The sequence below is a fragment of the Pinus tabuliformis genome, chromosome 5_2, assembly GCF_031772625.1.
Source record: "Pinus tabuliformis cultivar Carrire ecotype Pingquan chromosome 5_2, CPIR1, whole genome shotgun sequence".
NCBI lineage: Eukaryota > Viridiplantae > Streptophyta > Pinopsida > Pinales > Pinaceae > Pinus > Pinus tabuliformis.
The window spans coordinates 444335678-444624035 of NC_142306.1; the positions used below are offsets into that span (position 1 = coordinate 444335678).

General features: G+C 39.6%; 1 protein-coding gene across 1 annotated transcript; it reads left to right on the top strand.

Annotated features, from left to right (window-relative positions):
• The first annotated feature begins 1592 nt into the window (after window positions 1-1592).
• Window positions 1593-239840, top strand: LOC149159577 (uncharacterized). The gene is made up of 7 exons (XM_089436515.1): window positions 1593-2138; window positions 81445-81493; window positions 81573-81675; window positions 81773-81868; window positions 82079-82153; window positions 82253-82322; window positions 239529-239840. Exons 1-7 carry the CDS (start codon window positions 1704-1706, stop codon window positions 239607-239609), a joined length of 909 nt encoding a protein of 302 aa, XP_089292641.1. The 5' UTR covers window positions 1593-1703; the 3' UTR covers window positions 239610-239840.
• Window positions 239841-288358: the final 48518 nt, after the last annotated feature.

A 288358-nucleotide genomic window follows, 5' to 3' on the forward strand; every position in this document is an offset into this window, starting at 1 on the left:
AAATGGTCCACTTTAATAAATTTTAAAATTAGATTCGTGCCAAGTGGCTCCCCCCCACCAATTTCCTAGGGATTTGATATTATTCCAATTCTAATAAGTTCCTCATCATTATTTATAACATTCAATTATATATAACCAAATTTTATTTAGTAAAATGGTCCATTTTACAATAAGATTTGTAATTCCTTTTTTCCCTCAAGTTAAATTTGACCCATAATCTTTTTATACATGATTAATCAAATAAATGCCTGCATTAATAAGACATTCTTTGTGTTGCAATAATTTTTTTGTTACAATATTTTTTTGTTTGTTTGTTATATATCAACCCCATTAACATTAAATTGTAATAGTTTTAAATTACCAAATTTTATTTTCACATCATAATGTGAATATAATTATGAAATGATCCAAGAAACTAAAAATAGTCTATGACAACATTAGCTCTCTATTTTTCGCTTTTTGCAATTCAATCCTTTTCCAATTCAAATTAATAATGATCTGACCCAACCTTCCAACAATATCTTCACTAAAAAAACAATGCCAAGAAACTAATGCTAACAAGTTCTCATAACTTTCTCTGATGCCTTTGAATACATCACATTCCAAAATGAAATGTTTTTCCGATTCCACAGCGCCAGACGTGCAAAATTTACACACCTGTTCTTCCCAAGCTTCTTTAGGCCTTTTCTACGGTCTTGTTTCACATTGAAGTTGATGTGAGTTGGTCCTTAATTGAGCAATAAGAACCTTTTCCCTCCATGAAATGCTAGCCCCAATTAACTCTTTTTAACTCTTTTTGATGCCTTTGAATACATCACATTCCAAAATGAAATGTTTTTCCGATTCCACAGCCCAGACGTGCAAAATTTACACACCTGTTCTTCCCAAGCTTCTTTAGGCCTTTTCTACGGTCCTGTTTCACATTGAAGTTGATGTGAGTTGGTCCTGAATTGAGCAATAAGAACCTTTTCCCTCCATGAAATGCTAGCCCCAATGAACTCTTTTTAACTCTTTTTGTTGTAGATTACACGTAGGGTTGAATTCCTCAATGTAATATTGAATTCCTCAATGTAATATTTCTTCTTTCTACCCAACTCTTTTCCTCATACATTTTTACGAAACTTCTCCATAACAAAATCCTTTAGCTCCTTTCTATTTGTGGGATAGGTATTGATGTAGATATTCCATTTTTGCATCCCTGTGTAGTTTTGTTTCATCCATGTTTTCTTCTTTCACTCGTGCCTTCATTGAAGTAACATTAGAACATCTACCTACTCTCATTTGCTCAATTCTTTTTAAATATCTTATAAGTCTCACCATAGCAATTGCTTCAATGGGGGTTGCTCCTGTTTCACTCAACATTATAACCAATTGCTTCAATGGGAGTTGCTCCTGTTTCACTCAACATTATCTCATAAGGTATTGAACTTTTTATTTCGAACTTGCTCATGATCAAAGATTTTTGGATTTTCTCAATTTGTTTCCATTTTGATACGAGAGTGCTGCTAGCGCACAATTCACACCCATATAAAATCACTAGACAAACTAGGAATCAAAAAACACTTTAATCATTTTCCAATTCCATAACTCTACTTCTCTACATCTGTTTTAGTAACTAAACCCATAATTTTCCAGTGTTCCCTGTCATTCTATCTCATGATTTTCTCATTTTGTGTGCTCGAAAACGGCCCGGAAAACACACCATGAATTCTCTAAGTTACCTGCGCTGTCTTAGAATGCAAAAGGCAACAGCCTTCCACCATTGGGGACATCGATCGTATTACAAAACAACCAAATGTGCCGTTGCTACTGATTCTGTTGGACCGTTTGGCACCGAAACCGAGAATATTGGCCAGCATACCATGTGGGTCCGCCATAAAACGATAGTAGCAGATTCATCTAGGCCTACGATCTTTTCTCATCCCTGGAATCCCTACAAGGATCCGACAAATTGGCAGATACCTAATAACCAGTTCAACCAGCTCCATTCTTCTGCTATTGTACAGGCTATCAAGATGGCAGGTGGATCGAGCGAGGATACGGAGACTGTCACGTACAAATTGAGGGATTCCTGCACGCTAGTTATTCATCAAGGGGACATCACCAAATGGTCTATTAATGGCGAAAACGATGCAATTGTAAGTACCCAAATGCCCAACTGGCGTATGTTCTTATCTGTCCAGAGATTCCCATTTCCATTGAAAAATAAGAAGTGGGACGTAACAGAAGGATCTACTGTCAGTTCATACCTTTATTTCTCGCAACTCTATTTGTTTGATGACAAATATTAACGAGCCAAACAGAAAGTAGCTCAATAGGTAACGAGGCAGTATAACCTTTTTCATTACAGGCCATTCAAGTTAGAAATAGTGAGGTCATGAAAATGAAATTAAAAACCACCAGTTCATCCTAACTTTTACATCTATGATAACAATACCCCGAAATTTAAATTGGTTGCTGAGTAGTCATAACACTGGGTTTTTACCAATCCACTGAAAATTTGAATCTATAGATAAAAGAAGATAAAATAATTATATTTATGTCCAACTAATGACCACAAAGTAGGTCAAAGGGACTGTTGAGTACACTAATGTATATACAAAGCTGGAAAACCAAACGGTCTATTATAAAAGATACAATACATGAAGTAAATCAAAGATACAATGCATGAAGTAAATCAACATCTGGCCCTAGCAGAGAAGATCCAGGAGCTAATAGGTCTGAGGATCAGACCCATCTCTCCTAACATCTGAGGCTGAATGAATAACACTGAAGAAACTCAACAAAGTCTGTTGGCCTGATGAAGAGCCAATGGCAAGTGCAGACTGTCCACTAAATCATATCATGGGGGTTCACACACTGCTGAATGCTGGAGGACCTAGTTTGTCTCCTAGGAACAGATCTAAGACCGAATTGCTGCTGAGATCTTGTGTGGCAGGGTGAGGCCCCACAGATCCTCACTGATCTGGAATCTGGATACGTACTGGTATAGTGATCAATATATTACTTTGTACAAGGAATAGACATCCATGCCTATAAAGATTGCCAAATTGCTTTTTGCTCTATCAACACATTCTCATTGCCAAAATGCTTTTTGCTCTATCAACACATTCTCATCGTGCGTGGAAGAAACAAAGAATGCTTACATTTTATTTGTAATCTTAAAAATCATGGTATGGAGAGTTTTTTTGAAGCTTCCATAGCCCTCTGTTCTCTACTTTTTTCCTTTGGAAACCAAGAAAGGCCAAAGCTGCTTAAAAAGTAGAAATCAAGCTTCTAACTGTGTGAGTAATTATACAAATGCACACTCAACTGACCAATCGCCCTTAAAGAGGTCAACTTACTTTATGGTAAGCTGGAAACCAAGAAAGGCCAAAGCTGCTTAAAAAGTAGAAATCAAGCTTCTAACTGTGTGAGTAATTATACAAATGCACACTTAACTGACCAATCGCCCTTAAAGAGGTCAACTTACTTTATGGTAAGCTGGAATGGGTCAATGTCTTTTTCTCTAATGAAGAGCCCTCAAAATCTCAGCCATTTTAGGCACTACATTGCTGTAAAGTTATACACCAATCCTCCCCTCTAGCACCTTCCTAATGGTTACGTCTATTTAACATCTTCGATTGAGCATCTCCATGGTTATTTTTATTTGACACCTTGGATTCATCATCTCCATGGATTTGAACTGCTGACCTGTGGAACAAACGTAACTTGACTAAACCCAAAACCCTAGGTTCCTCTTTCTATTGGGTGGTACTCTGTCGGGATGATGTGCATTATGGAGGTGGTGGATTATTTTAAAAGCGTTTAAACTGACAACACCGTGCCTGTAAAGGATTTCCAACTCCTTTCCAACTTGCAAATTGGCAGCAGTAAGTGGTGATCAGGGAAGCCATTAGTCTATTATTGCAGGGGAGGTGAAATGCCAGTCCCAAATACAAGTACCCTCGAAGCCATTCAACTTCAATGTAAGCAATCAATTGAAGATACATTGCCCTGCAAAGGATTTCCAACTCCTTTCCAACTTGCAAGTGGCAACCAGGGAAGCCATTACTCTACTATTGCAGGGGAGGTGAACATCCAGTCTTAAATACAAGTACTTTCCGTGCCATTCCTCTAGTAGTGTGCCATTCCACTAGTGCATCTTACACAATTAATTTAAGATTCAAGCTGCGGAAAGGAAATTTGAGGCTCTATGTATATGTAGACCTGTCAAGACTCAAATCTACAATTTTCTAATTATAACAGGTCAGTAACTCTCTGTTTCACATTTAATGACAATCGTCAAATACTGTTGAAACCACAAATACATCCTGTGGGACGTCAAATTACTGCCTTGAATGAAACCCAATAGTAATTTTACAAATTTGAGATTGATGCTTAAGATAAGTTTTCCTCTGAAAACCAAGTCAGAGCTCCAAATGCGTATGCATCTTCTATTTCATTACTAAATAAAAGAGGATACATTATAAAATCAAACATTTGTGGCCAAAGTAAGGGTGCTCATGCCCCTTCCTATGTAAGCAATGAGATGAACATGTCTGCTTTGAGAGAGTCAATATCTGAAATTCATGCTTTTTGCATTGCATTGATCTTGCACAAAAGCGGTAAACTGGAAAACAGGTTGTTGATGGGTTTCAAACCTGTACCTCATACACTGAAACCCTTTGCAGTGGCACTTGCTTGCTGCTGCATTGCTTTACCACAAGGGTTATGCCTTTTTTAAATAGAAATCTGGTTGAAGTCTTTAATGATAGGGGTTTATTAAATTACTTTAGATTCTGCCTCATGGCGGTGGCATATCTGTTGATTTGTACATAATATTCCGTTAATAGAAATAGAAGTATATTTCTTTATTTTTCTTTTTTCAGACAAACATAAATATAGTCTGTGAGCTGTCCAATTTGGATTCTTGCAGGCTAAGTAGCTAACCACTTCACCATTGATTTCTAGCTTGAGAAGCAAACAATAAGAAGTAAAGCAACTGCCTTCATAGCCAATTGGCATTTAAAAACATCATCCATAGGGTTTTTCCATTAAGGTACAAAAAAAGGCAATTACACAATTTTATAAAAATCAAGACGATCAGACTCACATCTCAAGGATAATCATTTTTGTCATTTGGGCGGGCCCCTACTCATTATTGGATAGCTTAGCAGGACTCCAACCATCATTCTCTAGTAACTTCTCATTCTTTAAGATAGCAAGGACAAGAATCAATAACTTTTCCTTCAAAGGCCATGGGGTAGGGCTACGAGATCAGCTATGGCATTGCTCATGCCTTTCCCACATTACTTTTTTCATTCAAAGGCCATGGGGTAGGGCTACGATATTGGCTATGGCATTGCTCATGCCTTTCTCACATTACTCGACCAACTTTTTTCCCCAACCTCCAATCATGGACATGTGATTGCCTGGAGCATGGGAATAGTGCAGGAGGTCTTATTGCTTACAGTGCAAAGAGCTCCCCCACAATACTCCAACAACTATTGCAAATGCACTAGGTGTAGCTCCACTTTTTAGAATCTGCATAAAGAGATTAGGATAAATTAATGGGCTATCAACATGAGAGGAACACTATACATGGTGGTCTAATCAATCCTAGAAGCATTCCTTTTCTTTCCAATAAGAAATAAGACTTCAATTCTAATGAGTCACCATCTTGTTTGAAGCTCAATGACCTAGACAATTTATCCCTTAAAAGGGAAACCTCCATGCCTTCCATGAAATGAAGGTGAGGAGGAGCTGGCTTTTGAGTGATTGAGGTCCACATTGAATCATCATAGACACAAAAGCTAGAACAAATGTTTGGAGTTCTCAAGGTGTCCACAAAAGGGGCAGTTGGGAGTTGATGTGAAAATTCCAAACCTGGATGACTAATGCCCTTATGAACTCAACTAAACAAGTAAATTGCTGAACTTAATCAATGCAGAAATTAAATTCATACCATAGCACCAATCACACAATAGCTGGAAGTTAAATAATGGAAGCATAAAAACATTTTCACGCACAAGTAATTTCTCCTTCAAATTCAACTTTACATTCCTTTGTAAAACTTACAAGGGAACCTCCATAGTATTCATGCCCTTATGAACTCAACTAAACAAGTAAATTGCTGAACTTAATCAATGCAGAAATTAAATTCATACCATAGCACCAATCACACAATAGCTGGAAGTTAAATAATGGAAGCATAAAAACATTTTCACACATAAGTAATTTCTCCTTCAAATTCAACTTTTCATTCCTTTGTAAAACTTACAAGGGAACCTCCATAGTATTCCGAAAACCACTTACTGCATGGTCAATAAATCACCCTGAAGTAAGCGACTTGCTATACAACTGTATGACTTGTCTGTATGGTCTATATGGTTATGTTTGTATGATTGTAAGACTTGTTGTTGATGTGAGTAGCATCGGAAGGTTTTCTACAATAGCTTGGTGTTTTAGCATGTGGAAGACATTATTTGCCTCTTCTAGTGATTTATGTCTTCTTTCCTAAGTTTAATTTAGGAAAAGTACAATAATTAAAATCAATTATTTTTTTCGAGGAAAAATTGTAATTTTATTCAACCTGAAAAACAAGGAACAAAATTATATTCTGGAGATGCTGTTAAGCATTCAATGATGTCAACTTTTCGGCTAATGAGCAATAAAAAGTAAAAAAATAAAAAACTACATAAAGCTTGCTAAGTTAAGTGTGATAAAAATCAATTAATTTGCCCTTTTTTCCTTTCTTTTTTCTAAACCTTTTGCCAAACTCCTTGGTTGGGTCCAATTGTTACTATGGATAATTCATTTTCAGCTGTCTATACAGGGACTTCTTTGTCTGAGTCTGAGCTCTTAGATACATGTGTTCTCTTTATACCCCCTATACCCAATTTGTTGAGTGATTCCTCTTTTTGCTGCTTAGTTGCTTTGATCTCTACTAGTTCAATATCCTTTTGAATGTGTGTTGCATTTCTTGATTGGTCCCTGCCCCCTCCATCTGCCTTGTTACCATGTTGTGCATGTGGTCCCCGAGTTGGGTTTCCCGCCACATTCTCTTCTTCTTCTTTCGAAAGGGTAGGACTAGATATTTGCGATCCCTTTGGCTTATGGACCTGCCTCTTTTTCTTTTTTGGGGTCTTCTTTGCCTGCGGGCAAGTGTTGTGCAAGTGTCTAGTTTGAAAACACATTTGACATCTAAATGCTGCATTCTCATAATTTAATACTTGGGTCCTGTTGACCACTACGTGTCAACTATCCATAGCAGTACACCCCCTTTTTTCGCAAAAGGGATAGCACTTGATCGACGTGTCCGTGCCATTCGACTGTCATCATCAGCCCGATCATGTTATGTTGTAAACTTAGTCTGCATGTGTAAATTGTAAATAATTTTAGCAGATCTGAGTCATGTATGTAAATTGGCTAGGCAAACCTAATTTTCTAGTAATAATCTATGTTCCGGAAGGTTTTTTGTCTCACCGACCCATGGTTGGCAGAGTTTTCCTTCAGCCTAACCCCAAAGCCGGAATGGATTTTGTCATTAGAATCTTAGGGGAATCCTAGTGTGCCTCGAGTCTATGTAAAAGTTATTTGGAAATAATCTTAATTATTCGGTTAGGTTATTTCAAATTGCTTGATCTGCTAGATTATATTTGTGTTGCAGAACTGGGTAGTCTATGAGGGTCTATGTCAAATGGGTTTTCCCCTTTGAGATGTAAAATTGTAAAAGTCATGATGTAAAGTGTCTTGAGGGTTAGAAAATGTTTTATCCCTTCATGAATCCTAGGTCCTAGGTGATTTTTCAAAGGCTAAGTTTGAGGGTCCAATAAAAATAATAAAAGATATAAATAATAAAAAATTAAAAAATAACTAAAAAAATAAAAAATAAAATAAAATTTAAAAATAAATAAAAAATAAAAAATAAATATTTAAAAAAATAAGATAATAAAATAATAAAATTTTGAGAAAATAAATGCAAAATTTAAATTTTTAATATATTAAAATGCATTTAAAAATTTCAACGGATGAGATTAAAAGGGATTTTGATCCTCATCGATGGTCGAGATCATTTTGACATGGATCACTTGAATTAGCCGTTGGGAAATTTTCTTTTAAATAGGGTGTCAGGGGTCATTTGAGATCATCGGATCTTAGAGTCGTGTGCTAAAAAAAGCTCTCTTGTAGTCATTTTTTGTGCAATAAAGAAAGACTTTGGGGTTGAAATTTTGCTGGTGTTACTCTTCTGGAAATGCTGTAAGATGTTTTATTTTTCTGCATAAATTGAGTTTTAGCCATTGATGATAGCTTGATGAAGATTGATTTAGGCACATGTATCTTGTCTGATCTCTAGGGTTTGAATGATAATTTAATTTATGAATATAATGGCAGGTATCTCCATTTGATCTGAATTTCACTGTTGTTTTCTCCCTCTATGTTAATGGTTGATTTAAGCTGTGCAAGATATCCTTAATTTTGAGTTTACCGGGCGTTAGGGGAAGTTCTCGGTTGAACCAACCAACTCCTGGATTGCGTTTTCTGAAAGAGCCCAACCAGTTTTAATCCCGGGCTTATCATTAGAATTTTTGTTGCAGATGCATGAAGGGTTTTCTGAAGCACCTCACATTAAGTTTAAAATTCTGAAAATATTTCTGTGGCATAACGATAAATCTGGCTATTTAGAGCCTTTAATTTGTAATTACTGTAATTATTTAGCTGGTTTGAGGGTTTTTAGTTTTGTTTCTTGCACATTTTTTTTCTGGGTGTTTGTTTTTGTTGTTACAGGTTTCAGATCTGAAGATATAATCTTGTTCTAAAACCAGATCTAGGCCCTGGAGGGTAAGATCTGGCCTCAGCATCATTTTTGCAGGGATACTCTTCAAAAGATTTTCAAGTTTTCTGAAAAGGTTCAAGGTTTTCCAGGCCATCTGTCTGCTGCTGCCTGGGGTGCCTGGGGTTTCATTGAAAAAATCCGAAGTACATGTGTGAAATCCGTTTTCTGGAATTCGGATATTCTTCTGAGGGTTTCAAGATTGTTTTTATCGTTCTGGCAGATTTAGAAATTTTTCTTTGCTGCTGTAGCCACCCTCAAATCCTTGCGTCCATTGCTGCCAATACATCTGCCACCCTCATCCACGCAGTCTCGCTCTATTTCCCTTTCCGCCTGCCTCACGCCATCTTTACGCTGCCTACCGTATCCAAAACGCTTTTCCCTCTCTGCGTGATCTCTTTCGCTCCTCAACAACGCTGCCTTCACTCTCTTTCTCTCCACGCATTCCTTCTCACCTGCTCTCTTAACCCTTTCACCTTCAAAATATATCCACATTCGATCCTCCATACCCTTCGATCCACCATCCCTGCAGATGCCATAAGCCTGTACGCTGCTCCACATTCAGTTGCCATCGATTTTCCAATTCCTCGTAGCAAACCACCCTCGCTTTCCACGCTAACCTGCAAACGAATTGCCAAACACTGTCCACGCCTTTCTACGTGCTGCCAGGACTGTCCTCTCTGCTTTTCTCCCTTCACGCAGCCACCTCCTTTCTCCTTCACGCTGCTGCCATTTCCCACACTGTCCACCTGCCAAAACCAACCCGCACTTCCCTTCTTTCCTCACGCGACCCTTGCTGTCTCTCTACCTGCGTGCATCCCTCCCATCCTCGGCCTTCAAGTCGACCCCGCAGCACATAGCCTCCTCGAATCCCTTGGCTTCCTCGCGTTTTCTCTCCCTCACGCACACCTGCATACAACAAGCAAACAACAAACTCGTTCTTTTTTTTTATTTAGCGTATGTGTATTTGGGTTATGTTTAGTTTTCCATTTTTTTTATATATCCATTTTAATTTAGTTTGGGGTTTAGATATATTCGATTTTCATTTTATTTTTCTTGGTTAGATCTTTATTTGGTTTAGATTTAGATTTAAATTTTTGTTTTCATTTAGATTTAGATTAATATTTAGGGTTTGATTTATTTTTTAGATTTTCATTTAATCATTATATATATATATATATAAAGAGAAAAAAAAATTCATTAAAAGTTTTAAATTTTAGATTTTTCATATTTTGCTTTGATTTTTTTTAGATTTATTTGATTTTAGGATTTAGTTTTAATAATTTTAAATTTCATTTAGTTTAGTTTTTGCTTAGTTTAGTTTAGTTTTATTTAAAAATATAAAAATATATAAATTTTTTTTTTTTTTTGAAAAGCTTAACTAAAAATTGAAAATTCATTTTTTGGTGTCTTTTGTGGTATCTATGTTCCACTTCTCTATAGTTAAATGCACTTAAATGTTTATTTAAAAGTTAGCTATATGAAAGTGGTAATTCGTTAGCATTTAAATTGTGTGATTGTTTAAAGCATTCAATTTTTAGAAATTTAATCGCTGGATCATTATTAAAGCATTGTGAGTTTATTGAATAGCTTGTATTGCTTGGGATATTTGATGATAAATGATTGTTTTAAAAAGGTTCATATTTCTGCAACATTTAATAAGTAATCATTTAATCATTAACTCCATAAGGCACTGGTACATTCATTTCTAAAGTCAATCAGGTGCTAAATTGCTTTGCTGTGTCTCCCAACCCAACTGACTGCCAGTTGGTTTTCTTTTATCCCAAAGGGTCTACCCCCCTTAGCCTAGGGAGACAACTTAAATGGAGAGATCGGGGATCAGGGTGACATCCCTCGGTCTGAGCGTTGTTGTGCTGCTTAGACAATCTGTGCGACAACAGGTCCATTGAAAGTTTTTATGTTTAAGATGAATTCAATCTGATAGACCTTTACTAAGGTCCTTCTCTACACAGATTCTAGCAAAAGTGAAGATACCTTTTTCTATTCTGTCTCGACCCATTTTTTGAACTTTCCCAAAGTATTTCCAATATCTTCTAGTACTTGATGGTGCTAGAAAGGGAGAGGGAGGTTTGGTAATCTCACCTAAATGCACATTGTTGTGACCACCATACTTGTGGAATCGAAATCCGGGAACCATGAGATAATAAAGAGTCCTGCCCTAACCCAGAACCATGGCCCGTCATTTAGGACTTTCTCTAGTTCTTTTTGTGTTTCAAATTCCACTATGAAGAAACCTTTGGAACATAAGTAAATGTTGCAGTTGGGTGTCTAGGAAGAAAAGACTCACTGGTGTAAATCTTCAGATCTTGGACAAAAACCATTAAACCTGCATATTATAGCCATGGATTGTAGATCAGAAAAAGCAAGTTGACCTCTTTGATTTTAACTTCCATGGTTGGAGCTTGGACCATTTGTTCGACAATTTAGGGTCTGACAAATTTTGGATCTGATTTGCAGGAGTGGAAGCCTGCCCTTTTACCGCATCCTTGAATGAGACTAATCCATAAGGGTTTCTAGAGCCTAAAGCTCCACTCCTTAGCCTCAGATTTAGTATTACGGGAAATACTAAATCTCCACTCCACTTCTTTTTGATGCCATAATCATTCATTAAAGAAGAATCTTGTAAAACTTTCCCTTCATATAACAAGCATTGAAATTTTGCATGGATACCCAATTCGTTATGGATGCTTTTCTTCACATTTTCCACTAGATCCATGCCTTGGATCTAGAATATAGAGGTTTTCTTGTTGATTTTTTTAAGGAAAATCTGTATTTTTGCCTCCGTTGCCTGTCTATTGACCATATCTGGAGAAATAGGGCTGCGAGTTTTCCCAGGGGAGAGCAAATCCCATGAACGACAAGATGAGAAAACAAGTGTTCTTCCAATTGTTAAAATTGGCGGCTATAGGATGAATTTGCCCAAGGAGATGCCCAACTACCCCAAGGAGAAACCATTATTCTTCAAAGGCAATTTCAAATTGGTCAAAGGAATTTTCTATTTTGTGTCTGATAAGTCGACCAAGAGGAAGATGACAAGTCGGCTCTGTTACCCACCACTTCGTGGGTGATATCCCCAAAATAATTTTTTCTCCATGAGAACCTCAGCCGGTAGCCAACAGTGCATTGCAGCCTCATACTAGCTCGTTGTGCCATTTCTCTACCACCTGAGCCAGCCATGTGGTCTCTCACCCATGTATTGATAAAGGTATGTCTTCTCATTTGGTAATTGAGAATTGGGTTTACTTATCATGGATACTTTTGGGTATGGATTGATGGGGGGATTTGTCGGAAAGGGTGGGCTCAGTTTGTGCTCTTGTCCCCTTGATCTCTTTTGGATGTTACCCTGGGATCTTAGTGCTGTGGGATCTCCTTTATTGACCATTTGGTTCTAGGGTGGTACTACTTGGGAAACCCCGACTTTGGGTGTGTGGTCCCACTCCTTTATCCGCATATATCACTCCCTTTCCACTCACTATACCACCATTCATCATTTCTCCCATCTGGGTCCACATTTCCGTTTTGGGTCAACATAGGGCTAGCCTCCCTATCCCCTTGCCCCCACCTTGGGCCAGGCCTAGAAAGATGCCCCGGGGGTTGAAGCAGCCAAAAGGAAAAGAAAAAAAGCATATTTGGCCACATTTATCAGGAAACTGTACCACAAAATGCAAAAGATGGCCAGGACAGAAATAATTAGCACGTGGGCAAAAGCCAATACATGAGGTCTACCCCAATCCATGGTCATCACCCTAGTTCCATAGGCTCTATATGAGCCTTCTTCATCATTTAGGAACCCCTGATTGTTCCAACCCCTGGAGGGCAATGTACCTCCCTACCTAAAAGGGGGTAATCACTATTATATCTTGCACATCATGCCTTTGTCCTTTGAGCCCAGAGCAGTTAATTAAAGAAAATTCATAAAAGGCAAAAGGCATATAAAGAAGGGTGTAAAAATCAAGGCCAGGGCACCTCATGTACCACGATTGCTCCCTCCTACACATTACATACCTAGGTGTGGGCTTCCCCTTATCTAGCTACCCCTATGCCTCAATATGTGGCCCAAGGTTGCCCCTCTCATTCCGTATTCCATTCCACTTATTTATCACTTGCCACCCCCATTAGAGGGATGTACCTTTGACATACTATCGCCTTTAAGGGCTGAAACCACCTAATAAGGTACTTGGTTAACACCCTTTGGAGCTTGGAGGCACTAGCACATACCAAAGGCCACTGCGGAAGGGCATGCCATTTTTAAGTGCCCACTTTGTTATCCATGATTTGTAAACTCTTTTACCCGATTATTTTAATGATTGGTTGTAATGGAAGCCTAGGGGATGCATTGGATCTTATGCGAGATTACAGGTGGTTTCCATTTGGATTTGGTCTCCCTATACGAGATCCTAACCCTTAGAGGTCTACATTGGTACATATAGGGTGTGCATAGAGAGCCATTGGCCTCCACAACAACAAACAACACTCCATGGATCTTCATCGATGTTTAAAGACTACTAGTGATCGACTTTTGGGATGATGGTAACGTGCTTGGTACATTCTACCCAGCAGGCCCCCGTAGGAGCCCCACACTCTTGGCAGGTGTCCCAAGACTTGTACGATGTCATGGCAGCATTCATTCCACCACTCAAACCGTTGCAAAGGATTTGCAGACATCTCCAATTCATATGGAGACCCATGGGGTCATTTATGTGCCCTCAGACCCACTGGGAGCACCACAAATCTACTACTTGGAGAACAAGGGGCCACCCCCTTGTCCATCATATTCCGAGGAATTTATTCCTCAGTATGGCACTTCAGGACATTGTTAGGCCTTTGGAGGGCCCACGACATGTACATATTATTATTTGGCTTGTTGTGAGGCTTATTTTTACACTTGTGAGCTAGTTTGGTGAGCTTGTCACCAATAGAGGTTTTATTTGCACATTATTTTATCATTATTATAGGCTAATTCAAACTCCTTAGGAGGCTATATATTGATGTTAGATACATTCATTTGGATCATTGCTTGACTTGGGATCTCTCTAATCATATAGAACTTCACATTTTTCCTTGGAGGATATTTTTTTGGAGATGGATGAATTTTGACATATGGATTTGGGCTATTTTTCTTGTCTTGGAGCTTTGTCTTGCAAATGAAATGCTGGTTGGATATACTCTATAATGCTGTAAATAAATTTTGATGTTATAATTCTTGTTGCTGCATATTGCTAAAATTAGGGCTAGTTGCTGCATGATTTAAATGTGGAATTGAGCATGTTTTAGCTAATTTAATGTATGGGCCAATGTTATATGAATGAAATGTCCTAGAGATTATTTGTGTCGATAAGCTTGCATCATTTTTTTTGAAGTATAAATGCTTGAAGGTCACTTTTGTTTTCTTTCTCTTAACATTGGATGAAGCTGACTTTCTAGGGCTACTTGATCAAGAAACCAAGTTCTTACTCATCATCATCCTTGACTCCATATCCCCAAGTGAATTAGGCACTGATCCCTAAAAAGGGTGTTCATCACCTTTTTCACCTTTTATCACTTTTTCCCAGGTCTAGCTCTCAAAGGTCACCTAGGGCATCAATTTCCCAGGAATTGAGCCAAGGAAAAACATCGATCTCCTATAGGCTACTGTGCTAGTGGGTCCCCTCCCTGTCCTCCAAATTTGAGGCCATTCTAACATGGAATCTTCAGGAATCCCAAGCCCTAGCTCTAGGATCGAATTTTGCCTAGGCATCCCCAAGGCTAGACCTCAGCGGAATCAATTCAACCTTTTGAAGTAAATATTCTTGTTTGGTCTTTTCCTTTCACCTTGTCTAGGATAGGAACATCATTGGTTGCTACATTCCATCCCTAAACCTGGACTGGGTCTACTTGGTCCTGTGTGGTCCCACTTCTCAATAAAGATTATTTGAGAAGGACCATTTGGGAATCCAAGTTTCCCAAGGATTATAGGGATTGAGAACCTTGTCTATAAGCCTATTCCTTCTCCTTCAACCCTCCAATCCTCACCCCTTACCCCTGGAGGACCAAGTCCCTTGCTTAAAGAGCAAGCAAGTTCCGTTCTTCATTCCATCCTTCGTAAAGGGTTTCCAGGGTCACTTTCCACCTATCCATAGACATATACTTTACAAGTGATCCCTACACTACTGGGACTCCACCCATCGGTGAAAGTTCGTAAGGGCAGGGAGACTTAACTGTGGTGACAATGGGCTAAGCCTCCATTGTTGCCCTCTTAGGAACCCATTTTAGGTCACCTGTTGGTTTGAGTGGTAACATTTTTGGCGCCGTTGCAGGGGACATGAAACGTGTGTTTTGTTCCCCATACGACAAATTGACATATCATTATTGGCGACTCCATTGGAAGAACGAAGCCCGAGTTCTTCATTGAACTTTAAGGTCGATGCTTGTAGGGTGAAGCAAGCATTTTTCTAGGCACCTTTAATTTCTCCCTGGTGACTCCTACATATGATTTATGTATATTCATTCTTTCGTAAATTTTCCGCTTTGGACATTGCTAGCATCCCTGGACATCTTAATCATGTCACAGGAAGGATGTTACAAAAGAACCCATGATTGTCCCAACCCCTGGAGGGAAATGCACTGCCCTACCTAAAAGGGGGTAATCACTGCTATATCTTGCACATCATGCCCTTATCCTTTGAGCCTCGAGCAGTTAATTAAAGAAAATTCATAAAAGGCAAAATGCATATAAAGAAGGGTGTAAAAATCAAGAACGGGGCACATCATGTACCACGATTGCTCCCTCCTACACATTACATACCTAGGTGTGGGCTTCCCCTTATCTAGCTACCACTATGCCCCAATAGGCGGCCAAGGGTTGCTCCTGTCATTCCCTATTCCATTCCACTTATCACTTATCACCCCCATTAGAGGGATGTACCTTTGATATACTATCCCCTTTAAGGGATGAAACCACCTAATAAGGTACTTGGTTAACCCCCTTTGGAGCTTGGAGGCACTAGCACATGCCAAAGCCCATTATGAAAGGGCATGCCATTTTGAAGTGCCCACTTTATTATCCATGATTTGTAAACTCTTTTACCCGATTATTTTAATGACTGGTTGTACTGGAAGCCTAGGGGACACATTAGATCTTATGCAGGATTACAGGTGGTTTCCATTTGGGTTTGGTCTCCCTATACAGGATCCTAACCCCTAGAGGTCTACATTGGCACATATAGGGTGTGCATAGAGAGCCATTGGCCTCCACAACAATAGACAACACTCCACGGATCTTCATTGATGTTCAGAGACTACTAGTGATCCACTTTTGGGATGATGGTGATGTGCTTGGTACATTATGCCCAATAGACCCCCACAAGAGCCCCGCACTCTTGGCAGGTGTCCCAGGACTTGTACGATGTCATGGCAACATTCGTTCCACCAATCAGACCATTACAAAGGATCTACAGACATCTTCGATTCATATGGAGACCCATGGGGTCATTTATGTGCCCTGGTTTCCATTTGGGTATCGTTTCCCTATACGGGATCCTAACCCCCAGAGGTCTACATTGGCACATATAGGGTGTGCATAGAGAGTCATTGGCCTCCACAGCAACAAACAACACTCCACGGATCTTCATCGATGTTCAGAGACTACTAGCGATCCACTTTTGGGATGATGGTGATGTGCTTGGTACATTATGCCCAGCAGGCCCCCACATGAGCCCCACACTCTTGGCAGGTGTCCCAGGACTTGTATGATGTCATGGCAGCATTCATTCCACCACTCAGACCATTGCAGAGGATCTACAGGCATCTCCGATGCATATGGAGACCCATGGGGTCATTTATGTGCCTTCAAACCCACTGGGAGCACCACAAGTCTACTACTTGGAGAAAAAAGGGTCACCCCCTTGTCCATCATATTCTGAGGTATTCATTCCTCAGTATGGAACTTCAGGACATTGTTAGGCCTTTGAAGGGCCCCAGGACATGTACATATTATTATTTGGCCTGTTGTGAGGCTTATTTTTACACTTGTGAGCTAGTTTGGTAGGCTTGTCACCAATAGGGCTTTTATTTGCACATTATTTTATCATTAGGGGCTAATGTAGGCCCATAAGCTAATTTGAATTCCTTAGAAGGCTATATATTGACGTTAGATACATTCATTTGGATCATCACTTGACTTGGGATCTCTCTAATCATAGAGAATTTCGCATTTTTCCTTGGAGGATATTTTTTTGGAGATAGATGAATTTTGACATATGGATTTGGGTTATTTTTCTTGTCTTGGAGCTTTGTCTTGCAAACAAAATGCTGGTTGGATATACTCTATAACGTTTTAAGTAAATTTTGATGTTATTATTCTTGTTGCTGCATACTGCTAAAATTAGGGCTAGTTGTTGCATGGTTTAAATGTGGCATTGAGCATGTTTTCGCTAATTTAGTGTATGGGCCAATGCTATATGAATGAAATGTCCTAGAGATTATTTGCCTCGATAAGCTTGCATCATTTCTTTTGAAGTATAAATGCTTGAAGGTCACTTTTCTTTTCTTTCTCTCAACATTGGATGAAGATGACTTTTTGGGCCTGCTTGATCAAGAAACTAAGTTCTTAATCATCATCATCCTTGACTCCATATCCTCAAGTGAATTAGGCTTTTGATCCCTAAAAAGTGTGGTAATCCCCTTAATCCCCTTCATCTTTTTCACCTTTTATCACTTTTTCCCACGTCTAGCTCTCAAAGGTCACCTAGGGCATCAATTTCCCGGGAATTGACCCAAGGAAAAACTTTGATCTCCTATAGGGTACTGTGCTGGTGGGTCCCCTCCCTCTCCTCCAAATTTGAGGCCATTCTAATGGTGGAATCTCCGAGAATCCCAAGCCCTGACTTTAGGATCGAATTTTGCCTAGGCATCCCCAAGGCTAGAACTCAACAGGATCAATTTAACCTTTTGAAGTAAATATTATTGTTTGGTCCTTTCCTTTCACCTTGTCCAGGATAGGAACATCATTGGTTGCTACATTCCACCCCCGAACTTGGACTGGGTCCACTTGGTCTCGTGTCGTCCCACTTCTCAATAAAGATTATTTGTCAAGGACCATTTGGGAATCCAAGTTTCTCAAGGATTATAGGGATTGAGAACCTCGTCTATAAGCCTATTCCTTCTCCCTCATCCCTCCAATCTTCACCCCTTACCCTTGGAGGACCAAGTCCCTTGCTTAAAGAGAAAGCAAGTTCCATTCTTCACTCCATACTTGGGAAAGGGTTTCCTGGGTCACTTTACACTTATCCATTGACATATACTTTACAAGTGATCCCTACACTACCAAGACTCCTCCCATCGGTGAAAGTTCGTAAAGAGCAGGGAGACTTAGCAGTGGTGACAATGGGCTAAGCCTCCATAGTTGTCCTTAACCTAGTAGGTGCCCTTTAGGAACCCCTTTTAGGTCCCCTGCTGGTTTTAGTGGTAATAGGCCCCACCTAAGGAAATTACCCCTCCTCACACACATATAAATAGACCTTCGTTGGAGGTCGTTTTGGCATACATCCATCACATCACATCATCTGAAATTCACAGATTAAATTCACATGTGCGAGGAAGGAAGGAGGACATCTTTTGTTTTGACCGAAGTTGACTTTTTGTTCTGTTTTGGGATTGCGTTGACCAACATTGACTCTCTTTGACTTGGGTTGATTTGATCTAGTTTGACTGAATTTCTTATCCGTTTTGGAGACTTTGACTGAACTGTTCTAGGCACTTTGACTAGCTTTGACTACAGGACTGAATTGCAGAGAGAATTTCAGGATTGTTTTGACGAAGTTTGATCAAGTAAGGAAGGCCGAATTTATTGCTGGGTTGAACGAACTTTTCTGGGCAGTTTCACCGTTGAATTTTGCATACCGTTGATTGCTGTTGACTGTACCTCCACCGTTCGAAATTGCAGACTAGTATCTTTGACTAGATTTGACTATTCCTCTCTCGTCGGTTTGGTTGTTTGGGATAGTCAAAGGTTTGACTTTGACTAATTATTGGATGTACTTTTGGACTGATATATCTCATGTTGAACATTGATTGACTCTCTTAGAGACAGACCATCTCATCATTGACTCTCTTAGAGACCATCTCATCACCTATGTGTCCAAGATGAAGAAGTCAAAGGAGATGTATGACAAATTGATTGGGATGTATGAGGTCAACAATCTAAGCCAAATCATCTCTTTGAAGAGTCAACTCCGTGACATCAAGATGAACAAGTATGAATCTATTACAGCCTACTTCATGAGGATCTCTCAAATAAGAGATCAATTTCTTTCCATTGGAGAAGTCATATATGATAGAGAGCTTGTGCAAATGACTCTTGGTGGGCTCCCCATGTCTTGGGAGACATTCATCACAACATTAGTTGTAGAAAGGAGCTTCCTACATTTGATGAACTTTTGGGAAATTGCACTCAAGAAGAATCCAGGCTCATTTCTAGAGGAAGAATCCAGAGACAGGAAGAAGGAGAGCCTATAGCCTTTGCAGCCAATGTGAAGAAAGGAAAAGGGAAAGGAAGACCTTCCAAATGGAAGCCTAAGAAGCCAACCCCATCATTCAATAACAATAGAAGGGACTTTTTAAAAGTCCAATGCTATAGGTGTGACAAATTTGGCCACATTGCTCGAGATTGTCTTGATAGAAGAAATTCTCAAAGGCCTAACAACAAAATGGCATTAATAATAACTTCAACAGTAGAAGGAGAAGAGGTCCTGTTGCCAAGTGTTGAAGAGACCCAATGCCCTCAAAATGTTGGGTGTGTGTTATATTCTTTCCACGACTAGTCGCATGTGCAAGGGGCATTAGTCCCCCCATGTTCGTTGCGCCGAGCGCAGTAGGGGGCGGTAGCCCCCCTCTACGGGGTCGGGGCAGTGCCCTGGGAATTTTTTTTTGGACCCTATATTAGGTGGGCGGACCTACCTATGGTTTTGTGCATGGGTTTTGCACATGGTTTTGGGCATGATGGTTTTCTGCCCATGGTATTTTGTAGATCCGATCAAGGGAACTATGGTTATGTTCTAATCCAGGGTTAATGGATTGGGGTTTATGAATGCTTCGACATGTATATATATGTATTGTAACATTGAAAGGAATATAATGAAAAATCAATCTGGTAGTCCCGGTTTTGGGATCCAGGGGAAAATCTCTGTGTATTTGTTTTGTGTTTCTCACCATTGTATATTTTCTGTTTTTAAGAATTCATTTGCAAGTAATTTCCGTACAAGGTTAAAACCTACATTTCGTATCAGAATTGTTTTGACTTAAAGGGGACGCCTTTGCTGCTGAGGGGTTTTGCTCGGGCTTGTGGTAGACCCTGTTCAGTAGGAGATCTGCGGGATCGATTCTTGCGGTGAAAGAAGATGATGAGCAGTGGAAAGATAGAGATCGAGAAATTTTATGGTCAAAGTTTTGAGCTGCGGAAATTCAAGATGTAGGATCTGCTGGTGGATAAAGATTAGTGGATCGCGGTAGATCTAGGTACTAAACCAACAACAATGTCAGTTGAAGATTGGGCGAAGTTGGATTGGAAAGCAAAGAGCACAATACAGTTGTGTATCTCAGATTCAGTGTTTTCTGAATGTATAAGGGGAAGCTACGACGAAGGCTTTGTGGGACAAGTTAGGAACTTTGTACCAATCTAAGTTTCTAGTGAACAAATTGTTCCTATGGAAAAAGCTGTATAACCTGAGGATGAAGGATGGAGGCTCGGTGATAGAGCATTTGAACACCTTTAATACTATGGCAAGCCAATTGTTATATGTTGATATTAAAATTTTAGATGAAGATAAGTGCATCAGTTTGTTGTGTTCTCTACCAGATTCATGGGATAGTCTGGTTGTTACAATAGGTAGCAATACAACTACCTTGAAGTTTGATGAAATAGTCTCATCCTTGCTGTCAGAGGAGATGAGACAGAAAAATATGGAGGGCTAGAATGTAGATGTCTTGTCTGTACGAGGACGGTCCTAGAACATAAACAAAAATAAGTCCTCGAGTGGGAGATCTAAATCTAGAAGGAGATCTAAATCTCCAAGAAAACCTATAAAGGTGTACTGGAAATGTAGAAAGGAAGGTCACTTCGAAAAGGATTGTAGATCTAAAGCTCTTCAGAAAGGAAAGGGATTTGATGATGCTCATTCTGTTACAGATGAAGGTGGGGATGTGTACTTCGCTTCTTCTTCAAGTACACATGTAGATCATGAGGCATGGTTGATTGACTCAGGTGCATCCTTTCACTTCACTTCCCATAGGGAGTGGTTCTGCGAGTATGAGAAATATGATGGTGGTGCTGTCTTTTTAGGGGATGACAAGAAGGCTAGAATTGTGGGACGCGGAAAAGTCAAGCTGAAGTTGCAAGGTGGAAGGATTAGAACATGTCTGGGTGTTCTGTATATTCCTGCATTGGCCAGAAATCTGGTTTTTGTAAGCAAGATGGATGATGCAGGTGTAAAAATAGTGTTCGAGAAAGATACTTGCAAGATGGTTCAGAGAGCACTGGTATTGATGCGAGGAGTTCGGATTGGAACTTTGTACAAACTTTTGGGTAGTACTATTATTGATGGATGCAACAATTCTATGGTTCGTGAAAGTGGAGCAAAAAATCTAGTGGTCTTTAGAGAAAAGACCATGCTATGGCATCAAAGGCTTGGACATATTGGAGAGAAGGGCCTTCAAATACTTCATGGTTATGGTATGGTAGAAGGTATGTCTAATTGCTCATTGGATTTCAATTTCTGTGAACATTGTGTATATGGGAAACATAATCGGGTGAGTTTGCCCTCTGGTGCTAAGAGAGCTAAAGGGATATTAGAGCTTGTGCACAATGATGTGTTTGGACCTATGTCGGTTCCATCATTGGGTAATTCTGTGTACTATGTACCATTTATAGATGAATTCTCAAGGAATACATGGATATATTTCCTCAGGAAGAAATCTGAAGTCTTTGACAAGTTTAAAGAATTTAAGGCTCTGGTGGAAAACCAGACAGAGAAGAAGATAAAGGTGCTAAGGACAGATAATGGTGGAGAGTTCTACAAGAAAAAAATTGAAGAGTTTTGTAAGAAGTGTGGTATAACACGACAAATGACTACTCCATACATGGAGTCGCTGAAAGAATGAACATGACATTGATGGAAAAGGCAAGAAGCATGCTCAGTGGTGCTAGGTTAGGACAAGAGTTTTGGGCAGAGGCGGTGGAGACTGCATGTTACCTGGTCAAATGATCACCTTCATCAGGGTTTGAGGATAAGACTCCACATGAGGTATGGACTGGTAAGGAATCCTCTCTTTCACATCTGAGGGTATTTGGTTGTGATGCATATGTACATGTTCCAAAGAAAAGAACCAAGCTGGATAGTAAATATGAAAGGTGCATCTTTATTAGGTATAAGGATGGTTTAAAAGGTTATAAGCTTTGGAACCCAAAAACAAGGAAGATTGTGTACAACTGAGATGTAGTGTTTAGAGAGGTGAAATATATTATTAAACATGAAGTCCTACCAAAGGAACCTGAGAAGATAGAGTTTGAGCTAAAGGAGAAAAAATCAGACTCTATAGCAAAACAAGAATCAGAAGATGAAGAGCTACAAACTCCAACTATGAAAAGCTTAGTTCGAGAAAGAAGGCAACCAGAAAGGTATAGTCCATCTACTTTCTGTTTAAATTTTGCTTTATCTATTATTGATGTTGATCCCAGAATTGTCAGGAAGGCAGTAGATTCAAAGAATGGTAAACTCTGGAAAGAGGCCATGGTTGATGAAATGGCATCTTTGGACAAAAATGAGGCTTGGGATTTGGTGGAGTTGCCGGCTAGAAGGAAACCCATTGGAAGCAAATGGGTGTTTAAGAAGAAGATGAATGCAGAAGGTATAGTCCATCTACTTTCTGTTTAAATTTTGCTTTATCTATTATTGATGTTGATCCCAGAACTGTAAGGAAGGTAGTAGACTCAAAGAATGGTAAACTCTGGAAAGAGGCCATGGTTGATGAAATGGCATCTTTGGACAAAAATGAGGCTTGGGATTTGGTGGAGTTGCCGGCTAGAAGGAAACCCATTGGAAGCAAATGGGTGTTTAAGAAGAAGATGAATGCAGAAGGCAAGGTGGAGAAATCGGTTGGTAGCAAAAGGTTATTCCCAAGTGTCGAGAATTGATTTTGGTGATATTTTTTCTCCTGTTGCCAAGGTAGCTTCTATTAGATTACTTTTATCTGTTGCTGTTGCTTTTGATTTTGAGGTAGAACAGATGGATGTGAAGACAACATTTCTTCACGGGGACCTGGAAGAAGAGATCTACATGAAGCAACTTGAAGGCTTTGCAGTGAAGGGTAAGAAAGAACTAGTATGCAGGTTAAAAAAGTTTTTGTATGGGTTAAAACAGTCACCAAGGATGTGGTATAAGAAATTTGATACATATATATGGGGACTTGGCCTCACTAGAAGCAAAGCAGATCACTATTTTAAATCAATTGGTGGCCGTGTTATTTATCTTGTCTTGTATGTAGATGATATGTTGCTGATTGGAAATGACAAAGAAATTATCCAGGATATGAAGACCCAATTGTCCTCCAAATTCGACATGAAGGGTCTTGGTGCTGTAAACTATATTTTGGGCATGGAAATTAAACAAGATCGGGCAAAGAGGAAGCTCTGGTTAAACCAGAGGAAGTATGTCGAGACAAAAGTTATCTGCTGAACAATGTCCCAAGACAAAATAAGAGGAAGAGGACATGTCCCATGTTCCATACGCAAGTGCAATCAATACCCTGATGTATTAAACCAGATATTGCACATGCAGTGGGAGTATCGAGCAGGCTTATGTGAAGACCAGGGAAGGAGCATTGGACAGCAGTGAAGTAGTTTTTAGGTATTTCCGTGGCACTAGTGATTATGTCTGTGCTACCAAGGAAGACCAGGATTGGAGAAAGTTTTGGACATCCATGGCTTTGTTGATGCAGACTGGGCTGGAGATCTGGATTAGAGAAGATCTACAAGTGGGTATGTGTTTAAACAATTTGGAGGTGCAGTTAGATGAGCAAGAGACAGTCTGTAGTGGCACTTTCAACTACAGAGGCATAATACATGGCAACCACTCATGCAAGCAAGCAGTTTGGTTGTAGAGATTGTGTTCAAGTATGGGGTTAGTACAACGAGCTATAAGGATAGGTTGTGAAAGCCAAAGTGCAATTTTCTTAGCAAAGAACCCTTCTTATCATTAAAAGACAAAGCACATTAATGTTCAGTATCACTTTGTGAGGGATATGGTTGAGGACAAAAAGGTGTTGCTGGTAAAGGTGGACACTTTGAAGAATGCTGCAGATGCATTGAAGAAGTTTGTGAGCACTGAAAAGTCTTCTTGGTGTAGAAAAACAATGGGCGTTGCAGGGTTGGACCAATGAGTAAGCTTTCCTATGACTCCCTATGTGGAAAAGAAAACAACAAGTGGGGGAATGTTGGGTGTGTGTTATATTCTTTCCACGACTAGTCGCATGCGTGGGGGGGTTACAGGTTGGGTGTTAGCCCTTATTCGTTGTGTTGAGCGCAACAGGCGGGTTTTAGGGGGGTGGTAGCCCCTGTATGGGGTCCAAGGCAACGCCCTGGGAATTTTTTTTGGACCCTATATTAGGTGGGTGGACCTGCATATGGTCATGGGTTTTGCACATAGTTTTGGGCATGATGGTTTTCTGCCCATGGTATTTTGTAGATCCGGTCAAGGGAACTATGGTTATGTTCTAATCCAGGGTTAATGGATTCAGGTTTATGAATGCTTCGACATGTATATATATGTATTGTAACATTGAAAGGAATATAATGAAAAATCAATTTGGTAGTCCCGGTTTTGGGATCTAGGGGAAAATATCTATGTATTTGTTTTGTGTTTCTCGCAATTGTATATTTTCTGTTTTAAGAATTCGTTTGTAGGTAATTTTTGTATAGGCTTAAAACCTATACAAAAGAGGTCTAAGAACACAAGGTATGACAATAATGTTTCTAATTCTCAATCTAAATATTTTCTTGTTGTCACTCTTTCTAGCTCGTCTTCCGATAACATGGATAACTGGCTGGTGGATAGTGGGGCATCTAGACATTTAATTGGGTATAGTGAAGTCCTCTCAAATTTGGTTGAGAGGGAGACTAATTTGAAGATTCTACTTGGGGATAATTCTTCTTGTCCTTTAAAAGGGTTTGGTTCCGTTTCTTTTCATTTGGATTCTAGGGAAATCATTCATCTATGAGATGTGTTGTATGTGCCAAGCCTAAAGAAGAATCTTGTCTCCATTTCTACTTTAGAAGACAAAGGGTTTAGAGTTGCATTCATCAACGAAAAAATTCCTTGCTTGGCCAAGGTGATCTAACCTGAGAGCAACCTTCACACTTGGTGTCCAAAACAAAGGCCTATACAAAGTTTGTGGATGACCAATCCAAGCATTGGTCCATGACACCACTAATCCGTGTGATCTTTGGCACCAAAGATTTGCACACATTCATTGGAAGGCATTGCCTCACTTGAGCAAGATGGTTACAATGATACCCATGATTCAGGTTGATCATGAAGGTGTATGTCAAGGATGTGCTAGTGGAAAGAATATCAAGGGACCATTCCCTTCTAGCAGTAGTAGGTCTAAGGACATTCTTCAACTCATTCATTCTGATCTTTGTGGACCCATGGCAATGACATCTCTTGGAGGATACCTATATTATATTATTTTTGTTGATGACTTCTCCCATAAGACTTGGATCTTCTACTTGAAGATTGAGGATTAGGCTTTCAACATGTTAAAGGACTTCAAGGTTCTTGTGGAAAATTGAATAGGGAAGAAGATCAAGATCCTGAGGACTGATAATGGAGGTGAATACACTTCAAATGAATTCAAAGACTTTTGCAAAGATGTCAAGATTAAGAGGAAGGTGATTTTTCCATACAACCCTCAACAAATTGGAGTTGCTGAAAGGAAGAAGAGGTCCATCTTGGAAGCAGCCAAAGCCATGATTCATGATAAAAAACTTCCGATGTTTCTATGGGAAGAAGCTACAAATACTGTTGTGTATGTCCAAAATAAGAGTCCTCATTAAGCCTTGGGAGACAAGACTCCTGAAGAAGTTTTATAGGTGTGAAACCAGAAGTGGGACACTTGAGAATATTTGGCTGCCCTGTCTACTTTCATGTACCAAAGGAGAAGAGGTCCAAGCTAGAAGCTTCAGGAAAGAAAGGTACATTTGTTGGCTATTGTGAAAATTCTAAAGCTTACAGGATATATGTGCCAGGTCAAAGGAACATTGAGTTCAGCCGGGATGTGACTTTTGATGAAGATGCTGCCCTTGGAAAAGCAAGGGACTCTCCTGTCCCTGTCAACATTGAGAGAAGAGATGATTCTATGGATGTAGATGCAAAGCCATCTATGCCTGAGCCAGACCTGGACCTTATAGATGAGTCTATGGCACCCATGGATCCTTTGGATCCTCCTCCATGTGATCCTCCCATGAGGAAGAGACCTCTGTGGCTTCGTGATACATTACAGGATGCAGAGAGACACTTAGCCCCGAGAGGCACTTTCAAAGAAAGAAAGCAGCCTCGCAGATATTGGGGATATGCTGCATTGATGAGCGACATTTCACAATATGAACCTTGCAACTATGAAGAAACAATGAAAGAACAGGTTTAGAGAGATGCCATGGCCAAGGAGTATGAGTCCATCATGAAGAATGATGTATGGGAGGTGGTTTCGAGACTTGAGGGAAGTCTGTTGTGACTTCCAAGTGGTTATACAAAATTGAACATGCAATTGATTGTAGCATTGAGAAGTTTAAGGTGAGATTCGTGGCCAAAGGGTTCTCCCAGAAAGAGGGAGAAGATTATGATGAAATATTTGCACCTGATGCCTGATACACTACCATCTGGTCCATCATTGCTCTTGCTACTAATCAAGGTTGGAGTCTTCATCAGATGGATGTGAAGACTACCTTTCTTCATGGCATACTTAAGGAAGAGGTGTACATGGAACAATTGCAGGGCTTTGAAGAACATGACAGGGAGACCCATGTTTGCAGATTGAAGAAATCCCTGAAGCAAGCCCTCAGGGCATGGTATTCTTGGACTGATGGATACCTAATGAAGCTGGGATTCACCAGAAGGGATGACGATCTGAACCTCTACTTCAAAGTTGTCCAAAGTATGCCTTTGATTTTGGTTTTATATGTTGATGACTTATTCTTGACAGGAGTAGAGCCTTTGATCATCAAGTATAAGAGGGAGCTTGCCTTCGAGTTTGAGATGAAAGATCTAGAATTGATGCATTACTTCCTGGGCCTAGAGGTGTGGCAGAGACCTGGTGAGATTTTCCTTAGCCAAGGAAAATATGTTGTCAAAATCTTTGTAATAACCATTAAACAGATATACAGAAAACAGTAAGGAGTTTAAAGCAAATACCTACTTGAACTGTTGCAGCTGAGGATGCCTGCGGCTACGTTGCTCCAATTACCGAGAGACCGATTCCACCCAGCCAGACTGAGCAGAGCCTGGCTGCTCAATCCAGTAAGCTTCTCAACAGAAGCTCACTATCCCCCATGCCCAGAACCTCAGAATGCTCAAGCTGTTGCAATGGCCGATTTCCTTCCCTTCTGAATTCCTCCTCCTGGTTTTCCTCCGTCGTTCAACCCCCTTCTAAAACTCCGTCTACCTCTATATGTAGCTCTTGTTAGGATATTCCGACACATAGGAAATAGTTAAGTATAACTTGGTCTAGTATAGAGTTAGGTAAAGTGTGTTTCTTTACTATGTACATTTTGTAACTTACAATCCGACAGTCATGATATGTAGTGATCCGACGGTTCATTCTCTCCTCAGTATTACCGACACTTGATCCGTGGCTTAACACCCGATTGGTCCATGATCTCTATTTAAAGAGCATGGAGGGTCATTTGTAGGTTAACCCGTTCATGAGAGAAGCTTATGTAAATTTTCATTTTTTTATTAATAAATTGCCTGAAGTGGCCGCGTTGGCTCAGGCCGTGGACTGTTTCCCTCTTTGAGGGTTTTAACCACGTCAAAAGTACTGGTATATTGATCTGTGATCTGTTTGTGAGCGGTGTCCTTTGGTGTTCTATCTGAGGAACTTACCCTGTAAATTCCTACATGGTATCAGAGCGATTTGAGGGCCACGTCCGTTGGTGATCCAAATCTGAAGCTGGTAGAACTGCATCCGACTGTCGTTTCCTAGATCTACTATTTCTGACTACTTTCGGGCCGAGAGGACTGCTCTATTGTGTTGGGAGCATCTGTTCCAGTGAGGAACCCCTTTCGTTTCATGCGAAAAGGTTTCCGGTAGCCCTAGCTACGTCATTTTTAAGATCTGGAGGTATACAGTGTTTATTTGCAGTTTACAGTTATTTTCTCTCTGTTTATTTCGGTTTCGGTTTATTTAACCTTTTTTATTACCGGATCTATACCTTTCATTTCTGCATATGCTCTTTGCCCCGCGACTCTGTGCGATCTAGGCAAATCAGAAACAGAAAGGAAGGATTTTTCTCATGTGTATGCTCTTTTATGCTGCGCCTTAGTGTGATTTCGGAAAATCAGAAACATTGAGGAAAATATTTAGTTTCCGGCTAAAGCTAACTTCGAGCCGCAAGGTTCGTTTTTTTTTGTATGTCCGTGTTGGGTTTTGTGTTTTTTGTTTTGTAGGAAAAAGAGCTTTCTCAAAGCAAGCACGCAACCCAAAGCTTCAACCCCCCTCTCTCTCTCAAACTTTTTGTATAGCTCACTTGGTCCAAAGCTAATTTATGAGAGTAGAGGTCTTGAGTTCAAGTCTCCTTTTTGTGGGGGCGGATTTTTCATTTCCGCACATTCCCGCACTTCGTCGGCATCTTCATCAAATTTTCTTCAAAAAGCCATAACTTCTTCATCCGAAAGCCGTTTTCAGAACCGTTTTTTTGAAACAGCCTAATTTTTCGAGATCTTTCCATTGGAACACTTAGTTTTAGCATCTATAGCTTCAGTTTCTGTTAAAATGGAAAGTCCATGCCAAGTTATTCTTGACAGCACCAACTACTTCCAATGGTGGTCCTACATTGTGGATTTACTTAGAAGTAAAGGTCTCTACAGAATAGCCTCAGGTCAAGAAACCAAACCGAAAGATGAAGATAAGGCAGCTAAATGGGAAAATAGGCAATATCAAGCACGTGGGTTGATAGGGATGTCTATTTCTCCAGATCTTAGATTCCATATTGCAGAACTTGATACTCCTGATGAAGCATTGAAACAGATTACTAAAGTTTTTGGAATAAAAAATGAACTTAGAGCCTATCAACTTGAAAATGAGTTGCTTACATTGGACCCCAATAATTTTTCTTGCATTGAAGATTTTTTGTCCAAGTTCAAGACCCTTAGACTTATCTCGGAAGGTGTTAAGGTTAAGAAAGAAGATAGTAACCTTATCTATTCCATTCTTACTAAGTTGGGACCAGCCTACTCTGTGTTTGTTTCCACCTTCCATTCTACAAGAGAAGCCTTCATTTCTCAAGGACAAGACTACAAGTCCCCTTCCTTTGATTCTTTTTGTGATTCTTTAATAAGAGAACAAGAAAAACTCTTACACCTTGGTCTTCTTAATCTTGGAAACTCTTCTAAGAAAGCGTTAGCCGCCCAGCAGCAACCAAATCCAAAGAATCCTAAGAAGTTGTATCCTAAAAGGAATGGTCCTAAACCAAACAAGGGTCCTAAGAAATTTCAGCCTCAAAATGAAAAATCATTTCAACAAAATGATAAGACAAATAAAAACAAAGGGAAGAAGACTGATAGACATTGCAACTTTTGTAATCGAGATGGCCACTTAGAATCCAAATGCTTTAAAAAGATGGAAGCCTTGGAGGCAGCAATGAAGAAGCATAACATCCATTTGGAGCACTCTTCAACTTCAACTTCATCTTCAGGAATGGCACTTTCTGCATGTGGTTGTCAAGTATCTCGGTCTGGCTATGCACTAAATGTATCTTCTTCTTCTCATTCTCATGAGTGGCTCATTGATTCTGGAGCTTCTTATCACATGGCCAAAAACAAAGCCATGTTTTCTTCTTTAAATGATTGTAACACCAAACATATATATGTTGGTGATGATAGATCTCTTAGTGTTGTAGGGACTGGAACTGTTCATATAGACAATGGTCAGTTTAATGATGTATTATGTGTTCCAACCTTATCCTGCAACCTTCTATCTGTATATCAGATAACTCATTCAGGTGAAGGTAAAATCGTTGAATTTTCACCTCACGATGTTGTAATTAAGGACCTAAGAGATCCTAGACAGATTTTAGCTACTGGCATTGTTGATGATTCTACAAGGTTGTATAAGTTTCACAACTTTGGGTCATCAAATCTTCCCTCGGTATTTGTTACTTATAATGATGAAGTGAGCAAACTTTGGCATGAGCGATTTGGTCACTTAAACTATCGCTCTCTTCAGAATCTATGTAAAGAAAATATGGTGACAGGTCTTCCAATGGTATCTTGCAGAGATGGTGTTTGTTTCGGATGTGTACTCGGAAAACATCATCGGGACAGTTTTGAAAAACGTGCCTCTTGGCATGCCTCAGCCCCTTTACAGCTTGTGCATAGTGATTTATGTGGTCCACTTCCAGTTGTTTCATTCTCTGACTACAAGTATTTCTTAACTTTCATTGATGATTTCTCCAGACGCACTTGGGTTTACTTCTTAAAACTCAAGAGTGAAGTATTTAACATGTTCTTGGCCTTTAAGGCCTTTGTTGAAAAACAATCTGGACATCAAATTCTTAAGCTAAGATCTGATAATGGTGGAGAATATGTTAACAATAAATTCATCAACTTTTGCACTGAGAATGGAATTCAAATGCAGCATACTGTTCCATATACTCCACAACAAAATGGTGTAGCTGAAAGGAAGAATCGCACCTTAAAGGAAATGGCTAATTGTATGCTTCAATCTAAAGGACTTAGTCTTAATTATTGGGCAGAAGCAATTAACTGTGCAAATTACATAATAAATCGCACTCCTACTAAGGTTTTAAAGAATATCACTCCAGAAGAAGCATGGAGCTCAATCAAACCAGATGTAAGTCACTTTCGTGTTTTTGGAAGTGAAGCATGGGCCCATATTCCAGATGAGAAACATAAAGCTTTAGAACCTAAGAGTGAAAAATGTATTTCTGTTGGATATTCTGAAGATGTCAAAGGATATAGACTTATTCCACTCGAGTCCAAGAATGTTATCATTAGAAGAGATGTAAAGTTTGCTGAAAATATATCGGCCTACGAGCCTAGTTCGGCAGATGTGCCACCTATTCCTATCTCTTCTACTTTTGAAAATATTTCTTCTTCAGATGATGAAAGCGAGGATGACAATCCTCCCCCACCTTCTCAGGATCTTCCTTCAGCTCCTCAGCTTCCAAAATGGGTCCGTGTTACTCGAGATGCAGCAGGTGATCTTGCGGTGATCCTACAGATCAGCGACGCACACGTTCTCAGTTTGATAGAGCCTCTTCTTTACTGGCTCAAGCTTCAGTGAATTATGATCTTGACACCTTTGCAGAAGCTTCAGGCCATCCAGATTGGGAAGCAGCTGTGAATGAAGAATATCATTCATTATTGGCAAATGATACATGGGATCTTGTTCCTCTACCAAAGGGACGAAAACTTGTTAGATGCAAATGGGTTTATAGAACCAAGTATGGACCAGATGGGAAAGTTGATAAACATAAAGCTCGTCTTGTTGCTAAGGGTTTTTCACAAGTTGAAGGCATTGACTACATTGAAACCTTCTCCCCAGTTGCCAAAATGAACTCTATCAGCCTTGTTCTTTCCCTTGCTGCCTCTTTCAAATGGGAAGTCCATCAGATGGATGTTAAGTCCGCCTTCTTGCATGGGGACTTGCATGAAGAAATCTATATGGAACAACCTATTGGCTTTATACAAATAGACTCCAGCCTTGTATGTCGGCTTAAGAAATCCCTTTATGGTCTCAAGCAAGCTCCTCGAGCTTGGTATGCCAAAATGGATAACTTTATTTTAGAATCTGGCTTTTCTAGGTGTCATTTTGACAATACTGTCTACACCAAGAAAGTGGGCAAGTCTCTTATCATTCTTGTTCTTTATGTTGATGATCTTATCCTGACTGGTAGTGATCCCAACCTTATAAACCATGTGAAGTCCAGCCTTAAAAGGAAGTTTGAAATGACAAACTTAGGACACTTACATTATTTTCTTGGTCTTCAAGTCTTGCAATCCAAGGAAGGTATTTCCCTTTCCCAGTCCAAGTATGCCTGTGATCTTCTACGCCATTTTCACATGGAAGACTGTAAGCCAGCCCCTTCTCCCTTTCAGTCTGGAGTCAAACTTTCAGCCACTTGTACTTCTCCTGAAGTTGATGCTACCTTATACCGTCAACTTGTAGAAAAACTTTTGTATCTAACCCATACTCGTCCTGACCTTTCCTTTGCTGTTGGCCTTGTTGCTCGGTTTATGCAAAACCCACATGAAAGTCATTGGAAAGCAGCTAAAAGAATACTTCGTTATGTTCGAGGTACAGTTCAGTTTGGGATTCATTACAGTGCCGAAGCAGCTCCTCTATTGGTTGGTTTCACTGATTCCGATTGGGCTGGTGACCCTGATGATCGGAAGTCTACTGCAGGTTATGTGTTCACTCTTGGTTTAGGACCTATTACATGGGCTTGCAAGAAACAAGGTGCCATTTCTCTTTCTTCAGCAGAAGCAGAATATCGTGGTGCCGTAGAAGCTAGTAAGGAAGCCTTGTGGCTTCGTCAGATCCTGTCAGAGTTTGGCTTTCAGCAGCAACATCCGACTACACTTTGGTGTGATAATCAAAGTGCCATTCAACTATGCAAAGATCCAGTCCAACATCAGCACAACAAACACATTGAACTGCACATGCACTTCATCAGAAAGCTCATCCACAACCATGTTCTTGAAGTGCAATATTGTTCAACAGATGATCAAGTTGCAGACATCTTTACAAAGGCTCTCACAGAGGCGAAGTTCACTAAACTTCGATTTATGGTTGGAGTTCAAGAAGTTGTCACTAAGAGGGGATAGGCTCTAGTTCCTCCTTCCTTCTCCTATTGTGTCATATTTGTAAATCCTTCAATCCTATCCCAAGTTGTTCTTAAGGGGGGATGTTAGGATATTCCGACACATAGGAAATAGTTAAGTATAACTTGGTCTAGTATAGAGTTAAGTAAAGTGTGTTTCTTTACTATGTACATTTTGTAACTTACAATCCGACGGTCACGATATGTAGTGATCCGACGGTTCATTCTCTCCTCGGTATTATCGACACTTGATCCGTGGCTTAACACCCGATTGGTCCATGATTTCTATTTAAAGAGCATGGAGGGTCATTTGTAGGTTAACCCGTTCATGAGAGAAGCTTATGTAAATTTTCATTCTTTTATTAATAAATTGCCTGAAGTGGCCGCGTTGGCTCAGGCCGTGGACTGTTTCCCTCTTTGAGGGTTTTAACCAAGTCAAAAGTACTGGTGTATTGATCTGTGATCTGTTTGTGAGCGGTGTCTTTTGGTGTTCTATCTGAGGAACTTACCCTGTAAATTCCTACAGCTCTCCTTGGCGGTGACCGCCCTCTTCACCAGCGATCCCACCGCTTTCCCTCGTAGTGACAGCTTTCCTTTATGAACGTGAGTCACAATCCTTTATAGGTGTATTTACCTTATATTTAGGGTTCATTTTAATTTAAATGTGATGGTGTTTACATGTAGCATTAAGGTATTATAACGTTTAAACATTATACATGTGTCATTGTTATTATAACATTATCATGTCTCATTATAACCATATAATGTATCATTTATAACTTTATAACATTTAAAACATATCACATTTTTATTTATATTTGTTTATTTTAATATAAAGTTCTATTTATATTTATTTTAATATAAAGTTTTATAAACTTATACTTGGACCTTTTTTTTAATTAATTATTTATATTAATAACTAACCTTTATTATATTAATTTGTTAATATAATTTCATCAATAATCTGGAACATATAATATGTATATAGTCCTCTTTGATCTAACCATACATTAGGCAATATTGATGAATGAGTAGAACTTCTTTTCCCAGAAGGGTCATGGTATTTAGCACTTATAATCAATTTAGTATAAAATACTAGTGCGGTGTATGCGACACATGCATATGTAGCTATCATATGCATGCACCGTATACCTGCTATTATGCTTGCGTTCTTTGTATTTATAGATGGGTCGTTACATACACTCCCCCTTCAGAAAACTTCGTCCCGAAGTTAGAGTTTTTATTTTATCTGATTACTTATGATAGTAATTAGTACCCCCTTCTTAGGTTTTAAAATTTTTATTTTAATATCAAGAGACTATAAAATTAGAGTTTTAGGTTTATGATTTTAATGGACATGTCTTGCCCTATCCAGGTTCCCAAGCTATTCTAAAATCATCCTATCCTTCCTAATCTCTTCCGCTCCCATCCTATCCGTCCTCTACTGGAGTATGCCATGGCGTCAATTTTACTGATCTAATCATTCATAAACTCTAAGGTGACAACGTCGGCTATACCGACCTGATTCCCAGTAGGCATCCGACAGTCATCATCACACGTCTAGGGGAGCGTGATTCGCACAGTCCTCCCATGACTCCAGGGTTCGGAGGATAAACGGTGGGCAACACCTCCACCCCTCCCAGTAGAATTAGGGCTAATACCCTATCATAGAATCACTTTGAGCTTTAATTGTTCTGAGGTTCTGTCATCACGTGGTCATCCCGGTAACTGTTTATTATCTGCAATCATACACTTATCCATGCATTCGTAAAATGTGCATCAGCATATTCAAAATAACTCATGTATTATTCACATATGTCACTACAGTATAACATATTTTGCCATATTCCATGCATGTCGTTTGACTTTCATTAAAATGTATTTATTCCCTGATTTCTATTCCATTGATCATATTAATTTAGTAAGATCAACAACATATATCATTTTGGTATCCATGTACCAGTAGAGTTTAAACATATATTATGTCACAAAATTTCACGTTTATCTATAATCATTCAAAATGTTTCTGAGTCTCTGATTGCAGTGAAGTAAATATATACTAAACATAGTTTAAAGTTCTTCAAAATTGACATAGATTAGGTTAGCTTTGACATATGTCCTCTGTATTCTCCCAAGTAGCTGATCCAGGAGTATACTTGTCCCATTGGACCTTAACTTGGTCCACCAGGCGGTTCCTGAGCTGTCAAACCCTACGTTTGAGTATACGTAATGGTTCGACCGATACGACTCCCTCGTCTGATACCTGCAATTCCTTCCATTGAAGGTTATGAGAATGATCAGCTATATAATGTCTTAATAAAGAAACATGAAATACATTATGAATTCTATGCAGGTGAGGTGGCAAGGCAAGACGATAGGCAACAGGTCCAACTCTTTCCACGACTTTAATAACCATTAAACAGATATACAAAAAACAGTAAGGTGTTTAAAGCAGGTACCTACCTGAACTGCTGCAGCTGAAGATGCCTGCGGCTACGCTGCTCCAATTACCGAGAGACCGATTCCACCCAGCCAGACTGAGCAGAGCCTGGCTGCTCAATCCAGTAAGCTTCTCAACAGAAGCTCACTGTCCCCCGTGCCCAGAACCTCAGAATGCTCAAGCTGTTGCAATGGCCGATTTCCTTCCCTTCTGAATTCCTCCTCCTGGTTTTCCTCCGTTGTTCAACCCCCTTCTAAAACTCCGTCTACCTCTATATGTAGCTCTCCTTGGTGGTGACCGCCCTCTTCACCAACGATCCCACCGCTTTCCCTCGTAGTGACAACTTTCCTTTATGAACGTGAGTCACAATCCTTTACAGGTGTATTTACCTTATATTTAGGGTTCAGTTTAATTTAAATGTGATGGTGTTTACATGTAGCATTAAGGTATTATAACGTTTAAACATTATACATGTGTCATTGTTATTATAACATTATCACGTCTCATTATAACCATATAATGTATCATTTATAACTTTATAACATTTAAAACATTTCACATTTTTATTTATATTTGTTTATTTTAATATAAAGTTCTATTTATATTTATTTTAATATACAGTTTTATAAACTTATACTTGGACCTTTTTTTTTAATTAATTATTTATATTAATAACTAACCTTTATTATATTAATTTGTTAATATAATTTCATCAATAATCTGGAACATATAATATGTATATAGTCCTCTTTGATCTAACCATACATTAGGCAATATTGATGAATGAGTAGAACTTCTTTTCCCAGACGGGTCATGGTATTTAACACTTATAATCATTTAGTATAAAATACTAGTGCGGTGTATGCGACACATGCATATGTAGCTATCATATGCATGCATCGTATACCTGCTATTATGCTTGCGTTCTTTGTATTTATAGATGGGTCGTTACAATCTTGAGAGATTTGGGATGGTGGATTGCAAATCTGTGGCCACATCGATGGAGGCAAACTTCAAGAAGTTATGTGGTGAAGTTGCGGGACCTGATCTAGTAGATCCACCAGATCTAGTAGATGCTTCTTTGTACCAGCGGCTAATTGGGGCTTTGATGTTTCTAGTCAACATAAGACCTTTGCATGCTCACTGGATGGATGCAAAACATGTTTTGAGATATCTACATGGAACAACTAAGGATTGAGATAGTAAAATAGGAAATTAATAGTGAATAACAGAAAAACATGCTCATGAACAACACCCAAAAATCCCAAACGCACATAGATATCAGAAATACATATATTGGCACCAAAACTGAATCTTGTATTGAAATTATGGATTGAACAAGTACAACAAAATGAGGGACAAATGAACCTGGGCTTGCTGTAGCAAGCAAGGCCAAACCTAGGTTGTGGAATTGCTACCAAAGTGTTGGAGAATTCTCCCACCAAGGCTCTGTGCTAACCCATGAATTTTTGTGACACTTGCCAGAAGGAAATGCTGTTATTTGCCACCTCAATGCTCAGAATCTATCAATCCAAGAAGAATATCAATCCATCATGAAAAATGGGATTTTGGAAATCGTTCCTAGACCAAGTGACAAATCGGTTGTCACTTCAAAATGGATCTACAAAATCAAACATGCTATCGATGGAAGTAATGACAAATACAAAGCTAGATTCGTTGCAAGGGGTTTTTCTCAAAAGGAAGGTATAGACTATGAAGAAACCTTTGCACCACTATAAGATCTTTGGTTTCATTGGCTGCTACAATGGGATGGAACATCCATCATATGGACGTAAAAACATCATTTCTGAATGGAACCATCGATGAAGAAGTATACATTGAACGACCGGAAGGCTTTGAGATAAATATTAAGGAAACACATGTTTGCAGACTCAAGAAAGCTCTAGATGGCTTGAAGCAAGCTCCTAGGGTATGGTATGCAAGAATGGATGCATATTAGAATTGGGTTTTTCAAAAGTTCTGCAGATCCAATCCTCTACATCAAGGTGTTGAATAATGAACCAATCGTTATTCTACTGCATGTGGATGATTTGTTTGTTATAGGTATGGAGCATAAAGACAAGAATGCAAGAAGATGCTGGAAGTCGAATTTGAAATGAAAGATCTGGGATGTATGCATTATTACTTGGGTTTGGAAGTTGGCAAAAACCTGTAGAAGTATATCTAGGTCAAGGGAAATACCTAATCAAGATATTGCAGAGATTCAGTATGATGGATTCCAAACCTATGACTACTCCCATGATCACTAATCTCAAGAAGTTGAGAAGCTCCGACTCTAGTCTCGTCGATCCTACTAGCTATCATAAGTTGGTGGGTTCTATGATGTGCCTAGTAAATACAAGACCTGATATATGTTTTGCCATGAATGTTCTTAGTCAATTTCAGTTGGAGCCTCGTCATGACCATTGGATAGCTGCCAATCATATTTTGAGATATCTACGTGGCACTATACATCATTGCCTAAAGTATGATGGAAAGGAAGTCAAGTTAATAGGTTTTACTGATTTCGATTGGGGTGGCAGTGAGACTTATGGAAGAAGCACTACAAGGTGGATGTTTTACCTGGGGATCTGCTATGATTTTGTGGATGAGTAGAAAACAAAATCCTGTTGCATTAAGCAGTGCTGAAGCGGAATACGTTGTTGCATGTGAATTAGGAAAGGAAGTTGTGTGGTTAAGGAAACTTTTGTCAGATTTGTTTGGGAAGCCTCTAGATCCTATTGTGATAATCAAAACGACATCATGATATCTGAAGATCCCGTATTCTATGCAAGGACAAAACATATCAACAACAAGTACCACTATGTTAGGAAATTGGTACAAGATGGGGTCGTAAAGCTACAATATATTCTGACAAATTAACAGGTAACTCATGTGCTGACGAAGTCTCTTCTGACTGAGGAGTTTGAATATTTTAAAAGCATGCTTAGGTTGGTCGATAGTACAGATTTAGTTGATAGGGAGAGATGAAGCATCTAATGGCGGATGCTTGGGAGGACATCTGGCCGGCCTGTGTGTTGATGTCTAGATCCCGAAGAGGGAGGGTGGCATTGGTCTTGGAGCTCTGACCTTGGATACACACCTAGATCCCTGGGTTGATGGTTAGTTAGTAAGCCTGATGGTACCTAGACTGGCTGAAAGCTTTAGTCCATCTTAGTCCCACCCGGATAGATTACCCTGGTCAAGAACCTAGTCCGTAGCGCTGAGTGTGCTAGAACTCTTCGCAGTTCATGTCATTTTGAAACCTTCCATGCACTTGTATATATGTGTAAAATGTAATTATGAATACCTCCCTAGTTAAGAGGGAATGTTGAAGAATGTAACTAGCTTTGGTCTTCATAATTGTTCTTATCAAAAGAAAATTTATTATTAATGAAAATTCACTTATTAAAGAATGGGTTTCATGCTTGGGGCAATGTTTTCTAGATCAAAGCCTCCATTGAAGGCTTCTAGATTTGGTCTTGAGTCATTGTCATTTTTTTTAGACCCTTCTTGGGCTTTTGTATCATGTAAAAATAATTAAATTTGAGTCAAAAATATAATTTGTCACCCCTACACCAAGTCGGCCCTGCCCTCAAGAAGTCGACCTGGATTAGGGCAATTTAACCTCACAAGAAGCCTATATATTGAGCAACTCGACTTCATTTGGAGAGCAACATCAATAAGTTTGATCTCTAAGAAGCAGTGGCTGCAAAAGAGTGCGAAGTTGCTAGAGAGGAAGGAGAGAAGTTAGGAAGAAGAAAACCGAGTTTTTGGGTTGCCTTTCTCTCACACGTGACAATTTACTGTTCTGAAGTTGGGGCCGAAATTCTGTTTTTGTTGCTGGGTTGAAGTTCTGAAGCTGGGGGCCGAAAATATGCTCTCGGGCCGAAATTCTAATTTGAAGCGTCACATTGAAGATTTGTCACTTGGAAGGCTGAGAAAAGGACATCCACAAGGTGGAAGGGCTGGCTTGGTTGTTGTAGGAGGTTTGTGTCTAGGTCTAAGAGGTTTGGAAGTGTCTCATCTTGAATTGAATTACTGAAGGAAGAGTTCTTGATTGGGTTTTCCCGTTATAGGGGTTTTGCCTTGGCTGTGCACCTACATCTTGTGTCTCTTGTTCTTGTGATCTTCATACACATATAATTTGGTAATTGCTTGATGAAACAATCTAATAAAGAAATAAAAGAGGCCAACATAATTCACAAGTAATTATAAGGAAAGAGGAATCATAACCCTAATATCTACTAGCATTGATTTTTCAACATGGTACCAGAGCTAAGGTCGAAGAAGGTTGGAGATCACTTTGTTGGCTTAAAAGATAAGGTTACTCCCTCTATGGCAAAATAGTTGAAGATGGGACCCAATATTATAAGAATTGCAGGAAGTTGGATTGGAAGGATCATCTACAACCTCTCTAAGAAAGTCAAAAGCGAAGGGTTCTTGGAGATCACTTTGTTGGCTTAAAATATAAGGTTACTCCCTCTATGGCAAAATACTTGAAGATGGGATACAATATTATAAGAACTACAAGAAGTTGGGTTGGAAGGATCATCTACAACCTCTTTAAGATAGTCAAAAGCGAAGGGTTCTTGGTTGCACTTACAAGTACTCTTGATGATGACAATGCATGGATCATTTATAGTGGAGCATCAAGGCATATGACGGGAGAAAGTGGACAACTTCGTACTCTATCGAAGGAACCATCATCTCATGTAGTGGAGCTAGGAGACAACAACAGTTATGCAATCAAGGGCTTGGGATCTACATCATTGAAGCTGGAAAATGGCGCAAAGCTACATCTCAACAATATACTCTATGTCGCAGGTTTGAAAAATAATTTACTTACAATTTCTTGTTTAGAAGATAAAGAAGATAGGGTTGCATTTGAAGATGGAAAAGTTCTGGTTTGGGGAAAAGATTCAAGCATTGATAAGGCGAAAATTATTCGAGTACGTAAAGGAAGGTTATATGGAGTTATAAGACCATCTCCTCAAACATTAGTTCATAGGGAGGTCAATCCTATCGAACTATGGCATAGAAGATATGGGCATATACACTACAAGATCATCCCCTCTCTTAATCAAATGGTAAATGGCATCACCAACATCAAGGAAGATCGTGAAGGGGTATGTAAGGGATGTGCTTTGGGGAAGAATACAAGGAAGCCTTTTACAAGCAGTGATACAAGGTCTAAGGAAATATTAGACCTCATTCATTCTGAAGTGTGTGGGCCTATGTCTAACAAATCTCTTGGAGCCCATCTTTATTATGTGACCTTCTTTGATGATCACTCTAGAAAGACATGGCTCTACCTTCTCAAGGCAAAGGACAAAGTATTTGAAAAATTCAAGGAGTTTAGATCTGAAGTGGAAACCTTAACTGAAAGAAAAATAAAAGCTTTGAGATCCGACAATGGTGGGGAATACACTTCAAAAGAAACAATTGCATATGTAAGAGGGAGCTCATTGTTCCCTACAATCTCGAGCATAATGGAGTTGTAGAAAGGAAAAATAGAACAATTGAAGAATGTATAAGAACTATGATATTTGATCAAGATCTACCAAAATTTATACGGGGAGAAGCAACAATGGAAACAACATATATACAAAATAGAAGTCCTCATAGAATCCTTGAGAATATGACATATGAAGAAGCATTCACTAGAAGGAAGCATGCGTGGACCATCTCCACATCTTTGGGTGTTGCACATACATCCATGTTCCAAAGGACAAGCGAGAGAAATTAGATTCTACAAGCATTAAAGGAATCTTTGTTGGCTACAGTCTCTCTTCAAAAGCATATAAAATCTACGACAAAGAAGGAAGACAAATTGAAGTAAGCAGGGATGTTATATTTGATGAAAATCATGCCTACAAAAGATCCAAGGATATTCCAATAGATTTCGATGATGAAGATACACCACTATTTGAAGAAGAAGAGCATCATAGGACAACTACAAACCAAGAAGAAGAAAAAGGCCCAAGTGAGCCTATTCAACCCGTGATCATACCCGAAACAAGGAAGAGGCCAAATTGGTTAAAAGCTACTCTTGAAGATGTCTAAGGACATGGAGCTACTAAAGGAACTTTTAGAGAAAGCAAAAGACCAAAGAGATATTCAGGATATGCAGCATATATGATAAAATAAATAGAAGCTGGACCAACTACATTTGAAAAAGCTACTCATCAAGAAGAATGGAAGAAGGTGATGCAAGAAGAATATCAATCCATCATGAAAAATGGGGTTTGGGAAATTGTTCCTAGACCAAGTGACAAATCGGTTGTCACTTCAAAATGGATCTACAAAATCAAACATGCTATTGATGGAAGTATTGACAAATACAAAGCTAGATTCATTGCAAGGGTTTTTTCACAAAAGGAAGGTATAGACTATGAAGAAACCTTTGCACCTACTTCAACATATACTACTATAAGATCTTTGGTTTCACTAGTTGCTACAATGGGATGGAATATTCATCAAATGGACGTAAAAACATTTTTTTCTTAATGGAACCATCGATGAAGAAGTATACATTGAACAACTAGAAGGCTTTGAGATAAATAGTAAGGACACACATGTTTGCAGACTCAAGAAAGCCCTATATGGTTTGAAACAAGCTCCTAGGGCATGGTATGCAAGAATGAATGCATATCAATTAAGATTTGGGTTCGTCAAAAGTTCTGCAGATCCAAACCTCTACAACAAGGTGGTGAACAATGAACCAATCATTATTCTACTATATATCGGATGATTTGTTTGTTACAGGTATGGAGCACAAAATAGAAGAATGCAAGAAAATGATGGCAACTAAATTTGAAATGGAAGATCTGGGACTTTGGCATTATTACATTGGTTTGGAAGTCTAGCAGAAACCTGGAGAAGTATGTCTAGGTCAAGGGAAATACATAATCGAGATATTGCAGAGATTCAGTATGATGGATTCCAAACCTATGACTACTCCCATGATCACTAATCTCAAGAAGTTGAGAAGCTGCGACTCTAGTCTTGTCAATCCTACTAGCTATCGTAAGTTGGTGGGTCCTCTTTTGTACCTAGTAAATACAAGACCTGATATATGTTTTGCCATGAATGTTCTTAGTCAATTTTAGTTGGAGCCTCGTCATGACCATTGGATAACTGCCAAGCATATTTTGAGATATCTACGTGGCACAATACATCACTGCCAAAAGTATGATGGAAAGGAAGTCAAGTTAATAGGTTTTACCGATTCCAATTGGGGCGGCAGTGAGACCGATGAAAGAAGCACTATAGGTGGTGTTTTAGCTTGGGATTTGATATAATTTTGTTTATGAGTAGAAAACAAGATCTTGTTGCATTAAGTAGCGCTGAAGTAGAATACGCTGCTACATGTGAAGTAGGGAAGGAAGTTGTGTGGTTAAGGAAACTTTTGTCAGATTTGTTTGGGAAGCCTCTGTATCCTATTGTGATAAGTTGTGATAATCAAAGCAACATCAAGATGTCTGAAGATCCCGTATTCCATGCAAGGACAAAACATATCAACAACAAGTACCACTACATTAGGAGATTGGTACAAGATGGGGTCGTAAAGCTACAGTATATTCTGACAGATGAATAGGTAGCTGATGTGTTAACGAAGTCTCTTCCGAACAAGAAGCTTAAATATTTTAGAAGCTTGCTAGGGTTGGTCGATATTACAGATTTAGTTGATAGGGAGAGATGAAGCATCTAATGGCGGATGCTTGGGAGGACATATGGCCGACCTGTTTGTTGATGTCTAGATCCCGAAGAGGCAGGGTGGCGTTGGTCTTGGAGCTTTGACCTTGGATACCCAGATCCCTGCGTTGATGGTTAGTTAATAAGCCTGATAGTACCTAGATTGGATGAAAGCTTTACTCCATCTTAGTCCCACCTGGATAGATTACCTTGGTCAGGAATCTAGTTAGTAGCACCGAGTGTGCTAGAACTCTTCTTAGTTCATGTCATTTTGAAACCTTCCATGTACTTGTATATATGTGTAAAATGTAATTATGAATACCTCCCTAGTTAAGAGGAAGTGTTGATGACTGTAACTAGCTTCGGTCTTCATAATTTTTCTTGTCAAAAGTAAATTTATTATTAAAGAAAAATGACTTATTAAAGCATGGGTTTCATGCTTGGGTCAATGTTTTCGAGGTCAAAGCCTCCATTGAAAGCTTCTAGGTTTTGTCTTGAGTCATTAGAGTCATTGTCATTTTTATTAGACCGTTCTTGGGCTTTTGTATCATGTAAAAAGAACTATTTCTGAGTCAAAAATATATTTTTTCACCTCCACACCAAGTCGGCCTTGCCCTCAACAAGTTAGCTTGGAGTAGGGCAATTCGACCAAACAAGAAGCCTATATATTGAGTAACTCGACTTCATTTGGAGAGCAACATCAACAAGTTCGATCTCTAAGAAATATTAGTTACAAAAGAGTGCAAAGTTGCTGGAGAAGAAGAGAAGCTAGGAAGAAGAAAATTGAGTTTTTGGGTTGCCTTTCTCTCACACGTGCAAAGTTACTGGGCTGAATATGTGGCCAAAATTCTATTTTAGTTGTAGGGTCAAACTTCTAAAGCTTGGGGATGAAAATCTACTGCTGGGGTTGGAATTCTGATCTGAAGCCTCACTTTGAAGATCTACAAGGATAAGTGTTGACTTTGTGGTTGGAGGAGGTCTTTGTCTAGGTCTAAGAAGTCTAAAAGTGTCTCATCTTGAATTGAATTATGAAGGAAGAGTTCTTGACTGGGTTTTCCCCTTATAGGGGTTTTGCCTTGACTGTGCGCCTACATCTTGTGTCTCTTGTTCTTGTGATCTCCATACACATATAATTTGGTAATTGCTTGATGAAAGATAATCTAGTAAATAAACAAAAGAGGCCAACATAATTCACAAGTAGTTATCAAGAAAGAGGAATCATAACCCTAATATCTACTAGCATTGATTTTTCAACATGTTATTAGAGCTAAGGTCGAAGAAGGTTGGAGATCACTTTGTTGGCTTAAAAGATAAGGTTACTCCCTCTATGGCAAAATACTTGAAGATGAGATACAATATTATAAGAATTGCAGGGAGTTGGATTGGAAGGAACATTTACAATCTCTCTAAGAAAGTCAAAAGCAAAGGTTTCTTGGAGATCACTTTGTTGGCTTAAAAGATAAGGTTACTCCCTCTATGGAAAAATACTTGAAGATGGGATACAATATTATAAGAATTGCAGGAAGTTGGATTGGAAGGATCATCTACAAGCTCTTTGAGAAAGTCAAAAGCGAAGGGTTCTTGGTTGCACTTACAGGTACTCTTGATGATGACAATGCATGGATCATTGATAGTGGAGCATCAAGGCATATGATGGGAGAAAGTGGACAACTTTATAATCTATCGAAGGAACCATCATCTCATGTAGTGGAGCTAGGAGACAACAAAAATTATGCAGTTAGGGATCCTGTGATCTACATCATTGAAGCTGGAAAATGGAGCAAAGGTACATCTCAACAATATACTCTATGTTGCAGGTTTGAAAAAGAATTTACTTTCAATTTCTTGTTTAGAAGATAAAAGACATAGGGTTGCATTTGTAGATGGAAAATTTCTGGTTTGGGGAAAAGATTCAAGCATTGATAAGGCGAAAGTTATTGGAGTACGTAAAGGAAGTTTATATAGAGTTATAAAACCATCTCCTTAAGCCCTAGTTCACATGGAGATCAATCCTATCAAACTATGTCATAGAAGATATGGGCAGATACACTACATGATCATTCCCTCTCTTAATCAAATGGTAAATGGCATCGCCAACATCAAGGAAGATCGTGATGGAATATGTAAGGGATGTGCTTTGGGGAAGAATACAAAGAAGCCTTTTACAAGTAGTAATACAAGGTCTAAGGAAATATTAGACCTCATTCATTCTGATGTATGTGGGCATATGTCTAACAAATCTCTTGGAGGCCATCTTTATTATGTGACCTTCATTGATGATCACTCTAGAAAGACATGGCTCTACCTTCTCAAGACAAAGGACGAAGTATTTGAAAAATTCAAGGAGTTAATCTGAAGTGGAAACCTTAACCGAAAGAAAAATAAAAACTTTGAGATCCGACAGTGGTGGGGAAAACACTTCAAAACTTAAAAGTAATAGTTGCATATTGTAAAGAAGCAGGTTTTAAGAGGGAGCTCATTGTTCGCTACAATCCCAAGCAAAATGGAGTTGTAGAAAGGAAAAATAGAACAATTGAAGAATGTATAAGAACTATGATATTTAATCAAGATCTACCAAAATTTCTATGGGGAGAAGCAACAATGATAACAATATATATACAAAATAAAAGTCCTCATAGAATCCTTGAGAATATGACACTTGAAGAAGCATTCACAAGAAAGAAGCCATTTGTGGACCATCTCCACATCTTTGGGTGTCTCGCATACATCCATGTTCCAAAGGTCAAGCGAGAGAAATTAGATTCTACAAGCATTAAAGGAATCTTTGTTGGCTACAATCTCTCTTCAAAAGGATATAGAATCTACATCAGAGAAGGAAGACAAGTTGAAGTAAGCAACGATGTTATATTTGATGAAAATCATGCCTACAAAAGATCCAAGGATATTCCAATAGATTCTAATGATGAAGATACACCACTATTTGAAGAAGAAGAGCATCATAAGACAACTAGAAACCAAGAAGAAGAAGAAGGACCAAGTCAGCCTATTCAACCTGTGATCATACCCGAAACAAGGAAGAAGGAAAATTGGTTAAAAGCTACTCTTGAAGATGCTGAAGGACATGGAGCTACTAAAGGAACATTTAGAGAAAGCAAAAGACCAAAGTGATATTTAGGATATGCAACTTATATGACAAAACTAATAGAAGGTGAACCAACAACATTTGAAGAAGCTACTCATCAAGAATAATGGAAGAAGGTGATGCAAGAAGAATATCAATCCATCATGAAAAATGGGGTTTGGGAAATTGTTCCTAGACCAAGTGTCAAATCGGTTGTCACTTCAAAATGGATCTACAAAATCAAACATGCTATTGATGGAAGTATTGACAAATACAAAGCTAGATTCGTTGCAAGGGGTTTTTCTCAAAAGGGAGGTATAGACTATGAAGAAACCTTTGCACCTACTGCAAGATATACTACTATAAGATCTTTGATTTTGCTGGCTGCTACGATGGGATGGAATATTCATCAAATGGACGTAAAAACATTTTTTCTTAATGGAACCATCGATGAAGAAGTATACATTGATGTTTGAACAGCCAGAAGGCTTTGAGATAAATAGTAAGGACGCACATGTTTCCAGAATCAAGAAAGCCCTATATGGCTTGAAGCAAGTTCCTAGGGCATGGTATGCAAGAATGGATACAATCTCTTAAAAATTGGGTTCGTCAAAAGTTCTGCAGATTCAAACCTCTACATCAAGGTGGTGAACAATGAACCAATCATTTTTCTACTATATGTGGATGATTTGTTTGTTATAGGTATGGAGCACAAAATACAAGAATTCAAGAAGATGTTTGCAGCGGAATTTGAAATGAAGATCTGGGACTTATGCATTATTACTTGGGTTTGGAAGTCTGGCAGAAAGCTGGAGAAGTATATCTAGGTCAAGGGAAACACATAATCGAGATATTGCAGAGATTCAGTATGATGGATTCCAATCCTATGATTACTCCCATGATCACTAATCTTAGTAAGTTGAGAAGCTTCGACTCTAGTCTCGTCGATCGTACTAGCTATCGTAAGTTTGTGGGTTCTTTGATGTACCTAGTAAATACAAGGCCTGATATATGTTTTGTCGTGAATGTTCTTAGTCAATTTCAGTTGGTGCCTCATCATGACCATTGGATAGCTGCCAAGCATATTTTGAGATATCTACATGGCACTATGCATCACTGCCTAAAGTATGATGGAAAGGAAGTCAAGTTAACAAGTTTTACCGATTTCGATTGGGGTGGCAGTGAGATTGATGGAAGAAGCAATACAGGTGGATGTTTTAGTTTGGGATCTGCTATGATTTCGTGGATGAGTAGAAAACAAGATCCTGTTGCATTAAGTAGTGTTGAAGCAAAATATGTTGTTGCATGTGAAGTAGGAAAGGAAGTTGTGTGGTTAAGGAAACTTTTATCTGATTTGTTTGGGAAGCCTCTGGATCCTATCGTGATAAATCTTGATAATCAAAGCAACATCAAGATGTATGAAGATCCTGTATGAAGATGTATGGTTAGTTAGTAAGCCTGATGGTTCCTAGATTTGCTGAAAGCTTTAGTCCATCTTAGTCCCACTCGGACAGATTACCTTGGTTAGGAATCTAGTCCGTAGCACTGAGTGTGCTAGAACTCTTCCTAGTTCATGTCCTTTGGAAACCTTCCATGTACTTGTATATATGTGTAAAATGTAATTATGAATACCTCCCTAGTTAATAGGAAGCGTTGAAGAATGTAACTAGCTTTGGTCTTCATAATTGTTCTTGTCAAAAGGAAATTTATTATTAAAGAAAATTGACTTATTAAAGCATGGGTTTCATGCTTGGGTCAATGTTTTCCAGGTCAAAGTCTCCATTGAAGGCTTCTAGGTTTTGTCTTGAGTCATTAGAGTCATTATCATTTTTATTAGACCCTTCTTGGCCTTTTCTATCATGTAAAATGAATTATTTTTGAGTCAAAAATATAATTTGTCACCTCCACACCAAGTCGGCTCTGCCCTCAACAAGTTGGCTCTAACCTCAACAAGTCTGCTTGGATTAGGGCAATTCGACCTCACAAGAAGCCTATATATTGAGCAAGTCAACTTCATTTGGAGAGCGACATCAACAAGTTCGATCTCTAAGAAGCAGTAGCTGCAAAAGAGTGTGAAGTTGCTGGAGAAGAAGGAGAGAAGCTAGGAAGAAGAAAATCAAGTTTTTGGGTTGCCTTTCTCTCACACGTGTGAAGTTACTGGGCTGAAGTTGGGGTCGAAATTTTGTTTCTGTGGCAGGGTCGAAGTTCTGAAGTTGCGGGTCGAAAATCTGTTGTTGGGCCCGAAATTTTGATTTGAAGCTACACTTTGAAGAGATGTCACTTGGAAGGCTGAGCAAAGGACATCTACAAAGAGGAAGGGTTGAATTGATGGTTGGAGGAGGTCTTTGTCTAGGTCTAAGAAGTCTTGAAGTGTCTCGTCTTGAATTGAATTACTAAAGGAAGAGTTCTTGATTGGGTTTTCCCCTTATAGGGGTTTTGCCCTAGTTGTGTGCCTACATCTTGTGGCCGTTGTTCTTTTGATCTTCATACACATATAATTTGCTAATTGCTTGATGAAGGACAATCTAAGAAAGAAATAAAAGAGGCCAACATAATTCACAAGTATTTATCAAGAAAGAGGAATCATAACCCTAATATCTAATAGCATTGGTTTCTCAACACAAACTTGGTGCAAGGAGTCAAAATTGTATCTTCTTTGGGTACTCGAATACCTCCAAAGCATATCATCTCTATGATGAAGTAAATAAGAAGTTTATACTGTCTAGAGATGTGATTTTTCTCAAATCTTCCAAGACTGACAATGTTGTTGAGCGACAACTTGATTGCTTGTGCATGTTTAAGAATGCAAAAATCTTTTCAGGGATTTGATAATGAGATTCCACATTTTGAAGTGAGGATCCCTGTCTTGGATCAATCTATGGAATCTCTTTCTGAAGCATTCTCTCCCCCTCATGAAGCTCCAACCACTGATCAAGAAGACACTTTGGGTGATGTGATTGTGTATAATTGGAAACTAGGGCCAAACTCCATGTGGGTCTACTTATTCATGGCAGCTGCTATTTTTCTTGGATTCCTCTTATCGAGAGGTGTAGGATTGATCTAAAGATCATCCGATTCTGACATGTATTCATGGAGATATGAATTTATTTGTGTTATGGGACAATTCGTCAAGGTCGGCCAACAACCAAATTGCCCCCTCTTGTGCTCAACGTTTTAGTATAAAAAGAGGTGGCTTGCTAGTCATTTGCTCATGCACTCTTCTTGTGATCTCTTCCTCTCCACTTGTCTTTGGGTTTTGATCAGGAGAGATCCTAAGAGACAACGCTACCCTAATGAAGAGATGCCCTAGATCTGAACGCTGCCATGGGAAAGAAGGATCTACGCAACCCTAAAAGAAGATGAACTAGCTTCTAATGATGCCCTAATAAATGCAGTTAATGGAGGAAGTCTCAACGCTGTCTTAGAAGAGAGTTCATGCCCTAAGCACAGACCCTAAGACACTACCATACGCTATCATATAAGGATGCCCTAGACTCTAACACAGTCATGGTGAAGAAGGCTTTAACGCAGAAGAGAAGGCATCTATATCGTTGGTCTAGAAGAGACCCTAAGATGTCCTAAACGCACGTCTAAGAGACCGTATGACGCTGATCTATGAGACCCTAAATCTGCTGTCAATGTGCCCTAGCTGCAGGCTTGTGAGAAGATTTATTAGCAGGAAGAGGAGACATATATACAGCCTATCTAACGCTGTCCATGTGCCCTAAAAGCAGGTCTAATAAGAGACCTTAAGACACTATCAAAAATAAGGCTATTCGCCGTCCTAAGGATGTTATCTACAACAATCCTATATACAATCTCTCGGAGGAATGACTTCAGATGAGGACAGTGTATAGATCTGCTTTCTTGCAATGTATATCAGTAATATATATATGTGTGTGTTTGCACTCTTTCATGGTTTGATGAAAGTAAAGTTTCAAAGACATTCTCTTCAACATTGCTATGTGCTAGGCCATAGGCCATAGCACCATAGCTAGGACTACCTTGGTGCTGTTATCTTAGTTTGAAGACAACATGATGATGAATGCTGCAACATGATGTAAAGGGGTGTAGCATGATGTGATTGATGCAGCAACATGGTATATTGTAGCAACATGGTGCAGTAAGGTACATGGAGCAACATGTTTAGATGCAGTAGTTGGATGCAACATGGTGTTGGGTACAACAGTATGATGGTGCAACATAGTGCAGAGTGATGGAATGGTGCAACATAGTGCACAATGTTGGGTACAGTGGTATGATGGTGTAGCATAGTGCACAATGATGGAATGGTGCAACATAGTGCACAATGATGGGTACAACAGTATGATGGTGCAGCATAGTGCACAATGATGGAATGGTGCAGCATAGTGAACAGTGACAGTGGTGCAACACAGTGATGCATAGTGCAGTATGATGCATAGTGTAGCATGATGAATAATGCAACATGATGATGAAGAGCAGCATGATGAGGTACAACTCATTGATGGTGCAACACAGTGATGATGGACATGGTGATGGTGCAACACATTGATGATGGACATGGTATGATGTTGCAGCATGGTGCAACACAATGATAGGTACAACAAGGTGATGGAATCACCTGTGTCCAGATCAGCTACCTCATGTGACATCTTCCTAGAGAAGATCTCCGCTCTTATTTTGATAAGTCAAGATGCTGACTTCTGATGTATATGTACTATCTCTCTCTCTTTGCTGAACTATTGAAGAACATATAAGAAGAATTGATCAAGGGTTCCCCACATTGGGGTTTGTCCCTGGTTGGCCCCACTTTTTGTGTCGTCTTGTCTTGGCTTGTCTTCTGCGATTTATGTTTATGTTCTATCTGCATTTTACTATCATGCTAAATGTGATTGCTAATCTAGAACTGAAATTGAGTTAATGTGAAAAATTGAAGTAAATTGCTCTCAGCATAGAACATACCTAAAATTAACAAAGAGGCCAACATAATTCACAAGTAATTATCAAGAAAGAGGAATCATAACCCTAATATCTACTAGCATTGATTTCTCAACACAAACTTGGTGCAAGGAGTCAAAACTGTATCTTCCTTGGGTACTCGAATACCTCCAAAGCATATCGTCTCTACGATGAAGTAAATAAGAAGTTTATACTGTCTAGAGATGTGATTTTTCTCGAATCTTCCAAGACTGGCAATGTTGTTGAGCGACAACTTGATTGCTTGTGCAAGTTCAAGAATGCAAAATCTTTTCAGGGATTTGATAATAAGATTCGACATTTTGAAGTGAGGATCCCTATCTTAGATCAATCTATGGAATCTCTTTCTGAAGCACTCTCTCCCCCTCATGAAGCTCCAACCATTGATCAAGAAGACACTTTGGGTGATGTGATTGAGAGAATTGGAAGGCTAAATATTGATTGTGCCCCATCTCAGTCAACTGAACAGCCTGGGCCATCTCAAAAAGGTCCTCAAAAATGACTCACTAAGACACTTGAAAGTGTTCATCTTGATGGGGTTGGAAAGACATGAATGAGAAGTTCTACTAAATAGAATGGAGGTGATGTAGATGATTGTGACTCAACTGTTGATGTGGATGTTTCTTAAATGTGGATTGTGAATTAAGTTTGTCTATTGATTTTGAACTAACTTCCTTTAAAGAAGTTGCTTCTCATGATGAATGGAAAGAAGCAATGCAAAAAGAGTATGATGCTTTGATAAAGAAAGAAACTTGGAAGTTTGTGGACCCTCCATTTGGAACCAAACCAATTGCATGCAAGTGGGTCTTCAAGAACAAGTAAACAACAAATGGCTCACTTGACAAGCACAAAGCGAGGCTCGTGGCAAAAGGTTTTGCATAAAAAGAAAGGGTCAATTATGAGGAGCCATTTTCCCCCATAGCAAAATGGGCTACCTTCTAGACTTTCTTTTCCTATGGATGGAAAGTCCATCAAATGGATGTAAAAAATGCCTTCTTGAGTGGAGATATGAAAAAAAAAGTTTTTATGTCTCAAACAAAGTGATTTGTTGTGAAGGGACATGAGCACAATGTTGGCATTATGATGAATGTGTTGTACTTGATGGCAACCCTCTTGTAGCAGAACAACTCATTAATACATGGTAGTTGTGTTAACAGATGTGATGTAGGGCAGTTCAAAGGAAATAACAGTTCATAGTGCAACAAGTTAATATAATGATACAGGTGTTGTCCTTGATGATGAAGATCAAAGTACTACAAGTTAACAATATTGAAGCATAGTTCAGGCTCATAGAATGAAAGAAAAAGAGGTATACGCAGGTTTACCTTGACCAAGCTGCGTATATACGCAGGTTCATTGAGCAGAAGACGTGTATGTGTATACACGCACTTTCACGCAAGGAAAAGCGCGTACATGTCGGGAAAAAAGTTTTTGGTCCATGGTATTTGGACCATGGTATTTTGGTATTGGTCCATGGTATTTGGTCCGAGGTATTGACCCCAGGTATTTAGACCAAGGTATTGGTTCTAAGTGGTTTTGGACCATGGTATTGAGTAAGGCCTAAGACTATAAAAGGAGGAGAAGATCATTAGGCAAATGCACTAAGAAAGTCTTGAATATTTGATGAAGTGTGAGATCCAGTATGCAGGTTATGGGTTTATGATGCTTTGCTTGATCTGAGCCAAGAAGGAATCTCAGCGATTGATGGAGGACAAGGTTTATGATGGATCAGGTTCTTATGGCTTGGAATGAATCATCTCTATATGTTTTGATCATGCTTATTCTTGATCTGTATACTGACGCATGTAATGTTCTGTAAATATTATGATTTGGGTATAACTCAAGTCTGGAATAGCTGCAAATTATGAATGAATATTTACAGATGTATACGCTGGTTGAATTTGATAAAAGCATGTATATACGCAGGTTAGATACATCTAAATAGCGTATACCATATGAACTATGATGTTTGAAGTTACAGGTGGATTTGATTGTTGATGCAAAGTTCCGAGTTCTGGTGACTGTTTACTGGTGTCAGTATTCTACATATTCAGATTGGTTGATTGTGATTAGCTTCAGTATTGATGGATGACCTCTAATAATGGATCAGGATCATAATGACTTATCTTTATGTGATCTAATAGATCTGGTTGCTAACGCACATATTATCCTTTTGAATGTAATGATCTGGGTATGTCTGAAGTGGGGAAGTGCAGCGAAGTTATAAGTAAGTATTTGATGACATATATGCTGGTTCGCTTTGGTGAAGTTGCGTATACACACCGGTTCGGCTCTTCCAAGTAGCGTATGCACTTTGATGCATGATTTTTGATGATACAGTTGGCTCTGAATATTGTTGCAGAGTTTTGTGTTCTGCTCTGTGTTTTGGTGACTGTGTTTTGTTGACAGGGTTTCAGTGTTTTAGTATTGGGTGATTCAGAGATCAATGATGCAAGTGTAGTTGATGGATGTATTGCAGTGGTGATTGATTTTGTGCTTCAATGTTGTTGATGGGTCCAGTATGAAAATTGGATGAAACGTGGCCTTCAGATTATGGTGTTGTGCTTCAAGAGTATCAAGTATGAAAATTTATGAAATGTGGTCCCTGGAGGAAGAGAGAAGATCGTAGCCTTCTGTAGGCCAACGCCTACGTACTGGTAAACATGTTGGCCAGTACAAGAGCCAGGGGGTTGTAGCTCCCTTCCAGTAGCAGCTAGAAAACGAGTGAAGGTTGGAGCCTTCAGAAGGCTGGCGCCTACATGCTAGTAAACGGATCGGCTAGTACAAGAGCTAAGGGGGTTGTAGCTCCCTTCTAGGAGAAGTTGGAGAACAAGAGGAGGTTGTAGCCTTCTGTAGGTAGAAGCCTGCGTACTGGTATAAGACTGCTCCAGTACAGAAATATTGTAAAAAGAAGTTTCTTATTAAAAGAAGATAGAGACGAATTGCAACAAGTGGTTTTCACCCACATTGGGTTTTCACCTTACATTATGGTGTTCACATGTGCTTCTTGTGTGTGATGATCTGTTCTGTTTTACTGCACATGTTTACTGTTCATATGGTTAATGAAGTTCTGATGCACTAATTAAAGATCAACATTTAATGGATTAACTGAATCATAAGTTTACTGGATATATGCTAGTTGCATTAGACACAGTTGCATGTACATGCAGGTTCCCTTAACTGAAGTAGCATCTAAGTTGCAGAAAACGTTGGAGAAGGGTCCATTTCTGGCTGGAAACGAAACGGAAACAAGGAAACTCGTACCATACGGCCTGGAAATGCGTTTCTGGCCGTATTGGCACGTTTCTTGAGGAGGAGATGTGGCCAGTACGGCTGGAAACACATTTCCAGGTTGTATGATGGAGTTTCCTCTTTTAAATTGAGTTTTTCTTGTATTTTTTATTTATTTTTTCACTTCTAATTTTTTATTGGGCGACTAAAATATCTTCTGGATGCCTCTCAAGTTATAAAAAAGGGGATTTTTTTGAGTGGGGCAACCTAATGTTCAAGCCTATGGCCCTAGTGTTGATATGCAGTTCATGGTAATGTTAAATTCTTAAATTTTTAACATTACCATGAAATGACTCAGGATGTTTGAGAGTGGTTTCGCCCTCATTGGATTTCATATGGAGAAAGTAGAATTTTAGATCTCACTCAAAATCCAATAGACTTATCTGTTTTTCATGATTTCAGGATTGGGGGGATTGCAATGTTTCCATTGGATTTTGTCGTGTACTAGGATATGGAACTTGTATTTAATCAAGAGAACCAAGCCTTCTATGCAGGGGAGACTCCCAGTAATCAAGAGCACGTAGGATACTAGGGTATGGAACTTGTATTTAATCAAGAGCACTAATTTCGTTCGACTATGTTGGAGGAGACTCCCAATCAAGCATGAAACAAGAAATTAGAAATTTCTCGTGGCTGATTTTGGATATTGCTATTTTCATTATGTGATCATTCATGAGTAAATGTGATGTAAATTTAGAGACTTGTAGTTTATGCATTGAAAATTTAATCATAATGTAATAAATTAGAATGTATCATATATGCTATATGATTGCACATATTTTTTAAATGTCCTAATATATCTATATCTATATCTATATATATATATATATTTTGCGTTTCCCTCTTTCCAAAATTTGGGGGGGTCACGTTTCGTACTCGTGCTTGTTTCGGAAACTCGTACCCATTTCCCTGTTTCGTGCAACTTAGAGTAGCGTATATGAATCTGAGTATGGAAATGAAAAAGTTATTGATTTGCTAATACTGATTCAGCCCCCCCCTCTCAGTATTATTTCCAACAATTGGTATCAGAGCAGGTCCTTTGGTAGAAGCTTGATCGCTTGAAGGAGATCTATAAAACAATGGGAAAGAAGCTAAAGAAGAAAGCACTTCAGAAGAAGAAGACATCTCAGAGGAACTATGACAGTGGGAGAATCGATTGGGGAATATGTGGAAGCAACACTTCAGATTCAGAATCACCTTAGAATGAAGATGAACAAGCACAAGAACTATCATGTATGAATTTGTTATCCTCTGGTGATACATTTCTCCATCCAGTTGAAGATGATGAAAGTGATAGCGAAACAACTGAATTTGCTCTTATGGGTGAGAAAGAAAGATATCAAATAGAGACAGAATTTAAAAGGCTTACAGACAAAATTAGAGATTAACAAGATCTATTGCACAAAAGGGAATGTGTTTCCAAAGAAGAAGCTAACAAACTAAAAGCTCAACTAGAGGAAGGAAACAAGGTAAGGAAGCTATTCAAAGAAAAGGAAGATCAATGTCAAAAGTTGCAGGATGAAGTGATGTCATTAAGAAATGAAGTAAATGAAAGGAGCACAACAATCAAGAAACTCAGAGATAGATCCATTTACTATGAAAGTCTTGAAGCTAAGATCCTCTCGCTAAAAGAAGATCCTGAAGAATCAAATAAGTAGAATAAATAACTACTCCAAGCTTTTGAAAAACAAGAAAACAAAGTTCTTGAATTAAGACATCAGTTGGAAGAAGGAAGAAAAACTGAAGGAATCATGAAGAAGCAATATCTTAAAAAGGAAGAGCAACATCAGGTTGAGGTAAATATTCTAAATGATAAATTATAAGAAAAGGATAAGCTCTTACGATTTCAAGATAGTACTAAGATCTTGGATGATATTCTTAGTAGTCAAAGGTCTCCTGCTGTCAAAATTGGTCTTGGTTTTCATGAATCTATTGAAGGTGAATTTAGTTCACACGGTAAGTCAAGGAACTCTAATGCAAAATCTGAAATGCTCAACAAGCTTTTGAAAAACAAGAAAACAAAGTTCTTGAATTAAGACATCAGTTGGAAGAAGGAAGAAAAACTGAAGGAATCATGAAGAAGCAATATCTTAAAAAGGAAGAGCAACATCAGGTTGAGGTAAATATTCTAAATGATAAATTATAAGAAAAGGATAAGCTCTTACGATTTCAAGATAGTACTAAGATCTTGGATGATATTCTTAGTAGTTAAAGGTCTCCTGCTGTCAAAATTGGTTTTGGTTTTCATGAATCTATTGAAGGTGAATTTAGTTCACACAGTAAGTCAAGGAACTCTAATGCAAAATCTGAAATGCTCAACAAGGAGATGAGAGGTCAATCCCATCAACAACCAAGGAAAGAAATTCTTCAAAGAAAATCTTTTACTCCTAACTATGGAAGTGATAGTCGGTCAATTCCTCAAATGAATAATGTTGAATGTTATGTATGTCATAATTTTGGACATGTTGCAGCTAGATGCAGAAGAAGAATGGTTCAAGACCATCACACAAAAAAATCATCACGTTCCAGGTACTTTAAGGGATATTGTTTTACTTGCAATATGTTTGGTCACAAAGCCATTGACTGCTATAGAAGGAATATGAAACATATGAGATGTTATGCATGTAACAAGCTTGGACATATAGCAAACAAATGCAGGAACAAAGTATGAACAACATACCAAAAGGAGAAAACATCATCACACTTGAAGATATGGAAGAAGAAGGAAGTATAGTCAGAAAAATGTGTCACAACACAATGTATAGACATAACAGACTCAGAGGGAGCTGAAAGTGTGAAACTTTAGTGTTCTAAATCTCATACGGAAGTTTCATGCAAAGAAGTCGCATATATACGTGAGTTAGACACTGCACAGTCGCGTATATGTTAGTTTGAGGAAAAGCAGTGGGACAGGCTCAGGAAAAAGGGTCTGATATGATTCAGTGCATTATTTTCTCTGTTTGATAATGGTTACAATCTGCCGATGATGTGTAGAAATGGCTTGATACTTATAAGATGTTTAGAAGTGTTTTTGATCCTAACCTGATGATGATGATGCCTTGATACTTCTTGCTGATATATGCATGATTAGATCTGACAGTAAACAGATGGCACAGGTTCAGGGGGAGCTTATGCTTTGAATAATGCATTGTTGGCATTATGGTTAGAAGTCCTTGGTGATGATGCTTATATGGCTAAATGATACATCTTGCTATGATATGGTTATGAGTTGTCCATGACAAAATCTCATATGATTCTTGGGGTTCGGATCAGATTTGTGGATGATTCTCTGATGATGCATATATGTTGCTTACATGGTAATCTTCATAAGGATAAGGAGAAGTACAAAGCTTGAATACACAACTTCATTACTTGATGATGAGTCACTCATATGCTGCTGTTGTCATATGCATAAAGATCATATAATATAGTTATGATGCAGGATTCCTATAGTTCTTGGCTCTCACATGATTGAGGATTGTTGCTGTTGATGATATCAAGAAGTCTTGACAAAAGATCTTGAGCTCAAGGTTTGCTAGATACATAGTGATATATACAGTATGCTAGATACATGAAGTTGCATTGTTGGTTGGCCAAGATAATGGAGTTATTGCAGATCACATGAAGACATAACTATTTGAAGACATGATGATGATGAGTTCTTACCTATATAATGATAGGTTGATACTCACATATGTTGATTGATGCTTATCAGATGTGGGATGTTCCCAAGTAATGATACATGGATGGTATAAAAGATCATGCAGATCTTGATGATGATGTGATGGCTATGATGTTTTTCACATATGATATAATGTGAATGATTTTGTTTGACACATGCAGAATTGATTCATGGAAGGTTATGACAATGCTCAAGATAAAGAGGATGAATTGATGCAGACATACCTTGTCACAGTTTGATGTTATCTACACTAATGGACAAATACAAGTTGCTGGTCTGGATGCTGTTGACAGATGCTTATGGAGCAGATCATACGTTGTGTATGATAGTTGCTGATGATTATCATGGTCTTGTTTAGGTATTTGGTCTCTGTTATAAATGTCATGTATATCATTCAATGTAAAGGTCATATCAAGACCCATGATGTAATAGTTTGTCTCTGTCTATTGTAGTCATGTGTTGAATCCCTTTTGGTCATATGATGTAATTTCTACCCCCACTATGCATGGGAAGGATGATGTAATATTTCAGTCATGTATAAACAATTCTTATTTGGTATATCCCCACCTGGTTGGGTGGATGAGTAAAGTGTCTCCCCACTTGATTGGGAAATTGATGTATGTACGAGTCATTGGTGATAGGAAGGTCATACTCACTTGGTTGAGTTGTAGAGTCGTGTTATTCTCTTGATTTTTTTTTTTTGCAGACTTGGCATGTGCTTAGAGGGAGCATAGATGGATTGGTACATCTTGGCATATACAAAGGGGGAGCTCAATCAGAGATTTCAATAGGTACTCAGGGGGAGTATGGGCAACGGAATGTATATCAAGGGAGAGAATATTTGGGTCCACCCTTTGCCCTTGATGTCAAAGGGGGAGAGTGACTTGGTGTTGTTGTTGCCATCAAGTCCAAAGGGGGAGATTGTTGGCATTATGATGAATGTGTTGTACTTGATGGCAACCCTCTTGTAGCAGAACAACTCATTAATACATGGTAGTTGTGTTAACAGATGTGATGCAGGGCAGTTCAAAGGAAATAACAGTTCACAGTGCAACAAGTTAACATTATGATACATGTGCTGTCCTTGATGATGAAGATCAAAGTATTACAGGTTAACAGTATTGAAGCACAGTTCAGGCTCACAGAATGAAAGAAAAAGAGGTATACACAGGTTTACCTTGACCAAGCTGCGTATATACGTAGGTTCATTGAGCAGAAGACGCGTATGCGTATACACGCACTTTCACACAAGGAAAAGCGCGTACATGTCGGAAACTAAGTTTTTGGTCCATGGTATTTGGACCATGGTATTTTGGTATTGGTCCATGGTATTTGGTCTGAGGTATTGACCCCAGGTATTTAGACCAAGGTATTGGTTCTAAGTGGTTTTGGACCATGGTATTGAGTAAGGCCTAAGACTATAAAAGGAGGAGAAGATCATTAGGCAAATGCACTGAGAAAGTCTTGAATATCTGATGAAGTGTGAGATCCAGTATGCAGGTTATGGGTTTATGATGCTTTGCTTGATCTAAGCCAAGAAAGAATCTCAACGATTGATGGAGGACAAGGTCTATGATGGATTGGGATCTTATGGCTTGGAATGAATCATCTCTATATGTTTTGATCATGCTTATTCTTGATCTGTATACTGACGCATGTAATGTTCTGTAAATATTATGATCGAGTATAACTCAAGTCTGGAATAGCTGCAAATTATGAATGAATATTTACAAATGTATACGTTGGTTGACTTTGATAAAAGCGCATATATACGCAGGTTAGATACATCTAAGTAGCGTATACCATATGAACTATGATGTTTGAAGTTACAGGTGGTTCTGGTTGTTGATGCAAAGTTCTGAGTTCTGGTGACTGTTTACTGGTGTTAGTATTCTACATATTCAGATTGGTTGATTGTGATTAGCTTCAGTATTGATGGATGAGATCTAATAATGGATCAGGATCATAATGACTTATCTTTATGTGATCTAATAGATCTGGTTGCTAACACACGTATTATCCTTTTGAATGTAATGATCTGGGTATGTCTGAAGTGGGGAAGTGCAGCGAAGTTATAAGTAAGTATTTGATGACATATACGCTGGTTCGCTTTGGTGAAGTTGTGTATACACGCCGGTTCGGCTCTTCCAAGTAGCGTATGCACTTTGATGCATGATTTTTGATGATACAGTTGGATTTGAATATTGTTGCAGAGTTCTGTGTTTTGCTCTGTGTTTTGGTGACTGTGTTTTGTTGACAGGGTTTCAGTATTGGGTGATTCAGAGATCAATGATGCAAGTGTAGTTTATGGATGTATTGCAGTGGTGATTGATTTTGTGCTTCAATGTTGTTGATGGGTCCAGTATGAAAATTGGATGAAACGTGGCCTTCATATTATGGTGTTGTGCTTTAGGAGTATCCAGTATGAAAATTTATGAAACATGGTCCCTGGAGGAAGAGAGAAGATCGTAGCCTTCTGTAGGCCAGCGCCTACGTACTGGTAAACATATTGGCCAGTACAAGAGCCAGGGGGTTGTAGCTCCCTTCCAGTAGCAGCTGGAAAACGAGTGAAGGTTGGAGCCTTCAGTAGGTCGGCGCCTACGTGCTAGTAAACGGATCGGCTAGTACAAGAGCTAAGGGGGTTGTAGCTCCCTTCTAGGAGAAGCTGGAGAATGAGAGGAGGTTGTAGCCTTCTGCAGGTAGAAGCCTACGTACTGGTATAAGACTGCTCCAGTACAGAAATATTGTAAAAGGAAGTTTCTTATTAAAAGAAGATAGAGACGAATTGCAGCAGGTGGTTTTCACCCACATTGGGTTTCCACCTTACATCATGGTGTTCATGTGTGCTTCTTGTGTGTGATGATCTGTTCTGTTTTACTGCACCTATTTACTGTTCATATGGTTAATGAAGTTTTGATGCACTAATTAAAGATCGGGATTTAATGGATTAACTGAATCATAAGTTTACTGGATATACGCTAGTTGCATTAGACACAGTTGCGTGTACATGCAGGTTCCCTTAACTGAAGTAGCGTATATGAATCTGAGTATGGAAATGAAAAAGTTATTGATTTGCTAACACTGATTCACCCCCCCCACTCAATGTTATTTCCAACACACAAAGTATGAAAGATTATCAAATCCTTGTATGGCCTTAAGCGAGTACCGCGAGCTTGGTATGAGAAATTGACTAAGAATCTTCTGAAACTAAATTTCAAAGTCTAACCCGTTAGAAACCCTTCATGTACTTTCTGATTTATTCCTACCTACTTGTTTTGTTAATTACAAGCTATTTACCATGTAAATACTAGAAATAAGTACAAGTACATGCTCAACATGTTACAGATCATCAACTGAAGGAAACAAAACAAGCACACAAGTGACACTGTTGTCTTTGGATCAATGTCCCCGGAAAAACCCAATGCGGGAAAACCGGTGCAACTATCTGAGGGTTTTATTATTATGCAGTTTCTGAATACAATCTGGGTGCTAAAACCGGCTCACACAACAGAGAATAATCTCAGCAGTAGTACATCTCAATCGGAGACAGATATTCCAGCTGAAACCTTGATAAACACTCTGATAGTTCCCAACTCCAATCTGCCCCACGAAAACACCAGCGTCAGCCTATAGGGACCGCGTCAGCCCTTCCTAACCCTGCGTCAGCCGAATAACCCCTGCGTCAACCTCTAGAGGCACTGCGTTAGCCTCTAGATCTTCTGCGTCACACACACTGGCTCTCTGAGGCACTGCACAGCTCCTCGCTGCCTCTGTGTGGGCCCTAGTTGGCTCTGCGTTGCCTCTAGCTGGCTTTGCATCCCTCTCTCCTGGCTTCTGCACTAATCCTCCCGGTACTGTTTCTCTGCCTCTCTGCTTTTGTATTCACTGCCCCTCGCTGCTGATCACTGATTCTATCTCTCTTAGCAAACCCCGCTCTAGAGAATAGAATGACTGATCACTCTGGTGTATTCTCCAAGTGACCCTCAAGCCTCCTTATATACTTTTCTCGTTGACAAATCAACGGCCGAGATTAAGTCCCTAATCAATGGCTAAGATTAACTCTGGCTTGATCCATGACTTTTGGACCCTTCTAACACAGTTTTATATTAATACACATTAATATTTTATTTTCCCTAAGTTTAGACTTAGGGACTCCATTAAAAATATTAATTATTTTAATATCTCCCAAACTGTTTAGAATTTGCCCAAACCATTTCTGGGTATTGGAGATCTCATGTGCTTTAGCCTCTCCACCAGTTTTCGTGGCTAGAGCACATCCGATGCTACCCCAAATCAACATGTGGTGTATGTAGACGATCTATTGATGACAGGGAACAATGAAAATTATATTGCATCCATAAAAAAAGAATCGAAGAAAGGTTTTGAGATGATATTTTTGGGATATGTTCACTACTATCTGGGTATTGAATTTCAGGTGACCAACATCATCAGTTTATATTCCTCTCTCAAAAGAAGTATATTGGAGATTTGTTGAACAAATTTGGCATGGCTAAATGCAATCCTTTGTCCAGTCCAATGGAACAAAATTTAAAGCTCACATCCAAAGAAGGAAATGAATTTGAGGATACAACTAAGAACAAAAACTTGTAGGGAATCTTAACTACCTCGCAACTACTAGACCAAACATTTCATTTGCTATTGGAAATTGGAACGCTCTCCAGTTTTATGCCAAAGCTTTGTGAGGGTCATTGGTCTGTTGCAAAAAGAGTTCTAAGGTACTTAAGGGAACTCAAGACTTTGGACTCAAATATACACAGGTGGATGACTTAAGTTTGATTGGATATTCTGATTCAGACTTTGTCAGAGATAAAGAAAATGGAGTATCTACTTCAAGTTATGTTATGAGTCTTGGATCAGGAGATGTCCCTTGGAGGTCATGTAAACAATCAATTCTAACAGATTGTACAACATATGCAGCATATGTGGCAACTGTAGAAGCAACCAAGGAGACTGCGTGGCTCGGGAAAATTCTTGAAGATTTGCAAGAGAAACAAGTGCATTCTACTCCTCTTTTAATTGACAATACTTTTGAAATAAAATTGGCCTAGAATCCAAAGTTCCATGATTGAACCAAGCATATCAATACAAAGTATCATTTGATTCAACATCATGTTGAAGCCAAGACTATTCACCTATGCCATTGTTCCACAAATGAGCAGATTGCAGACATCTTCACCAAAGCGCTTGGAAGAGAAAAGTTTACAAAATTCAAAATGATGCTTGTACTTACCAACACCCCTTCATATTAAGGGCGGGGTGGGGGAATGGGCGGGGTGGGGGAATGTTGACACCTAATCCTCCAGGATTGGGCAAATATTGTAAATACGAAAATAAGAAGATGAAGAGACATTGGAATATGAATTTCAAGGGCCTCTCTCTCCAATGTATATATTAATGACTATTCTTAATAGAAATTACACAGATTTGTGGAGTTACTGTTGATTTGAGGTAGCATCGGATGTGCTCTAGCCATGAAAATTGGTGGAGAGGCTAAAGCACATGAGATCTCCAAGACCCAAAAATGGTTTGAGCAGATTCTAACCGGTTTGGGAGATATTAAAATAATTAATATTTTTAATGGAGTTCCTAAGTCTAAACTTAGGAAAAATAAAATATTAATGGGTATTAATATAAAACTGGGTTAGAAGGTTCCAAAAGTCATGGATCAAGCCAAATCTAATCTTAGCTGTTGATTAAAGATTTAATCTCGGCCGTTGATGGACCAACGAGAAAAGTATAAGAGGAGGCTTGAGGGTTAGTTGGAGAATACACCAGAGTGATCAGTGATTCATTTTGCTAGAGCGGGGTTGCTAAGCAAAAGTGAATCAGTGATTAGCAGCGAGGGGCAGTGAATACATAGAAGAGAGACAATGCAGAGCCTGGAGAGGTTGACGCAGAGGCAGCTGGGTGCTACACAGAGGCAGTTGGGAGCAACGCAGAGCCAGGAGAGGCCAGCGTGTGTGATGTAGAGGGTCTACGGGCTAACATAGAAGCTTCAGTAGCTGCGCAGAGGTTATCAGAGCTGACATAGGGCCAAGAGGCAGCACTGGGAGGACTTTTGTGGGATAGAATGGGTGCTGGTGAGTTGGGTAGGGTGACGCAAAGAAGTGGAAGCTGCAATTGTTGTTGTGGGATCGTTCATCCGTTGATTAATCAGCTGGAATATCTGTCTCCGAGGAGAGGTACTACTGCTGAGGGCATTCTCTGTTGGGTGAGCCATTTCTGGCACCCTAGTTGTATTCTGAAAACTGCATAATAATAAAACCCTCTGAATAGCTGCACTGATTTTCCCGCATTGGGTTTTTCTGGGGACATTGGTCCAAAAATAACGGTGTCACTTGTGTGCTTGTTTTCTTTCAGTTGATGATCTGTAGATGTTGATACTGTACTTGTGTTTATTTTCAGTATTTACATGGTAAATAACTTGTTAAGTAATTAAACAAGTAGGAAGAAATAAACTAGATAGTACAGGAAGAATTTCTAACGGGTTAAACTTAGAAATTCCAACAGTTACCAATATCTAACTGAAAAATACCTTTTGGATCGAATTGCCACCTTCTAACACGTGCTCTTGATAAATGGGCAAGGAAACATATGGTTGATGCAGGTGGCGGAGATAAAATGGCACATCACATTGACTACAAGGTGGTTGGCATGGACTGCTGGCTGTCAATTGTAAGAAGATGATTAAGAGAAAAATTCTCCTAAGGGTACCCACTTTTGGTGGGTAACATGTACAAAATATCTAGAGAAGGATGATGCCAAACCTCCAAAGGGGAATTTTAACCATGCAAAAGGCTAGATTTTGAGTTAAAAGGATCACCTAGATAAAACTTAGGTTTTATTACCACAAACACTCACCCATAATTGCCCTAAATCAATTTGGTCCTATGTAAATTCCCTACCAGCGTGCCTTAACAGGCTTAATAATAGAAAAGAATGCAAATATTTGTTTTTTCAAAGTTTTTGATCAACACAAAAGTTTTCTAGTGCCTAATCTTACTTGGGTGATGGAGTCTTTAGGGCAATTATAACAAATAAAGGACAAATGCTTGGAGTAAGGGGGGAGAAGCTCTTGTTTCCACTTAAATAAACCCTAACTATCTTTTTTGTGAGGAGAGAAATTAAATAGAAGAAGCACCCTCGAAGGTCTCCTATGGATTTCAAGGAAGAGATATTTAACATACAAAAATTATCCAAGTTTTTCCATAAACGATTTGCATTTAGACAAGGAGCATAGACATGTAAAAACAATGAAATATTTGCAATAAACTTACAATTCTTCCATGAAAAACCCTTCTTTCAATCCCAAAAAGACATCTCCAAGACATAAGCCAATCTTGAATATCAAGAGCACCATAAAAATCACATCTCCACAAGTAGCGAGTTACACAAGGCTAAGTCAAGCTCTCAAGATGAGGCTAATAGTGGTGTGTTGATGAAAAATAACAAGAGAGTGATCCTCAATATATATGAGTTCTATCACTCACTAATATTAGCCTAAGATCCCTCTAACAAGTTTGATTTTGATTATGAGTCAAGATAGTAGGTTACAAGCCAACCCAAATACTCATAATAACAAAAATATGCCACAAAAGCCCACGTGTGGGTCAAAACTCTCCATAAGCATGACATCATGCGCTTTTTGGGCAATAAATGCTATGAAAGTGCATGAAATGGGCTAAGGGGATGTCCCATCATCATAATCAACTCCATCCTTGAGGAGAAGCCCTCAAGAAGTGCTTGAAAATGCCTCCAAGTGTCAAAACCATGCTTTGGGTGCTCTGCATCACCTTCAAAGGGGCTAGAAGTACGATGTGGCACAATCTCTCTCCAATGTTGGGGCTTCAAGTGGTAGTACAGACCTTTCCTTGTCATCCTGGGGATGACCATCAACATTTGGACTTTTGATCAAGTCATGCCCATCAAACAGTGTCAAGGCTAGCTTGGGGGCATGTTGGGTCCGCTGGGTACATCATTAAGAATCTCCAACACCAAGCAAGAGGAGCTCAACATTTCAACATCTGGGGGTGCTCTGAGATGTCAATCATCTAAGAAAACCCTAGTTTTATAATGTAGCAAATATGCCACTAGCCAATATTTTCAGACTAGCTAAAAAAAATTGAGAGTATTTTCCCTACCCACTTTTATACCATGTTGAGATTAACAAATGAAAGTAGGGAATTGACTGGAACCACAACAAACCCAATTTATGCAATAACTCATTCTTAAGTGCACTAGACGGACATAATCCTGGTGCATTAGATTGAATGAAAAATGCCCTAGTGCAAGTGTTCTACACAATAAATGCACTAGTACATGTAAAAGAAAGAAATGTGCAAGTACAAAGAATAGAAAGAAATGCCAAACACAATAGAATGAAAAAAATATAGGGCGCCCTTAGGCATAAAACCGAGACCAAGAATGCTTGCAAGAAGAGAGGCAATACAAATGTGAGAGGTGACACAAATGAGAGCTTTAATTGTGTATTTATAATAAGTTTATACACAACTCAAGTGAGCTGTCCTGTCAAGAAGGGAGGCATCCCTTCAAGAGGGGGCTATGGGCCCACAAAACAAGGGCATAGACCCTGGTAGGGTTATTGAACCTACATATTAAGTTTTCTCTTTTGGCCTTAACCATACCTACTACCTAGTAATATAATTAAAAGGAAATACAGGATAATGATCATAGCCATAATTATAAGTACATAATGATACAAATGAGTGAATTGTGGACGCATCTACAAATTAAACCAATAATTCCGATGCCTACTGTTGACCCTACGACCTACACCTACCTACAATTTAGTGAGAAAAGCCTTTAACCCCACAAGGTGTGGTTGGTGGCAGAGAACTAAGAGAAGGGGCTGTCACACTAATCCCGACTCTCTCCGTTTGAGCTATCTGCTAGGTTAGCTAAGGGGGGTGGTCCCTAATGAAAAGCTAAGTTAAAAAAGATATGAGTTTCTAGGAGAATTGTTAGAGTTAAATAGATTATTTATTTAAGATTTATAAGCAAACCTGATATGAGCAATAACCATAAACACATAAGATAAGCATGAAATACATAAACAACCAGTGCCTTCAAAGTATTGCTCTTTAAGAAATGAAATTGTTTTTTTGCTTAGAATGAAGTGAAATGCTTTCAAATGAAAGCCCAAATAACCTTGGACTTGGGTTTCCAAATGGAAAAGGGTTACTTAACTTATGCTTTAGCTTTCTTTCTTCAAACTTGAATTGCCTCCAAGAACACCTGTAGGAAAGCAAGCAAAAGAGTTAGCATGCAAAAGAAATAGGGCCTCAAATGCTAGATAAAACCAATATGCACACAAATGAAAGAAGAAAATATATGATAATTTTTCAAGATAGAAAAGAAGCAAAGGGCTCAGGAGACCCCCTCTTAAATAAATCTCTTGATGTCTTATGAGATTGTTGGCTTGAACAACTTGTGGGATTTTTGATATCCTTGGAGGTGACTATTCCAACCGAAGAAGTCCTCACACTCCAATAGAGTTGGCAACCTATCATTTGAATACAAAAATGCCTGCAAACCAATTGTTAGTGCAAAAGAGACTTGGCATATAGAGACCAAGTTGAGCTTGTCATTCAACCGAAAATAATAAGCTACAACAAGAGCACAAAATATACCAAGCCCAAAGGAGATTTGAGATCGCTGCAAATCTCTCCTCCCTAGACAATAATGCCTTCAGGCAAATGCACAAAAAAAAAACAACTAGATAGCAATGTAAAATCAAATGAATAATAACATCAAATGACACAGGTATACCTCATCAACAAAAGAATGCACCACAAGAGAAGCTAGTAACTCCAAAGACTTTTATTATTTATATGAAAGATGAATACAAAATCCAGTAGAGTCTCCACAAGCCCAACAGCTCGTTCTCTCGATACAAATGAGAGCTCAAGACTCATATAAATAAGAAAATAGGAGATGATCCCAAGGAAAATTCCAATGACAAGTGGAGATGGATTGACAATCACAATGTAGAAAATCAAATCACAAGTGAAAATATGACTGGCTGTAGGTGGAAAACTTGACTCCTTGGCTGTCCATCGAATATCCTCAAATCTGTTGTATGTTTGGCTGCGTTAACACTTTGACTGGCGTAAATATTCCTTTGCTGTAGCTGTATGTGGATGCATGCTAGATACAAAGTGATAGTGTGCAAGAACCTGGAATCTGCATCAACCGACAAAAGACATATATCAGCAGTATCCATTCAAAATATCATCAAATGAAATAAAGTACAGAAACGAAGAAATGGAAATTTATTCTAAGAACATAAATGACAATTTATTCATGAAATAAAACTAATTAAACAAAAATGACATGTGATAGGGTTAGAAATATGATACAAAAAGGTACCCCATGGCATCAGATAATTTCTTTGTAGAACAATTTGAGCAGTTGGCCGTTCATAGGTAATTCGAGTGGTTTTCCATCCAAAGTGCTCAAATGGTAGGAATTTTGTCCAGCTGCTTCCCTGATAATGTATGGTCCAAGTCACAAACTGTCAAACTTACCATGATTTCCTAACTTTTCATTCTTGCGACCCCATAAAAAAACCATATCATTGTTAGAAAACATTCTATTCCTAGATGATTTGTCAAAATTTCTTTTTACTTTAGATTGATTTTTACAACAATGCTCAAATGCTTTTCTTCTGGTTTCATCCAATTCTACAATTTGGTCAATCCTGCATTGCACAACATCTTTATCAGATGTAAAACTTTGTAGCAATTGGTAAGCTGGTAACCTCAAATGCACAGGAAGGGTAACATCCAAGCCATAAACTAACTCAAAGGGACTCTTCCCAGTAGAACTCTTCTTTGTAATCCTATCAGCCCACAAAGCATATTTAATTTTACTATCCCATGCCCGTTTGTTATCTCCTACTATCTTCTTGATTATGGTTATCAAATTCTTATTACTAGACTTTGCTAAGCCATTACCTTGAGGATAGTAGTTTGATGAATGGGATAAAACATTGCCATACTTAAAGCAAATGATGAGAATTCAGCAGAGCTAAAAGCCTTGGCATTGTAGGTGGTTATTTTGGCAGGGACACCAAAACGAGTGATAATCTTATCTTCAAGAAAATCTATCACTACTTTTTTGGTGGTGTGTTTTGTAGGGATGGCCTCTACCCATTTAGTAAAATAATGAGTGGCAATTATAATCTAGCCCCCAATGTTGAAAGGGAGCCTCCATGACCATAGGCTGAAGAGGCAAAGTGGCTAACTTCTGCTTCCTAGTGAATAGTTGAAAAGCTTGGCAACCTCTAACATACTTGTGCACATCAGCAAAAATAGAAGGCCAAAAATAACCAGCGTTCAAGATTTTTTGGGTAGTAGTCTTAGCAGCATAATGCCCTCCACAAAATCCTGAATGAAACTCAGATAGAAGCTTTTTGGCTTCAACTTCATCAACACACCTAAGTATTACCCCCTCCGGATTTCTCCAACCTAGACCATCCTTCATAATGCAATATTTAGTTGCTCTAAGCCTTAATGCTCTTCTCTTATGGCTAACTAAATGGTTAGGACATGAAAATTTTTGCAAATAATAAATAATGTCTTTATACCATTCAAGTTGACCCAATTTTTGAAGTTTTGATGAAGTTAATTCCAAACCATTTTGACAAATCATTCCTATCGCTTTCTCATTTCCTTCAGTCAAGATTTTGGCCAATCCCTGGCCTTTCACAAGCTTGATAGTTCTAATATCCAAATCATACTCTGAATCTTCGAGACCCACCTAGCTCGAGTTCCTAAGCAATCAGCTTGGACTAAAATATCCTTTACAACAGAGTGAGGAACAAATGCAATTATCCTAGAATACCCCACATAAACTCTGAACTGTTTAAGAGACTTGACTAAAGCATAAGCTTGTTTCTCCATGGTGCTATACTTCAACTCAGACCCTTGGAGGGACCTACTCATAAAAGCAATAGGCTGCTCATGCCCTTCATTATCCTTTTGAAGCAACACCCCAGCAATAGTATCTTCGGATGCAAAAGAGAAAATCAAAAACTCCTTTGAATAATCAGGGCTTATTAGAACAGGTGCTTTGACAATAGAATCCTTTATTTCACGAAAACCTTTTCTACCCTCATTTCCCCAAACAAACTTAACATCTTTCTTTAAGAGGGTTTGGATGGGTTTGACAATCTCAACATAATTTGGAATGAACCTTCTAAGAAAATTAATCTTTCCTAAGAAGGATTGAAGAATTTTAATATTCTGAGGCAAAGGAATCTTTTGAATAGCCTCAACTCTTTCAGGGTCAATCTTGATCCCATCATTTGAAATGATGTGACCAAGCAACTTCCCTTCAGTCACTCCAAAAATAGATTTCGCAGGATTTAAGGATATTCCATACTCTCTACACCTATCAAAAATTTGCCTTAGGTGACTTATATGGGAAATTCCATTTTTAGAAAAAACAGTGAAATCATCTTGATAGATCTCAAGAAATTTCCCAATTAAACCCTTAAAGGCATAGTCCATAGCCCTTTGAAAAGTTGCTCCAGCATTCATTAATCCAAAAGGCATCCTCAAATATTCAAAAGTACCCCATGGTGTGGTGAATGTTGTCTTATGTCTATCCTCCTTCTTCACCAAGACTTGGTTGTATCCTGAAAATCCATCTAACAAAGACATCATTCCAGATCCTGTTACCCTTTGCAATAATGTTTCCATATTAGGTAAAGGGTAATTATCTTTTTTACATGCTAAATTAAGATTTCGAAAGTCTACACATAGCCTGATTGATCCATTCTTCTTCCTCACAATAACCAAGTTTGAACACCATGTGGAATGCCTAGTGTGAGCAATAATACCGGCCTGAAGCATCTTTTGCAATTCCTTTTGTACCAAGGGGGCTAACTTAGGATTGATTTGCCTAAGTTTCTATCTAAAGGGGTTGGCATTCTCATCCTTAAGAGGGATAGTATGTTCCATAACATCTTCCCTATAACCTTTCAACTCATCATATGAAAAAGCCAAAACATCTCTATATTCATGAAGTAAATTTATCAAATTCTTCCTTTCGTGCTCATTGGTACCCTTGCCTATTTTAATAACCTTTGGGTCATGAGGGGTACCAATATTCACTTCAATGAATTCCCCTGGGCCAATTTTCTTATCATCTTTTCTCTTTGATGCATCATGTTTGTCAAACACTTGCTCCAAGGCTACACGTTCCCTAGGAGTAGGATTTGTCACCACATTACACTCCTCATAATCACATCCTTCCTTTTTGTAGCCAGCCTTAAATTCAGAAAATTCTTCCATGTTATTTAAAAAACGAACCACTTGGCTTTCATCATTAAAGATTTGCCAATGCTCTAGATTGTCAGGCACTGATGGCCTAAAGATAATTTCCATCTTAATTTTATCATCCACCAAGTTCTCTCCAAGCTGTAATGTAGATGCAGCAATAGCCAGCTCATCAGCTTGTTTATTTCCTTCCCTAGGAATTGCTTGAAGGTCTAATGCATCAAAATATTCCATATTATCCCAAACAACATTTCGATACTTCTTTAATCTATCATTCTTGCATGCAAATTGATTCTTAGTTTGAAGAATGACTAGATCAGAATCCCCCTTGATACTAAGCAACTTTATCCTCAAGTCTTTTGCCAACTCAAGACCCAACAATAGAGCCTCATACTCTGCTACATTGTTGGTTGCATCGAATTCCAATCTATAGGCAAACTTGAATATGTGACCAAGAGGGGAGGTAAGGACAATTCCAGCACCCTTACCATACCTAGAATGGGCACCATCAAAATTCACGTGCCAAACTCCATCTTTTTTACAATCAACCTCCTCCTCCAAAGGAGGAAAAGAATTAGCCAGGATAGCATAGTTTCCAAAGTTATCAGATTCATACACAATTTCATTATGAGGCTCCCTGGGATTTTCTATATGAAACTTTCTCTCCAATTCCCTATCCAATCTAACCATGATGCCCTCACTATTAGGGATGGTAGCATAACTTAAATCCATTTGCAAACTACCCCCAATATTAGCTCCCCACTTTCTAGACAATAACATCCCCCAAGCATCAGGCACATCAATCACCACAATATCCATGGTGATCATAATGTCAGGATGTACAACTAAGTGGATTTGAAGATCTTTTATCAAACCACACACTTTAATGATCTTTGAATCCATTGCACAAATGTTGTGGTAGGGTCTAGAAATCCTCAAATTTAACTGATTCATGACTTTCTTTGTCATGACACAAGATGATGCCCCAGAGTCAAACATACAATTGTGTAAAAGCATTCCATTGACCAACATAGTTATGAAAAAAGGTTGGTGGTCTCTGTTATCTCTACACATATCACTACTTTGCAGAGTGATAGGGGCATCCTCATATATATCCTTAGAAAAATTACTATTAGACATTTCTTTTCCATTGGGAGCATCAATGGCTTTCAACAATTTATATATTTGGGAGGGAATCTTCATGATTTCAGTGACACGAACTAAAATCTTAGGATTATTAATCCATCCTCCCAAGTCAATATTCAACTTCGATGTGGGTGGAGTGAAAGTTTTACTATGATTTCTTTCTTTATTCTTGGCTATTTCTAAAATCTGAGTTGATGAAGGCTTCTCTCCATATAATTCAATGATCCTATCCAAATCTTCAAAATTATTTATACTATCGGAGGATGGAGTCTTTTTATTTACCTTCTGACTACTCTCCATAACTCCCATCCAATTTTCCAAGGACAAATGATGCTCTTTTCCAACTACATTGATTTGTTCACTTGTTCCCATCATATCTCCTTCTAGGATCCTTCTTGCATAAGGACAAGTGAGTTCATCATGTATGTCATTGCAAGGTCTACAATAAGGCATGGAATCATCAACTAAGTTTGTAGATTCGAGTGGATTAGGTGGCCTATGGTCATTGGGAGGTCCTCTCTTTTGCCATCTATCATTTACTCTATTTGGGAATCTCCCACCTTGATTTCTTTCCATGGCCACTAATCGATTTTGGATAGCATTCATTTGACTGGTGTGATTTGCCTCCATACTCTTGATGAGTTGGGTTAACTCCTTAATAGGATCATGCGTAGTCTCTTCTTTGGCCTTGCCTTTGGAATCATTCGGTTTCGATGGCCCTCTATTGAAACCAGGAATTTCAGATTTTCCTGATTGCTTTCTAGCCCTTTCTATCTTGAAGGCTTCAGATTGAGCTACACTCAGATTCGTAGGCTCCTTCCTCCTCAACTCATAGGTAGTGTCAACCCCAAAAGCATCTAGATATGAGCATAAAAGAAAGTCATCAGGAGGTTTGATAGTAGCAGGCATGCTTTTTACTAATTCATTGAATCTCTTGTTAAACTCCTCCATGGTCTCATTCTCCTTTTTCTTCATGTTGCTAATGGCATTGATCAAATGCCTATTTTCCTTCTTCTCTCCAAACTTATTTAAAAATGCAGTCAGAATGGCTTGTAAAGAGTTATATGAGTTAGCAGGTTGCTCAGTGAGCCAATCAAGAGCATCCTCTTCTAAAGATAAAACAAAAAGCTTCATCTTCACATCCTCATAATTAGCAGTGTTACACCATTTAAAGATACAAACATTAAAGTTTTTCATATGTGATGTGGCACTAATGGCATTGTTACCTTGAAAGGAAGGCAACTTTTCAATAGCCTTGTCAGGGATATTGTGAGGATAGCCATTTATGTTAGTGAAGTCACAAGGAGCAAAAAGATCATTCATGATGCTAGGCTCTACTTGTTCTTGAAAAAGCAAATGAATATCAGAAATAGCCTCTTGCCCAAGACTAGCAAGAGCTCTACTACGAGAAAGTCTATTCAACCTCTCTCTAAAAACCCTTTCAGGATCAAGAGAGGGGCTAACTAGACCACTTGAATTTCTCCTAGTAGAGACTCTTGCAAAATTTGGATTGAGTGGAGTCGCCACTTGAGCAAGAATCTAAATCTAAAGTTCAAAAATGCTAAAACCAAAAGGTTAGTCGATTTCCCAGGTACAAGAAAGCTTGTCCCCGGCAACGACACCAAAAATGTTGACCCTACCGCCTACACCTACCTACAAGTCAGTGAGAAAAGCCTTTAACCCCACAAGGTGTGGTTGGTGGCAGGGAACTCAGAGAAGGGGTTGTCACACTAATCCCGACTCTCTCTGTTTGAGCTATCTCCTAGGTTAGCTAAGGGGGGTGGTCCCTAATGAAAAGTTAAGTTAAAAAAGATGTGAGTTTCTAGGAGAATTGTTAGAGTTAAATAGATTATTTATTTAAGATTTATAAGCAAACCTGATATGAGCAATAACCATAAACACATAAGATAAGCATGAAATACATAAACAACCAGTGCCTTCAATGTTTTGCTCTTTAAGAATGAAATTGTGTTTTTTGCTTAGAATAAAGTGAAATGCTTTCAAATGAAAGCCCAAATAACCTTGGACTTGGGTTTCCAAATGGAAAAGGGTTACTTAGCTTATGCTTTAGCTTTTTTTCTTCAAACTTGAATTGCCTCCAAGAACACCTGTAGAAAAGCAAGCAAAAGAGTTAGCATGCAAAAGAAATAGGGCCTCAAAAGCTAGATAAAACCAATATGCACACAAATGAAAGAAGAAAATATATGATAATGTTTCAAGATAGAAAAGAAGCAAAGGGCTCAGGAGACCCCCTTTTAAATAAATCTCTTGATGTCTTATGAGATTGTTGGTTTGAACAACTTGTGGGATTTTTGATATCCTTGGAGGTGACTATTCCAACCGAAGAAGTCCTCACACTCCAATAGAGTTGGCAACCTATCCTTTGAACACAAAAATGCCTGCAAACCAATTGTTAGTGCAAAAGAGACTTGGCATATAGAGACCAAGTTGAGCTTGTCATTCAACTGAAAATAATAAGCTACAACAAAAGCACAAAATATACCAAGCCCAAAGGAGATTTGAGATAGCTGCAAATCTCTCCTCCCTAGACAATAATGCCTTCAGACAAATGCACAAAAAAAAAACAACTAGATAGCAGTGTAAAATCAAATGAATAATAACATCAAATGACACAGATATACCTCATCAACCAAAGAATGCACCACAAGAGAAGCTAGTAACCCCGAAGACTTTTATTTATTTATATGAAAGATGAATACAAAATCCAGCAGAGTCTCCGCAAGCCCAACAGCTCATTCTCTCGATACAAATGAGAGCTAAAGACTCATATAAATAAGAAAATAGGAGATGATCCCAAGGAAAATTCCAATGACAAGTGGAGATGGATTGACAATCCCAATGTAGAAAATCAAATCACAAGTGAAAAGATGACCGGCTGTAGGTGGAAAACTTGACTCCTTGGCTGTCCATCGAATATCCTCAAATCTGCTGTGTGTTTGGCTGCGTTGACACTTTGATTGGCGTGAATATTCCTTTGCTGTAGCTGTATGTGGAGATATCTTTTATCATGTGCCTTTTATCAGACTAATGTGTAGGCTATAGTTATGTAGGGTCCCTCCAACTTCTTTTAACTTTTTCACCTTATACTTTAATTAACATTTGATTTAAATTAAATCAAAGTCACTTCATACATTTGCTTGTACTTCTCATGAGCTCATTGTGGGCCCCTTTGACTTTGACTTGAAACTTTTGACTTGAGCCTGTTGTACCTTATGAGGTGGGTCCCACATGCTTGCCACATCACCCTTGACTCTCCACATAATTTCCATGTCAAAATTTGACTTATTTTGACTTTGGAAAAATTTATAAATGTTTTCAATTATTCATTTTTTTGAATTTTTTCCTCATTTTTGCTACTGTCACTAGAAAAATCAGCTTTTGAGGGACTTTAAGTCATTTTTTGACCCCCAAAGTGGGTCGTAGGATAATACTGGGCCTCTGAAGATGAATTTCGAGTAGTCACATGCCCCAGACATTTCTTAAGGCCACTTATTTACATCATTACATAGAAAATAATTAAAAAATCCCGTTTTGTGGGAAATGTTTAATTATTAATAAATCCTAGTTAGACCTAGCCAAATTCCACGAAATTTTTTGTGTGATCTAGTATGGTAATATACATCGATTCTAGACACTAAGATGTGTTAGGGGCTCAACCTTCAAATCGTCACCCCGGCTTTGGGGTAAAAATGAGTGGAAAAACCCATAAAATTATCCGCCTCTGAAAAAGAAGGGATAATTAACCGGATAAAAAAACACTCCAAGATATACTCATTTGCTGATCGAGTCCCAACATCCTAGGCCTGTTACAAATTCAAAAACTCATCATTACTAGTATCACTTATTACAATTCCCCGCAGGGTGTGGAATCTGGGTACAAGAAAGATAATGAGAAGATAGTAGTAGAGTTAAAAAACTCTATTGACTGATGACATCTGATGGTACAAGTGTCCTTTGGATCATCCTTGGGCATGGAGTTTTCATATAATCATCAGGTGCCACTCTAGTGGTCAACACCTGCTACCTCAGAAAGTGCACCCTATATAACTGGAAGTCAAAACCTGCTCATTCACCCTATCTAAATTTAGGCTTGATGCTAAAAGTAATACAATTCTAAATCTGGGAATCAAACTCCAAAATAAGAAAAGAAAATTTTTTATACTAGGAATGCTAATTCTGGAACAGTAGATCTATAATCGGAAGTGGATGACACACACCTTCTCTTTCTTTCCTACATAACTGCAACACAACACCTTAGTCAAATTAGTTCCACATTCTCATTCACACTGCTACACATGGTCTGAGGTAAGACTGCTGAATCATGCCATCTCTGCTGAAGCACGCTATCTCTGATGGAGGAAGAACAGTGACCAAACAACCAGATAAAACATGCCAGAAATTTGCCAATATTATTTGGGCCTCTCCCCAGGCCATCCTTGAAGGATAGAAAGTGCGAATTGGACCAATGTAATACAAAACCAATGTCAACAAGTGTTTCTTGACAGGCCCTGTCAAAATACACCCATGCCATATATATGGAAAATATATTACTATTGTACAATGTAGACACTGTCTTAAAAGGAAAATATGACAGGGTCATAAATAACAGATAAGTTGAGAGATAAATAGTGTAAATCAAGCTTGTAGACACAGAGTATCATCAGGATTCAACACACTGCAGTAAATATGTCACATTTAGAGATAAATCTAACTTGAAAATGTTATTGGAATGACAAACATACTAGTACTGCTAATAATAATAATATGAATACAAAAATATCTTGGGATGTCAATATATTGTTATAATCACCAATTATTGCTTGACTAGTTTATTTCTTGGTAAAATGCCAAACCTACTTCCTAGCAAGCTCTAGGAAGGCTTACCCACTTTTTAATTCTACAAGCAATGATTTTAATTAGTTCAGCCTTCATGCTAATGAATACGACTAAAAAAGTTTGTGTTTTTCTAAGTTGATAAGCATTAAGGAAGAGATTGATATAGAAGGACGAATCAGAAAGGTGTCCAACCGATGGTTGTGGAGAAAAGATAATGAAGCAAAAAACTTCTTGATACACAGAAAAATATATATATATTTGTTAATAATTAATTGACAGATGATGATTGTTTACAATGGGGGTTCCTGGCTTATACACTGCCATGGGCACCCTTTGGGGAAAGGGCATGATCTTATGATCGTGCCCTTTTGTCTAATTAACCAAAAATTAAATAATAACCCTAAAATTAAATACTAACTAATTTTTAAATTTTTTACATAACATTGCCTTCCTCTCGAAAGAATGCTTTGTCCTTAAAGCATATGTAACGACGGATGTTGTTGACAAAATGCTTCATTCTCCCAAGAAGCGTCTTCTTCGGGTAAGTCCTTCCAGTTGATCAGATATTCCAAGATGACCAAGGTCCCACATTTAAAAGGGTCTTGGATTAATCTCTCAATTTCCGTTTTTTTGTGATGTGGATATTGGTATGGCTTGATGTTGACTGGGCCTGACCCTGCCTTGACTTCTATTGTATGCTCAATTTCCCTATTAGGCGGCATCTTCATAGGTAGGTCTTGAAATACTTTTTCATGCTTCCGAATTAGATCTTGTATCTCTGGTGACTCTTCATTGGTCATATTTGCAGATAACATTTCTAATTGGTGACGTTGTACTACATAAGCAGGGGCTCCTTTTCGAATCATCTTGATTCTCTGGTGCTTGGAATCCATGTAATTTGTACTTCTAACCTCCCCATTTGAATTTTATAAATTGTACTTGATGGTTGGCGGCATAAGTACCTAAGGTTCGTAGCCATTGGATACCTAAGACTACATCTACTCCTCCCAATGGTACCGTGAAGAACGAAGACTCTAAATTAAAGTCTTGAATCTGCAAGTTGACCTTATGACATTTCCCCACCTTTTCAATCTTCTTACCGTTAGCTACCATCACTTTCATGTTTGGTAAGGGAAATGAAAAAATATTGAGTCTCTTTGCCACAGTTGCATCTAAAAAATTGTGTGTGCTACTAGAGTCGATGAGAACCACTATGTTGTTCTTCTTTATGTGTCCTTTTAACTTTAAGGTTTGAGGTTGTGATATACCTGTCATAGTTGATAATCACACTTGCGGAATACTTCTGTCATCTAATTCTGGTGAGAATTCTGGGGCATCTTCTGTTTCTTCTATGTCAAAATCTTCACTGTTTGAATCATTGGTTGCTTCACAATTATATAGGTTCTTTGGTTCTTTTCTTTTAGCACATCTATGTTTGGGGTCCCACTTCCCACCACAGCGTTTACATTTACCCTCTTTTATCCTTTGCGTTTCCACATTAGATTTTTCATCTCACGACGGTGTGGTGGAACATATCTTGTATTGTTTGAGTCCACATACTGGGGTATTCTTCGCCTTGAATATGTTTTTTCCGATTTTGACCAAAATATTTGTTCGAATTTCTTTTCGGCTGTTTTTGCTTTTCGTCTTGCTACTTCTATTGATGTAATGTCATGCATCTCAAGTTCTACTTGTAAATGGGTTTTGAATCCCGAGATGTATGATTGAATTAGACGAGATTCTGATAACCCAGGTACTTGTGTTACTAAGGTCTCCCATTCTTGAGTGTATTCGTCCACACTTCCTTTTTGTCGTAATTTGATGAGTTTTGAAAAGAACTCTTCTTCCTTTACACCTTGGAATTTTTTAAAAAATGCATCCTTAAATTTTCTCCAACTAATGATGTGTGTTGTCTTTTTCCACCACATATACCAATTATATGCTTCCCCTTCCATTTTCATGGATGCGTGCCTGAGCTTTTCGTCATCATCATTGATGTCATATATCTCAAAGTATTCTTCTGCTTTATTTATCCATGCAACATTGTTTTTTTCGTTTCCATCGAATTTAGGCATCTCGACTTTTGCCCTTCGCTGGTATGTTGCTAATGGTTGAGCGAAAAAGGGGTGTTGATTGGTAAAGGTATCCCAGAGTTGCTTGTTTGTAAGAGTCGCGTTACTCATTTCTTGGTGGGGTGTCGCTGATTTTTTTGGGGATTCAGCGTTTTCATGAGAGTCTGTTGATTTCGTTGAATCTGATGAGTTGTGCTCATATTTTTACACAAAAGTTTTAGCAATGATAAGGTCTCTTTGTGATCCACTTTTGATTGGACACGGTGATTTTCCATCTTTATTTCTATTTAATTTGTCGTATCCTGAAGACTTTTGATTTCGTCAGCCTGCCCATTAAGCTTGATCTGGAAATCATCTAATCTTTTATTGACCTCATCGTTGTTGTTATTTATCTTATGCTCCGCGTCAACCAATTTTTTTTGGAAATCCGCCATTGTCATTGTCGACATTGAGCAAGTTTGTGGGGGCATATATTTATCCGCCATCCAAAATTAATATTTTTTTTAAATTAATTTAATTATATATATATATATAGTTTTAAACTATATAATATTTATATATATAAATAAATTATGTATATCATATATAATATATAATATTTTTATATATAACTAAATTAGATATATCGTATATATAATATATGTTATATAATATATACTATTTAATATAGTTTAGTTGTATATATTATAACTTATATAACGAAAAATATCGAATTTAGAAATTTAATTGGACTGAAAGGGTACGACTGGGAGCCAATGGCCACGGTGTTTCACTGACGGTAGACGTTGTTGAGTTTTAAGGAATGATCGGACGGTGGAATGCGGTAGGCGGAATAGGTGTGGACAGTGCTGATAGCTACGGGTTGATGGAAGCAGACAGAACAGCGGAAACGGACAGAACAACGGACTGGTGCGGAGGATGTCGGCGGGGACGGGGTGTGTAGAAGACTGCGGACAGGGTAGAAGACTGTGGACGAGGAAGATTTCGGTATATGTCAGAAAGGGAATCGGTGGATGAGAAGATAGGGACATGGAAGTCAGCGGGTCGGCCGAATTAACAAGGGCAGGTGGAGATGGACAATGACAATTTTATACAAAGACAAATCGCAGAATGGTGACAGCGGCGTGGTACGCTGATGGGCATATGAAGTGGTGACAGCGGCGTGGGACGCTGATGGGCATGTGAGGTGGTGACAACGGCGTAACGATGGATTGCAGTGGAATGGAATACGCGGTAGTGGATTGGGAGCAAAGATGTCTGCGGAGACAGGTATGGATGGGATAGGGTGTGCAGTTGGATGGAGGGTTTTAGCGGCAGACGTGTGGAACGGTGTCGAAACTAATGAAGACGGCGAATTCGAGGGCGTGGAATGTAAACAGGGATACAAGGAGAGTACGGGAACAACGACAACAGAGGGAAATCGATGGCAGCAGATCAACAAAGCCCGAGGAACGAACTTGCTCTGATACCAATGAAACAAAAAACTTCTTGATACGCAGAAAAATACATATACATATATATATATATATATATATATATTTATTTATTTATTTATTAATAATTAATTGATAGATGATGATTGTTTACAATGGGGGTTCCTGGCTTATATACCGCCATGGGCACCCTTTGGGGAAAGGGCATGATCTTATGATCGTGCCCTTTCGTCTAATTAACCTAAAATTAAATAATAACCCTAAAATTAAATACCAGCTAATATTTTACATAACAGATAAAATCAAGAAATAGGGTGAGAGATAAATGAAATCAGGGTTCAACAAGGATGTACCCAACTATACATATTTTATCATTTTAGATATTTGCTATAAGAAATACAAGCACGTTTAAATATTTTTAAGTTATATTTTATTTAGATGCTGAATAACAGTTAAAAGATGGAAATGTTCATCACTTTAATGTTCCCTCTTAAGCATGTGTATTTTGATATTAAATTCTTCTGGTAAACAGGTCAATGCCGCCAATGAATTAATGCTTGGAGGTGGTGGAGTAGATGGAGGTATTTAACTGTTGCTTTCTGTTGTGGTTTATACAATTTTTATGTGATGAATGATTCTTGCTGATACTTGCTTTTTCAGCCATACACAGGGCTGCTGGACCAGAACTTTTAAATGCATGCCGAAATGTTCCAGAGATTGAACCTGGGGTTCGATGCCCAGCAGGAAGTGCTAGGATTACAGAGTAAGTAAATTTTTCATTAAGGAATTTTTAGTCCTCTATGTAGAAACTGCATTCTACTTGATTGAACTACTATGCGTACTGACACACAGCTTTCCAGAGCTTTCAACCTCCCTGTATCACATATTATCCATACAGTTGGGCCTATTTATGATGAAGAGGAAGACTCGGCAAGTGTCCTCTCAAGTGCATATAAGTATGGTTAGGTCTTTCATGATATCTTTATGCACTCTCTATTTAAGTTTTATGATATGATAAAATGTATGGTCACGTTTTTCATGATATATACATGTACCAGCAATTTAAGTTATTATGATCTGATAATTTCATTCTGGTTTTATTCTATTAACTTGTACTGGTATTTATACCAGAAATATAACAATTTATTCATGTTTGTGTCACTAAGGAGCTCTTTAGAGGTTGCAAAAGAAAATCACATTAAGTATGTTGCTTTTCCAGCTATATCATGTGGTGTATATGGGTGAGTTTTCTCAGTGTACAATAAGAGTTTTGACCAAATATACAAGTCATTTTCTGATTTCATGGCATTGAACTTCATAAAATATATTTAATGATGTAGGTATCCTTTTGAAGAAGCAGCTAAGGTAGCATTGTTGACACTTCAGAACCATGCTGGTGATTTAGAAGAGGTATGTTGTTACAATCTAAAATATTCAAAACAGATTCTATTTGAACTCCCAATCAATACACATTGCAATTAGGTTCATAAATGGATATATGGACCTAATAGAAGGGTTTTTTTTTTTTTGAAAAAATGCAACATGTATTAACAAGAACGTACAGTGTACAGAATCCAGATCAGATCAAATCTCGTTAAAGAATAGTAAGAAATTCCTTAAGAGAGATTGAGCTCAAGAGTCACAATACCTGGCAACTTTTCTAAGGAGGGTGCCCTTAGTTATAAGCTGGCCGTAAGATCATTGTACATCATCCCATGAAAAGCCTCTGAAGAAATCTGCAAACTGTGAAAACATCATTACATATCTACTTTTAATGCAATGCTGGACTCGATGAAGGTAGTAAGGTGGAACAACTGCATTGGAATCTTCCAACAGAGCATCGTTCCTCAAAAAAACTCTGGGAAAGGATATGGTTGCAGTCTGCAGGAGCTTCAAATTTCAAATCAGATCCAAATGAACTATAGCACATCTGCACTGCCAAAAACTGTGCTGAACTTTCTGTCTCCCACAACAATGTGCATCTATGGGCAGACTTGGCTAGCCTAGCCCTTGATGGTAGACCCTGATAAACGAACATCTATGTAAAGACCCTCAACTGGTAAGAGTCCCAATGCTCATATACTGTGTTCAAGTATACAGTTCATTTCCTTACCTCATACTTCAATTCCCATCGTTTGTTGAGGATCTCCTTGAATTGATGTCTCACTAGAAGAATCTGATATAATGTCATTGCTTGTAAATCCAAATTGACCTATTATAGTACCAAAGCCAATCCTTCTAGATAGTGCCAGGAGTATTGTTTTTCAATTTGCATAAATCCATTATGGGGATGATATAGTCCTTGAATTCCAATTTGGTCTTATTACTCATCTGATTAGTAGGATTGCAAAGGTCCATGCAACCTACTAAGATGGGCACACACAATGTAAGGGCCCACTGTCACACTGGTCCAAACCTCCACTCTTTAAACCAGTGTGGAAAAAGTCGGGATTAAATCCCGATTTTTCGATTTTTTTGGCTGGCCGATTAAATCGGCCGATTTTTTCCTAGTCGAAAAAATCGGGATTAAATCGAAAAAGTCGGGATTAAATCGGGACTTTTTCCAAAAAATCGTGGTATTTTTTTAATGATTTTTTTTTTGTTTGAAAAAATCGGGATTTTATTGAAAAAGTCCGGATTTTTTAAAAAATGAATATTTTTGTATTTTTTTTAATTTTGCCGACTTTTTGCCGACTTTTTCGAAAAACTCCCGACTTTAACGACTTTTTCAACTTTTGGACCCTTGCCGATTTAATCCCGATTTCGACTTTTTCCACATTGCTTTAAACCCAACTTCTTCCGAAAAGGCTAAGGCAGGATTCCCAATTAATACCTCAGCCAACCAAGTGAAGACCAAAACCTTCTTTGGGGTCAAAGGATAAGGTGGAGTTAATTGTTGTCTGTCCTATCGGTTTTTTGTGGGTAAATTTGCTGCAGAAACTCAAAGCCAGCAAGAAGATACACCCAAGAAAAATATCCAGAAAATATCCTAAATTTTCAAATTGAATGTACAGAAAATATCCTAACGACTTCTAAAGTTATTTTTTTAATTGGATCACTGGTTAGAGGGGTTCTAGAGTTAATTTGCTTGCTGCCCTGTGACTGCAGACTTTAAAATATGCATGAAATTCCGGGGACAATAACCAATTTCCTCTTGAAAGACCATCTAATTAGTGTCAACGTACTCTAGATCAAAGATATAGGGGTGGGGAAAGCTAGGAAGGGTTAGATTGACCTTAATAGATCACTTCGAAACCTTTCAACAACAACAAATGCAACTTCCAACAAGTTGGAAATTGAATTTCTAGAGTCCCAGCAAGGAATTAAATTAAACAACAATTGGAAATACTATTTTGACTCCAAATTGATAAATCAACATGTATATTAATTAGAGCCTACATATACTATCCCAAATGAAAATATTTACTTGTGAGAGTGTGGAACATTGAAAAGACCGTAGACCTATTTTGTAATAGTAGTAAAAACACACAGATCTGCAACATAAAACAAGATACACTGTGAAAAGTATATGAAACAGTGTCATGAAAATTACAATTTTTTGGAAAAATCGCGAGTTTTCCCTAAAACGATTAAATCAGAAATCATGGTTTAATCGCAATTTTCCCCCCAAAATTGTATTTTTTTAATTTTTATTGTTTTTTGTATTTTTTTTAATTTTGCCAATTTTTACCAAATTTATCTCTATTTTTACCGAATTTATCCCGATTTTTACAATTTTTACCAATTTTATCCTGATATTTACAAATTTTCTTTTTTCTGGACCTTCACCGATTTAATCTCGATCGCGATTATCACAACATTGATATGAAATAAAACTTCAAAAATCGGTGTATCAGTCCTTGGTTAAGATATAATTTTATTTTCATTAAACTCCAAGGTAAATAACTTGCTTTCTTATGACAAACTTGAAAAATCAGCAAGCTAAATGTCCTAAACTAAAATAGAAAATAGAAAATTGAAAAGATTTTGGTTTTTATATATTAAATCGTTTTTGAAAATGTAGCGAGTAAAGGTCTTCTTTCTTATGCCTTAGCCAGTAAAGACCTCAAGTTGTCTTTCTCTCAATGTGAGGACGAGCTCATGAGTTAGACTTCAATTAGGATGAGTTTATTTCCATTTTACTGGAAAAATCATCAAGCTTTCATGCATAGAGTTGGAGCTTCAGTTAAGTGGAGTCTTCATAAGTTTGACTATAGAACTAGGTGGCAGTTACAAGTTTAGTTAGAGCGAGTTAGTCTTTAGTCTTGATTGAATGGAGAACGAGTAAATACTCCAAATGTTGATTGGAGAGAGAATCAATTGGACCCTTAGTTAACTCGTCAATCAATACTCGAGTTTCTAACTTAAGCTATGCCCCTTACATGCTCGAATTGGGTCTATAAATAGGAGGACAAAGGCACAGGAAATCATAAGTTATGTTCACAAGGTTTGTGTGACATCCCCTATGGGTTAATTCCCCTGGTAAACATTTTCTTTGTAATTATGTAATTATAAATTAAAAATGGCTAAGAGGGACGCAAAATCCATTGCTTGAGGAGGGAGATTGCTTAAGCAGTTGATTGTTTTAAATATCAGTGATGAGTTGACTGAGTGGTTTTAATGGAGTTGACTGTGTATTAAAATTAGTTGCACATATAAGGACAAAACCATGTCCTCGCTGGGCAAGCGCTACAAGCAAGAAAAGGACAAGATTTAATGGAGAAAATGGGCTACACTGCCCAAGGAGGGGGGGACTGCATGGAGCCTTGGAAAAAGGAGGGACAGTTGGTTTTTTTGGGGACACACACATTTTCTCGCGCAGAGGAGGAGGCTCCTGTGAAAACAAGAAGAAGGGAGGCAGAGAGGCTCCTGTGAAAAAATAGGGAGCATAATAGGTCGAGACTCGAAAGGCTTGTGGAAAAGCACCCACGACTCATACACATAGGCAGAGGAATGGAACAGAGGGAAAGGTAGGGAGGCCGTGAGGCTCCTGAGTGGTAAACTGAATCACTGAGAGGGAAGAGAAGGCTATGAGGATTGAGAGAATTCGGGGAGAAGAGATTCTGATGATAGCTAGTTGAAAAACCTATGGGTTTGCTAATTGATAATCATAGAGGATAACTCTGATGATAGCCAACTGAGGAACCAATGAGACTTGCTGACTGATAATCACAGAGCAGTGGCTATATCTTATAGGGTTGATAAATCCACTAGAGGCTATGTTGGTTGACAACCTTTGAGAGGTGGAGACACACAGGGCTAGTGGGATATAACTCCTGATCGTTGTTCCATGGAATTGGGCTGATAACATAGGTGGGAGATACCACTAAGCTGCTGGAATGTGCTCTCTTATTTCTTCAAAGGTAACATAGCTGACAAACCCTCCATGTTATTAACTTTATCCCTCTCTCCACATGTGAATTGAGACTCTATATTTAAATCCCCTGAGAATTTGGGATACTGTATTATAAGTCCCTTTGTGTAAAAGGAAAATTTCCCTACCTTATGTGAAATAGCTGGTGGGTGAAGGCAGGGTAGCCTTGAGACACATTGTTTCAGTTGATGATATTGATATAATCTCCTAAGTAGAAGATGGTTGCATGTCAATAAAGTAGTTCACCATGTTTACTTGGTTGTGATAGCTGGTGGGTGGAGGTGAGGCAGCCTTGAGACACTCTGTTTCAACGAACTCAATCAGTTTAAAACTCCTCTTAAAGCACTCTACCTCAAGCTTTGGAATCTTGCTCGGGGGTGACAGCCCCAAGTAATAGTGGCTGTAGCTTGTCTATGGTTTGGTGGAGAGTTAGAGTCCCACTCTCAATTCCCAGAACTTGTGAAATTTCCACGATTGTAACTACTGGGTATCATTCTCCTACCTTATGCAGTTTATTTGTCTTTTGTAAATTATTTACGACAAATAACGAACAATCCACTATTGCAATCTTTACAAATAGAAAATGTTGCAAAAAACAAAAATATTGGAATTGAGAAAATAATGCACACACTCACGATAAATCTAACAAATTATTTTTAGACAATCATCCCTAGAAAAACGCCGAAGGGAAAACCAACGTAGCAGGTGAGGGTTTATATTATTCTTCAGCAAAATAGAGAATTACAGTTGGTTGTGATAGAATGGAAAACATTCGACATACAATTTTCTCAACTAGCAAAATAATCTGGGAAATTACTTTTCCCTCTAGCAAATTGTTATGGCCTCCTCCAAGCCATTCGCGCTCCTCCCTAGCATTCGCACTGTCTTCCTGGAATGCACGCTGCCTGCTCGGATTAATTTGCACAACCTCCTGGACTCCCTCCCTACAAGTCAATCTTCCTCCCTCTGTCTCCTGAAGCTACTTACACCTCTATTCGACAATCTTTCTAGCAACCGGAAGTGAAATACTGCTCCTACTACAATCCTTCCAGCAACTGGAAGTGAAATACTACTCTTGCTACGCGCATTGGGGAAACTGGCTACTCACACTAGTTGTTTCAGTCTCCTTTGCTGGAAATCTCAACCTCCCTTCCTGTCACTGGAAAGCTGGATACCTCCTGAGAATTTCTCGGGAAATTCCCACTACTAAAAACTTCGCTATTGACTCCCTCTGGCTGGAACTATGCCTTGCTCTCTACAACTAACTAATTTGCACTACCTCCCTTTGTGTCTCAACTGTCTTGTGTCTTCTCCGAACCCCATCGACTTGCTCTTATAATCTCGTGTTGATCAATCAACGACCATGATCACATCTCAATCGATGGCTAAGGTCATCTTGACTCCATCAACTCACTTTTTTAGAAATCTCTAAAGCAAAATCTGATTTCCCTTAGTTAATCCAATTTAATTAACCATTTTTCCTAAGTTATACGTAGGGGAATTTAATTATTGGTCAATTAATCTATTTGAGGTGCTTCTAAGGCGTTTCTTGCGAAACCTTTTATGGGTTTTGGAGATCTTGTGTTCCTTAGCCTCTTAGACACCATAGAGATTAGAAAACTTGTCTGCTGCTACCAAAAACTAACACTCCCTCTTAGCGAGGAAGGTGTTCTCCATTACTCCCATCTTATCCTTGAAGAAGACAAACTTTGCCTTGTTGAAGGCCTTTGTGAGATTATCTGTAACCTACTGATATGTGGGAACATGCTACAACGAACTGATCCACACTACACACAATCTCTAATGAAGTGGTACCTTATGTCGATATGCTTTGACCTATCATGAAACACTGGATTCTCAGAGAGCTTGATGCAACTTTGATTATCATAGTAGATACTGGTCGAATCCAACCGCTGACCAAACAAACTCACTAGTAGCTTCCAAAGCCAAATAGCTTCGCATGTGGCCATGCTTGCTACCATGTATTCTGCCTCTACAGAACTCAGTGCCACAGACTTCTGCTTCCTGCTGCACCAAGAGACAACCCTTGATCCAATACTGAAGCAACACCCTGAAGTGCTTTTCCAATCCATTGAACTGCCTGCCCAGTCTGCATCTATATATCCACATAATCTAACACCATCACCTTGAGTATACCTCAGCCCATACTCGATTGTGCCACACAAGTACCTCAAAATGTGTCTCGGCACTGTTCAGTGCACCCTCTTGGGTTCCACCATAAACTGACTGAGATTAATAGTGAAACATATGTTTGGCCTTGGTTGACCAGATACATGAGTGGACTGAAGCTGCCTATACAAGGTTGGGTCCACATCTGAGTCCTCCGAAGCTTCTATCTTCCTCCAGTTAGTAATCGTAGGCGTGGACATGGGTCTATAATCTTGCATCCTGAACCTCTTTAAGATTTTTGTAGTCTATCTCCCCAGTTAATTTTCACAGAGTTCTATGCTGTAATAATCACTTAAAACAATTTCATTCACTTTCATTCGCCCCAGTAACAATTAAGCAATTATTGGTAGAACAATAAACAATAATGTACAATAGAAGAAATCCAAGCATAATGAGAGAAAGATTTTTGGTCAAAGACCAGGGAAAAACCCCATAAGTGGAAAACCCATAATCGATCCCTCTTCTTCTATTAGCCAATGAATGTTCAACATGAGATACACAGTCCAATAATACATCCAATAACTAGTAAAAGTCAGACATTGACTTTCGAAGTCAACCAATCCAAATCTAATCAAATGAGAGAGAGAAAAGTCAATTTTGGTCAAATATGCCAGTCTGCAACAGAGGGCTGATATTTGGCCTTATGAAGCTCGATCAAATGCTTCAGTCAACCTATAGTCAAAGCCCAGTCAACCTTGCGGTCAACGCCTAAAAGGCTAACCCAAAAATTTGGTCAACACAGTTAAAGATTCGACCTCCAAGTACAATCAAAGATTTGGACAAAACAGAGTCAAAGTATCTTGCAATTTTCAGTCAATTTCCACAGTCAAAAGCTGTGGTCAAACCCTAGTCAAATAGTGTAGTCAACCTTAGAAATGTGCCCAAAACTTCAGTCAAGGCAGAGAGATTATTCCAGGAATATTTAGCCTCCCAAAACAATCCAAACAACTCGGTCAAACAAAGTCAAATAGCCCAAGTCAATGTTGTTCAACGCAACCCAAAATAAAAAGTCAACGCTGGTAAGAATTCTCTCTCCTTCGCATGTTTTCAAATTAGATTGAACTTGTTGAGTGATGATGATGTGATGCCATAAATGAAGTCAACGAACTCATATTTTTATGTGTCTAAGGAGGGTTAATTTCTCCTTGTGGGGTAGACTTGTCCTTCGCTAGGCCGACTTGGTCAAAGTGGTATTAATGAATTTCTCCTTAATTTTGATGATGAAATTCCGATTGAAGATGCCATTTTCAACACTCCCTCTTAGCTAGGGAGGAATTTCCTACTGCACCATAAGTCTCATCTCGGATGTACATGTCTCAATATAAGAGAAGCTCATCTCGTCTCATCTCATCTCATCTTAGTTGAACAATGATGACTCGATCCATAGAAGAAGAAGAATGATCCACACGATAATAGGGAAGATCGATTTACCACAACCAAGTCCATGGCAGTCATAAATGACCTTGGTAAAGATCACACACACCTTATGTCCACTGACTGACCCTCACCCAACTTGATCCTTAGTAATCAAGTGGTAGAACACCTACATCCAATACTTAGGGAGATCAATTTACCTTAACCAAGTCCATGGCAGTCGCGTTCGACTTTGGTAAAGATCACATGCACCTAAGTCTCCTCACCCACTGGCTAGATGGGTGGCAATCCCGGCAAGCTTAACCATCTCAATATGGTCCTTGATTGTAGAAATTACGATGTAGATTTGCAACTGCTCAGGGTAATCAAAATCACAAGACACAAACCTACTCTATTGCTCTGCAGACATTAATTCACAATTTAGAACAAAAATCTCAGACATGCAATAAGAAATCACACACATGTAAATAGTATTTTTCCTGGGAAAAGCAAACTGCTAAAAACGCTAATGCCTACTTGCATTAATTTGATGAATAGAGATGTATTATAATTGCTTTGCTCAACTGAGCACAACCTGCAAGTGCATAACCTCTCTCTCTAGTCACTGAGAAGCTATGAGATAACTAGTTTAACTATGAGATAAAAGTTGGAACTAGTTTAATTGAAAACAACTTGAGATAACTGAATTTGATTGTTACAAATTAGCAATCACACATGCTTAACTGAACTCTAACTCCTCCAACTCGAATTTACAGAGTAAACTAGGTGACACAAGCCATGTCACACAAGTTAACTGCATCCAAGTTATCTGTTGATGTGGAAATTCAATTTTTCTCAATTTAATCAATGGCAAAATCAAATTGAGAATTTCTTGCTGCATTTTTTTAATACTCCCTCTGAACAGGAAAGGGATTATCAACCACCCCTATCCTGCACCTGTGGAATTCGAACTTCCCTCTTGACAAGGCCTTTGTCAAAATGTTAGTATCTTGTTCCTCCGTTAGAATGTATTGGAACAACATTATCTTCCTTTGTACACAGTCCTGTAAATGGTGATACCAAATATCTATATGCTTGGATCGATCGTGAAAAACAAGATTCTCAAAGAGCTTGATGCAACTATGACTATCACAGTAGATCACAATTGGATCCATCATCTGACCAAACAATCCGACAAGTATCTTTATCATCCAAATCGCCTCACATGCTGCTTGACTTGCAGCCATGTATTCTGCTTCTATCGAGCTGAACGCCACAGATCTTTGTTGCTGTACCAGGAAACAGCTGTGGACCCAACACTACGTGATGTACTCTTTCGGTCTTATGGACTCCCCGCCTAATCTGCATCTGTGAAGCCACATAACTTCACTCCCTCTGTCCGTCTGTACCATAGTCCAAACTGGTTTGTGCCTTTGAGGTACCGTAAAACATGCTTAGCTGCCTTCCAAAATAATTTGGTTGGCCTAATGTTAAAATTGGCAACTAGGGCCAAACTCCATGTGGGTCATCTTATTCATGGCTGATAATATTTTTATTAGATTCCTCTCGTCAAGAGGTGTAGGATTGATCTAAAGATCATCCGATTCCGATATGTATTTATGGAGATGTGAATTTATTTTGATTATGGAATAATTATCAAGCCGACTTGCAACTCATGTAGGCTCAAAAGCCCAACAGTGGCATCTATTCAATCATCAACCGTTGTGTATAAATACAGGAGGCCTTTTCCTCATTTGGACTCACTCAACTCATCACATCTCTCTCTCTCTCCTGCGTAGAAAAGAGGCTCTTCTCCTACTGTGCAGAAAGAGACTCTTCTCTCACACGTGTGGAAGGAAGGTGCAGAATTTAGGGTTGCAATTGCAGAACCAAAGTTTGACCAGTGTTGACCATCAGTCTGCCTCTCAGAACTGCGCTGTAGGTGAATCTGGATCTCCTCTGAAGGCCACATTTTTTGGTGAAGGAATCAAGCCGATCCGAAGGTCAGTTTGCAAGATATTGTTTGCCCTAGTTTGGCTGATCTAGGGTTTGCTGCTGCTGATGTAAATCAGATTTATGTACTATTTCTCTCTGCTGAATTATTGAAGATAAAGGAAGATTTGATCAAAGGGTTTCCCCACATTGGGGTTTGTCCCTGGCTAGCCGCTACATCTTGTGTCCCTTGTCTTGGCTTGTTTTTTGTCGATCATTTAATGTTCTATCTGCACTTTACTTTATGTACACGTGATTGCTAATCTGTGGATAATAATAAGAAAGATAAGTAAACTGCTCTAAGCATAGAACATACCATAACTTAACACCTAACCATAACTTGGCTCAGCTGGTTGACTGCATAGCACATATCTGGTTGTGTGTTCACAAGATACATGAGTGAACCCACTAACTGTTAATAAATGGTAGCATCCACTTCCTCACCTGAAGTGACATCCTACTTCCTCTAGTTGGTTGCTAGAGGTGTCTCCATGGGTTTATCACTCTCCGTGCAGAATCTCTAAAGTATTTTGTTCGCATACTTGCCGCCTTGAGAGACAAATAGTTCCCCATCACCTTGCCATATTTCCAAATTGAGGAAGTAGTGCATGAGACCCATGTCTTTCATTTCAAACTCCCTTGCAAGGTCCTCCTTGCAAGATCTGATCAACTGTTCATCACCAGTTAAAATTAAATCATCAACATATAAGACAATAATGAGAAATTCACCTTCTATCAAGATATGATAGAGTTTTGCATCCGCTTCACTTTTAGTGAAGCCCAAACTGGTGAGATAGCTATCGATCTTGGTGTACCAAGCACAGGGTGCTTGTTTGAGACTGTACAACGGTCGCTTGAGTCTGCATACATGAGACTCTTGATCAAACGTCTCAAAGCCTTTCGGTTGCTCGATGTACACCTCCTCAATAACTCCATTGAGGAATGTTGTTTTTACATCCATCTGGTGGATCTTCCACCCCATCTGTGTAGCCAGAGCAACAATTGATCTAATGGATGAGAACCTTGCTACAAGAGCAAAGATCTCATCATAGTTAATTCCTTCAACGTGAGAGTATCCCTTGTTGAAGAATCTAGGGCACATGTAGTTAATGAGATTCTTCTTGACTTGATAACTATTTGTGAGGCATTTTTAATTTTCTTATTAGCACAATCTTCTTTTTGACATTATTAGAGTGTGTGTTTCTTATTTCATCAAATAGCTACCAAAAACAAAGAGACAAGAACACAAGATGTAGGCATTCTGCCAGGGCCAAAACCTCTCCCTCTTGGAGAGGAAAACCCGCACAAAATTCTTCTTATAGAGATACCAATTGACGAACACCAAGACCATGACCCTTGACTGACTAAGCCACTCCAAGACCAAGACATCAATCCTCTTCTTCATACTGCTGAGATCATCATCATCACTGCACCTTTTCCGAGATCATCACTATGTCTGCACCACCGAGATCTTCACTGTTTCACCATAACTGCTCCTTCGATGAGATTATATCCTTGAGATAAAGTCACCATTTAGAGAATAACTATGCTTAAGGTTATGATTGCAGAGAGTAGCACTGAGACCCTTATCTTTAGACTTATGCTGAGAATGTAACCATTACAATAGCACTCATCTGAAATCACAGTGATGCTATCCGAAGTCTGATCCTTATGTGAAGAGACACAATCTTGTACCCATTCGAGTTTCAACACCTTGAACTTGACCGAGATTTTAGAGTGGAATGCGAAGGTATCACTGTACCTTATCACCAAGATCATGCTCCTAACTATCCCATCCGAGAGTGTACTTCTTCAAGATATGCGAAGTTGTAGACCCTATTCTTATCCGAGTTATTTCAGAGAAAAATGCGAGATTATGTTCCTCTCATTTGCGTGACCATAGGTGGGTATATATAGTGGTCATGCCTCCATAATGAGCCGACATAACCAAGTGATCTGTTGTGTCTCTTTTCCTAGTTGACATGACTTCAATTTAAATTATTTTGCTGGTCGACGTGACAAAGTTTTTCATTGTTTTTCTTGCTTGTTTTCAAGAGGATTGTGCCGGTCTTGGAAGGCTGTTCTAGACACTAAGTAGCTTCATATACATTACAAATATGCTCAAGAAGAGCTATTTAACATGATTTTGACTCTTTGAATTTCCTAGACCTATGGAATGAGCAAGAAACTCATTCATATAATTTACAAAAGTAATAATTCTTTTCTTTACAAGTACAAAGATCAAAATTACATGTATAAATACCAAACCTAGTTACTTTTTCTTCAACACTCCCTCTTAACTAGGGAGGTATTTACAATGGTACTTGGTCATTCTCAATCTGAATAATTTCTCATAAGAAGAATCGGATTGGTAATCCCATGTGTGTAGCATCATATCAACCAACATTGTCACAGTGCAAGGCCTTGAATAACAACTCCATCTCTCCTCGAGACCATGAGCTACAATGCTGGCAAGACCAATGATTTATAGACACTTTCATCATTGTCTCTCAAGGTACATACCCACTCTGGTATTCACTGAGTATGACCTTCTAGGACTATTCTTATCTTGGGTTCCCAACCCTCAAAGAATACCGGTCCTCTTGCCTACTCTTATCTTGGATGCCCTACACATCCTCAAAGAGTATCAGATGCCAGATGAGTACCCAACCGTCCATTTTTTCTTCTCAGGTGAAGACAAGAATGTTATGTCTATCATGTGTCTTCATTTCCATTCTTGACCTTCATCTAGACTTATGACTATTAGTCTTGGTATAGTGCATGACACATGAAATAGAAACTGTCACTTCTTTGTAATCATAGGTGATCTAATTCAAGCTCCCTCTTGATCAGGGACCTATCAGAGCTTCCTCTTAGCTAGGGACTCTTCAATACATCAACAACTTCTTCTTCGTGGGTCCTTCAACTGCTTGATCAACTTCTCTTCTTGATGTCATGAAAGTTAGTTGAGCTTCTTTCTTGTAGGGCAACAATCATTGATCACTTTCCTCCTTAGTTCGTCATGTCATTCCTTTCTTCATGGAAAGTGGCCTTCTTCATATATGGAACCTTCGTCATATGACTACTTATTCTCATCATGCTTCTTCCATTCATCACATGAATGCTTGTTGTACTTGTAAGTAGCCCTGCATGAACTTATCCAGATATTATTCAAGAAATCAAGTATATCATTAAATCAAATCGTACCTTACTAGGTGGCTCTTCATCACGACATCTTTTTGTAGGTATCAACATCCTGCACACATACTGACATATCTCCCAAAGATATCCATTGTCAAGGGTCTTCATATTTTTCAGACTTTCATCAGAGTCTTCATATCTTTCCGAGAGATTTCCTATTCCAATATTCTTGGTCTTTGGATGTTGATTGCCTTTATCATGGTTGCATATCTCACGATCTCTTCCTTCCTCACACATTCCATTCCCAACAGCTTTTAATCAGAGTTTCTTCATTGTAGTCAATCACCTCATACTTCATATGAGGACATATTATGTTGATTTCATCTAGTGTGACTTATGTCTTCTGCATCCTTTTAGAGGAGGAGATCCTTTTCCTTCGATCATGCTTCTCAAGATAGAGGTATTGATCTGCAACCATACGACATGACATTATAAAACTTAAATACAAGTATACATACCTCATTTTACCTTTTAGGTTGTCTAGGCTTCTTTCAGCAGCTTCCTTGATTGAAATATCTTCAACCCCTTGAACTGCTCTTACGTCATCATATCATTATTCATGAACTTCATAGGTTGGAGTTTCTATTGAAACACTTGCTTCATCCCTGGATCAGTGAATCTTCTAGTGAAGATTCCATTAGAGAATCTTGAGGATCTTACAGATCCCTATCCAACAAATGTTTCCCTTTTGATGCATGATGAGCATTCTTCAAATGTTTGAGTTCTGCAAAGTTGTTGCCTACAACTTTCCTTCTTTCATAGAAACCCTAAGTTGTTGACAGAGGTATCTTACTTATCCTTGTGATTATAGTCACCCTCGTGATGATGTCACGAGATCTTGTTTCTAATACTTCCATAATGTCACATCATATTCGATAATATATTGTAGTCATTGTAGTCACATTCTTCGCAGGATTTAGGAACTCAAAAGGAGACTTATAGAGAGAGACTAACTTAAAGAATTCTACTCCCTCTTACCATGGGCTGCATTTAGCGTCTTCCATCCTATCAAGTGACATGAATTTTCTTTTCCTTCTATCAATGTTCTTTTAAGAACCATATTGTTCGTAATTCCTTTTCTAGCTTCCCTAATGTCTACCTTATGAATTCAAAGGAGACCTCATTCACCGACTTCACTCATCTATGAGGACCATAACTATTGTCCTTATTTCATGCAAGGACCTTTTTTTTATGAGGATTATGATTATCCTCTAGGATTTCCATTACCTTGCAAACCGAAGTCATTAAACCAAAAATTGATTAAACATGAGAAATACTTACTTGGCATGTGAAGAGGAGGTCTTCACCTTGATGCTTCCTTTGCTTGAGCTGCCCATCATGAACTGCTAGTATCCTTTTACCAAGACTTCTTTGGAGACCTTTTAGCACCATGACATTTTTTATCTTGTCATCACTGAAACTGCTTTATGATCTTGAGATCATCTTGATTCCTAATTCATCTTCATGGTACTTTCGACTCCTATATTTGAACACATTGTTGACATGCTCGTGATACTGCCATCCCACAAGTGGACCTTATTATACTTAGCATCAACAAATTCATGCTCTGATCTGAGCATCATGCTATTGAGATCATGTTCATGGACAAGATTCGAAACTGTGACAAGTATATCGCTGACACTGTACCGAGACAGTGAGTTCTATGAGCACTGTACATACGAATTGTGTAGAGAGGCACTTGTCACTGAATAACATAGACAGAGATAGTAATTGAACTGTGTATAGAGAGACTATCTACCTTCCTTTCCCGAGTTTCTAAAAGTATAATTTTTGCCGAGACAGAGAAGAAATGTCTCCTTGTATCGAGGACTTATATGGAGTTACCCAAATGATGGCATTTTACCCGAGATCCTCAATAACTAAGCATCATGAGTAGTATTGAGATCACCATGCTTATGTAATACTTTGTCGAACTGTACCATTTCATCAAAATGTGGATATAGTTTTGTCAGACCGAGATTGTGTGTTTCCTGTAGGATCTTTGAGACCATTATTCTTATGCCAAGAAATTACCGAAATAGAGACCAAGATGAATATGTTAAGTCTGTAAGAGTATCACCATGATCATGCCGAGAATATGTTGAAGACTTTGATTATGAGGAGACCAATACAGTGATCACGTTGATGTCAAGACAATGTTCTCATTGAGATAGAAATCATAAGAGTGCCGAGACAGGGGATACTCCTTTTTCACCGAGATAGAGTATCCACCAAGTTCATATACTGAGGATTTATACTTTGTTGTGCTCATCAAGACTGATAGAGGAGTTCGAATATGTCACTGTTATGTGTCATCGAGAGCTTGTACTAGTCTGTACCATCTGAATATTCATAGTGATCCGACTTCTGAGCATGAGTATTGAGACTTCACTTTAACTGAGATTGATCTTGAATTGTCTTGTTGTTGTATATTGCTTGTTGAAGACTGATCTTTCAATTCCTTCAACTTGTTCTGATGTCCTTCTTGAAGCTGATCCTTAAGTGTCTCTTTTATGCCCTTCCTTAGACTGCAACCATAGCTCTGATACCATGTTGAAGAATCTAAGGCACATGTAGTTAATGAGATTCTTCTTGACTCGATAATTATTTGTGAGGTTTTTTTAATTTTTTTATTAGCACAATCTTCTTTTTTGACATTATCAGAGTGTGTTTCTTATTTCATCAAATAGCTACCAAAAACAAAGAGACAAGAACACAAGATGTAGGCATTCTGCTAGGGCAAAAACCTCTCCCTCTTGGAGAGGAAAACTTGCGCAAAATTCTTCTTATAGAGATACCAATTGATGAACACCAAGACCATGACCCTTGACTGACTGAGCCACTCCAAGACCAAGACATCAATCCTCTTCTTCATATTGCTGAGATCATCATCATCACTGCACCTTTTCTGAGATCATCACTGTGTCTGCACCACCGAGATCTTCACTGTTTCACCATAGCTGCTCCTTCGATGAGATTATATCCTTGAGACAGAGTCACCATTGAGATCATAACTATGCTTAAGGTTATGATTGTAGAGAGTAGCATCGAGACCCTTATCTTTAGACTTATGTCGAGAATGTAACCATTACAATAGCACTCATCTGAAATCACAGTGATGCTATCCGAAGTCTGATCCTTATGCGAAGAGACACAGTCTTGTACCCATCCGAGTTTCAACACCTTGAACTTGATCGAGATTTCAGAGTGGAATGCGAAGGTATCACTGTACCTTATCACCGAGATCTTGCTCCTAACTATCCCATCCGAGATTGTACTTCTTCAAGATATGCGAAGTTGCAGGTCCCGTTCTTATCCGAGTTATTTCAAAAAAAATACGAGATTCTGTTCCTCTCATTTGCAGTGACCCTAGGTGGGTATATATAGTGGTCATGCTTCCATAATGAGCCGACATAACCAAGCGATCTATTGTGTCTCTTTTGTTAACCGACATGACTTCAATTTAAATTATTTTGCTGGTTGACGTGACAAAGTTTTTCATTGTTTTGCTTGCTTTCCTTCAAGAGGATTGTGCTGGTCTTGGAGGGTTGTTCTAGACACTAGGTAGCTTCATATACATTACAAATATGCTCAAGAAGAGATCTTTAACATGATTTTGACTCTTTGACTTTCCTAGACCTATGGAATGAGAAAGAAACTCATTCATATAATTTACAAAAATAATATTTCTTTCCTTTACAAGTACAAAGATCAAAATTACATGTACAAATACCAAACCTAGTTACATTTTCTTCAACATCCCTTGGCCACAAATTTGGCCTTATACTTCTCTATGCTTCTGTATGTTGCCTGCTTAACCTTGAAGATCCTTCGCGAACCCACTATTGATTTATTTGCTGATCTTGGGACCACTTCCCAAACACTGTTCGTTACAATGGATTCGTTTTCCTCCACCATTGCATCCTCCAGCATTGCATCAACCCATACAGGTTTCTCTACTACTTCCTCGAAAGAGGATGGCTTAGTCTCTACAAGCTTAGTCATTAGAGCCATGTAGCCAGTGTACCGATTAGGTGTCCTTCTCTTCCTGCGCTGATTTGAAGGAGCACCCACATTCTCCCTCGCATTCTGCACAAGTTTCTCAACTTCCCTAGTTCTTTTTTTGCCTTCTTTGGATGGTTCTGCTTGAGTGGTTGTCTCCACTCTTTGCTCCTCAATTTGTCGCTGCTCCACAACTTCCGTGGTTCCTCCTTTGGAACTAAAAGCTCCTCTTTTGGTGGGATCTAAAGCTCCCTCTCAAGGGAGCACCACATTGCTTTCTCCTTATCAAATTTTACATCCATTCGCACAACTGTGTTAATTTTAGGCAACAATAGTATGTTCTACGCTTTAGAGCAATTTTACTTCAATTTCTTTATTAGCCCAATATCAATATCCAGTTTAGCAATCATATCAACATGATAGTAAATTTCAGATAGAACATAAAGATAAACAATAGAAGACAAGCCAAGACAAGAGGACACAAGATGTGGCACCAGTGAGGGACAAACCCCAAGGTGGGGAAACCCTTGATCAATTCTTCTTATAGTCTTCAATAGTTCAGCAGAGAGAGAGATAGTACAATTTGCAAATCTGATAATTTATAAAAACAGTGAAAGAGCGCTAACTAGAAAAGTCAATGTTGGCAACAGGGCAAATTTGACCCTCAATAATTCAGTCAACTTCGGCCTCCAAACAACAAGATGAAACAACCCTCAAAACAGTTCGAAATCAGTCCAGTCAAAGTCTGGTCAAAGAATCCACCTACGTTCAGCCCTAGTTGCAGTCAACACTGGTCAACAGTGAATGTTTAGCCTCGATTTTTGTGCCCAGAAATGCGGCTTGTTGGGATAGAGTTCCTCCACCAAAAATCACAATCAAATATGGTCAACACAACCCAAAAACAGTCTCTGAAATTTGGTCAAACTTGGTCAACGCTGAAACAGAAAATTGCCCTTCTTTCCTTCGCATGTGTGGAGAGAGATGCTGCCCAGAAATGCATACCCAATCAGATGAGAGGAGAGAGAGATGTGTGAAGATGAGTGTGTCCAAATGACGATGAGGCATCATGTATTTATAGCAAATGTTAAGGATGAATAGACGTGATTGTTGGGTTTCTGAGCCTACATGAGTTTGCTAGCCAACCTTGACAATTTGTCCATAATCAAAATAAATTCATAACTTCATTTGTACATGTCAGAATCAGATGATCTCTAGATCAATCCTAGACCTCTTGGAGAGAGGAATCCAAGAAAAATATTAGCTGCCATAAATAAGATGACCCATGTGGAGTTTGGCCCTAGTTGCCAATTTTAACACTCCCTCTCAACTAGGGATAACTCCATCTGCTAATCCATCTGCCAATCTATACTATCTCTGCCATCAATGCACTGCTTTGCTCTGCTGAACTATGAAGAAGAAGAAGTGATCAAGAATGTATCATATTGTTCTCTACTGACCTGAAGTCAGTCCCAATCAAAAGAGAGTGTTTCATACCACTCTTATTGACCCAAAGTCAGTTCCCATTGATCTGAGATAAATATCGGTTATCCTAGCATAGGGAGTACGGTAGTATTTTGCGTCCATTGGTAGTACTATGGTCCCTATCCTCATTTCCCTACTCATTGGCCAGATGAGAGGTACTTACCATGAGTCCTAAACTGCATGGGTAGGATGTCTCAGCAGGAGAAGGATGAACCACTCATCCTGCCTACATGTCGCCAAGGGGTATCACAGGGGAAGGCTGAACCACTCACCCTGTACACAACAAACCACTAGGGGAAGGCTGAACCACTCACCCTATGGTTGATCACTGCTCCAAGAAGTACCCCAAGCCCCTCGGAGGTCCCAGAGCTCAATGTCCATCTCATACAAGACCCTCATAAGAGGGTCTCTCCATGACTCCAAGTCGTTCTCAAAAGGCCAATAATTTGACATTCCCTGGGGGATTTGTCATAATATCAGTGACCTGCTCATCAATCCCAATCTGATGGAGCGTTATTACTCCTCGTTGTACCATGTCCCGGATAAATTGGTACCTAATATCTATATGCTTGGGGCAATCATGAAACACGAGATTCTCTGATAATCGGATCCCACTTTGGTTGTCGCAGAGGATCACAGTGGTATCCAACACAGGTCCAAACAGGTCATTGAAGAGCTTCCTCAACCGGACAACTTCACAGGAGGCCATACTAGCAGCTATGTATTCGGCCTCGACGGTGCTCAAGGCAACCGATTTCTGCTTCTTGCTCATCCAGGATATCGAAGCAGAACCCAAAGAAAAACAACATCCAGAAGTGCTCTTGCGATCCACCACACTGCCAGCCCAATCAGCATCAGAATAACCATGCAACCTCACATTTCCGGTAGTGTATCTCAGTCCATGAGTGATTGTGCCCCGAAGATATCTCAGAAGATTCTTGGCAGCAATCCAATGTATATGATGAGGCTCAACCATGTATTGGCTCAATGTGTTAACTGCAAAACATATGTCCGGACGGGAGTTCACCAAGAACATCAATGCTCCTATGAGTTGACGATACTCAGAAGCATTTCCCAATTCAGGTCCAGCAACACTACCACATAACTTCTTAAAGTTAAGTTCCATTAGAGTAGTCATGGGCTTGCAGTCCACCATCCCAAATCTTTCCAATATCTTTACAACATATTTTCCTTGAGAGAGGAAAATTTCACCTAGCTTTTGCCAGACCTCCAACCCTAGGAAATAGTGCATCGGTCCTAGGTCTTTCATCTCAAATTCAGAAGCCAACTCCCTCTTACATTTGTGAATGAGAGGGTCTGCACTTGTCAAAAAGAGGTCGTCCACATAAAGTACCAGAATGAGAGGTTTATCATTTTCAACCTTAAAGTAAAGGTTCGGATCGGCTTCACTTCTAGTGAATCTCAGCTTCATCAGATAGCTATTGATCCTCTCATACCAAGCCCGAAGTGCTTGCTTCAACCCATAGAGAACTTTCTTCAACCTGCATACATGAGATTCTCGATCATGAACCTCAAACCTCTCGGGTTGTTCCACATAGACTTCCTCTTTGATTGAACCATGCAAGAAAGCGGTCTTGACATCCATTTGATGTAGGTTCCATCCTTGCGAGGTAGCGAGCGCTATAATCGAGCGGATGGTGGTGTATCGGGCAACAAGTGCAAATATCTCATCATAATCTACGCCTTCCTTTTGAGAGAAGCCTCACAAAACAAGCCTTGAACTTTTCTGCACTTCCATTAGCTCCATGCTTGATTTTGTAGAGCCACTTGGAAGTGACAACCGATTTGTCCTAGGGTCTAGGGACCACATCCCGGACATCATTCTTCATAATTGGCTTGTATTCTTCATTCATAGCATCCTTCCATACTTGTTGATTCACGACTTCTTCGAATGATGAAGGCTCATTTTGATTGATAGTGCTCATGATGGTCAAATATCTTTGATACCTGTTCGACTTCTTGCTTTCACGGAAAGTCCCCCTTGGTGCAATGTGTCTCTCGGCATCTTCGAGAGTCTCCCTAAGCCATGAGGGTCTCCTTTTGGAGGAGGAGGATCAATAGGATCCATAGGTTCATCAACATCAGGCATCGTTTCGTCCTCTTTTTCACCCTGATTTCTAGTGTCAGCTTCTTTGTCCTTCCTTAGGATAGGAAGGTTGCTGATCTTCTTGAGGGCCATATCTTCGTCGAAGTTGACATCATGACTTTTCTCAACTTCCTTTTGACCAGCCACATAAATTCTATATTCCTTAGAATTTTCACTCTAGCCCACAAAGATTCCTTTTTTTCTAAATGCACCCAATTTGCTTCTTTTCTGTTTCGACACATGAAAATATACGGGGCTTCCAAAAATTCTAAAATGAGAGACATTGGGTTTCTTTCCAGTGAACATTTCTTCGAGAGTCTTGGAGTCCAATGCTTGATGAGGGCATCGGTTTTGAACATATATGGTGGTATTTGCAGCTTCAGTCCATATAAACTTCGGAAAGCATTGATCATGAAGCATGGCACGAACAACTTCTATAATAGAGCGATTCTTCCTTTCAGCCACACCATTCTGCTCGGGAGTGTATGGCGTTGTAGTCTCCCTCTTAATGCCAACTTCTCTGCAATAATCTTGGAATTCATTGGATTCATACTCGGTCCCATTATCAGTCCTCAATATTTTGATTTTCTTCTCGAATTGGTTTTCGATCAAGGCTTTGAAGTGTCAGAACCAAGTGAACACTTCATCCTTCTTCTTGAAGAAGTAGATCCAAGTCTTGCGAGAATAATCATCCGTAAAGGTGAGATAATATAAGTATCCTCCCAAAGAGTTTACGGGCATCATACCAGATATGTCGGAGTGGATCAATTGCAATATATCTATGGTCTTGCTATTACTTGAGGGGAATGGTCCCCTTGTAAGTTTTCCTTCGGCACACCCTGGACATACACATTCATGTTCTACTTTGAACTCAAGCATACTTGTCACCATCTATCTCACATCGGGAAGGGTGCTATAATGAAGATGGGCGAACCTCCGGTGCCATAGTTCAGATAATAGAGATGTGTCGCAAGACATGGCTCCCAATGGACTTCCTCCAACTTGATACGAAGTGTCAACCCTGAACCCAAGAGTAAAAGCATCTTTAAAATATCTTTTCCAAAAACATACCTTTCCATCGATAAAAGCCACCTAGAATCCTTTATCTTCCATCACTAAAATGGACACCAGGTTCTTCTTGAGATCAGGTATATATAGTACTTCTTGCCAATGAATACTTCTTGCAAATGAATAGTGTTACCCTGATTCAATTGAAGGGTAACATTCCCTACTCCCTTCACGGGATAGGTGGCATCGTCTCCAAGGATGATCTCCAAGTTTGTCTCTTTTTCTATTAGATTAGAGAGCGCTTCCTTGTATCTGGTGAAGTGCCTTGTAGGACCACTATCAATCAGCCAATTTCCCAAAGTGTCAGGAGGAGAGGCAGTGGAGAGGCCGATATAAGATAGTACTCTTTTTGCTTATTGTTAACACCATTGGATTCTTCATACCTGGAGTTCCTTGATTTCTTGGAGGGTCGACCATCTCCTTGATGTCCCGCATTCCTTTGTCCCTTTCCATTGGACCTGCCATCCCTTTGATCGTTGTTGTTGAAGTTGCCCCTGGAATGATTGTGATCATCATCATGCGATGTGTTCCTTCTATTTGGACACTCCCTTGCATAGTGGCCAAACTTATTGCAAACAAAGCATCTTACCTTCCATTTTTGAATCCCGGTCTTCCTTGACTTTGCTTCTTTGAACCTGCATTGTTCTTCCTCTTGGCATGAGCGGAGAATGCAGTGGGGTTGCTTCTATTAGAAGGCATTTCTTGCTCCACCATTCTTGTTTCCTCTTGAATGCATCTTGACATCAATTCTTCAAACCCTGGAATTCGATCATTGTTGAGTATGGTGGTGCTAAATACATACCACTCAGGTGGGAGTCCTCTAAGAGTGGTGAGGGTAAGTTCCCTGTCATGAATGACTTCTCCAATTGAGAGTAGATCATTCTTGATCTCAGTAATCCTCAAGAAATAGGATTGAATGTCCTCGTCCTTGCCCTTCTTAATATCCTTCAATTTATTCTTGAGAAATAGAATTTGATTAGCATTACTAACCATGAACATGCCAACCAACCTGTCGTAGATCTCCTTGGAGGTCTTCAATTCGGAGATATAGGCCACCAAATGCTTGTCAATGGAATCCCTGATAATCTTCTTCGCTTTGAATTCAACCCTATTGTACTTGGTCTTTACAACAGCTGGTGCATTTGAAGGAGGCTCAGGGATTTTACCCTGCACATAATCCATCACTTCTTTTTCTTCCAAGGTCAAATCAAGAGACATCTTCCATCCATGATAGTCAGATTTGTCATGGAGCTTTTCTTCAGCCAAGAAGTAGGATGAGGAACCCATTGAGCCTTTTGTCCTTGTCCAACTGTCTTTGGTGATTGCTCTTTTACTCTTGCTTGGGCTTTGTCTTCACCTCAATTCTGATACCATGTTAATTTTAGGCAAAAATGGTATTTTCTATGCTTTAGAGCAATTTTACTTCAATTTCTTTATTAGCCCAATATCAAGATCCAATTTAGCAATCACATCAACATGATAGTAAAATGCAGATAGAACATAAACATAAATAGTAGAAGACAAGCCAAGACAAGAGGACACAAGATGTGGCACCAGCCAGGGACAAACCCCAATGTGGGGAAACCCTTGATCAATTCTTCCTATAGTCTTCAATAGTTTAGCAGAGAGAGAGATAATACAATTTACAAATTTGATAATTTATAACAGCAGCAAAAGAACCCTAACTAGAAAAGTCAATGTTGGTCAACAAGGCAGATTTGACCCTCAACAATTCGGTCAACTTCGGCCTCCAAACAACAAGATGAAACAACCCTCAAAATAGTCTGAAATCAGCCTAGTCAAAGTCTGGTCGAACAATCCACTTGCGGTCAGCCCTAGCCACAGTCAACGTTTAGCCTCGATTTTTGGGCCCAAAAATGTGACCTGCTGGGATAGTTCCTCCACCAAAAATCACAATTAAATATGGTCAACGCAACCCAAAAACAGTGTCTAAAATTCGGTCAAACTTGGTCAACGTTGAAACAGAAAAATTGCCCTTCTTTCCTTCGCACGTGTGGAGAGAGATGCTGCCCAGAAATGCGTACCCAATCAGATGAAGGGAGAGAGAGATGTGTGAAGATGTGTGTGTCCAAATGAGGATGAGGCAGCATGTATTTGTAGCAAACGTTGAGGATGAATAGACGTCACTGTTGGGCTTTTGAGCATACATGAGTTTGCTACCTGACCTTGACAATTTGTCCACAATCAAAATAAATTCATAACTTCATTTGTACATGTTAGAATTAGATGATTTCTAGATCAATCCTACACCTCTTGGAGAGAGGAATCCAAGAAAAATATCAACTGCCATAAATAAGATGACCCATGTGGAGTTTGGCCCTAGTTGCCAATTTTAACAAATTGTCATTCTGAGGGATGGCAAATACACATGGTAGTTGTGGGGAGTTTCTATGTAATCCACAAATACCCCCAATTTTGTTGTTAGCTCTAGCTTCTTCCTTGATTCTTTGGAGACATGGTAGTAAACAGAGGCTCCAAAAATCATGAAGCGACACATCTGACTTTCTCCCCAAGAAAGCCTCCTCCAGTATAATCATGCCTAGAATCCAATGAGGAATCCGGTTCTGCAAATAAACTGCTGTGTTGCATGCCTCAACCCACAAATGCAAAGGTAGGCCTTGGTCATGCAACATCGCCCTCGCTGCTCCCACAATGCTACGGTTCTCTCTCAGCCACCCCATTTTGCTGTGGGTTGTGAGTTGCTGTCAACTCTCGGCGGATGCTTTCTTTTGCACATAAATTTTTAAATTCATTTCTACATGTACTCACCTCCATTATCTCTCATGAGAGCCTTCACCTTCTTGCTGGTTTCTCTCTCAACCAATGCCTTGAATTGTAGGAACTTGGAGAATGCCTCATCTTTCTTTCGCATGAAGAAGATTCAACATTTCCGTGAGAAGTCATCAATAAAAATGACAAAATATTTGTGTCTAGCAGTGGAGGCTATTGAGAAAAGTTCACAGACATTAGAGTGTATCTTTCTCAACTAGTGCCTTGAATTATACGAACCTGGAGAATGTCTCATCTTTCTTCCGCATGAAGAAGTTCCAACACTTCCGTGAGAAGTCATCAATAAAAATGACAAAATATTTGTGTCTGGCAATTGAGGCTGTTGAGAAAAGTTCACAGACATTAGAGTGGATCCTTTCAAGGGCTGCATTCGCTTTGTTGTCTCGATCATGGAATGTGGATTTTGTGTACTTCCCAAAGTACATCCTTTGCATACATCTTGCTGCTCAAGTGCTCCTTTGGGGAGGCTTGTGGTTATCTGCTACATAATCTTCAGGGCTCCATGATGTAAATGGCCAAGTCTTCTGTTCCAAAGTTCACCGACATTGCAACTCTGCACCTTCTCCACCTTTGTGCTTAATGCAACACAGTCTTCCACATCTAGCTTATATAGGTTCTTCACACAAACCCCGATTTGCTTCACTTGTCTCATGGCTATGTGTCTTAGGAATGCCTTTCCTTTGCTAAAGATCACATCATAACCACAATATTCCAAAACTGCAACAGAGATGAGATTTTTCTTTAGGCTCAAAACGAACATGACATCCTTGAGCTTGAGGGGGGAACCCGACTCCCTCTAAAAGGTAACTGTACCAATCCCAGTCGCACTATACCTTCCGTCGTCCCCCATCTCGATGTGCATCTGCAAGTATTTTTCCTCCTAGTCACTGAAAAAATCTCTACACCATCATGTGGAACAATGCACCTGAGTCCAAGTACCACACGCTCCCCATCACTGTGATGGCCATGCATGCAATGAGGGTAAAGTCAAGCTCGAACTGTGAAGCCAAGGCTTCACCTGCCGCTCCTCTTGAGGTCTTCTTGCTTGCCTTTTTGTGTGGACACTTTGTGGCATAATGCCCGAATTCATGACAATTGAAGCATTTTTTGGACAAATCTTTCTTCTTGCCCCCTTGGCTGGACTCTGGTTTGGATTGATATTTCTTTCCTTTTTCCTTCTTTGCCTTTCCAATCAATGCAAAGTTTTCTTCATCCTCACCCTTGGATGAAGTCCCATCTCTGGTATTTTGCCTTATTTCCTCGTGTACCAAATTGGACCATAAGTGCTCTCCCATTCACCGAATCTTGATGGCTATGCCAGTTCTTGGGAAGGCCTAGAAGGGCTAGGCTTACCAAGTCTTCTTTAGGGATATTAACACTGACATCGCCAAGTTCATCATGGATTCATGACATTGTGTGAACTTGCTCAGACACTGCAGAATAGTGTCATTCTTCTGCATCTTGATACTTCGAAGTTTATCCTTGAGTGCCAGCTTCATGTGGTCACTATTATTCTCGAACAATTCTGTCATTGCTTTCCACATTGCGAACGAAATTTCTCTTCCATGGAATGTTATCCTGTACTCCCTCCAAGATTATTCTTCTTGCCTTGGCTACATCTTCCTTCCATTGAGCGAGGTTCTGGGCATCCGAATCCGGTGGTTTTGCAACATCTGTCTTGATGTATTCTAGCAATCCATTGTCATATAATACGGCCTCCATGTGATCCTTCCATGCAACCAAATTAGAGGTGCCTTCTAAGGCATACTCTAGCCTTAGTCCATTGAAGGTCATCTTCTCAGCTTTGAAGAGATCATGCCACACTGAACTTCAAATTCGAACCTCCTGAGAAACAAGTTCGAAATTCTTGCTCTATTGTGAATCCTTCTTTGATACCATGTAGAAATTACGATGTAGATTTGCAATTGCTCATGAAGATTTAATCAAAATCACAAGACACAAACCTACTGTACTGCTTCGCAGACATTAATTCACAATTTAGAACAAAAATCTCAAACATGCAATAAGAAATCACACACATGCAAATAATATTTTTCCCGGGGAAAACAAATTGCTAAAAACTCGAATGCCTGCTTGCATTAATCTGATGAATAGAGATGTATTACAATTGCTTTGCTCAATTGAGCACAATTTGCAAGTGCATAAACCTATCTCTCTGGTCACTGAGAAGCTCTGACCCAGGCTTAGTCAGTTTTTGCCTCTGCTTGAGTCCCCATTTCCTTGCACAATCCCTGAGAAATTAGGCCCCTATTATTTAGGAATTTCTCCAAAATGGATTGTGAATTCCCAAGGTTGATCATTTCACTGCATACAATAGCTGTACACTCAAGACTAGTCTACAACTGATGTTACACCGCCTTGGAATCTCCACCACAACTGGGGAACTCGAATTCTCTACATGCATCAACTATTTTGGGCTGATTGATCAGTTAACTGGATGATATTGAGTTTGACTGAAGTCCCACTGCTTAACTGACCTTCCACTAGTTCCTCCAATAGTTGGAACTAGTTTAATTGAAAACAACTTGAGATAACTGAATTTAATTGTTACAAATTAGCAATCACACATGCTTATTTGAACTATAACTCCAAATCGAATTTACTAAGTAAACTAGGTGACATAAGTCACGTCACACAAGTTAACTGCATCCAAGTTGTCTGCTGATGTGGAAATCCAAATTTTCTCAATTTAATCAAGGCAAAATCAAATTGAGAATTTCTTGCTTCATTTTTTCAACATTGATCAATAAAGGTTCTGTTGACCACTACTGGTCAACTACCCATGCAGTACACCTCCTTCCTGTTGGCAGAGAAGGATAGCTCCTGAGCGACATGTCCGTGCCAGCCTACAGTCATCAACAACTTGATCATTTTTGTTGTAAACCCAATCTGCATGTTTGAAATGTAAATAATCTAAGCAGATCAGAGTCATGTATGTAAAGTTGCCTAGGTGGACCTAACTTTCTAATGACGATCTGCGTCCCGGGAGGTTTTTAGTCTCACCGATCCATGGATCGGCAGAGTTTTCCTTCAAACCCAACCCCAAAGCCGGGATGCATTTCGTGATTAGGACTTTAGGAGAATCCTAGCGTGTTACTCTGCTAGATTATAGTTGTGTCGCAGATCTGGGTGGTCTATGAGGGTCTATGTTAAAGTGGATTCATCCCTTTGAGATGTAAATTGTAAAAAATCATGATGAAATGTGTCTTGAGGGTTGAAAATGTTGTAAATCCCCTCATGAGTCCTAGGTCCTAGGTGCTAGGTGATGATTCCAACGGCTGGGTTTGATGATCCGTCTTAAAATAAATTTAAATTTTTTTTTTTATGAATAAAAATAATAAATTCATATACATAATAAAAAAAAAAAAAAAAAAAATAAATAAATAAATAAAAATAAAAATAAAAAGTTTTAAATTTTAAAAAAAAATTTTAAAATTTAAAAAAAAAAAAAACAAATTTGAAAAATAAAAAATAAAAAAAAAATAAAAAAAAAAAAGCATAAAGCAAAAACCCTAAGCAATAAAATAATAATATTTTTGTGGATCACCCAAAACTAGCCGTTGGGATCATTTCCTTTATGTAGGGTCTTAGGAGGTCATTTTCAGTTTTATCTGATCTGTGAGTCTGTACTGAAAGCTCTCTTGTAAACTGATTTCTGATTAATAAAAAGACTTTGGGGTTTCAAACTGGCTGGTGTTACTCTCTGGAACTGCTGTGAGGTGTTTGAATTTCTGCATATTTCAGTTTTTCAACAGTTAAAATAGCTGATTTTTTTAGAGCATTGTGAGCACAGGTATCTTGCTCACGTGCTAGGGTCTGAATGCTGTAGGGTTTCTGGAAAATGGCAGGTATCTCCATTTTCTTTTGAAATCTAGCAGCATCTCTTGCCCTTGTTTGCTGATGCTTGCTTGAGGTGTGCAGGAAATTTTAGGGTGAAGGTTATTTGTGGGCGTTTGGGGAAGTTCTGGGCTGAACCAGCCGACTCCCACAAGCTGTTCTGTGCAGAGCCCAGCTGATTGTGCCCCGGGTTAATCTGTTAAAGTTTATTGCATGTTTTACATTGAGAAATTTTTTCTGATTTACAGTGAAGTTCACAGTGAATTTACTTCTGATATTTCAAGAACATTACTGTCATTACTGTTAAATCTAGCTGTACAGAGCTATAATTTTTGTGATTTTGGGGCAAAGTTTCAAGGGTTTTACTGCAAATTTTGTGGATATCTGCCAAATTTCTTTTGTTTCTGCAGGATATCTGTCATCAGGGCTACAGCCATTTTCTGACTTTGGCATTCGACAAATCGGCAATTGGGTGAACTGGCTTACATCTCACGCTGCATCAACGGGATAATTAAACGTGAATGAGGGTGCTTTCTGTATGACTAAATCATCCCAGGTACCTCAAAATCCTGCTGTCTTCATTAACCTGCAAGCACATTACTAAAAAAGGACAGAAATTTTTTTTTTTTTTTTTTTTTTTTGAAAACATAATAGAAGCGTGACTGTATATACAACTTTGGTTTTCAATTTGGGCAGTTTGTGATTTGTTTTCTGGTGAAACGTATGGAGTAATTTCATCAATCCAGGCAATATTAAATCGATTTTATTCCAGAACCAGTCAGTTTCTCTCATTTATGCATCGTTCTCTCTTCTCAGAGCTAGGGCTGAGTCGCTCATTCGAAATCCTTTGCTTGAAATTTTCACCTACGCGTCAGTTTTTTTTTGCATCCAAGCAGGGCCACGATTTTTTTTTTAGTCTTTAGTGTCGTTTTCATTTTTGGATTGTTCCTGGATATCACTGCGTTCCTTCTCGATTGGTTGCATCACCTGTTGATTTCATGCTAAATACGCAGCCGTCAGGGTGTTCGCAGCAGACAAAATCGGTTTCTCTCATCGATAATCGACCAGCAAGTTTCTCAAATCCGTCACCCGTCCCCTCTTGCAAAATTTCTTCACGCGTCTGATCTTTTCCTTGGCGTTTGAGGCTGGTCACGTGTTTTTTTTGTTTTTTCCTTCATTCGTTGGTGATACATCATCCTGCAGCGTGCTTTGTCTTGGTCATTTGAGCCAGTCTTAGGATATGCATCTACCGTCCCAGCGTCTGCATTCGTTCCAGCCATCGTTGCATATCTGAAACCCGTCACCAGGCATAGTCTTTCGTTTTTCCGAAGCCGAGTTTATTCTCATTGCAGTCGTCTTCCTTTCTCGTGGGTTGTTTGTTATGCGTGGATAGGGTTTATCGATTTAGCGGCTGTGTCTTTGGGTTTGTGGTTACGCATTTCAGTTTTTTGACCATTGCTAAATGCTTTGCGTCTAATTTTTTTTGTTGTTTTTCTTTGATCTCGTGGGGTTTGATTTTGGATGAGGGTGTATAGTGATTTTTTTAGTTAGGATTTAGTTCATTGTAGTTTTTTTTATTTAATTTTAGATTTAGGTTCTTTTTATTACATAAGGATTTTTCATAGTTTTCTTTTTCTTTTAGATTTACAAAAAATAAAAAATAAAATATATAAAAAAAAATAAAAAATAAAAAAGAAATGCTTTTTTTTATTTATTTATTTTGACTAGCTTCCAAATTTAGATTTTAAATTTTCTTTAGACTTAGGCTTTAGAGACTTTAGAATTTTAGATTTTAACTTTTTTTTTTAATTTAGATTCGATTTTAAATAGATTTCTAGATCTTAGTTTTATTTTTTTTTGCTTTAAAAAAAATAAAAATAATAATAATAATAAAAAAAAAAAAAAAAAAAAAAAAAAAAAAAAAATCGAAAAGCATAAAAAATTTCTTTGTGGAGAATTGCTTTTGTCACCTTCAGTTGCTTGTCATTATATATCTTTCGTGCTGAAGTCTGAATATGAAAGAAGTATCTGGTTTCACTGTCATTTAAGGCAATTTATTTCTCTTAGTGGCTGGACATCATTGTTGAGTTCCATGATCTTTGTGGTTCTACTGAATATTTAAGCATTGTTCAGGCTATTTGATGATAAGTGATCATTGTTCGTGGTTTTATATTCTATATCAGCTAACAAGTAATCACCTTTTAGGCACTGGTCTATCAAATCAATAAAACCATTTTAGTGCATCTCTTCTCCCGGCCCAGCTGTTGTGGCAGTTGGCCTTTATCTTTCCTCAGGGTCTACCCCCCTTAGCCGTGGGAGACAGGCTTAAACGGAGAGACCGGGGATCAGAGTGACAGCCCCTGGTCTGAGCGTTGTCGTGTCAGTTTGCGCGACAACATTTTTTGGCGCCGTTGCCGGGGATAGAGTTTTTCTGTCCTTGGTCCTTGTTTTTCAAGCTTTTCCGTGCTTAGCTTCTTGTTCAAGTGGCGACTCCACTTCCATTATTATCTGCGAGAGTGTACACTAGAAGACATCCAGGCAGTCTGTGCAACCCCACTCCGGATCCTGAAAAGGTTTACCGGGTGCGATCACACAAACTCGCTTCTCGTGCACTCATTACAAATCTTGGACAAGAAGCCCTTTCTGACGTTCATCTGCTCTTTAGGGGTCAGGTTAGGCGCAACACCATGAGTCTGTTGTGTCCTTGTGATTTCTCTAACATTCCTGGAGCCCCCAATGATATTCCATCTGTTGGGATAGACAAATTGCCTAGCTTTCATGGAGATAATGCCATTACTGTTAATTCCCATTTGCGAGATTTCAACATATGGATGGCTAAGTACGCTAGATCTCCTGATTTTGATCATGAAGATGTCAGGATGACCCTTTTTATCTTGACTCTAGGAGGTGATGCTCATGACTGGTTTACAGAAAAACCTCCTAATTCTTTTGACTCTTTACAATCAATCATTAATTCATTTAGAGAAAAATATGGAGATAAAAGAGAGGGACGACATCTTGTAAGAGCTCTTACTCTGATGAGAAAGAGAGAAGACGAAACTGTTGAGGAATTTAATAGAAGGTTTAATAGCATTATTAAAGAACTACCTCAAGATTATAAACCTTCAGATAAAACTCTCCAAGATTTTTATATTGATGCCTTTGGTCCTGAGCCATCTTATGAGTTAAGGCGTGCTAAACTTACTGATTATCGAGCTTGCCAAACCTTAGCTGCAGAGCTTGAGAAGGACAAGGCAGCTTCTGGGAAGTCTGAAATCCCAGGTTATGACAGGGCTGCTACAAAACTGAAGGAAACTAAAGGAAAAGCAGCCCAAGAGCCTGAAAATGAACTTGTTCTCAAATTGCTTCAGAAAATTGAAACCATGGAAATTAATCATAACAAGGAGATAAACACTTTGCAGAATAGGTTAATTCAAATGGAAAGAGCGCAACCGCAAAATTTTCAGCCTCGAAATAATAATAACAGAAATAGTAACTGGCAAAGAAAGGGTCAAACTAGTGAGCAGAGGCCCCCTAATCCGCTTACCAATCTGGTGGATGATGCTCCTCCCTACTGTCGTGCTTGTGCTGATTTTCGCGAAGAGTCCTCTTGTCCCATTATCAGAAGACTTCTCAATAATGGTATGCTTGGGACAGGTGAGCAAATAAACGTAGTAGGGAGCAAGTTCCCTTTGCCCATGAATGATTGGATAGAGGTTAAGGAAAGGAGCTATGATGTTGTGAATCCTCAATCCGCTTTTAGCATAAATAACCTTGAAGACGAAGATGACATTTTGGCTAGGTTATATGGTGAGAAACCTTCTCCTGAGAAAATTCTGGAAATTGCTAGAGATAAGGGTTTGACATACCAGAGAAGGGATAAGGATCAGAGCGGGAATCAAATTCCTCCTCGAACTTTAAACCCTGGTATAAATTCGGGAATAGATGTCGATTTGGGGAGTTGGTTTAATAATGCTAAAATCTGGGTTCCTGTCTCTGAGATCGCTAAGATCCCTTCCCAAAGAGACAAATTACTAAAAGCAATTCAGGGTCCTCAAGTCAACGCTTCTCAACAGAAGATTCGTGAGGTTGACTATCATGATGCTCCTATTTATCTGCAAAGCGTAGATGCTGATAACAAGGATCATCAACCCTTCTTTATCACCTTATTAGTCAATGGGTATAAATTGAATAACTGCATGTTGGATTCAGGCGCATCTGCTTGTGTTATGACTAAAAGGGTTATGGAACAGCTTAACTTAAGAGTTTCCAGACCCTACTATAATATATGCGCCATGGATTCTAAGAAGATCGAGGTACATGGTTTAATCAAGGATTTGCAAGTTCATCTTTCGGTCTACCCAGACATCATGGTTGTTATGGATATTGTTGTCGTTGATGTACCTGATGCTTGGGGTATGCTGTTATCTAGGAAGTGGGCCTCTGATCTAGGGGGAAGCATTCAGATGAATTGGTCATATGCTATGATTCCTTCTCCTAGCGGTGACGGTTTTGTTAGATTGAATAGAGAGCCTGAGAGGAAATTTCATGTTGAAAATCCTAAAAAGCCTCATAACGAGATAATTAAAGAAAAATCTGACATCGGGAACTATGCTATCATGTCCAATTTCATAATTCCTCCCGATGATGAGATTAAAGATCTTAAGGATGAAGTCTGGTATATGTATTTCGATGGTGCGTTCTCTAGTCATGGTAAGGGTGCTGGGATTGTGCTTAAGTCTCCCCTTGGTCACGTATTCAAGTTTGCCTATCGTCTAGAATTTGAAGCAACCAACAATGTCGCTGAGTATGAAGCCATATTGTTGGGCCTTGAATTGGCCAAAGCTTTGAAGATTAAATTGCTTAACATAAAGGGGGATTCCGATCTGGTTATCATGCAGCTTAAGAACAAATTCACATGTAGAAATCAGAGATTAAGAAACTATCGAAATGCTGTGTGGGATACTATGGAGCACTTCGATGCCCTTAACCTTGAAGCAATTCCTAGAGAGCTAAATAGTTCGGCAGATGAACTTGCCGTAGCTGCTAGCACTTTCCAGTTGTCTGATGAGTTAATCAACGATAAAATTAAAATGGAGATAATATTCAGACCATCTGTCCCAGACAACTCAGAGCATTGGCAAGTTTTTAATGATGAAAAGCAAGTCGTTCGTTTTCTCAATAGTTTAGACGAGTTTGAGGATTTCCGGCTAGTTTCTGGCGAGGATGGGTCTTTAGATCAAGGACATATCATAAATCCCACTCCCAGAAATGTAGTTGCCTTAGAGCAATATTTTGATCGGCATGATGCCACGAAGCTGAGAGAAGAAGACAAGTTGGACCCAGGCGAGTACCTTGAAGTTAACATTGGTACTTTTGAAAGTCCGAAAATGGTTAAAATCGGTAAAGGTACTAGTCTGGAGGAAAGGAAAAAGTTAATTGGTTTACTTCGTGAATATCGAGATGTTTTGGCTTTTTCCTATGATGAGTTGAAGGGCTACAGGGAAGATATTATGGAGCATACTATTCCCTTAAAGGACGAAAATGCTAAACCTTTTCGGCAGAAACTTAGGCAGATTAATCCTAAGTTAGCCCCCCTGGTCCAAAAAGAACTTGCGAAGATGCTTGCAGCAGGAATCATCGCTCAAACTAGGCATTCGACATGGTGTTCGAATTTGGTGATTGTCAGGAAGAAGAATGGTACAATAAGACTTTGTGTCGATTTTAGAAACCTTAATCTAGCGTGCAAAAAGGATAATTACCCTTTGCCAAAAATGGAAACGTTGTTGCAAAGAGTAACTGGGTCTGGGATGATGTCATTACTAGACGGTTTTTCGGGGTATAATCAAGTTTGGGTTAAAAAGGAAGATCGACACAAGACCACGTTCACAACACCATGGGGCACTTTTGAATACATCAGAATGCCATTTGGGTTAACAAACGCTGGGGCTACTTTCCAGAGGGCCATGGATTATGCCTTCAAAGGATTAATCGGGAAAATTATCGAAATTTACCAAGACGATCTTACTGTTTTCTCTAAAGATGGTATCAGCCATATAGATCATCTTAGGAAAGTTTTCGATAGATGCAGAGAATATGGAATCTCTTTGAATCCGGCTAAATCTGTCTTTGGGGTAACTGAAGGGAAACTTCTGGGTCATATCATTTCTAAGGAGGGAGTCAAGGTCGATCCTGAACGTGTTGAAGCAATTCAAAAGATTCCTCTCCCGCACAACCTCAAGTCCCTTCAGTCTTTCCTTGGAAAGATAAATTTTATTAGAAGATTTATCCCGAATTATGCGGAAATAGCTAAGCCCATTCAAAGTCTTCTGAAGAAGGATGTGAAATTTGTCTGGCAAGAAGAGGGCAAAAGGGCTTTCCAAGAAATCAAGTCTGCTATCGCGAAGGCTCCGGTCCTTGTTAGTCCTGATTACTCCAAAGATTTCATGATTTTTTCTTTCGCTTCTGAGGATACCATTGCCGGTGTCTTACTTCAAAAGAATAGAGAGGGTCACGAGCAGCCTATCGCTTTCATGAGTAGAGCACTTCAAAATTCCGAATTGAAGTACAATACCATGGAAAAGCAGGCCTATGCCCTAGTCAAGTCTCTTAAGCATTTTAAAACTTATGTGGGTTATTCTAAGATCATCGCTTTCGTCCCACATTCTGCTGTTAAAGACATATTAACTCAAACTGATTGCTTAGGGACTCGTGCTAGGTGGGTTACTAAGATACAGGAGTATGATTTAGAGATTAGACCCACTAAGCTGATCAAAGGCCAAGGTTTAGCTCAAATGTTAGCTGAAAGTAATGAAAAGACTCTTGGTTTGTTCTGCCTTGACGATCTATCTTCACCAGAGTTAAGAAGGTTAGCTGAGCATGAATGGTATCAGGACATAGTTTACTACTTAACAAATCTTGCTTGTCCTAACCACTTAGTCGCTCATAGAAGAAGGGCTCTTAGACTAAAAGCCACTAAGTACTGCCTTATGAAGGATGGCCTTGGATGGAGAAATCCAGAGGGCATAGTGCTTAGGTGTGTTGACGATGTTGAGTCCAAAAGATTAATCTCCGAATTTCATTCAGGATTTTGTGGTGGTCATTATGCCGCTAGAACTACTGCCCACAAAATCCTGAGAGCTGGCTATTACTGGCCTTCGATTTTTTCTGATGTGCACAAGTTTGTTAGATCGTGTCAAGCCTGTCAACTGTTCACTGGGAAACAGAAGCTTGCTGCCCTTCCTCTACAGCCTGTTATTGTAGAGGCACCTTTTCAGCATTGGGGTCTGGACTTCATAGGGAAGTTCCATGAAAATTCTAGCAATGGCTACTCTTGGATTTTGACTGCTACTGATTACTTCACTAAATGGGTAGAAGCCATTCCTGCTAAGAATGCCACTGAAAAGGTGATTATGAATTTCATTGAGAATAACATCATTACTAGATTTGGTGTCCCCGCTAAGATCACTACTGACAATGCCAAGGCTTTCAGTTCTTCAGAGTTTACATCTTTTTGTTTCAAATATGGCATTGTCTTATCTCATTCGTCGAATTACTATCCTCAGGGTAATGGTTTGGCTGAATCAAGTAATAAAAATCTCATAACCATTATCAAGAAAATAGTAGGAGATAATAAGAAGTCTTGGGACAGTAAAATCAAGTATGCTTTGTGGGCAGACAGAATCACTAAGAAGAAGTCTACTGGTAAATCTCCCTTTGAATTGGTTTATGGCTTGGATGTTACCTTACCTGTGCACCTAAAATTGCCAGCCTATCAGCTCCAAAATTTTTCCACTGATAAAGATGTTGTTCAAAACAGGATAGATCAGATTGTGGAATTAGATGAGACACGTCGGACAGCTTTTGAAAATATATGCAAAAATCAATCTAATATTAAGAAAAGCTTTGATAAATGCTCTAGATCTAGATCTTTGCAGGTTGGAGATATGGTTTTACTTTGGGATCGCAAAAATGAAAAACCAGGAAAGCATAAAAAGTTTGACAGCTTGTGGTTGGGACCGTACATCATTAGAGACATAGCTGGACCAAACTCATTCCACTTGAGCAGATTGGATGGTGAACCACTTCATCTACCAGCGAACGGCCAAATGCTCAAGCTGTTCTTCAGAGATGATATCTGATGCCATGGGGCATCTTTTGTATTGTATTTCTATCCCTACTCCTTGTCTTTTCAGCATTTTATTTCTGTTTTTAGGATTAGATTTACTTTTCATGTTATTAGTTAGTCAATAAATGAAGAGCTTTTATTTTCCTGTACTTAATGCATATGATGATTTGGGAATGGACGCTACTTATTTTTATTTTGTGTGTTGTATGGATGCAGATTCTGGATTCTCACATTCCTACCAGTGCAGCAACGTGTCCCCAAGTAGAGCCAGATGTTGACCACTACTGGTCAACTACCCATGCAGTACACCTCCTTCCTGTTGGCAGAGAAGGATAGCTCCTGAGCGACATGTCCGTGCCAGCCTACAGTCATCAACAGCTTGATCATTTTTGTTGTAAACCCAATCTGCATGTTTGAAATGTAAATAATCTAAGCAGATCAGAGTCATGTATGTAAAGTTGCCTAGGTGGACCTAACTTGCTAATGACGATCTGCGTCCCGGGAGGTTTTTAGTCTCACCGATCCATGGATCGGCAGAGTTTTCCTTCAAACCCAACCCCAAAGCCGGGATGCATTTCGTGATTAGGACTTTAGGAGAATCCTAGCGTGTTACTCTGCTAGATTATAGTTGTGTCGCAGATCTGGGTGGTCTATGAGGGTCTACGTTAAAGTGGATTCATCCCTTTGAGATGTAAATTGTAAAAAATCATGATGAAATGTGTCTTGAGGGTTGAAAATGTTGTAAATCCCCTCATGAGTCCTAGGTCCTAGGTGCTAGGTGATGATTCCAACGGCTGGGTTTGATGATCCGTCTTAAAATAAATTAAAATTTTTTTTTTTATGAATAAAAATAATAAATTCATATACATAATAAAAAAATAAAAATAAATAAATAAATAAATAAATAAAAAAAAAAAAAAAAAAGTTTTAAATTTTAAAAAAAAATTTTAAAATTTAAAAAAAAAAAAAACAAATTTGAAAAATAAAAAATAATAAAAAAAAAAAAAAAAAAGCATAAAGCAAAAACCCTAAGCAATAAAATAATAATATTTTTGTGGATCACCCAAAACTAGCCGTTGGGATCATTTCCTTTATGTAGGGTCTTAGGAGGTCATTTTCAGTTTTATCTGATCTGTGAGTCTGTACTGAAAGCTCTCTTGTAAACTGATTTCTGATTAATAAAAAGACTTTGGGGTTTCAAACTGGCTGGTGTTACTCTCTGGAACTGCTGTGAGGTGTTTGAATTTCTGCATATTTCAGTTTTTCAACAGTTAAAATAGCTGATTTTTTTAGAGCATTGTGAGCACAGGTATCTTGCTCACGTGCTAGGGTCTGAATGCTGTAGGGTTTCTGGAAAATGGCAGGTATCTCCATTTTCTTTTGAAATCTAGCAGCATCTCTTGCCCTTGTTTGCTGATGCTTGCTTGAGGTGTGCAGGAAACTTTAGGGTGAAGGTTATTTGTGGGCGTTTGGGGAAGTTCTGGGCTGAACCAGCCGACTCCCACAAGCTGTTCTGTGCAGAGCCCAGCTGATTGTGCCCCGGGTTAATCTGTTAAAGTTTATTGCATGTTTTACATTGAGAAATTTTTTCTGATTTACAGTGAAGTTCACAGTGAATTTACTTCTGATATTTCAAGAACATTACTGTCATTACTGTTAAATCTAGCTGTACAGAGCTATAATTTTTGTGATTTTGGGGCAAAGTTTCAAGGGTTTTACTGCAAATTTTGTGGATATCTGCCAAATTTCTTTTGTTTCTGCAGGATATCTGTCATCAGGGTTACAGCCGTTTTCTGACTTTGGCATTCGACAAATCGGTAATTGGGTGAACTGGCTTACATCTCACGCTGCATCAACGGGATAATTAAACGTGAATGAGGGTGCTTTCTGTATGACTAAATCATCCCAGGTACCTCAAAATCCTGCTGTCTTCATTAACCTGCAAGCACATTACTAAAAAACGACAGAAATTTTTTTTTTTTTTTTTTTTTTTTGAAAACATAATAGAAGCGTGACTGTATATACAACTTTGGTTTTCAATTTGGGCAGTTTGTGATTTGTTTTCTGGTGAAACGTATGGAGTAATTTCATCAATCCAGGCAATATTAAATCGATTTTATTCCAGAACCAGTCGGTTTCTCTCATTTATGCATCGTTTTCTCTTCTCAGAGCTAGGGCTAAGTCGCTCATTCGAAATCCTTTGCTTGAAATTTTCACCTACGCGTCAGTTTTTTTTTGCATCCAAGCAGGGCCACGATTTTTTTTTTAGTCTTTAGTGTCGTTTTTTTTTTTTTTTTGGATTGTTCCTGGATATCACAGCGTTCCTTCTCGATTGGTTGCATCACCTGTTGATTTCATGCTAAATACGCAGCCGTCAGGGTGTTCGCAGCAGACAAAATCGGTTTCTCTCATCGATAATCGACCAGCAAGTTTCTCAAATCCGTCACCCGTCCCCTCTTGCAAAATTTCTTCACGCGTCTGATCTTTTCCTTGGCGTTTGAGGCTGGTCACGTGTTTTTTTTGTTTTTTCCTTCATTCGTTGGTGATACATCATCCTGCAGCGTGCTTTGTCTTGGTCATTTGAGCCAGTCTTAGGATATGCATCTACCGTCCCAGCGTCTGCATTCGTTCCAGCCATCGTTGCATATCTGAAACCCGTCACCAGGCATAGTCTTTCGTTTTTCCGAAGCCGAGTTTATTCTCATTGCAGTCGTCTTCCTTTCTCGTGGGTTGTTTGTTATGCGTGGATAGGGTTTATCGATTTAGCGGCTGTGTCTTTGGGTTTGTGGTTACGCATTTCAGTTTTTTTTCGACCATTGCTAAATGCTTTGCGTCTAATTTTTTTTGATGTCGTGGGGTTTGATTTTAGATGAGAGTGTGTAATGATTTTTTGAGTTAGGATTTAGTTCATTGTAGTTTTTTTTATTTAATTTTAGATTTAGGTTCTTTTTATTACATAAGGATTTTTCATAGTTTTCTTTTTCTTTTAGATTTACAAAAAAATATAAAAAGAAAATAAAAAAATACTTTTATTTTGACTAGCTTCTAAATTTAGATTTTAAATTTTCTTTAGACTTAGGCTTTAGAGATTTTAGAATTTTAGATTTTAATTTTTTTTTTTAATTTAGATTCGATTTTAAATAGATTTCTAGATCTTAGTTTTATTTTTTTTTGCTTTAAAAAAAATAAAAATAATAATAATAATAAAAAAAAAAAAAAAAAAAAAAAAAAAAAAAAAAAAAAGCATAAAAAATTTCTTTGAGGAGAATTGCTTTTGTCACCTTCAGTTGCTTGTCATTATATATCTTTCGTGCTGAAGTCTGAATATGAAAGAAGTATCTGGTTTCACTGTCATTTAAGGCAATTTATTTCTCTCAGTGGCTGGACATCTTCGTTGAGTTCCATGATCTTTGTGTTTCTACTGAATATTTAAGCATTGTTCAGGCTATTTGATGATAAGTGATCATTGTTCGTGGTTTTATATTCTGTATCAGCTAACAAGTAATCACCTTTTAGGCACTGGTCTATCAAATAAATAAACCCTTTTTAGTGCATCTCTTCTCCCGGCCCAGCTGTTGTGGCAGTTGGCCTTTATCTTTCCTCAGGGTCTACCCCCCTTAGCCGTGGGAGACAGGCTTAAACGGAGAGACCGGGGATCAGAGTGACAGCCCCTGGTCTGAGCGTTGTCGTGTCAGTTTGCGCGACAACAGGTTCGAAGGTGACTTGCGGGTAGGATGCATAGTGGGGCATGTACTTAGCCAAGTCCATGGCTTCAAGGAGTACTCTCACACCCAAGAGCCTCACTGCTCATTCCCCCCTCACCAAGTCCATGGATAGTCAAAAGACTGGGGGAAGAGCATATGCTCAGTGTTCTCGATCAATAGTGTTCCCTGTCAAGGAGGGATGCATTCTACTGCACTCCAAGCGGCTCTCTGAAGAATAAGAACTTTGCTTTCAACAAAGGCTTGGTGAGAATGTTTGCAACTTGCTCATCTGTCGAGATGTGTTGGAGCCTCACTGCTCCTCTCTATACCATATCTTTGATGTAGTGGTACTTGATCTCGATGTGCTTCGACCTGTCATGGAATACTGGATTCTTTGAAAGTCTGATCCTGCTTTGATTGTCATAGTATATCACGGTTGTATCTAGCACATGATCAAACAACTTTGCGAAGAGCTTTCGCAACCACACTGCCTCACAGCTAGCCATAATAGCTGCAATATACTTTGCCTCAATCGTACTGAGAGAAATTGATTTCTGCTTCTTGCTCATCTAGGAAATCATGGTAGATCCAAAGCTAAAACAACACCTTGATGTTTTCTTCCTATCAGTAACACTCCCAACCCAATTTGCATCTGTATATCCATGTAGTCTCAAATTATCGTCGAAGGTATATCTCAGTCCATATTTGATAATCCCATGTAGATATCTCAACACATGTTTTGCAGCCACCCAGTGAGCATGCAAAGGTTACACCAACTGGCTCAAGGTTTTAATAACAAAACATATATCTGGTCTTGTGTAGACTAGAGACATTAGAGCCGTAATCAGTTGTTGGTACAGAGAAGGATCCACTAGATCTGGTCATGCAACTTCACTATAATGTCCCTTTTTCTAGTATTCCTTATGGCATGGATAGGATGGACTTTTAGAGTTGGGGGCAGACAGGTCACAGGTGCAGGTTGGCATCCTCAGCGGGCCCAGGGGCTTTTGGAGGGGTTTTGAGGAGTTTTTATGAGGTCTGATGGCATTCGCTTGGTATATTCCATCATCCGCACAGTTTGCCTTTCGTTCCGTGGCATTCCGACAACTTAAAAAAAAAGAGTTATTAATGGGCTTGACTCAATTAATTACGCTTAAGGTGGCATTTTGGGAGGAATACTTGGCAAAACACCTTAGTGTAATAGCTCGTTGGAACCAAAACGAGAAGATCTACATGACGAGATGGTTAGAAGTGATTTTCAGTGACCTGAGGAGACATGGTGGCCAATTTACCCTTTCCCGCATTAAAAAGAATATTTTAATTGAAATAAAAGAGGGAAAAGTGCTCCATGATTAAAATAATAATAAAATTGGAGGTTCTAGAGGGGCCCTTCAAATTTATAAAAGAGGAGGAGGAGGCCATTTGAGGACATCTTGGATTTGTATATTCTTCTTGTGGGGAGGTTTGAGAACCTAGTGGTCTACTTCAGCAGTAGTCCCAGGACAGAAACCCTTGGGTGATTCAGTGAGGTTGGGCGAGTGCCCACCTTTCCTTGGTGAATTCATCCAGAATTCATAGGAGAGGTCAATAGTTCAGTTCAGTTCATTTTGGAGAGCCAGCATAGCAGTGCAACAAATTAGCTTAGAGGCCAACTTTTGTTAATTTTAGGTATGTTCTATGCTAGAGCAATTTATTTCAATTTTCAATATCTTTTCCAGATTAGCAATCACATCAGCATTAAAGTAAACTGCAGATAGAACATAAATATAAATCGCAGAAGACGAGCCAAGACAAGAGGACACAAGATGTGGCGCTAGCTAGGGACAAACCCCAATGTGGTGAAACCCTTGATCAATTCTTCTTTTATGTTCTTCAAAGTTCAGGAGAGAGAGAGATAGTACATTTACAACAAAAGTCAACACTTTGACTTATCTAGATCTGAGCATAGATCATCTCCTATAATGATGAGATCAGTTGAAGACGTTCTGATTCAACTGATTCTCTAAGGTGACGGCTTCACCTATTGTAGTTTTGCATTTCGTCCATTTGCTGCACCTTACCGTGTAGCACCGTGTTGTACCATCACAGTGCTGGACCTTGATGACTGAGCTGCTCTCATCTGCTCTCATCATCATGCTACCCATTATGCTACATCTTCCATCATCATGCAGCCTCATTCATCATCATGCTGCCTCATACATCATTATGCGGTTTCACTGATCATGCTGCCCTTTACATCATTATGTAGTCTCATTAATCATGCTACCCTTTACATCATCATGCCCATCATCTCAGTGCTATACCAAAATATGACTGAGATGTTCTCATTGATGAAAGAGAGGTTCCAACACTGTTAGTGCAGCCCTCTTGCCCCTTGAACAACTTATCCTAGACGCTGCACCAATTGTCAAATCCATGTTGTCTAAGGTTCTTCTATGACATCACTTAGTCACCATGAATCTATACTCAAATGTGTAATATGTAACAACGTTTATCCTCACGTTGTCACCTGCATTAACACAACTCTCCTTGCTGCTCTTAGATGTCTCCATTGACAGCATATTAGGTGTATCCATTGACTACGTTCAGCGTTGTTCCATTGACTGCGTATTAGGGCTTCCTGGATAGCGTATGAGTGCCTCCCTTGACTACGTTTAGGGCTGTTCCATTGATTGTGTGTTAGGGCTTTTGGACAGCGTATGAGTACCTCCCTTCACTGCGTTAGTGTCTATCCCTGGAGTGCGTATTAGGCCTCTCTTATTGCGTATTAGGGCCTGCGTATAAGGCTTCTTGACCTGCATGTTAGGGCCTGCATATAAGGCTTCTTAGACAACATATTAGGGCCTGTGTATAAGGCTTCTTGGACAACATATTAGGGCCTGCGTATAAGGCTTGATAACCTGCGTGTATGAATCTTCATAACTGCGAATAGAGCCTTCATTGACTGCGTGTTAATAAGTCTTTATGATTGTGTTGGATTAGGGCATCATCATACTAGGCCAGCGTATTCTTTTGTGTCTCTCCTTCTCCAAAAACCCAAGACGTGGAGAGGAGATCACATGAAGAGTGTGTCCAAATGACTTCAAATCCTCTTCTATTTATACTAAAACGTAGATGATGAATAGGCATGTCTATTGGGCTTCTGAGCCTACTCAAGTTGCTGGCCGACTTGACAATTTGTCTTATAACATAAATAAATTCATAACTCCTTGAATACTTGTCGGAATCGGATGATCTTTAGATCAATCCTACACCTATAGATGAGAGGGATCCAATAAAATTATCAGCTGCCATAAATAAGATGACACACATGGAGTTTGGCCCTAGTTGCCAATTTTAACACTCCCTCTCAACTAGGGAGAACTCCATCCGCTGATCCATATATCCGACTGTACTATCTTTGCCATCAGTGCCCTGCATTGCTTTACTCTGCTCAGCTCAGCTTTGCTAGCTATGCTTTGCTCTGCTCAGCTCAACTCTGCTCTGCTGAACCATGAAGAAGAAAAATTGATCGAGAATGTGTCATACCATTCTCCACTGACCCGAAGTCAGTCTCAGAGTGTGTACCACTGGTCCCAGACCAGTCCTCAACCGACCCGAAGTCAGTGTCATAGTATGTACCACTCTCACTGGTCCTAGACCAGTCCTCTACTAACTCGAAGTCAGTCTCAGAGTATGTACCACTAGTCCCAGACTAGTCCTCTACTGACCTGAAGTCAGTGTCATAGTGGGTACAACTCCTACCACTGGTCCTAGAATAGTATCATTGATCCCAAATCAATGAAGGTCATCCTAGCATAGGGAGTATGGTAGAAACAACGATGCGTCTATTGGTACTACTATGGTCCCTATCCTCGTTTCCTTGCTCATTGATTAGATGAGAGGTACTTTCCATGAGTCCCGAACTGCATGGGTAGGATGCCTCAACAGGAGAACTAATCATCCTATCCACAAGAGAGCAAATCATCTTGTCCCATAAGAGAGCGAATCATCTTGTCCCACAGGGGAGCGAATCATCCTGTCCACAGGAGAGCGAATCATCCTGTCCCACAAGAGAGCGAATCATCTTGTCCATAGGAGAGCGAATCATCCTGTCCCACAAGAGAGTGCATCATCTTGTCCACAGGAGAGCGAATCATCCTGTCCACAGGAGAGCGAATCATCCTGTTCCACAAGAGAGAAAATCATCTTGTCCTAGTGCGCACCACCAGGGGAGGGTGAGTCACCCTGTGGTCGTATGTTGCTCCAATAAGAACCGCAAGCCCCCAGAGCTCCCAGAACTTAATGTATGCAACATGCAAGACCCTTTTACAAGGGTCTCTCGATGACTCTAAGTCGTTCGGGAAAATCATAGATTTTGATCTTTCTCCCGGGGCTTTGACAAAGTGTAGCGACCTGTACATCATCTCATAGTGATGGAGCTTCCTTGCTCATTGACTTACCATATCCCAGATAAGGTAGTATCTGATGTCTATTTGCTGGAGCAATCATCGAATACGAGATTCCTCAATAATCGAATCCCACCTTTGGTTGTCACAGAGAATCACAGTGGTATTCATCATGTGTACAAACAACTCACTGAAGAGCTTCGACAACCAGGCAGCTTCATACGAGATCATACTCGTAGTTATGTATCCGGTCTCGGCAGTGCTTATAACAACTGACATCTGCTTCCTGCTCATCCATGATATCAAAGTGGAATCCAAAGAGAACCAACACTGAGAAGTGCTCTAGTGTTCCTTCACACTGCCTGCCCAGTCAACATTTGAATAATCATGCAGTTTCATATTTCCGGTAGTGTATCTCAATTCATGAGAGATTGTGCCCCGAAGATATCTCAGAAGATTCTTGGCACCAATCTAGTGAGGCTCAATCAAATATGAGCTCACCATGCTAACTGCAAAACATATGTCCGGATGGAAGTTCACCAAGAACATCAACACGAATGAGCTTATGAAACTCAGAGGCATTTCCCAAATCTGGTCCGACATCACTACCATATAACTTCTGAAAGTTAATATCCTCTAGGTAGTCACAGGCTTGCAGTTTATCCCACATCTGAATCCAACTCCCTCTTACTTCTGCAAGTGAGAGGGTCTGTACCTATCAGAAATAGGTCATCCTCATAAGGTGCCGGTATGAGAGGTCTATCATCCACAACCTTCGGGTGATGGTTTGGATCGGTTTCACTCCTAGTGAATCTCAGCTCCATCAGACAGCTATCAATCCTCTCATACTACGCCCCGGGCGTTTTGCTTCAAGCCATAGAGGGCTTTCTTCCACCTGCGTATGTGAGATTCCTGATCATCAATCTCAAACCCCTCGGGTTGTTCCACACCTGTGGACCTACTACATGAGGGGAATGGTCCCCTTGTAAGATTTTCCTTCGGTACATCTCAGACATGTACTTTCATGCTCTTTTTGAATTCAGGCATCCCTGTCACCGTCTGACTCACAGACCTCCGATACTGTGTGTCAGTGGACATGGTCCCCAGTGGACTTCCTGCAACTTGATACAACCCTGAACTCAAAAGCATCTTCGAAAATTCTATTTTCAGACACGTACCTTTCAATCGATGAGTGCCACCTCGTAACCTTTGACTTTCATTGCTGAAATGGACACCAGGTTCTTCTTGCGATCAGGTATATAAAAGAGATTCTGTAAATGAATCGAGTTACCCTCAATCAATTGAGGGGTAACATTCCCTACACCCTTTCTGGGATAGGTGGCATCAGCTCCAAGTATAATCCCACGATTGTTTCCATCCCTACCAAATTAGAGAGTGCACCCTTCTATCCAATGAAGTGCCTTGAAGCACTACAATCAATAAGCCAGATTCCTAAAGAATCTGAAGGAGAGGGCCAATACAAGATAACACTTCTTTATCTTATCAGAAACAATATTTGATTCTTCATACCTGGGGTTCCTTGCTTTCGTTGAAGAGTCGACCATTTGATGACCTGCATTACCAGTCATTCCTTTGATCATTGAAGATGTCCCTGGAATGATTGTTATCTTCATCAAGAGATGTGTCTCTACCATTCAGACACTTCTTCGCATAATGGCCGAACTCAAGGCATCCGCCTTTCCTTCCACCCTTAGATCCGGTCTTCCAATGAAGTGATCTTAAGGTAGGCCATCAGAAACTTCCGCTGCGCCAGTCTGATAATATTCTCTGCTTCAACTTCACCCTTAGTGAATTAGAAGAGGGATGAGGAACCCATTGATCCTTTTGTCCTATCCCAACTGTCTTCGGTGATTGCTCTTTTACTCTTGCTTGGGCATTGTCTTCACCTCAGCTCTGATACCATGTTAATTTTAGGTATGTTTTATGCTAGATCAATTTATTTCAATTTTCAATGTCTTTTCTAGATTAGCAATCACGTCAGCATTAAAGTAAACTGCAGATAGAACATAAATATAAATCGCAGAAGACAAGCCAAGACAAGAGGACACAAGATGTGGCACTAGCCAGGTACAAACCCCAATGTGGGGAAACCCTTGATCAATTCTTGTTTTATGTTCTTCAAAGTTCAGGAGAGAGAGAGATAGTACATTTACAACAAAAGTCAACACTTTGACTTATCTAGATCTGAGCATAGATCATCTCCTATAATGATGAGATCAGTTGAAGACATTCTGCTTCAACTGATTCTCCAAGGTGACGGCTTCACCTATCGTAGTTTTGCATTTCGTCCATTTGCTGCACCTTACCATGTAGCACCGTGCTATACCATCACAGTGCTGGACCTTGATGACTGAGCTGCTCTCATTTGCTCTCATCACCATGCTGCCCATTATGCTACATCTTCCATCGTCATGCAGCCTCATTCATCATCATGCTGCCTCATACATCATTATGCAGTCTCACTGATCATGCTGCCCTTTACATCATTATGCAGTCTCATTAATCATGCTGCCCTTTACATCATCATGCCCATCATCTCAGTGCTATACCAAAATATCACTGAGCTGTTCTCATTGATCAAAGAGAGGTTCCAGCACTGTTAGTGCAACCCTCTTGCCCCTTGAACAACTTATCCTAGAGGCTGCACCACTTGTCAAATCCATGCTGTCTAAGGTTCTTCTATGACAGCACTTAGTCACCATGAATCTATACTCAAGTCTGTAATATGTAACAACGTTTATCCTCATGCTGTCACCTACAACAAAACAACTCTCCTTGCTGCTCTTAGATGTCTCCATTGATTGCGTATTAGGTGTCTCAATTGACTACGTTCATGGCTGTTCCATTGACTGCGTATTAGGGCTTCCTGGACAGCGTATGAGTGTCTCCCTTGACTGCGTTCAGGGCTGTTCCATTGAGTGCGTGTTAGGGCTTCTGGACAACGTATGAGTACCTCCCTTGACTGCGTTAGTGTCTATCCCTGGAGTGCATATTAGGCCTCTCTTATTGTGGGTTAGGGCCTGCGTATAAGGCTTCTTGACCTGTGGGTTAGGGCCTGCGTATAAGGCTTCTTGGACAGCATATTAGGGCCTGCGTATGAGGCTTCTTAACCTGCGTGTATGAATCTTCATAACTGCGAATAGAGCCTTCATTGACTGCGTGTTAATAAGTGTCCAAATGACTTCAAATCCTCTTCTATTTATACTAAAACATAGATGATGAATAGGCATGTCTATTGGGCTTCTAAGCCTACTCAAGTTGTTGGCCGACTTGACAATTTGTCTTATAACATAAATAAATTCATAACTCCTTGAATACTTGTCGGAATCGGATGATCTTTAGATCAATCCTACACCTCTCGATGAGAGGGATCCAATAAAAATATCAGCTGCCATAAATAAGATGACCCACATGGAGTTTGGCCCTAGTTGCCAATTTTAACAACTTTTCATCTCATCTATTTTGGATTGTATGTGCATGTAACCCTAGTTTATCTATTATAATAAAGCTGAGATTGTTTATGTTCATCTTGTGGTTATTTTGCTGTACTCTATGGGCTATATTTTTACATGGCAATGTTTGTTAGATGAATGATAATTTTTATGGAAAATTCTGGTTTAGTGAAATTTTGCAAAATCAACAAAATATTCCGTTTGCGACATTACATTCACTACATAACTTCTTGAAGTTTGCCTCCATTGGTGTGGCCATGGATTTGCAATCCTCCATCCCAAATCTCTTTAAGAGTTTGACAATGTATTTTCCTTGGCTAAGGAAAATCTCTCCAGGTCTCTGCCATAGCTCTAACCCCAGGAAATAGTGCATCAACCCAAGAGCTTTCATCTCAAATTCAAAGGCAGGCTCCCTCTTACACTAGATGATCAGAGGCTTTGCTCTTGTCAAGAATAAGTCATCAACATATAAAACCAAAATCGAAGGCATACCTCGGACAACCTTGAAGTAGAGGTTCAGATAGACATTGCTTTTGTTGAATCCAATCTTCATCAATTACCCATCGATTTGAGCATACCAAGCCCTGGGGGCTTGCTTCAATCCATAGAGGGCTTTCTTGAACATGCAAACATGGGTTTCTCTGTCACGTTCCTCAAAGCTCTGCAATTTCTCCAAGTACACTTCTTCCTTAGGTATGCCATGAAGAAAGGTTGTCTTCATATCCATTTGATGAAGACTCCAACCCTGATTAGCAGCAAGAGCAATGATGGACCAGATGGTAGTGTATCAGGCAAGTAGTGCTAATATTTCATCATAATCTTCTCCTCCTTTCTGGGAGAATCCTCTGGCCACAAACCTCGCCTTGAACTTTTCAATACTACCATCAACTACATGTCTGATTTTGTATGTCCACTTGGAAGTCACAACAGCCTTCCCCTCAAGTCTTGGAACAACCTCCCATACATTATTTTTCTTGATGGACTGATATTCTTCGGCTATGGCATCTCTCCAAACCTATTCCTTCATTGCTTCTTCATAGCTGGAAGGTTAAGATTGTATGATGTCGCTCACCATTGCAATATATCCCTGATATTTGCGAGGCTGCTTGCTGTCTCTGAGGTGCCTCTCAAGGAAGAATGTCACTCAACATCCTGTAATGTATCACGAAGCCACAAGGGACTCTTCGTAGCAGAAGGATCACAAGGAGGAGGATCTAAAGGATCCACGCGTGCCATAGGCTCATCTGCAAGGTCAGGGTCTAACATGGATGGCTCGGCATCTATATCCATAGAATCATCCCTTCTCTTAGTGTTGTTAGTCCATTGCTTTTCCAAGGGCATATCTTCATCAAAGGTCCCATCCCGACTAAAGTCGATGTTTGTTAAAATTGGCAACTAGGGCCAAACTCCATGTGGGTCATCTTATTTATGACAGTTGATATTTTTCTTGGATCTCTCTCATCAAGAGGTGTAGGATTGATCTAAAGATCATCCGATTTCGATAAGTATTCATGGAGATATGAATTTATTTGTGTTATGGGACAATTCGTCAAGGTCGGTCAGCAACCAAATAACCCCCACGTGTGGTCAACGTTTTAGTATAAAAGGAGGTGACTTGATAGTCATTTGAACACACACTTCACTCTTGATTTCTCTCCACTTGTCTTGGGTTTTAGTGGAAGAGAAGTCTAAGAGCATGAAGCCAAAAATGCAGTCTTATGATGCCCTAGCTAATCGCAGTCATGCCCTAATCTATCCTGCCCTAGCCGCAGTAAGGAAGACAGGCCAGCGAGGGTTTGAAGGGACGTTGGAGGTCAGCTTCAGGTGACCAAGTGTTGGAAGGAGGGTTTATCTACACTGCTAGGAGAAGCCTTCTATAGTTGTCTAAGGAAGACTCATACACTGTCCCTAGCCGCAGTCAAGGAGGGTTATACAGCTACAAGAAGATACTAGCCGCAACATCTAAAGGTGCCCTAGGCCGCAGTTAATGAGGGATGTTACACAGCAAGAGGAGGATCCCTATACGCTGTTTAGAGGAGGCCTCTACAAGCCCTAGCCGTAGTCCAAACAAGTGCCACAAGCTAGTGTTCTAATATGCCCTAAACGCAGTCAAGGAGGAGGCCAAATACAAGCCCTAAACGCAGACAAAGAAGGGCTCCATCTCGCAGTCAGTGTATGTCTAATATGCACTTAAGGAGAGCCCTTATCCGCTGATGAATAAGGCTCTAAATCCACAGACAAAAGGGAACTCTATCTGCTGTCATGAATGCCCTTATTCACAGTTATGGAGAAGCCATATCTGCAGCAAAGGGAGGGCTGATCAGCAGTGGAATATAAGCTCTATATATAGTTTGAAGGCAGCCCTAATCCGCTGTTAAGAGAGGTCCATTAGCAGTCTTGTGAAGACTCTTATTCACTGCTCAAAGAGACCTAGTTGCAGTCACTTTAACAGCCGTCATAATACCACATTGTTGTAGGTGACAGCATGGCCTAATTGTAGACTATTTGGGCATGTTGGTGTAGACTCTGTAGCTCAGTGTTGCTGGACATAGTATGGTTCAGCAATGGTTCATGGTGGATACATGGGATAGTAAGTACATGGTGCAGCAAGTATGGTGCAACAATGGTTCATGGTGGATACATGGGACAACAAGTACATGGTGCAACAATGGTTCATGGTGGATACATGGGACATCAAGTACATGGTGCAACTTGGGACAGCAATGGTACTTGGTGCAGCAAGTACATGGAGCATCGATGCATAGCATAGCTTAGAATAGTACAACAGTACAATGATGGGTACAGTCATGATTAGTGAAGCATGATGAGATGCAACACAGTGATGATGGGTGCAACATGATGCAACATAGTGAGGTGCAACATGATGATGAGGAGTAGCACAATGATAGGTGTAGCATGGTGATGTAGTCACCTGGGAGAATTAGTTGAAGCAGCATGTCTTCAACTGAGTTCAGCTACCTCATGTATCGTATACTTAGAGATGATCTATGCTCTTATTTAGATAAGTCAAAGTGTTGGCTTTTGTTGTATATGTACTATCTCTCTTTCTCTCTGTTGAACTATTGAAGAACATATAAGAAGAATTGATCAAGGGTTTCCCCACATTGGGGTTTGTCCCTGGCTAGCGCCACATTTTGTGTCCTCTTATCTTGGCTTGTCTTCTGCGATTTATGTTTATGTTCTATCTGCAATTTACTATTATGCTGATGTGATTGCTAATTTGGAAAAGATATTGAAAATTCAAATAAATTGCTCTAAGCAGAGAACATACCTAAAATTAGCAATGTTCCTCTAGCTTGGCACATATATGCTGTAAGCTTTAGAATTTTCACAATGACCAACAAATGTACCTTTATTTCGGAAGCCTCTAGCTTTGATCTCTTCTCCCTCGGTACATGAAAGTAGATAGGGCAACCAAATATTCTTAAGTGTCCAACTTCCGATTTCACACCTGTAAAAACTTCTTTAGGAGTCTTGTCTCCTAAGGCTTGATGAGAACTCCTATTTTGGACATATACAAAGTATTTGTAGCTTCTCCCCACAGAAACATCAGAAGTTTTTGATCATGAATCATGGCTTTGGCTGCTTCCAAGATGGTCCTATTCTTCCTTTCAACAACTCCATTTTGTTGAGGGTTGTATGAAATAGTCACCTCCCTCTTAATCTCGACATCTTTGCAAAAATATTTGAAGTCATTTGAAGTGTATTCACCTCCATTATCAGTCCTTAGGATCTTGATCTTCTTTCTAGTTTGATTTTCCGCTAGAGCTTTGAAGTCCTTGAACATGCCGAAAGCCTAATCCTTGGTCTTCAAGTAGAAGATCCAAGTCTTATGGGAGAATTCATCAGCAAAGAGAACATAATATAAGTATCCTACAAGTGATGTCACCAACATGGGCCCACAAAAATCACAGTGAATGAGTTGAAGAATCTCTTTAGATCTACTGCTACTAGAAGGGAATGGTCCCTTGACATTCTTGCCACTAGTACATCCCTAACATACACCTTCATGATCCACTTGAATCTGGGGAATCCTTATAGCCATCCTGCTCAAGTTAGGCAAAGCCTTGTAATGAAGGTGTGCAAATCTCCGGTGTCGAAGCTCACACTGATTAATGGTATCATGGACTAATGCTTGGATTGGTCGACCACAAACTCTGTATAGGCCTTCATTTCTAGCACCAAGTGTGAGGGTTGCTCTCAAGTTAGATCTCCTTGGTCAAGCAAGGACCTCTCAATTAATGAATACAACTATAAAATCTTTATCTTCCAGAGCAGAAACAGAGACACGATTCTTCTACAAGCTTGACACATACAACACATCTTGTAGATGAATGGTTTGACCAGATTACAAATGAAAATAAACAAAACCAAACCCTTTGACAGGATGAGCAGAATTGTCGCCAAGTATAATTTTCAAATTAGTCTCCCTCTCAACCAGATTTGAGAGAACTTCTCAATACCCAGTAAAATATCTAGATGCCCCACTATCCACCAGCCAACTATTAATCATATCTAAAGATGAGCTAGAAAGAGAAATAAGAAGATAATATTTAGATTGTGTATTAACAACATTATTATTGTCATACCATCTGTTCTTGGACCTCTTTTTGTTGAAGAAAGTGTAACTAGGTTTGGTCTTCGTAGATGTAATTTTGATCTTTGTACTTGTAAAAGAAAAGAATTATTATTTCTGTCATTATCAAGAATGGATTTCTTGTCCATTTGATAGGTCAAGCACATGTTGAAGTGCTTCTAGGAAAGTCAAAGAATCAATGTAATTATTGAAGACCCTTGTGGGCATGTTACACTATGTAAATCTATGTATTAGATTCAAAGAAATATGTCAAAAGAGATCCTCCAAAGCAAAGACAAGTCTCCTCTTCAATTTGGCTCAAAGAAATGTATTTTTGGTGCACTTAAGGTCAAGTCGGCCCAATAGGAGGGACAAACTCCTATATATAGGGCCATTCGACCTCATCAAAGGGACAAGCAAGCTATCTTTGAAGTCAACGAAGAAGAGGGTCAAGAAAGAGGTGCGAAGAAGAGAAAAAGGTTGCTTCTAGGCCAGCGAAGAAGAGAAGAAAGAAATCTGAAGTTTTGGGACTGTTTTAGGGCTCCTCTCTGTCACACATGCGAAGGAAAAGGAGGACATTCTGCTGCTGCAACAAGTAAGAAATTGCAGCCCTCCAAGAAGTTTTGATTGGACTAAAAAGAGGTCTCAAATAGGCCTCCATATCAAGTGAAGTGGGTCCCACCTCAAGCGAAGGAAGGGAGCAAGCTAGAAGCGAAATCTTGTGCCATAATCAGCGACATGTGCGAGGAAAAATCAGATCTGCAGTAGGGTTAGAGGATCGGCCTCTAACTCAGGAATATACCTCAAGAATAACCTCATTCTCTAGCTGTTAAGTTATGGTATGTTCTATGCTTATAACAATTTACTTCTTTTTCTTATTATATTCCACAGATTAGCAATCACATGTAAATAAAGTAAAGTGCCGATAGAACATTAAACGATCGATAGAAAACAAGCCAAGACAAGAGACATAAGATGTGGCGGCTAGCCAGGGACAAACCCCACAATGTGTGGGGAAACCCTTTGATCAAATCTTCTTTTATCTTCAATAATTCAGCAGAGAGAATTAGTACAATAAATCTGATTCATATCAGCAGTAGCAAACCTTAGATCAGCAGCATCAGCATTAGCAGCTTCATCATCAAACTAGGGCAGACGATATCTCACAAACCGACCGTCGGATCGGCTTGATTCCACCACCAAAAGTTGCGGCTTCCAAAGGAGGTTCAAATGAACCTACAACGCAGTTCAGATGAGGATATATTCTAGTCCACGCAGGTCAATCTTTACTTCTGCAGTTGCAGCTTCAGTTTCGGCAGTTTTCGACTTCAAACTAGGGCAGTCGATATCTTGCAAACCGTTTGTGAGATTGACTTGATTCCACCACCAAAAGTTGCGGCTTTCAGAGGAGGTTCAGATGAACCTACAACGCAGTTTAGATGAGGAGATTTTCTAGTCCACGCAGGTCAATCTTTACTTCTGCAGTTGCAGCTTCAGTTTCAGCAGCTTCCGGCTTCACATGTGTGAGGGAGAGACTCTTTCCTGCGCAGTAGAGAAGAGACTCATTTATGCACAGTAGAGAGAGAGAGATGTGATGAGATGAGTGAGTCCAAATGAGGAAAAGTCCTCTTATATTTATACACAACGTTGGTGTTTGAATAGATGCGACTGTTGGGCTTCTGAGCCTACATGAGTTGTAGGTCAGCTTGATAATAATTCCATAATCAAAATAAATTCATATCTCCATGAATACTTATCGTAATCGAATGATCTTTATATCAATCCTACACCTCTCGACGAGAGGAATCTAATAAAAATATTATCAGACATGAATAAGATGACCCACATGAAGTTTTTCCCTAGTTGCCAATTTTAACACTCCCTCTCAACTAGGGAGAACTTCATCTACAATCTGTCTATCGGTCGTTACTATTCATCCATCAACTGCACTACCCTGTACAGCCTGTCCCTTGCCCTACTCTGCTCTATTCTGCCTGTTCTGCTTTGTCTTGTTCTGCCCTGTACTGATCTGTATTATTTTGTTCTGTTCTGCTCTGCTCTTGCATTGTTCTGTTCTACTCTGTTTTTGTCCGAATTATGAAGAAGAAGAAATGATCGAGGATGTATCATATTGACTCAAGGGCAGTCTCAGAGTATGTACCACTGGTCCCAGACCAGTCTCAACCAACCCGAAGTCACCGTCATAGTGAGTACAACTCCACTAGTCCCAGACCAGTATCATCCTCCACTGACTCAAAGTCAGTCTCAGAGTGCGTACCACTGGTCCTAGGCCAGTCTCAACTGACTCGAAGTCAGCTTCATAATAAGTACCACTCCTACCACTGGTCCCAGACCAGTATCGCAGTCTCAGAGAGTGTACCACTGGTCCTAGACCAGTCTCAACCGACCCGAAGTCAGCGTCATAGTATGTACCACTCTCACTGGTCCCAGACCAGTACTGCACTGACACGAAGTTAGTCTCAGAGTATGTACCACTGGTCCTAGACCAGTCTCAACCGACCCGAAGTCAGTGTCATAGTATGGTACAACTCCTACCACTGGTCCCAGACCAGTATCATTGATCTCAGATCAATGGAGTTCATCCTAGCGTAGGGAGTACGATAGATACAATGATGTGTCCATCGGTACTACTATGGTTCCTAACTTCATTTCCCTGCTTATTGATCAGATGAAAGGTACTTCCCATGAGTCCCAAATTGCATGGGTAGGATGCCTCGACAAGAGAACTAATCAATCCTGTCCTCGCAGGAGAATACATCAATCCTGCTACAATCGCCATGGAGAACACATCAATCCAGGCCGCCATGGAGAACACATCAATCCAGGCCTCACAGGAGAACACATCAATCCTGCTACAATCGCCATGGAGAACACATCAATCCAGGCCTCATAGGAGAACACATCAATCCTGCTACAATGTTGCCACGGGGTGTACATGTATACAACCAGGGGATAGTGAATCATCCTGTGGTCATATGCTGCTCCAAGAAGCACCCTGCACCCCCTGGAGCTCCCAGAGCTCAATGCATCATACATGACCCTCATCGGAGGGTCTTTGAACAACTCCAAGTTGTTCTTGGAAAGTCAGAAATTTTACTTCCCAAGGGTTTTGTCAGAATGTCGGCGACCTGTTCATCTGTACCGATATGTTGGAGCCTTATAGCTCCCCGTTGCACCATATCTCGAATATAGTGGTATCTGATATCGATATGCTTGGAGTGATCATGAAATATGGGATTCTCTGACAAACGAATCCCACTCTGGTTGTCACAAAGGATCACGGTGGTATCCAATGTAAATCCAAACAGCTCATTGAAGAGCTTTTGCAACCAAACTGCCTCACAGGAAGCCATGCTAGCAGCAATATACTCTGCTTCGGCAGTGCTCAAGGCCACCGACTTCTGCTTCCTGCTCATCCAGGATATCGAAGTAGATCCCAAGGAGAAACAACACCCGGAAGTGCTCTTACAGTCCTCCACATTGCCTGCCCAGTTAGCATCTGTGTATCCAAATAGTCTCACATCTCCGGCAGTGTATCTTAACCCATAAGTGATAGTGCCATGAAGATATCTCAGCAGATTCTTGGCACCAATCCAATGTATGTGGTGGGGTTCAACCATATGTTGACTCAACGTGTTGACTGCGAAGCATATATCTGGACGAGAGTTCACTAAGAACATTAATGCTCCGACGAGTTGCCGATACTCGGTAGCATTTCGTAAAACAGGTCCAGCAGCACTACCGCTTAACTTCTTGAAGTCAAGCTCCATCGGGGTAGTTACAGGCTTGCATTCCACCATACCGAATCTTTCCAATATCTTCACCACATATTTTCCTTGAGATAGGAAAGTTTCTCCTGGCTTTTGCCACACTTCAAGTGCATCAGTCCTAGGTCCTTCATTTCAAATTCAGAAGCCAACTCCCTCTTACATTTGAGAATGAGAGGGTCTGCACCTGTTAGAAAGAGGTCATCCACATACAACACCAGTATGAGAGGTTTATCATCTTCAACCTTAAAGTAAAGGTTAGGATCGGCTTCACTCCTAGTGAATCCCAGCTTCATCAAGTAGCTGTCGATCCTCTCATACCATGCTCGGGGTGCTTGCTTCAGCCCATAGAGAGCCTTCTTCAACCTGCATACATGAGATTTCCGATCATAAATTTCAAATCCTTCGGGTTGCTCCACGTAGACCTCTTCTTTGATCGAGCCGTGCAAGAACACAGTCTTGACATCCATCTGATGTAGGTTCCATCCTTGTGAAGCGGCAAGGGCTATGATCGAGCGGATGGTCGTATATCTGGCAACAGGTGCAAATATCACATCATAGTCTATACCTTCCTTTTGGGAGAAACTACGAGCAACAAAACGAGCCTTATACTTTTCCGTACTTTCATCCGCTGCATGCTTTATCTTGTAAAGCCATTTAGAAGTGACAATTGTCTTCTCCTGAGGTCTGGGAACTACTTCCCAGACATCATTCTCCATAATAGACTCATATTCTTTGGTCATAACATCCTTCCATACTTGATGCTTGACGGCATTTGAGAATGATGGAGGCTCATTTTGTATGATCATGCTCATAATGGTCAGGTATCCCTGATACTTGTTAGGTTTCTTACTTTCACGGAAGGTTCCTCGGGGTGCAGCATGTCCTTCAGCATCATCAAGTATCCCCCTAAGCCATGAAGGCCTCTTCCTAGAAGAGGGAGGCTCAGGTGGATAAATAAGATCCATGGGTTCCTCCACATTAGGAATTGTTACATCATCTACCCATATAAACATCTTCCACAATCGTATGATTCTTCCTTTCCGCCACACCATTCTACTCAGGAGTATGTGGTGTAGTTGTCTCCCTCTTAATGCTAGCCTCAGATATGCCTGAGTGAACCAACTGTAATATATTGGAGGTCTTGCTTTGGCTTGAGGGGAATGGTCCCCTTTTGAGCTTTCCTTCGGCACATACTAGACATACACCTTCTTTCTCTACTTGGAATTCGGGCATCCATGTTACCATTTGTCTTACATCGGGTAGAACTTTGTAATGAAGGTGGCAAACCTCCGATGCCAAAGTTTGGACTGAAGAGATGTGTCATAAGATATGACACCTAGCGGACTTCCATCGACCTGATATAATGAATCAACACGAAACCCAAGAGTAAAGGCATCTTTAACATTATTTTTCCATATACGTACCTTGCCATTGCTGAAGGTTACCTTGTAGCCTTTGTCTTCCATTGCCAAGATGGACACCAGGTTCTTTTTGAGGTCAAGTGCATTTAATACATGTTGGAATTTCTAGCCTTCTTGAATGGTTGTCCTCTTCCTTGATTCCCAGCTCTCCTCTTATCTTTGCTATTGAATTTGTCATTCCTTTGATTGCCATCAGAGGGATTTTGATCATCGTCCCGGTGTGAGTCTTTTCTATTAGGGCACTCCCTTGCATAGTGACCTGCTTTATCGCAGATGTAACATTGTCCTTTTCTTCCATCCTTAGGTCTAGCCTTTCCTTTTGATTTAGTCCCGGAATTATTTATTTTCTTAGCATGAGAAGAAAAGGCAGTAGGAGGACCTTTAGGCATGGGCATTTCTTGCTCTTCTACCCTTGTTTCTTCTTGAATGCATCTAGCCATTAACTCCTCGAAACCAGGAATTACATTATTGTTCAGAAGAGTAGTCCTGAACATATACCATTCGGATGGTAATCCTCCAAGAGTTGCGAGTGCCATTTCTCTGTCAGTAATAGTCTCCCTAATAGATAGGAGATCGTTCTTGATCTCGGTGATTCTTAAGAAGTATGCTTGCATACTCTCATCATTACCCTTCTTGATTTCCCTCAGCTTATTTCTAAGAAACAAAACTTGATTTGCATCATTAACTTTAAATAAACTCACCAGTTTATCGTAGATTTCCTTGGAGGTGCCTAGATTAGAGATGTAGGCCACCAAGTGCTTGTCGATAGAGTCTCGGATGATCTTCTTTGCTTTAATTTCTCCATTCTTCCATTTGTTCCTGGCAGTAGGAGATGCATTTGATGGAGGCTCAACAATATTTCCTCTCACATGATCCAACACTCCTTGATCCTCAAGAGTTAGATTGATAGACATCTTCCATCCGTGATAGTCAGCTTTCTCACGGAGCTTATCTTTGGCAGGAAAGAGTGTTGAGGACCCCATCGTTCTTTTAGGATAGCCTTGCCAATCTTCTCTTCGGTGATTGCTCTTGCTCTTGCTTGGGCTTTGTCTTCACCTCAGCTCTGATACCGTGTTAAGTTATGGTATGTTCTATGCTTATAACAATTTACTTCTTTTTCTTATTATATTCCACAGATTAGCAATCACATGTAAATAAAGTAAAGTGCAGATAGAACATTAAACTATCGACAGAAAACAAGCCAAGACAAGAGACATAAGATGTGGTGGCTAGCCAGGGACAAACCCCACAATGTGTGGGGAGACCCTTTGATCAAATCTTCTTTTATCTTCAATAATTCAGCAGAGAGAAATAGTACAATAAATCTGATTCATATCAGCAGTAGCAAACCCTAGATCAACAACATTAGCATTAGCGGTTTCATCATCAAACTAGGGCAGATGATATCTCACAAACCGACCCGTCGGATAGGCTTGATTCCACCACCAAAAGTTGCGGCTTCCAGAGGAGGTTCAGATGAACCTACAATGCAGTTCAGATGAGGAGATCTTCTAGTCCACGCAGGTCAATCTTTACTTCTGCAGTTGCAGCTTCAGTTTTGGCAGTTTCCAGCTTTAAACTAGGGCAGTCGATATCTTGCAAACAGTCTGTGAGATTGACTTGATTCCACCACCAAAAGTTGCGGCTTTCAGAGGAGGTTTAGATGAACCTACAACGCAGTTTAGATGAGGAGATCTTCTAGTCCACGCAGGTTAATCTTTACTTCTGCAGTTGCAGCTTCAGTTTCAGCAGCTTCCGGCTTCACATGTGTGAGGGAGAGACCCTTTTCTGCACAGTAGAGAAGAGACTCATTTCTGCGCAGTAGAGAGAGAGAGATGTGATGAGATGAGTGAGTCCAAATGAGGAAAAGTCCTCTTATATTTATACACAATGTTGGTGTTTGAATAGATGCCACTGTTGGGCTTCTGAGCCTACATGAGTTGTAGGTCGGCTTGATAATAATTCCATAATCAAAATAAATTCATATCTCCATGAATACTTATCGGAATCGGATGATCTTTATATCAATCCTACACCTCTCGACGAGAGGAATCTAATAAAAATATTATCAGACATGAATAAGATGACCCACATGAAGTTTTTCCCTAGTTGCCAATTTTAACACTAGCACAAGTATCAAGGAAGATTACCATGCGAGGTGGAGAAGGAAAGGAAGACACCTAAGAAAAGGTATCTAAGGAGACCTAGGGTTTCCGCAGTTGTCGGAAAAAGAGCGAAGGAAAGTGCTATCAGTTGCCGGAAGAAGTGTGAAGGAAGAGACCGAGGTGCAAGCTAGAAGAAGGCATTGATTGAAGGACAAAAAAGAAGTTGCAAAAGAGACTCTGTTAGGATCTATCGATCAAGGGTCTAGGGTTTGGCATTTGTCTATTGAAGCTTAAATAAGAGAAATTTGCTGAAGGGTTTTCCTCTGTAGGAGAGAGATTTTTTGCCCTGGCTGAGAGCCAACATCTTGTGTTCTTGTCTCTTTTTTTTTGGTAACTGTTTGATGAAGAAAGAGATCACACACTAATAATAATAAGAGAATATTGTGTTAATATGAAAAAGTAAAAAGTGCTTTACATATAGTTATCATCGTTAGAAAAATGTCTTTATAACCCAGATACCCCAGATTCTTCAACATGGTATCAAAGCAAAGGTGACACATCAAGGAAGGGCATATCAAGAACAAATAGAAGATCGAAGCATCAAGATCAAGAAGTAAGGGTTCCTGTTAATTTTAGGTATGTTCTATGCTTAGAGCAATTTGTTTCAATTTTCACAATAAGCTCAATATCTTTTCCAGATTAGCAATCACATCAGCATTAAAGTAAAGTGCAGATAGAACATAAACATAAATCGCAGAAGACAAGCCAAGACAAGAGGACACAAGAGGTGGCGCTAGCCAAGGACAAAGCCCAATGTGGGGAAACCCTTGATCAATTCTTCTTATATGTTCTTCAATCGTTCAGCAGAGAGAGAGAGACAGAGTACGTTTACAACAGAAGTCAACACTTTGACTTATCTAGATAAGAGCATAGATCATCTCTAAGAAGATGATACATGAGATTAGTTGAAGACTTGCTGCTTCAACTGATTCTCCAAGGTGACTCCTTCACCTATCGTTGCTCTGCATTTTTTCATCATGCTGCACCCATCATCACTATGCTGCATCTCATCATGCTTCATTAATCATGACTGAGCCCATCACTGTACTGCATTATGTGCCATTGCTGCACCATGTTGCCATACTGACCTATGTGCTGGCTGCTTCTTGCTTGCTTGTTGTCCCTAGCTTGCTTGTTGTCCTTAGCATGCTTGCTGTTGCATGTTAGCTGTCCCTTACATGCTAGCTGTAACATTGCATGCTTGGTGTATTTGCTGCTAAGTACCATACAACTGTCCCATTGTTATTTAGTTGTCCCTTGCATGCTTCTCTCCTTCGGAGATAGATGCTCTGGCTGTTTCAGCAGTTTTGACAATTTCGGTTGTTCTCCGCAGTTCTGGTAGTTCCGGCAATTCCGACTATTCCCGGCAGTTTCGGCAGTTTTGGCTTTTCCCGGCAGTTTCGGTAGTTCTAGCTTCTGCCCTCTACGTCAGCTTTCCCTGCTGTTCTAGCAGTTCCGACAGTTCTAGCTTCTGCCCTCTGCATCAACTTTCCTGCTGTTCTGGCAGTTCCGGCTGTTCCCGGTAGTTCCAACAGTTCTGGCAGTTCCCAGCAGTTCTGGAAATTCTGTCTATTCCCGGCAGTTCTGGCTTTTCTCGGTAGTTCCGGCAGTTCCCGGCAATTCCGGCGATTCCGGTTATTCCGGCTATTCCCGGCAGTTCCAACAGTTCCGACAATTCCGGCTATTCCTAGTAGTTCTGGCAATTCCAACAGTTCCCGATAGTTCCCGTAGTTCCGGCAATTTCGGCTATTCCCGGCAGTTCCGGCTTCTGCCCTCTGGATTAGGGCAGCATTATCCCTTAGGATCTCTCCTCCTACTAAAACCGAAAGACAAGTAAAGAGGAAGAGATCCGAAGTGTGTTGAAATGACTTGAAGGCCACCTCTGTTTATACTAAAACGTTGAGCACAAGTGGGGTTTATTTGGTTGCTAGCCGACCTTGACGAATTGTCCTATAACACAAATAAATTCATATCTCCATGAATACTTATCGGAATCGGATGATTTTAGATCAATCCTACACCTATCGATGAGAGGGATCCAAGAAAAATATCAGCTTGCATTAATAAGATGACCCACATGGAGTTTGGCTCTAGTTGCCAATTTTAACACTCCCTCTCAACTAGGGAGAACTCCATCGGCTGATCCATATGTCCGACTATACTATTTCTGCCATCAATGCCCTGCACTGCTCTGCTCTGATGAGCACTGCTTTGCTCTGCTCTGCTGTGGTCTGCTCTGCTGAACCATGAAGAAGAAGAATTGATCGAGAATGTCTCATACCATTCTCTACTGACCCGAAGTCAGTTTCATCTGAAGGGAGTGTGTCACATCACTCTTATTGGCCCTAAGTTGGTTTTATTGATCCAAGATCAATATCACAAGAGAGTGTCTTAAACCACTCATACTGATCCCAAATCAGTTTCATTGATCCTAGATCAATGGAGGTCATCCTAGCATAGGGAGTACAGTAGATACATCGATGTGTCCATCGATAGTACTACTATGGTTCCTAACCCCATTTCCCTGCTTATTGATCAGATGAGAGGTACTTCCCATGAGTCCCAGACTGCATGGGTAGGATGCCTCGACAGGTGAACTAATCATCTTGTCCACAGGAGAACGAATCATCTTGCCCTACAATCGCCACGGGAGAACTAATCATCCTGGCCCATAGGAGAACTAATCATCCTGTTTCACAGTTGCCACGAGAGAACTAATCATCCTGGCCCACAGGAGAACTAATCATCCTATTCCACAGTTGCCATGGGAGAACTAATCATTCCAGCCCACAGGAGAACTAATCATCCTGTTCCACAGTTGCCACGAGAGAACTAATCATCCTGGCCCACATGAGAACTAATCATTCTGTTCCATAGTTTCCACGGGAGAACTAATCATCCCGGCCCATAGGAGAACTAATCATCTTGTTCCGCAGTAGCCACGGGGAACTAATCATCCCGACCCACAGGAGAACTAATCATCCTGTTCCACAGTCGCCACTGGGTATCACAGGGGATGGTTGAACCTGTCATCTTGTACATAGCGCACCACTAGGGGAGGGCGAGTCACCCTGTGGTTGTATGTTGCTCCAGTAAGTACCCAGGCCCCCAAATCTCCTAGAGCTCAATGCATGCAACATGCAGGACCCTTATAAAAAGGTCTCTCAACGACTCCAAGTTGTTCGGGAAAGTCACAGATTTGACCTTTCCCCGGGGCTTTGACAAAATGTCTGTGACCTGTACATCAGTCTCAATGTGATGGAGCCTCCTCACTCATCGACTTACCATATCCCAGATAAGGCAGTATCTGATGTCTATCTGCTGGAGCAATCATCGAATACGGGATTCCTCAATAATCGAATCCCCCCTCTGGTTGTTACAGAGAATCACAGTGGTATTCATCATGTGTACAAACAACTCACTTAAGAGCTTCTGCGACCATGCAGCTTCACACGAGATCATACTCGTAGATATGTATTCGGTCTTGGTGGTGCTTATAGCAACCGACTTCTGCTTCCTACTCATCCATGATATCGAAGTAGAATCCAAAGAGAACCAGCGCTGAGAAGTGCTCTAGTGATCCTCCACACTGCCTGCCTAGTCAGCATTCGAATAATCACGCAGTTTCATATTTCTGGAAGTGTATCTCAATCCATGAGAGATTGTGCCCTGAAGATATCTCAGAAGATTCTTGGCACCAATCCAGTGAGGCTCAACCAAATATGAGCTCATCATGCTAACTAAAAAACATATATTCGGACGAAAGTTCACTATGAACATCAACGCGAATGAGTTTATGAAACTCAGAGGCATTTCCCAAATCTGGTCCGACATCACTACCATATAACTTCTGAAAGTTAAGATCCTCGAGGTAGTCACAGGCTTGCAGTTTATCATTCCACATCCGGAATCCAACTCCCTCTTACTTTTGCAAATGAGAGGGTATGCACCTGTCAGAAATAGGTCGTCCTCATAATGTGCTGGTATGAGAGGTCTATAATCCGCAACCTTCAAACAATGGTTTGGATCGGCTTCACTCTTAGTGAATCTCAGCTTCATCTGACAGCTATCAATCCTCTCATACTACGCCTGGGGTGTTTTGCTTCAAGCCATAGAGGGCTTTCTTCCACTTGCATACGTGAGATTCCTGATCATCAATCTCAAACCCCTCGGGTTGTTCCAAACCTGTGGACCTGCTACATGAGGGGAATGGTCCCCTTGTAAGATTTTCCTTCGGTACATCTCAGACATGTACTTTCATGCTCTTTTTGAATTCAGGCATCCTTGTCACCATCTGACTCACAGACCTCCAGTGTTATGTGTTAATGGACATGGTCCCCAGTGGACTTCCTGCAACTTGATACAACCCTGAACTCAAAAACATCTTTGAAAATTCTATTTTCAAACACGTACCTTTCCATCGATGAGTGCCACCTCATAACCTTCGACTTCCATTGATGAAATGGACACCAGGTTCTTCTTGCGATCAGATACATGAAAGAGATTTTGTAAATGAATCGAGTTACCTTCATTCAATTGAGGGGTAACATTCCCTACACCCTTTTTGGGATAGGTGGCATCGACTCCAAGTATAATCCCACGATTGTTTCCATCTCTACCAAATTAGAGAGTGCACCCTTCTATTTGATGAAGTGCCTTGAAGCACTCCCTCTTACTTTTGCAAATGAGAGGGCCTGCACTTGTCAGAAATAGGTCGTCCTCATAATGTGCTGGTATGAGAGGTCTATAATCCGCAACCTTCAAACAATGGTTTGGATCGGCTTCACTCTTAGTGAACCTTAGCTTCATCTGACAGCTATCAATCCTCTCATACTACGCCCGGGGAGTTTTGCTTCAAGCCATAGAGGGCTTTCTTCCACTTGCATACGTGAGATTCCTGATCATCAATCTCAAACCCCTCGGGTTGTTCCAAACCTGTGGACCTGCTACATGGGGGGAATGCTCCCCTTGTAAGATTTTCCTTCGATACATCTCAGACATGTACTTTCATGCTCTTTTTGAATTCAGGCATCCTTGTCACCATCTGACTCACAGACCTCCAGTGTTATGTGTTAATGGACATGGTCCCCAGTGGACTTCCTGCAACTTGATACAACCCTGAACTCAAAAACATCTTTGAAAATTCTATTTTCAAACACGTACCTTTCCATTGATGAGTGCCACCTCATAACCTTCAACTTCTGTTGATGAAATGGACACCAGGTTCTTCTTGCGATCAGGTACATAAAAGAGATTCTGTAAATGAATCGAGTTACCCTCATTCAATTGAGGGGTAACATTCCCTACACTCTTTTCGGGATAGGTGGCATCGACTCCAAGTATAATCCCACGATTGTTTCCATCTCTACCAAATTAGAGAGTGCACCCTTCTATTTGATGAAATGCCTTGAAGCACTACAATAAATAAGCCAAAATCCCAAAGAATTTGAAGGAGAGGGCCAATACAAGATAACGCTTCTTTATCTTATCAAAAACAACATTTGATTCTTCATACCTGGGGTTCCTTGCTTTCTTTGAAGAGTCGGCCATTTCCTTGATGACCTACATTACCTGTCATTCCTTTGATCATTGAGGATGTCCCTGGAATGATTGTTATCATCATCAAGAGATGTGTCTCTGCCATTCGGACACTTCTTCGCATAATGGCCAAACTTATTGCAACCAAGGCATTTTCCTTTCCTTCCACCCTTAGATCCAGACTTCCCAATGAAGTGATCTTTAGATAGACCATCAAAAACTTTTGCTGTGCCATTCTGATAATATTCTCTGCTTCGACTTCACCTTCGGTGAATTTGAAGAGGGATGAGGAATCTACTGATCCTTTTGTCCTTTCCCAACTGTCTTCGGTGATTGCTCTTTCACTCTTGCTTGGGCATTGTCTTCACCTCACCTCTGATACCATGTTAATTTTAGGTATGTTCTATGCTTAGAGCAATTTATTTCAATTTTCACAGTTCGCTCAATATCTTTTCCAGATTAGCAATCACATCAACATTAAAGTAAAGTGCAGATAGAACATAAACATAAATTGCAGAAGACAAGCCAAGACAAGAGGACACAAGATGTGGTGTTAGCCAGGGACAAACCCCAATGTGGGGAAACCCTTGATCAATTCTTCTTATATGTTCTTCAATTATTCAGCAGAGAGAGATAGTACATTTACAACAGAAGTCAACACTTTGACTTATCTCGATAAGAGCATAAATCATCTCTACGAAGATGATACATGTGATTAGTTGAAGACTTGCTGCTTCAACTGATTCTCCAAGGTGACTCCTTCACCTATTGTCTAAGTAACCAGATTCGTTATATAGGGGCCACGTGTCCGAATCCGGCGTGTCGGACACGATTCGTCCAAAAAACGTGTCCCAAAAACAGGATTCGTCGAATCCTATCAGGATTCTTCGAATCCCAAATGTGTCCCGAAATTCTCCAACGTGTCCCGATTTTTGACTGCGTGTCCTGATTTCCAGGATTCGTTTAGCGGAAAAGGGACTCCCGCGGGTTAGAAAAGGCCGCATTTCCTCATTACAGTCACGCTGTTTATCATTTGGCAAGCATTGTTTGAGCTGTTTGCAAGTGGAGAAGGGTTTGGAGCAAGGAGCTAAGGGAGTAGAGCGTTCGGCAAGGAGATTCAAGCACCAGGTAAGTGCATTTCAGCTCCATTTTTTTTGCATTTCTTATTCTATTACAACAATTTCTATATGATTTTTTTGTTTACAAATTTGTGCATGTTTTGTTCATTTCTTTTACAGTATTCATGGCTCAATCAAAGGCAGCAGTTAGGGGGCAAAGGAAGGGCAAAAATGTCTCCATTGGAGATGCCCCTCCTCCCCCAATATCATCAGAGTCTGCTGCAAGTAATGTTGAGGGAAGAGGAGGACCTAAAGACAACACTGATAAATATCCATTGTGGAAATATGTCACAAGAGAGGATGGGACAAACACCAAGGGAAAGGGAGGAGGCAATGTGCAATGGAGATGCAACTTTTGTCACATTTCTTTCAAAAGCACATATTACCGTGTGAAAGCACATATGTTGGCTTTACCGGGTTGTGGGATTGGAGCTTGTAAAGCTTTTTCTTTACAAAAGAGAAAAGAATTGGAAAAGGAGTCCACTGTTGGTATGGAAAATGTGGCTTCAAAATCAAGAAAACCCAAGAATGAAGACCCCCTTCCATTTTTGAGGAAAGCCACCACCAAATTTCCATTTGAGAGTTCTACTTCTACTGGGGGACAAGCAGCAAAAAGAAGAGCACTTGGTCCAATGGACAAGATTTTCCAAAAAGAGAGACGGGAAGAGCTTGATCTCACCATTGCCTTCTTCTTCTATCAAAACTTCATATCATTTAATGTTGCATGCTCACCTCTATTTATTTAGATGTGCCGAGCTCTAACTCAAGGGGCTCCTGCAGGGTATGTGCCTCTTGGGTCAGAGAAGCTGAGAAGCACATTGTTGACGAAGGCAAAAAAAGAGGTGCAAAAAATGCTTGAGTCTATTGTAGCATCATGGCCAACATTTGGGGTTAGCATTGTTTCTGATGGATGGACAGATCTAGCATGACACCCAATCATTAACTTCATGGTGTCTTCCTTGAGTGGTCCAGTTTTCATGAAAGCAGTGGATACACTTGGAGAATACAAGGATGCACGATTTATTGGTGAGTTATTTATTAAAGTTATTGAAGATGTAGGTGTTGATTCTTGTGTGCAAATCATTATAGATAATGCACCTATTTGCAAGGCTGCTGGCATGATTGTGGAAGCTAAATATCCACAAGTGTTTTGGACACCTTGCATTGTCCATTCATTGAACTTAGCACTGAAATCCATTGCTTCTGATGTGCTTTGGATTGGAAGCATTATTGAGGATGCAAGACATATCCGTAACTTTGTGCAAAATCATACAAATACCCTCACTATCTACAAGGAGTACACCAATCTATCATTGTTGAAGATTGCTGATACACAGTTTGCCTCTTCATTCATGATGTTGAAGAGGTTGAGGGAGGTCAAGACCGCTCTTGGGTCCATGGTTATTTCTGAGTTTTGGTCTTTTTGGAGAAAGACAGATCAGGTAGCCTCTAAAAGAGTGAAGGACACAGTGCTAGATGATGCTTGGTGGGAGAGGGTAGATCTAATTATTCGGATCATGGACCCTATCATTTCTTTGCTTCGATTTGCAGATACAGACAAACCCATCCTAGGAGAGGTTTATGAGGGATGGGATTCCATGATTGAGTCTGTGAGGAGCATTATTCTACAGAGTGAGTGCCCCGAGTATGAGACATCACCAGAGGCCTTCTGTGATACTATACAGAATATTCTTGTTAGCAGATGGGACAAGAATTGTACACCTTTACATTGTTTGGCTCACTCATTGAACCCCAAATACTATAGCCATGAGTGGCTGAATGGTGGACCTTTCCACAGATTCCCTCCTCACATGGATGGTGAAATCTCACAGGGAGGCATTCAGGCGGATTTTTCAGGATACTGCATTGCTTGATGAGGTGGAGGATGCCTTTGCAGAGTTTTCCACTAGCACTGGTCGATTTGGAGGTTATGATGTGATTAGAGACAGGGGGGCTAAGAAGCCCTATTCTTGGTGGGCAAATCATGGGGCAACAAGGCCTCCTCTTCAGCAGTTAGCCATGAGGCTCCTCTCTCAGGTGACTTCATCCTCTTGTTGCGAGAGGAATTGGAGCACATATGGGAATTTGTATAGTGTGAAGAAGAGCAGGCTTGAGCAGTCCAGGGCAGAGACAATGGTGTATGTGCACACCAACCTTCGTCTTATTTACAGGCAAAGGGAAGAGTGGTTGAGGGGAAGACAAAGATATGGGATGTCTTTCCTGATGATATGGGTTTGGACACCAGTGTTGAGTTGGCATTGGCCAACATGGATCTCAATGATCCAGTGCTAGAGCTTGTTAGATTTGATGACTTAGAGGGGTCATCCTCCACACTAGCAGATGCAGAGGCGACTATGGATATAGGGGAGGAGGAGGATGCAGAGGAGGGCAGTGGGGACCATGATGATGAGGACATTGATGCTGATTCTGATGCTGATGATGAGGATTGATGCCTTGAGGCTTGTATACCTGTAGTTGTTTTATATTTTCTATTTCTATTTGCCATTGGCATTGCACCAACACTACCTATGTAACACATTTTGATTTGATGACTTAATGAGAAAACTACAGTTGTCAGTGTGTTTATGTTACTATCTTGTAGTTGTAAGTTGTCTTTCAGTTATGAATTATGAATCATGATTTATGTGACCACTGACATGTATTTGAATTTTGTATGTACTATGCATGCTATAGATGAAGATCTATGTTTGAAATCAATAAATTTGTATCATTAATTAAAGTTTGTGTAAGAAATATCTAATTTTTAATATATATATATATATATATATTTAAATATATATATTTTTTAATAAAATAATATATAACGAATCCTACGTGTCCTATTTCGGGGGGTCAACGTGTCCGAATCCGACACTACGAATCCCGAATCCCCGTGTCAGGTGACCTAGCCTATCGTTGTGCTGCATTTCGTCATCACGCTGCACCTCACCGTGCTGCACCATGTTGCACCCATCATCACTATGCTGCATCTCATCATGCTTCATTAATCATGACTGTACCCATCACTATACTGCATTATGTGCCATTGTTGCACCATGTTGCCATACTGACCTATGTGTTGGCTGCATCTTGCTTGCTTGTTGTCCCTAGCTTGCTTGTTGTCCCTAGCATGCTTGTTGTCCCTAGCTTGCTTGTTGTCCCTAGCATGCTTGTTGTCCTTAGCATGCTTGTTGTTGCATGCTAGTTGTCCCTTGCATGCTAGCTGTAACATTGCATGCTTGGTGTATTTGTTGCTAAGTATTATACAACTGTTCCAATGTTAGTTAGTTGTCCCTTGCATGCTGCTCTCCTTCGGAGACATATGCTCTGTCTGTTCCGGCAGTTTTGGCAATGTCGGCTGTTCCCGATAGTTTCGACAATTTCCGTTGTTCCCGGTAGTTCCGACAGTTCCGACAATTCTGGCTATTCTCGGCAGTTTCGGCTTTTCCCAGCAGTTCCGGCAGTTTCAGTTTCTGCCCTCTGTGTCAGCTTTCCCGGCTGTTCCCGGCAGTTCCCGCTGTTCTCGGCAGTTTCGACTATTCTCGGCAGTTCCGACAGTTCCGACAATTCTGGCTATTCCCGGTAGTTCCGACAGTTGCCAGCAGTTTCGGAAATTCCAGCTATTCCCGGCAATTTCGACAGTTCCGGCTTTTCCCGGCAGTTCCAGCAATTCTCGACAGTTCTGGCAGTTCTGACAATTCCGGTTATTCCAGCTATTCCCGGCAGTTCCGGTAGTTCCGACAATTCCGGCTATTCCGGCAGTTCCGGCAGTTCTGACAATTCTGACTATTCCCGATAGTTCCGGCAGTTCCCGGCAGTTCTGACAATTCCGGCTATTCCCAGTAGTTCCGACTTCTGCCCTCTGGATTAGGGCAGCGTTATCCCTTAGAATCTCTCCTCCTACTAAAACCCAAAGACAAGTAGAGAGGAAGAGATCCCAAGTGTGTTGAAATGACTTGAAGGCCACCTCTATTTATACTAAAACGTTGAGCACAAGTGGGGTTTATTTGGTTGCTGGCCGACCTTGACGAATTTTCCCATAACACAAATAAATTCATATCTCTATGAATACTTATCGGAATCGGATGATCTTTAGATCAATCCTACACCTCTCGATGAGAGGGATCCAAGAAAAATATCAGCTTCCATTAATAAGATGATCCACATGGAGTTTGGCCCTAGTTGCCAATTTTAACAGTTCCAGATCCATCAAAGACAAGAAGGATTACTATCTCCTCTCCTAGACCCATCAAGAAGGACAACCATCCTGGGAATAAAGAAAGAAGAAAGCCTTCCATCTAAAAGCATCTACAAGAAGATTCATCCAAGAAGGGTTTACATCAAAGATTCATCATCTTCAAAGAAAAGGTACTTAGATCCAGGCCCATCATTAAAGATCTCCATATGTACACAGTGAGAAGTTCTCATCACCAAGCAAGTCTCTCATAAGGCACCTTGAAGGAAGCATCTTGAAGAACTCCAAAGAAGTCAAGTCATCAAATCTTCAAAGAAGTAGCAAGATCTCTTCATAACAACTCTCTCAAGTAAGTATTTTTATGTCCTCTTCTGATCATATCAAAATGTCTTTTTGCAAGGAAAGCAACAAATTGGTTGGGATTGCTAATTTACTTTCATGGAAAAATAGGACTGATCTACTTCTCAAAGAAAATGAACTTTTGGACTACATCAAAGGGAATGTCACTGTTCCTGCAAAGGAACAAACTCAAGACCTAGCAAAGTATAATAAGGATGAAACAAGGGCTCAAAGGATTTTGATAGAATCCATCAAGGACCCTCTCATTCCTTATGTTTCCAAACTTGAAACATCTAAAGAAATCTATGATAAGCTGGTGAAGCTATTCTCATTTAGTATAGCTGGACAAGTGATATCGTTGCGTAATGAACTATATAAAATGAAGATATCCAAGGAAGAAGGAATAACTCCTTACTTCATGAAGGTCTCTAAGATGAGAGACTAGCTGCAAGACCTAGGAGAAGTTATGTCAGACAAAGAGATGACAACTATGGTGCTCAATGCATTACCTGAGGATTGGGGCAACTTCACATCAAGTATATATGCCAAGAAGGAATCTACCCTGTTGAACGAACTTTGGTCTCTATGCGAAGAAGAGGGTCAAGAAAGAGGTGCGAAGAAGAGCAAAAGGTTGCTTCTAGGCCAACGAAGAAGAGAAGAAAGAAATCCAAAGTTTTGGGACTGTTTTAGGGCTCTTCTTTGTCACACATGCGAAAGGAAAGGAGACATTCTACTGCTACAACAAGTTAGAAATTGCAGCCCTCCAAGAAGTTTCAATTGGACTAAAAAGAGGTCTCAAATAGGCCTCCATATCAAGCAAAGTGGGTCCCACCTCAAGCGAAGGAAGGGAGCAAGCTAGAAGGGCAATCTTGTGCCATAATCAGCCACATGTGCGAGGAAAAACTAGATCTGCAGTAGGGTTAGAGGATCAACCTCTAACTCAGGAATATACCTCAAGAAGAACCTCATTCTCTAGCACAAGTATCAAGAAGAAGGAAGATTACCAAGCGAGGTAGAGAAGGAAAGGAAGACACCTAAGAAGAGGTCTCTAAGGAGACCTAGGGTTTCTGCAGTTGTCGGAAAAGAGCGAAGGAAAGTGCTATCAGTTGCTGGAAGAAGTGTGAAGGAAGAGACCAAGGTGCAAGCTAGAAGAAGGCATTCATTGAAGGACAAAAAGGAAGTTGCAAAAGAGAGACTGTGTCTTGTGCTTGGAGGATCTACCGGTCAAGGGTCTAGGGTTTGGCATTTGTGAATTGAAGCTTCAATAAGAGAAATTTGTAGAAGGGTTTTCCTCTCTAGGAGAGAGGTTTTGCCCTGGCTAAGAGCCAACATCTTGTGTTCTTGTCTCTTTTGTTTTTGGTAACTGTTTGATGAAGAAAGAGATCACACACTAATAATAATAAGAGAAGATTGTGTTAATAAGAAAAAGTAAAAAGTGCTTCACAAATAGTTATCATCGTCAGAAGAATCTCACTATAACCCAGATGCCCTAGATTCTTCAACACTTTTGAGGGTGCTGAGACTCTTCAACACTTGCATGGGCAACAGGTCCTCCTCTTCTCCTTGTATTGTTTAAGTTGTTGTTGTTGCCATTGTTGTTGGTGTTGGGCCTTTGAGCATTTTTCTATCAGGACAATCTCGGGCTATGTGGCCAAATTTGTCACACCTGTAGCATTGAACTTTGGACAAGTCCCTTCTATTATTGTTGAATGTTGGAGCTGACTTCTTCGACTTCCAATTGGAAGGTCTTCCTTTCCCTTTTTTCTTTCTTGATATTGGTTGCAAAGGTTGTGGGTTCTCCCTCTTCTTATCTTTGAATTCTTCCTCTGTGTTGGAAAATGTAACTAGGTTCGGTCTTCATATAGTGTATTTGTCAAAGGAATTTATATTACTGTTACAATGACTTGTTAAAGCATGGGTTTCATGCTTGGGTCATCATTTTATTAGTCAACTCCCCATTGTGGACTCCTAGGATTAATAAAGAGTCATTAGGATCATTGTATATTTTATGAGACCCTTCTTGGGCTTTCGAACGATGTAAAAATATTTTTTTTCGAGTCAAAAATGAATTACGTAACATCCACACCAAGTCAGCCTCAAGGAAGGCAATTCGACCTCATTGGAAGGCTATATATACAAGGCAGTTCGACTTTATTTGAGTATCTCACTCTCTCAAGCATAGTTCGATATTTGGAAGCTGGAAGATGGAAGATGGGAAGAAGTGCGAAGTTGAAGGAAGGGTCTAAAAGGAGTGCGAGTTTGGTCAAGGAGGAAGGGAAGAAGAAAATCGAAATTTTGGTCTCTCTCTCTCTCTCTCTCTCGTGTGGGCTAGTTTAGGAGATTGAAGTCTCCTAGTCAAGGTTGAAGCTGTTGCTGATGCCAAAAGCTGCCAAGTCGAAGTTGTTAGGGTCGAAGTGTTGCTGCTACTAGGTCGAAGGTTGGATCGAAGGAGGAGAGGCTGGCTTGGTGTGGAGGAGGTCTTTGTCTAGGTTGAAGAGTCTCAAGGAAAAACTATTGAAGGAAGAGATTTTGACTGGGTTTTCCCGTAGATAAGGGCTTTGCCCAAACAGAGCGCCTACGTCTTGTGCCTTGTGTTTTTGTGATCTTCATGCTCACATCATTTGGTAATAGCTTTATGAAAGGTAATATAACAAATAAGTAAAAGAAGCCAACATAATTCACAAGTAGGAATTTACAGGGTAAGTTCCTCAGACAGAACACCAAAGGACACCACTCACAAACAGATCACAGATCAATACACCAGTATTGTTGATGTGGTTAAAACCCTCAAAGAGGTAAACAGTCCACGGTCTGAGCCAACGCGGCCACTTCAGGCAATTTATTAATAAAAGAATGAAAATTTACATAAGCTTCTCTCATGAACGGTTACCGTACAAATGACCCTCCATGCTCTTTAAATAGAGATCATGGACCAAACGGGTGTTAAGCCACGGATCAAGTGTCGGTAATACCGAGGAAAGAATGAACCGTTGGATCATTACATATTGTGATCGTCGGATTGTAAGTTACAAAAGTACATAGTAATGAAACACACTTTACCTAACTTTACACTAGACCAAGTTATACTTAACTACTTCCTATGTGTCGGAATATCCTAACACCCCCCTTTAAGAACAACTTGGGATAGGATTGAAGGATGTACAAATATGACACAATAGGAGAAGGAAGGAGGAATTAGAGCCTATCCCCCCCTAGTGACAACTTCCTGAACTCCAACCATAAATTGAAGTTTAGTAAACTTCGCCTCTATGAGAGCCTTTGCAAAGATGTCTGCAACTTGATCATCTGTTGAACAATATTGCACTTCAAGAACATGGTCATGAATGAGCTTTCTGATGAAGTGCATGTGCAGTTCAATGTGTTTGCTGTGCTGATGTTGGATTGGATCTTTGCATAGTTGAATGGCACTTTGATTATCACACCAAAGTGTAGTCGGATGCTGCTGCTGAAAGCCAAACTCTTACAGGATCTGATGAAGCCACAGGGCTTCCTTACTAGCTTCTATGGCACCACGATACTCTGCTTCCGCTGAAGAAAGAGAAATGGCACTTTGTTTCTTGCAAGCCCATGTAATAGGTCCTGAACCAAGAGTGAACACATAACCTGTAGTAGACTTTCAATCATCAGGGTCACCAGCCCAATCAGAATCAGTGAAACCAACCAATAGAGGAGATGCTTCTGCACTGTAATGAATCCCAAACTGAACTGTGCCTCGAACATAACGAAGTATTCTTTTAACTGCTTTCCAATGACTTTCATGTGGGTTTTGCATAAATCGAGCAATAAGGCCAATAACAAGGGAAAGGTCAGGACGAGTATGGGTTAGATACACAAGTTTTCCTACAAGTTGACGGTATAAGGTAGCATCAACTTCAGGGGAAGTACAAGTGACTGAAAGTTTGGCTCCAGACTGAAAGGGAGAAGGGGCTGGCTTACAGTCTTCCATGTGAAAATGGCGTAGAAGATCACAGGCATACTTGGACTGGGAAAGGGAAATATTTTTTTTGGATTGCAAGATTTGAAGACCAAGAAAATAATGAAAATGTCCTAAGTTTGTCATTTCAAACTTCTTTTTAAGGCTGGACTTCACATGGCTTATAAGGTTGGGATCACTACCAGTAAGGATAAGATCATCAACATAAAGAACAAGAATGATAAGAGACTTTCCCACTTTCTTGGTGTAGACAGTATTGTCAGAATGACAGCTAAAAAAGCCAGTTTCTAAAAGAAAGTTATCCATTTTGGCATACCAAGCCCGAGGAGCTTGCTTGAGACCATAAAGGGATTTCTTAAGCCGACATACAAGGCTGGGGTTTGTTTGTATAAAGCCAGTAGGTTGTTCCATATAGATTTCTTCATGCAAGTCCCCATGCAAGAAGGCAGATTTAACATCCATTTGATGGACTTCCCATTTGAAAGAGGCAGCAAGGGAAAGAACAAGGCGGATAGAGTTCATTTTGGCAACAGGAGAGAAGGTTTCAGTATAGTCAATGCCTTCAACTTGTGAAAAACCCTCAGCAACAAGACGAGCTTTATGTTTATCAACTTTTCCATCTGGTCCATACTTGGTTCTGAAACCCATTTGCATCTAACAAGTTTTCGTCCCTTTTGTAGAGGAACAAGATCCCATTTATCATTTGCCAATAATGAACGATATTCTTCATTCATAGCTGCGTCCCAATCTGGATGGCCTGAAGCTTCTACAAAGGTGTCAGGATCATAATTCGCTGAAGCTTGAGCCAGTAAAGAAGAGGCTCTATCGAATTGAGAACGTGTACGTCGCTGATCTGTAGGATCATCGGCAAGATCACCTGCTATATCCTGAGTAGAACAGACCCATTTTGCTGAAGGAGGATCCTGAGAAGGTGGTGGAGCATTGTCATCCTCGCTTTCATCATCTGAAGAAGAAGAGATAGAGAGAGGTGGCCGAACTAGGCTCGTAAGCCGATATATTTTCAGCAAACTTTACATCTCTTCTAATGATAACATTTTTGTACTTAAGTGGAATAAGTCTATATCCTTTGACATCTTCAGAATATCCATCAAAAATACATTTTTCACTCTTAGGCTCTAAAGCTTTATGTTTCTCATCTAGAATATGGGCCCATGCTTCACTTCCAAAAACACAAAAGTGACTTACATCTGGTTTAATTGAGCTCCATGCTTCTTCTGGAGTGATATTCTTTAAAACCTTAGTAGGAGTGCAATTTATTATGTAATTTTCACAGTTAATTGCTTCTGCCAAAAAATTAAGACTAAGTCCTTTAGGTTGAAGCATACAATTAGCCATTTCCTTTAAGGTGCGATTCTTCCTTTCAACTACACCATTTTGTTGTGGACTATATGGAACAATATGTTGCATTTGAATTCCATTCTCAGTGCAAAAGTTGATGAATTTGTTGTTAACATATTCTCCACCATTATCAGATCTTAGCTTAAGAATTTGATGTCCAGATTGTTTTTCAACAAAGGCCTTAAAGGCCAAGAACATGTTAAATACTTCACTCTTGAGTTTTAAGAAGTATACCCAAGTGCGTCTGGAGAAATCATCAATGAAAGTTAAGAAATACTTGTAGCCAGAGAATGAAACAACTGGAAGTGGGCCACATAAATCACTATGCACAAGCTGTAAAGGGGCTGAGGCGTGCCAAGAGGCACGCTTTTCAAAACTATCCCGACGATGTTTTCCGAGTACACATCCGAAACAAACACCATCTCTGCAAGATACCATTGGAAGACCTGTCACCATATTTTCTTTACATAGATTTTGAAGGGAGCGATAGTTTAAGTGACCAAATCGCTCATGCCAAAGTTTGCTCACTTCATCGTTATGAGCAACAAATACCGAGGGAAGATTTGATGACCCAAAGTTGTTAAACTTATACAACCTTGTAGAATCATTAGCAATGCCAGTAGCTAAAACCTGTCTAGAATCTCTTAGGTCCTTAATTACAACATCCTGAGGTGAAAATTCAACGATTTTACCTTCACCTGATTGAGTTATCTGATATACAGATAGAAGGTTGCAGGATAAGGTTGGAACACATAATACATCATTAAATTGACCATTGTCTATATGAACAGTTCCAGTCCCTACAACACTAAGAGATTTATCATCACCAACATATATATTTTTGGTGTTACAATCATTTAAAGAAGAAAACATGGCTTTGTTTTTGGCCATGTGATAAGATGCTCCAGAATCAATGAGCCACTCATGAGAATGAGAAGACGAAGATACATTTAGTGCATAGCCAAATTGAGATGCTTGACAACCACATGCAGAAAGTGCTATTCCTGAAGATGAAGTTGAAGTTGAAGAGTGCTCCAAATGGATGTTATGCTTCTTCATTGCTGCTTCCAAGGCTTCCATCTTCTTAAAGCATTTGGATTCTAAGTGGCTATCTCGATTACAAAAGTGGCAATGTCTATCAATGTTCTTCCATTTGTTTCTATTTGCCTTATCATTTTGTTGAAATGATTTTTCATTTTGAGATTGGAATTGCTTAGGACCCTTATTTGGTTTAGGACCATTCTTTTTAGGATACGACTTCTTAGGATTCTTTGAATTTGGTTGTTGCTGAGCGGCTAAGGATTTCTTAGAAGAGTTTCCAAGATTAAGAAGACCAAGCTGTAAGAGTTTTTCTTGTTCTCTTATTAAAGAATCACAAAAGGCATCAAAGGAAGGGGACTTGTAGTCTTGTCCTTGAGAAATGAAGGCTTCTCTTGTAGAATGGAAGGTGGAAACAAACATAGAGTAGGCTGGTCCCAACTTAGTAAGAATGGAATAGATAAGATTACTATCTTCTTTCTTAACCTTAACACCTTCCAAGAGAAGTCTAAGGGTCTTGAACTTGGACAAAAAATCTTTAATGGAAGAAAAATTATTGGGGTCCAATGTAAGCAACTCATTTTCGAGTTCATGGGCTCTAAGTTCATTTTTAATTTCCAAAACTTTAGTGATCTGTTTCATTGCTTCATCAGGAGTATCAAGTTCTGCAATATGGAATCTAAGGTCTGGAGAAATAGACATCCCTAATTCCCACGTGCTTGATCTTGCCTATTTTCCCATTTGGCTGCCTTATCTTCATCTTTCGGTTTGGTTTCTTGGCCTGAGGCTATTCTGTAAAGACCTTTACGTTTAAGTAAATCCACAATGTAGGACCACCATTGGAAGTAGTTGTTGCTGTCAAGAATAACTTGGCATGGACTTTCCATTTTAATAGAAACTGAAGCTATAGATGATGAAACTAAGTGTTTCAATGGAAAGATCTCGAAAAATTAGGCTGATTAAAAAAAACGGCTCTGGAAACGGCTTCCGGATGAAGAAGTTATGGCTTTTTGAAGAAAAGTTGTTGAAGATGCCGATGAAGTGCGGGAATGTGCGGAAATGAATGATAATGTTATGTTTAAAAAAAATTCGCCCCCTTTCCAAACTTAATCTAATTAGCTCAACAAAGAGAAAGACTTGAACTCAAGACTTCTACTCTCATAAAGTAGCTTTGGACCAAGTGAGCTAGATTAAAAGGTTAGTAATTTTTGGAAAAGAGGAAGGTTTTTTTTTAGTCATTGAAGCGTGGGATGCGTGCTTACTTGAGAAAGCTTTATTTTGCCTACAAAACAAAAAACACAAAACCTAACACGGACATACAAAAAAAAAGGCAAACCTTACGGCTTGAAGTTAGCTTTAGTCGGAAACTAAATATTTTCCTCTATGTTTCTGATTTTCCGAGATCACACTAAGGTGCAGCGGAAAAGAGCATACGCATGAGAAAAATCCTTCCTTTCTGTTTCTGATTTGCCACATCGCACAAAGTCGCGGGGCAAAGAGCATACGCAGAAATGAAAGGTATAGATCTGGTAATAAAGAAAACAAAGAGCTAAATAAACCAAAATAAACAGAGAGAAAATAACTAAAAACTGCAAATAAACACTGTATACCTCCATATCTTAAAAATGACGTAGCTAGGGCTACCAGAAAACTTTTCACGTGAAATGAAAGGGGTTCCTTACTGGAACAAATGCTCCTAACACAATAGAGCAGTCCTCTCGGCCCGAAAGCAGTTAGAAACAATAGATGTAGGAAACGACAACCGAATGTAGTTCTACCGGCTTCAGATTTGGATCACCAACGGATGCGGCCCTCAATAGCTCTGAAACCATGTAGGAATTTACAGGGTAAGTTCCTCAGATAGAACACCAAAGGAAACCGCTCACAAACAGATCACAGATCAATACACCAGTATTGTTGATGTGGTTAAAATCCTCAAAAAGGGAAACAGTCCACGGTCTGAGCCAAGGCAGCCACTTCAGGCAATTTATTAATAAAAGAGTGAAAATTTACATAAGCTTCTCTTATGAACGGTTACCCTACAAATGACCCTCCATGCTCTTTAAATAGAGATCAGGGACCAATCGGGTGTTAAGCCACGGATCAAGTGTCGGTAATACCGAGGAGAGAATGAACCATCGGATCAATACATATCGTGACCGTCAGATTATAAGTTACAAAAGTACATAGTAAGGAAACACACTTTACCTAACTCTACACTAGAACAAGTTATACTTGTTCAATTGGCAACTAGGGCCAAACTCCATGTGGGTCAGCTTATTTATGGCAGCTGATATTTTTATTGGATCCCTCTTGTCAGTATTTATGGAGATATGAATTTATTTTGATTATGTAATTATTATCAAGCCGACCAACTCTTATGTAGGCTCTAGAAGCCCAAACGTCATTTCTATTCAACCTCTACGTTTTAAGTATAAATAGAAGAGGACTTGAAGACATTTTATACACACATCTCTAGTGATCTCTCTCCACTTGTTTGGGTTTTGTGGACAGAGAGATCTAGAGGAGAATACGTTGTTCTAGACGCTGATCTAGCCATACCCTAACTGTAGTCAAAGAAGGTATAGCCGCAGTCTCATTGGAGCCCAAGTGGTAATTTCTTCCAATGCTTTACAAGATATGGCCGGATTTATTTCTTGATGCTAGAAAGAGGACACAGAGAGCTACTGCAGGTTGCAATTTCAGAACTTAAAGATCCGAAAGTACAGAGTTATAGTGGTTTCAAGATCGAACTCCTAAAATCAAGAAAAAGCGAGATGAGGAAGTTTGATGGCAAGGATTTGGTAAATTGGATACTTCAAATGGAGCAATATTTTGATTTACATGGTGTACCACTGTTACAAAAGGTATGTATTGCATCTTCATATTTAGAATCAGATCAATTTTTATGGTATAAAGGGCTTTGTTTTCGTAAACAACTTGTTACATGGTCAATTCTCACGGAGGAAATGATAGCACATTACGAGGATACAAAGAGCAACACCTTCTTTAGAGCAACACCACAATAATTGGAAAGAGTAAAAGGGCTTTGTGACATAGTGGAAAGTAAAATTATGGCAACAAGGAAGTCTACCCCTCACAACTATAAAGATGGAAGTGTTGTTTCTCCTAGCCTTCCACAACCTATAAGGGTTACACCACAAGAATTGGAAGAAAAAAGAGAAAAAGGGCTTTGTTACAATTGTGATAGCAAATGCACTAAAGGTCATAAGTGTGCTGAGAAGAAATTATTTTACATAGAGTATGAAGAGGAGGAAGAAAAGGATCAAGAAACATCAAAAGAAGAGGATATACGCCAGGACCCAACCCCAGATAAAGAAGAAATGAATTCGACCATATCTTTTAAAGCATTGGCAAGAATTACCACTCCTCAAACTCTCAAGATAGAAGGACATATCAAGAAGAAAAAGGTTCAAGAAGTGAAAGATCACATCAAGAAAGAAGAAATGAATCCAACCATATCTTGTAATGCATTGGCCGGAATTACGACTCCTCAAACTATCCAGGTAGAAGGACATATCAAGAAAAAAAATGTTCAGGAAGTGAAAGATCACATCGAGCATCAAGAAATGAATCCGGCCATATCTTGTAAAGCATTGGAAGAAATTACCACTCCTCAAACTCTTAGGATAGAAGGACATATCAAGAAGAAAAAGGTTCAAGCAGTGAAAGATCACATCGAGCATCAACAACAAGTTCTCCAACTTTTAAAGGATAATGCCATTTTGGTGCAAAATCAAATGAAACAACAGGTAGATCAACATAGTAGTGAAAAATGTTTTGATGTAGGTGATTGGGTATTTTCACTGCTACATCTCAAGCAAGCTATTTATGAGAAGGAAATGTTGGCAATACTACTTGCACTTAAGAAATGGCGACCTTATTGAATGGGAAGACACTTCAAGGTAAAAATGGATCATGATAATCTTAAATACTTTTTAGAACAACTATTATCTTTAGAAGAACAGAACAAATGGGTCACAAACATGCTGTGTTATGACTTTGACATCATTTATAGAAAAGGGAAGCAAAGTTTTGTTGCAGATGTACTCTCAAGAAAGGATGAGGATGTGGAAGCATTGTTTTGTGTTATTTCTATTATCCAACCAGATTGGATAAATGAAGCAAGGGATGAATGGAAGAAGGATGAAGAAGTATGGCCACTCATTCAAAAGTTGCAGAAGATCCCAGTTCAAACACTATTGCCAGAACTTGACGAGGAAGGAAAAATTATACTGGAACTGGAAGTAGTCACAGAAACAAGAACTCGACAGCTACAAAATCGATCAATTTCGGAGTATCTTATCAAGTGGAAGAACTTATCCGCTGAAGATTCCACATGGGAGGATGAGAATTTTATACAGAAGCATCCAGAACTACTCAAGTGTTGAGGACAACACTTTTTTGAAGGAGAGGGGCATGTTGGGTCCCTATAATACTAATGATTACCCCATTACTATTGTAGTTGCATTCCTTATTAATATTGTTGTGCCCCTATTATCCCCATATTGTTATTACTGTGCCCCATAGAATCCCTCTATTGTTATTTTTGTGGCTTTATATTATTATTGTTAGGTCAGCTGAGTTATATTGTGACTCCTTAGACTCCTATATCATTTGTTTAAAGTTTTTAGTTTTAAACTAATTCAAATTATCTAATTCGGTGATAAATTTATACCCTCGGATAGACTGCCTGAAAGCTGGGAGTGTTGACATCTGTTGCTACTCAGAACAGTTCGGACAGTCATCTAACTTGAGGACAGTCCTGTAGTGACAGTCACCTGTAGAGCAAGCATTTGACTATGGAGCTAGGACATGCAACAGGTTTATGAAGTTCGGACTTGGTGCAGGTTACAAACCTTCCCCCAACTTTTAAATTTTAATAATTTTTAAATATAAACTTTAATGAAAACTTCAAAATGCTTCAAAACACAGTCACTCGAATTTAATTTTTATTTTTTGTTTATGTTTTTGTTTTTAAATTTTAATAATTTATATTTAATTCTACTATATTTGCATTGTAAATTTTAATTTACATGATGAATTTTTATTTTTTTTAACTCTTTCTGCAGGGCAGAAAAACATTTTTTTTTTTTGCAAAATAAATTAAAACAGTGACACAACAAGCTGCAAGCCTGCAAGTGTAAAATCGTTGATTACAACATGAGCAGCCACAGTGACACTGATCGTGATACTGATAGTGATTATGATGTTCAAACAGAAAGTCCTCTTGGATCTGAAATCCCATCAACAATGAATGAAACCCATGGCAGCAGTGCAGCGAGTGTTTCTCCCAGTGCAACTGCAACTGCAACCCCGTCAAAGGCATTGGCTGAATATGCAAAAGGGACGTTTAATCCAATCAAACTTCTTTTGTTATATGTTGCCAAAATGGCTGGCTCTTCAACTCAACCAAAACCCGGAAAACAAAGAGGTGGGACACGCCATTGGAAATGCAATGTTTGTGGTCATTCTTGGGTTGGGAGTTATAGTCGGATCAAGATGCATCTTTTAGGTGTAGGTGGCAAAGGGGTTCATACATGTTCAAAATTAACCATATTGCAAAATTAGAGTTCTTGAGGATGCAAAGGGCAACTTCTTAAGTAAAAATGCCATGGCCCAAGCTCACCAAAGTATTGATGAAGCCACAAGCTCCAAAAAAAAAATGAAAAATATGCCTCCACCAGGTTCTCGTTCTTGTGCAGTGGGACCAACTCTTACAGGAATGTATGGTAAGTTGAATTGTAATGATACAGATGATGCCATTGGAAAATTTCTTTTTGCCAATGGCATTCCTTTCCATGTTAGTCATTCTCCTTACTACAAGGAGATGGTGAAGGCAATTGCAGTAGCAGGACCCTCATATGTGCCCCCAGGTGAACATAAGTTGAGGACAGTGATATTAGAAAGGCAAGTGGCCAATATTAATGTGCAAAAGGAAAATATGAGGCAGACATGGGTGAGGGAAGGTTGTTCTATCGTTATGGATGGGTGGACAGACATTGCCAAACGTCCACTTATCAACATCATAGTTACTTGCCGAGAGGGGCCTTTCTTTCTTAGAGCTATTGATTGTTCTGGAAAGCGCAAAGATGCAACTTTCCAATTTGAGCTTCTTCGTGATGCTATAGAGGAGGTTGGATCTACAAATGTTGTACAGGTTGTGACAGATGCAGCAGCAGTGTGTAGATCAACAGGATTAATGATTCAAAGTAAATACAGGCATATTTTCTGGACCCCTTGTTGTGTGCATGCGCTCAATAATGCATTGAAAGACATTGGCAAAATTGAGTGGGTATCTAACTTGGTGATAGCTGCAAGAAATGTGCAGATGTTTATTTGCAATCACCATACCTCTTTAGCCATGTACAAGTCTCATGCGAGGAAGGAATTCCTCAAGCCTACTGATACCAGATATGCTAGTTATTTTCTTTTATTAGAGAGGATGTTGGAGGTGCAGTCAGCATTGCAGGCCATGGTTGTAACTCCAGATTGGAACAGATGGGCAGAATCCAAGACAGAGGAAGGAAAGAAAATCAGGATTCAGATATTGGATAATGATTGGTGGACAGATTGTGGTTATTTGGTGTCACTTTTACGTCCTGTAGTTGAGGTCATTCGCTACACTGACACAAATTCTCCTACTCTTGGAGAAATATATGAGACTTTTGATACTATGTTGGATCAAGTAAGGTTGGCCATTCGTGAGAAAGATCCTTCCTTAGAGTTCTATACGACCCAAATTCGACTCATTATACAACGTAGGTGGGATCAAGTGAATACACCTTTGCACATGGCAGCATATGCACTCAACCCAAAATGGTATGTGGCAAGGACTGGTAGAATTCTTCCCATTGAAGATCCAGAGGTCAAAAAGGGATTTTGAGCTGCCATTACAAAGATGTATAGTTCAGAAGAAGGGAGAACAATTAGGAGACAGTGGATGCAATTTGCAAGTCTCAGTGGTCCCTTCAACAAGCATGATGCAAGGGAAGATCACAATGATTTAGGCCAGACTGATCCCATTGGTTGGTGGACCATGCATGGGGATGATGCTCCAGAGATCCAACACCTTGCTATTCGCTTATTGTCTCAGATTGCTAGTTCCTCTGCCGCAGAGAGGAATTGGTCCACATATAGTTTCATCCACTCTATCAAGAGGAATAGACTTTCCTCTAGGAGAGCAGAGAAGCTAGTTGCAGTGCACAGTTCTCTACGTCTTGCACATAGGAAGACACCAGAGTATCGGAAGGGACTGACAACACGATGGGATGTGGATCCAGAGGATAGTGCACAGATAGATGACGAGGATGGACCAGATGAGCTGTGACATGGTTTGGTTGGAGTTTCATTGGTTACTGAAGAGAGTGACTCTGACTCGGATACTGACATTCCCATTGATGGTCCTGATGACTTCATGCAGCAGATAGATGTAGAGGACCAATCATTGAGAATGAGTCCTTGATGCTGATTTATCATTTTATTTTCAGTGCTGACTATCCATTTTTCATTTTTGAGTTGCGACACTAGATATTGATGACTTGACTCTTCACTCTTAACTATTTTTGAGTTTGAACTTTGAAACTTTGAAGTTTGAGTTATATAAATTTAGTGTTCAAACTTTGAAAATATAGTATATAGTATATACTAGTATGTTTTGCTTTCAATTTAGATTCTAGAATGATGAATGATGAATTTAGTTTTTAAATCAATGTAGATTACTAGATTGTAGAATGATGAACCATTGAATCAATGAATGATGAATGATATCGATCAATGTATTTCAGTATTTGAATATTTTATTATTGATTTTTATTTTTGTTTTTCGAATCTCAATGCTCATGGTATGTATGAATAATAATTAATTCAATAATGAGACTTGTCACTTGAGTATGTCATATGAATGATGTATCATGTATGTATCAAAATGAATGATGAGGATGGATCAATGATTCAAATTTCAATTGTCTATTTAATATTTTTATGCTTTCATTATTGAACAGTGAACAATGAATATGAACTTGAATTATAAATTTATATATATATATATATATATATATATATATATATATATATATATAGATATATACCTCGACGACTCCCCGCACCCCCGAAATTTCCCTAAAATTTGAGGGTACTCCCATACGTCCCCCTGTGCGTCTCCCCGCACCGGAGTCTTGGTGGAACATTGACTTTAATGCTGATGTGATTGCTAACTGTGAAAATTTAAATAAATTTCTCTAGCATAGAACATACCATAACTTAACATGGTATCGGAGCTGAGGTGAAGACAATGCCCAAGCAAGAGTGAAAGAACAATCACTAAAGACGGTTGGGACAAGATAAAAGGATCAATGAGTTCCTTATCCCTCTTCAAATTCACCCAGTGTGAAGTCGAAGCAGAGAATATTATCAGAATAGCACAGCGGAAGTTTCTGATGACCTACTTAAAGATCACTTCATTGGGAAGGTCGGATCTAAGGTTGGAAGGAAAGTCAAATGCCTTGGTTGCAATAAGTTCGGCCATCATGCGAAGTAGTGTCCGAAGGACAGGGACACATCTCTTGATGTAGATAATAATCATTCTAGGGACATCTTCAATGATCAGAGGAATGATAAGTATTGCAGGACATCAAGGAAATGGTCGACTCTTTAAAGAAAGCAAGGAACCCCAGAATCTCTTTTATGTACCTGATCGCAAGAAGAACCTAGTGTCCATCTCAGAAATGGATCAAAGGTTTCAGGGTGGCACTCATCAAAGGAAAGGTACGTGTTTAAAAATAGTTTTTTAGAGTTCAGGGTTGTATCAAGTCCACTGGGGACCATGTCCATTGACTCAGCACTGGAGGTCTGTGAGTCAGATGGTGATCGGGATGCCTGAATTCAAAAAGAGCATGAAGGTACATGTCTGAGATGTACCGAAGGAAAATCTTACAAGGGGACCATTCCCCTTATGTAGCAGGACCACAGGTTTGGAACAATCAGTGGAATTTGAGATTCATGAACGAGAATCTCATGTATACAGATGGAAGAAAGCCCTCTATGGCTTGAAGCAAAACACCCTGGGCATAGTATGAGAGGATTGATAGCTGTTTGATGAAGCTGAGATTCACTAGGAGTGAAACCAATCCAAACCATTATTCGAAGGCTGTGGATGATAGACCTCTCATACCGGCACCTAATGTGGACGAACTATTTCTGATAGGTGCAGACCCTCTCATTTGCAGAAGTAAGAGGGAGTTGGATTCCGGACATATGTTTTGTAGTTAGCATGGTGAGCTCATATTTGGTTGAGCCTCACTGGATTAGTGCCAAGAATCTTCTGAGATATCTTCGGGGCACAATCTCTCATGGATTGAGATACACTGCCGGAAATATGAAACTGCATGATTGCTCGAATGTTGATTGGGCAGGCAATGTGGAGGATCACTGGAGCACTCCTTAGTGTTGTTCCTCTTTGGATTCTGCTTCTAAGCAGGAAGCAAAAGTCGGCTGTTATAAGCACCGCCGAGATCGGATACATATCTACGAGTATGATCTCGTATGAAGCTGCCTGGTTGGGGAAGTTCTTCAGTGAGCTGTTTGTACACATGATGGATACCACTGCGATTCTTTGTAACAACCAGAGGTGGGATTCGATTATTGAGGAATCCCATATTTGACGATTGCTCCAGCAGATAGACATCCGATACTACCTTATCTAGTATATGGTAAGTCGATGAGTAAGGAGGCTCCATCGCACTGAGATGATGTACAGGTCACTAAAGCCCTGGGGGAAAGATCAAATCTATGATTTTCCCGAACGACTTGGAGTCGTCAAGAGACCCTTGTATAAGGGTCCTGCATATTGCATACATTAAGCTCTGGGAGCTCTGGGGGCTTGTAGTTCTTACTGGAGCAATGTACGACCACAGGGTGACTCACCCTCCCCTGGTGGTGCGCACTGGGACAAGATGATTCGCTCTCTTGTGAGACAAGATGATTCGCTCTCTTGTGGAACAGGATGATTCGCTCTCCTGTGTAGCAGGATGATTAGTTCTCCTGTGAGGCATGGAATGATGTGTTCTCCATGGCGATTGTAGCAGGATTGATGTGTTCTCCTGTGAGGCCTGGATTGATGTGTTCTCCATGGCGATTGTAGCAGGATTGATGTGTTCTCCTGTGAGGACAGGATTGATTAAGTTCTCTTGTCGAGGCATCCTACCCATGCAGTCTGGGACTCATGGGAAGTACCTCTTATCTGATCAATGAGCAGGGAAATGAAGTTAGGGACCATAGTAGTATCGATGGACGCATTGCTGTACCTACCGTACTCCCTACACTAGGATGATCTCCATTGATCTGGGACTAGTGGTAGGAGTTGTACCATACTATGACGTTGACTTCGGGTTGGTTGAGACTGGTCTGGGACCAGTGGTACATACTCTGAGACTGACTTTTGTCAGTGCAGTACTGGTCTGGGACTAGTGAGAGTGGTACATACTATGACGCTGACTTTGGGTCGGCTGAGACTGGTTTGGGACCAGTGAGAGTGGTACATACTATGACGCTGACTTCGGGTCGGTTGACACTGGTTTGGGACCAGTGGTACACTCTCTAAGGCTGCGATACTGGTCTGGGACCAGTGGTAGGAGTTGTACCATACTATGACGCTGACTTCGGGTCTGTTGAGACTAGTCTGGGACCATTGGTACATGCTCTGAGATTGACTTCGTGTCAGTGCAGTACTGGTCTGGGACCAGTGAGAGTGGTACATACTATGATGCGGACTTCGGGTCGGCTGAGACTGGTCTGGGACAAGTGGTACACTCTCTGAGATGGCGATACTGGTCTAGGACCAGTGGTAGGAGTGGTACCCACTATGACATTGATTTCGGGTCGGCTGAAGCCTGAGACTGGTCTGGGACTAGTGGTACACTCTCTGAGACTGCGATACTGGTCTGGGACCAGTGGTAGGAGTGGTACCCACTATGACACTGACTTTGGGTCGGTTGAGACTGGTCTGGGACCAGTGGTACACACTTTGAGACTGACTTCGGGTTAATGGAGAATGGTATGAGACATTCTCGATCAATTCTTCTTCTTCATAGTTTAGTAGAGCAGAGCAAAGTAGAGCCAACAGAGTTGAACAGAGCCAACGGAGCTGAGCAAAGCAGAGCATAGCCAGTTGAGACAGCAGAGCTGAGCAGAGCAGAGCAAGCAGCGCTGAGCAGAGCTAGGCAGAGCAGTGCAGGGCACTGATGACAGAGATAGTACAGTCGGACTTATGGATCAACGGATGGAGTTCTCCCTAGTTGAGAGGGAGTGTTAAATTGGCAAATAGGGCCAAAATCCATGCGGGTTAGTTTATTTATGGCAGTTGATATTTTCATTGGATCCCTCTCGTCAGTATTTATGGAGATATGAATTTATTTTGATTATGTAATTATTATCAAGCCGACCAACTCTTATGTAGGCTCTAGAAGCCCAAACATCATGTCTATTCAACCTCTACGTTTTTAGTATAAATAGAAGAGGACTTGAAGACATTTTATGCACACATCTCTAGTGATCTCTCTCCACTTGTTTGGGTTTTGTGGACAGAGAGATCTAGAGGAGAATACACTGTTCTAGAGGCTGATCTAGCCATACCCTAATTGCAGTCAAAGAAGGTATAGCCGCAGTCTGATTGGAGCCCAAGTGCCCTAGCCGCAGGTCAATCAGCAACCCTCATCTACGCAGTCAAGGAAGCCTCCAGAATGCAGTAAGGAGAGGCTTAAACACTGTCAAAAGAAACTAATCTATTCACTATTGAAGAAGCCCTAATACATCTACAACACAGTCCTGTTCACACAAAGGAGACAGTCAAATGGAGCCATCCTAACACACAATTGTGCAACTTGTTATACGCAGTCCTAGAAGGCTCCCTCAAGCAGTTCTAAAGGAAAGTAAGACACTGTCCAAAAGGAGAGACTTAGCCACATTTAAGGGTGCCCTAACCGCAACATTTAAGGGTGCCTTAAGGCCACAATCGTCAAGTGTTTTATGTAGCAAAGGAGGCATGAATACAAAGGAAAAGAAGAGGCCTTATCCGCTGTTATGAAGAGACCTTATTCACAGCAAATGAAGGATTGATCAACAGCCCTATACGCTGTAATAAGGAGGCCTTGATACGCGAGTAAGAAGGAGACCAGATCTACTCGCAGTAGCCCTATACGTTGTAATAAGGAGGCCTTGATACGTTGGTAAGAAGGAGACCAGATCTGCTGTTCAAACCGCAGTACAACCATGTGCCCTAGCCGCAGTAGAAGGAACCATAATACAACAAGGTTAAGGGACTGTTTGAGCATCCCTGTTACAACTGTGTGAGGGTGGTTTCTTCTTGTTAGAAGGCTGAGTTAAAAGGAGCAGTGGAACAAACCTGTTGGGGTATCATTGGAAGATCAAGTATATCGTATATGTTGCTATAGGAAGACTGTGTGTTAGGCCGCAGGCCATAACACCACAGTCAGCATTTCGTATGGGTATTTGAGGGCTCAGACTATTACCATAATATATGAAGTTGTCATGCATTATACTGTTGAGATCTAAAGCTATTAGATGGTTGTATGATGCTGCTGTAACATGACATGGACATAAAGGGCAGCATAATGATGAACAAGATCATGGACATAAAGGGCAGCATGATGATGAATGGACATGAGCAGAATGATGATAATCATGATTAGAGCATCATGGTGCAGTATGCAGTGGACCAGATGCAGCTCGATGATAGGTGAAGGAGTCACCTTGGAGAATCAGTTGAAGCAACAAGTCTTCAACTGATCTCATATAGATATAGAAAGTCAAAGTGTTGACTTCTATTGTAAATGTACTATCTCTCTCTCTCTTTCTCTGCTGAATTTTGAAGAACATAAAAGAAGAATTGATCAAGAGTTTCCCCACACATTGTGGGGTTTGTCCCTGGCTAGCGCCACATCTTGTGTCCTCTTGTCTTTGCATGTTTTCTGCGATTTATACTTATGTTCTATTTGCAGTTTAATTTAACGCTGATGTGATTGCTAACTGTGAAAATTTAAATAAATTGCTCTATCATAGAACATACCATAACTTAACAATACTTAACTACTTCCTATGTGTCAGAATATCCTAACAAGAAGTAATTATCAAGAAAGATAAATCTAACCCTAATCCTACTACCATTGATTTCTCAACATGGTTTCAGAGTTAAGGTCAAAGAAGGTTGAAGATCACTTCGTTGTCTTAAAGGAAATGATTACTCCCTCTATGATAAGAATGGGATACACTTCTACAAGAAGATGGATCGAGAAGATTGCCTACTACTTATTCAACAAGGTCAAAATTTAAGGGTTCTTAGCTGCACTAACATGATCCCTCAATGATGATAATGCATGGATCATTAACAGTGGAGCATCAAGGCATATGACAAGGAAAAGTAAGTAATTACAAACTCTATCAAAAGAACCATCTTCCCATGCAGTGGAATTGGGAGACAACAAAAGCTATGTTGTTAGAGGCCTGGGATCAACATCTTTGAAGCTGGAGAATGGAGCAAAACTACATCTCAACAACATACTATATGTTCCAGGTTTGAAAAAGAATTTGCTTTCAATTTCTTGCTTAGAAGATAAAGGGGATAGAGTTGCTTTTGTTGATGGAAAGGTCTTGGTTTGGGGAAAGGATTCAAGTATTGATAAAGCTAGGGTTATTAAAGTTTGTGAAGGAAGTTTGTATAAAGTGATTACACCACCTCCTCAAGCCCTAGTTCATATGGAAATCTCTCCTATTGAGCTATGGCATAGAAGATATGATTATTTGCATTACAGGGTCATTCCCACTCTTAAACATCTAGTTCATGGCATCCCCAATATCAATGAAGATCGTGAAGGAGTTTGCAAGGGATGCTCTTTGGGAAAACATACAAGAAAACCATTTTCAAATAGTGAAATAAGGTCTAAAGAAATATTAGACCTCATACATTCTAATGTGTGTGGGCCCATGTCTGACAAATCACTTGGAGGTCATCTTTACTATGTAACATTTATTGATGATCACTCTAGAAAGACATGGCTCTATCTTCTCAAGAAAAAGGATGAAGTATTTGAGAAATTCAAGGAGTTTAGATGCAAAGTGGAAACCCTAACCGAAAGAAAGATAAAAACTTTGACATCCGACAATGGTGGGGAATACACTTCTAAAGAATTGATTTCATATTGTAAAGAAGCAAGAATTAAGAGGGAGCTTATTGTTCCCTACTATCCCGAAAAAAATGGAGTGGCCGAAAGAAAGAATAGGACAATTGAAGAAGGTGTACGAACAATGCTACTTGATCAAGACTTGCCAAAGTTTCTATGGGGAGAAGCAACAATGACAGTCATATATATTCAAAATAGAAGTCCTCATAGAATTCTTGATAATATGACACCCGAGGAAGCATTCACAGGAAAGAAGCCAAGTGTGGACCATCTCCGAATCTTTGGGAGTCCTGCATATATCCATGTTCCAAAGGACAAACGAAAGAAGTTGGATTCTACAAGCATCAAAGGGATCTTTGTTGGCTATAGTCTCTCCTCAAAGGCATATAGAATCTACATCAAGGAAGGGAGACACATTGAAGTAAGCAGGGACGTTATATTTGATGAGAATCAAGCCTACAAAAGATCGAAGGATATTCCTATTGATTCTGATGACGAAGATCTACCCATATTTGAAGAAGAAGTACAACCTGACAACCCTTCTACAATTCAAGAGGAAGAAGAAGGACCAAGTGAGCCTATTCAAGCTGTGGTCATACTAAGCACAAGGAAGAGGCCAAATTGGTTAAAAGCCACCCTTGAAGATGCTGAAGGGCATGGAGCTGCGAAAGGAACCTTCAGGGAAAGCAAAAGGCTGAAGAGATATTCTGGATATGTTACATATATAACAAGACTAATTGAAGTAGAACCATATACATTTGAAGAAACTGCTCATCAAGAAGTATGGAAGAAAGCTATGCATGAAGAATATCAATACATCATGAAGAATGGGGTTTGGGAAATCGTTCCTAGACCTAGTGACAAATCAGTTGTCACCTCAAAATGGATCTACAAGATCAAACATGCTGTTGATAGAAGCATAGATAAATACAAGGCCAAATTTGTTGCAAGGGGTTTCTCTCAAAAGGAAGGCATAGATTATGAAGAAACCTTTGCACCCACCCATTAGATCTTTGATTTCGTTGGCTGCTACAATGGGATGAAATGTCCATCAAATGGACATGTAGACAACATTTCTGAATGGGACCATCAATGAGGAAGTATACATTGAGCAACCTGAAGGCTTTGAGGAAAATGGTAGGGACACTCATGTCTGTAGACTCAAGAAGGCCTCGTATGGTTTGAAGCAAGCTCCTAGGGCATGGTATGCAAGAATGGATGCATACCTTTTGAGAATTGGTTTCGTGAAGAGTTCCGCTGATCCAAATCTCGACATCAAAGTTGTGAATAATGAGCTAGTCATTATTCTATTGTATGTGGATTATCTATTCATCACAGGTGTGGAGAGAAGAATACAAGAATGTAAGAAGATGCTGGCAGCCGAATTTGAGATGAAGGATCTAGGACTGATGCACTATTACCTAGGTCTGGAAGTATGGCAAAATCTTGGGGAGATATATTTGGGGCAAGGAAAGTACATCATCAAGTTGTTGCAAAAATTTGGGATGATGGATTCCAAGCCCATGACTACTCCTATGATCACCAATCTCAAGAAGTTGAGGAGCTCCAACTCAAGTCTCATGGATCCTACCTCCTATCGTCAGTTGGTAGGTTCTCTGATGTATCTGGTAAATACTAGGCCAGATATATGTTTTGTTGTGAACATCCTCAGTCAATTTCAGTTGGAGCCTCGTCATGATCACTGGATAGCTACCAAGCATATATTGAGATATCTTCGTGGTACAATACATCACTGCCTAAAATACAATAGCAAGGAAGTCAAGTTGATTGGCTTCATAGATTCTGATTGGGGTGGTAGTGAGACCGATGGAAGAAGCACTGCCAAAGGATGCTTTAGTTTGGGATTTGCTATGATCTCATGGATGAGTAGAAAGCAAGATCTTGTTGCTTTGAGTAGCGCTAAAGCATAGTTCGGGGCTGCATGTGAAGTAGGAAAGGAGGTTGTATGGTTGAGGAAGCTTCTGACAAATTTGTTTGAGAAGCCTCTAGATCCTACTATGATTAATTGTGATAATCAAATTTGTATCAAGATGTTTGGAGATCCCGTGTTTCATGCTAGGACAAAGAATATCAACAATAAGTTCCACTATATTAGGAACTTGGTGCAGGATGGGATCGTGAAGCTACAGTATGTCCCGATAGATGATCAAGTAGCTGATATACTAACAAAGTCTCTTCCTAATAATAAGTTTGAGTATCTTAGAAGCATGCTTGGTTTAGTTGATATTGCTGATTTTGTTGATGATGATAAAAGTTTGGAAGAGTTTTGTTGAGGCCTTTTGTGTGAGACACATTTCCTGAGAGGACATCTGGCCGACTCTATGTGTTGATGTCTAGTTCCCAAAGTAGAGAGGGTGGCATTGGTCATGGAGCTTTGACCTCGGATACGCACCTAGATCCCTAGGTTGATGGTTAGCAAGTAAGCCTGATGGTACCTAGAAAGGTTGAAAGCTTTAGTCCATCTTAGTCCCACTTGGATAGATTTCCCTGGTCAGGAATCTAGTCTGTGGTATTGCGGTGCCTAAACTGTTGAGAGACCTTGGATAGATTGCCTTGTTCAGGAATCTAGACCATGGCGTTGTGGTGCCTAAACTCTTCATAGCTCATATAATTTGAGATCTTCCATATGAATACCTCCCTAGTTAAGAGGAACTTTTGAAAAATGTAACTAGGTTTGGTCTTCATAAATTGTATTTTTCAAAAGAATTTTTATTATTGTTACAATGACTTATTAAAGCATGGGTTTCATGCTTGGGTCATCATTTTATTAGTCAACTCCCCATTGTGGACTCCTAGGATTAATAAAGAGTCATCGTAGTCATTGTATATTTTATGAGACCCTTCTTGGGCTTTCGAACGATGTAAAAAGAATTATTTTTGAGCAAAAAATGAATTACGTAACCTCCATACCAAGTCGGCCTCAAGGAAGGCAATTCGATCCCATTGGAAGGCTTTATATACAAGGCATTGATTTCTCAACACTTTGGAAATGAGCCTGGATTCTTCTTAAGTGCAATTGCCCCAAAGCTCATCAAGTGTAGGGAGCTCCTTTCTGCAACTAATACTCGTAATGAATGTCTCCCAATACACGGGGAGTCCTCCAAGGGTCATCTGCACAAGCTCTCTATCAGGTATGACTTCTCCAATGGAAAGAAGTTGATCTCTTGTTTGAGAGATCCTCATGAAGTAGGTTGTTATAGATTCAAACTTAGCCATCTTGATATCATGAAGTTGACTATTCAAAGAGATGACTTGGCTAAGATTGTTGACCTCATACATCCCAATCAATTTGTTGTACACCTCCTTTGACTTATTCAACTTGGAAACATAGGTGATGAGATGGTCTCTAAGAGAGTCAATGATGATCTTCTTGGCCTTGATCTCACCTTTGTACTTGGATTTGACACTGGCATTGGCCTTCTCTGGAGGTTCAACTACTTCACCCTACATATATTCCATCACATCATTCTCGTCAAGGGTAAGATCCAATCTAGTCCTCCATGCTGCAAAGTTGGAGGCATCATTCAACTTCTCTTCAATCTTGAAGTAAGAGGTAGTCATCTTGTCCAATAGAGTTGATCACCAATCAGCAAGAAGAGTGTCTCAAAGGGGTGTTCTCTGGTCCCCAAAGGCTAACATTGACCTCAACTCTGATACCATGTTAATTTTCATAGAGTTCTATGCTATAATAATCACTTAAAACAATTTCATTCACTTTCATTCACCCTAGTAATAGTTAAGCAATTATTGATAGAATAGTAAACAATAATGCACAATAGAAGAAAGCCAAACACAATGAGACAAAGATTTTTGGTCAATGACACGGGAAAACCCCACAAGGGGAAATCCCATAAGCAATTCTTCTTCTTCTATTAGTCAATCAATGTTCAGTATGAGATACATAGTCCAATAGTACATCCAATAACTAGTCAAAGTCAAACTTTGACTTTCCAAGTCAACCAATCCAAATCCAATCAAATGAGAGAAAAGTCAATTCCGGTCAAATATGACAGTCTGCAATAGAGGGCCGAATTTCGGCCTTAGGAAGCTCAGTCAAATGCCTCAGTCAACCTTCAATCAACGGCCAGAAGAATAACCCAAAAATTCGATCAACGCAGTTAAAGATTTAGCCTCCAAGTATAGTCAAAGATTTAGACAAAACATAGAGAAAGTCTCCTACAATTTTCAATCAATTTCCACTGTCAAATCCTGTTGTCAAACCCTAGTCAAATAGTGTGGTCAACCTCAAAAAATGTGCCCAGAACTTCAGTGTATGCAAAGAGAATATTCAGCCTCTAAAAATAGTCCAAACAACTCGGTCAAATAGAGTCAAATAGCCCAAGTCAGCACTGGCAACGCAACTCAAAACAAAAAGTCAACACTGGTCAAAATTCTCTCTCTCCTCCTTTGCACGTGTGGATGTCTCCTTGTGATTTTCATATCAGATCGAACTTGTTGAGTGATGATGATGTGATTCTCCAAATGAAGTCAACGAACTCATATCTATATGTGTCTAATGAGGGTCAATTTCTCCTTGTGGGGTCGACTTGTCCTTCTCTTGGCCGACTTGGTCAAAGTGGTATAAATGATTTTTCTCCATAAATTTGATGATGAAATTCTGATCAAAGCTGCCATTTTCAACATTCCTTACCTAAGGAATATCTCCTTGTCCATCTGCCATACTCCCAGGCCTAGGAAGTAATGCATTAGCCCCAAATCCTTCATATCAAATTCTGTTGCTAGGTTTCTCTTGTAGTCCTCTATGAGCCCTGATGACCTTGTCAAGAAGAGATTATCCGCATACAAAACTAGGATGAGTGGCTCACCTCCAACGACCCAAATAATAAAGATTGGAGTTTGCTTCGTCGCTCTTCAAGAAGCCCATCTGCTACAAGTAGCTGTCTTTCTGACCATACCATACTCTGGGAGCTTGTTTGAGCTTGTATAACGCTCTCTTCAACCTGCACACGTGTGTACCTCTCTCATGCATCTCGAAGCCCTTTGGTTGTTCGATATATACTTCCTCCTCTATCACCCCATTCAAGAATGTTGTCTTGACATCCATCTGGTGAATCTACCATCTCATTTGCGCTGCTAGAGATATTACTGCTCAGATGGAAGTATATCTGGCCACTGGTGCGAAGGTCTCCTCATAGTCTATATCTTCCTTCTACGCATACCCTTAGGCCTCGAACCTAGCCTTGTACTTCTCTACACTTCCATATGCAACATACTTGATCTTATAGATCCATCTGGAGCCTACAATTGACCTATCCATAGGTCCAAGCACGACCTCCCATACATTGTTTGTCATGATGGAGCTATACTCCTCCACCATGGCATCTTGGCACACTTGATGCTTTGCAGCCTCCTCATAATTGGAAGGTTCCTTGTCGATGACCTCTGTTACCAACACCTTGTACCTGTTTGGCTGTCTGCACTCCCTCTTGCCCATCAAAGGAGTTCCCACAAACTCCTCTACATCCTTTAGTGTCTGATGAACTTATTTGTTGGTTTTAGCACTAGTGGTGGGTGGTTTCACCAACTCTTCATCTTGCCCTTGCTGTTTCGTCCACTGCGAACTCACTAACCATGTGCACCTAAGATAGTGCTCGTATTAGCAGTGTTATAAGGACTCAATCGGATATTTTGAGGCAAAAACCAGTTTGAATCGGTGACTTGAACCGTTTTTGTCTAATTCAGTACGGTAAAGTGACTTGGAATGTAGCTAGTGGGGCCTGTTTTACTTTTTTTCTTTTAATGTTTGTCTTAATTGGGCACTAGCCCATAATAGGTGCCTAATATTCAAGCATATGGCCTTAAAATTGCTATGCATTTCATGGTAATGTTAAATTCTTAAAGTAAAAGGATGAAAATGAAAGATAGAGGAGAATGTGATTTTGACCTCATTGGATTTCATATGGAGAAAGTAGAATTTTAGACCTCACTCAAAATTCAACAGACTTAACAGTTTTCCAGGATTTCAGGATTGGGAGGATTGCAACGCTACATTGGATTCTCTCATGTATGAGGGTATGGAATTAGTATTTAATCAAGAGTACGAAGCCCTCTATGTACCTTGATGTTAGTGTCATTGGTTGCTGAACAAAAATACCCAACACTCAAACAATATCTTGACTTGACATGCTATGATTTTTCTAGCTTATTTTAATGCTTAGAGGGTGATATTGATGACGAAGATCCCAATATAGGAAACAATTTTGACGATATGTAGGTTTTTGTTGTAACATATTTTTTTTTGCATGCTAGAGGCCATGTGGAGCTTGTTTGTTGATATATTTTCGGTTTAGAGATGGATTGCACTCGGTGGTATTTTGGTTATGTGCACCCTTATATCCTATATAAATGATAACTTTTGCTTGTTTGTGTATAAATGGTTTGGATTCATATGGATTCACATGAATATATATGTTTTTCTTTAAAATTTGAATATTTTATGTGTTTTTGGTTGACGGGTTTTTGGTATGATTTTTTTATCGGTTTCCATATGGTTCTAACCAGTTCTCGGTCCGGGGGGTCTACTGGTTCTATGACTGGTCTGGTTCTGATAACTATGCATACTGGTAATTGTACTCATGCTCTGCTGTGGCTGCTGCTCAGCCCTTGGAGCTTCTATTGGCTCACTCTGATCACCTTCTTAGGTTGCAGGGGAGCGCCCCCCTCTCAAATCCGTTCCTGAAGCATGCTCTGGGCAGGAGCGCATCAGGAGTGACCTTGGGAGCATGCTCCCTAATTTTTTTTCGCTCCCTGCCAATTCAGGGTTGATAGAGGGAGCTATTGAAGATTTTAAACAAGAATTTGGCCCTAATGTTGATATGCAATTCATGGTAATGTTAGATTCTTAAAGTAAAAGGATGAAAATGAAAAATAAATGTCATTTATCTTTCATTTTCATCCTTTTACTTAATTTTTTAACATTACCATGAAATGACTCAGGATGTTTGAGAGTGGTTCCGACCTCATTGGATTTCATATGGAGAAATTAGAGTTTTAGATCTCACTCAAAATCCAACACACTTATCATTTTTTCAGGATTTCAGGATTGGGGGGATTGCAATGTTTCCATTGGATTTTGTCATGTACTAGGGTATGGAACTTGTATTTATTCAAAGGCACCAAGCTCTTTATGTGGGGGAGACTCCCAATAATCAAGAGCACCTAGGGTACTAGGGTATGGAACTTGTATTTAATCAGGAGCACCAAGGTCATTCGACTATGCAAGAGGAGACTCCCAATAAAGCACGAGACAAGAAATTAGAAATTTCTCGTGGCAAGAGGGTCAAGCAGTAGATAATAGATTTACTTGTCTTTTCTAGTTTCTAGTACTTTTTATAACTATTGACTCTTTCATATTTATTATGGTATTTTTTGTAAACAATATATGACAATTTAAGTTTGAAGTTTGAAGTTGGCATTTATAACTCATTGGTAATGAATTATGAATATGATGCTTCGTGAAAGTTGAAAGTTGAAACATTTCATTTCATGTTAGATATTCTTTGTTATCATTTGGTTACTTGGTAATGGTAATGGTTACAAGTACAAGTTACAACTTTTGTGATCAATGATGGTAAATGGTATATATTGAATTTTAAAAGCTTGAAACTTTAAGATTGATGAATCATGAGACTCAATATGTTGCATGCTATTAACTTGTGGACGTGGTTGATGAAGATTATAACTTCGAGATGGTTGATGTTATATGGTTCAATCCATGTTTTTATGTTTTTTTATATATAATTCATCATTCTACATGCTTTTTTTGACACATATGCATCAAAATATATAAAAATATATATTATATAAAAATTCGCTCGTGATTCACTCCCGAACCAGGAGCTTTTGAAAATGTCGTTCCCTGCTCCCGCTTATGCTCCCTCTCCAAGTAACCTTGCATCTGCTAGCAACTCGCGAGACCTTCTGAAGGCCTTCTCCTCTTAGAACTTCACGTTTCGTCTCACGATGATCTTGTTGCTGCTCGGAAGATAGATCCTATATGCCTTGGATGTTTATCTGTACCCAACGAAATACCCCTTCTTTGTAGTCTGATCCAACTTAATGTGTTTCTCATCCAACACATGACAATATGCTATACTGCCAAAGATTCTGATGTGACCAACCTCTGATTTCTTCCCTAAGAAGACGTCCTCTAGTGTTATCTTTCCCAACGCTCTATGAGGAACCCTGTTCTGTATGTACACCGCTATGATACATGCCTCCGCCCATAGAAACTTGGGCATATCCTAGTCATACAACATAACCTTTGCTACCCCAAGGATCGCTTGGTTCCTTCGCTTCGATACTACATTCTACTGTGGATTGTATGGAGCTGTCCACTCCCTCCTGATGCCCTCCTTCGCACAGAACCCCGCGATATCACTATCTGTGTAGTCTCCTCCATTGTCTGTACGAAGCACCTTGATCCTTTTCCTTGTCATATTCTTCACAAGAGCCTTGAACTCTTGGAAGCGACTGAAGACTTCATCCTTCATCTTCAAAAAGTAGATCCAGGTCTTCCTGGAGTAGTCATCTATGAAGGTCACGAAGTACTCGTACCCTTTAAGAGATCTGGTGGACATTAGGTCACAAATGTCTGAATGTACAAGCTGCAACACACCATCTGCTCTACTCTCACTTTCTTGGGAACACTGCTTTAGTGAATTTTCCAAGTACACACCTCCTGCACGTATCGTCATGTTTCGTGCTTAATTCTAGAACACCTGTCACTATCTCCTTAAGCATTTTAAGTGCTCCATGGTGTAAATGTCCCATTCTCCTATGCCACAATTCACCCAAGTCTCTACCACTACTACTATTGCTGCTAACTAGTTCCTTTGGAGAGTCGAGCTATAACTTATATAATCTGTTGCTTCGAACCCCAATTTGCTTCACCTTCTTCCAACTCCGGTGCTTGATGAACACCTTTTTCCCTACGAAGTAGACATCATATCCCTTATCCTGTAGTTCAAAAACTGAAATTAGGTTCATGCCCAAACCTAGCACATGCAACACATCTGTAACACTGGTGCTTGTGCTTGACTCCTTTTGAATGTCAATGGTACCTCTCCCTACCAAAGTACACTTCGTCTTGTTTCCCATCTATATCTGGAAGTCCATCTCCTTTTCTTTGTAGCTGGAGAAGTAGTCTCTAACCCCTGTCATGTGTGCTGATGCTCCACTATCTATGTACCAAACACCTTGTGAAGTTGAGATAGAGAGGCAAGCTATTTGACCGAATTCATCTTCCAACTTGGAAGACAAATCCAAATTATCTGGGTCTCTAAATCGTTCTATGGCCATCTCTGGAAAATCTGTGAACTCAACTACACTAGAGAAATTAATAAACTGGGTTATGAAGTGCTCTTTCTTTCTCTTCCAGGCCTTGTGTTGATTTACTCTGCAAAACCCTTTTACTGCAAACCCTCTGAACTAGATCTGCTATGCGAAGTTTGATCTGCCTCCGAAAATTCTTTCCAGCAACCTCACTGCATGCTGCTGTTCACTGAGACAACTCACACTTCCTCCAATAAATCTCCCTGGACTAGAAATCGAACTGCTGCCTCTAAAACACACACTAGGTGACTGGCTAACTCGTAGATCTGTTCTTCAGTGCACTGATCTCTCTGATCTGCACTGACCTCACTAACTTTTCTCTGATACCATGTGAAATTTCCATGATTGCAGCAACTGGGTATTATTCTACTAACTTATGCAGTTTAGTTGTCTTTTGTAAATTAATTTCCAACAAATAACAAACAATCCACCATTGCAATCTTCACAAATAAAAAACGCTACGGGAAATAAAAATACTAAAACTAAGAAAATAATGCACACACACATGATAAATCTGACACTGTTATTTTTTAATAATTGTCCTTGGAAAAACCCCGATGGGAAAACCGGTGCAGAAGATGAGGGTTTATATTATTCTTCAGCAAAATAGAGAATTTCAATTGGTTGCTGTAGAATGGCAAAACTCTAAAACACACACTAGGTGACTGTCTAACTCGTAGATCTATTCTTCAGTGCACTGATATCTCTGATCTGCACCAACCTCGCTAACTTTGCTCTGATACCATGTGAAATTTCCATGATTGCAGCTACTGGGTATTATTCCACTAACTTATGCAGTTTATTTGTCTTCTATAAATTAATTTACGACAAATAACAAACAACCCACCATTGCAATCTTCACAAATAAAAAACACTGTGGGAAATAAAAATACTAGAACTAAGAAAATAATGCACACACACATGATAAATTTGACACCGTTATTTTTGAACAATTGCCCTTGGAAAAACCCTGATGGGAAAACCAGTGTAGCAGATGAGGGTTTATATTATTCTTCAACAAAATAGAGAATTTCAATTGGTTGCTATAGAATGGCAAACCTCCGACATACAATTTTCTCAACTGGAAAAATAACCTGGGAAATTACTTTTCCCTCCAGCAAATCGATTTGATCTCCCCCAAGCCACTTGCACTCCTCCATGGCACTCACACTGTCTGCTTGGAATGTGCATTGTCTGCTCAAATTAATTCACACAACCTCTTGAACTCCCTCCCTAGAAGTCGATTTGCTTGCCTCTACCTCCTGGAACTACTTGCAACTCCTTTTGGCAAACCTTCTGGCAACTGGAAGTGAAATACTATTGGAAAATGTAACTAGGTTCGGTCTTCTTCATTGTACTTGAAGTAAAAAATGTAATATATTTTTCAAAAGAAAATAATTTTATTATTGTTGAATTGACTTGTTAAAGCATGGGTTTCATGCTTGGGTCAATGGTTATAGGCCAGGCCTCCATTGTAGGCTTTATGATTGAGTCAAAGTCAATTTATTGTTTGGACTCCTCCATCAAGTCATCCTCTCCAGTGAAGTCTTCAAGTCAACCTCAAATAAATTATCTTCAAGTAGGTTCCCTCAATATAGTCATCTTGGCCTACATTTAATTGGAGACACAACTGTTCGAATAACACATGTCGACTCATTTATATGGGACAACCACTATATATACAAGCCTAAGGTCCTTGCATTCCAACACAGAAAATAGTTTGGATTATCTCTGAAATTTGGAAATCACAGTTTTAGACCTATTACAGTTCGGATAATATTACAATGGTGCTTTCGAAGTGGATGGGTCTCTGTGCTGCTACAGTGACCACACAAGATCGGGCTAATTGTAGAAATGATGTTGTAGGACCACAGAGACAAGTCCAGAAAGATCACAGTGATATTTTCGGGCTACCTTCTGTGATACTAATGCGGATTACAGTGGAGAATGAAGATGAAAATTCGGTGATATGTTTCAGTGAATAATTTTGGTGCTAGTACAGTGATGAAGTCTCCATAATAAGGATTCAGTGCAAGTACAGTAAACACAGTTCGGTGCTATCATAGTGTAGAAGCTAGATGCTATTGCAGTTCGCTGATATCACAAAAGTTCGATGTCATTACAGTCAGGTGCTATCACAAAATTTTGGTGTCATTACCATGATAAGGTTTGATGCCACCGCAGTAATGAACCTAGAGCAGGAGTATATTACTGGACAAAAACATATATGTTACAGCGTTGAACAAAGACATGCAATGCTACTCACAAGGCTGACTTGATGGAGGGAGTCTCTTGTTTGTACAGTCAGGTGCTAGCACAAAATTTTGGTGTCACTACAGTGATAAGGTTCGATGCCACCGCAGTAATGAACCTAGAGCAGGAGTACATTATTGGACCAAAACATATATGTTACAGTGTTGAACAGAGACATGCAATGCTACTCACAAGGCTGACTTGATGGAGGGAGTCTCTTGTTTGTAAGGGTCTTGGTCGTCTCATCTTGAATCTATTGAAGGAAGAATTTTGACCCGGTTTTCCCAAAGAGTGGGGTTTTGCCCTGGCAGCGTGCCTACATCTTGTGTCCTCTTTTATTTGTTGCTTGGCATTATTCTTGATGATAAGAAAAGATAAATTGAAAGAGCACATAATAATAACGGAAAACGTCACAAGATAATGTCATAATAAGGGAAATCGTTTTAACTGACAACCCCTTGGATTTCCCAACAAATATTGCTCCTACTACATGCACTGGGGAAACTGGCTGCTCACACTAGCTGTTTCGGCCTCATCTGCTGGAAATCTCAGCCTCCCTTCCTATCACTGGAAACCCTACTATTGACTCTTTCTGGCTAGAACTGTGCCTTGCTTTTTGCAACTGCCTAATTCACACTACTTCCCTCCATGTCTCAACTATCTTGTGCCTTCTCCAAACCCCATTGACTTGCTCTTATAATCTACTATTAACAATCAACGACCATGATCACATCTCAATTGACGGCTAAGATCATCTTGACTCCATCAACTCACTTTTTCAGAAGTTTCTAGAGAAAAATTGATCTCCCTCAATTAATTCGATTTAATTAACCAGTTTTCCTAAGTTAGACTTAGGGAAATTTTAGTTGTTGGTCAATTAATCTAATTGATGTGCTTCTAAGGCGTTTCTTGCGAAACCCTTTCTAGGTTTTGGAGATCTTGTGTTCCTTAGCCCCTTAGACACCACAAAGACTAGAACACCTGTTTGTTGCTACCAAAAACTATCAGAACTTGCATAAGATAAGTATCACCTTATGTTTGTGCTTGCGATTACTATATTGCCTTTGTTATTTACAACAGGATAATGTCATGCCAATGTTGAGGAGCATTGGTTCTTGCATTCATCAATTATATAAATGTTGTGTTGGCCATAGGTCTATAATGATGTCAATTTAATGCTCAAATGTGTGGTTTATGTTGAGAAATCAATGCAAGTAGATTAGGGTTTGATTCCTTTTTCTTGATAATTACTTGTGTGTTATGTTGACTTATTTTACTTTTTTATTATCTTATCTTTCATTAAGCAATTACCATATTATGTGTGTATGAAGATCACAAAAACACAAGACACAAGATGTAGGCACTATGCCAGGGCAAAAACCCCCTCGAAAGGAAAACCCAATAAAAAATTCTCTTCCTTCAATAGTATTCTTTGAGACTCTTCAACCTAGACACAGACCAAACCTTCCCTCCACACCAAGTCAGCCTTCTAGATCTTCGACCCCTTTGCAACAACACTTCTACCCCAACAACTTCGACTATGCAACAACTTACAACATCAGGCAACAACAACACTTGGAAGACTTCGATCTCCCAAACTAGTGCACGAATCGGAGAAAGAGTAGCTCCAAAGCTTTCATTTCTTCCTTCTCCTTAGACTTGACCCAACTCACACTTCTTTTAGACTTCTTTGACCCTCTTCGCACTTCTCCAACTTCCTTAGAGATATCGAACTTGTTTGAGATGAGATTCTCCAAATGAATTCGATCTCCTTGTATTTATAGGCTCCAAGTGAGGCCGAATTAGTGTCCTTAGGCCGACTTGGTGTGGAGGTTACATAAATTACATTTAACTCAATAATAAACCTTTTTACATGATTCAAAAGCCCAAGAAGGGTCTCTTTAAATGTACAATGACTCTATTGACTCAATATTAATCCTAGGAGTCCACAATGGGGACTTTGACTAATATAATGATGATCCAAGCATGAAACCCATGCTTTAATAAGTCATTGATATAATAATAAAAATTCTTTTCTTTATTCTTTTGACAAGTACATTACATGATGGCTCAAATACATTAATGAAGTCCGAACCTAGTTACATTTTCCAACACTCCCTCTTAACTATGGAGGTATTCATAATATACAAATATAATGGAAGATCTCAAACTATATGAACCATGAAGAGTTTAGGCACCGCAATACCATGGACTAGATTCCTGACCATGGCAATCTATCCATTGGTCTCTCAACTGTTTAGGCATCACAATGCCACAAACTAGATTCCTGACGAGGGCAATCTATCCAAGTGGGAATAAGGTGGACTCAAGCTTTCAGCCTCTCTAGGTACCATCAAGTTTACTTGCTAACCACCAACCTAGGGACATAGGTGCGTATCCACGGTCAGAGCTCTACGACCCGCGCCACCCTCCCTACTTTGGGACCTAGACATCAACACAAAGTGCTGGCCAGATGTCCTCCCAGGCAATGATTCACTCACAAAGCTTCAACAAATCTCTTCCAATCTCTTATCATCAATACAATCAACAATATTTTCTAAACCAAGAATGCTTCTTAAATATTCAAACTTCTTATTAGGAAGAGACTTTGTTAGTATGTCTGCTACCTGCTCATCTGTTGAGGCATACTCCAACTTAACGATCCCATCCTGCACCAAGTTCCTAATAAAATGGAACTTATTGTTGATGTGCTTCGTTCTAGCATGAAACATGGGATCTCCAAACATTTTGATACAACTTTGATTGTCACAATTAATCACAGTAGGACCCAGAGACTTTTTGAACAAATCTATTAGAAGCTTCCTTAACCCAACGACCTCCTTTCCTACTTCACGTGCAACCACATATTCTACCTCAACACTACTTAAAGCAATGGGATCTTGCTTTCTAGTAATCCATGAGATAATAACAAATCCTAGACTAAAACATCCTCTGGTAGTGCTCCTTCCATCGGTCTCATTGTGTTAATTTTAGATAACAATGGTATGTTTTATGCTTTAGCACAATTTACTTCAATGTTCATTTAGCAGCCCAATGACAAGTTCCAATTATATTCAGTAGCAATCACATTAACTTAAACACATTGATAGTAAATGCAGATAAAACATAAAAACATGTGCAAAAGACAAGCCAAGGCAAGAGGACACAAGATATGGCGGATGGCAGGGACAAACCCCAATGTGGGGAAAACCCTTTGATCAAATCTTCTTATTATTCTTCAATAGTTCAGCAAAGAAAGATAGAGTACAAATATCAGATTTACATGCCCAAAATAGTCCTGACAAATCAGCGGTCACAGTAGTAAACTGCAGCCCTAGCCATAAAGTCAACGATGGTCAAAGCAGCTCGAAAATGTCCTCCAAGCTACTTTGTCAATAGCAGATAAATCGGGCCTTCCAAGAGGGTCAAGGTCAACCCAAAATAGATCAATCAAACCAGTCAAGAGAGAGAAAACTCAACTGTAAATTCTGTAGTCAAATCAGAAGTCAACGTTGAAGTCAACTTAGTTAACCTATCCCAAACTCCTCGAAAACTGCGCCAAAAAATGTGGCCTCCAAAAATTGGATTTTTGTCGACAAGAATGAAGTCAACGCTGGTCAAAACCACCGAAGTCAATGTTGTTCCGTTTTCCTGAATTTCGGCCAGTGAACAAACCCAGAAATTCGTCCTCCTTTCACACGTGCGAAGTAGAGAAGGCTGCCTCCAAGTTGTACGAACCAATCAAGAGAGGAGAGAGAGATATGTGATGAGATGAGTGATGTCCAAATGAGAGAGAGGTCACTCCTATTTATACACTTTGTTGAGGGTGAGGAGACACATCTATTGGGCTTCATGAGCCTACATTTGACTGAGGTTGACCTTGACAATTTGTGCATGAGAGAGAATAAATTCAAAATTCCATTTCTGTTTGTCAGAATGAGATGATCTTTATATCAAAATTGGACCTCTCGAAAAGAGGAATCCAATGCAATAATCATCTTCATCATAGGATTTGTCCTGATGGTGGAATTTGGCCCCAGTTTCCAATTTTAACACTCCCTCTCAACTAGGGAGAATTCCACCTGCCAATCCATCTATCATCATCATGCCATCTTTTCATCCTGTATCATCCCTGACATCACTGCCCTGCTCTGCTCTACTCTACTTTGCTGAACCATGAAGTAGTAATGAAGAAGAAGTGATCGAGAGTGAGTCATAAGATTATACCACTCTCCATTGACAAAAGTCAATGCTTGATCCCAGATCAAGTTGTTGAACATCATGCATCCTAGTCATAGGGAGTACGGCAGTACATGATGTGTCCATCGGTAGTGCTATGGTCCCTAACCACCTTTTCCCAACTCATTGGCCAGATGAGAGGTACTTCCCATCAACTCCAGACTCTATGGATAGGATGTGTGCTGGGGCATCAACAAGAGAAGGTGAACCACTCATCCTGCTCATATGCCATAGGAAAAGGTGAACTACTCATCCTATGCATATATCAATTGTAGGGGAAGGTGAACCACTCAACCTACATACATGTGTCTAGGTAGGGGAAGGTGAACCACTCACCCTACACACATGTCAACCATCATGGGGTATCACAGGGGAAGGTGCACCACTCACTTTGTACATAGCGAACCACTCACCCGATGGTCGTTCATAGCTCCAAGTGGCAAGAAGTACCCCAAGCCCCCAGGAGCTCCTAGAGCTCAGTGTCCAACTCATATGGGACCCTCATAGGAGGGTTGTTCCATGACTCCAAGTCTCTTCTGGAAGATTAAGAACTTGACCTTCCTCAAAGGCTTCGTGAAAATGTCTGCCACCTACTCATTTGTCCTGATGTGTTGGAGCCTTATTTCCCCCCGTTGTACCATATCCCAAATAAAGTGGTGCTTGATATCAATGTGCTTGGAGTGGTCGTGGAACACGGGATTCTCTGATATGAAGTACAGGATGCGTCCATCGGTAGTGCTATGGTCCCTAACCACCTTTTCCCAACTCATTGGCTAGATGAGAGGTACTTCCCATGAGCCCGGGACTCTATGGGTAGGATGTGTGCTGGGGCAGCAACAGGAGAAGGTAAACCACTCATCCTGCTCATATGCCATAGGAGAAGGTGAACCACTCATCCTATGCATATGTCAATCGTAGGGGAAGGTGAACCACTCACCCTACATACATGTGTCTAGGTAGAGGAAGGTGAACCGCTCACCCTACAAACATGTCAACCAACATGGGGTATCACAGGGGAAGGTGAACCACTCACCCTGTACATAGTGCACCACTAGGGGAAGGTGAAGCACTCACCCTGTGGTGGCTCATAGCTCCAAGAAGTACCCCAAGCCCCTAGGAGCTCCCAGAGCTTAGTGTCCAACTCATACAGGACCCTCATTGGAGGGTCGTTCCACGACTCCAAGTCTCTCCTGGAAGGTTAAGAATTTGACCTTCCCCAAAGTCTCCGTGATAATGTCTACGACTTGCTCATCCGTCTTGATGTGTTGGAGCCTTATTGCTCCCTGTTGTACCATATTCCAAATAAAGTGGTGCCTGATATCAATGTGCTTGGAGCGGTCGTGGAACATGAGATTCTCTGATAGGCGAATCCCACTCTGGTTGTGGCAAAAGATCATGGTGGTATTTAACACGTGCTCAAATAGCTCACCGAAGAGTTTCCTCAACCAAACTACTTTACAACATGCTATACTCGTAGTAATGTATGTTGATTTTTAATCTACCTTGGTCAAGTGGTTTCCCATGGGTTAGTCTCTACCTAGGGAAAAATGTCCAAAATAATTCTTTTCCTAAGTGTGACTTTATAAAGTGGAAGTGACTTTATAAGTGGTAAAGTCAATGTTAAATTACAAAGTGAAAAGTGACTTTAGACATAAAGTACAATGTGGGTACTTTATTTAATGGGTGAGTTAAAAAATAGAAAGTGAGGATTAAATGCACATTTATTCTCATCCCTTGATCTAAATGAATCTGAGCCATTAGACCTTAGGGTTGCCAAAAGTTATTAAGGGAAACAAAAGGGGGAAAAGAAAAGAGAGACTTCATTAATTCTTCATGAGCAGATTGGAGAAAGGAGGCTGAGAGCTAGAGAAAAGTTTTGAAGGAGAAATTTGTTGTAGCAAGTTGAAGGAGTGATTTCTAGGCAAAGTTGGGCATGGAAATCAAGGCATAGAAGACAATAGAAGGTACAGTACGAACAACATTGAATGTTGTGAGCTGCACATAGTTCGAGAGATGTTTTTGAAAAAAAAATTGGGAAAAAAATCCATACAGTTCGTATGGAGTCTGTACAGTACAGTCTGTACAATACATATTTTTCAGCTTCAAGTGGGCATGAAAATCGAGGCAAAGTGGGCACAGTTTTCAAGGAGTTTTGGGCTAAAGAGATAAGCTGTATTTTGCTGTTTTGTTTTGTCTACAAATGTATTTTTTTTGAATTTGAAAGATAAATAAATTTGAAAAGTTCTCTAACAGGTTTTCCTCGGAGAAGATTGAAGGGGTTTTGCCTGGGTTTAAGTTGACCAAAAATCTGTGTGTATTTTTATGTGTGTTGCTAGTCTGGTTATGTCCATATTTATTTTCAGCATGTGTTGACAGTCCCATGTGTTATTGTCTTGAGGCTTCTGCGAATTGTATTTGTGTAGAGTTTTCTTCCGGGATTATTGCATCCATAATTCTATGTATTGACGTTTCGAGCCATCTACTGTGGCTCATCATCAAGATAGATCAGAAAGTGTGTAAGCTAGATCTCTGTAGAATGAATAAATAGAGGTGTGAGATAGTGATGGAGTGAGAAAGATGGTAGCCGACTGTCTTAGGTTAGGTTAATTTGTAATTATAAAAACTTTGTAATTCACATTTATTATAGTTAGTATTTTTATAGTGATAATTTAATTTTAATTAATTATCATATTGTCTTTAATAATTTTTTTTGTTTTTGTTATAGTTCCTTAGCATAGAGATGAATAATATTAATTAATCTTAATTTCACTTTGTTTTATTATAATATGAAAGGATTATTAGGTTTTCTATAATTTTAATAATTTTCATTTAAATATGTTAGTATTAAATTAATTTAACTATGAATGTTATTTAGGATTTCTTATAATGTTAGTATCAAGAGGATTAGTTAATTAATAATTAATAATTTTATTGTAATAATTGAGTGATGTTTATTTTTATTTTATTTTATTTTATTATTTACTTTCGGAATTAAGAATGTTTGTTTTTTATGTGAGATTAGTATTTAATCTAAGATTGTCATTAATTAATGATTAACTATTTTATTGTAATAGATGAATGATTCTAGTTTTATTTTATTATTAATTTTTGGATTTAATTAAGAATGTTATTGAGATTCTTGTAATATTAGTGTTTTATTATTAAATTAGTAGATTTTTATATAGTAATATTAATATTAATTAATCTTAATTTTACTTTGTTTTATCATAATATGAAAAGATTATTAGGGTTTCTATAATTTTAATAATTTTCATTTAAATATGTTTGTATTAAATTAATTTAATTATGAATGTTATTTAGGATTTCTTATAATGTTAGTATCAAGAGGATTAGTTAATTAATAATTAACAATTTTATTGTAATAATTGAGTGATGTTTATTTTTATTTATTTTATTTTATTATTTACTTTTGGAATTAAGAATGTTTGTTTTTTAATGTGATATTAGTATTTAATCTAAGATTGTCATTAATTAATGATTAACTATTTTATTGTGATAAAAAAATGATTCTAGTTTTATTTTATTATTAATTTTTGGATTTAATTAAGAATGTTATTGAGATTCTTGTAATATTAGTGTTTTATTATTGAATTAGTAGATTTTTATATAGTCATGTATAAAATTTTTAATTTGGATTATTTTAATCAATTTTAATTTTAATTTTATATATGATTGTTTTAAGTTATATGCTGTGATTAATGGAGACTGAGGCGGGGAGAGAGAGATAAGCAGGTTTGTTGATAAGAGTGAAAGGTTTACCGGAGAGAGGATGTGGTATTGGAGGGAGGTTGGATCAGGAGGTTAAGGTAGGAATCTAGTTGTCACTTATTTTCCATCCTTCATCTTGGTTGAGGTTGTTCGGGTGTTTGCCTATTTCTATAGTTTCTCTAAATTTTCTATGGTGATAATGATCAATTTTGGCTACTACTTTGGAGTTTTCAATACAGACATGGTGATTGGCTTTACATGAGTGTTCGACTAGGGCTGAGGTTTTTGAGCGGTTATGTTTTATGTCAGCAACATGCTCTTGAATCGTAGTTTGGATAGATCGACCAGTTTCCCCTATGTAGTTTTTTCCGCATGAACAAGGAACCCTATAAACTCCTTTGTGGAATTTGGGATCAACCAGATCTTTGACTGATTTAAGGCACTTGCTAATGGTATTCATGGGTTCAAAGGTGGTTTTAATGTTGTTTTTTTTTAGAACATAGGCAATTTTGTCTATAGTACCTAATATGTAGGGGAGGTGAACCTTACTCACTTGATCGTCTATAGGTTGTCTATTTTTGGGATTCTCAACATTCATAAAGGCTTTGATCACTTGGTGTTTATTGTATCCATTCTTTTTTAATACATTCATGTGTTTTAATATGAAAATTTCATTTCCAAAATTCTATATGTTGACTGTATGTTTATGGGAAATGACATTTAACTAAATGGGAGTGATAAGGTGAAATTAAACCCGGGTTGGGATTGTAGGAATTTTTTTTTAGTCATCAAATTTCAACATGGTGTCAAAGGTACAACCTGAAAATTGCAGTTTGAACAACAGACAGTGGTTTGGGACAACAAACAATGGTTTGGACAACAAATTGAATTTTTGGACAACAAACTCAGTTTGGACAACAAACTGATATTTTGGGACAACAAGGTGAAATTTCACACAGACTGAACTTTTGGGATAGAAAGGTGTGCTGAAAAGTTCATTTCTCCATTTTCTTGGTTTTGTAAATTTTGGACAGCAGTCATGGCCATGTTCTTAAGGATAGAGGACAAATTGGATGAGATATCCAACTATGCTGTTTGGAAGGACAAAATTCAGACAGTGTTTGAGGAGGTAGCAGTTTGGGACATAGTGCGGCAAGTGGTTGTACCTCCTACTACTGCAGATGAACTTGCTGAATTCACAAAAAATAATGCAAAGGCAAAAAAGATTTTGATGGACAATCTAAAGGATCATGTGGTTCCTCAGGTGAGAGGAAACACATATGCATATCAGATGTGGGCAAATCTAACCACTCTCTATCAGAGTACCAATGAGAGCAGGAGATGGTACTCAAAGAATAATTGAATAACATTAGGATGACAAAGGATGAAAGTGTAGTTCATTATCTTGGTAGGATCAAACATGTACGTGATGATTTGACTACTATTGGTGAGGCAGTTGCACCCATAGAGTTAGTCAGGATAGCTGTAGTGGGACTTCCTAAATCTTGGGCAGTCTTTGGAGATGCTGTTACCTCTAGGAAGAATCTTCCCAGTTGGGACAGATTCTGGGATGATTGTGTGCAACATGAGAAACGGAAGACTGACAGTGGTGGGGTGAAGATAGTAGATGAGGAGGATGTAGCCTTGACAACCAGGGGGAAGAACAAAGGGAAGGCCAAGAAAGGGGTCTCATTAGATGGGGCTAAGGCAAAGGAGAAGAAGAAGAAGAAAGATACAAATATGTCTGAAGTCAAATGTTGGGCATGTCAGAGGATGGGACACTGTGCTGCTACGTGTCCTGAGAAGAAGAACAAGGGGAAGAAGGGTACTGCAACTTCAACAGAGGTAGAGCAGTTTGCTTCACAATTTGACTAGGACTTTGCATTTATTACTTCTACATCTAGTAAGAGTACATCATTCTATGTGTGGTACATAGACAGTGGGGCTTCCCGCCATATGATAGGTGCATGGGAGTTCTTTTTAGAGCTTGCAGAGAGAGCACTTGATATTGAGATTGTACTAGGAGATGACCGCACTGTGAGAGCTGTTGGTGTGGGGACTGTGACCTTTGAGAGGGAGTCTTTGCCTCCTTTGAAGGTCATGGATGTTTTGTATGTTCCGGGGATGAAGAAGAATTTGATTTCAGTGTATGCTATGGAGGAGAAGGGGTTTGACGTCACCTTCTCAGGAGGGCAGGTATTGATGCATCCCAAGGGAGCTTCCATCACTTCGGCCAAAGTGATTGGAGTCTGCTCTAGGAAACTATACAGGTTCAGTTTTCAGTTGGTAGGAGCATTGGTGAGTTGCACATCTAGTAGCATTCACTCTAGTACCACCAACAGTAGAGACTTGTGCGAGTTATGGCACCAGAGGATGGCGCATATGCATCATGGAGTTTTGAGAGTACTGAGGGAGATCACTACTGGAGTTCCTGATTTCAGTGTCGAGCATTATGAGGTTTGCAGAGGGTGTGCTTTGGGCAAGTACACCAAGTTGCCATTCCTAGCGACCAACAACAGATCTACAAGTATCCTAGACTTGATTCACGTTGATGTTGGTGGTCGTATGTCTCATGTGTCTTTGGGTGGTTATGAGTATTATGTTATATTCATTGATGGCTACTCTAGGAGGACTTGGATATATTTCCTAAAGATCAAGGGTGAGGTCTTCAGTCACTTTAAAGATTTCAAAGATCTTGTGAAAAAGAAGACATATAGGAAGATTCAGGTCTTGAGGTCAGAGAATGGTGGTGAGTACACCGATGGTGGGCTTTCTGACTTCTGTGCATAGGAGGCCATTAAGAGAGAGTTCACGGTTCCTTACAACCCCCACCAGAATGGGGTGTCTGAATGGAAGAATAAAGCTATTGTTGGGGTTGCTAGAGCGATGATTCATGATCAAGGATTGCCTTTGTTTTTGTGGGCTGAGGCCTGCAATACTGTTGTTTATTTTCAGAACAGGAGTCCTCACAGAGTATTGGGGAATATGACTTCGGAGGAGGCTTTCACTGGAGAGAAGCCTCATGTGGCACATCTTCGTATCTTTGGATGTCTCACATATTCTTATATCCCCAAGGAGTAGAGGACGAAGCTGGAACCCATGGAAGAGAAGGTATCTTTATGGGTTACAATGAGACTTCGAAGGCCTACCAGATCTTCATTCCTTCTAAACGGAGAGTGGTGATTAGGAGGGATGTGAAGTTCGAGGAGGAGAGGGCCTATCGGAGATCACAGGAGTATGATGAGAGAGAGTCGCAGACTTCTCCTTAGTAGGGAGGTCAGGTATAGGGAGTAGGACCTCAGGGTTCTGGATCGACTGGTACAGGAGGTACTTCAGTGCCAGTGACATCTAGGGCACCAGTTGTGAGTTCACCGAGCACTTCTTTAGGGAGTCCTCTGGTACAAAGTTCACATGGCGCTTCAACTGACACAGGCACAGGTGCCAGTACAAGTTCTTCGAGGACAGGTGTTGGTACAGGCACACCGGGGTCAGTTCGCAGACCTTCAGGTTCACCAGACTGGGGGGCAGAGGATGGGGTTCCCTATGGGGAAGCTTCTTCAGGGAAGAGGAGGCCCAAGTGGCTTCAAGACACCTTGAAGGAAGCGGAGTCCGTTGGTCCTCCAAAGAGGGTGAACAAGGAGAGTGTGCCACCTGAGCAGTTTTGCAGTTATGTAGCCAAGGGTACCAACATTGTTGACTCTGAGCCTACTAGCTATGAGGAGGCTGCCAGCCAAGAGGTATCGAGAGAGGCTATGGTGGAGTATGCCTTTATCATTAAGGACAATGTCTGGGAAGTGGTGCCTAGGCTTGAGTGCAAGTCAGTTGTGACTTCCAGGTGGCTCTACAAGATCAAGCATGTTGCAGATGGCAGCATTGAGAAGTTCAAGGCGAAGTTTGTGGCTAGAGGGTTCTCATAGATAGAGGGAGTTGACTATGATGAGACCTTCGTTCCCGTAGCTTGGTAAACTTCTATCGGTCCCTTATTTCTATTGCTGCAAAAAATGGGTTGGCAGATCCATCAGATGGATGTGAAGATTGCATTTCTAAACGGAGTTATAGAGGAGGAGGTGTATGTTGAGCAGCCACAGGGCTTTGAGGTACTTGGGCGGGAGACCCATGTATGCCGATTGAGGTGAGCACTCTACAGACTTAAGCAAGCTCCGAGAGCTTGGTATTCGAGGATTGATACTTGCAATAGATGGGTTTCACGAAGAGTGATGCAGATCCGAACCTATACTACATTGTTGTAGGGGATGATCCGCTCATTCTTGTGTTGTATGTTGATGACTTGTTCATTACTGGGGTAGAGAGACTGATTAGTGGTTGCAAGGAGGATCTTGCTATGGAGTTCGAGATGAAGGACATTGGGCTGATGCATTACTTTTTGGGGCTTGAGGTGTGGTAGGAGGAGGGGCATATCTTTCTGGGGTAGGGGCAGTATGTTGTGGATGTGTTGAGCATATTTCACATGGCAGACTGTAGACCCATGTCTACACCTATGATCACCAACTGGAAGAAGCTTCATGCTTCAGATTCTAGTTTGGTGGATCCCACATTGTATAGGCAACTTATTGGGTCCTTGATGTATCTGGTCAACACTAGGCCAGATATATGCTTTGCAGTGAACACACTTAGCTAGTTCATGGTTGAGCCCAGGAAGGTGCACTAGGTAGCTGCAAAGCACATTCTTCGCTACGTGCAAGGGATTGTTGATTATGGTTTGGACTATAGGCGGGGAGATGGAGTGAGGTTGGCAGGGTACGTAGATTCATATTGGGTAGGCTATGCTTTTGATAGGAAAAACACTTTAGGGTGTTGCTTCGAATTGGGTTCGGCAGTTTTGTCGTGGTTCAGTTGAAAGCAAAATTCAGTTGCTTTGAGCTCTTCTGAGGCTGAGTATATGGCTGCTAGCCAGGCTAGTGTGAGGCCATTTAGATTCACAAGTACTTATGACATTGATAGCATTCTACTTTGGACATGTCTACTTTCTTCCTTGGTCCTTTCGATTTATTTCCTTTGTATTGAGCAGTGTAGGTATTTGAAACTCCTTCAAGATTGGCAACTAATGAGATCCTTAATTCTTCTTGACTGCAGGCAATCCATAGTTCTTCAAAAGTGGGAGCTTCCTTCCAACTATTAAGACCTGCAACAACTACACCCCTAGTAGGTGGCAATCCTAATAGAGCAGTGATCACGAGTTCTTTGTCTGGAACAATTTCATCAATGGCCAAAAGGTCATCTCTAATTCTTACTATTTTCACAAAGAAGGAGGCCATTGTATATTCTTTAGTCATCTTTGTGGTCCTTACTTGACCGATGTTCTTAATAGTGAACAACTTTGACAGGGCCTCATACATTTCTTGAGCATGATTAATGTTGGCTATAAATGGGACAAGGTTGTCCTTGATTCCTTCCACCATTAGAGTCATGGCCACCAATTCTAATTCTCTGAACTTTACTTTGTTAGCATCACTGGAGTCATCTATAGGCTTCTCCACTTTTTCTTTGACCAAGTCTAGTACGTTGTTCTTTTCAAGGATGAGGTTAATCCTCTTCTTCCAAGACCTGTAGTTTGAGGCTCCTTCAAGTTTTTTCTCTCCCTTGATTGTGTGAGACATTTTCTTTGTAGATAGTAGACTTATTCCCTTGAATAGTCCCTTTGAATGATTCCTTGATCAAGTACTTGAGACTGCCTTTTCCTTCTTTCTTTACCAAAGCTTTGATACCATGTTAGAAAATTAGAAAGGAAAAAGGATTTTCTTAAACTTGATAATTACTTGTGATGTTCTTGACTTCTTATTAGGTTTCTTTTATATCTTCTTTCTTTTAGTTCATCAAGCAATTACCAAAGCAATAGCACATAAATAATGGACACTAGATGTAGGCTCACAGCCAGGGAAAAACCCCTCTCTAGGGGAAAACCCAGTCAGTAATTCTTCCTTCAATAGTTTTCCGGAGATATTCCAAGACTCTTGACCTTGACACAAATTATCCTCCACACCAAGTCAACCTTCTTCCTTACTTGCAGATGATCCTTCTTGACCTAATAGCAGCAGCAGTGGCAACACTTTCTTTGACCCAACAACTTCGACCTTGCCTTAGAGACTTCGATCTTCACTGAAAGACTTCGATCTTCACTCAAAACCTTCGATCTTGGCCCAATACAGTTTCTTGAGGTGGCAGCATCACACGACAACTGGCCACGACATCAACACGACAACTGGCTACGGTATCATATGGCAACTGGCTACGATATCATACAGCAACTGGCTACGGCATCAACAAGAGAACTTTGATCTTCCAAACGAGGGCACAAGAGAGAGAGATAGTTGTACCGAATGTTTGATTTTCCCTTTCTCCTTCTCCTAGACCAAACTTGCACTTCCTTCTCCTCCTTCTATTTCACACTTCTTCCGGCTTCAAGAGAGATCAAACTTGCTTGTGAGAGAGTGCTTCAAATGGAATTTGAATGGCTTCATTTATAACCCTTTGGTGAGGTCAAATAGCCTCCTTTGAGGTCGACTTGATCATCTTAAGGCCGACTTAGTTTGGAGACAACAAAATTCATAGTTGACTCAATACTTAACCTTTTTATATGATTCAAAAGCCCAAGAAGGGTCTCTTTAAAAGTACAATGACTCTATTGACTCGGAATAAATCCTAGAAGTCCTCAATGGGGACTTTGACCTAAAACATGATGACCCAAGCATGAAACCTATGGCTTAATAAGTGATAATAATAATAATAATTCTTTTCTTTATTCTTTTGACAAGTACATTACAAGATGACTCAAATACATTTAATGAAGATGGAACCTCGTTACATTTTCCAGCATATCTCTCCCTCTTAATTAGGGAGGACATATCTATTCCAATAAAATAATGTACTCATTCCTACGGAAGGAATGTACCTAAGCTCCCTCTTGGCTTAGGAATTTTGCTTCCAAGTTTCTTCCAAGTAAGAAACTTGTTTCTAGGCTCCCTCTTAATTAGGGACCTACAACAACTCCTCAGGTGGATATGATGGGACAACCAGCTGCTTGAAGAACTCCTCACGATTTCATGAACTTCTTTTTGTTATTCAAGAGTCTTCATGTTTAGGACTTCTTCATAGGGCACAAACCATCCATCACTTTCATCCATGAGTCAGTCATGTCATCATTGGAAAGTGATCCATCAGTTCATATATGGCCTTCCTTCATGCCATGATTCCTTAAGGATCTTTCATCCTACTACATGGGCATTGTTGATTTGGGGTAGCATCGGATGTGCTCTAGCCATGAAAATTGGTGGAGAGGCTAAAGCACATGAGATCTCCAAGACCCAGAAATGGTTTGGACAGATTGTACCCGGTTTGGGAGATATTAAAATAATCAATATTTTTAATGGAGTTCCTAAGTCTAAACTTAGGAAAAATAAAATATTAATGGGTATTAATATAAAACTAGGTTAGAAGGTTCCAAAAGTCATGGATCAAGCGAAATCTAATCTTAGCTGTTGATTAGAGATTTAATCTCGGCTATTGAAGGACCAATGAAAAAAGTATAAGAAGAGGCTTGAGGGTCAGTTGGAGAATACACCAGAGTGATCAGTGATTCATTTTGTTAGAGCGGGGTTGCTAAGCAAAGTTGAATCAGTGATTAGCAGCGAGGGGTAGTGAGTACGAGGTAGAGAGGTAGAGACAATACTGAGATACCAGTGAAAATGTAGAGAGAGCGAGAGCAGCAGCCAGTCCAGGCTACGCAGAGCCCAGCAGAGACAACGCAAAGGCCAGAGGGACTGCATCATCCACGCAGAGGCTGCTGGAGTGACGCAGAGGGTCCTAGAGGCTGCGCAGTACCTCAGAGGGTTGACGCAGAGGTTCCTGGGGTTGATGCAGGTCAGCAAGAGGCTGATGTAGAGGCCAGAAAGGCTAGCGCTGAGCTTCAATTATGCCGGAGAGGGTTTTGTGGGACAGGTTTTCTGAATACCTGTTTTGGAATATAGAGGTGTCGCTGCCGTGTATTTTTCTCTGTCGGGTGAGCCAGTTAGGCACCCAATTATACTCAGATAGAATGCATAATAATATAACCCTCTGAATAGCTGCATTGGTTTTCCCGCATTAGGTTTTTCCGGGGACATTTGTCCAAAAATAACGGTGTCACGTGTGCTTGTTTTGTTTCAGTTGATGATTTGTAGATGTTGTGACTGTATTGTGTTTATTTCGGTATTTAAATGTATTAAATAACTTGTTTGAATTTAAACAAGTAGAAGAAATAAACCAACAGAATATAGATTAATTTTCTAACGGATAGACTTAGAAAATTCAACATGGTATCAGAGCGTGGTTGCAGATCACAAGAAAATTGAAGGCATTAGCTTAGCAGAGCATTTGCAACAGATTCAACTGTCCCGAGTGACAGAGCTGATCCTTGCAGAAAGCGACAGAGGAAGGAGTGACGCAGAGGGACTGCGTCATCAATCTGGGCCAGAGAGAGGTAGCGCAGAGGTTGAGGAGGGCAGAAATAGGCTCACGCAGAGGCCAGGTGGGCTAACGCAGTTGGCTAGGAGAGCTGTTTTGCCGGTGCTAGGATTGCACAGAGCCAAGGGGCTCAACCCTTCAGCTGCTGGGGCATAGGAGGCTATGGGTAGTTTGCGGAGCGAAGTTGGTGGGGCATTGTGGTTAGAATAGTTCCTAAAAGGGCAAGACCAAGGTAGAGGAAGTTGCTACCGAGGTGGATTTCTAGCCAAGGAATCCAGATCAGTGTTCCAGTTGCATAGACGATCGGAGAGGGGCAACTTGTCGGTTGGTAGAAGGATTTCCAGGAGGGAAATCGAGACTCAGATGGAGTCCAGAAGAGAACTTCCAGACGGGAAGTAGAGAGACTCGGAGGAGTCGACAGAGAAGAGCAGAGAGATGGCCATGAATGGGCTGAGAGATTAGGACAAGCTGGACGGAGCGTCCAAATTTGTGGTCTGGAAGGCCAGGATCTTGTCCATTCTAGACAGACATTGTATCAAGGGCTTCACCTTGAGAGTGATGGCTATCCCAGTTGACCCGGTAGCTAATGAAAGGTACGAGGAGGCAATGGCTAAGGCAAAGTGCATCATCCTTGATGGGGTCAAGGATCATGTGGTACCACATATTTTCGAGAAGGAAACAACAAAGGATATGTGGGATAATTTGAAGACATTGTACTAGGATACTTCCGTGCAGAGGAAGATGCTCTTGGAGAATCAGCTAAGGTCATACCAGATGTAGAAGGGAGAGCAGATAGATGTCTTCCTCGGTCGGTTGAAGGAGATCCGTGACCAGCTAACTTCCATAGGGGCCACGCCGGATCAGGAGTTGATGGTAAGGACTGCACTTAACACAGTCTCCAAGGATTGGGAGACATTTGTCCAGAGCATATTGGGCAAGACGAGTCTTTCGAATTGGGAAGAACTGTGGGCGGCTCTTCGTCAAGAAGAGATCAGATGGCTGACCAAGGCGGGGAGTAGCGGCAAAGGGGTCAGGATCAAGAAGGAAGAGGAAGAGGATGCGGCTCTGGCATCTACGGGAAAGCAGGAGAAGAGGAAGAAGAAGGACCTCTCCAAGGTCAAGTGCTTCCATTGTGGGGAACTGGGTCACTATGCGAACCAGTGTCCAAGGAAGAAGAGTAAGGGAGAGGCTTTTGACTCAAAGGCAGTGCCAGCGAGGGTGGAGAAAGAAGTTGAGGAGGATGACGATTGTGCCATGAGTGCTCATGTGCCACTTGAGAAGAAGTGGGGAGACATCGAGTTGTAGTCAGGAGGACTACAGGCGATGAGGGGCAGGATCCTTGAGGTACCCAACCTCTTGGATTATACCTTGCTATGGGAGCCCCGAAGAGGAGTAGCAAGACTGGCGGATGTAGGTAGAGATGAATGCGGATGGAGCGGTAGAGAGTGCTACAGTGCAGGAGTCCCCGGGCAACGCGAGGCTAGCAGGCTGCAACAGTGTGAGAGGCATAGGAGTGTTGAACCAGTGCAAGATGGCACAAAGAGGTGTGCAATGGTGCGAGATGTAGGGAGTTGTTGCAGCAACGCAGAGGCCAGTAGAGGGAGCACTTGTTAGAGGCAGAGAGAGGTTCAACATCGAGAGTGTTTCTAGCCTGACAGGGACGTCAGAAGTTAGGTGGATCAGTTACTTACTTCTCAGTAACTGAGTTGCAGTGCAGTAGTAGTAGCATGATGCAACATGATGAGAGGGGAATGCAGTGCAGATGTAGTGTTGGGAGGATGGACTAGCAACAACACGGATGTAGAGGGAGCTGACGTACAGATGCAACAGTGACAATGACAAGGCCATGGGCAGCAGTACAGGATGCAGCAGTGCAGAGGATGTTGGGCGGGGAGGCCTAGCATCAGCACAGGTATCGGTGCCGGATAATCAGAGTGATGCTCAGTGAGGAGTATTACTAGAGCACAATCCTCGCTAAGAGGGAGTGTTGATTTGGGGTAGCATAGGATGTGCTCTAGCCATGAAAATTGGTGGAGAGGCTAAAGCACATGAGATCTCCAAGGCCCAGAAATGGTTTGGACAGATTGTACCCGGTTTGGGAGATATTAAAATAATTAATATTTTTAATGGAGTTCCTATGTTTAAACTTAGGAAAAATAAATATTAATGGGTATTAATATAAAACTGGGTTAGAAGGTTCCAAAAGTCATGGATCAAGCCAAATCTAATCTTAGCCATTGATTAGAGATTTAATCTCGGCCGTTGAAGGACCAACGAGAAAAGTATAAGAAGAGGCTTGAGGGTCAGTTGGAGAATACACCAGAGTGATCAGTCATTCATTTTGCTAGAGCGGGGTTGCTAAGCAAAGTTGAATCAGTGATCAGCAGTGAGGGGCAGTGAGTACGAGGCAGAGAGGTAGAGACAATACTGAGAGACCAGTGCAGAAGTAGAGAGAGCGAGAGCAGCAACTAGTCCAGGCTACGCAGAGCCCAGTAGAGACAACGCAGAGGCCAGAGGGATTGCGTCATCCACACAGAGGCTGCTGGAGTGACACAGAGGGTCCTAGAGGCTGCGCAGTACCTCAGAGGTTTGTCGTAGAGGGTCCTGGGGTTGACGCAGGTCAGCAGGAGGCTGATGCAGAGGCTAGAAGGGCCAACGCTGAGCTTCAGTTGTGCTGGAGAGGGTTTCGTGGGTTTCCGAATATAGAGGTATTACTGCCGTGTATTTTTCTCTGTTGAGTGAGCCGGTTAGGCACCCAGTTGTACTCAGATAGACTGCATAATAATATAACCCTCTGAATAGTTGCACCGGTTTTCCCGCATTAGGTTTTTCTGGGGACATTTGTCCAAAAATAACGGTGTCACTTGTGTGCTTGTTTTGTTTCAGTTGATGATCTGTAGATGTTGTGACTGTATTCTGTTTATTTCGGTATTTAAGTATATTAAATAACTTGTTCGAATTTAAACAAGTAGAAGAAATAAACTAGCAGAATACAGATTAATTTTCTAATGGATAGACTTAGAAAATTCAACAGGCATCGGTGGTGGAAGATATCCATAGATCTTTGCTCAGCAGCTCTGCATAACCCCATCCAGATATTTGTTCAAAAATAAGAAATGAACACTTCAATCAAAATTACCTTTGTGATGGTCTTTCATCATGACATCTAGTTTGCATCAACATACTGCATACATATTGACACATCTCCCAAAGATATATATTTTCAAGGGTCTCTTTCTTTTTCAGACTTCATCAGAGTCTTCATATCTTTCATGGAGATGTCCTAGTCAAATCTTCTTGGTCTTTGGATGTTGATTGCCTTTTTCCATGGTTGCATATACCACGATCTCTTCCTTCCTTTCTTCACACATTTTATTCCCAAGAATTTTCAATAAGAATTCCTCTAGTTGTTGTCAATCACCTCATATTACATATGAGGATATATTATGTTGATTTCATCTAGACAATGTGTGACTTATGTCTTCTTGCATCCTTTCAGAGGAGGAGATGCTCTCAAGACAGGGTATTGATCCATGTTACCTGCAACCATATGACATGACTCTTCAATATTGAATATAAGCATACATACCTCATTTTCCTTTATGTCATCCAGACTTTCTTCAACAACTTCCTTGATTGAAATAACTTCAATCCCTTGATTTGCATCATTACTTATGTCATCATACCATCGTCTCATGAATTCCACAAGTTGGATTCCTTTGATGAAACACTTCCTTCCCCTCTTGATCGGTGAACCTTTCGATGAAGATTCCATTAGAGAATCTTGAGGATCTAGAGTATCCCCATCTAACAAATATTTCCTTTGGACTGTTGTATAATGAGCTTTGACCTGGATGACCTTTTTTCTTCCTTTTCATAAGTGCCACTTATGTTTCCAATGAGGTTCCCAAGAGCTATATCCTTCCATAGTTGACTGCCATAGATTCTAATTTCAACCATCTTTCATGCTTCTCTATGATGATGTCACGAGCTCTTGCTTTCAATGCTTCTATGATGCCATGATGCATCCCATCATATTTCTTAGTAAATCATGATATCCATATCTTACAATAAAAGACTTAGGAACTTGAAAAGAACTTAGGCGAGGAAGATTATCTCAGTCATAGTAGAGATCTCTTACTTCCTCTTTCTTGGACTTCTTCATTTCAGCTTCCTCCACTTCTTCGGTGATATGGGCTTCTTCTCTTCCTCTTTTGTTATTGTCTTTCTTGATCTTAGGACAATCTCTTTTGTAGTGCCCATATTCTTGACACCCATAGCATTGAATCTTGGCCATGTCCCTTTTCTTTTTCCGCAAACTAGACTTTCCAAATTTTCCCTTTCTTTTTGTCATTGCAACATAAGCTTGATTCTGCCCACCTGATCCTACATCAGATTTGGCCTTTAGTCTAGATTCTTCAATCTTGCATAATGACCATAGATCCTGGAATGGAGTAGCTTCTTTCTTCCCATAAATACTTGAAGTAAAGTTACCCCACTCCTCTGGTAGTGCATTTAGTACAACTGTAGTCATTTCTCTATCAGACATGACTTCTCCTAGATCTTGTAGTTGATCCCGGATTTTAGATATCCTCATAAAGTATGAGGCTATTCCATCTTCCCTTGACATCTTCAACTTGTAAAGTTCTTTCCTTGATGAGATGACTTCTCCAACAGTGCTAACGGAATACAACTCTACCAATTTGTCATATATTTCTTTTGAAGTTTCAAGTTTTGATACATATGGGATGAGGGGATCCTTGATGGAGCTCTAACTTCCCCTTTCATATACTTTGCAAGAGCTTGAGCATATTCCTTTCCTGGTTTAGTGATAGATCCTTTGACATGTTCCATAACCTCATTTTCAATGAGATTCAGATCTTTCCTTTTCTTCCATGCAAGATAGTTTGAAGCGCCAAACAATTTGTTGCTTTCCTTACAAAAAGACACTTTGATAGATTCAAATGTGGACATAAATATACTTACTTGATAGTATGCTCCTCCTTGCTGCTTTCTTGATGTTGATGATGATGTAGAAAAAGAAAACTTCCCCTTGATGAAGGTAGTTTTCTTCAAGAACGATCCTTTATCTCACAGAGAGTGAGATCTCTTTGGATCCTTTGATGGTGATGGCTTTGTTGATGAAGATCAATGATGGCTTCTAGGTGATGTCTTTAATGGTGAGACCCTTGCTTCAACAAGAGAGAGATGACAACGCCTTATGATCCAGCTTCCTTCGGATGAATAGTCTTCAAGACACTTCAACTTCAAACTGGTTGAGAGTGGATCCCAGGAATGCTTCTTTGATTGAGCTAAGGTTTTTACTTTTTGTTTTTCTTTTCAAGATGATGATTTGATCTTGAGCTTGAAGTGCTTATCTTGGATAAATAAATTTCAAGCTATCTTGATTCGTAGATATCTTCAACTAGAGTAAATGATTATTCCAAGACTTCCTTTTGGTGTAGATTTCTCTTTCGATCTAGGGTTTTGATACTTCCTTTGTAGATCTTGACTTCAAGATGATCTTCTAGATTCACTTTGATGTCTTCCTCGAGATTTGATCCTTGAATGTCCCTTGAAAAGATGCCCTTCCTTGACTTAGTCACCTTAGCTTTGATACCATGTTGAGAAGGGCAATGCAATTAGGTGATTTCTCTTCTTTAGATAACTGCTTGTGAATGCTTTTTTACTTCTTAGATTAGAATCTTCTTTTACTTAGATTATTATAGTGTTCTTCTTCATAAAACCACTACCAATGCATAAACCATAAAGAAACAAGAGACACAGAATATAGGCTATCAACCAGGGTCAAAACCTCTCCCACTAGAGTGGAAAACTTGAACAAATTCTTCTTCTTATAGAGACTTCATTTGAGAAATACCAAGACCAAGACCCTTGCCCTATTTGCCACTCCAAGACCAAGACACAAAGCTCCCTTGATGAGATCCTTAGTCGACGATAGTCAACCTTTTGTTCCTTCCTCCTTCTCGGCTTCTCTTCAACTTCGGCTTCCTTCTGCTTTAGACCATCACTTATTTCAGCCTCCTTGAGTTAGGTCTGCATTCTTTGACCCTAATTCAGAAATCCTAACTCATGCATATGACCTTCTCTTATGCCTTGATTCCCTTTGCTTTAGTAGGAGGTCCCTTCCTTGGTAACTCGGTCTGTAATATAGCTTGATCTTCTCATTGTTATGACCTACGGGTATCACAACAAGAGCTTGGCTTCTTCTACAATGGACAACACTCTTTCCTCCCACATGTGGAGTAGATTATTCCAATACAAAACCAAAAACAATTTTAGAGACTTTGCTCTACCTTCCCTTCTCTTCACTGGCTATAATACTATCTTCTTTGACCCTTTTGCACTTCTTGTTTCAGTCCTCTTCTTCACCGAAAATATGCCTTCTAAAATGGGGCCGAGATGCCTATTTATAGTTGTTTCCCAGTCAATTAGGTGACTTGAGAGAGGGTGAGCCGACAAGTCCTTTTGTGAAGATTATTTTAATCCATCTTGTAGCCGACTTATAGGAGGAGCTTTTGCCTGGTCTTGGAGGGCCTTCTTATTTATTTAATGACATACAAAAATGTAACATGCCCAAGAAGGGTCCTTTATACATGACATTGACTCAATTTGACTTTATGACTAGATGACAAAACCTAAAGGTTCACAGTGGGAACCTTAACTAAAATAAAATTCCTTGATCATGAAACCCATGATTCAAGTACTACAAAAATAATTTTTTCTTCTTTTAATCAATTACATAAAATCACAATTACATATGTTATTATGAAGACCGAACCTAGTTACACTTTTCAAACGCTGGAAGATCAAATTTTGTTGTTGGAAGCTGTGTAATGAAAGCTCATTAAGAAGCAAGGGTGACTTGGTCTTGGAAGGTCTTGGTCAAGGGTCTATTGTGCTGTGCAACAACCCCCCATTTATTTTTCTTAAAACTTAGGTGATTATTGTACAAATAAATGGGGACCCTTAAAAAATTAAAAAACATAAGAATATAAGTTTAATTTAAAGATTTTCTTAGGAATAAATTTGATTTTCCTTTTTTAATAAAACCTCATTAAAGCTTGAATGACCAAAGAAGGCCACTTTAAAGGAAAATCCGACAATATCGCATATCACAAAGTCTCAAGAGTATAATAGTTCATCTACCGATTGGAGACTTGTGATTGCGATAAACGGTAGCCCCCAAGGAACCCAAACATGCTCATTCTTTATAAAAAGCTTAAATTATTAATGAGAATTACTTACGACGAAAGCTCCCCGCATCACAATCCCACGACAAACAGGAAATGTATCCGAAAGGCCTCCCTCTTGCGAAATGCAATAAGTCATCGGACCCGACGAAACATTAAACTATACCATTAAAATACGATTGTATCCAGATGTATCGCAAGAATGCCAATAAGTTCCGCTTGTATCATTCCAAATGGTTCCGATTGCAATAAAGCTATTCATTAAAGAAAAGAGCCCAAGGAAATTATAATGTTGGAAATACTGAGAGGGGGGGTGAATCAGTATTTCTTATTCTCACTATTGTTTTACTAGTTAAAACATATATGTTTAGAAACACAAAATGAACAGCAGGAATAAATGCTTTTATTAATATAACTGTGCAGTAAAATAAATACAATAAATAGATTGTCACAATTGGTTGCCAAGCTCCAACTTGGACTTTGGTGAGGCTCCAACCTCCTGAGCACCAACTCTATTTTGCCAAGACACCAATCTTGGACTTAGGAGCACCAACTCCCAAGGACTTCAATCCTGTTCTATTCTGAGGCTCCAACCTCTTTGGTATACACTGGTGTGCTGCTGCGCTCTTTTCAAGTTTCCACTGCTTCTGCTGCCCCCTTTTCTTCTCCTGCTTCCACTATCTCATGCTCAGGTTATACCGTCCACGAACAACCATTACAGTTCTCTGTTTTTGCTGCTTTTATATGCTCCATGCCCCTGTCCATTCGTTTCCTCTTACATGCTGGCTCTTTGGCTTCCTCCTCACTTGATCGCTTGACACTTCGGCTTCCATTCCTTTGCTTCTTCTGTCTATACAAGTGTTCCAAAATCGGAGTAGAAAAAACCCAAACTCCCCTTTCTTAAATAAAACTCGGCCCTTGACCTGTGGTTAATACCTTACAGGCTTTATCGGAGGCATTTAATCACCCATCGGAAGCCACCACCCGAGCGTTTTAATCAACCATCGGAAGCCACCACTCGAGCGTTTTAATCACTCATCGGAAGCCACCACCCGAGCGTTTTATCAACCATCGGAAGCCACCAACCGAGCCTTTAATCAACCATCACCGAGCGCTTTAATCAACCATCACACAGGTTTTAATATATACCTTAACCTCGCGGCCATGTATCATATAATACATGGAAAACATTATAAACCCCCGCTCTAATTCAAATGCCGGACTTCAATTATTATGCACCTGCCTTTACAATTATTGGCGGGTCCAAATTTCGGCGGTCGCAATAACTCTTAAGTCCTGACCTCCGACGAGGTGCGGACCCGATGCCCTTTTAGACTCCCTTCTATGTTGGTTTCGGGTCCGATGTATATCGGCACTCGCTGTAAACAATAGTCCCGATCCTCCGACGGAACGCGGACCCGACGCCTTCTTATACTCCCGTCTCTATATTGAATTCGGGTCCGGGATATCGGCAGGTTCGCTTCGGCGGATTTGTAACGCGAAGGTTTAGCGGACCCGATCTCCCTTTAGGCTGCTCTCTAATATGATTTCGGCTCCGGATGATTTCGGCGATCGCTACCTCCGCTGCTCCGATGCGATACAAGAGTTCTGCGGACCCGATATGATTTTACACTCCACTTGATAAGGGACTCGGCTCCGGAAGTCGGAACTTTGCACTGCTGAAGGCCCTTTCTGGACCCGATCTACTTTATACTGGCTTCATAATATTTCGGCTCCGTTAATTCGGAGCTTTCACTTCGGCGGTTCCGAAAGGCTCCACTCCTCCGATGCGCATATATATGCCGATTGCCGATTAGATCTCCGCCGTCCATTATTCCTTCAGATCGGACGGTCAGCGCTAAATCGCATATCGCGTCCATCGCATATCGCATCCTCCATTCTCCATTCCCCGATCGCCGATTTGGCGAAATATATATATATATATATATATATATATATAGATATATATATGCCATCGGGTCCATATGTGCCGAAACACATTTAACTTGTGTTGTTTCCGCCAAAAAGGAAAAAGGCCTTTGATTATTATAAATGCATAGATGTAGATTTTGGGCATTCAAACACTCCCGATAGCATTAATACATGCATATGTGGGTTTCCATTGCCCGAACAACTCCCGATAGTATTAATGAAGGCATATATGGGTTTTGATCACCCGAACAGCTCCCGATAATGTTATCTGAGGCATATATGGCTCTGTTTGCTTCATTTGCTCCTCCGATGGCTCCTCTTGCTCCGATATGCTCCGATAGCTCCTCCGATGGCTCCTCTTGCTCTGGCACTCCTCCGATATGGCTCCTCTTGCTCTGATATATGTGGCTCCTCCGATATGGTCTGCTCCTCTTGGCTCCGATATGCTCTGTCTCCTCCTCTTGAATATTGCCATATTGACATCAATGACAATCTGTGTCCAACAATCTCCCCCTTTGTTATTGATGGCAATATTCTTCTGCTTTCTCCCCCTTTGATATCAATGGCAAAGGAATGCATACGAACTCCCCCTGTCAAGTTGCTCCCCCTGTCCTGTTGCATCTTTATAAATAGACTTGAGTGATGATAAAGAAATAACCCCCATCTTTTGTCGCAGGTGTTCGAATGCTTCCCGAGGAAGAGGTTTAGTGAAAATATCAGCTATCTGCTCCTTAGTACTTATATATTCCAGAGCGATGTTTTGTTCAGCTACTTGCTCACGGAGGAAATGATACTTGATTGGTATATGTTTGGTTCTTGAGTGCATCACTGGATTTTTACCGAGACTGATAGCACTAGTGTTGTCACAATAAACAGTAATTGGTTGATCTGTACATATGTTTACATCCTTTAGCGCTTCCTTCATCCATAGTATCTGAGTACAACAGTTTGCTGCAGCAATATACTCGGCTTCGGTTGTGGATAATGATATGGATGACTGTTTTTTGCTGAGCCAGGATACCAAACAGTCTCCTAGGAAGAATGCATTTCCACTAGTACTTTTCCGATCATCTATATTTCCAGCCCAATCAGCATCAGTGTATGCAGTTACAGTCAATGTTGAACTCTTTGGGCACCAGAGACCAAAATCAGAAGTTCCCTTCAAATATTTGAGAATTCTTTTTACAGCTAATAAATGAGATTGTTTGGGAGCCGATTGAAATCTTCCCACCATTCCTACTGCTTGCATTATGTCAGGTCGTGTAGCTGTTAAGTATAGGAGGGCTCCAATCATTGACCTGTAATGAGTTGCATCTACTAGAGGGGAGTCATCATCTTTGCTCAGTTTGCAGTTTGTGGTCATGGGGGTGCTCATGGGTGCACAGTCCTCCATTCCATATTTTTTGAGCATGTCTTTTAGATATTTGGCTTGAGATATATACAATCCTGCTCTGGTTTGAGATACTTGAAGTCCAAGGAAGTGGGATAGTTCACCTATCATTGACATCTCAAATTCTTTTGCCATGCTTTGAGAAAATTCATGGCTCATTTCATCATTATTACTAGCAAAAATCATATCATCGACATAAACAAGAGCAACTAGTAACTTACCTTGATCTGTCTTTATGTATAGATTGCTTCCAGCCACTCCCTTTTTGAAGCCTTGTTGTTGGAGATAGTTATCCAGTCTTGCATACCAAGCTCTAGGAGCTTGTTTCAGCCCATACAAAGCCTTTTTCAACTTACAAACTAGGTCCTTTCCTGCTGTCAGATCAAAACCTTCTGGCTGCTCCATGTAGACTTCCTCCTTGAGTTCCCCATTTAGAAATGCTGATTTCACGTCCATTTGATAGATTTTGAATCCTTTCGAGCAAGCAAATGCTAAAAACATCCTGATAGCTTCCATACGGGCCACTGGTGCAAACATCTCTTCAAAGTCAACTCCTTCAATTTGCGAATAGCCTTTGCAAACAAGTCTTGCCTTGTTTCTGATAACCTGTCCTTCCTCATTCATTTTATTTTTGAACACCCATTTGGTTCCTATTATGTTTTTGTCCTTCGGATGAGGTACCAGCTCCCATGTCTTGTTCTTCTCAATTTGGGACATTTCTTCTTCCATTGCTTTTACCCAATGAGGATCCTTACTTGCTTCTGTGAATGTTTCTGGTTCTATCATAGATAGGAGGGCAATGGCTTTTCTCTTGGGTGAGGTTGTTATCCTTCTTCTGGTCTGCACACCTTCATCTTTATCGCCAATGATCTGTTCTTCTGGATGGTATCTTTCTACATACTTCATCTTTGCAGGAGTATGAGACGGTTCTCTTTCCTCTTCTTCTTCTTCATCATCTATCTCTTCTTCTTTAGATTCTTCTTCTTCAATGAGAAAGTCATCTTCCTGTTCTTCAATTTCCTTTTCTGGAAGATCTTCGTCAACCTTAACATCGATGCTTTCCACTATTTTCTTCAGTCGAAAATTGTAGCACTTGTAAGCCTTGCTCCGTGGAGAGTATCCAAGAAATATCCCCTCATCAACCCGAGAATCAAATTTTCCAGGTGAACCATCATTTATTTTTATGAAGCACTTGCTTCCAAATATTTTGAAGTACTTCACCGAAAAAGGTCTTCCTTTCCATAGCTCATAAGGAGTTTTGTCACAATTTGGTCTTAATTGAGTCCGATTCAATGTATAGATAGCTGTCCCTACTGCTTCCCTCCAGAATTTAGGTTGTAGGTCTGCTGCTAACATCATGGTTCTTGCCATTTCTTGGACAGTTCGGTTTCGTCTTTCAACTACCCCATTTTGCTGAGGTGTTCTGGCAGCCGAGAATTCCCTTTTAATTCCATGAATATTGCAGAACTCACTGAACTCGTTTGATGTGAATTCTCCTCCTCTGTCTGTTCTGAGACACTTAATTTTTGAATCTTTTTCGTTTTCTATAAGGGCTTTTAGATTCTTAAAACACTCAAAAGTTTCAGATTTATACTTTATGAAATATATCCACATCATTCTAGTATAATCATCAACAAATAACACAAAGTACCTTTCTCCTTGGAGTGCTTGATTTCTAGTTGGCCCACACACATCAGCATGGATGATCTCCAAGGGCTTTGATGTACAGTGTTCCTTTGTCTTGTGGTTGGTTCTGGTCTGTTTTCCATGTTGACATGGACCACACACTACTTGCTTTGGTTTGGACAACCTTGGGATGTCTTGTACAGCTTTGATTTTGCTGATATTGACCAGATTTTCGAAGCTGGTATGTCCAAGTCTCTTGTGCCACAACCAACTCTCATCTGCATGACTCAAGTAGCATTTGTTCTCCTGAATCTTGTTCAGAACGTAAATATTGTCTGGTGTTCTTACTCCTTTTGCCACAAGTTTCCCAGAGACAGAGTTCCTTATTTCACAGTCTTTGGTGCTGAAGACAACCTTATGTCCTTGATCACAAATTTGGCTGACACTCAGAAGGTTGTGTTTGAGTCCGTCAACCAGCAGAGCATCTTGAGCTTTTCCTTTTCCATTGATCAGAGTAACTGTTCCTCTTCCTGCAATTTTGCCAGTTCCGCTTCCAAAGGACACATTCCCTTCCTTTTTGCTCAGTGAGATAAATTTCCTTCTGTCTCCTGTCATGTGTCTGGAGCATCCACTATCCACAAACCACTGGTTTCCATTATTTTGCGCAAATAGAGCCAGGCCGCATTTGTCCATTGCAGAGATCTTGCTACTCGTCTTTCTTCCTTTGAGTGGGCAGTTTTGTTCATAGTGTCCATTATTGTAGCAAAAAGAGCAAGTCAGATCAAATTTAGTCAAGGGATCGAATGAATTGAAGGTTTTGATTTGTCCCTGTCTTTTGGGAGCATATGAGTTGATTACTCGGTCCTTTTGCGTTGTCTTTTCACTTCTGCGAGCCATGCAGTGTCTAGCTTGGTGACCGAAGTTTTTACAGTGAAAACAGTGTCCAAGAAATATGGTTTTGAAGCAACCACGGTTTAATTCGCCTTCCTTTCTGAGAATTACTCCTCCCTCGTCCTTTGGATTTTTGATGGGCCCTTGTTGGAGTACAGGTTTGTATTTGCTGTAGTGTCCATGATTCGACTCCACATTCTTCTTTGGAATAACTCTTTCTTGATTCTTGGAATCTGGGATGCACTTTTGATAAGATACTTTTTCATCTTTTGAGTTGCAGGAAAGTGCATCGGCATAGCTTTTCGCACTATTCTTAGTGCTTGAGGATTCTCCCTTGAAACCTATTCCAGACTTATCATGTTGAGGTTTTTGATTTTTCAGAATAGTATCAAGTATTTGAGAGCTTTTACAGCCCTTTTTAATTTGCTCCAACTCCTTTCTCAGAGATACTACTTCGGCCTCACGTTCTTCACAAGTCTCTTCTTTTTCCTTAAGCTTTGTTTCCAAGAGATCTTCTCTCCTTCTTATTTCCTCGTTTTCCACTTTGAGAGAGATAATTTTGTTCCGTAGTTTCTCGTTCTCTTCAATGGCACTTATTAACAGTTCATCCACATTTCCTTCTTGCCCCGAGTCATCATCATCTGTGAGTGCCATGAATAATGCTTCTTGGCTTTCATCATGATCGCTTTCCTCATCTGATTTCTTTTTGATGACCATAAACTCATCCTCATCAGACTCATCTTGCTTGGAGAGAAGGTTTTTCTTATTGAACCCTTTCTTTTTGTATGTCATTTTTTTAGAATTTCTTTCATCATCACTGTCATGTTTATGAGGACATTTTGCTGCATAATGACCTATTTTACCACATTTAAAACAGATAAGAGGATACTTGCCTTTAAGCTTAGATCCTCTCTTTAGCTTTCGTACATATTGAGCCAATTCGGATTCCACATCTGACTCATCACTACAGTCATTCCTTTCTTTCCCTTTCTTTGACTTTGAGTCCTTGAATGCTGCATCTTTGGAGCTAGGTCCACCTTTCCTCATTTCATAGGCAGTGAGAATTCCATGGAGTTCATCCATTTTGAGGGTGTCAAGATCCTTTGATTCTTCTATAGCACTTATTTTGGAGTCAAATTTGTCTGGAAGGGACCTTAATACCTTTTGTACAATAGTACTTTCTTCAACCTTTTCGTCCAATCCTTTCAGGGAATTTACCACTTCAGCTACTCGGAGGAGGTATGCTGCAATATCTTCTTCCTCTTCCATCTTCAAACTTTCAAATTGTCTTCTGTGAGTTTGAAGCTTTGCCTTTTTGACTTTTGAGTCTCCATCGTACAAGCTAACTAGCTTCTCCCACATTTCTTTGGCAGAGTTACAGTGCGTGATTTTTGTAAACTCGGAATCAGTGATTCCACTAGTGATGGAGTTCATGGCCTTTGCATTTGCAATGTAGGCTTTCCTCTCGTCTTGGTCTGTTGGAAGAGTGGAAGTCGCTTGGTATTCAGTTTGACAAAAATGCCAGACTTCAGGTCCAAGGGACATTAAATAGTAAGTCATTCTTTTCTTCCAAAAACCAAAGTTAGTGCCATTGAACAGAGGAGGTTTTCCTGATGTTTCATGATTTCTCATCATGGTTGCTGATCCTTCTTCAAGCTGTTAGGCTAGAATGAAGAAGCCTGCTCTGATACCAATTGTTGGAAATACTGAGGGGGGGGGGTGAATCAGTATTTCTTATTCTCACTATTGTTTTACTAGTTAAAACATATATGTTCAGAAACACAAAATGAACAGTAGGAATAAATGCTTTTATTAATATAACTGTGCAGTAAAATAAATACAATAAATAGATTGTCACAATTGGTTGCCAAGCTCCAACTTGGACTTTGGTGAGGCTCCAACCTCTTGAGCACCAACTCTATTTTGCCAAGACACCAATCTTGGACTTAGGAGCACTAACTCCCAAGGACTTCAATCCTGTTCTATTCTGAGGCTCCAACCTCTTTGGTATACACTGGTGTGCTGCTGCGCTCTTTTCAGGTTTCCATTGCTTCTGCTGCCCCCTTTTCTTCTCCTGCTTCCACTATCTCATGCTCAGGTTATACGGTCCACGAACAACCATTACAGTTCTCTGTTTTTGCTGCTTTTATATGCTCCATGCCCCTGTCCATTCGTTTCCTCTTACATGCTGGCTCTTTGGCTTCCTCCTCACTTGATCGCTTGACACTTCGGCTTCCATTCCTTTGCTTCTTCTGTCTATACAAGTGTTCCAAAATCTGAGTAGAAAAAACCCAAACTCCCCTTTCTTAAATAAAACTCGGCCCTTGACCTGTGGTTAATACCTTACAGGCTTTATTGGAGGCGTTTAATCACCCATCGGAAGCCACCACCTGAGCGTTTTAATCAACCATCGGAAGCCACCACCCGAGCGTTTTAATCACCCATCGGAAGCCACCACCCGAGCGTTTTATCAACCATCGGAAGCCACCAACCGAGCCTTTAATCAACCATCACCGAGCGCTTTAATCAACCATCACACAGGTTTTAATATATACCTTAACCCTGCGGCCATGTATCATATAATACACGGAAAACATTATAAACCCCCGCTCTAATTCAAATGCCGGACTTCAATTATTATGCACCCGCCTTTACAATTATCGGCGGGTCTGGATTTCGGTGGTCGCAATAACTCTTAAGTCCTGACCTTCGACGAGGTGCGGACCCGATGCCCTTTTAGACTCCCTTCTATGTTGGTTTCGGGTCCGATGTATATCGGCACTCGCTGTAAACAATAGTCCCGATCCTCCGACGGAACGCGGACTCGATGCCTTCTTATACTCCCGTCTCTATATTGAATTCGGGTCCGGGATATCGGCAGGTTCGCTTCGGCGGATTTGTAACGCGAAGGTTTAGCGGACCCGATCTCCCTTTAGGCTGCTCTCTAATATGATTTCGGCTCCGGATGATTTCGGCGATCGCTACCTCCGCTGCTCCGATGCGATACAAGAGTTCTGCAGACCCGATATGATTTTACACTCCACTTGATAAGGGACTCTTTTCCGGAAGTCGGAACTTTGCACTGCTGAAGGCCCTTTCCGGACCCGATCTACTTTATACTGGCTTCATAATATTTCGGCTCCGTTAATTCGGAGCTTTCACTTCGGCGGTTCCAAAAGGCTCCACTCCTCCGATGCGCATATATATGCCGATTGCCGATTAGATCTCCGCCGTCCATTATTCCTTCAGATCGGACGGTCAGCGCTAAATCGCATATCGCGTCCATCGCATATCGCATCCTCCATTCTCCATTCCCCGATCGCCGATTTGGCGAAATATATATATATATATATATATGCCATCGGGTCCATATGTGCCGAAACACATTTAACTTGTGTTGTTTCCGCCAAAAAGGAAAAAGGCCTTTGATTATTATAAATGCATATATGTAGATTTTGGGCGCTCAAACACTCCCGATAGCATTAATACATGCATATGTGGGTTTCCATTGCCTGAACAACTCCCGATAGTATTAATGAAGGCATATATGGGTTTTGATCACCCGAACAACTCCCGATAATGTTATCTGAGGCATATATGGCTCTGTTTGCTTCATTTGCTCCTCTGATGGCTCCTCTTGCTCCGATATGCTCTGATAGCTCATCCGATGGCTCCTCTTGCTCTGGCACTCCTCCGATATGGCTCCTCTTGCTCTGATATATGTGGCTCCTCCGATATGGTCTGCTCCTCTTGTCTCCGATATGCTCTGTCTCCTCCTCTTGAATATTGCCATATTGACATCAATGACAATCTGTGTCCAACATATAAAGCTTAAAGAAAAAGTTGCACCTGATAATAAACCTATGGGCCCACTACACTGCCACGTCACTTATCATAATCGCAATTGCTAAAAGCTTTTGGCAATATCTATTCTTCGTTGTCCCGAAATCCTGATTGCGATATTGCGGTCATTAAATTATCGCAATTGCACATCTCCCATGCTTAACACACCGATACGGTGATATCGCTATCACATATCAATGCGGTACTTAATGAATGAATTTTGTTTACCATCGGAAAAAGTTTTGTGATGCGATATATTAATGAATAATAAATAAACCATGTGGAGCCATGATTTCAGTTAATTAATGGGTTCTAACGGTATTTATGGTTTCAAGGCCCAAGGAGATTTGGTGACCTGTTCAGATTGATTTGCATTAAAACCTCCCTTTCCGTCATTTCAAAAGCTTTATGTGTTCGCATGCTTTTACGTTTAACTCCTATTTGCTCTGTATTCTCTGTATTGCAGGATTTCTCCCGAGAGAGAATTGTGTAGCAAAATGACTAAGTCTAAGAAAGGAAAGAAGTCTGGTGAAGCCACTCAATCCTCTACGTCTGATGTAATAGAAATGCCTCCATTATTCTCAGATACAACATGCACTATTGATAGTGGGACTTCCTCATGGGAAACTATGTACAATCTGCTGGAAAATGAGGGTCCAAGAATAATTCAAAGCAAAGCAACAACAGATGCTACCACTTCTTTTGAAGCTTCTTACTTTGAAGCTACAAGTTCTTTCCTGCACAGAATTGCTGCTAGACCGAAGATTTTACCATACATTGATATGGTAAAATGGATAATAGACAACATTAACATTTCGGACTGTGCATTCTAGACTTCAAGACAAGAGGTTATTGGTTCCTTCACAGCAGAAGACTTGAAGAGAATGTATCATATACCAGACCCATAGAAGGTATATGATAAAGCCTTCCTCGAGCATTTCGTGAAGGAGAATGAGGAACCATTAGACCCAATTCGGCAATGGAGGTCCAATTCAAACAAGTTCAAACAAGAGAAATCGTGTATGTATCCTATAGCATCTCTCGCTGCTCCCTACTCTTATGTCGCAACTATGATGTGTAGATTATTTGGGCATGCCGATACAACCAAGTTTTCTGTTGAGTGGGTTCCCCTAATAGATGCAGCAGTAAACTCTTTTATAATGGATTGGGGTACCATATTGTCTAACAACCTTGCCTTGCAAATTTGGGAATATAGGCAAAAACTATTTGTCACCACTAGAACAGTCCCACCGTTTTTTATGAGTTCCTACATTATGGGTGCAGTCTGTTTCACCACTAGTTTCCCAACTACGGAGTGGAAATGGACTATTCAAGGCCCTACCCCCATTCACATATATCACAAAATTCTATGGGAATCTAATTACCAAACCCATTTCTACAAAATCTACTAGGCGATTATGCTACCCATCCACCAAGTTGTTTTTGACAAAAAGGCCCCAAGGTTATCTGATGAGGCCAAAATTGATATTTTACCATTTGGTAGGTGGTTTGGAGAAGAATTGTTTACTTATGTTTGGGTCTTTGGAAGCATAGCACCCCCTCATGTCGTCCCTTGGTATGGCGTGGTAAGCTTCTTGCCAGGGAGATTGCTTACCAAACTGTAGGGGATGGGATAACCAAAACCTTAAAAGAATCCAAAAAATCTCTTTGGCCTTCTTTTCCCCTCCAATGTGGTGTCTATGCATTGCACGATTTCAAGCATGCTGCGCTTGAAATCAAACACATTTTATGTTTAAAGCTCGCCACCATTCTTGGTAGACAATATGACCCCAATAAGGTCACATAAAACTTCATTGCTTCAGTTAAAATAAGGCAATTCAGCCATGAGGAAGATGATTTATTTGAGTCAACCGAGCTGTTTTCACAAGTCCAACATCTAGCTACTCTTGAGATTCAGTCCACCAGATTTGGCCCGTTTTCACCAGTTAGGAGGAAAAGGTTACTAAAGGTTCCTTTTGGATCTGTTAGAAATACCTAAGCCAAATGCTCAAAAGGAACAGAGCTCAAGCCAAAGCTCGGAAAAGGTCTCAGAACACGATTATGAGCATGATTCAGAAAAGGTCTTAGAACACGATTCTGAGCATAATTCAAAAGAGAAATCAGAATAGGTTTCTGAACAGACTTCAGAGCAGAGATCGGCCCAAAGTTCAGAACAAGGTTCACAACATGACTCAGAGCATGATTCACAGAAAAATCTAGAGAAGAGCCCAAAAAAGAGTCCTAAAAAGGACACTAAGAAGGAATCTGAAAAGGCTTCGACAGAAAAAGAAGTGGAAGATGTTTCCACCAAAGTGAATACAAATGAAACTCCCTTGAAAAATCAACTAGATGAGGAATGGCAGCAGTTCGATTGACAACTCAAAGGACAACAAGGGGAGTAAAGTGTTGAAACAAAAACAACACTCAACGCAACCCAAAATAATGAACAGAGCTCGCTCACCGACAAGGATTTTGACAAAGGTGTTGCCACAAAAGAGATTGAAATCATCCTGGCCTTCCCCTCAACAGAAATTGGTCTCAGTGTAGAGGGAATTCCTCCTCTTGATGTCTTTTATAGTCCAATACATCGGGTTGTGGTAAAATAACAGAGGAAGAAAAGGAAAATAGAATAGTCCTCGACGATAATTCCTGACAATGAGCCAATGGATGCTGTTTGGAAGGATACCCCCATGGATCCTTCGGAAAATTTTGCAGGTGCTTATGCATTTGCTACTATTGATAAGGCAGTGGAAGTCAAACAACTAATAAGAGAGAAAGATGAAAGGATACAACAATTAGAGCAACAGTTGGCCGAAGAAAAGCAGAATGTAGACCATCAAATGAAAGCACAGATGGCACAACTACAACAGAGCTTTGATCAGTTAAAGCTCCAGTATCAAGTAGAGACAAGTGCTAAAGATGCTCAAATACAACAACTACAATTTTCTGTGGAACAACTGAAAGATAATCCTAAAATTGAGGATTTTGTAAAAGAGGCACTAGAACTCAATTCCTTGTTGTCAATGCAACAGGCAACGTTTTTTTAGAGGCTACTGGTTATCAATCCAATGTGCAATGAAATCGATTCACTGATGAATCGAGCATTCGAACTAAGGATCGCCTTCAACGAGATTGATGAGAAGATTTCAGGATATATTACATGGCAAGATACTCCAGAAGGAAGGGCTGCAGATCTCCTTAGGATAGAAGAATCTCACAAAGATATCCTCTTCATTGAAAGGGCAGTTGCAAGAGCAACTGATGTTGCAAGCAACATCATTGAGACCATCAATGACAATTTACATAATGCCAATCTGATACAGGAATGCCCACCTGGGAGTCTCCCCAATATCAGAGCCCTAGAAGCAAAATGGCAAGAAACTTCCACAACAAAAGAAGAAGCAATTAAACAGCTTACAAAACTAAACTAGGAAGTGTATTGGAGGTATCTGGTAAAGCCACACAGTCAGTGGCTAGTACTACGCTGCCTAGCTGACTCAGCCATGCACATGCTGCCTTCCCTTTCAGATGCAGTGTATACTGGCCAGATGTGCACAAGGATGAAACAACCTCCTGAACTCAAGCTGATGATGGATATATACAAGCTCAGACAACAAATGAAAGAGTAGATAGCGTTGCATATTGGAACTAGTCATTTCAATAATTTTGTTTTATGTAATTCTGTCACTTATTTTAAGGAGAGTTGTTTAAACCTCCACAGAACTTCATGCAATGCCTATTTTTGTACTTTAATTTTATTATATCAACCCTTTCATGTCTTTTAAGAAAGGGTCCGAAATTTTATAAAGAAACTGTTTATAAGATTGCACTTTTGTACTTTAAAGTTTGTCTTGGTAGAATCCTTGGATCAAAGTCCTGAAATTTTGTGGAGAAGGTTTACAAAAGCTTACTCTTTTGTACTTTTGCAAATCATCTTAATAAGAAAGACAGGACTGAAGCTACTTACTTTATGAGTAGATTGATATGCATTGCGTACTTCTATCTTTGTGTATTTATTTGTTCATGAATTAACAACCATTTTATTATATTGTTTATCATATGTATCTTTTTCATACAGTGTTGTATCCATTCACTTTTGAACATACTAGGACTGTTATTTTTAATGCATTGATGAGAACATGTTTAAATGATATTTGATGCGATATATGTTTATAAATTATTTTGATTAACTATTTAATCAAAATAATTATTTCAAAGGCTTTTTCATTTCTGTTAGTATTTGGTTAATCTTCATTATCATGTACTAAAGATCATCATTGTAGATCACACAAGTATAAGTAAATTCCCAGGTAATATATAGATAGGTTATATATATATATATATATATATATATATATATATATATATATGTTTTAGTTGAAAACCACCCCATCTATTACTTAGTTTTTGGTAATCGACCACCCTATCCATCCTATCACATTTTTATTGGGAAACTGATCCCATTATATCCAGTCGGAGCCACTAATCCAAATGGAAAAGGGATGGTATTCAAGTCCTCGACCGGGTGGTTTTCCCCCATGTTGTTGCAGCAAATTTTGAGGCTTCAACAGGGTCATAGGTCTTGGAATTCATCCATTGAAGTTCTATAAGAAGAAAAGGGTTCTGGTGGGTTTTCCTCTTAGTTGGAGAGGTTTTGACCCTGGATGATCACCTATATCTTGTGTCCTATTGTCTCATTGTTCTTTATGATTTGGTAGCTGTTTGATGATAGAGAACACTAATAATAATAAAGGAAAGAAGAAGTTAATCAAGTAAAGTAAAAATACATCACAAGTAGTTATCAAAGTAAGAGAAATCACCTAATCTAGCTGCCCTAGATTTCTCAACATGGTATTAGAGCTAAGGTGACTACATCAAGGAAGGGCAACACAAAGAAGGATACTCAAGGGCCGAAGTATGAAGAAATCATCTTGGAAACATCAAGAGCATCAATCATCAAGAAGAGTTCGATCAAGGAAGAGAAAGGAATCTAATACCCAACAAAGGAAGAATAAAGAAGAGCAAAGCATTTTCTGATCTGTTTTGGGCTAATTCTCCTCCACACATGCGAAGGTTAGGGCATCATTTGCAACAATGAAAGCTGAAAATTGCAGTCACTCAAAGGAGCCAAAGTTTGGGTCATAGAAGGACTAAGTCGAATTATCAAGAGGAGTCAAGGTCAAGCGAAGTCAAAAGGAGGCAAATCTATCCATATTCCAGCCACACATGTGACCTAGGGTTTTTGTAGAAAAGGCTGAAATTGCAGACCTCCTATAGCAAGCCGAAATTCTGAAGAAAGGCTGAAAATTTGAGGTTGTGAAACAAGTTTGACTAGCGTTGACTTGAAGTAAGAAAAACAAGAAAAAGTGTTATCATCATCAAAGAATCAATGTGATCTCCCTTTGAGGCAATGATCACTTTTGAAGAAAAACATCTTCACCAATAAGACATCTTCTATTATCTACATCATCATCAAAATCAAGAAGACATCAAGTTGAAGATTTCATCATCTAGGAGTATCTTCACTTGACAAGTAAGTATTTTTATATCTATATTTGAATATGTCAAAATGATTTCATATTGCAAGGAGAGCAACAAATTGGTTGGGTCGTCAAACTTTCTTGCATGGAAGAAGATGATAGATTTGATCCTCATAGAAAATGAAGTCATTGGTCATGTTAAGGGTTTAATTGTCGAATCGCCGAAAGAAGAAGCTCATGTTGAAGAAAGTGTAACTAGGTTCGGTCTTCATGATAACATGATCTTTGTATTTAATGTAATAAAAGGAAATAATTTTATTTTTTTGTAATCTTGCTACATGGGTTTCATGAGCAAGAAGTGTCTCTAGGTAAAAGACTTCTTCTTGATGTCTTTAGGATTTATTTCTATGTCAAAGAATCATGTCATGAGTCCGCGTAAATGTATACAAGTTTTCAACTAGTGTAGCAGCCCTCCAAGACCAAGATCAAAGCCTCAAAAGAAAGCCTATCGAAGTCTACAAGAAAAACATCTAAGGATCTTCATGTCGGCTCAAAAGTAAATTAAATATATAAATATATTTAATGTCGGCTTGAAACAATAGTCACGTTGGTTCACGGGATCACGTCAGCTCATATATGAAATGATTACCACTATATATACCCATGAAGGGTCAATGAAAAATACATGAACAAAAATTCGGATGGTTCTGAAATCTCGCATAGAGGAAGAGGAACCGTAGTCTAGTGAGGTAGCCGCAGTAGGAGCCATAATCATAAAGAAAAGTGAAGCCGCAGTCATAAAGAAAAGGAAGCCGCATTTTTCTGTGGGATAGATCTAGGGTTCAGCTGCCTCCTCGGATGGGTATAAGGAGCAACAGAACCTAGATCAACCTCCTCTCGGCATACCTGTGATAAAGATGATGCCCTCGGATGGATAGAGCAGATAAGGCAGCGTGTGATCTACTACTGTCTTCACTATGATATACCTGTAGCAGCCTCAACATGATGTATTGCAATGGTTAGGGTTGTATGAAGAAGATCTATATTATCTCGGTAGAACCATGGAAGGAGTTTCCATAATAACAGAGATCCTCGGCATACAGTAGCTCTCAGATTTATTATGATGAAAACTTGACGTGCTACAAGGAGCAGTGACTAGGATCACAGTCTTGATCCTGATATAACCATAATCACAGTAGTTGTAGATCATGATTTTGTATATCAGTGATCTCATTGTCTCAATGATCTCAGTGCAACAAGAGATGCATTAGCAACCGATCTCAGTAATACTGTTGTGAAGGCCTCCATGTTGCAGCAATGGTGATTCAATGAAGACACAACAACTATGGTCCTGGTGAAGAAAGCAACAAAGATGATCTCAGTTAAAAGTGCAGCAGTAGTGCAACTATGATGACATCAGTGTAAGCAACAATGATGATGATGATCTCAGCAATGGCTAGAAAGAGGATTGATGTCTTGGTCTTGGAGAGGCAGATTGTGTCAAGGGTCATGGTCTTGGTATTCGTCAATGGAATCTCTATAAGAAGAATTTACGCATGGGTTTTCCTCTCCAAGAGGGAGAGGTTTTGGCCCTAGCAAAAAGCCAATCACTTGTGTTCTTGTCTCTTTTTGTTTTGATAGCAGTTTGATGAAGCTAACTCACATATGTTAATAATGAAGTAACATCAAGCTAAGATAAAAATGCATCAACACTTCACAAATTGTTATCATGTATAAGAAGAATCAACCTAACTGTGCTTGCCCTAGATTCTTCAACATGGTATCAGAGCAAAAGGTTCAACAGTCAAAAAAGGGGCAGAGAAGAGACATTTAGAAGTCAAGTTTTCTACAAGGCCTCAAAATTAGTTGAAGGGACTAGGATCTATAAGGCCTATATCTAAGAGGCAACCTCCAACCACAGTCTACAATAGCAAGGGTTCTGAAGGATGACAGTCAAAGATGAAGTAGTCAGATCTTAAGATTCATGGAAACCTCTTTAATGACTCCCTCAATTTTGATCTAGGTCATGCCATAGTGAGTTCAATCATTTCACAAAGGAATAGAATCAGATCAACTACAACATGATTTGGATAGACAGTACTCGATGAAGAATGAAGGTGTTTGTTGATAACACTATTTGATGGGTCTCTATATCATGGCAAGCAATCACAAGACAATGCTGCATAGATTCCTTATGTAGCCCAAATACATAATCAAGATAGCTCGAAGGCAAAGGAGGCAATTTGCATGTCTACTCCAACTTCTGCCAACTTGATCAAGGTGAAGATTTCATCTTCACAATCAAGTAAGTACCTTTTTTATTTTATAATCAAATTTGGTTTTATGACTTCATGATTGCAAGAAGACCTATATATTGATGGGTCATCAAGGGTCTTGCATGGAATAAGAAGGATTGTCATTATCCTTAGAGAAGTCAGTACATCAAGGTCTCCTTTGAAGTCATGAGAACTCTTAAGGTTCTATAAAGTAAGAAAGGAGACATAAGAAGGATACATGAAATGCTAGAGGACATACTCTCTGAAATGCAGTGCAGAAGGTGCCAAAGAATGAAGAAATATCTTCATGAGATCTCAATTGAGAGATCTGGGAAAATGATGAATAGATAATCATCATTGATAAGCAAGGTGACAATTGTCCATGTACAAGAAGGTCACCTCAATCAACAGTTTGTGATCTCTATGCCAGATAGAGAAAGGTAAGTTGAAAGGACTCAACTATGTGCAAAGGAAAGGTTAACAAAACAGAACAACACTATGAAAAGATTATGAAAAAGGGTTCATATCATCTGAAGGATAGAGGAAGCTATAGGAAAGAGGGAGTAATAGATCCCCAGTATAAATGAAATGGCATCCCTCTCAAATGGGTCCTATCAGAAGTCCTTGCAGATATGACCATGGTAAGAAGATGCATCATGGCATCATGGAATCAAGAGCTCATATAGGAAGAACATAGCTCTTGGGAATCTCTTTGGACATTAAAGGAAAAGAAGAAGTCATCCAGGTCAAAGGGAACATTTGCCAAATGGGGATATACTAGATCTTGAAGAATATATGATGGAAACCTCAACGGAGAATCCCCTAGTTTGGGAAGGCAACAAGTACTTCATTAGGAATTCCAACTTATGGAAATCATGAGATGAAGAACTCATGACATGATGAAGCAGATCAAGGGATTGAAGACCCGTTTAATCAAGAAAGCTGTTGAAAGTAGCCTAAAGGGAAAATGAGGTATGTATGCTTGTATTTGTATTTGTATTTGAAATCGAAATGTCATGATACATGGTTGCAGGTAAAATGGATCAGGCATGATCAATAGGGAAAGGATCTCGTACTCTGAAAGGATGCAGAAAGACATAAGTCAAACTAGATGAAATCAACATTATATGTCCTCATTTGAAGTATGAGGTAGTTGACTACAATTGAAGAACTCTGAGAGCTCCTGGGAATGAAAGACATGAGGATGAAAGAGATCGTAAAGCATGCAACTATGATGAAGGCAATCAACATCTAGAGGATTAGGAAGACTTGACCAGGAAATCGCCCGGAATGATGTGAAGACTCTGATGGAAGTCTGAAAAGATGAGGACCCTTAACAATAGATATCATCGGGAGATGTGTCAACATGAATGTAGGATGATTGATGCCTACAAGATGTCATTGGAGGAAGGCCATCACCAAAAGGTAATATGTGATTTGTTTTTGGTGTCTGACCTCTTGGAAAAATCTGAGTATGTGTGTAGGATCAAGGAAAGGAGAGTTGTGAAGGATGTCACAACTATGTACCTTGTGATCCAGAGCAAACTGTTGAAAAAAGTGAAGACAGATGAGCTTATAAGGAAGCCCTAGATGTAAAGCTAAGGAGGATACTTTCCTGGAACAAAGGAATGACATGATGAAGGAAAGTGATGGATGGCTGAACCCTACATGTGAAGAAATTGATGACATCGAAGTCTTGGATCGTCAGTTAACTAGAAGACCCTATAAAGCACTGATGATAGAGTCCCTGGGTAAGAGGGAGCTCTGGGAAGTTCCTATGAGCAAAGGAACTTGAGCAAGTTTCTGAGAAAAGAGAAACTTGGAACTCGTCCCTGGTTAAGAGGGAGAGTTAGACACGACATTCTTGTCTTCAGTGTGGAAGAAAGAATGAAGGATTGTGTAATCATCTGGCATCTGACACTCTTTGAGGATGTGGTAGGGCATCCAAGGTAAGAGTGGGCAACAGGACCGATATTCTTGAGGGCTGGGAACCCAAGATGAGAATAGTCCTTGCAGGGCATACTCGGAGAACACCCAAGTCGGTATGACCCTAAGAGAGACAATGATGATATGTGTCTATTAGTCATTGGTCTTGCCAACATTGTGGGCTCTCATCTAAGTGAGAGATAGAGCTGTTAGTCAAGGCCTTGCTAAGTGGAAACAATGTTGGTTGAAATGATGCTATAACAGATGGATTGCAAATCCGATTCTTCTTATGAGAAATTCTTCAGATTGAGAATGACCAAGAACCATTATGAATACCTCCCTAGTTATGAGGGGGTGTTGAAGAAAGTGTAAGTAGGTTCGGTCTTCATGATGACATGATCTTTGCATTTAATGTAATAAAAGGAAATAATTTTTTTTTGTAATCTTGCTACATGGGTTTCATGAGCAAGAAGTGGCTCTAGGTAAAAGACTTCTTCTTGATGTCTTTAGGATTTATTTCTATGTCAGAGAATAATGTCATGAGTCCATGTAAATGTATACAAGTCTCCAACTAGTGTAGCAGCTCTCCAAGACCAAGATCAATGCCTCAAAAACAAGCCTATCGAAGTCTAGAAGCAAAACATCTAAGGATCTTCATGTCGGCTCAAAAGTAAATTAAATAAATAAATATATTTAATGTCGGCTTGAAAGAAGAGTCACGTCGGTTCTGGAATCACGCCAACACATATATGAAATGCTCACCACTATATATACCCATGAAGGGACAACGAAAAATACATGAACAAAAATTCAGATGGTTTTGAAATCTCGCATAGAGGAAGAGGAACCACCTTCTTGTGAGGTAACCGCAGTCATAAAGAAAAGTGAAGCTGCAGTCCAGGCATGGAGCCACAGTCATAAAGAAAAGGAAGCCGCTTTTTTCTATGGGATAGATCTAGGGTTCAACTGCCTCCTAAGTAGCAGCAGAACCTAGATCAGCCTCCTCTCGACATACCTGTGATAAAGATGATGCCCTCGGATGGATAGAGCAGATATGGCAACGTGTGATCTACTATTGTCTTCACTATGATATACCTGTAGCAACCTCAACATGGTGTATTGCATTGGTTAGGGTTGTATGAAGAAGATCTATATTATCTCTGTAATTATGGAAGGAGTTTCCATAATAACAGAGATCCTCGGCATATAGTAGCTCTTGCATTTATTATGATGCAAACTTGACATGCTACAAGGAGCAGTGACAAGGATCACAGTCTTGATCCTGATATAACCATAATCACAGTAGCTGTAGATCATGATTTTGTATATCAGTGATCTCATTGTCTCAATGATCTCAGTGCAGCAAGAGATGCATTAGCAACTGATATCAGTGATACTGTTGTGAAGGCCTCCATGTTGTAGCAATGGTGATTCAATGAAGACATAACAACTATGGTCCTGGTGAAGAAAGCAACAAAGATGATCTCAGTTAAAAGTGCAGTAGTAGTGCAACTATGATGACATCAGTGTAAGCAATAGTGATGATGATGATCTCAACAATGTTTAGAAAGAGGATTGATGTCTTGGTCTTGGAGAGGCAGATTGTGTCAAGGGTCTTGGTCTTGGTATTCGTCAATGGAATCTCTATAAGAAGAATTTACGCATGGGTTTTCCTCTCCAAGAGGGAGAGGTTTTGGCCCTGGCAGAAAGGCAATCACTTGTGTTCTTGTCTCTTTTTGTTTTGGTAGCAGTTTGATGAAGCTAACTCACATATGTTAATAATGAAGTAACATCGAGCTAAGATAAAAATGCATCAACACTTCACAAATTGTTATCATGTATAAGAAGAATCAACCTAACTGTGCTTGCCCTAGATTCTTCAACAACTCAAGCTCTAGAGGATGAAGATATCAAAAGAAGAAGGAATAGCCTCATACTTTATGAGGGTGTCAGAAATAAGAGGCCAACTCCAAGAGTTGGGAGAAATAATGTTTGACAAGGAAATGACTACCATAGTGCTCAATGCACTACCAGGGGAATAAGGCAACTTCACATCAAGCATCTATGGGAATATGGAAGCTACTCCATTCAATGAACTATGGTCATTGTGCAAAATTGAAGAAACCAGGCTAAAGGCAAAAATTGATGTAGGATCAAGCAAGCAAGCTCAAGCATTTGTTGCCATGGCTAGAAGAAAAGGGAAGTTTGGGAAGCTTGGTCCTTAGAAAAAGAAGAACATGTCGAAGGTTCAATGCTATGATTGTCATGAATATGGGCACTACAAGAGAGATTGTCCAAATCTCAAGGAGGAAAACAACAAAAGAGGAAGAGAAGAAGCCCACATCACTGAAGAAGTTGAAAAGAAGAAATCCAAGGAGGAAGTAAAAGATATCTATTATGATTGAGATAGTCTTCCTCACCTAGTTCTTTTGAAGTTTCTGTTTCAAGTTTTATGTTGTAAACTATAACTGTCATGGTAGGAATCATTAGAAGCGTGATAGGATGCATCATGTTAGGAGATGGCATCATAGAAGCATACCATTGAAAGCAAGAGCTCGTGACATCATCATAAAGAAGCATGAAAGATAGCTGAAATAGAAGTCTATGGCTATCACCTATAGAAGGATGTAGCTCTTGGTAACCTCATTCGAAGCATAAGTAGTACTTATGCAAAAAAGAAAGTCATCTAGTATAGAGCTCATTATACATCATTCAAAAGGAGCATTTGCAGGATGAGAATGTTCAAGATCCTTTGTTGGAATGTTCACCTTCTAGAAGAAGTAAGTGTCTCGCCAGGAATTCTAACTTGTATGGGATTCATGGGATGACGGTATGATGTCAAAAGAAGTGAAGCAGGTCAAGGGATTGAAGTTATTTCAATCAAGGAAGTTATCGAAGGAAATCTAGACAACCAAAAGAAAGAGATGAGGCATGTATGCTTGTACTTGATAAAATAGAGTCATGTCATATGGTTGCAGATATCATGAATACGTGCTATACCTCAAGAGCATGATAAAAAAAAAGGATCTATTCATGTGAAAGGATCTCTTCATGTGAAAGGATCTCTTCATGTGAAATCAACATAATATGTCCTCATATGAAATATGAGGTGGTTGACAAAGTTGAAGGAACTATGATTGGAAGTTCTTGGGAGGAAATGTGTGAATAAAGAAAGGAAGAGACCATGAAAAAATGCAACTATGGAGAAGGCAACCAACATCGAAGGACTAGAAGATTTGACTATGATATCTCCATGGGAAAGGTATGAAGATCTTGATAAAGTCTAAAAAAGAAAGAGACTCTTGACATTGTATATGTTTTGGAGATGTGTCAATATATATATGCAGGATGTTGATGCAAACTAGGAGATGTCATTATGAAAGACCATCACAAAGGTATTTTTGATTTAATGTTCATTTTCTATTTTTGAACAATATCTGGATGGGCTAATGTAGGGCTACCAAAGGAAGAGCTGTAGATGTCATCTACAACTGACACTCATGTGGTAGGATGAAAGATCCTGAAGGAAACATGATGTGAAGAAGGTAGCGAGGTATGAAGGAAAGGCCAAATATGGACTAATGGATCACTTTACAATGAAAGAAAGGATGACATGACTGACATGATTCATGAATGAAGGTGATGGATGGTTGGTGCCTTACGAAGAAGTCCCAAAAGGATGAAGACTCTTGAATAAAGAAAAAGGAGTTCATGATATCGAAAGGAGGAGCTCTTCAAGCAATTGGTTGTCCTGTGATCTCCACCTAAAGAGCTGCTAGAAGCAAGTCCCTGGTCAAGAGGGAGCTTGGTCAAGTCCTTGATGAAGAGGAAGCTTGGTTACATTCCTTTTATAGGAATGGGTACATTCCTTCACTAGAATAGGCATAAATGACTAGAGGGGATTAATTATTTTTTCCACCCTCAAATATTTTAACCATGGTGTCTAACTATGAGTAACCATGCACTAAAATATTTTTACAAGATATTACAATTTAATTCAACCCTTAGAAGGGGAAATACACATTTAGACATAGATCCTCAAGACATTACCCAATTTTGTGACAAAATATGATCTAGTATGAAAAATACATAGACTCGATAAACACTAGGACTCACCTAAGACTTTGTCAACAAATTCCACCCTAGCTTTGGGGTTATACCTGGGAGAAAAACTTTGTTGATTATCTGTATTTACAAACACATAATTCGTGGAGGTTAAAAAATTCCCTAGGTTGAAATCCTTTGACAAAAATCATAGGCTTACCTAGGTGTTGTTACATGGCTTAATAGTCATACTAGAATCATTTACAATAAACTTGCAGAATTTAGGCTTATAATGATGAAATTGGAAGCTGAATGATGATAATGATCCTTAAAAAAATTTGTCCATTGCTTTGTACTCCGCTTCTTGGACTATTGACAAAGTGTGGTCAATAGTGTTGGAATTTCTAAGTCTAACTGTTAGAAATCCTTCCTGTACTTTCTGATTTATTTCTTCCTACTTGTTCTGTTAATTAACAAGTTATTTACGATGTAAATACTGAAAATAAATACAAGTACAGTCTCAATGCATACAGATCATCAACTGAAGGAAAAACAAGCACACAAGTGACACCGTTATCTTTGGACTAATGTCCTCGGAAAAACCCAATGCGGGAAAATCAGTGCAGCTATCTGAGGGTTTTATTATTAAGCAGTTTCATAATACAATCTGGGTGCCAGAAATGGCTCACCGAATAGAGAATGTCGTCGGTAGTAGTACCTCTCAGTCAAAGACAGATATCAACCCTAATCTGGCCCACAAAATCTCCCAGCGTCAACCTCTAGGGTCTACGTCAGCCTCTCTGGCCCAGCATTAGCTTCTCTGGGCTTTGCGTCAGCCTCTATAGCCTCTGCATCTCCCACGCTATCCTGGTTGCCTTTGCGTGGCCTCTGGCTACTTCTGCGTGGCCTCTAGCTAGATCTACGTCAACCCTCTCCCAACTTCTGCGCTGATGCTCCCGGTACTATCTCTACCTCTCTGCTATTGCATTCACTACCCCTCAGCTGCAACTCTGATCAGTCCTTCGATTTCCTCAGCAAGCCCTGCCCCAGAAAATCGAATTCTTGATCAACTCGGTGTGTTCTCCAAGTGACCCTCAAGCCTCCTCTTATACTTTTCTCATTGACAATTCAACGGCCGAGATTAAGTCCCTAATCAACGACTAATATTAGATCTGGCTTGATCCATGAATTTTGGACCATTCTAACTCAGTTTTATATTAATTCACATTAATATTTTATTTTCCCTAAGTTTAGGCTTAGGAACTCCATTAAAAATATCAATTATTTTAATATCTCCCAAATCGGTTAGAATCTGCCCAAACCATTTCTGGGTCTTGGAGATCTCATGTGCTTTAGCCTCTCCACCAATTTTCGTGGCTAGAGCACATTCGATGCTACCCCAAATCAACACTCCCTCTTAGCAAGGACTGTGCTCTAGTAATACTCCTCACTGAGCATCACCTTGATCATTCGACATCGGTCCCTGTGCTGATGCTAGGCCTGCTGCCCAACATCCTTTGCACTGCTACATCATGTACTGCTACCCATGGCCCTGCCACTGCCACTGCTGCATCTGTACAGTAGCTCCCTCTACATCTGTGTTGCTGCCCATGGCCCTGCCACTGCCACTGCTGCATCTGCACTGCAACCCCTCTCATCATGTTGCATCGTGCTACCCATAGCACTGCCACTATTAACTGCTGCACTGCAACTTAGTTACTGAGAAGTAAGTAACTGATCTCCCAACCCTGACATCTCCGTCAGGCTAGAAACACTCCTGATGCTGAAGCTTCCTCTGTCACTGACGAGTGCTCCCTCTCTGACCTCTGCGCTGCTGCAAGAACTCTATGCATCTCGTACTGCTGCCTCACGCTGTCCTAGGACTCCTGCATTGTAGCTCCCTCTGTCTCTCCATCTGCATCCATCTCTACCGACATCCGTCAGTCTTGCTACTCCTCTTTGGGGCTCTCGTAGCAAGAAATAATCCCAAAGGTTGGGTACCTCGAGGATCCTACCCCTCATCGCCTGTAGTTCGTCTGACTACAGCTCGATGTGTCCCCACTTCCTCTCAAGTGGCGCATGAGCACTCACGGCACAATCATCATCTGTCTCCACTTCTTCTCCACCCTTGCTGGCGCAGTCTTGGTCTCAGAAGCCTCTCCCTTGCTCTTCTTCCTCGAACATTGACTCGCATAGTGACCTAGTTCCCCACAGTGGAAGCATTTGACCTTGGAGAGGTCTTTCTTCTTCCATTTCTCTTGCTTTCCCTAAGATGCTAGGGCAACATCCTCCTCTTCCTCCTTGATTCTGACCCCCTTGCCACTACTTCCCGCCTTGGTTAGCCTTCTGATCTCTTCTTGACGAAGAGCCACCCATAGTTCCTTCCAATCTGGAAGGGTCAACCTACCCCGTATGCTCTAGATAAATACCTCCCAATCCTCTGAGACTGCGTTCAATGCGGTCCTCACCAACATCTCCTCATCTGGCATGGTCCCTATGGAAGTTAACTGATCTCGGATCTCCTTCAATCAACCAAAGAAAGTGTCTATCCGTTCTCCCTTTTGCATCTAGTATGACTGTAGCTGATTGTCTAGTAGCATCTTCCTTTGCATGGAAGTTTGTTGATTCAATTTCGTTAGGGCCTCCCACATTGCATTTGCCGTGTCCTTTTCGGTAATATGTGGTATTACATGGTCCTTGACCTCGTCAAGGATGATGCTCTTGGCCCTCGCCATTGCCTCCTTGTACTTTTCGTTCTTAATCGGGTCAACTGGGATTGCTATCGTGTTCAAGGCGAAGTGCTTGAGACGATCCCTGTCTAAAACTGACAAGATCCTGGCCTTCCAGACTACGAAGTTTGAGGCTTCGTCTAGTTTGTCTTGATCTCTTACCCCATTCATTGCCATTTCGTTGCTCCTCTTTTGACTCTTTCGAGTCTCTCTACTTCCCTCCTGGAAGTTCTCGGTGTGATTCCCTCTGAGCCTCGATTTCCCTCCTGGAAACCCCTCTGCCATTGTCGAGATGCCCCCACTTCGATCGTTAGTGCAGTTGCACCACTGATCCAGATTTCTTGGCTAGAAATCCTCGGCAGCAACTCCCTCCTCCTTGGTCTTGCCCTGTTAGGTACTGTTCTGACTACAGTACCCCACTAGCTTCACTCTGCAATTTACCCACAACCTCCTATGCCCCAACAAACTGAAGGTTAGAGCCTTTAGGGTGCAATCCCGGCACCAGCAAAATCCGCACCTCCTGGCCACGGGCGTCAATCCTTCCTGACTGAGAAAGGTGACTGGGCACTACGTAGGTCAAGCCTGCTCCTCTTTGCCACTGTGCTGATCCTCTTCCCGGCTCGAATTGATGACACAGGCACTGCGTCACCCCTTCCTTGCTTCTTTTCCGCTAGGAACAACTTCTGTCACTCGGGACAACTGTTTCTGCTGCTGCTGCTCTGCTCGGCTGATGCCCTCAGTTATCTTGTGATCTGCAACTTGGCTCCGATACCATGTTGGAATTTCTAAGTCTAATTGTTAGAAATCCTTCCTGTACTTTTTGATTTATTTCTTCCTACTTGTTCTATTAGTTAACAAGTTATTTACCATGTAAATACTGAAATAAATACAAGTACAGTCTCAACGCATACAAATCATCAATTGAAGGAAAAACAAGCACACAAGTGACACCGTTATTTTTGGACTAATGTCCTCGGAAAAACCCAATGCGGGAAAACCGGTGCAACTATTTGAGGGTTTTATTATTAAGCAGTTTCAGAATACAATCTGGGTGCCAGAAATGGCTCACCCAACCAAGAATGACCTCGACAGTAGTACCTCTTAGTCGGAGATAGATATCAGCCCCAATTTGCCCCACGAAATCTCCTAGCGTCAACCTCTAGGGTCTGTGTTAGCCTCTCTAGCCCAACGTCTGCCCAACGTCAGCCTCTCTGGACTCTGCATCAGCCTCTAGAGCCTCTGCGTTTCCCATGCTGGCCCTCCTCAGGCTCTGTGCAGCTCCTGGTTGCCTTTGCGTGGCCTCTAGCTGCTTCTGCGTGGCCTCTAGCTGGCTTTGCATCAACACTCTCTTGGCTTCTGCGCTGATGTTCCCGGTACTATCTCTGCCTCTCTACTACTGCATTCACTGCCCCTGAGCTGCAACTCTGATCACTCCTTCGATTTCCTCAGCAAGCCCTGCCCCAGAAAATCGAATTCTTGATCAACTCGATGTGTTCTCCAAGTGACCCTCAAGCCTCCTCTTATACTTTTCTCATTGACAATTCAATGGCCGAGATTAAGTCCCTAATCAACAACTAAGATTAGATCTGGCTTGATCCATGACTTTTGGACCATTCTAACTCCATTTTATATTAATTCACATTAATATTTTATTTTCCCTAAGTTTAGACTTAGGAACTCCATTAAAAATATTAATTATTTTAATATCTCTCAAACCGGTTAGAATCTGCCCAAACCATTTCCGGGTCTTGGAGATCTCATGTGCTTTAGCCTCTCCACCAATTTTCGTGGCTAGAGCACATCCGATGCTACCCGAAATCAACAAACATGATTCATCACCAAACACCACCTCCAGATCTAAATCCCTCTCAGTAAAACCTGTAAAATGCTTCCTAACACTTGTCATATGGCGTGAAGCTCCACTATCTATGTACCATATGTTGGAGGTACCATATGTTGGAGGAAGTAACACTTGTGGCAAGACTAACCACCAAGAAAAACTCATTGTAGAACTTGGTGGAAAACTCATCCACTTCAGTGGACACTGCAACACCCTTCTTCTTCTTATTAGGACACATAATAGCATAGTGTCCTATCTTTTGACAAGCAAAGCATCTCACTTTGCTCATGTCCTTATCCTTCTCCTTTTGTTTACCCTTTTTATTGGTACCACTTGTGGCACCCTTCTTGGACTTCTTGTCCTTTGTCGCAAGAGCAAGATTCTCCTCATCTTGCCGCAACACCAATTTTTTGTTCTCGTTAGTGGTATTTGATAGCATCTAGAAGGAGTCTCTTGGCCTTAACATTCCTCTTGTTAAAATCAACCACTGCCAACTCATCTCTCACTTGAGTGATCTCGGTGAGGTATGAGGAAACTATGTCAGTTTTGGTCATCGTGATTTTCCTTAGTTTTTCTTGCAACACCATTTTCTTGTTCTCATTAGTGGTATTTGATAGCATCTCCAAGGAGTCTCTTGGCCTTAACATTCCTCTTGTTAAAATCAACTAATAATATTGGATCAGTGGAAGGTACTATTCAATTCTTGACAATCTCCCATAGCTTAAACTCATGAAGCACCAATACAAACTTCTCCTTCCATGGGCTAAAATTATCATTCCCATTCAGCCTGTCCTCAACCCTCAAACTTGTAGCCATTGACCTCAACAACCCAACACAAAATCTCAGATCTGTCCACTTGGCTCTGATACCATGTAGAAAATTGGTGTCTAGACCCAACCCAGTTTGAGGTTTTGTGAACTCACATCAAGTTTAATGCCCAACCCACATGTTTTATGCTTCTGTCATAAACATAAATATTTTTCAAACAAGAAAAACATGAGCCTACTCTACTCTTCAGTTTTGCTGAGAAAAATACAATTTTGATACAAGGAATTTGGGTCAAATGTCCCTGGAAAAAACCCAAAGGGAAAACCAGTGAGAGAGAGATTTATTTCTACCAGAAAAATTTTCAGTAGTTAATAACAACAATTAATTCAACCTAGCTCCCTTGAAATTCATGCCCAAAATTTTCTTGGAGAATTTTCTGTAGCAACTCCTTGAATTCCTTGATTGACAACCTCAATTTCTATGCCCTCCATGCTCAGAAATTCGTGCCCATTAAATGCTCTGTCAGTTCCTAGAAATTCAAGCTACCTGACATTGCTCAGAATTGTGTGTCCAACTCCTTGATTTATGTGATGTTTCTGACAGCTCTGACAGTCTTGATTTGTGTGTTATCAGTCTCCTTGAAACCTGAGCCCGACACCCTCGAAAAGACTGCTCTTGTCAGCAATTAATCTCTGACAGCCCTTAGATTTTTGGCCCATGCTGCTCAGAAAATCATGCCCTGACAACCTGCAATAAATGTCTGACGGGCCCCTCAATTTTTGGCACTGATCTCCTCAAAACTCGTGCTCAGCCTGCCTTGGAATTCGTGCCTGTAGCTGTTGTACTTTGCTGTCCTCCTGTTGTAATTTTCCCTTCTGCTGTATTAGCTCTCACAGCCTCTTTTTCTCCTCTTCTCCAAATCTAATGAAGAAAGCATGCAAAATGGTGCCAAATTCCTCCTTGAGTTTCCTTTTTGTCCTCTCATAATGAAGAGATACCTGATCTAAGATCCAATGGTTAAGATTATATCTTAGCCATTGAGAGCAAGGGTGGGTGATCAGCCCTACAAATGTAGGCTCTCATAAAAACATGATCCCTCAAGGGAGTTCACTTGAGGCCCTCCAATCTTGTATAGGACAAGAGTAACCCAAAATGAAACTTCAAGGGACCACCCATGGTCTGACCAAGACAACAAAATACAAACCCAAAAGACACAAGTCTAGGATACTAATATATGGCCTCACATGTTTCTTACATCACTTTTTACTTGTGACCTTGGGCTTACAATGGCGGTGATAAATACTGAAAAGTGTTCATATGTACCCCTGCTCACATGAGGGGTAGCAAGACGGTTACAGACGCAACTTCCCAAAGGTCGACCTTTGCCAAAATGTCTGTCTAGACTTGTAGGAGCTACAGATTAGTGGCCTACTGAGGGACAGTTGTACCCTCAACTCCTCAGAAGCCAACCACATAACCTGCAGCCATCATATCTTAGTTTAATTTTCATTGTTAAGATCAAGATGGATGACTTATTTCAAAACTAGGAAAATACTTGATGAATAACTTCTATGTATTATGTACTTTGCTCCCTTCTTCCTGCAATGGAAACTTTTTTCATGAAACTAACATGAGCATTCTCTAATCTTTCTTACACTGCAATCTGAATATTTCAGGCCTCTTTTTTTGGTATGTGCATGTATAACGGTACATACTGATTATTCATATATCATTGCAGGTGCACTTTGTTCTATTTAATCTAGATGCCTGGAAAGCATGGTTGGAAAAAGCAGATGAATTACTTGAAAAATTACATTGATGATAATGTATGGCCCTCTTAATTTGTACGTTATTGGGATTTCCCATGGCCAAAAGATTTTGAATTCTATATTTTCTTTCATGTTTAAAATGTTGTATATTTGCTGTTTGCTGAATGATGCTTCTACAGAGTGAACAAGTTGCAGAACCAATGTGCACATCGCCAAAAGATTCTTTTAAACTCTATATTTTCTTTCATGATTAAAATGTTGGATATTTGCTATTTGCTGAATGGTGCTTCTACAGAGTGAACAAGTTGCAAAACCAATTTGCACGTGTCTGCTTAATTAAGTTAAATTTAAGAATGCAGAGAAATATGGCTTCACACTGAACATTGATAAGGGTTTGAGGTTGGGACATGCTAGTAAGGCTTAAATATGAATTTCTAAATTTAGCCCTCAAACCATATGAAAGACATACTAATGCATGAGTGCCGTGTGTGAGAAGAATATACAGATTGTGAAAATAAGGGTGTTAAACCTTTATGTTTAAATTTGTTCCATCACTGAAACTAGACCACACATTATGTGCACTGAAGCTTGTTGAGAAGTCAAGATATAGCTAATTGGGTTGTGAAATTAATAGGTGGTCTTGCTTAAAGATGCATTGACAAAGCTTGATATTTGTATTATGCTAGTTCATTAAGGCTTGAAATTTGACTTTCAACCTATTCATTGTTTGTGTATATTCAGATGTATTATTGTCAATCTTATAAAGCAAAACTTTTATCTTCTCCATGTTTTGATTTTGATTCACAGTGCTGCTTACTGATTAATCTGAATCACTTATATAAAAATGTAGCACGTTAAAATATATGTTTACTAGAGACCAAGAAAGAAACATGTACCGTTCCATATGAAATATTCCTTCAGCTTCTCACACTCAGACATTAAGGATTTGATTGTGGGGATTGAGGGTCCACATCCCATAGTGAAGAAACCCCTTATTATACAAATTAAAACTACAATGGATGACCCCCATGGCCATCTTTTCTTAGGTAGATACAATGCCTCTATTTTATATGTGATATAAAAGCTTTTTGTCCTACTAGGCCCAGTCCTTAATTCTACCCAACTTGAAGATTCTCAAGTTGTCAATTTTGTAATAGAGGGTTTGGTTAGCAATTCTGTCAGGCACCTTGTTGGGTATCTACGTTATGTGCTAAGACTTCAAGTCTATCGTACCAGGAGAAATGTTCACGATCCATGTTCTTTGGCCCTCAGACTTCCACCCAATTGAATATGACTAGTGTGCATGAAGCCAATTTATTATCTCTGAATCTCCTTGTGCCTACACTTTTGTCATCCCTGTTACTTCTTGGATCTGCACACAAGGCAAGTTAAATTGTCCGAGGTACGAACTCTGGGGCATCTGTTAAAACTTGATGTGCTATGCTGAAACAATTACTTAAACAATGAAACTTCTTCCAGCTGCAATATCAATTAAGCAATTGTAGATAGAACATAAACCATATGGATCAAAAGAAGACAGCCAAGAACACAATGAAACACAAAGAATTTAGGTACAATGACCAGGGCAAAACCCACAAGGGGAAAATTTAACCAGATTCTTCTTCTACTAGAAATCAATTGCTCAGTGGAGAAACAGAGTACAATGAGATATCAAGAAAATGAGTAAGTTCACTCAAGTCTGAAATAGTTGTAGCAAGAACAACTTTGGTAGCAGCAACTGATGCAAACACTGAATCACTTTGGCTCACTGAGTTTTACTCTTACTCTCCAAGTTTCTCTCTCTCTCTCTCTCTCTCTCTCTCACTTCTCTAATCTCTCCAACTCTCTCTTCCACAAGTTCGAGTTCTCCTTTCACAATGCACAAGTGGAGAGGATATGAGACACATATATATAGGAGGAGCAAGGAGTTCGAGTCATAAAGGAGGAGTAACTCACATTGCCTTGAGGGGGAGGAGGTACAAATGCTTTGTAACTCATGCCATAAAGGAGGGGTATGCATGCCTTGTAATTCATGCCATAAAGAGGAGTACGCATGTGTTGAAAGAGAGAGTGTAACATATGCATTGAAGAATGTGTAAGAGGAATATTTTATGATGAGACATTAATGTGCATAAGAGAGTCTAAGAGGAGTGCAATGAATCCATTAAGTGAGAGAGAGAGGTACAAGTGCCATCAAGGAGAGAGAGATACGGAGTTGCATGATTGAGTGCCAAGTAGGAAAGGTGACATGCATTTCCATTTAGATAATAATATTATAGTATCATATGGATAATAATAATATTGATGATTAAATATAAATTGAGCAATTAAGATTGATTAAGGATAAGTTAAGTGACGTTCCATCATATACTTGATTACCAATTGAAGCAAGATGATTTACTATATTTGGAAAGTCATGCTCGAAATGATATAAATGGATTTATATTTTTAGAAAGTCACTCTAGATTCTAGAATAGTCATAAATGAGATGTTATTCAAGGAAATTCATCCCTTAGTTGCCAATTTTCAACAACATCTCTTGGAAGTTTTAGCCACTATCACAAGGCCAACTTTCCTCTAGCACAAGGTGGTAGTCCCTAATAAGACTACACATTTGCTCTTTGCAAAGTTGTGAATAAAATCAGATTTTGTAGAATATGACTAGTGTGTATGAAGCCAATCTATTATCTCTAAATCTCCTTGTGCCTACACTTTTGTCATCCTTGTTACTTCTTGGATCTGCACACTAGGCAAGTTAAATTGCCCGAGGTACAAACTCTGGGGCATCTGTTGAAACTTGATGTGCTACGCTGAACAATTACTTAAACAATGAAACTTCTTCCAGCTGCAATATCAGTTAAGCAATTGTAGATAGAACATTAACCATATAAATCAAAAGAAGTAAGCCAAGAACACAATGAGACACAGAGAATTTAGGTACAATGACCAGGGCAAAACCCACAAGGGGAAAATTTAACCAGATTCTTCTTCTACTAGAAATCAATTGTTCAGCGGAGAAACATAATACAATGAGATATCGAGAGAATGAGTAAGTTCACCCAAGTTTGAAATAGTTGTAGCAAGAACAAATTTGGTAGCAGCAACTAATGCAAACATTGAATCACTTTGGCTCACCGAGTTCTATTCTTACTCTCCAAGTCTCTCTCTCTCTCTCTCTCTCGCTTCTTCTCTAATCTCTCCAACTCTCTCTTCCACAAGTTCGAATTCTCCTTTCACAATGCACAAGTAGAGAGGATATGAGACACATATATATAGGAGCAAGGAGTTTGAGTCATAAAGGAGGAGTAACTCGCATGCCTTGAGGGGGAGTTACATATTCCAATTTAGGGAGAGGAGGTACAAATGCTTTGTAACTCATGCCATAAAGGAGGGGTATGCATGCTTTGTAACTCATGCCATAAAGAGGAGTACGCATGCGTTGAAGGAGAGAATGTAACATATGCATTGAAGAATGTGTAAGAGGAATATTTTATGATGAGACTTTAATGCGCATAAGAGAGTCTAAGAGGAGTGCAATGAATGCATTAAGTGAGAGAGAGAGGTACGAGTGCCATCAAGGAGAGAGAGAGGTACGAAGTTGCATGATTGAGTGCCAAGTAGGAAAGATGACATGCATTTCCATTTAGATAATAATATTATAGTATCATATGGATAATAATAATATTGATGACTAAATAAAAATTGAGCAATTAAGATTGATTAAGGATATGTTAAGTGATGTTCCATCATCTACTTGATTACCAATTGAAGCAAGGTGATTCATTATATTTGGAAATTCATGCTCGAAATGATACAACTGACTTTCTATTTTTAGAAAGTCACTGTAGAATAGTTAGAAATGAGATGTTATTCAAGGAAATTCATCCCTTAACTACCAATTTTCAGAAACATCTCTTGGAAGCTTTAGTCACAATCACAAGGCTAGCTTTCATCTAGCACAAGGTGGTATTCCATGATAAGACTACACATCTGCTCTTTGCAAAGCTGTCAATAAAATCAGATTTTGTAGAATATGACTAGTGTGCATGAAGCCAATCTATTATCTCCGAATCTCCTTGTGCCTACACTTTTGTCATCCTTGTTACTTCTTGGATATACACACAAGGCAAGTTAAATTGTCAGAGGTACAAACTCTGGGTCATTTGTTGAAACTTGATGTGCTATGCTGAAACAATTACTTAAACAATGAAACTTCTTCCCGCTATAATATCAGTTAAGCAATTGTAGATAGAACGTAAACTATATAGATCAAAAGAAGACAACGAAGAACACAATGAGACATAGAGAATTTGGGTACAAAGACCAGGGCAAAACCCACAAGGGGAAAATTTAACCAGATTCTTCTTCTACTAGAAATCAATTGTTCAGTGGAGAAACATAATACAATGAGATATCAAGAGAATGAGTAAGTTCACCCAAGTCTGAAATAGTTGTAGCAAGAACAACTTTGGTAGCAGCAACTGATGCAAACATTGAATCACTTTAGCTCACCGAGTTCTACTCTTACTCTCTAAGTCTCTCTCTCTCTCACTTCTCTAATCTCTCCGACTCTCTCTTCCACAAGTTCGAATTCTCCTTTCACAATGCACAAGTAGAGAGGATATGAGACACATATATATAGGAGGAGCAAGGAGTTTGAGTCATAAAGGAGGAGTAACTTGCATTGCTTGAGGGGGAGTTATGTATACCAATTTAGGGAGAGGGGGTACAAATGCTTTGTAACTCATGCCATAAAGTAGGGTATGCATTCCTTGTAACTCATGACATAAAGACGAGTACACATGCGTTGAAGGAGAGAGTGTAGCATATGCATTGAAGAATGTATATTTTATGATGAGACTTTAGTACGCATAAGAGAGTCTAAGAGGAGTGCAATGAATCCATTAAGTGAGAGAGAGAGGTACAAGTGCCATCAAGGAGAGAGAGAGGTACATATTGGCATGATTGAGTGCCAAGTAGGAGAGGTGACATGCATTTCCATTTAGATAATAATATTATAGTATCATATGGATAAAATAATATTGATGATTAAATATAAATTGAGCAGTTAAGATTGATTAATGATAAGTTAAGTGATGTTCCATCATCTACTTGATTACCAATTGAAGTAAGGTGATTTACTATATTTGGAAAGTCATGCTCGAAATGATATAAATGACTTTCTATTTTTAGAAAGTCACTCTAGAATAGTCAGAAATGAGATGTTATTCAAGGAAATTCATCACTTAGCTGCCAATTTTCAACAACATCTCTTGGAAGTTTTAGCCATTGTCACAAGGCCAACTTTCCTCTAGCACAAGGTGGTATTCCCTAATAAGACTACACATCTGCTCTTTGCAAAGTTGTCAATAAAATCAGATTTTGTAGAATATGACTAGTGTGCATGAAGCCAATCTATTATCTCTGAATCTCCTTGTGCCTACACTTTTGTCATCCCTATTACTTCTTGGATCTGCACACAAGGCAAGTTAAATTGTCCGAGGTACAAACTCTGGGGTATCTGTTGAAACTTGATGTGCTATGCTGAAAAAATTACTTAAACAATGAAACTTCTTCCAGCTGCAATATCAGTTAAGCAATTATAGATAAAACATAAACCATATAGATCGAAAGAAGACAACCAAGAACACAATGAGACACAAAGGATTTAGGTACAATGACCAGGGAAAAACCCACAAGGGGAAAAATTAACCAGATTTTTCTTCTACTAGAAATCAATTGTTCAGCGGAGAAACATAATACAATGAGATATCAAGAGAATGAGTAAGTTCACCCAAGTCTGAAATAGTTGTAGCAAGGACAACTTTTGTTGCAGCAATTGATGCAAACACTGAATCACTTTGGGCCACCGATTTCTACTCCTACTCTCCAACTCTCTCTCTCTCTCTCTCTCACTTCTTCTCTAATCCCTCCAAATCTCTCTTCCACAAGTTCGAATTCTCCTTTCACAATGCACAAGTAGAGAGGATATGAGACACATATATATAGGAGGATCAAGGAGTTTGAGTCATAAAGGAGGAGTAAGTTGCATGCCTTGAGGGGGAGTTACGTATGCCAATTTAGGGAGAGGAGGTACAAATGCTTTGTAACTCATGCCATAAAGGAGGGGTATGCATGCTTTGTAACTCATGCCGTAAAGAGGAGTACACATGCGTTGAAGGAGAGAGTGTAACATATGCATTGAAGAATGTGTAAGAAGAATATGTTATGATGAGACTTTAATGCACATAAGAGAGTCTAAGAGGAGTGCAATGAATCCATTAAGTGAGAGAGAGAGGTACAAGTGCCATCAAGGGGAGAGAGAGGTACGAAGTGGCATGATTGGGTGCCAAGTAGGAAAGGTGACATGCATTTCCATTTAGATAATAATATTATAGTATCGTATGGATAATAATAATAGCGATGATTAAATAAAAATTGAGCAATTAAGATTGATTAAGGATAAGTTAAGTGACATTCCATCATCTACTTGATTACCAATTGAAGCAATGTGATTTACGATATTTGGAAAGTCATGCTCGAAATGATATAAATGACTTTCTATTTTTAGAAAGTCACTCTAGAATAGTAAAAAATGAGATGTTATTCAAGGAAATTCATCCCTTTTCAAAATCTTTTGGAAGTTTTAGCCACTGTCACAAGGCCAACTTTCCTCTAGCACAAGGTGGTATTCCCTAATAAGACTACACATCTGGTCTTTGCAAAGCTGTCAATAAAATCGGATTTGTAGAATGTAGTTTATGTTTTGATTTTTTAGATAAAATATTGGAAAGATAAGAAGGACTGAGTACCTTTCCCTTTGGGGAAATGGAGACAAAGCATTAGTTGGTGAAGAAGCTTGCAATGCAAGGGTGAAATCAGTAGGTTATGTTATACATTATTACATAGACATCACCAATTAGATCAACCATCATGATACATGGAACTGTGTGATAAGCTCATTAAAATCACCAACTCAAACCAACTAGCATATGATGCAACTAACATAGGAAGAGAACAACAACAATTATCAAATAGAGGAATAGCAGCCTCAGTGTTCATTAACAGTCATGATTACCTGAAGGATCAAAGAGGACATTAATGCCTCTCTGAAACACCTTTCTCTAATATCAAACAGTCTACCAAAACATGTATGAACAGATATGAAAATAGACATATACTAGCAGAATTTGAGATGGCAGCCCAGGCATCAATGTGGTTTATACCCGAGCAAAAGACAACGTACTTCACCAAAGGTTTTCCTCCCTTTAAGCTGCAAAAACAATGTCCTTGTCTTGGAATGATTTCTATCCACTTGAACTCATGATTTACCAAATGAGAGAGTCTTCCCTTTATAATAAAATATCTTTGGGAAAACTTTAAAGAGTCCTAGATCCTTCTTTTCTCCATTTTTTTTTATGAGAAGGGTCTAGAAATACCACTTGTCCTCTTTAGCATGAAAGTTCTCTTTTAGTTGACTTGTCAAGGCCCTTTGGAGTGACGAGACGTAGAGATCTGTGCATAAAATGCTTTGAATGGGTGGTGCTCCTCTGCCTTGACCATGTCAAGAAGCCACATGTAGTTATTATAACCAAGTGTTCCATTATTATTCCTTTTCCTCTATGCATGAGTTGAGTATTAGGTGGATTTCTCCTCAAAAATTGTACATCGAATACTATTAAAAGTTAAAATCCTTAACTTCCTCCTCACAAAGGGCTTGTTGTTCTTCTTATTGAGGTGTATGTTTTGAATAGGGTGTAGAAGAGGTCTAGGGACCACTTTGACCATGCCTTCGTCCTTAAAACATTAAATTACCCCTTGAAAGGATGAGAACTCTTCTATTCTTGAGAGGTGTGCCTTGAGAAATATGGAAAAGGTGGCTAGGGATCCATTAGACCAAGCAAAAAATTACTGAAGTGCCTCTAGAAGTGGGGCATTCTTGGAGAATGTGCAATTAATAAATTAAAGCACTCATTAATCTCCTTAGATCTAGGATGGATTCCTTGTGTGGCTCCACATTTGACCAAATATAGCCCAAAATTATGGCAGGCCCTCTCTAGATGTAGGGTACTCCTCTAACTTCTCACCTTTTGACCTTAAACCAATGTATCATGTGCCATGTAGGTCATTCTCCAATGAAAACGATTTGGTAACTCCCTTTCCTAAAATAGCATTGAAGATCCCAAGGAAATTGGAGTCCTCAACTATCTATCTTGGCACAGATGCACAGTGGACTCAAGGAGTTTAACATAACCAATACTCCACTTCCATGCTGAAAATGTAGCTATACTCAGTCTTCATGAAATATTTATTTTCATTATAACTTGAAAAATAAATTGTTATTGCCTTCTAGCATGTTCTTCATGGTCAAAATAAACTATAAGCCATATTTAAAATGGCATTTAAAGGAGAAAAAATGTATTTGTAATTTATGAAGGCTCCACAATTTGCAAAGGCTCCACAAGTTTCAAAGGCTCCATAAGTGCAAGTTGGTCCTTCTAGACAGTCACATCGACTTACTTTCATTGGCACCCATTTAGATCATCTTGATGAATACAAAAAGAGGATACTCGCTCTCCTTGGTATGTGTTGTCGCTCAAATTGTACAAGAGAATGTGACAACGCTCAAGGCAAGGGCTGTCACTTTGATTCCTATCCTCTCCATTTAAGTTGTTTCCCTATAACAGGATAAGAGGGGTAGTCCCTATGGATGAGATGATGGGTTCGGGAGACACAACAGAATGACCTAGCAACTTCGTTAAGGAAGATTGGCAAGTTTAATTATTTAGCACAACTTGATTAGATTTATTAACATCATGAATTAGAGAATAGTGCCTTAGGAGTCAAATTACTTGCACAATATGAATTAGTATACCAAGTCATTGGATGAATAGTCGCTACTAGGATGAGAAACTATCCTATATGAGATGCAACACCTAAGACTAGGTGGGATGCAGGGTCTTGTTTAATTTTAGTTAAATGCCCTATTCTAATTGAATAATTACTCTCAACTATTTTGAAGTTAGTCACAAATGTAGGTTGTAGAGAGAAGCCCACAAGAAGGAGGCTATGGTCTCATTAACAATACCTCTTGTGAGGTTCTAACCACCCAAGTGTCTTCCTTCCTACAAGGAATTGCCCACAAGAGAACTGCAAGGTCACTGCGTTAACCAAAAATGATTGTCTAAACTTCAAAAGTTGGGTGAGAAAGGTGTGTCCTATTTTCTTACAACCAAGCTTATGTTTGGAGGTACATTTTAAAGATGAACTTCTAATCTTAGAATGATATGCAAGATACAAATGATAAATTTAAGTGAGATTGTGAGATGACTTTTAAGTACTTCAAGTTAAATTACTTAAGATTCAATGATGTTCAACACAAGAGCATAAAAGAAGTACTTGAAGAGAAATTACATGAACAAATCTCACTAAAGAAAATGTGCCAATGAACCACTTGATCCGCTAATTAAAGTGCTTCAAAACCAATTTTCCAATGAATCAATGAGACAAGCAACTTCCAATAGATTATCCAATCACAAGATTTATTCAATGACTTAACAATCCCAATGAGACAAGTGCTCTAAAACAATGATAATGAAAAGCAAGGAGCACCAATTTATCAATGGACTTGATATGCAAATTAGAAACCAAATGAGACAATGAGGAATGCTCAAAAGATATATAAAGTGATCTTATCAATTAGCAATCTCAATGTTCTTTAAATGATAACAATAAGGAGCAAGAACAATATTATATCACTTTAGCAATTAGACACAATGTTCTTCAATAAACAAGATGCTCTAAAAGTAACAAGAGAAAGGACAAGATACACTTATGCAATATCAATAGAACTTTAGAGCATTAGCAATCATTCAAGCTTCTTACAACAAGATGCTCAATTAGATGACAATGAGATTACCTTCCTTAGGGCACAACTTCTTTAATATTGCTTTAGATGTTTATATGCAATGCAAATGGAGACAAAAGCAAAATTATGCCAATGATGCAATGCAAAATGCAAAGAGTGACCAACAAGACAACAATTTTTGAAGAATTCTTCGGCGAAAATCACATGGAGAAATTTTTGTCGACACGTTTCGAACCAACCAGTGTGGTTCATCGTCAGGACAAGTTGAATGAGCAGATCTGGCTATGCACTTTAAATAGATAGGGCAGAATATCCACTGACTCAGATTTCAGCTAAAAAGACAACAGCTAGATTTGACCTGATAACGGCTAGTTTGACCATGATAAGGGGTATTATCTTAATTTATATTATTTATTTATTTTATTTATATAAAAGAAATTTCAGTTATTAATATAGAATAAATTAATATAATAAGTAAATCATAAAATAAATTAATTACAAATCAATTAATTTTAAATATATTAATAAACCTAAATTAATTTAAAAATTGTTAGAAATGTATACTAGAATAGGTAAAATTAGTAAATCATTAAATAATAATAATAAATAAATAAATAAATAATTAACAAGAATAAGAATAAAATTAATTTTGAACTGTTAAAAAAAAATATTAGTTAGTTATAACACCTAGTTTGACCATGATAAGGGGTGTATATATATATATATATATATATATATATATATATATTCGGTTATTAATATAGAATAAATTAATATAATATAATAAGTAAAACATAAAATAAATTAATTTCAAATGTATTAATATATTAATAAAGTAAAATTAATAATAATAATAATAATAATAATAATAATAAACACATAAATAATTTCAAATATATTAATTAATAAAATTAATTTTAAATTGTTAGATAAAAATATTAGTTAGTGATATAGATATTCGTCAAAAAAAAAAAAAATTAGAGAACTCAAGGGTTGGAAATATAAAAATTAATTCAAGGTCTATTTAATGGTAAAAAATAAAAATAAAAAATAAAAATAGTACATTAAAATAGATTAATTTTAAATTCACTTGATTTTACCATATTATTTAATTAATAGTTTAAATTAATTAATTAAAATAGATTTAAATTAATTTTTGTAGATAAATTAAGTTTAAATTAATAGTCAAAAAGCTTTTACATATAAATTAAAAATAAATATAAATAAATAAATAAATAAATAAATAATAATAATAATAAATAAATAAATTACCATATAAAAAATTAATTAATATATCGATGAAATAAGGGTGGACAAGAAAGAAAACGACTAGGAGGAGAGGGCTGGGATCCAGCGACTACTGATCTTCCAGCCATCCTTTCTATTGAGATTGTTCAGTCTCTTTTCAATCTCCAGGGCTTCCCTAAATTTCCGGTGATGGAATTGCGACACTCTAGCAATCACACTAGCCTCCTCGATGCAGACATGATGATTGGTTTTCTCCACATGCTCTGATAAAGCGGAAGACTTAGTTCATATGCTTGAGGTCAGCTACGTGCTCACTAATCCTTTGATTAATGGAGCGACCAGTCTCACCAATATAGGGGGTCCCACAAGAACAAGGAATAATATAAACCCCTTTCATGTCCTTAGCGTCGATGGGATCCTTTACAGATTTGAGGGATTGACGAATGGTGTTGAGAGATCTAAAAGTTGCGGGGACATTATGCTTCTTAAGAACCCTCGCAATCTTATCCGTGGTCCCCTGAACATACGGAAGATGGACACTATGAATCCGCTCTTTAGGCCCTCTTTTGGTTAACAAATTCTTAGCTGCTTTGAGAAAAGCCTTTAGTCCCAAGTATCTACTATAACCGTTTTCAACAAAGACACTTGGGAATAAAGGCTTTCCTCAAAGCAGCTAAGAATTCGTTAACCAAAAGAGGGCCTAAAGAGCGGATTCCTAGTGTCCATCTTCCGTATGTTCAGGGGACCACGGATAAGATTGCGAGGGTTCTTAAGAAGCATAATGTCCCCACAACTTTTAGACCTCTCAACACCATTCGTAAATCCCTCAGATCTGTAAAGGATCCCATCGACCCTAAGGACATGAAAGGGGTTTATATTATTCCTTGTTCTTGTGGGACCCCATATATTGGTGAGATTGGTCGCTCCATTAATCAAAGGATTAGTGAGCACGTAGCTGACCTCAAGCATATGAGAACTAAGTCTTCCGCTTTAGCAGAGCATGTGGAGAAAACCAATCATCATGTCTGCATCGAGGAGGCTAGTGTGATTGCTAGAGTGTCGCAATTCCATCACCGGAAATTTAGGGAAGCCCTGGAGATTGAAAAGAGATCGAACAATCTCAATAGAGAAGATGGCTGGAAGATCAGTAGTTGCTGGATCCCAGCTCTCTCCTCCTAGTCGTTTTCTTTCTTGTCCACCCTTATTTCATCGATATATTAATTAATTTTTTATATGGTAATTTATTTATTTATTATTATTATTATTATTTATTTATTATATATATAGATATATATATATATATAGATATATATATAGATATATATATATATATATATATAGATATATATATAGATATATTTAATTTATATGTAAAAGCTTTTTGACTATTAATTTAAACTTAGTAGAGTTTAGGCTTCTGTGAACCATATCAAGTTTACAAAAGATTTTTTGGTGAAGATCACATGAAACATCATTTGTCGATGCGTTTCGAACCAACCAGTGTGGTTCATCGTCAGGACAAGTTGAAGAAACAGATCCAGCTTAGCAAGTTAAATAGACAGAGCAGAGCCTCCAACGGCTAAAAAGACCAACAACTACTTTTGACTAGGTACCGGGATCAAAACCCTTTTTAATAATTTAAGGGAAAAAAGTTACCCTAGGGGGACCAATCCCTTAAAATAAAATAAATAAAAATAATTTTATGATAATAGTTAGTTAAAAATATTAATAAATAATTAAAATGTTATGTTAAATTAGTAATTAAAAATAATTCATGATAATAGTTAGTTAAAAATAAATAATTAAAAATTATATTTAAGGGAAAAAAAATATTACCCTAAGGGGACCAGTCCCTTAAAATAAAATAAATAAAAATAATTTTATGATAATAGTTAGTAAAAAATTATTAATAAATAATTTTATGATAATAGCTAGTTAAAAAATATTAATAAATAAATGAAATGATATGTTAAACTAGTAATTAAAAATAATTCAAATAAATAATTAAAAATTATATTTAAGGGAAAAAAATTACCCTGGGGGACCAATCCCTTAAAATAAAATAAATAAAAATAATTTAATGATAATAGTTAGTTAAAAATTATTAATAAATAATTAAAATTTTGTGTTAAATTAGTAATTAAAAATAATTCATGATAATAGTTAGTTAAAAATAAATAATTAATGAAGGAAGTTATCGAGTTCTCTCTGCTGCGCGCGGCCCGACCCTTCGCTCTCAAGCTAGGGTTCTGAGTGTCTGCGGCGTCGCTCAGGCTGCTGCGCCTCTGCGCACAGCCTCGCCCCTCCCTCTGCAGCCAGATGGAGGCTCCTGAGAGCTCTGCCCCCCCTGCGGATCCGCCCCCCGAAGTTAAAGCGTTCAGAAACTTGATAGCGAATGGAACAAATCGGTCTCCCACTGCGACTCAGCAAAAATTCATCAAAAGGATGGATTCGATACCCTCTGTTGCCCTGCCAGAGGAGGACACCTGCAAAGCTGCTCTGAACTTGGCAGAAAAAGGCCTCATAGGCCAGTTTACAGGCCTATGGCCCTCCCCCAAATCCGTGGAGGATTGGACCCAAAGAAACTGGCAACCTCTGATAAGTTACTTCGTGGGCAAAGGGTACTTCGTTTTTGTTTTTGAAAGCTCGGAAGACAGAAGCTTAATCTTCAGAAATGGCCCCTATTTCATGGGGCCGCAGGGACTGTATTTAAATCAATGGAACCCAGACTTTGATCCCTCTCAAGACGTCCCATCTGCTGTGCCGGTGTGGGTAAGACTCCCCCACCTGCCCCTTCACTGCTGGAACCAAAAATCGTTTGAGACTATTGGGAACGCATTAGGCAAGTATATAGACCAGGCTGTAAGAAGAGACCAATATTCTTGTGCGCGTATCTTCGTCGAAGTGGACCTTGAAGAAGGATTGCCTGAAGCGATCAAGCTTACGGTGGCAGGATGGATGCACATCCAAGAGCTCGATTATGAGCAACTCCCCTTTAAATGCAGACACTGTCACGGCTACGGCCACTTTGCCAAGAATTGTAAGAAGAAAGCAGAGGACCAGGCTGAAAAACAGAATGGAGAGCAATGGACCCTAGTCCAGAGAGCAGCCCAAGCAAAGAAGGACACAGGAAAAAGCGCAGCAACAAGAGACAGGAACAAAGTCATCCCAACTCAGGAGACAGGAGAAAATGTAAAAGGAACCGAGGAGGCGCAACCAGATCCACCGATCAAAGACCAGGCAAAAGAGAACCATGAGGAAACCCCTCCTGAAAGCAATGAGGGAGGGGGAGACATTCACATCGAAGTCACCCAAGGCAGCCCCTCAAGCCCCACTTATGCAGAAATCACGAAGAAAAAGCCAGCTGAAAGCTCTGAGTCCTCAGAGGAAGAACTCTTTGAGAGACCTTTAAAAAGACCCGGAAGGAAATCCCGCAAGGAAAAAAGAGAAGAAGAAGCAGAAAGGCTCAAAACACAAGGGAGCCAATCCATGATAGAAATGACAATCGGAAGAAGTAACAGGCCCAGGTCATCCAAGGGCGGCTCCACCCCAAGCATAGGTAAATAATGAAGTTAGTCTCTTGGAATTGCAGAGGACTGGGGAACCCCGCCAAAATAGAAGCAGTTAAGGACCTCTTAAAATCGGAACCTACTGATATCCTCATGCTCCAAGAGACTAAGATAGCAGGACAAGCCCTGCTAGAAACCAGCAAATCAAAATGGAAGAAAAACTCAGGCATAACTGTCAGCGCTCGGGGATCCTCGGGAGGTCTGGCAATGCTCTGGAACGAAGAACAATTCCAACTCATCAGCACTCATGAGACCTTGCACTGGATATATACAGAAATAACCCACATTTCAAGTAAGTTATCTATCTCTCTAGTCAATCTATATGTACCTGTCAATTATTCAGAAAAAAGAGACTGCTGGAAATCTTTGGCAGAATTTCTTGAACAGGAAACCCCTAACAACATCATTCTCGCTGGAGATCTCAATATTGTTTTGAAAGCAAAAGAAAAAAGAGGAGGTTCTGACTCCAAGGACCCTATGGTGGGTGTAGTGGAGGAACTTGCTCAGCTATGGGATCTCCAAGATTTTAATCCAATCCAAGGCTTATTCACCTGGTCAAATAACAGAACTGGAATAGATCATATCTCTGCTCGGCTTGATCGTTTTCTAGTGCAATCCCTCTTCATGAATAAGAAAATCATAACAACAAAAATTCTGCCCAAGTTGTCCTCGGATCATAAGCCAATACAGCTCTGTTTAGAAGACGAAGAGGATTTGGGTCCCATCCCTTTTCGTTTTTCTCCTCAATGGATTGAAAGAGAAGGCTTTATGGACACGGTGAAAGCATCTTGGAACATCTCCATTTCAGGTTCCCCAAGCTTTGTTTGGGAGCAAAAATTGAAACTCACCAAAAAAGCATTGAAGGAGTGGATCAAGAAACCAACTCCCAACCCCACCTCTCTTAGAGTTGCAGCAGTCCAGGCTTTGCATTCCCTTCAAAATGACATGGAATGTAAAAACATTAATGAAAACCTCTTGGACAAGGAAATAAAAGCGCAGAGAGCAGCCTACCAATCTTTTAGAAATGAGAAAGAATACTGGAGATTAAAGTCTAGGAGCCTGTGGCTGAAAGGAGGGGACCGCAATACCTCTTTCTTCCACCGGCAGTACAGAGCTAGATTTTCAAGGAACCATATAGCAGAAATAAAGACTATGGCGGGCCAAATCTGCAAGGGCAATCAGCAAGTCAAAGAAGCTGCAGAACTACACTTTTAGAATCTCTACAACTCGGATGACCAAGGTGAAGAAATGGAGGAAACAGAATTTCTCAACCATATCCCCTCCTCAATCTCTCTGGAGGACAACGCAGATTTATGCAAACCTGTTACAGAGGAAGAAATAATCAAAACTATCTGGTCCATGGATTCCGACAAGGCCCCCGGGCCGGACGGATTTACCATTCACTTCTACAAAGTATGCTGGGACATCATAAAAAATGATCTACAAAAGATGATAAGGGGATTCATGTCTAAAGCCAAAGTAGGCGGCAACACTAACTCAACCTACTTAGCTCTGATTCCCAAAGATTCTAACCCGGAAACTTTTGCCAGATTCAGGCCAATTTCATTATGTAATGCTTCCTATAAGATCTTGGCAAAGTTGTTGGCCAACAGAATGAAGCCCTTGCTCCCTAGAATCATCACTAAATCTCAAGGAGGCTTTGTGAAAGGTAGACACATCCTGGACAACGTCATTCAAGTTCAGGAGACCATACACTCAAGCAAGCAGAGAAAAGAGAAAGGTATGCTCATAAAGTTAGATATGGCGAATGCGTTCGACAGAGTCAATAGAACATTTCTAAGTAAAGTCTTGCTCTCCTTTGGCTTCTCCATTCAGTTTGTCAACCTTCTAAAAGCCTGCATGAACAACCCATGGATAGCTCCCCTCATAAACGGCAGACCTGCAAACTTCTTTAAAGCCAAGAGAGGCATCAGGCAGGGATGCCCGCTCTCTCCCTATCTTTACATCATATTGGCTGAAGCATTAAGTCGAAAACTTGAAGCTGAAAGACTGTCAGGATCCATTCCGGGCCTCAAACCCTCCAATAGAGCAAGCCCCCTGAACCATGCATTATTTGCAGATGACTCGATCCTTCTGGGGGGCGCCTCAATCAGAATTGCAAAGGCCTTCGGCACGGTCATTAGGAACTACTGCAAAGTCTCAGGAGCACTGGTAAACGAAAGCAAAAGCGAAGTCTACAGCTGGAATACAGATCAACAGGAGCTCAACAACATAGCTAACTCTCTTGGATTCAAAGGGCATTCACAATGGGAGAGAATCAGATATCTCAGCCTACCCATAATCTCAGGAGTGAATAAGAGATCGCTTTGGACCGACATAATCTGCAAATTCAAATCCAAGATCTTGAAATGGGGAGGATACTGGTTGACAAAAGGAGGTAAGGTCATTTTAATCAAATCTCATCTCTCTTCTTTAATAATTTATCAAGCAGCCTTTCTGCTCGCCCCCAGAAATATCATGGACCAAATCTCCTCTCTCCTTAGAAATTTCCTCTGGCAAGGAGGCAGGGGCAGTGATAAGAAACTCCATCTTGTAAATTGGGAAACAGTCAAGAAACCCATCGAGGAAGGAGGATTGCAAATCCGAGATCCTTCTCTGGTCAATCTCGCCTTAGGCAGCAAAATCCTGTGGAAAATGTTTAAAGAGCCAAGTCTTCCTGTAAGTGTCATTCTGCGATCAAAGTATACAAACAGAACTGATTTGAGAAACCTCCATCTGGACTACACAGCAAACAGTACTCTGCTGTGGAAGCTCTATTACAAAAGCAGCAAAATCTTCAATCGAAACATCTACAGAATCCCAGGGAATGGCAAGAAAATTCGACTCTGGCAGGACAGGATAATGGGGCGAAATCCTCTAAGCGAAAATGAGGAAATCGCAGGACTAAGGGACTGGTTAATTACAGGTGGGAAGTTAAGTCTGTTTGACATATCCGATTGGGATCAGAGAGGCGATTGGGCAGGTTGGGCAATCCCTGCTCCACCAGCACATCTGCAACAGCAACTGAATTTATTTCTGGACCTGATCGAAGAGGCCGCACCGATACATAGATCGATGCAAGACCGATGGGGCTGGGGCCATTCTGGAGATTACACAGTAGCTGAAGGCTATAAAGCATTTCAGACATCGGGAAATAGCAAACACAGTCCGGCGTTCTGGAAATACGTTTGGGATCCCACAGCTCTCCCGAAAGTCAACTTCTTTGTCTGGACACTGATACACAATAAGATTCTAACAGGTGACAATCTAGTAAAAAGAAGCTTCGCTGGCCCTCACTGGTGCGCCCTTTGTAGAAGCAACGCCGAGACAGCTCAACACCTCTTCATCGACTGCCAGTACGCAAAGGATGTATGGAATTTTACGCTCCAAGATTTGCTTATAAGCTCCCCCGCTCAGATATCAGTTCCAGACCTCTTTGCCGAATGGAGCCACCGTTACTCTCGGCATATCCCTCAAAAATCGATTTGGTATAAAATCTGGAACGCATTGCCCAAATTTGTCTGCTGGAAGATCTGGTTGGCCCGTAACCAGAAGGTCTTTAAAGATTACCATCTAACTCCCTTGCAAGTAGCAGCTAAGGCTAGATCCCTTCTTCTAGAAACGGTGCAGCAACAGTATTATAAAGAGGATGCATCTCTTCAGTAGATAGAGAAGCGGTGGATTGGAAAGCTTGAATTACAAAACGGAAAAATCCTCTTTTCTCCTAATCTAGAGCTCCCATCCTGGAAGAAGAGAGACGCAGATGAAACATTCCAGATCTGGTGGAGAGCTCAAAACTCTCATACAATCTTCTTTGACGGGGCTTCTAAAGGAAACCCCGGTCCCTCGGGCGCCGGTGGGATCATCTTCTCCCCTGAAGGGCGCTCCAGCGATTCTTTCTACTGGGGTCTTGGTTTGAAGACTAACAATCAAGCAGAACTGCTCAGCCTACTGAAAGCTTGTCAAATTGCCAGAGATAAAGGGATCAGGGACATTCAGATTTTTGGAGATTCGGAGATCCTCATAAAGAAGCTGAATGCTGGAGAGTTATTCAGAAATGCAGGTCTCAATAGAACACTGGAAAGACTGAAAAGAGTGCTCTCATCCTTTGCATCTTACAAATTCTATCATATACTCAGAACTTCAAACACCGAAGCGGACTTGATGGCTAACAAAGGGAGCGCTCTGGACAGAGGGTGGTTGTTCATCAATGAGGACAGATTTGTAGAAACTCCTCCATAAATGTTTAGATATAGCTGCTGTTTTAGAAGCACAAGCAGGATGTAATCAGGGCTGCTTCGGCAAAGCCCCACTCTTTTTTCTCTGGAATCAATAAAAAAAACCATATCCGTTACAGTTAAAAAAAAAAAAAAAAAAAATTAAAAATAGTAAGTTAAATTAGTATTAGAAGGAATTAAAAACAAGACCATTCTTATATGAATAAATGAATATAAAAGAAAGAGATGGTTAAAAGTATGAATGAAAAAATTAATATAAGTCAACTTAAGTATTATAAAGTAAGTTTAAAAAAAAAAAGAAAGAAAGAAAAAGAAAAAAAGAAAAAGAATAAATAAATAAATAAAAAAATAAATTAAAATAAATAAATAAATAAATAAAAATAAAAATAAAAATCAAAACCAAATAAAATAATAATAATAATAATAATAATAAATAAATAAATAAATAAATAAGTTAAAAAAAAAAAGAGAAGAGGAAGACTAAATCGAGAGTGCTGGGATCCAACACCGACTGATTTTCCAGCCATCATCTCTATTGAGATTACTCGGCCTCTTTTCAATCTCAAGCGCCTCCCTAAATTTCCGATGATGGAAGTGCGAAACCTTAGCAATAACACTAGCTTCCTCAATACAAACATGATGATTGGTTTTCTCAGCATGCTCAGCTAAAGCGGAAGACTTAGTTCGCCTATGCTTAAGGTCTAATTTATCTAAAAAATTAATTTAAATCTATTTTAATTAATTAATTTAAACTATTAATTAATTTTAATATGGTAAAATTAATAATACATAAAGTGAATTTAAAATTAATCTATTTTAATATATTATTTTTATTTTTTATTTTTTATTTTTATTTTTTACCATTAAATAGACCTTGAATTAATTTTTATATTTCCAACCCTTGAGTTCTCTAATATTTTTTTTTTTTTTGACGAATATCTATATTACTAACTAATATTTTTATCTAACAATTTAAAATTAATTTTATTAATTAATATATTTGAAATTATTTATGTATTTATTTATGTTATTATTATTATTATTATTATTAATTTTACTTTATTAATATATTAATACATTTGAAATTAATTTATTTTATGTTTTACTTATTATATTATATTAATTTATTCTATATATATATATATATATATATATATATATATATAAACACCCCTTATCATGGTTAAACTAGCCGTTATAACTAACTAATATTTTTATTTAACAGTTCAAAATTAATTTTATTCTCATTCTTGTTAATTAATTAATGATTTATTTATTATTATTATTTAATGATTTACTAATTTTACCTATTCTAGTATACATTTCTAACAATTTTTAAATTAATTTAGGTTTATTAATATATTTAAAATTAATTGATTTGTAATTTATTTATTTTATGATTTACCTATTATATTAATTTATTCTATATTAATAATTGAAATTTCTTTTATATAAATAAAATAAATAAATAATATAAATTAAGATAATACCCTTTATCATTATCAAACTAGCCGTTATCAGGTCAAATCTAGCTGTTGTCTTTTTAGCTGAAATCTGAGTCAGTGGATATTTTGCCCTATCTATCTAAAGTGCATAGCCAGATCTACTCATTCAACTTGTCCTGATGATGAACCACACTGGTTGGTTCGAAATGCGTCGACAAAAATTTCTCCATGTGATTTTCGCCGAAGAATTCTTCAAAAATTTGATATGGATCACAGAAGTCTCAATTATAAGACAACAATTATATTTCCACATGTTGAAAAGTGTAACTAGGTTTGGTCTTCATAATGACATGTAATTGTGATTTTATGTAAGAGATGTAAAGAAGAAAAATAAAATTATTGTAATGCTTGCATCATGGGTTTCATGAGCAAGAGATTTTATTTTTAGTATGGGCTCCCATTGAGAGCCCTTAGGAATTTTGTCATCTAGTCATAAAAGTCTAAAGAGTCATTGTCATGTAATGAAGACATGTTACACATTGTAAAGTGTCATACTTGTCTATGTAAAGTCATCCTCCAAGACCTTGTCACTAGCGCTCATCAAGTTGGCCTCCAACGAAGAGATTATTCTAGAATATGAAGTCAGCCTTTTCCAAAGATCATGTCGGCCTAAACAGTCATGACCAATGACTATATATACAAGTGCTTGTCCTCATTTGGAGACAAGCAATTTCGATGAAGCAAGTCTACAAATGTTAAAATATGGTATGTTCTATGCTTAGAGCAATTTACTTCAATTTCTTCTTATTAGCCCAATGTCAATTCTCAGTATAGCAATCACACTAACATATAAGTAAAATGATGATAGAACATAAATAAATCAACAGAAGACAAGCCAAGACAAAAGACACAAAATGTGGTGGCTAGCCAGGGACAAACCCCAATGCGAGGAAACCCTCTGATCAATTCTTCTATATTCTTCAATAATTCAGCAGAGAGAGAGAGAGAGAGAGAGAGAGAGATGGTGCAATATCACAAATATGTGATTTTACATCAGCGACAATACAATAATGATCAGCAAGGTCAAAGCTGTTCAAACAACTCTCACTTTGACCCCAAGTCAACCTTGAAGAACTTAGTCTTCAACAGCAAACATAGGCAGCCCAAAGCAATCTACAATACCCAGTCAAACAACAGTCCCTATGCTCATTTCCCAATTCATTGGCCAAATGAGAGGTACTTCCCATGAGTCCTAGACTGCATAGGTAGGATGTCTCAACAGGGGAAGGATGAACTACTCATCCTGCCTACTAGTCGCCATGAGGCATCATAGGGGAAGGCTGAACCATTCACCCTGTACACAGCGCACCAGTAGGGGAGGGTGAGTCGCCCTATGGTCGCTCATCGCTCCAAGAAGTACCCCAAGCCCCCCGGAGCTCCCAGAGCTCAATGTATGCATCATATAGGACCCTCATAAGAGGGTCTCTCAATGACTCCTAGTCATTCTCAGAAAGTCAAGAATTTGACCTTTCCTAGGGGCTTCGTGAGAATGTCGATGACCTACTCATCTGTACCGATATGATGGAGCCTTATTGCTCCTCGTTGTACCATATCCCAGATAAAGTGGTACCTAATATCGATGTGCTTGGAGCGATCATGAAATACGAGATTCTCGGATAAACGAATCCCACTCTGGTTGTCACAAAGGATCACGGTAGTATCCAATGTATGTCCAAACCGCTCACTGAAGAGTTTCCTCAACCAGACAACCTCACAGGAGGCCATACTCGCAGCAATCTACTCTGCCTTAGCGGTGCTCAAAGCCACCGAATTCTGCTTCCTGCTCATCCAAGAGATCGAGGCATAACCCAAAGAGAAACAAGACTCGAAAGTGCTCTTTCGATCCACCAAATTTCCTACCCAATCAACATCGGAATATCCATGTAGCCTCACATCTCCGACAGTGTATCTCAACCCATGAGTGATTGTGCCCTGAAGATATCTCAGAAGATTCTTGGCACCAATCTAATATGAGTGATGAGGCTCAACCATATATTGGTTTAGCGTGTTGACTGCAAAACATATATCCGAACGACAGTTCACCAAGAACATCAATGCTCCTATGAGTTAATGATACTCAGTAGCATTTCCCAAAGCAGGTCTGGCAGCACTACCACATAACTTCTTAAAGTTAAGTTCCACCGGGGTAGTCACAGGTTTGCAGTCCACCATACTGAATCTCTCTAATATCTTCACCATGTGTTTTCCTCGAGATAGGAAAATTTCTCTTGGCTTTTGCCAAACTTCCAGCCCTAGGAAATAGTGCATCAGTCCTAGGTCCTTCATCTCAAATTCAGAAGCTAACTCCCTCTTACATTTGTGAATGAGAGGGTCTTCACCTATCAGAAAGAGGTCGTCAACATACAACACCAGTATGAGAGGCTTATCATCCTCAACCTTAAAGTATAGGTTTGGATCAGCTTCACTCCTAGTGAATCCCATCTTCATCAAGTAGCTATCGATCCTCTCATACCAAGCTCGGGGTGCTTGCTTTAGCCCATAAAGGGATTTCTTCAACCTGCATATGTGAGATTCCCCATTATGAATCTCAAATCCCTCGAGTTGTTCCACATAGACTTCCTCTTTAATTGAACCATGCAAGAATGTGGTCTTAACATCCATCTGATGTGGGTTCCATCCTTGCGAAGCAGCAAGGGCTATGATCGAGCGGATGGTGGTGTATTGGGCAGCAGGTGCAAATATCTCATGATAATCTACATCTTTCTTTTGAGAGAAGCCACGAGCGACAAAGCGAGCCTTATACTTTTCAGCGCTCCCATCAGGTCCATGCTTTATTTTGTAAAGCCACTTCGAGGTGACAACTGTTTTGTCCTGGGGTTTGGGGACCACATCCCAGACATCGTTCTTCATGATGAACTCGTATTCCTCATTCATAGCATGCTTCCACACTTGATGCTTCACGACTTCTTTGAACGATTAAGTTTCATTTTGAATGATGGTGCTTATAATGGTCAAGTATCCCTGATACCTGGTCGGCTTCTTACTTTCACGGAAAGTCCCTCTGGGTGGAATGTGTCCTTTAGCATCATCAAGTGTCCCCCTAAGCCATGAGGGTCTCTTCCTAGAAGAGGGAGGCTCTTGTGGAGGGGGATCAATGGGATCCATAGGTTCTTCCACATCGGGCATTGTCTCATCTTCCTTCTCATCTGGCTTCCTGGTGTCAGCTTCTTTAGTTTTCCTTAGAATAGGAAGATTGTCAACCTTGCTAAGAGCCATATCTTCGTCAAAGGTGACATCATGACTAATCTCGACTTCCCTTTGACCAGCCACATAGATTCTATAACCCTTAGAATTTTCGCTATAGCCCACGAAGATTCCCTTCTTTCCAGATGCACCCAATTTTCTCCTTTTCTCTTTCGGCACATGAAAATATAGGGGACTTCCAAAAATTCTAAAATGAGAGACATCGAGTTTCTTGCCAGTGAACATCTCTTCAGGAGTATTGGAATCCAACACTTGATGAGGACATCGGTTTGAACATATACGGCGGTATTCGCAGCGTCGTCCCATAGAAACTTCAGAAGCCTTTGATCATGGAGCATGGCACGAACAACTTCCACAATCGTACGATTCTTCCTTTTCACCACACCATTCTGCTCAGGAGTGTATGGTGTTGTGGTCTCCCTCTTAATGCCAACCTCTTTGCAAAAGTCATGGAACTCATTGGATTCATACTTAGTCCCATTATCAGTCCTTAAGATCTTGATCTTCTTCTTAGTTTGATTCTCGATCAAGGCTTTGAAGTGACAGAACTAGGAGAATACTTCATCCTTCTTTTTCAAGAAGTATATCCAAATCTCGTGAGAATAGTCATCTGTAAAAGTGAGATAATATAAATATCCTCCCAAAGAGTTCATGGGCACCATACCAGATATGTCGGAGTGAACCAACTGCAAAATCTTGGAGGTCTTGCTATGGCTTGAGGGGAATGATCCCATTTTGAGCTTTCCTTTGACACAACCCGGACATACACCTTCATGCTCTATTTTGAATTTGGGTATCCTTGTCACCATTTGTCTCACATCGGGTAGAGCCTTATAATGAAGGTGGGCAAACCTCTGGTGCCATAGTTTAGACTGGAGAGATGTGTCGCAAGACATGACTCCCAATGGACTTCCTCCAACTTGATATAAAGAGTCAACTCGAAACCCAAGAGTGAAAGCATCTTTAAAATTCTTTTTCCACACATGTACCTTGCCATCAATGAAGGCCACCTTGTAGCTTTTGTCTTCCATTGCTGAAATGGACACCAGGTTCTTCTTGAGATCAAGTACATATAGGACTTCTTGCAAATGAATTGTGCTACCCTGATTTAATTGAAGAGTAACATTCCCTACACCCTTTACAGGATAGGTGGAGTTATCTCCAAGAATAATCTCCAAATTTGTCTCCTTCTCTATCAGATTAGAGAGAGCCTCCTTGTAACCAGTGAAGTGTCTTGAGGCACCACTATCAATAAGCCAATTTCCCAACGAGTCCTGGGGAGAGGTAGTAGAGAGCGCTGATATCATATAATATTCATCTTGATTATTGTTAACAACATTTGATTTATGTCTAGAGTTCCTTGCTTTCTTGGAGGGTTGACCACTTCCTTGATTTCCGACATTCTTCTTTCCTTTTCCATTGAACCTGTCATTCCTTTGATTGTGTTTGGAGTTGCCCCGGGAGTGATTTTGATCATCATCATGAGATGTGTCCTTCCTATTTGGACACTCCCTTGCATAGTGGCCAAATTTATTGCAAGCAAAGAATATTCCCTTTCTTCCACTCTTCGATCCGGCCTTCCCTTTGAATTTAGACCCAGAATTATTTCTCCTTTTAGCATGAGAGGAGAAAGCAGTGGGGTTGCCTTTGAATGAAGGCATTTCTTGCTCTACCATCCTTGTCTCTTCTTGAATGCATCTCGCCATCAATTCCTCAAATCTCGAAATTCGATCATTATTGAGAAGAGTGGTTCTAAATACATACCATTCGGATGGGAGCCCTCCAAGAGTAGTGATAGTCAGTTCCGTGTCAGCAATGACTTCTCCAATCGATAGGAGATCATTCTTGATCTCAGTGATCCTTAAGAAGTAGGATTGAATATCCTTGTATTTTCCCTTCTTAATATCCTTCAGCTTATTCTTGAGGAACAAAACTTGATTTGCATCACTAACTTTAAACAAGCTTACCAGTCTATCATAGATCTCCTTGGAGGTGTTCAGCTTGAAAACGTAGGCCACTAGGCACTTCTCAATAGAGTCCCGGATGATCTTCTTCGCTTTGACTTCACCCTTAATGTACTTATTCCTTGTAGCAGCCGGTGCATTTGATGGAGGCTCTGTAATTCTGCCTCTCACATAGTCCAACACTTCATGCTCTTCCAATATTAGATCAAGAGACATCTTCCATCTGTGATAGTCAGTTTTCTCACTGAGCTTGTCTTCGGCGGGGAAGTGTGATGAGGAACCCATGAAGTCTTTTGAATTTTACCAACAATCTTCGGTGATTGCTCTTTCTCTTGTTTGGGCTTTGTCTTCACCTCAGCTCTGATACAATGTTAAATTATGGCATGTTCTATGCTTAGAGCAATTTACTTCAATTTCTTTTTATTAGCCTAATGTCAATTCTCAGTATAGTAATCACATTAACATATAAGTAAAATGCTGATAGAACATAAATAAATCGACAAAAGACAAGCCAAGACAAGAGACACAAGATGTGGTGGCTAGCCAGGGACAAACCCCAATGCGGGGAAACCCTGTGATCAATTCTTCTATATTCTTCAATAATTCAGCATAGAGAGAGATAGTACAATATCACAAAACTGTGATTTTATATCAACAACAATACAACAATGATTAGCAAGGTCAAATCTGGTCAAACAACTCTCACTTTGACCCCAAGTCAAACTTGAAGAACTCGGTCTTCAATAGCAAACATATGCAACCCAAAATAGTGCACAATACCTAGTCAAACAACAATCAACATCTGGTCAATCCTGCGGAAACTTCTTTGACAGTCAACGCAGGTCAAAGGAGTGGTCAAACCTGGTCAAAAGAGCTGAACAGAACTGCGGCTAGCCTAGGAGAGGCTGCCCAACCCAAACCGCAGTCAAGAAGGCCTCCACGCTGGTCAACACAATCCAATCTTCCCACCTGCAGCTAGGTCAACCCAAGTCAACACTGCCCTAACCATAAATCTGTGTCTTCCTTCTTCAGTCACACGTGTGAGAGAGAGGCTCTTCTAATGCATAGGAGAGAGAGAAGATGTGTGGTGAGATGAGTGGAATAATGCCACAAGGTCTCCTCCTTTTATATGAATCATGGAGGATGAGTTGGGGGCATGCCACACACTTTAGCTTGCTGTTCGAACTTGACAAATTGTGAAGAAATACAAATAAATTCATATCTCCATGAATACATGTCGGAATCGGATGATCGTTAGATCAACCTACACCTCTCGACGAGAGGAATCCAAGAAAGATATCAGCTACCATAAATGAGATGACCCACATGGAGTTTGGCCATAGTTGCCAATTTTAACAACAAAGAAGTGCGGAAGAGATACTAGAAGAAGCCTCTATATCAGTGCAGCAAGAAGGAAGGATAGCGAAGATAGTTGTCCCTGTTTTGGGTTAATTTTTCTTCTAACGTGCGAAGGTAGCAAATTTGAAGGTGTCAAGAGAAGGTCGAAGGATTGCAACTATATTGAGGTGATCTTGTTTGGGTAGAAGACCTTGCTAGAAGGATCCGAGTAGAAGTGCAATAAGTCTCTCTCTTATGGACACTATTTAAAGAAGCAAAGTAATCTAGGGTTTCCGTGGTAGGGTTACAAACCTACAAGAAGAGACCGAGATTCTGAAGGAAGCCGAGAAGGAGAAGAGAAAGAGCAGCGTTGGATTGGAGGCTAGTGACTTGGTCTTGGGAGGACTCTAGTGTCAAGGGTCTTTGTCATGGTCTTGGTGTTCATCAATTGAAGATTCATAAGAATTTTGTTTTGGTTTTCCTATGAAAGAGTGAGAGGTTTTGGCCCTGACTGACAAGCCTATATACTGTGTCTCTTGTCTCCTTATTGTTCATGATTTGGTAATTGTCTGGATGAAAAGAACATAATAACAACTAAAAAAGAGAAGATCATAATCAAGAAGAAAAAGATTATCATAAACAATTATCTTAAGCAGAGAAATCAACTATCTATTGATGCCCTAGATTTCTCAACATGGTATCAGAGCTAAGGTGCTAAATTCAAGGAGGGACATCTAATCAAGGAGACACATCAGGATCGAGGTTCAAGAAAGGGATCAAAGCAAGACAAAGAATACCAAGCAAAATATCAATAACTTCATCATACCCGAACCCTAGATTGAAGAAATCTACTTCAGCAAGAGTCTTGGAAACATCATCAAGGAGGAAGCAGAAAGAAATACCAAAACCCTAGAAGCATTTCCGAGATCATGAGTCATCCATCATCTAAGGAGTGGAATCTTTTCAAGGACTAAGGAAGACTAGATCGAATAACATTATCATTCTCTTCAAAAAGGGTTTTTAAAACAAGCTCTCTCTCATCAAAGAGTACTTCAAGGAGTAATCTTCCACTATCTATATCACTATCAAAATTAAGGAGGAAGCAAGTGAAGAAAGCAACATCTACTCAAGTAAGTATATGACTTCAACAAAATCTATCAAAATGTCTTTTTGCAAGGAGAGCAAAAAATTAGTTTGGGCTTCAAATTTTCTTGCATGGAAGAAAAGAACATACCTAAACCTCATTGAGAATGAAGTCATGGATCACATCAAGGGGTCAATAACCCAACCTCCCAAAGAAGATACTCAAGCACTTGTTAAATTCATGAAAGGGGAAGTGAGGGCCTAGAGGATTCTCATAGAATCCATCAAAGACTCTCTCATCCCATATGTATCAAATTTAGACACTTCAAAAGAAATACATGACAAATTGGTAGCGTTGTTTTCTGTAACTACTGCAGGAGAAGTTATCTCTCTAAGGCAAGAACTCTACAAATTGAAGATCTCAAGGGAAGAGGGAACAAACTCATATTTTATGAGGATTTCAGAAATAAGAGATCAACTTCAAGATCTAGGTGAAATAATGACTAACAAAGAAATGACCACTATAGTATTAAATGCACTACCAGAGGAATGGGACAACTTCACTTCAAGTATTTATGGGAAGAAAGAAGCCACTCCTTTCCAAGATCTATGGTCATTATGCAAGATCGAAGAAACCAAATTGAAGGCAAAAACTACTATGGGATCAAATGAGCAGAATCAAACATATGCTGTTATGACAAAAGTAAAAGGAAAGTTTGGTAACTTTTTGGTCCTCAAAAGAAAAAGAACATGGCTAAGTTGCAGTGCTATGGATGTCAAGAATTTGGGCACTATAGAAGAGATTGTCCAAAACTTAAAAGGGACAATAACGAGAGAAACAAGGAAGAAAATTACCGAAGAAATGGAAGAACTTGAAATAAAGAAGCCTAAGAAGGAGGAAGTGAAAGATCTCTACTATGACTAAGATAATCTCCTTCACTAAAAGGTATTTTTCTATTGCGTAAATTATAGATAGGAAGCATTGAAAATAAGATGATGCATCATATTAGAGTATGCCATCGGGTAGAAGCATTAGAAGAGCTCGTGTCATAGGCAACATGAAGGATGTCTGGAACAAAACCTATAGCAGTCAACTATGTAGGATATAGTCTTGAAAAACCTCATTGAAATATCAAGTGATACTTATGGAAAAAGGAAGAAGTCATCTAGGACAAGGCTCATCATACATTAGTCAATAAGATAACATCTGCAGGATAGGATATGTAAGATCCTCCAGATTCTCTGATGGAATCTTCATTGTAAGGTTCACTGATCATAAGGAGAAGAAAAGTGTTTCATCAATTCCAAACTTGTGGAATTCATGAGATGATGGTATGATGACACAACAGTGAAGTAGATTAAGGGAATGAAGCTACTTCATTCAAAGGAAGCTGCTGCAAGAAGTCTGGATGACCCAAAGGAAAGATGAGGTATGTATGCTTACATATGATATTATGGAAAGATGAGGTATGTATGCTTACATATGATATTATGGAAGCCATGCCATATGGTTGCAGGCAACATGGATCAATGTTCTATCTTGAGAAGCATGATCAAAGGAAAGATCTCCTCCCTTAAAGGACGCAGGAATGCATAGAAGAAATAAACATAATATGTCCTCATATGGAGTATGAGGTGATTGACTACAATTGAGGAACTCTAATTGGAAGTTCCTGGGAATGAAATATGTGAAGAAAGAAAGGAAGAGATCATGGAATAAGCAACAATGGTAAAGGCAGTCAACATCTGAAAGACCAAGAAGATTTGACTATGATATCTCCCAGAAAGATATGAAGACTCTGATGGAAGTCTGGAAAAGATAGAGACCCTTGACAATACATATCTTTAGGAGATGTGTCAACATGTACGCTGGATGCTGATGCCTACAGGAAGATGTCATGATGAAAAACCATCACAAAGGTAATTATGATTTAAGTGTTCATTTCTTATTTATGAACTAGTATCTGGATGGGCTTATGCAGGGCTACCAAAGGAAAGAACTATGGACGTCTTCCTAGAGAACCAGGATGCAAGATCCTTCCGAAGAAGAAAACATGATGATGGTAGCATAACATGAAGCAATGCCAATTATGATGACATGACTGACTCGTGAATGAAAGTGATGGATGGTCTGTGCCCTATGAGGAAGTCCCAAAATATGAAGCATGACAAATAAATTCATGACATCAAAGGAAGGAGTTCTTCAAGCAGCTGCTTGTCCCATTATCTCCATTTGAGGAGCTGCTGTAGGTCCCTAATTAAGAGGGAGTCTAGAAAGAAGTTTCTTATTTGGAATAAACTTGGAAATTCCTAAACCAAGAGGGAGCTTAGGTACAGTCCTTCTATAGGAATGAGTACATTCCTTTATTGGAATAGATATGTTCTCCCTAATTGAGAGGGAGAGATAGACACATCATTATGGTCTTCATCTGGGAAGACAAAACGGAGGATTGGGTAATCATTTGGCATCCGATACACTTTGAGGATGAGATAGGGCATCCAAGAGAAGAGTAGTCATAGAGGACCAATATTCTTTGAGGACTAGGGAGTCCAAGATAATAAAAGTCCCAATGGAACACATCCTGAGAACCCAAGTGGGGTATGTTCCGAGAGAGACAATGATGAGAGTGTCTATAAATCATTGGTCTCACTAGCATTGAGTTCAGATCTTGTGGAGAGATAGAACTGTTAGTCAAGGCCTTGCTATGTAACAATGATGGTTGATATGATCCTAAACAAATGGGTTGCCAATCCAATTCTTCTTATGAGAAATTATTCATATTGAAAATGACCAAGTGCCATTATGAATACCTCCCTAATTAAGAGGGGGTGTTGAAAAGTGTAACTAGGTTCGCTCTTCATAATGACATGTAATTGTGACTTTATATAAGAGACGTAAAGAAGAGAAATAAAATTATTGTAATGCTTGCCTTATGGGTTTCATAAGCAAGAGATTTTATCTTTAGTATAGGCTCCCATTGAGAGCCTGTAAGAATTTTGTCATCTAGTCATAAAAGTCTAAAGATTCATTGTCATGTAATGAAGACATGTTACACATTGTAAAGAGTCATACTTGTCTATGTAAAGTCATCCTCCAAGACCTTGTCACTAGCCCTCATCAAGTCGGCCTACAACGAAAAGATTATTCTAAAAGATGAAGTTAGCCTTCTCCAAAGATCATGTCGGCCTAAACAGTCATGAACAACGACTATATATTGTTGAAGTTTCTAAGTTTACTTAGTTTAGAAACCCTTCATGCACTTTTTCTGATTTATTCCTACCTGCTTGTTATTTTTCCTTTAACAAGTTATTTACAAAGTAAACACTGAAAATAAACACCAGTGCATGCTCACCATATTACAGATCAATAGCGAAAAGAAACAAGAACAAACACACCACATGACACCATTATTTTTGGACCAATGTCCCCGGAAAAACCCATTGTGGGAAAACTGGTGCAACTATCTGAGGGTTTTCTTATTAAGCAATATTAGAGTACAATATGGGTGTTGAAACTGGCCTATCCAGCAGAGAATTTCCTTAGCAGCTATACCTCACAATTTGAGAGAAATCTCCTGGTTGAAACCCCAGAAAATCCTTCCGGCAACTCCTCAGCCCAAAATTGCTCCTGCAATCCCAACGTCTACCTAATTTGGACTGCGCCAGCCCCTCTCTGTCTCACACTGGCCCAGTGTCAGCCCTAGGAGGCCCTGCGTCAGCTCTGGGAGCCTCTGCATCAGCTACGCTAGCCCCTCTGGTGCTCTGCGCAATACTTGGCTACCTCTGCATGGCCCTGCGTGAGCCATTGCTGGCTCTGCATCACTCTCTTTGGTTGCTGCGTTGCTCTCCTGACACAATCTCTGCCTTCTCTATTTCTCTGTACTCAATGCCCCTCAGCTGCTCTCCTAATCACTGATTCTATCTCTCGTACCAAACCCCACTCTAGAGAATAGAATGACTGACTATCTGGTGTACTCTCCAAGTGACCCTCAAGCCTACTCTTATACTTTTCCTATTGGAATCTCGACAGCCGAGATTAAGTCCCTAATCAACCACTAAGATCATATCTGGCTTGATCCATGTCTTTTGAACCATTCTAACACAGATTCATATTAATACACATTAATATTTTATTTTCCCTAATTTTAGACTTAGGGACTCCATTAAAAATATTAATTATTTTAATATCTCAAGATATGTTTAGAATCTGCCCAAACCATTTCTGGGTATTGGAGATCTCATGTGCCGCAACCTCTCCACCAAATTTCGTGGCTGGAGCACATCCAATGCTACCCCAAATCAACACTCCCTCTTAGCGAAGACTGTGCTCTAGCAATACTCCTCACTGAGTATTACTCTGATCATCCGGCATCGGTACCTGTGTTGATGCTAGGCCTTCCTGCCCAACATCCTCTACACTGCTACCTCCTGTACTGCTGCCCATGGTTCTGCCACTGCCACTACTGCATCTGTATGACAACTCCCTCTGCATCTGTGCTGCTGCTGGTCCTTTCTCCCAGCATTGCATCCGCACTGCACCTCCTCTCATCATGCTGCATCGTGCTGCCCACTGCTGCACTGCAACTTAGTTACTGAGAAGTAAGTAACTGATCTCCCAAATGACCTCCCTGTTGGGCTAGAAACACCCTCTGATGCTGAAGCTTCCTCTGCCGCTGACAAGTGCTCCCTCTCTAACCTCTGCGCTGCTGCAACAACTCCCTGCATCTCACACCATTGCACACCTCTATGTGCCTTCCTGCACTGGTGCAACACTCCTGTGCCTCTCGTACTACTACAACCTGCTAGATCTGCATTGTCTTGGGACTCCTGCACTGTAGCTCTCTCTGCCACTTCATCCGCATCTGTCCCTACCCACTCAGCCAGTCTTGCTACTCCTCATCGGGGCTCCCGTAACAAGGTCTAATCCAAGAGGCTGGGTACCTCAAGGATCTTTCCCCTCATCGCCTATAGTCTGCCTGACTACAACTCGATGTCTCCCCACTTCCTCTCAAGTGCTGCGTGTACACTCATGGCACAGTCATTGTCTATCAAAACTTCCTTCTCTGCCCATGCTGGCACTGCCTTAGTCTCTTAAGACTCTCCCGTACTCTTCTTCCTTGGGCACTGGGTCGCATAGTGACCCATATCCCCACAGTGGAAGCACTTGATCTTGGAGAGATATTTCTTCTTCCGCTTCTCCTGCTTTCCCTCAGATGCTAGGGCCACATCCTCCTCCTCTTGCTTGACCTTGATCCCTTTGCGATTGCTACCTGTCTTTGACTACTGTCTGATCTCCTCCTGGCGAAGAGCTTCCCACATCTCGTCCCAAGGTGGGAGAGTCCCTCTACCCAGTATACTTTGGACAAACACTTCCCAATCTTCTGAGACAACATTTAGGGTTTTCCTCACCATAAGCTCCTGATCCAGTGTCGCTCCTATAGCAGTCAACTAGTCTTGGATCTCATTCAGTCCTCTGAGGAAGGTGTCAATCGATTGACCCTCCTTCATTTGATACAACCTCATCTGGTTCTCGAGCAACATTCTTCTTTGCACAGAAGTATGCTGGTATAGGTTCTTGAGAGCCTCCCACATCTCAACTGTCATTTCCTTCTCGGCTATATGTGGTACCACATGATCCTTGACCCCGTTAAGGATAATGCACTTGGCCCTCGCCATCGCCTCTTCGTACTTGTCATTATCATTAGGATCGACTGGGATAGCTATAAGCTTCAAGGCGAAGTTCTTGACATGATTCTTGTCAAGCACTGATAGGATTCTGGCCTTCCAGACTACGAAATTCGATGCTTCATCCAGTCTATCCTGGTCTCTTACCCTGTGTAGTGCCATGATGCTCCTCTACTTCCCTCCTGGAAGTTCTCTGTTCGACTCATCTGAGCCTCTACTTCCCGTCTGGAAGTTCTCTTTTGGACTCCCTTTGAGTCCTAATTTCCCTCATAGAAATCCTTCTGCCGCTTATCGAGATGCCCGCTACTCTGATCGTATTGTGCAATTGCACTACTAATCCAGGTTCCTTAGCTAAAAACCCTCGTTAACAACTCCTTTGGCCCTACTCTGTCAGGTACTGTTCTGACTACAGTACCTCACCAACTCCACTCTGCAATATTTCTGTAGCCTTCTAGACTCCAGCAACTGCCTCTCTGTGAATTGCGTCAGCCCCTCTCTGCCTCACGCTGGATCTGCGTCACCCCAGATGGGTCTGCGTCATCCCTCTGGCCCTCTGCGTCAACAACGCTGGCCTCTCTAAGGCTTTGCACAGCTCCCGGCTTCTTCCGCGTGGCTCTGGCTGGCTCTGCGTCACACTTATTGGCTTCTGCGCTGCTAGAAACAACTTCTATCACCTCGAGACAACTGCTTTCTACTGCTATTTCTCTACTTGGCTAATGTCTTTTAGTCCTCCTGAGATTTGCAACCTCCCTTCGATACCATGTTGAAGTTTATAAGTTTACTTAGTTTAGAAACCCTTCATGCACTTTTTCTGATTTATTCCTACCTACTTGTTATTTTTCCTTCAACAAGTTATTTACAAAGTAAATACTGAAAATAAACACCAGTGCATGCTCAACATATTATATATTACCAAATAAAAGAAACAAGAACAAACAAACCATATGACACCATTATTTTTGGACCAATGTCCTTGGAAAAACCTAATGTGGGAAAACCGGTGCAGCTATCTGAGGGTTTTCTTATTAAGAAATATCAGAGTACAATATGGGTGTCAAAACTGGCCTACCCAACAGAGAATTTCCTTAGCAACTATACCTCACAGTTTGAGAGAAATCTCCTAGCTGAAACCCCGGAAAATCCTTCCGGCAACTCTTCAGCACAAAACTGCTCCTGCAACCCCAACGTCTGCCCAATTTGGACTGCGTCAGCTCCTCTCTGTCTCACACTAGCCTTGTGTCAGCCTTTCTTGGCCTGCGTCAGCCCAGGAGGCCCTGCGTCAGCTCTGGGAGCCTCTACGTCAGCTACGCTCGCCCCTCTGGTGCTCTGTGCAGCACTTGGCTGCCTCTGTGTGGCCCTGCGTGAGCCCTTGTTGGCTCTGCGTCACTCTCTTTGGCTGCTGCGCTGCTCTCCCATCAAAATCTTAGCCTTCTCTATTTCTTTGTACTCAATGCCCCTCAGCTGCTCTCCCGATCACTGATTCTATCTCTCTTAGAAAACCCCGCTCTAGAGAATAGAATGACTGACTGATGCTCTCCAAGTGATCCTCAAGCCTCCTCTTATACTTTTCCTGCTGACATCTCAATAGCCGAGATTAAGTCCCTAATCAACGGATAAGATTAGATTTGGCTTGATCCATGTCTTTTCGACCGTTCTAACACAGATTCATATTAATACACATTAATATTTTATTTTCCCTAAGTTTAGACTTAGGGACTCCATCTCCAATATTAATTATTTTAATATCTCCTGATCTGTTTATAATCTTCCCAAACCCTTTCAGGGTATTGGAGATCTCATGTGCCCCAACCTCTCCACCAAATTTTGTGGTTGGAGCACATCCGATGCTACCCCAAATCAACATATATACAAGTGTCTGTCCTCATTTGGAGACAAGCAATTTCGGTGAAGCAAGTCTACAAAGAAGTGCGAAAGAGATACTAGAAGAAGCCTTTATATCAGCGCAACAAGAAGGAAGGATAGCGAAGATAGTTGTGACTGTTTTGGGCTAATTTGTCTTCTCATGTGCGAAGGTAGCAGATCCAAATGTGTCAAGAGAAGGTTGAAGGATTACAGTTACATTGAGGTGATCTTGTTTGGGTAGAATACCTCGCTAGAAGGATCCGAGTAGAAGTGCAATAAGTCTCTCTCTTAAGGAGACTATTTAAAGAAGAAAAACTAATCTAGGGTTTCTGTGGTAGGGTTGCAAACCTACAAGAAGAGATCAAGATTCTAAAGGAAGCCGAGAAGGAGAAGAGAAAGAGCAGCGTTGGAGAGGAGGCTAGTGACTTGGTCTTGGGAGGACTCTAGTGTCAAGGGTCTTTGTCATGGTCTTGGTGTTCGTCAATTGAAAATCTATAAGAATAATTTCGCTTGGGTTTTCCTCTCCAAGAGTGAAAGGCTTTAGCCCTAGATGACAAACCTATATACTGCCTCTCGTCTCCTTATTGTTCATGATTTGGTAATTGTCTTGATGAAAAGAACATAATAATGACTAAGGAAGAGAAGATCATAATCAAGAAGAAAAAAATTATCACAAGCAAATATCTTAAGCAGATAAATCAACTATCTATTGATTCCTTAGGTTTCTCAGCACCACTATGGTTAGTCCAACCACTTAGAGCAAAACCTTTTAAATCACTTTTCCAATGAGAGAAATGATCCTTAAAAGCCTCAAAATGAGTTTCTTGTGAATTTAGGTGTCCCTTTTATCACTGTTATGATTTATATCACAACTGTAAATGCATATATCAGACCTTAAAATCATATGACAATCCTCTAAATTCACTTAGAACATCAAAATTGCAATAACCCAAATTTTTCCTATAACTTGAAATTAAATGTATGATGGTTATTGACTTACTTTAAAGCATTTTAGGGATCTTTTAAGTTGTGTATTCAAATATTTTACCACTGTTATTGAATGACTTCAGATCTCATCATAAAACAAAGAGGAAAGAGGTAGGGTTATAAGGCAAACCCTTGGCCCTAAGGCCTTGCTAGATGGTTAGTTGACTTCCCAAAGTGCACTAGAGTTCCTTCAAAGACTTGCAACACAAATGTTGGCTACCCAAGATCCATAAAGAAGGGGTTCCTCTTAGACCAATAGTTAATACCATCGGATCCCCAACCTATGAGCTCGTTAAGTATGCTGCGAAAATCCTTAAGCCCATTGTTGGAAACACTGATTCTTTCATCAAACACTCCCATGATTTTGTGAATCTTATTAAAAATGAGAAGATAGAACATGATGACATTCTTGTTAGCTTTGATGTGGTGTCCTTATTCACCAAGATTCCTCTTGATGAAGCCATTCAGGTTATAAGAGATATTACTGATCCAGGAACTGCAAAGTTGGCCGAAATCTGCTTGCGATCAACTGTCTTCACCTTCCAAGGAATATATTATGAACAGACATCCGGCGTGGCAATGGGATCACCTCTTTCGCCAATCGTGGCCAACTTATACATGGAATACTTTGAAAAGAAAGCCCTGGAATCTTACCCTTTGAAGCCAGCTTGGTGGAAGCGATTTGTCGATGATACCAATATAAAATGGACACATGGTAAAACAGAGCTTGACAAGTTCTTTATTCACCTGAATTCTATCTCACCAGAAATAAAATTTACCATGGAACTTGAAGAAAACATGAGCATTCCATTTTTGGATGTGCTCATCATCAGGAAAGAGGATGGCTCTTTAGGGCATAAGGTTTTCAAGAAGTCAACCCACACAGAAAGCTACCTCCACGCTGATTCCCACCATCACCCAGCCCAGAAATTTGGTGTTTTAAACACTCTTGCTATCAGGGCCCTTCGAATTTCTGACGCTGAGCATCTGAATGAAGAAAAGAAACATTTGGTTTCAACCTTTAAGAGTATAGGCTACAAAGAAAAAGAGATTAAAAGAGCTATAGAGAAAGCTGAAAAAAGGATGTCATCTCATAAACCTAAGGCTCAAGACCAGCCTCAGTGTGGTAGGGTATTCCTACCTTATATTCATGGAGTAACAGATAAGATTGCTAAAATCCTAAGGAAGAAAAACATAAACATGCAATTCTCAGCACCTGGAACTATTAGGCAAGGTATGAGGTCGGTCAAAGATAGTATTGATAGACATCAGCTTAAGGGAGTCTATAAAATAGATTGCTCATGTGGAAAAAGCTACATTGGTGAAACAGGTCGCTCCCTGCAGACTAGACTTAAGGAACATGGAGCTGATATTAAGAATGAAAGGTCTCGTACCTCGGCCTTGGTAGAACACTCCTCAAAAACAAAACACCATGTCTGTTTGGAAAGCGCCTCAATTGTCGCAAGGGAAGAACAACATCATAGATGAAAGATTAGAGAAGCTCTTGAAATTATGAAGCATCCGCATAATCTCAACAGAGACAATGGTATGGACATTAGTGGAAGCTGGCTTCCCCTAATAAGAGAAATTAAGGTCAACAATTCATCTTAGGCTTAGCATTTAGTGGTAGATTTCCCTCTCCCTTTCTCTTTTTTAGTAGTTAGTAGCATTGCTTTAATAATTTAATTAGGATAATAATAATAATAACTAGTACTTAATTACAATATTTCATTAATAATTATGATATAGCTATTACCTTATCATTAACTATTATTATAAAGCATTATTATGATGTATTAATCATAAGCTATTAATTAGTTATACTGTTCATAAAAATAAAAATATATTAATTAATTAAACTATTTATTAATAATTAAAAATTAAACACTTGACAAAAATTATCAATAATTATTATTAATTATTAATTATTATGATTACTATTTTAATTATTAATATTAATTATTAGGTATTGACATGAATTATCAACTATTAATTATTAATATTGATTTCTAATATTATTAACATTAATTAATTCTATCATAATAATTATTAATTTAAGTTATTTTAATATACAATTCACTAATATTACTATTCATCATATACCAATATATATTATTAATTAATATATAGATTTTACATACTATTTTATAATAAATATTATACTAACATATATCATATATATTGAATATTAAATATTAATACAATTTACTAAAGATTACTATTCATTAAATATTCACATTCTATTTTATAATTAATAATATTATATTATACTAACATATATTAAATTCAAATGCTTTAGTATTAATTTAATAATCACTAAATATTTAGAATAAATATTATTATATTATATTATATTACATTATATTAAAAATAAAAATAAGTTATTAAACTTAATTAGAATAATAATTAACATAATAGTAATAAAATAATAATAATAATTTACAATAAATTAAAATCAATTAATTTACTCATCAATAATTAATCAAAAATTAATAATATTATTGAAACAAGGCCGACATTCATCTCACCCCAAAACCTAATCTCCTCATTACTATTTAATCCCTCAATTGAGCTCTTCTTCTATCAAGCATTCATGAAGTCCTGATGATGGATCCCAGTTGGGATTTGAAATGTTGACGAAAAATGGTTTTTTACTGTGGATTCTCAGGTAACTAAGTTAGAAAAAATATTGGCATTGAATAACAATAGATCAACCCTCTTATGATTGAAGCTAGGGATTGTAGGTATGATTGATAGGATAGAGACGACTTGAGCCCCTGATAACTCCTTCAATTAGTGATGAAGCCTACAAAATCAATTGTTAGCTTGAAAAATCAATGGGTCATTGGAAAAATAATCTAGCAATCAACTTGAAACCCTTGCCAAACTTACCCCAAGCATGCAAAACAAATATTAGTGTCAAAATAAGCTGCAAAACCCCACAAGTAGCAATACAAGACTGGATCAATGAGAAAAATGCCCAAATAGGGTTGTGGCCTAGGGCTAGAAGCCCTCTAAGGCCTACGACTGCCCATAAAGAGCCTAATAGGGTTGCAGATAAGGGGAAAAACCCCTCTAGGGGTTGCATCTAGGAGGGATAAGCCTCTTAGGGTTTGTAGTTTCCAAATACAAGGCCTTTTAGGCCTGTGGCTTGCCCAAAAGAGGCTCGCTGCTAAGCCCTAAAGGGTTGCCGCTAGAGTTATAATCCCTCACAAGGGTTGCGACCAACAAAAGTAATCCCTTAAGGGCTACAACTAGGCTAAAAAGCCTTAAAAATTTCCACGACCACCCTACAAACGAACTCGGCTCCTTGCAAACACAAAAAATTGGCTAGAAAACACTGCAAAATCATTGTAGAAGACCTTATAAGGTTAGCGAATTCCTTCTTTGGCTAGACGTTGAGTAGATGTGAGTTGGGAAGGCTAGATCTTATCCACTAGGGCCTAGATCAACCTCCTTCTCTTGAATGAATAACCCAAAAATTAATTTCTTCTTCAAACCCTTGAGCTATCACTTACACAAATAAAATAGAGAGACCAAAGAACCCAATATATACAAAATTTGAAATAAAACTCTAATACTATGCAAAAAGAAAAAAATTAGTACTAAAATATAGGGGTTAGTGGGAAAATAATTTACAACCTTTTACAATATTTACAAAATAAAATTTGCTCTCGTTAGCATATTAAACTTTATGGCACAAATAAAATTTTGGAATAATGAGAGATTTTTTTTTAAAATCTTTGTAAAGCCCCCCTGCATAAGATTTTTGTTAGATCAAAAATACTTGGAGCCAAGCAAGGGTGTGGTCCCTTCACAATCTGTGAACTTTGAGTCCAAGGGCTGGAGCAACCTATAACTCAATGCACTTCAAATGATAGATTATTAAACAAGATGGGTTTGATTTGTATAATAGATCTATAAACATGGAGATACCTACCAAACTTTGCTAGATCTAGAGTATTTTACTCTCACCTAACATGTAAGGAAAGATACTTGTACCAATAGATGTTCCTACTATTGGCAATTGAAATAATAATTAACAATATAATTCAAAGCATATCAATAAAATATCCAGTGCATACCACAAATCAGCAAATGAGAGACACCTTGAATTGAACCCCAAAGACTTTTTATTAAGTGCAAAGAAATTCCAGCAGAGCTTTGCTCAATACATCAGATAACTGTTACATCATCCAAAGATGAAATGAGGAGCTTCATAACTTCCTTATATAGAAAATGAGAGAGGAAAACCCCTCCAAGTGGAAAATAATGGCTAGTTGGCTTGATCCATGTCAAAATAATCTCATCCATTGATCTTCAATTGAAATAACTTGATTTGCACTGTTGATTCGATTTTTATTTTTTATTTTGAGGAAAATTTTGAATCTCTTAAAACCCCTTTTTTATCAATCCAAAAAATAATATTTTGCACTAGTATCCTCAAAAAATTCACTTTGACTACCACCAAGGTCCAAGGGGTCAATTTCTCTGAAAAAACCCATTTTTCCCTTGGTGGACGACTTCCAAATTTTGACCCACAAATTTTTGATGATTTTCCACTTGGAGAGAATTTAATTTCTCCCAAATTATTTTTTGACTAAAAAATAATTAATTTTCTAGCTAATTATTATTTTTATTTTCGCTGGAAAAATTAATTAAAAGACTCCAAAGGGGAATAATTAATTTTCCACATTCTAAGTGTGTCTATAATTAAATAATTTAGCCATGGTGTCTAAATATGAGTAACCATGCACTAAATTATTCCTAGATACATTTTTACATCAAAAAATTACATTTTCAACCCTTAGAAGGGGAAATACACATTGACACAGACGCTTAAGACTTTACCCAATTCTGCGACAAGACACATGATCTAGTATGATAAAAATACACCGACTCAATAACACTAGGACTCAACTAGGACCTTGTCAATGAGTTCCACCCTAGCTTTGGGGTATATATGGGATAAAAACACTGCCAATTATACGTGTTTACAAACACAAATAATATGGGGAGATTAAAAAACTCCTTAGAGTGAAACCCTTTGAGAAGAATCATAGGCTTAACTAGGTGTTGTTACATGGCTTAATAGTCATACTAGAATCATTTTTACAATACAATAGCATAATTTGGGATTACGTTGACAAATTGGAAGCTTCATGATGATAATGACTTTGAAATTTTTTATCCCTCTAACAGATACTCAACTTCTTGGAACTGTTGACATGTACATGGTCAACATTGTGCAATTCACCTCTCAATCATATTCATTCAACTTAGAAGGAGCAATATCTTCTCTCTATTCTCGCTGAGGTTTACTTCATAATGTTATCTCTGTGGTATCTATCTGAGCACCTATCTAAACTCTGACATATAGTTTTGAGTTCAATGAAGGTCTGATTCGAATTTTGTAGCATCTATATGTATTCTACAACAAGTGTTTGAGATCATAAGTGTTTAGACAAGTCAATAATATCTTTATCTCAGATTTGAATTCTGTAGCAACAGATGCGAGCTCCTTGTTGGGATATCCAAGATTTGTGGTGACAATTCCAAACTTTTTGGTGTCAAATCTAAACTCTGTTACATATATATGAGTTCTTTGGTAGAAAATCCTAGCTTTGTGGTATCAGATTTGAGTTCTGTGACATTATTCTATGTTTTGTGTTGGCATATCCTAGCTTTGTGGTGGCAGATCTAAATTCTGTAACATAGATCCAAGCATTGTGACAGATTTGAGCACTATGATGACAGATCCGAACTTTGTGGTGGTAGATCTAAGCACTGTGACAGATTTGAGCACTGTGATGACAAATCCGAACTTTGTGGTGGTAGATCTAAGCACTGTGATGACAAATCCGAACTTTGTGGTGGTAGATATGATCACTGTGGTGTCAGATCTGAGCTTTGTTACATTGATTCTTTTCTGGTGGCGACATATCTGAATTGATTCTCTTTTAGATCTATTATTGGTTAAGGTTGGATATTAAGGAAGGGTACATTCCAGTCTTGTTCAACCTTTCCTTTGTGAATTTTGTTGGATGTCTAACATTCAGACTTTGCACTTGTGGTAGCCTTCCTGGATCAGTATAGCCCTTGTCTTGATGTATTTTGAAGGAAATCTCTAAGAAAGTAATTGGTTGGGTTTTCCCCTTGTGGGGTTTTTCCCTGGTCTTGAACCTAATTTTTGGTGTCTCCTTACTATGGTTGAAATATAGTTGTTAGATAATTATTCGTTCATAAAAACAAGAAAATTATTGCATATACTGCACTGTATTTGAATTTCTAACATGGTATCCAAGCAGGAGTAAGTGAAGAAAGCTCTTGATTATTCTCTACAAGAAATCCTTGAAACAATCTCTTGAAGGAAGACACCCTTGTTCATCATCATCTCTTATCAATGACTAAGGGTAGTGAAGCAATGGCTACTTCTTGCAAAGAAGGAAACAAGTTCAATGGAGCAACATACTTCAAGGCTTGGAAAAAGAGGATTGATATGGTTTTAGAAGAGAAAGATGTTCTGCAATTTTTCTGAGGAAAGGTTACACAACCTGAAGATGATGCTAAAAAGGCCAAACATTGAAAGCTAGAAGTCAAAGCTCAAAGAATTATCTTTGTCACTCAAGGATCACTTGATCCCTTATGTGTCTGAATATAAAATTGCCAAGGAAGTATATGACAAGCTAGTAAACCTATATTCATCTAATACCATTGGTCAAATGATCTCCCTTAGGAATCAACTTCATGATCTAAGGCTAGCAAAGGGAGAACCAATGGCTTCCTTCTTTATGAAGATATCACATATAAGGGATGAGCTTCAAAGCATGGGAGAAATGATTTTTGAATATAAACTAGTGATTATTGCAATAAATGGTTTGCCCAAGCGTTGGGACTCTTTTGCAGGTGGAATCTGTTCTAGAAAAGAGAGACCTACATTTGATGACCTATGGGCTACATGCATGGAAGAAGAATCTAGGCTTAAAGCCAAGGGAGATATTCAAGAAGTTGATTCACAAGATTTTGTTGCAAGATCCAAGAAGTTCAATAGGAAGAAAAATTTTGGTTTTCAAAAGAAGAATTCAAGTAATAGGCCCTATTTTCAAGGGAACAAAGACATGTCTAAAGTTTAATGTTATGGTTGTCATCAGTATGGTCATTACAAGAACAATTGTCCTACCAAGATCAAATGACAAGAAAGGAAAGGGAAAAGATCAAGCTTTAGCTGCTGAAGAAGTGAAATTGTTAATTTTAGATAACAATGGTATGTTCTATGTTTTGACACAATTTACTTCAATGTTCCTTATTAGCCCAATGACAATTTCCAATTATTTCCAGTAGAAATCACATTAACTTAAACACATTGATAGTAAATGCAGATAAAACATAAAAACAAGTGCAAAAGACAAGCCAAGACAAGAGGACACAAGATTTGGCAGATGCTAGGGAAAAACCCCAATGTGGGGAAAACCATTTGATCAAATATCCTTATTATTATTCAATAGTTTGGCAGAGAGAGAGAGAGAGAGAGAGTAGAAATATCAAATTCACTTGCCTAAAATAGCCTTGTCAAAATCAACAGTGAACTACTTCCCTAACCAGAATGTTAACGCTGGTCAAAGCAACTCCAAAATGTCCTCCAAGCAACTTGGTTAATAGAAAATCAATTCATCCTTATAAGTGAGTCAAAGTCAACCCAAAATAGTTTGGTCAACCTAGTCAAAGGAGAGAAAACACGATTGTAAATCTGAAGTCAACACTAAAGTCAACCTTGGTCAAATTGTCCCAAACTCCTCAAAATCTGTGCCAATAAATGCGAACTTTAAAAATCACATTTCTACCTCCAAAATGCAGTAAAAACTTGGTCAAATAGCAAGGGTCAACGCTATCTTATAACCCTGAAATTTTCGGCCAGCAAAACAGTCCATAAATTCATCCTCGTGTTCACACGTGCGAATTAGAGAAGGTTGCCTCCAAGTTGTACGAACCAATCAAGAGAGGAGAGAGAGAGAGATGTGATGAGATAAGTGATGTCCAAATGAGGATAGAGGTCAATCCTATTTATACACTTCGTTGAGGGTGAGGAGACAATCTATTAGGCTTATGAGCCTACATTTGACTGAGACAAACTTTGACAATTTGTGCATGAGAAAGAATACATTCAAAATTCAATTTCTTCTTGTTAAAACGAGATGATCTTTATATCAAAATTGGACCTATCGAAAAGAGGAATCCAATGCAATAATCATCTCCATCATATGAGCTCTCCTAAGGTGGAATTTGGCCCTAGTTTCCAATTTTAACACTCCCTCTCAACTAGGGAGAATTCCACCTGCTAATCCATTTGTCATCATCATGCCATCCTGTCATCATGTACCATATCTGTCACCACTGCCCTGCTCTACTCTGCTCTGTTGAACTATTAAGTAATAATGAAGAAGAAGTGATCGAGAGTGAGTCGTAAGATCATACCACTCTCCACTGACAAAAGTCAGTCCTTGATCCCAAATCAAGGTGTTGAACACTATGCATCCTAGTCATAGGGAGTACGATAGCACACAATGCATCCATCAATAGTGCTATGGTCCCTAACCGTATTTTCGCAACTCATTGGCCAGATGAGAGGTACTTCCCATGAGTCCTAGACTCAATGGGTAGGATGTGTGCTGGGGCATCGACAGGAGAAGGTGAACCACTCATCCCGCTCATATGCCATAGGAGAAGGTGAACCACTCATCCTATGCATATGTCAATCCTAGGGGATGGTGAAACATGCACCCTACATACATGTGTCCGGGTAAGGGAAGGTGAACCACTCACCCTACACACATGTCAACCATCATGGGGTATCACAGGGGAAGGTGAAAAACTCACCCTGTATCTAACGCACCACTAAGGGAAGGTGAACAACTCACCCTATGGCTGGTCATAGCTCCAAGAAGTACCCCAAGCCCCCATGAGCTCCCAGAGCTTAGTGTCCATCTCATACGTGACCCTCATAAGAGGGTCATTCCACAACTCCAAGTCGCTCTCGGAAGGTTAAGAATTTGACCTTCCCCATGCTTAGAGCAGTCGTGGAACATGGGATTCTACGATAGGCAAGTCCCACTCTGGTTTTCGCAAAAGATCACGGTGGTATCTAACACATGCTCAAATAACTCACTGAAGAGCTTCCTTAACCAAACAACTTCACAATAGGCCATACTCATAGCAATTTATTCGGCCTTTGTGGTTCTTAGAACAACTGATTTTTGCTTCCTGCTCATCCATGATATTGAAGTAGACCCCAAAGTGAAGCAACACCCAAACGTGCAATTACGATCCACCATACTGCCAACCCAGTCAACAACTGAATATCCATGTAGCCTCAAGTTCTTGACAGTGTATCTTAGTCCATAGTGGATTGTGCCCCGGATATATCTCAAGAGATTCTTAGCACAATCCAATGAATGTGATGAGGTTTGACCATAAATTGACTCAATGTGTTCATAGTGAAGCATATGTCAGGATGAGAGTTGAACAAGAACATTAGGTCCCCCACAAGTTGGTGATACTCAGAAGGGTTCACTAATCTGGGTCCAACAACACTTCCACATAACTTCTTAAAGTTGAGCTCCATCAGAGTAGTCACAGATTTGCAATCCACCATCCCACATCTCTCAAGTAGCTTCAAAATTTATTTTCCTTGAGAAAGGAAAATTTCACGTGCCTTTTGCCAGACCTCCAACCCTAGGAAGTAGTGCATCAGCCCTGGGTCCTTCATCTCGGATTCAGAAGCCAACTCCCTCTTGCATTGATCACTTATCAAAAAGAGATCATCCACATAATGAACCAAAATGAGAGGCTTGTCCTTTTCAACCTTGAAGTATAGGTTCAGGTCAACATCGCTCCTTATAAATCCCAGCTTCATAAGATAGCTTTCAATCCTCTCATACCAAGCCCTATGAGCTTGCTTCAATCCATAAAGGGATTTCTTCAACCTGCATACATGTGTCTTTTGATCTTGAACATTGGACCCCTTGGGTTGTTCTACATAGACTTCCTCCTTAAGCGAACCATGCAAGAAGGTAGTTTTAACATTCATCTGGTGTAGGCTCCATCCTTGCGAGGGAGAAAGGGCTATGGTTGGAGGGATGGTGGTATATCGGGAAACTGGTGCAAATATCTCATCATAGTCTACTCCTTTTCGAGAGAAACCTTGAGCAACAAATATGGCCTTGAACTTTTCAACACTCCCATCAGCTCCATGTTTGATCTTGTAGAGCCATTTTGAAGTGACTATTGACTTGTCCTTGGGTCTAGGAAGTACACCCTAGACATCATTCTTCATGATCGACTCATACTCCTCATTCATCACATCCTTCCAAACTTTTTGTTTCATGGCTTCTTCGGATGTACAAGGCTCAGATTGTATAATGGTACTCATGACAGCTAAGTACCCTTAGTAATTGTTCGAATTCTTGCTTTCACGAAATGTGCCCCTCCGTGCAATATGTTTCTCAACATCTTCAAGAGTATCTTTGAGTCACAAATGTCTTTTCCTTGAAGTAGTGGGCTCACTAGGAGGTGGATCAATGGGATCCATCGGATCTTCAACATCCGACATCAGATCATGATGCAGAAGAGTCTCGTGGGCAATCATTTACTAGAGAAGTTAGTTTATAAAGTGAGGGTTTAATTAATTATTGTATTTTTCTATAGTTTTTAGGAGATATTGATAATTTTTGTAAATAAGAGAAAATTCAATTTACTAGAGAAGTTAGTTTATAAAGTGAGGGTTTAATTAATTATTGTATTTTTCTATAGTTTTTATGAGATATTGATAATTTTTGTAAATAAGAGAAAATTCTAGAGTATTGTGGAAGGTTTGAGAAGATTATGGATTAGGTAGCTTTTATCTAGGGATAATGGATTGGATGAGATTTTATGGATATGAGAGATATTTTGGGAGTTAGTTTAGGGATCTATAACCTACCTTGGGTTCTAATCCACTTGTAGAAATTGAGGTGAGCCATGAGACATGGAAGATGTAGAAGTATGTGAGTGAGTGTGAGGAATGAAAAACCAATCATTGGGCCATGATTTCTCCTGTAGATATTTTCTTGATTAATGAATCATTTGTTGAAGATTTTTATGTGCATATGCTTGGTGTGATCTTCAGTTTAGTTTTATTGTTTTTGTAAAGACCTATGGTTAGAGCGTTGCATCAATTTTTGGTATAAGAGCACAACATCATAGATAGTTTCCTCAGTTTGCCTAGAAGCATCCATACTCTGTAATGAAGTTTTGTGTGCTCTCCTATTTATTCTCCGTGTTAATTTAATATACGTGGTGCATACGCTGTTGTATCTCTAGAGAGAGCCAAAATAAATTCCGAGCTGGAGCATCCGCTGTGTGAGGACCTGCGTTGGAGCATCAGCTATGTGAGGAACTGTATTTAATTTGTAGTTGACATTAAAATACCTGTGTGTAGAGGTTTGTGAGAAAAGCTGTGAAATGTTTAAAAACAAAAATTCTACGAGGAGCCAAAGTGAACGAGCTCCAAAATCATTCCATCATTCCCCTGTAATTTCATTCTACGTGTGTGGTTCAATGTTGGCGTAAGTTTCAGAGACATAACGTTATCGATTTCCAGACAAACTGCAGAGCCAACACCACAACTTTTCGCTGTGGGTTTAATGCTATGCCTTCAATTGGTTTGTCTTCTCGATTTTTCAGAGTCTTTGACTGGATGCAGTTATCGTTGCACAGGACTGGAGATGGCAGTGAAGGAGTTGCGTATGGGAAAAATTCTTGCATCGATGGAAGAGTCACAAAATCGTCACTCTAGTATTCGAAGCTGAACGGGACATTCACAGAAGGGTCGCTCATCGAGCTAACCCAACTCCGAGTTATGAGCCTGAAAGGCAACAAGCTCACTGGAATCACGCCGATCTTTCGAGATTGATCAATGTGTTCACCCGTCTGTTTACAGAATCGATCACGACACTGAGTCACCTCGTGGTGGTTGTTCTTTCTTTCAAGCAACTCAGCGGGGCAATTCCAGGGAGCCTCACAAGGGTCCAAAAGTTGTACATTTTCAGAGCTGAGAATAACAATTTTACCGGCACCATTCCCGCGCTTAATCAATCGAGTCTGAGATTTTTCATTGTGTCGAACAACAAGATTTATGACGACATTCCAACGACCGTTTCTCTGGCTTCGTTTAATGCTTCTTCGTTTTCCA

Coding starts and splice junctions, on each gene's coding strand:
- LOC149159577 (XM_089436515.1), top strand. CDS start 1,704: ATGAATTCTCTAAGTTACCTGCGCTGTCTTAGAATGCAAAAGGCAACA. Junction 81,869..82,078: donor GTCCTCTCAAGTGCATATAA/GTATGGTTAGGT, acceptor TGTGTCACTAAG/GAGCTCTTTAGAGGTTGCAA. Junction 82,154..82,252: donor ATATCATGTGGTGTATATGG/GTGAGTTTTCTC, acceptor TTAATGATGTAG/GTATCCTTTTGAAGAAGCAG.